The sequence below is a fragment of the Schistocerca nitens genome, chromosome 1, assembly GCF_023898315.1.
Source record: "Schistocerca nitens isolate TAMUIC-IGC-003100 chromosome 1, iqSchNite1.1, whole genome shotgun sequence".
In the NCBI taxonomy this organism is placed as follows: domain Eukaryota; kingdom Metazoa; phylum Arthropoda; class Insecta; order Orthoptera; family Acrididae; genus Schistocerca; species Schistocerca nitens.
The window spans coordinates 360658886-360947243 of record NC_064614.1 but is presented as its reverse complement, the minus strand read 5'-3'; positions in this window follow the sequence as shown (position 1 = coordinate 360947243).

The window sequence follows — 288358 nt, the reverse complement described above, 5'->3', positions numbered from 1 at the left end:
GTATGTGCTACCCTTGTTGGAGATCCTTAACTGAGTTTTCTAAACTCACTGCAATAAACTCTATGTTTATAGTAATGTCATTCATTTTTAAATTCAGTGTGTTCGGAAATTCCCGTTACGATCTATTAGAACTTGTAGAGGGGACTGGGTACATAATATTCGGAACAGAAACCCGTCCGGAAACGTTCTACGATACTGAGGCAAAGTGAAGAGTCTCAGAGTTGCTTGTCGTGGTAAGCAGTAGGATAGTCAGGATGACGTTTACTGCGTCAAACGGTCGCTTGATGTCACTCGTCTGCCTTGCTGCGAGACCTGTTCAGTGCCTGTGCGTCTCCTACACAGTAAACATGGTTCGGTACACGTTTTCGGACTACACAGACATGCTCCTTGCACAGGGCGAAGCTCGAGGTAGCGGAAGAGCTGCTAGTCGGCTGTATCACGAACGTTTTTCGCAACATAGCACGCTATCACACAAACGTTTTTTGCCCAACGTACGCAGCGGCTCCGAGAAACAGATATATTCACCGTGAGCAATCGTGACTGTGGAGCTCCATGACAACATCGCACTCACAAATTTGAAGAAAATGTACTGCATCGCGTTGAAGAGAACGTGTCAACAAGAACTCGAACAATTGCGCGTGCAGTGGGTGTTAGCCACAGTACCGTCTGGAACGCTCTGCGTGAGCAACAGTTACACCCGCACCACTTAACAAAGGTTACGCGCTATGGATATGTGCATACTGCACGTGATTCCTGCACCTCCGCATCGACACATCCCCGTTCCCACGTCGAGCTCTGTTCAAACATGAATGTAAGTCACTAGCGACTGCGTTCTGAATTCGCGGGACAGCCATGGACTGACGAAAACACTCGTGCTATGCATATTCAGGCATTTCAGCACAGGTTCGGTATTATTCCATTCAAGCAAACTCGCACTGCGTACTTGACCTTCCTACTAAACGTATGAGACCCCTTCTTAGAAGCTGTGCCACAGAATGGCCTTCCTGAAATGTGATTTTAGCATGAAGGTACATATCTTCACGTGCAGTTCGGAGACATCTCAAGAGCCGACACTGTAAGATGAATAGGCTGCGGCGGTCAAACCGCGTGGCCGCCGCGAACGCCTAATATAACTCCTATGGACTACTTCTTGTGGTGTCGTATGCAAAGTTTAATTTACGGACTGCTGTAGAGTCAAAGGGGGATCTGCTGGCACGTATTCTAGCCACTGCACTAGAAGTTGAAAAGACGCCAGGTGGGATGGAGAGTGTGTACCAGAATATACTTCCTAGGTACCATGTCTGTAACATCGTTGGCGGTCGGCACATCGAATCGCTGTTGTAATGCATCAGTACTGTTGTGTACGTCCAGAATGCTGGGTTATTTTTTTTTTTAATACTGTGAACACGTAATGTTTAAGTGCCAATACAAACAAATGTGCTCAGGTGATGAATGGATGTTTCGTTACATTTCCTTTCGAGTTATTGCCTAGTAATTGTACTGCGTCACTCCTAATTCAGTTCCTCAAGCAGAAATGGATGAGTTAAACTCCTGAACTGAAAACGTCGTAGAACGGAAACGGTACGTTTTCGGACGTCGATTCCTGTTCAAAATATTATGTACTTACTCCCCTCTACAAATCCTAGTAATTTGTGACGGGAATTCCCGAACACCCTGTATGTAGACACTCTCTTTTGGGATTCATTAGCGAAATAGGCAATATGAATAATTAAAATAGTAGGTGACAGTCAACATCCTAGTCTCTGACCTTTTGCAGTGTGACCTAAAACTTCGATACATTATTGTAACAATCAGTGCATTTCGGTAAGCAATATCAGCTATCACCGCTATAAAATTATACGGCTTAAATAATGTTTATATACATGAAATTACGCGCACGGATTAAAGAGTTAGGGAAGATCCAACGTAGAGTGACTCGTTTCGTCATGGTTTTGCAATCGGTGCCAGAGCTTTACACAGACGCTCAACAAATTCCAATGGCAAACGCTGCAATAGAGGAGTCGTGCAACACTGCAACACTGAAATTTTGAAAGGGTACTTTCCGGGAAGACTCGGACAATATATTATTTTGTCCCAGATACGTCTCGCGAAAACTCGAGAAATTAGTGCTGATACCGACAATCATACTTCCCACGCGCCAATCGCGAGTGGAACAAGGAAGCGGAGGTCAGTCAGTTCTTTCAGAAGTACCCATATACCTCCATGTGGCTTCCAGAGTACTGATGTGGATGATGTAGATGTATAACGTCCTTCGTAAAGGACTCTACAGCTGACGAAACACAAGTGACGGTAAAAACTCAGTACCTAGAATAAGTTGTTAGCCCCATCACAGTCGAAGGCGACCTGCTAAAGCTAAACATGCAAAGCTAGTTACCGATCTCCGTTACGCCCTTCTAAGTCAGTGCTACTTTAGACAATACGAAACGATATCAAAGCAGTGCAACATATAGCGGCGATAACTGAAAGAGAACAATATCTCCTGATGAGACACCATCAGCTTATTTCCAAAGTATCGTCTTAATCTACGAAGGACTCCTGAAGAAGCTCAGACGTAGGACGGTCTACATGTTGCCGTTTTAATAGAGATAAGTATGTGATTGCTTATTACACTTATAATTTTTCCGGGCCGCGGGGTGTGGCCGCGTTGTTTGAGGCGCCATGTCACGGATTGCCCATCCCCTCCCGCCAGAGGTTCGAGTCCTACGTCGAGCATGGGTGAGTGTGTTGTTCTAAGCTTAAGTTAGTTTGATGGTATTCCCCGTTTCAGTTGCTACTTTCAAAATCGAATTACGGCCTGGGATTACGTAGGGATTTTGGATGACAAAGAATATCCTGCATTACAGACACAGCCTTCCCTACTGTTAGATCGGTTCAGGCATCGTCGTACGAAAACGTGGATGGAGCAGTACCTCCTATGGCGCGTCCGATTACGATAGTGAAGTATTTTCGAGACCGTGGGGTGATTTTGGGAGCAGAGGTCTGGAGCACATTTCTTTTCCCATATTGCAAGCCGCACCTCAAGGGTGATCATTAATGGCAACTCATACAAAATTCGATGGATAAAATTCGCGTATCCGGTCACGATTCGCAGCTGTACGACTGACAAAAGGTCATAGAATCTCCTATTAATAAACTTCGTTTCGATACTCCCATTATTTTGAGAATTATCTGCACACAGCGAAGCTTAGTGCACGGTTAACCTGTTTATTTTCACTATGCTATTTGGAATAATGTTTCAGGATCTAGTGCTCTAATCAAGAGTTATAACTACACACAAAAAATATTGTTAACTTAACAGTACTAACTACACTGTAAAACAAACGGAAAAAGAAATAATTGCTTTTAGTAAATCCTGTGTACAAATAAACGCCGTTCTGGTCATCGTTTTTTGAACTCTGTAACTGCACAGGCTTGTTTTTGCCGCTAATCTACCTGATTTAAATCTGAGTGTCGAGGTACAGGGTTCGATCCTCGGCCAGTCCCGAAACTATCTCTCACAATGATTTGTACATGAGAACAGTTTCAAACTGCATCCTGATTAGGATTAGTCTTATTGGCTGGGTGAACCAGACCAGGAAAAGGCGAAGGCAGTCCGCCTTCAGTATCACCATGCCTAGTAAATTATCGTGCAGACTAGCCAACCATCTTGTTCCTGACTGCTATGGATTGTTTCTAATTATGGCTTACAACTTTGTTCCCCTTACAACATCACATATTTCTAAAGTTATCCATTTATCGTTTTATATTAGTAATTTTAATGGAGGCGTACTCTCCATTCACTCTCACACAGTTGTCATTTCTGGTTCTTGTAACATACTGGCTTGTCCACAGCTCGTGGTCTTGCGGTAGCGTTCTCGCTTCCCGCGCACGGCGGGGTCAGGGATTTTCCCTGCCTCGAGATGACTGGGTGTTCTTGTGTCGTTTTCACGGTCGGAGGAAGGCTATGGCAAACCACCTCCACTAGGACCTTGCCTACTCGGCGGTGCGGATCTCCCGCATCGTCCCCTACGCTCCTCGGAGTATGGGACATTATCAACATTACCTCGAGCAATTAAACAGAGAACTGACTCGTGGAGATAACATCTTGGACCTACTGATAACAAACAGACCCGAACTTTTCGACTCTGTAAGCGCAGAACAGGAAATCGGTGATCATAAGGCCGTTGCAGCATCCCTGAATATGGAAGTAAATACGTAGGAATATAAACAGATCAAAACGAAAATTTATGTTCCGACACTGACAACGTTGAGTGTTTATGGAAAAAGTTCAAGGCAATCGTAAAATGCGTCTTAGACAGGTACGTGCCGAGTAAAACTGTGAGGCACGGGAAAAACCCACCGTGGTTCAACAACAATTTTAGAAAACTACCGCGAAAGCAAAGAGAGCTTCACTGCAAATTTAAACGCAGTTTCAGTCTCTCTGTACACGAAGTTCAATATATTTAATGGATGTGACGGTTTCCAGTGAGTGTTCTATAACCATAAAATGATTGCTATAATAGGTCTTTTTGCCTATTTATGCGCATTATGGTACATTTGTTTATGTTGAGAGTCAGTTTCAAACCCCTGCAACAAGCATCAATCGACTGCAGGTCTTCTTCCATTTCATGACAATTTTTTAGTGTTGTGACGTGTCTGTATACAACAGCATTATCCGCGAAAGGCCTCTGGAACTTCCAATATATCCACCACTACATTTATACATTGAGAAAAGTAATGATCCTGTAACACTACGATATGATACACCCGAAGTTACCTTTTCGCCTGAAGATTTCTTTCCGTTGATAATGACATGCTGTGTTCTGTTCACAAGGAATTCTTCAATCCAGTCATACGGCTAGTCTGATATCTCGTACGCTCGTATTTGTTCACTGCGCGGCATTACGGAACTGTATCTGACGTCTTCCAGAAGCCAAGGAACACGGCATCAACCTCGGTGCCATTACCTGGCGTTTCCTGGGTCTCGTGGACGAACAGTGAGCGAGCTGGGTCCCACATGATCGTTATTTTTGGAACTCGCTATTACAGGAGGTATTCAGTCTCCAAAAATGTCATAATAAGCAAGCGTAAAACATGTTCCAAAATTCTACAACAGACCAACGTCACAGAGATAAGCCTATGGTTTTTTGCGTCTGTTCGATGACCCTCTTGAAAACGGGAGTAGTCTGCGCAATGACAAGGAACACTTCGCTCCTCCAGTGACTTGCGGTACTACAAGAAGAGCCCAAGCCTTTGACATACTCTATGCGGAATCGTACTGTTATTCCGTAAGGTTCGGTGGCCTTTACTCTATTGAGCAAGTTCAATTGCTTTTCAGTCCCATGGTCAAATATTTCGATATCTGGCATACTGAAAGCCTTGCGAATTCAACCTAATTTCATCAGAGCTCGTGATCCGTCCCTAATGACTGTAATATATTCTTGGAGCTTCAACCTCAACAAACATTAATCTATTTGCTATTAGAATGCTGCTCAGGACTACTCAGGTGGCGGAAACAGGAAAGCAAGGTCCGATCGGTCGCGAAATGGAAACCACTGTGAAAGTAACAAAAAAAGTTATTTCTAACAGTCAGCTACACTTTCCAACGTCTTCTCCATGTAAGCACCGGTCCGACTGAGACATTTGTCGTAGCATTGTGCAAACTTTTCAAATACCCTCGTCATAGAAGGTAGTGGCCAGTGCTTTCTGCCATTTCTCTATTCTAATCTGCAGCTTGTTGTCAGTGCCATAATGTTGTCTTCACAGCCAGCGGTTCATATGAGCAGAGACGAAAATCAGAGGTAGACAAGCCGTGGCTGTATGGTGAATGATCAATAGTAGGTGGAGGCAGCTTTTTCTAGGCATCTTTACGTGCTCACTGTGCGCTCAGGAGTGAAAAGAGCGACGTGACGCGATTTACGGGCATACTAGAGACACTGTCCGCCACATCACTGCAAAGCTTCGTCGGATTTTTACTGTGGTTTCCATTCCGCGACAGATCGGACGCCACTTTCGGAATAGCCCTCGTGTTGTAATTTTTGGCGCATCTTCCGGAGGAATTTTTGTATGCAGGAATGTCATCGCCTTTATTTTGTTTCTGCCTGTTAGAATAAGATTTTGTCAGTGCGTTTGATACAAGTATAATTTACAGATATGGCAGTATAATTTACAGATATATATTTGATTCAAGTATAGTTTATAGATATGCGTCCACCATTATCAAATAAGACGAAAAATGCCGGGAGGGTTGCCTCTCAACGAGCTCTTAGTTTAGTTAAAATTAAAAGTCGGTAGCTGAGAGTAAATTCGACACATAATCATTTGGGAAACAAATGATGGTAAGTAAGGCAGGTTCCAAACTGAGATTATTTGGAAGAATCGTCATGAAATATAGCTCATCAGCAAAAGAAATAGCTTACAAAACACTCTTTACCTTTCGTTACAGGGACATTTAGTGAGCACGAAGGCGTCACAGATAAGCTCAGCCAATTCCAGTGCCAGAGAGGCACTTCGCATCGCGGTGTTGTTTGGTGTTAAGGTTGCGAGAACACACGTTCCTAAGGCAGTCCAAGAATATATTGCGTCTTACTACGTTTACGAGGTGTGGCTATAAAAAACGGGACAGATGCTGTCATCGGGTAAGTATGCATGTGCCAAAGATGAATGACCAAGAGCAGTGAAATGTGAAGACTTCGCAGCCGAATACGGCATTTCTGGTGCCCGCAGACAAATTAGTGAGACCGTGGTTTTCATTTGTGAAAGAGATGTTACTTTGTTTTTGCGGAAACATTGTGCGTTTGTGAGGGTGGGTGGGTGAGTGTGAATTCCTAAGGGACCAAACTGCTGAAGTAATCGGTCTCTAACCTTAGACACTACTTAAACTAACTTAAGCTTACAACAACACACTCACCCATGCCCGACGGAGGACTCGATCCTCTGGCGGGAGGGGTCGCGCAATCCGGGACATGGCGCCTCAAACCACGCGGCCACACCGCGCGGCCCGGAAAAATTATAAGTGTAATAATAGAATAACGAATTGTCGTGAAGTTTCATTTCAAACTTGGAAAAATCTGTAACTGAAAGTTATATTTTACCAAAAGAAGTTATTGGCGAAGTCTGTTTATCATGTACCTTGAGCGACTCAAGAAAACATTGAAGACGACTCACTCCCCGGATGCCTTCAACATGAAAAACGGGTGAAAATATCGGAAAAGTAGATAATCTGCTTCGATCTGATCATCGGTTGAGTATTCCACCCATTGCTGAAATTGTTGAAATTGTCAGAGGATGCGTAAGGCAAATTTTGTCTACCGAATTTAACATGGGAAAATGTATGCAAAACTGGTGCTGAAAATTTTAAAGATCGTTCACAAAGAAGCTACTGAAAAATTTTTACTGACATTTTGAATACTATTGAAAATTATCCTAATTTCTTCGGAAGAGTTATAACATCCGACGAGTTCTAGAAACTAAGCGTTATTCCATGCATTGGAAGGGCCCAACTTCACCGTGAGCGAAAAGAGTTCGAATGAGCAAATCAGGATTAAAAGCGGTGATCATTGTTTTTTTCCGTATTTGTAGAATTGGGTATCATTATTGGGTTCCTGGATGTCAAAATACGAGGGTCGTTCAATAAGTAATGCCCCACTTTTTTTTTTCTAGGAACAAATTTATTGTTAAGAGTCAGAATTTGGTGACAATATACATCAACATGTCTTGTCCATGTTCTATTTTTTTACATAGTCTCTCCATCACGACCTATGGCCGTACGTCAACGTTGTGTAAGAGCATGTATTCCCTGCAGGTAAAAGCTGCCCTGTTGTCTTCGGCGCAAAGTGGTGCACCCGGCTTTCGTACCCCGTAACGATCCGTGACAGAAAGGCCTCTGTGTCGGTCTCAAAACACTCCAACAACTCAGGTAAATGGTCTTTCTTTGAATCATGTGGTGCGCTGTGACCATTTGTGGGCCCGATCGTGAGCACCTCTTTGAATATCCGAAGGTCTCGATCATGCAGACGCACTTCCAATGGTGACCGACAACCGTAGAGCCAATTGTCGAGTTGTGATGCGCCGGTTGGCACGAATAATGACATCCACACTATTCAGCATGTCTGGAGCAGTGGCTATGACAGGACGTCCCGAACGTGGCTGGTCATGCAGCTCTGTCTCTGCATTTCCTGAGGTTGTTACTTTCTTTACCCATCGCCCAACTGTACTCCTATGAACTGCAGCATCGCCATACACTGCACACAAGCGTTTATGGATGTTCACCACGGTTTCTTTTTCGGAACACAAGAATTCAATAACATTTTGAAGCTGTACTACGGCTCTGCCATCTTCCAGAACGTTTCGAAAATTCACCAGTGTACAGAACAAACATCAAATGTGAAGCACCAACAAGGACGTTTGTCTACGAATATTAATGACTTTTTTTAAAATGTGAAGCATTACTTATTGAACGATCTCGTAGTAATCAATATTCTTACCTTGCGGTTCTTGCTCAAATCCGCGTGAAAATAATTAAAAAAAACTACCTGAATTGTGGAAGAATAAGTCGTGGGTTCTGCATCAAGACATCAAGACAACGCACCATCTCATAAAACATTCCCTGTTAAGAGGTTTCTAGCGAAGTACAGCATCTCACTGTTAAACCACCCACCTTATTCACCTGATCTAGTACCAAGTGACTTTTATCTATTCCCCAAGATCAAATCCGCTTTAAAAGGAACAAGATTTCAGTCCGTTGAAGCACCGAAAGGAAAAGCGCTACGCTTCATCAGAGAGCTCACAGAAGAATACTTCCAGCACTGTTTCCATCAGTGGAAAATTTGCACGGAGCGTTGTAGGGGTAGAGGAGGGGAGTACACTGAGGGCGACAATAGCTAAATACGTATATTTTCTAGCAATACTTCGTAAAGACTATGAAGGTAAAATCATAGATATTTGAGCTCACACGGAGGATTACCAATAACCGTTCTTCCAGCGAACTATTAACGAGTGGGACAGTGGTTCACAAAGTACCCTCAGTCAAACACCGTAACTTTTTTTGTGGAATATAGATGGAAATGTAGACGAAGTGATGTATGCAAAGCGTGGGAAACCTGAATTAGGATGACCGGTCATGGATTCGAAACTGGTTCCCCTCCCCCTTCACCCCATCCCCAAAGCGAATCCGAGCCCCTTTTACATGAAATGCGCTTTGTGGAGCCAGAACAAGGTAACGAAACTTGTGACTGGTACACACTGTGACGGCACAGCTCCCAGAAACACGCCTTATAAACTTCGACAGCAGACGCACACTGGCGTGCCTAGCTGGTTATACTCCATATGACAGCTGTCGCCCCACGTGCTGGCGTTTGACGGGAGAAGTGGGGACGGTAGCGAGTCACGTGGAAGCCTAGCGTGGCCGTCCGCAGCGGCAATAGTTTTGAAGTTCGCAGATGTCGGCGTTCTTTGAGCTCTGCTCATGGAACAGTACCACGTATGAGAAAGTCTGATGCTTAGCACACGATAAAAGTCGCCCTAAAAGCACGTGGCAGGTTTTCCCAGTGCTGGAAAGCCATTGGGGAGAAAAATGGCGGAAAAGGCCGCCATGACAGACTACAGGAACCTGTGAAAGAGAGGACCAAACGCCGAGGTCACCGGTCCCATAGGTTTAGGGAAAGGAACCATCCCGGCATTTACCTGAAGCGATTTAGGGAAATTACGGAAAACCTAAATCAAGATGGCCGGACGCGGGTCTGACTCGTCATCTTCCCGAATGCGAGTCCAGTGTGCTAACCACTGCGCCACCTCGTTCGGTAATATCAGATACATTCTAATGAACTGTGAACCCCTGTAAGATACTGGAATTGCAATAGCACAGAAATAGAAATAAAGGGGAAATTATAGCTAGTACGAAGATATAAGTGCGCCCTCGGTGCGATGTATAGTTTTCGTGTTATTCTATGTTAAAGAACTTATAAACTGTATGAATTTTACAGAATTGTAGCTCGGTGACAACTACACCCATTTTCACAGACGACGTGAATTAAATCAGAACTGTGATTAATTATAACATTTTGTAACTGTAGGTCAGTATGTGTATTCCATGCTGAAAAACCGGCAAATTTACCCACAAGATTATATACTAGTAGCGGCATTATTACAGAATAGCAATAGATAGGAAAATGTAAATAGGTTCATATTTAATTGTTTGCATTCATTAACATTAATATCACCAAAAGTAACGTTTTTGCTGGTAAAAGTCTAATTTATGTGAAAACCAGTATGTATACTAAAAATCTAATTTGAGTACTGAAAAGCTGACAAAATTTTGACGTAATTTGATATATATTGCTTTTAGGTATCAATAGATTTATATTTTTACATGATCAGAAAGTAAAAATACCTACTTTGCCTCATGTGACCTATGCGAGAATATAAGCACTCGGCCGCCATTTTGGGCCGTGCAAGCTGGATTGGGCGGTATTCGGGGGCAGCCTCTGTGTGAGCAGGATGGGCGTCGAGTCAGTCGACTCATGAAAGTACTGCGATTTTGGTAAGTGCCAAGTTGTGGACTGACAAAATTTTAGTCGGTGTTGCCAGTGAACATTCAGTAGAATTTTCGATCTTTGGACTTTGAGGTCTTTTCCGTGCGATTCCGAACTTTGAAATTTTACCGCCGAACTGGAGTGTAGAATCAGACTTGCGAAATTTATCAGTTAGCGTCTGAGAACCTTAACTTGAATCTGAAACGAGTTGGGCTTAGAATATTTTGAGGCTTTGGAGTGCGTGGTGATCTAGGTGAGATACTGCCGGTTATTTACGGTCTCGCATAGGATAAACATTAATCCTTGGAAATCGACTAAACTTGAAACTTCCTGGCAGATTAAAACTATGTGCCGGATCGAAAACCCGAACTCGGGACCTTTGCCTTTCGCGGGCAGGTGCTCTACCAACTGAGTTACCCAAGCGCGACTCACGACCCGTCCTCACAGCTTTAATTCCACCAGTACCTCGTCTCCTACCTTCCAAGGAAGGTACTGGCGGAAGTAAAGCTGTGAGGACGGGTCGTGAGTCGCGCTTGGGGAACTCAGTTGGTAGAGCACCTGCCCGCGAAAGGCAAAGGTCCCGAGTTCGGGTTTCGATCCGGCACATAGTTTTAATGTGCCAGGAAGTTTCATATCAGCACACACTCCGCTGTAGAGTGAAAATTTCATTCTTAACTAAACTTGTTCCTGTGGGTCAAAAGAAAAATATATCTAACAAATTCGATAAACTCAAACCCCTGTGAGTTGTGAACTGTATTATGCAAGGGCCTGCATTTTTGACTGGTAATTGTAATTTTCTGTTGAATAATTTGGGCAAATGCGACGAGCGAACGGTTGGTCGCCATAAGTTAACGCAGCCAGCCTTTAGAAAAATCCAGTATTTCACTGTGGCCCGTGATGGAATGCTACTAACTAAAACTTTAATAAATAGATAATTTGCACAGTAGTGCTGGGGGTCAGAGCTATTTCATTATTCCGTTGGACATTGGCTTTCAATGACATTTGTTCAGTTCAATACTTAAGTTTTACGTTTACATTTTCGAGGTAGCTAGTGCCAACAGGAATTAGGGGACAGAGCAGTACATTCGCCACACTGACAAGAGTCGAATAACTTCGTGTGCTTCCTCCTTGCATTTCATAACGTGTACTCCGAGGTGGCCACGCACACACAAAGCTCGGTTTCCTCTGGGTGAGCAAACAAGCCGATTGACATTCATATACGGTAGGCCGTCCTCACAAATGGTGGTCTTTTGGCACGGTCGCCGGTGCCCCTTAGGGGCCTCAAGGGCACGGACGGAGTGGAGCGGGGAGGCCCACGCGGGCTTCCTGAATGAGCCGTCTGTTCCACAGACGGACGGCGACCGGCGCTCCTCCGTGAATACAGACAACTTGTTTTGCCTGCATAATGAAGCTCGTTACTCCGGACTGTGGCGGGGGGCGAGCTGACGTGCGCTCTCTGAGCACGACACTCATTCCCCTGCGGTTGTCTTGCAGCCAGCTGCTCAGCTGCACACAGGGCGTTGCACTGTGTATAAGAAAATTGCGTGCTGCTTCTCTTCTCCTACCAGAAAAGTAGATGGCTTGCAAATTAAACTGAACCCAAATGGAGAGAAAACCCCCTGCGTAGTCCTCCGTAACCATTAAATTAAGTCTAATTCATGTTTTTTTTTCCTCTGATGAAAATATTTGTTAATTTCAAGCTCTTTGTTGACGGGAGACTAAACGTAACTCTGCTTATGATGCATGTGACTCCACAGGCACACAAAACGAAAAATACGAAGACTGTTATCGACAAGATATTGAAAGCTTTCTGCTTTTGATATTTTAACTATTTCTTGTAGTTTAGAGGGCAGTCGGTTCGTGTATCCAAACTCCAGCCGAAAATACGATGAAGCGCCAAAGAAACTGGTTTAGGCATGCAAAGTCAAATACAGATATATGTAAGCAGGCAGAATAAGGCACAGCGGGCGGCAACGCCTGTATGAAACAATAACTGGCTGGCACAATTGTTAGATCGGTTACTGCAGCCACGATGGCAGATTATCAAAATTTAAGTGAGTTTGCACGTAATGTTATAGTCGGCGTACGAGCGATGGGACACAGCATCTCCGAGGTAGCGATGAAGTGGGGACTTCCCCGTACGACCATTTCGCGAGTGTACTTTGAATATCAGGGATCCGGTAAAACTTCAAATCTCCGATGTCACTGCGGCCGGAGAAAGATCCTGCAAGAATGGGACCAATGAAGACTGAAGACAATCGTTCAACGAGCCAGAGGTGCAACCCTTCCACAAATTGCTGCAGATTTCAATGTCAGCGTGCGAACATCATCCATATGTGCTTTCTGAGCCGAAGACCCACTCGTCTACCCTCGATGACTGCACGACACGAAGCTTTACGCCTCGCCTGAGGCCGTCAACATCGACATTGGACTGTTGATGCCTTGAAATATGTTGCCTGATCGGACGAGTCTCATTTCAAATTGTACCGAGCGGATGGACTTGTACGAATATGAAGACAACCTCATGAATCCAAGGACCCTGCAAGTCAGCAGGGCACTATTCAAAGTGGTAGAGGCTCTGTAATGATGTGCGGCGTGTGCAGTTGAAGTGATATGGAACCCCTAATACGTCTAGATACGACTCTTGACAGGTGGCAAGTACGTTAGCATGCTGTCTGATCACCTGCATCAGTTCATGTCCATTGTGCGTTCCGAAGGACTTGGGCAACTCTATCAGGACAATGCGACACCCCCACACGTCCAGAATTGCTGCAGTGACTCGAGGAACACTCTTCTGAGTTTAAACACTTCCGCTGGCTACCAAACTCCCCAGACATGAACATTATTGACATATCTGGGATGCCTTGCAACGTGCTGCTCAGGAGAGATCTCCATCGCTCGAACTCTTACGGAGTTATGGACATTCCTGCCGGATTCATGGTGTCATTTCCCTCTAGCACTACTTCATACATTAGTCGTGTCCATGCCACGTCGTGATGCGGCACTCGCATATCTGTGAACTTATTCCATATGCTCGTACCTTCGTTAGAGCCTGCAATGGAGCACCGTGTCAAATGCTTTCCGGAAATCTAGGAACATGGACTCTGCCTGTTCTTCTTCAGACGGCCGCTGTGGCCGAGCGATTCTAGGCGCTTCAGTCCGGAACCGCGCTGCTGCTGTGGATGCAGGTTCGAATCCTGCCTCGGGCATGGATGTGTGTGATGTCCTTAGGTTAGTTAGGTGTAAGTAGTTCTAAGTCTAGGGGGCTGATGACCTCAGATGTTCAGTCCCGTAGTGCTTATAGTCTGGGAGACGAGTCTTTGGTATTGACAGCTCGGTAGCTCTTTCCTTGCCTAGCGACCGCAGGCAGGCAGCCAATGACGGCCTGACTTTGAGCGGGTAGCAAGGGCCACGTTGCCGCTCTGAAACCCGGTCGCGCGCTTATGAAACTTGACCAGTGTCTCGCGTGCAGGCGGTGCGGTCGTTCGTCGTTTGTCTGAAGTTGAATTCGCAGTTTATTTCGTTTTTGTTGTTTTTAGTGTTTCTTTGTTTATGTTTCGTTGTAAACAATGTCTAGTGCGGCGGGTAGTACCAGCCCAACACAAGAAGTGAAACGGAGGAAGAAAAGTGTGCTACACACCCAGGCCCGTGAATTCGTGTGCTCTGTGAGGGATTACTTTGAGAAAGAAAAGGACAAAGGTGGGCCCTTAATTCCTGTTGTTCAGGTTGTGAAGAGAACTGCAGCAGCATTGAAAATAAGTAAGAACACTGTTGTAAAGATAGGGAAAGAACAGTATAGTGTAGATTGTGACGAGAGTGGCACAACAAAGCTGCACACACCAGGAAAGAAGCGACCGAGAAATAAGCAGGTGACAGCTTTGGACGATTTTCAGAAAGACGCTATTCGTCGTCATATATACAGCTATTATAAGAGAAGGGAACATCCCACTCTATCTAAATTACAGGTGTCGCTTCAGAAAGACGATCTTTTTAAAGGGAGCAAATTTTCATTGCGTACAGTGTTGAAAGACATAGGATTCAGCTATTCACTGTTTAACGGACGCAAAATATTAATGGAAAGGACAGATGTAGTTGCATGGCGGTGCAGATTTCTGCGCAGGATCATGGGTGTGGAATTCGAAAGTATAGTGTGGTTAGATGAAACTTGGGTCAATGCCAGCCATTCTTTACGTAGAGGCTGGAATGATGGAACGCCCGAGTTAATATATTTCGAGCATCAACTTTAAATAAATTCACGCGTACCAATACCACTTGTATTTTGTCTCGCTTTTATTTCTGCTGCTAGAGAATGCGTGTAGCAGACAGGGCGCCGCGTGCTGTGAGCCACGTTCGGCAACAGCGCCGTCTGCCCGCCGGAACTGTCAGTACTAATCACTCGTCTCACGGACTATAGAGCCATTTGAATCATTTGATGCTCTTCGACCATAGTACGCTGAATATGATGAGAGAAAAGATCAAGCTGATTTTCGCACCAGCGACGCTTCCTAAAACCGTGTTGATTCGTGGGCGTAAGCTTTTCGGTCTCCAAGACATTTTATTCTATTCTAACTCTGAACATGTTCTAGAATTCTGCAGCAAACCAATGATAAGGAATTGCTCTGTAATTTTGCGTGTCCGTTCTTCTACTCTTCTTATATACGGCAGTCACCCGCGCTTTTTTCCAGTCACTTGGAACTTGGTGTTGGGCGAGAGATTCACGATAAATGCAAGTTAGGTAAGGAGCTCGAGGACTTTTCTGGGGGGCAGTAAATTCGGGAACTTTATTACGAATATTTGGATAGTTTACTGACAAAACTATGACAGTCGAAGTGTCATTATTCTGAACGCCGGTTGACTTCCACTGCTGCATATCGACTGGTGAGTATTCATCAGAGCACCTCAAACTACTGCCTAGCGTAAAAAACTCTCATGCGTACTCCGTAAGTAGTTGCAACTACAGTAGCTGTTTCCTTTGTGTAGTGCCCCTCTGACCTATCAAGGGGAATCCTATAAACCCCACACGATAAATCAGGTCAATAAATCTGCAGCCAAGACCGTCACAGAGTAGACGAAGCCGTTGGTCGAGACCCTACACTCGGCTTAAACCAAAGGACCCCGATACGCTCTGGGAACGATGCAGAAAATTGCGAGCTCTGCTTGCACCCTGCGCGCAAGTGCAGCAGTCTCCACTACCTCCTCCAGCCGCCTGTATGAAATGAGGATCTCCTAAGAATCCACGCGACGGACGTCGTTGGTGCCAACATTTGAGAACCACGTACAACTTCATAGATACAGGAATCGATAGCGTTGTAGCTTGATAATTAACTCCAGTAATTGTTTGGCTGGTTCAAGTCTCGTTCGAGTTAATTTTTTCCTCTTTCAATTTGAATTACCTACATCTCGTAACTGTAAAATTCATTTTTTTAATGAATAATGCACGTCTTCTTGTTTTTAATTTCATACTGCACGCGAAATTCCTGTTTTCATTTCAAATGTAATTTCTTAATGATTGATATTTCGTGAAAGACTGTTAATAAAGCTTGCTTAAATTAAGAAAATGTAACAATTTAATTTTTAAGCCAAAAATGAAAAAGTAAATACTCTTTACTGGGAATATGTCAATTGTTCTATACCACAGATGTATGTAACGTAGAAACATGAAAAACAATCATTTTCACAGCATCGAGCACACCATACAAACGCTGCATTTTTACATTTGGCACTGTACCATTACAGTATGAATCCAATAGAACTGGTCTGGAGCCAAGTCAAGGAAATTGTCCCGAGAAATAACACTGTTAAGCTGCCAGACGTACTGGAACTAACGCACGCAGCTTTTTCACATCTCACTCCGAACGCTGGCGGGATATAGATTGGTACGTCATAAAAGAAGACTAAAAAAATGCGGCGCCTGAGTGGCTTCTTGGATTCTGTTGCTGATAGACTCGTTATCAACGTAGCAGATGACAGTTCCAGTACAGAAATGTATTTCTCGGATTCGGATTAGGAAGGAGCTAAGAGATTACCAGACGACTGACTGTAATTAATACCTTCAGTGGCTTCAGTATTCAACAGTATGCTTTTGCATACTCGCTCTGAAAAATTACCTTGTGTTTAAATTATGAATTTTCATCATTCTTGTTTGTACTTAAAATACTATGTCAGATGAGAACGAGAGCATTTTATGCTTTCTGTCTGGTCACCTAAGAAGCGCGCGGTAGTGCTGGAGTTTTGCCGAATATTATTTTAATTCTCTTTAAAGACTAAATGACATTCGAAGCTATATTCTTCCTTTGCCCGTCTCTTTTTACGTCTGTACTGCAACTGCTCACACCATTGCGGGCTAATTGGACCGCTGGTTGGCAAGTGGTGTCCAAGTTTAATGTGCCGGTAAAGCTGTTGTCCCGCACATTATCGCTCAGTCTATGTGCGTGTAACACAGCATAAAAAGTATCGTTATGATCGTACTTGACTGTACTGGTGACAACTTGGCTTCCGCTCCACGTGAAACGAAATCCAATGAGATTCAAGCAAAGGCAGATCAATACATGGCGTTACGTTAACATCAGGTTTGTGCTTATAATGGACAGAGTACTGTAAACCTCTCCACCCGTGTGCCTGCTCAGACCCTGCTGAAGGAGCAGCCACCTGTCCATTCACTGGGTGAACGGGAGAGCCCAGGCGACCAAGCTCCACATCGAATAACGCGAACGCGTTACCACCTGCCACTCACATAGATGTGAGGGCGGATCCACCGCATCGGGTGCACTAGGAGATGACGCGGAAGCAGAGTCCGTGGGCAAAACAAGCGATACCTGAGGTGTCCCATGCGGCGTGCCAGATTCCCCGCCACCTCTACACCCCAAGGCAGCAGCCTAAAGGTGACTGACCGTAGGCAAAGGCACATTCAGCTGTTCGCGAACTGCTCCCAGCTCCTCCTGCGTCCGCACACAGCATGCATACATCTTAGCCATCCTAGCAAGACTAACTGATGAAGTGTACTATAAAAGCATACGAGACTAGATATGCAACTTGCTACCCTGTTGATGTGTCACCAATGGACGCTGATGCATTGATGAGCTACGTAGCTGGCTTTTCAGTGAGCTACTATTGCGCTACAGATTGAATGAATTTACACTTACAAAAACGATAGATTAAACCTCTTAAACAGAGAAACATACACGACATTTAATAAATATACTACGTGAAAAAAAACACAAAAAAAAATGAACACTTAACATAGATATAACGAATACCGCACTAGACTGACTTGGAACAGCTCTGTCCAATAGGCACGTAAAATTCCTCTTTAAAAATCATTTTGTTTGTAGCGAAAAACAAACCGCGGCGTCCCATCGACACTGACTGTCGCATGGAAGACATAATGAACTGTATTTGTTTGAGATTGCTGTAGCTGCACGTTGCATAAACAAAATTGCAAATAACTGCCAAAACATCAGAGATCATACGCTTGACAACTCTTAGGAGAGACACCCGATGTATTGGATCTGAGTGGACACAAGATCAGAATAAACTAGTAAACTATTGACGATGTGTTAATTAAGTTTTCTACTGATAATTTTCACGAGCAAGGGAATCCACAGAATAACTAATAATATGGGAGCATGTTGCTCATAGGACAGTGCTGCGTCACAAAACTAAAGAAAAGTTATTGAAAAAGCACCGAGCAGCTGATGTAAGTTCTGCTGGCAAACTAAAAGAATCATGGCACATTGTTCGCTGAAAACAGAAAATGGCTAACAGCAGAAAAATAAAAAATGGCATCGGATTGTGCGCGAAACTGATGTTAGACACCTGCGTTCTTCTCCACAAAGTCGTCGGATCGCAGGATAAGTTCTCAGCCTATCACGGCTCGACGTGCGGGGGTTTCTCCATTCACGATTTGGAATCTTGATCGTTCCCAGCTAGCAAATACGTTATGTTTCGCTGCTCTTCCAAGCAGTTTTTGACAAAACACAACTTGAATCAAAAGTAAATAGCTGCATAATCGCAGTAAACCAGCAAAATGAAAAGAGTTAAGTGGCTTCACTCCATACGATAAGCAGAAGCAGACTGGGCCTGTCTTTTCTGCTCACTCACAGATAGAAATTCGTCGGCTTAGACTGCCAGCACAACTCGCTTCATCGAAGTTTTTATACCACAGCGCCTCACGATAAATTATCTGCCACATAGCTTAAGGAAGAGGAAAGTATTGATACACGCATACTGTAAGATGTGCAAGATGATGAAAGAATGGAAAATATACTCGACTCCTGTCAGTATGTCAGTAATGATCATATAGCTTTTCTGTCTCAAACATCAGCCGTGATTGACTCGCACGCTGAGAATGCAAACTAGGCCAGACAGCTCTCACGGCCAAATTGCAGAGCAGGCGGTCTGTCATTGTCTGCTTCCATCCCGTGTGAAATGCTAACTGCACAGAAAAACTGTGTGAACGTTTGTTGCTATGCATAAAGAGGGATGCAAAACGGAGCGTAAAGGTAGCAATTCATGTAGGCACACAGCCTTCTGTTCTAAAGATACAAAAATATTAAAGTTATCTAACCACTCGACTGCTTCGGGGTCGGCATGATGTATTTCTGCCAAGGACAAGGCGAATACACGCAAGGGTTAGTTCTTCACGGTAAGTCTGCGTCACCTCGTTGCGGTCACAGCTTGGAGTCACGTCATCCTCAGCTGTAAAGAGTAGCAGCGGCTATTCTTGTTCTACATCCGATGCGGGTGAGTTTGCGCCAGACGCCGTGAGAAAGTTAAAGTCAGGAAATTTTACCGTTGGCTTTCTGACTAACAAGAAGCCGTGATAGGCAGAGGATGACCACTCCGATTTCGAAGTTGTCTCGGGATTGTAAGTACTGGATAACAAGTTCACTACACTTCTCCGGGTTGACTGTAGAGCTTTCTCGGATTATACAATTTTGTTGGATTATATCGTGTACGATGAGAGGCTGCTTCTTCTGTACTGTAGTGAAAGAATGATCTTATGGTACTGTTGGCCGGCCGGCCGAAGTGGCCGAGCGGTTCTAGGCGCTACAGTCTGGAACGGCGCGACCGCAACGGTCGCAGGTTCGAATCCTGCCTCGGGCATGGATGTGTGTGATGTCCTTAGGTTAGTTAGGTTTAAGTAGTTCTACGTTCTAGGGGACTGATGACCTCAGAAGTTAAGTCCCATAGTGCTCAGAGCCATTTGAACTGTTTGCCGGGAGGTCCCATTCGGGTTCGGCCGCCAAGTTCAAGTCTTATTTCAGTCGGCGCCACATGGGCGACTTGCCGATGATGAGAATGAAATTACGATGAGGACAACACAACACCCAGTCTACGAGTGGAGAAAATCTCTAACGCGGCCGGGAATCGAACCCGGACCTTCTTTTTTTGTAACCATGTAGATTTATTTAAATTTTTAACAACGATACATTTTTAAAACATTTCTTACAGTTAAGATATTATATTCCTACACTTGGTTAACATTACTGTCGTTTTTTATAGGTTTTCGTTTTTATATTCTTTTCTTTTGCATTTTTCTCTTATTGTTGTTCCATGGCGTCTTTTTTGTGGGTAAACCATTGCAGAACACGCATAATACTTTATATCTATCATCAACAAATTGATTATGAGTTCAGATTTGTGTATGTGATGCACTTTGTGGTGCTACTGGCACGATGTGAATGCAGGTTTGATATCTTCCTCTAGTCAGCACTGTTAGGTGGGACAGTATGAGAGAAAACATCAGCATGACAGATGGAGCAGAAGTGGGAGAAATTTTTACAAATACTACAAACTAAAGGTAAATTGAAGAAGAAAGCAAAATAATGTCATATTATATAAGAGAAGCAGAGAGGAGCGTATAAATTTTATAAAGCACATAGTAACGGAAAACCTCCATTTTTATGAGTAGTTGGTGCTTTTCACTAAGTAATGCTTGTATCCTGAACAGTATAGTACAAATAATGAAGTATATCTGGTTGCCATGCAACACCGCATAACCGAAATAGCTGGTTTTTTTTTTTTTTTTTTTTTTTTTTTTTGTCACAAACACACGTTTAGAAGCACTGGTAGTACTATTGGACGTAGTTTTCACTCTGATTTGGATGTGAGCATGACACAGGTTTAGTGGGATGCGCTTTTTAACACTGATTTCACTGAGAAGAAACACTTTAGAAACCATACTTGACTATTTGGGGCCGGTTCTAGGCGCTCAGTCCGGAGCCGCGCGACTGCTGCGGTCGCAGGTTCGAATCCTGCCTCGGGCATGGATGTGTGTGACGTCCTTAGGTTAGTTAGGTTTAAGTAGTTCTAAGTTCTAGGGGACTGATGAGCATAGATGTTAAGTCCCATAGCGCTCAGAGCAATTTTGAACTATTTGAGGCGAGAGGAGAAACACTTTCTTTTTTATGGTGCACTTATTCACTTTCACAGCACACTTTTTTCTTGTGGTGAATGTGGTGAGGTGGCTGGTGGCGGTGCTGACGGTCACAGGCTGGCGAGGTCTCTGCCGATTGCTGTCTGCAGTGGAATCTGCAGGAAGTTTTTGAAGTTCTCGCGGTAACGTCTGTGCTGCTGAGTGAGCCACCTTGGTTTCCTCCCACAGGTCCATCAGGAAGGCCAGGTGGTCGGTCTGCCTCCTGGCTACGGTGGCGAATGCCGTCATGCCGAGGATCCGGAGAGTCGCCAGTCACTTGGGTCGTGGAAATGGGTTGGAGTCTGGGCCGGTGATTGCTTCTACTGTGATGCTTCCCGGCGCCGTCCTGTTGATGTGGGACACCATCTGCTGGCACGCTTCCCATATGTTGGTGGCATTCCCGCAGGTGAAACGGTGCGCGAGAGTGTCGGTCAGGGCACATACGTCGCACGTGTCACTTGCGACGAGTTTTATCTCCGTTAGTCTTTGGTTTATTGGTACCGTTCTGTTTACTATTTTGCACCATGTCTCCTTTGCATCTTTAGGTAACACGTTTTCCGAGACATTTTCGCATATCTGTTTCCAATTGTACTGTGGAAGTTTGTATTCAGTTTTGTTTTTTGCCGGTTTCCCCCTGAGGGCCCTGTATATTCTCTTTGCTGTTCTGTGGCCGAGGTGCGCCACGGTGTCCATATGCATGGGACCCAAGTACGTTACCACCAAGCTAAGCAGGCGGACTGTACTGTAGTGACACACGGCTAAACGATTATCAAGCGTTTAAAATACTCAATAGGCACACAGACATTTCTAAGACTCTTTGCATGTGTTTCGGCCATGTTTACACGCACGGTGTAGTATATATCCTTAGATTACACACTGGCAAGGCACATTAGTGCCACCACCTGTCAAAAACCTGCCCGAGGCGTGCAGGAAGCGAGTCATTTAGGTTCTAGAAGAAACCAACAGAGATGTGGAGCCATGCCGACTCCAGTGCAGTGGCCAACTGCGATCGGTTTCAAGGTTGAGAATCCATGGCGCGACCAGTCCGATCGAAGTGGTTCCTTATTTTCTCGATTGGGTATAAATCCGGGGATTTTGATTGCTACGCGAGTACGGTAGACACATCCTGCTGTTCTTCGAACCACCCACATACACTGCAAGTTGCACTATCGCGCTGGTAGTTGCCGTCGTGCCGACGAAACGCAAACTGCAAATAAGGGTGAAGGCGGTCGCCGAGGATAGACGCATACTTATGTTGATCCATTGTGCCTTCCATAATGACGAGATCACCAAGGGAATGCCACGAAAACTTTCTCCAGGTCATAACGCTCCCTCCTGGCTTCAGAATGTTGGCTTTCAGACTTTTCATGCCGTACACGCCAATAGTCGTCTGCCCGGTGGAGCACAAAATGTGATTCATCTGAGAAGGCCACCTGTCACCATTCAATGTACGTCCAGTTGTGGTCTTATCGTGCAAATTTCAGCCTTCGTGGCCGATGAACAGCAGTGAATATTCGTGCACGAACCAGGCGCCCGCTGCGGAGGCCCATACGCTGTTGGCTGAACCGTCATTGAAGGGACACTGTAGCCGCTTGGTTCATCTGGCGGTCAGATGCTCAACAGTTCCACGTCCATTCGCCTGTACACATCTCCGCAGCCGTCGTTCACGTCTGTCATCTACAGCCCGTGGTGCACCACGGTTGCCTCGGCATGGGTTTTAGATAGCGCCACTTTCCATGCACGGTGTACTTCAATAACTTTACAAACTCACCTTGAAAGGTCTCTGTTGGATTCCTTTCATGTTTAATTTCTTAAATCTGTTGTCATTTACGGCATAAATTCCTCTTCTAAATTTACTGTGGCGTTTCTGACTATCTGGGAGGAGACTGAGTAGTGGAACGTGTTACTTTTACACGTAAACAAGAACGATCTGTCACACTACTACTCTTTAAAACACAGTTTATATGTAATTCATGTCACACAGTCTCATACGGAACCTACATCCGCTTTCTTTTATATACTGTGTATGATAAGATACTGTCATCCCCCTTCCCTTCTGTGTGAGAGGATGAATGATCAAATGTGTTTGTAGTTGCATGCTTGAGGGTAGCAGACAAGTCTGTCTGCTAGAGAACAGTAGGACCAACGTCGGAACAGGTAGCTAGGCTTCCTAAAAGCAAAGAGGTTTCTATCCTTGTATGGTCCTGTCCGTCCGTTGTCATGTTGGTATAGGAAGCTGCCCCTCTGGCCACTTCCGTTTGTCTTTGTGAGCCACCCTCAGGAAGCACGCTCGGCAGTAGGGCAGTTGGAGTTGATCCGTGGCGAGCGTCTGAAGTGGTAAGATCTCCGGCTAAGCGCGTGTCTGCTAAGTCCATAGGACAATGGATTTCTTAACTTCAGCCTAACTGAAAATTTAATCACCTTTATTTCAGGTTTAGCTCTAAAATATCTAATGTTATCTTAAATTGCAGCGTAGTGTAATTCTCGTGTGAAGTTCATATTATTTTCCGGTTGTTGCCTTGTTACTACTTTATGAGTAAAGTGGAACCACGTGTTGATCAGTAACTCTAACTAAGATCAATCTTAAATGCAAATGCTTGTGTGATTATAACGTCTCGTCTTGACAATATTTTGCAATATAGCAACTTTTCTTTATGTTCAACCCACGTGGGGTGTACTTTGCGAGACCAGTACCACGTGCTTATATAACTGTTTGACCCGTCAGGTTAACAGTAAGACGTTAATAACCAGTTCGAGGTTTTTCTTTTGTAATTTGCTTTTCGATCTAATTTATTTTAATCATCAAAATTATTGTGGAGTTATACGCTTTGTGTAAACCAAGTTGACCACGTGAAGCATGTGGTGTAATCATCAAAGTAGCCCTCAGCTATTCTTTTCGCGAAGATTTCACAAAGAGTTAATATGAATTTAGTATACCAGTGTGTGGTAATTACATGACGGACCGGATTGTGCTACGAACGTAATTTCTTTGGGTAAAAATTTGAATCTGTTTGTAGTGGTTAACTTTCTCTTGCATGCGTTTCAACGTTCTTTGTGTGTTGTTTTATGAATGCAGTGTTGTATGCACTCTCCCAATCTTGGCTCCATATTTGATGTGTTCCGTAAGATTTTCACAATCCTAAATAAGGCACCAGCTTAGTTACAAATAGAATTTAATATGCTGAAATTTCATGATCAATCTTAAAATAAATTTCCAAATATAAACTGATTTCTTTCTTTTTATTTAAATTCTCCTTTTTATATATATATATTACAGGTTGTTGTATGACTATTAAAAGATTATTATTAATGTTAGTCTGTTTGGGAATTTGGTAAACTTAGACTAGATACCTGATGAAACAGTTGCTTAGTAATGCAAGATTAACTTCCCCAGACAGCTCACAGCTTTTAACCCGGTTTCATTGTCGATTAGCACCGATTTCATAACAAATTAAAGCTACAAACTTACAACCTGTTTCGCAAATGCTCCGTGTTATGCCTGTTTACATACATCTGTATTTGAATACACATGTATATATCAGTTTCTTTGGCGCTTCAGTGTGTTATCCAAGCGACAAGGATGGTAACACGCCATTGTTATGCCAGTAACGTGTTTGCGCTTCTTTTTTTTTCTACGCACATATTGCATTATCACTTTATCGCCCAGGGATGTGAAAACGCTTTATCTACTACTTTTCTCTTTTTTTAAATCTCAATACGCTTGCTAAGCCTTTTAGTTCAGTAGGTTTACACGATCTTTATTTTTCAAAGAGCTTTATGGATTCTGAGCTTTAACTGGCCTCACAGGTCGAGGCGGAACCGACCGGTGTCATACGGACTGAGGTTCCATTCTGCCCTAGGGAGCGCCCCATTCTTCCCTAGTGTTTACTCTCTTGTATTCATATTTATTATAACACTTCTAAGATACATTACTACATTTGCAGGATTTCATACTGTTGGTACTGATAAATCTTTATTTATTTATTTATGCATTTATTTTATCTGGAAAGATTAGGTCCTTCAGGCCCTCTCTTACACCTAACCAGGCATACTCAGATTGAACGAATTTCAGTTTCTACAGAACATTAAGGACATATAACGTGTTATACAGTATTAATGTTAAGGAATAAAAATAGAGATTATAACAGTAGTACAATGATAATTATAACAATCAAAAAATAATTATAACAGTTATAATTATAACAATTAATAATTAATTAACAATTGACAATTAATTAACAATTAATAATTATAACAATTAATAATTATAACAATCAAGATCTCATAGATAGTTAGAAGATACGACAGCAGAACTAGTCGTCAAAGAAAACATGAATGAGATGGTTATAGCTGTTGCGAAAAACTAAATGGGACATAGGAAAGCCAACATTCATTTCAATGTTTCTAAAACAACTATTCTGATAGCAGTTCAGAATAGACTTCTGAATGAGACTTTTCAAATTAGCAAGTCAAAGGCAAAATTTTTTTGTGTTTTCTGGTATGAGCAAGAGTTAGAGATTGTCGGTTATTTAAAAGACACGGATAGAACGCAAGTTTCTGGAGCGTATTTAGAAAGTGTGGTGGTCGTTGTCTCAAGTATCTTGTCAGAGGTATTCCACAATAGCATATTATGTCACAGTTGTCAATCTAATTACATTAATTTACTCCTACAATCAAATTTGATGTGTAATGCAACGAGACATTCATGTAAATGAATAACGTTTGCAATTAAATGTCGGGAATAAATTATGGAAGTATGAAATTATGAAAAGCTATGACGAACAATCGCAGCCCTTATAGGCTTTAGTAAGCCTATACCTCTTTAAATGGTTTCAGAATCCGTTTTCTCTCTTAAAATGTACATTCAGTGGGGTGAAGACGGAAGACTGGTACAATGAAAAAAAAAAAAAAAAAAGAAACAGGAGGAAAGAATCGCCACGTGACCAGATTAAGGTTTTACAGTGTGTACTTACATCACCTGACGTAAATGTCGGAATGGTTCATAGAAAATGCTGATAACTGATTCAGTCTTCTCCAGCTGTGTTTCCAGCGAGCTAAGTGGCAACTGGATGTTTAATTACAACTTCCCTTCCTCCCTTCAACATTTTCCACGTATACTTCTTACATTATTGAAACTTTTCAAATTTACAGATTACCCGAGTACAGTATAGATATCATACGAACACAGAATATCCTACAAAATTTCACTGATCGTTAGCTCCAACAATAAAGTAGGGTACTTATTTTTTTGACTTTGTTTCAGATTCAAAAGAAACGCTAGTATAAATAAACTATGCGATGACCGGCGTCATTTCTAGCAGAGGCTTACACTTACAATACCTAGCGTGCATGTCATGAAGACAAATATGAATAAAGTGAGGTACAACAGCAAGACACAAACATTTTCAAATATATCAGTCCACGTGTTGACTAGCTTTTTAATATGTCTCGTAGATGTTTCGTTTCTCCCTCAACGCTGCTATAGAATCCGAGTATATAAATCTCACTTGCTTTCAAGCCTTCACGCAATTATAACTTCGAGAGTAAACATTGGTATAATCTGGATTCTTAGTCTAAAATCCGTATTAAATCGTCAGAGTGCAGTTCATAGGTTCGCAGAAACTCTTGTAAAAGGACCTGACAAATGCAACTAGACAAATGGAAAAAGTAAGTAAGTTGTATATTATTGCAAAAGTAAGCGACATAATTGTTAATATATTTAACCAACAGTGTGACACAACGCTCATTGCGTTCTTGGAGAAATGTTTGCGGTTGCTTATTGTACCGTGGTTGTACACAGGCGTCACCTTTCGTCCGAAACAAATCGACGGCCACGAATATCTTTCTTCAGGGCTGCAAAAATATGGTAATCGCGTGGGGAGAGACATTGTATGGAAGATGTGTAAGAGCTTTCCAGCGAAATTTCTTGCAGCGCAGTCTAAACAATGCGGGAAAGTCATGATGACCTTTATCTTTTCCTGCAAGGGCGCACTGCTCATTGACTTTCTGGAAAACGGTGCCACAATTAACGCACAGCGGAAGGTGGACACTTTGCGAAACTCGAAGCGCGCTATCAAGTGCAAATGCCAACGAATATTCTGTTGCAGGATAATGCCCGCCCACGTTCCCAAGGATGTTTCGACCACACTGCAAACGTTTCACTGGAAGCCCTTACACTTCCTCCATACAATCCCACGCGATTTTCATATTTTTGGAGCACTGGAGAAAGATATCCGTGGTCGTCGATAAGCTTAGCGCGAAGCGGTACACACCTGGGTACAATCATGATCTTGTAGGCAACCGCAAACATTTTTCCATGAAGACATTGATCGTCTTGTTTCACAGTGGGATAAATGTATTAATAGTACGACGACTAATTTTGGTATAATAAACAGTTTACTTACCGTTATTTCCATCTGGGAGCAGACTCCAGTTTTTATGACTAACAATACTAAACAGAATCAGGGTTCTGTTATGTCGAGTATGAGATGAAATCCATGGAAGGACTGCCTTCAGTTTTTTTTCTTTATTTTACAAGTGATCCAGAAGCAACAGATAGTTTCCTTCATGCTGGCAAGTCGCATGCGAGAGGCAAAGATTCTCTTCATGTTTCGGCAACGTCTTGTTTAACACGTTGTTGTTTGTTTTCTCCAGCACGCCAGACAGTTTCTGACGTTCCCATTATCGTCTCCGTGGCACGGACGCAAGTTCCATAAGCGCTAAACAGAGAATCAGGTTCTGTTTTACAGGTGGTTTTGCTTACCTTTACACGTGTATGTCGAAACGCACAGGTGTAACAACTTGCTCCTGAAGCTTGGTTGAAATTATCACCTAGAACATCTGATGCAGCTACACATCAACGTGCAGTATTTTCCTAAGTCTTTTGTGATAGAGAAGTAAAGAGTGGGCGAGAAAGTACCATTTCACCGACCGGTCTATATTCAGGATCAAAATTAGGAAGGAAAAGAGTAATTCCAATAATCGTGGATTAAATGGCTCTAAGCAGTACGAGACTTAACTTCTGAGGTCGTAGCGGTCGCGCGGTTCCAGACTGTAGCGCCTAGAACCGCTCGGCCACCCCGGCCGGCAATCGTGGATTAATCACTTTTTTCTACTTGATCGTTTCAACCGTTTATGGACTACTGCTGCACAACTGCCGCACTCCTCTTCAGCCAATACATCTTCATTCTCTTCTTCACTTCTCTGTCTTATTCCGAGGACATTCTTCGTGTTGCTCCTGTTTTCTCTTCTGATTTATCAATCACTCACGCTATTTATGCTCTGAACCTCTCTTTGTTTCCTATACCTGTCTTCTGTAGTGATACAACACTCCCCTATATCCTGATGTAGTAGTTTCACCCAGTGGTTCTCATAGCCACAGATGAGACTATTCTGACTGTTAAAATAACTTTCACATCTGAAGTAGTCCTTGTATCTGAGTGCTCCGTCATTAGTGCTTTTATGAAGGAACCACTGCCCAGATTTCTACGATGAGCGAAATTGAGTGACTTAGTCGCTCCAAAAGGACCTGTGCCCTTTGCTATCTGGTTGAAGGTGCATTACTAAATCTACAACGGTGTCTTCAAAACCGGATATTCTGACAGCACCGCATTCATGTTCCTGATAAGCAATCTCTGTGTCTCGATGGCCTCGATAAAGTGCTGTAGACGTACTGTGACATTTCTGCTGTCAGAAAACGTATGCGTCGCAGAGACAACACTAATCCAATGCACTCTCAGTACCGTAACACAAGTTCATGACAGTGATCTCAGTTAGCTTGTAACCCATGGCGGATTCAAAATGTCGTACGTGAACATCAATCGGTGAGGTATATCGGAGGCTCAGAAGCCGATCGACAACCTATAACGGCTTGGAAGCGTCTACTCGTTCTATTATTATTTTTTATCTCTTTCGTACGTTGTGAAATATCTTGGGGTTTAACTTACGCCAGGGTTTTTAATCTGGCCTAATACGACCACAATAACAAGGAAATATCTGTTGCGCCAAGTTAATTATAGAGATTAAACTAACGTATGGTTTAACAGCACACATACTTATAGTACTAAGTTAACGTTGAAGTCTCAGTGGACAGCAATTACACAAAGAAGCAATGTCGTATAGGATGGCACAAAGTTCCTTAGCAGTTGCAAACTGAAATTTCAAAATTGCGTTTTCTATAAACGACAAGTTTTGCATTAACGAAGTGTGGCAAGAGAAACTGTACTGGACAATTTCAAGGCTATCGTAATTCAGAAGAATACAAAATTACACTATCGCTTCTGCAGCACACATTAACGCTGATATTTTGGCTGCGGATCGTAATGTTTCAGTTAAATACATTTCTTCTCAGAAATTGCAATGCCAGTACTTATAATTGTGACAGGGATCAGTACAATTCACCTTGAGAAATTCCTCTCGTGAATCTGGTTGTTCAAGATCTGTCGTTAGTTTTGCCTGTTTTCTGTACTGTCTAATTGACTGAAGAGTATTTTCATTAGTGCAGTTTTTCTACTTTCGTAAACACCAAGATGATCCAGTAGATCATTACGTGTATACATCAGTGCCAGTTACCTATCATCATGAAACTTAGCTAAGCCTCTGTATGCTGCTAGAGTGACTGAATCAGTTCAACACTTCTACATAAATCGTTTTTGAAGTAACGACGGACATGATTATTCATTTTAGTAATGAATTCAAGAGAATATGAATATAATGTGCAGCTCCCCCTAGCATATCTTTTAATTTAGTTGCCACATTAAAACTGCTAAAGTTAAAGCTCAAGTATCACATGGCCATACTGGTCAAGACATTCCAAATATTATTCACCAATGTAGTTTCTCTTTAACAGAACATTTTAAACAACTAGACTTGAAAAAGGGGAGACTATACGGAAAATTCAGATTCCGATTATAATTAAAAGTCTTTTATCATAATATCAAGCACATGTATTGTCTGTTTTACAATTCAGAAACAGAAAGAAAGCAGCTGATCCTTCTTTACAAAACAAAACCGAACGAGGAATTATCTTGCCTTACTACAGCTGAATATAGTGTACAGTTTCCAGTAGCAGACCACATCTTTTCATGACCCCTTATATCACTACTATTCGGTGATTTTCAAATCGCAGCATTCCCAGAGTATTAAGTTTGATCTTTCGTCACCAGGTCATAGAGCGAGCTTCAGTAGGACCAACTTACCTCAAAATTTTCCGTTCCAGACAATTTGAAATCCATAGTTCTGGGGTATTTGTAGTGGGGTTTTTACTACCACTGCCATGTTTGGTGTGTATCCTGTCAAACGTTCCAACCGTTGGAAGCAGACTTCGACGATGACAAAACGGAGTCCTATTATGTTCTCCTTGCACGCTAAAAGGCGCGACATGCCGAACCATCCTTAGTTTCCTTGTCTCCTGATAGAAGACCAAAAATGTAACTGTATTTGCCCTCAGAGAAAGCTTGCATACGCTTTATAATGTGGCGAACAGTTTGCTTCGCTGCTCCACAGTCGCATTTTGGAGATGGAGCCTTACTCCATCTATAAAGAGAGTGTGCGCTTCTGCCATGTATTTCCTGACAGGCTTTGACCAAATCCTGCGCGATTTCTCGAAGGCAGGAGCTTCTTGCTTTGCGAGGCAAGTTCTGGTAATATGGAGGGCAAGACTCAGGTCAATCTCGTTCCCCTGTGTCGGTTAAGTTGAGCCTTACTCGTGTGCAGTTACATGGCTGTTCACATGGATGGTTTTCTTGATCGAAGTCGATTTCTTTCTAGGATAGCCTCGTTTTTATGAAAAGGGTGTTGTGGGTTGCAGTGGGCAGACTGTGACTCAGTAAGGGCAGCCATTCGACGGAGGCTGATCTTAGTGTACCGTCGATAACTCTCGCTGTGTTGTTCAGCATCGAGCATTTGTGTGTGCCAGCTACAGAGCCGTACAGGAGCAGCATACTGCGCAGTGGAGTAGTCAGAGTGCTAAACTGCGGAGAGTTTTAGCAGCGGAGTCCCAGCTTGTTCCACACAGATTACGCAGGATTTTGCCCCTGGTTTGTATCCTCGTTGTGGTGTTTTACAGATGCTGCTTGAAAGATAGTGTCCGGTCCATTGTAGCCACTAAGGCCTACATAGTTTGGGTGCTGATTACGGTGAAGTTATTACATGTCTTGTCTGTTACACAACAACCGGTTTCGTTCTACATGAACATTTTGAGGAAACAAAAATACGCCATGCCATAAAAAACTACCTAATTACCAGCCAAACCACTAATAAGGCACGTGCTAAAGGAAAATGACGAGCATAGTGATTTACTTTGCCGACTGCCTGGGATAAGGACAGCCAGCCGTACGTGCAGGAAACACAATGGGAAGCAGCACAGTACGGGGCTGGAGTCGTATTGTCTGGCTATTAGCTACTTTCTGAGCCATCACACAGCACATTTTCTCTCCTGAAGATGTTCATGTAGAAGAAAACCACTTAAAACCACTACTTAAACCTAACTAACCTAAGGACATCGCACACATCCATGCCCGAGGCAGGATTCGAACATGCGCCCGTAGCGGTCGTGCTTCCAGACTGAAGCGCCTAGAACCGCTGGGCCACAGCTGTGGTGTTCTTTTTTACCAATGTTCACGTTATTCAGCTGTGGAGTGACAAAATGATTAAGAACAAAAAAATCGTTCAAATGACTCTGAGCACTATGGGACTTAACATCTGAGGTCACCAGTCCCCTAGAACTTAGAACTACTTAAACCTACCTAACCTAAGGACATCACATACATCCATGCCCGAGGCAGGATTCGAACCTGCACCCGTAGTGGTCGCTCGGTTCCAGACTGAAGCGCCTAGAACCGCTGGGCCACAGCGGCCGGCATTAAGAACATTACTAGCAATTCACGTAATGTATTGTATGCAGTTTATTCATAGCATATCGTTAACAATAATTGCCAATAACGCCTATACAGCGTGTCGCAGCGGGAATGGTCGATATTCAGGGATATACCATGAAACATGATTCGAAGCAGAAACGTCTAGTACACATGGCCTCTAAAAAGCAGGCCTTAATAGTTATGAATACTTGATCATCTTTGATATTGTGAAAAAATCTCTCCTACTGCAAGCTCTTTGCTTTCCATATTTTGGGAGGTGGTGCTATGGACAAAAACAAGAAAACGTGGGCTGTGAAATACCTTAGGAGCTATGAAAAATGGTTTACCAGGAGAGATATGTTTCACACTAGCGAAGATGAAGAAGTGATTGCAGCTCTTAAGGTATGCATGTTAGAGCCCATGTTTATAGACATTTTTGTTTTCAATGATCGTTCCTGTCATATCTCTAAATATTGACTATTGCATGGGGGCTTAATTAAATAAATGAAAATAATTTTTATTTTTAGTAGCTGTCTGTCCGATTACGAAGTCTCGTAAACGGTTGGCCCTGACTAGTATTACTCCGCAATCTGACTGCATAGAATAACAACAAAGAATGAAAGAAAATTTCCGTTAACACAATTAATTAATTAAGTCCCCAGCAACTATAAAACCTACGAAACCAAAGCACAAGTGTAACTGTTCTGTGTGTGGAAGTGTGGTTCAACGTACACATCTGGCACGGTTCTTCCTCAATAAGACAAGATATTTTAAATACCATTTATACTGAAGTAGTTAAAAAAAATAAACAGAAATACTATAATTGCACATCGAAACCAGAAATACAGTCTAATACAAGAACACGAGCCAAATGCTTTGTTGACTGAACCTGTGACCAAGGGGCATTATTGTTTCACACATTTGAAATAAAAAAATAAAAAAAAATTTTCTTTACCTTTATATATATTGACGAAAAGTACTCTGATCATTACAATATCTCCATTCGAACAGCATCTGGTGTCTAGCCCATCAAAACATCTGCACACAACATGGCCTCAAATAGTACAGGTATCAACATCCTCTCTCCAAAGCACTAACTACCACCACATCTCAACAACGACTGACTACTGGGACTTTTCAAGCACTACCAGTGGAGGCGGCGGAATAAAACTCTTTGGCGCAATCTCTGGCGCTGTGGCTCAGTGTAGCCACCTTTCACTATTCCTTTAGGGACACCCTCTATATGTGTACAGTACCGCATGTAGATGTTACATTAGAAATGAGTTACGAGTCAGTGCGGCACTTTGTTACTGTGACTTACGTAGACTATTCATGCACCTATCTAATAAACGACGGCTTGAAAACAGGTCTGTTCCTCAAAAAAATGTAAAGAAATGCCCTAGTGTGACCTAAAGTTCCTCAAAATTAGTTTGTGATCTCCTCAGATACCTACATACCATAAGGTGGAATATACATTCGGAAACATCCAGAAGAGATAGGTCAGTAGAAGAGCTAGAGAACAGTATTGCATCAGGGTCAATAGAAAACTGATGCAATTCAATATCAGCCTTATATCTTGTAGTGACAGGTGAGTAATAAGCCGAACACCAACTTTAATGACGCTGCACTTCTATGAAGCAAGAAACGTAACTGGCAATTGCGGAGGAACTATAATCTTCAAACGACTGATTCTCTATACGATTCACTCGGCTGAAAAAAGTGCAGATACGGAATAAGGCGAAGTCGTACAAGCAACATCACGAATAGGAGTAATCGAAACGAGTCTCGTACCTAACGTGGATTTGCCACTGAGCTTGGAAATGCATTGACTTATTCATGAGATTCAGTCTTGTGACCTTTTACTAATAGTCGTTGTAGCCAAAGACAATGCGAAACTAGAAGTTGCTGTACAATTTGAAGTTAGTCATTTCCACTATCGTCGCCTAGTAGCTCAGTTTCAGCAACATCATCACCAATACTGTATGCTGATTTCAGACTGTTAGTTCTTCCATCGGTCTGCAACAACAGCACAAATATTTATCTCCTTGACAGGTCTCTTTTCCTGACCTCTTTTGCGGTCTTTATGCGGAACGTAGTTTGCTCAGCTTGACAGCTGTCTATTAGCGAACGTCTTTTATATCATTCATCTTTAAGCAAGCTGTAAATAGCTGACGAGTTATAAAGACCCTCTGTGCACTGTTTCCGGCAGGGACGTCACATCTATGGCTGCATAGCAAAAAACATCTGCACGCTGTACTTTGGAAGCCATAATCCAAACCAGTAACAGGGGGTTAAAACTTGAGTTTAGTTGGCCAAGCGGCCGGAGGCAAATTATGCTGTCGGACTATCATTCTTCTGCTGAGTGCATGCGTTATTCGCACCTTTCTCATCGCATGGACGCTGCCTGTAGGTTTTATGTTGGTTTCGTTAAGAAACGATGCCTGCCCGCGCATTTTTGCATAATACATTACAAAAAAGCAGAAAGAAAACGCACCACGAAAGTATTACTTATCTTAAAGGGACGGAAGTGGGTACATGTGACGTACATATACGGACATACATTACGATTTCAGAAAAATTGGATGATTACCATTTAAGAAAAGAGCTTCTCAAACTTAGCAAGTCAACAACGAGTTGGTCCACTAGTCGCCCTTATACTAGGGTTGACTGAAAAGTAATGCCTCCACTTTCGTAACTCTTCAACAGTTTGCAGCATTGGTATGCGGAAGCCGGCCGCGGTGGCCGAGCGGTTCTAGGCGCTTCAGTCCGGAACCGCGCTGCTGCTGCGGTTGCAGGTTCGAATCCTGCCTCGGTTATGGATGTGTGTGATGTCCTTATGTTAGTTAGTTTTAAGTAGTTCTAAGTGTAGGGAACTGATGACCTCAGATGTTAAGTCCCATACTGCTCAGAGCCATTTGAACCATTGGTATGCGGCAGGTAATGGCTCGTTCCGTAGTCTCTTTTCTACAGCTCCAACTGGCTGGAAGCTTAAGCATTGAACAGTTGTGTTGTTACAGTTAAAGTATGGAACCCTGCGCAGACGGTCGGTCAATGCGATTTAAGCAAGGTGCAGTCATTAAATTCTTGACAACATGTGTCACCCTAAAGGAGATTTGTCAGAGAATGAAAGCAGTTTATGGTGATTGTGTTGATGTGAGTACTGTGCGTCGTTGGGCGATAAGTTTAAAGATGTTGAGGCTCGAACATCTGACCTGCGTGACGAACAAAGAGTTGAACACCCTGTGACGGCAACCAACGAGTTTCACAAGCAAAATGTTGACAGACTGATTCAGGACGATCGTCGTATCACTCAGAGAAAAACTGCAAGCACAATCGGCATTTCACCAGAACGTGTGGGTCACAATATTGCTTTTCTTGGCAAACCACACTTCACGTGCCACCACAGTAGAACTTCAGAGACTGAATCTTACCAACGTACGGTGTCCTCCATACAGTCCAGATTTAGCACCGTCTGACTTCAGTCTGTTCCCAATGATGAAAGACGATCTGCGGGGACATCATTATGCTTTTTGATGAAGACGTTGAGAGAACTGTGAGACTGTGGCTGCGAAAACAGAGTATCGACTTCTTTCGTGACGGCTTCAGAAAAATTGTTCATCGTTGGCAGAAATGTATCCAATTGGCTGGTGATTATGTGGAATTGGTAATTAAAGACCACATTCTAAAGATTATTTCTGCTTTGATTTATTAAAATATTCCCATCGAAACCCAATTAACGAAGGTGACGCATTACTTTTCATTCAAACCTCGTACAAGCAGTTATTCGGCTTGGCGTTGATTGATAGAGTTGCTGGATGTCCTCTTGTGGCATGTCGTGCCAAATTATATCCAATTGGTGCGTTAGATCGTCAAAATAAAATACAGAGATGGTGAACGGCCCTGCCCATAATGCTATGAACATTCTAAGTTGGGCACATCTGCCGAGCTTGCTGTCCAACGTAGGGATTGGCAAGCACCAATAATGCAGCAGAAACTCTTGCCATGTGCGGGCGGACGTTATCTTGCTGAAATGTAAGCCCTGGACGGCTTGCCATGAAGAGCAACTAAACAGAGCGCAGAATACTGTCGACGTACCGCAGTGCGGTAAGGGCGTCGCAGATGACAACCAAAGTGGTCCTGCTACGGAAAGAAATAACACCCCAGACCAATACTCCTGGTTGCCGGGCCGCATGGCGGCCGACAGTCAGATTGATGTCACACGTCTGTCCTGGTGGTTTCCAGACGCGTCTTCGCTGGTCACCGAGGTTAAGTTCGAAGCGAGACTCAGGGCTGAAGACAATTCTACTCGAGTCAACGAGATTCCAGGCCGAAGACGTGTCTGGAGACGCCCTGGAAAGCTGTGGGATGCCAACCTGAGTGTCGCCCACTACACAATCAGAGTCTTTATTGCAGATGACAAAAATATTGTTTCAATTGAGGCTGAAGTTAGTGAAATTATCTGGTCGCTTATAACAGGTCTAGATGAAACCGAGTTAATTGTTGGCTGTTATTATCGCCAACCGATTCCTCTGAGACAGTTCTAGAGTGTACGATCGGTAGTGCCTGGATACCCACGTCATGCAATACTAGTTATACCTTCCGAATATAGACTGGGACTTCTATAGATTCCTTGCACGGGGTGCGGGCAGCTTGCGAAGCTCTTCTGAATACCTTTTTTCGCAAACTGTCTTGAGCAATTATTCGGGAGCCCTCAGACGTTTTAGCTACAAACAGGCCGGATCTCACTGATGGCGTCAGTATAGAGACGGCCTATAGTGATCATGATGTCGTCATAGCGACTATGGCTACGAAAGTTAATAAATCAGTCAAGAAGTCTACGAGAGAGCTTCTGTTAGAAAGATCAGATAAGCATTTGTTAGCGTCTCATTTAGACAACGGATTTCAGCCATTTAGTTACAGTATGATAAACACTGAGGAATTATGGACGAAGTTTAACCAGATTGTAATTCACGTTCTGGTAAATGTTTAACAAGAACTTCGGAAAATGCTAAGGAAGCAAAGGCTCTCGGTTCAAAAGAGAGCATGTAAATAATGGCAGATAAAGGTTAGTAGAGATTCTTGTGTCTGTAGCAAGATCTATACGCGAAGCATACAACTACCAACATCATACCTTAGCAAAGGATCTGGCCGAGAAACCGAGGAAATCTGGTTCTATGTAACATCACTAAGCGGGTCTAAGGCTTCCATCCTGTCACTCATTGACCAGTCTGGTGTGGCTGTTGAAGACAGCAAAACGAAAACTAAAATTTTAAGTTTTGCATTTAAGAAATCGTTTACGCAGGACAGTCGTATAAATATACCGTCGTTTGACCGTCGCACGGAATATAGGTAATGGCTCAAGGGCTACTCCACTCATCTAATATTGCTGTGGGGAGCTTAATTTATATGGATGGGGTTCTCTTGTTCTGATTTTTTTATTTATTTTTTGGTACACGTGGCATCTTGGAGGACATGTGTGACCGTCCTACAAAATTCTTCATCTACCTCTACGTGATTACTTTGCTATTCACAATTAAGTGTCTGGCAGAGGGTTCACTGAACCACTTTCAAGCTGTCGCTACCGTTCCACTCTCGAACAGCGCGCGGGAAAAACGAGCTCTTGATTTTTTCTGTGTGAGCCCTGATGCCTCTTAATTTTTTCTCCCTATGTAGGTGGGTGCCATCAGAATGTTTTCGCAATCGGAGGAAAAACCGGTGATTGAAATTTCATGAGAAGATATCGTCGCAATGAAAAACGCCTTTGTTTCGATGATTGCCACTCCAATTCACGTATCATGTCTGTAGCACTTATATTGCGACAATACAAAACGAGCCTCCCTTCTTTGAACTTTTTGGATGTCATCCGTCAGCCCCTCCTGATGCGGACCCCACATCGCAAAGCAATACTCCAGAATAGGGCGGACAACTACGGTGTAAGCATCTCTTTAGTAGATCTGTGGCACCTTCTAAGTGTTCTGCCAATGAATCGAAGTCTTTTATCTGCTCTACCCACAACATTATCTATGTGATCGTTCCAATTTAGGTTATTTGCAGTTGTAATTCCTAAGAATTTAGTTGAATTTACAGACTTCAGATTTGTGTGACTCACCGCGTAATCGAAATTTTTAGTGCTCATGTGAATAACTTTACGCTTTCCTTTATTCAGGGTCAATTTCACTTTTCGCACCACACAGATATCTTACCTAAATCATTTTGCAATTCGTTTTGGTCATCTGATGACTTTACAAGACGGTTAATGACAGCATCATCCGCAAATAAGGCTACTCAGATTTGTCGCTAATATAGATCAGGAACTATAGAGGGCCTATAACACTTCCTCCCCCCCCCCCCCATGAACCAACGACCTTGCCGTTGGTGGGCAGGCTTGCGTACCTCAGCGATACAGATAGCCGTACCGTAGGTGCAACCACAACGGAGGGGTATCTGTTGAGAGGCCAGACAAACGTGTAGTTCCTGAATAGGGGCAGCAGCCTTTTCAGTAGTTGCAAGGGCAACAGTCTGGATGATTGACTGATGTGGCCCTGTAACAATAACCAAAACGGCCTTGCTGTGCTGGTACTGCGAACGGCTGAAAGCAAGGGGAAACTACAGCCGTAATTTTTCCCGAGGGCATGCAGCTTTACTGTATGATTAAATGATGATGGCGTCCTCTTGGGTAAAATATTCCGGAGGTAAAATAGTCCCCCATTCGGATCTCCGGGCGGGGACTACTCAAGAGGATGTCGTTATCAGGAGAAAGAAAACTGGCGTTCTACGGATCGGAGCGTGGAATGTCAGATCCCTTAATCGGGCAGGTAGGTTAGAAAATTTAAAAAGGGAAATGGATAGGTTGAAGTTAGATATAGTGGGAATTAGTGAAGTTCGGTGGCAGGAGGAACAAGACTTCTGGTCAGGTGACTACAGGGTTATAAACACAAAATCAAATGGGGGTAATGCAGGAGTAGGTTTAATAATGAATAGGAAAATAGGAACGCGGGTAAGCTACTACAAACAGCATAGTGAACGCATTATTGTGGCCAAGATAGATACGAAGCCCACACCTACTACAGTATTACAAATTTATATGCCAACTAGCTCTGCAGATGACGAAGAAATTGAAGAAATGTATGACGAATCGGATCGGAGAGTGGAATGTCAGATCCCTTAATCGGGCAGGTAGGTTAGAAAATTTAAAAAGGGAAATGGATAGGTTAAAGTTAGATATAGTGGGAATTAGTGAAGTTCGGTGGCAGGAGGAACAAGACTTTTGGTCAGGTGATTACAGGGTTATAAATACAAAATCAAATAGGGGTAATGCAGGAGTAGGTTTAATAATGAATAAAAAAATAGGAGTGCGGGTTAGCTACTACAAACAGCATAGTGAACGCATTATTGTGGCCAAGATAGACACAAAGCCCATGCCTACTACAGTAGTACAAGTTTATATGCCAACTAGCTCTGCAGATGATGAAGAAATTGATGAAATGTATGACGAGATAAAAGAAATTATTCAGGTAGTGAAGGGAGACGAAAATTTAATAGTCATGGGTGACTGGAATTCGAGTGTAGGAAAAGGGAGAGAAGGAAACATAGTAGGTGAATATGGATTGGGGGGAAGAAATGAAAGAGGAAGCCGCCTGGTAGAATTTTGCACAGAGCACAACATAATCATAGCTAACACTTGGTTTAAGAATCATGAAAGAAGGTTGTATACATGGAAGAACCCTGGAGATACTAAAAGGTATCAGATAGATCATATAATGGTAAGACAGAGATTTAGGAACCAGGTTTTAAACTGTAAGACATTTCCAGGGGCAGATGTGGACTCTGACCACAATCTATTGATTATGACCTGTAGATTAAAACTGAAGAAACTGCAAAAAGGTGGGAATTTAAGGAGATGGGACCTGGATAAACTGAAAGAACCAGAGGTTGTACAGAGTTTCAGGGAGAGCATAAGGGAACAATTGACAGGAATGGGGGAAAGAACTACAGTAGAAGAAGAATGGGTAGCTTTGAGGGATGAAGTAGCGAAGGCAGCAGAGGATCAAGTAGGTAAAAAGACGAGGGCTAGTAGAAATCCTTGGGTAACAGAAGAAATATTGAATTTAATTGATGAAAGGAGAAAATATAAAAATGCAGTAAATGAAGCAGGCAAAAAGGAATACAAACGTCTCAAAAATGAGATCGACAGGAAGTGCAAAATGGCTAAGCAGGTATGGCTAGAGGACAAATGTAAGGATGTAGAGGCTTATCTCACTAGGGGTAAGATAGATACTGCCTACAGGAAAATTAAAGAGACCTTTGGAGAGAAGAGAACCACTTGTATGAATATCAAGAGCTCAGATGGAAACCCAGTTCTAAGCAAAGAAGGGAAAGCAGAAAGGTGGAAGGAGTATATAGAGGGTCTATACAAGGGCGATGTACTTGAGGCCAATTTTATGGAAATGGAAGAGGATGTAGATGAAGATGAAATGGGAGATATGATACTGCGTGAAGAGTTTGACAGAGCACTGAAAGACCTGAGTCGAAACAAGGCCCCCGGAGTAGACAACATTCCATTGGAACTACTGACGGCCTTGGGAGAGCCAGTCCTGACAAAACTCTACCATCTGGTGAGCAAGATGTATGAAACAGGTGAAATACCCTCAGACTTCAAGAAGAATATAATAATTCCAATCCCAAAGAAAGCAGGTGTTGACAGATGTGAAAATTACCGAACTATCAGTTTAATAAGTCACAGCTGCAAAATACTAACACGAATTCTTTACAGACGAATGGAAAAACTAGTAGAAGCCAACATCGGGGAAGATCAGTTTGGATTCCGTAGAAACACTGGAACACGTGAGGCAATACTGACCTTACGACTTATCTTAGAAGAAAGATTAAGGAAAGGCAAACCTACGTTTCTAGCATTTGTAGACTTAGAGAAAGCTTTTGACAATGTTGACTGGAATACTCTCTTTCAAATTCTAAAGGTGGCAGGGGTAAAATACAGGGAGCGAAAGGCTATTTACAATTTGTACAGAAACCAGATGGCAGTTATAAGAGTCGAAGGACATGAAAGGGAAGCAGTGGTTGGGAAGGGAGTAAGACAGGGTTGTAGCCTCTCCCCGATGTTGTTCAATCTGTATATTGAGCAAGCATTAAAGGAAACAAAAGAAAAATTCGGAGTAGGTATTAAAATTCATGGAGAAGAAATAAAAACTTTGAGGTTCGCCGATGACATTGTAATTCTGTCAGAGACAGCAAAGGACTTGGAAGAGCAGTTGATTGGATGGACAGTGTCTTGAAAGGAGGATATAAGATGAACATCAACAAAAGCAAAACAAGGATAATGGAATGTAGTCTAATTAAGTCGGGTGATGCTGACGGAATTAGATTAGGAAATGAGACACTTAAAGTAGTAAAGGAGTTTTGCTATTTGGGGAGCAAAATAACTGATGATGGTCGAAGTAGAGAGGATATAAAATGTAGACTGGCAATGGCAAGGAAAGCGTTTCTGAAGAAGAGAAATTTGTTAACATCGGGTACAGATTTAAGTGTCAGGAAGTCATTTCTGAATGTATTTGTATGGAGTGTAGCCATGTATGGAAGTGAAACATGGACGATAAATAGTTTGGACAAGAAGAGAATAGAAGCTTTCGAAATGTGGTGCTACAGAAGAATGCTGAAGATTAGATGTGTAGATCACATAACTAATGAGGAAGTATTGAATAGGATCGGGGAGAAGAGAAGTTTGTGGCACAACTTGACCAGAAGAAGGGATCGGTTGGTAGGACATGTTCTGAGGCATCAAGGGATCACCAATTTAGTATTGGAGGGCAGCGTGGAGGGTAAAAATCGTAGAGGGAGACCAAGAGATGAATACACTAAGCAGATTCAGAAGGATGTAGGTTGCAGTAGGTACTGGGAGATGAAGAAGCTTGCACAGGATGGAGTAGCATGGAGAGCTGCATCAAACCAGTCTCAGGACTGAAGACCACAACAACAACAACACTTCCTCGGAGAGCGCCGGATATTGCTTCTGTGTTCCTCGATGACTTTCCGTCTATTACTACGAACTGTGACTTTTCTGGCAGGAAATCAGGAATCCAGTCGCACAACTGAGACGATATTCCATAGGCACGCGGTTTGGTTAGAAGATGCTTGTGAGGAATGCTGTCGAAAGTCTACCAGAAATCTAAAAATATGGAATCAATTTGACATCCCCTGTCGATAGCACTCATTACGAGTACTTCATGAGTATCAAGAGCTAGCTGTGTTTCACAAGAACGATGTTTCCTGAATCCGTGCTGACTATGTGTCAATAAATCATTTTCTTCGATGTAATTCATAATCTTCGAATACAGTATATGTTCCAGAACCCTACTGGAAATCGACGTTGGTGATATGGGCCTGTAGTTCAGCGGATTACTCCTGTTTCCCTTTTTGAGGATTGGTGTGACTTCAGCAGTTTTCCAGTATTTAGGTACGGAATTTCTGTGAGCGAGTGGTTGTGCTAAATATGGAGCTATTGTATCAAAAATAGTTCCATTGGCTATGAGCACTATGCGACTTAACACCTGAGGTCATCAATCCCCTAGAACTTAGAACTACTTAAACCTAACTAACCTAAGGACATCACACACATCCATGCCCGAGGCAGGATTCGAACCTGAGACCGTAGCAGTCGCGTGGTTCCGGACTGAAGAGCCTAGAACCGCTCGGCCACAACGGCCGGCGAGCTATTGTATCAGCATACTCTGAAAGGAACCTGACTGGTATACAGTCTGTACCGGAGGCCTTGCCTTTACTAAGTGATTTAAGCTGCTTTGCTACATCGAGGATATCAACTTCTATGTTTCTCATCTTCGCAGTTGTTCTTGACTGGAATTCAGGAATATTTACTTCGTCTTCTTTGGTGAAGGAGTTTCGGAAAACCGTGTTTAATAACTCTGCTTTAGTGGCACTGTGTCCGGCCCCGGTAGCTGAGTGGTTAGCGTGACAGAATGTCAATCCTAAGGTCCCGGGTTCGATTCCCGGCTGGGTCGGAGATTTTCTCCGCTCAGGGACTGGGTGTTGTGTTGTCCTAATCATCATCATTTCATCCCCATCGACGCGCAGGTCGCCGAAGTGGCGTCAAATCGAAAGACCTGCACCAGGCGAACGGTCTACCCGACGGGAGGCCCAAGCCACACGACATTTCATTTCAGTGGCACTGTCATCAGTGACTTCACAGGTGTTATCGTGCAGTGAAGGTATGGATTGCGTCTTGCCGCTGGTGTGCTTTATGTATGACCAGAATCTCTTTGGGTTTTCTGCCAGATTCCGAGACAGAGTTTCGTTGTGGAAATTATTAAAAGCATCTCGCACTGAAGTACGCGCTATATTTCGAACTTCTGCAAAACTTGGCCAATCTTGGGGATTTTGCATTCTTTTAAATTTGGCATGCTTTTTTCGTTGCTTCTCCAACAGCAATCTGACCCGTTTTGTGTACCATGGGGGATCATAGCCATTACTTATTAATTTATGTGGTATACATCTCTCAGTTGCCGTTGATATTATCTCTTTGAAATCATTCAACATCTTTTCTACGCTTACGTGATCAGATCGGAAGGAGTGGAGACTCTCTTAAAAAGGCGTTAAGAGCATTTTTATCAACTTTTTAAAACAGATATACTTTGCATTTCTTTTTGATAGTTGTGGGTGTTTGATTTATGAATAATAACCAAAGGCTACTTCGAATTCCTTTTAATTATTTTTCAAGCAAAAGCACGCATAGTTTATCACATTTTCATGGTCAAGTCCCATGTGCTTATTTGTTCTTTGTCTAAATGTGTGACTGACGCGAGCACATTCCACCGAATATGTTCTGCCTTCGGTGGAATAGTTATTCAGGAAAATTGCCACTGACAGATGATATTTTTATTTCTTTCCATACATATTAAAACAAGTATACGGCAGATCTTAGCAGATTCCTAGAGAGGTGCTGATCCTGAATATGTCGAGAACATCTATTTTGATTTATGCTTCTTTTGAACAGCTGCTGGAGTATTCTACGTGTAGTTTATACCTCCACTGCACACATTTTCTCTTTACGAAAGGATGCAGTATAATTTCAGGTTGCATTTTTAGTTTTGTACGTATTGGTCGTAAGTTTTCATTACCAAAACCTGTATTGAGTATCCTCTTATATCCGTCTTTACGGTATGTAAGTTCTTCTTAGTTTCTAATATCTCATTATTGTAAGTCAGAACGCGTTATTGCTCATTCTTAGCTAAAAAGTTTGTACATGAAGGGGAATGCTAAAAGTATTAAAGCATAAAAAGTGAGGTCGTACCAGTTACGTAATCAGATTAAATCCAAACAGGAGCATGAGTCTTTCAGTTTTTTTATGTTGGTGCTTGATTTCTACTTTCTGCATACCCATATGAACTCGATATTCTTATCGAAACTTGCAAGTCTCGGTCCGGCACAAAGTATTAATCTGCCAGGAAGTTTCATATCAGCGCAAACTCCGCTCCAGAGTGAAAATCCCATTCTGGAATATTCTTATCGTTTCGCATCCTCTGCTGTTTTCTCAAGTGTTTCCATTGTTCAGCACGGGGTCAGCAACTTTGTTAGTAAACACAGTATCAGTTATCTTCCGCTGTGTTCCACAGAGACCATATTTCATTACCAGATATCAAAAATGAAGCACAGGGCATCAAAAACATTTTGGCTTATCTATTCTATCACAGCTAAGCAGACGTTTTTTCGATCGTAGTACAGATTCCGTACTAGAATCCTTAAATTTACACGTTACTTCTCCGCACATTCTCTTGTTTGCAGTATACGGCCCTCAAATCAGAATACTCAGTTGCAAACATTTCCTAGGCTAACTTTTCTCTCCAGCGCTGTTACGGGTCCTACAGCTCTTCGCTTGGCCAGGATTCCAACCCAGACCAATGCATCATTTTCACTCTTCTCGTCCAGTACAATCATCCGATTACGCCTTACGGATAAACTCGAAGCTTCAGACTGTCGCTTCAATTCCATTCCGTTTCGATTTCCACACAGAGCAGGACTGACTATGAATTTGGCGCTGAATACAGGATGGGCCAAAAGTCACTACTCATCGTAACCTAATGGAATACAAAACCAACAATCGGAATACTGAAATAACTCAACACTTTATTGAACCTACTGCATGATTTATATTATTTGCTTTCCATCTTTGTTGACACATTTCGTCAGACGACGTGGGCCGCTTAGGCATACTTGTTCAGACTGTCGTTTATTAATATCCGTGTCTTCAAAAGCATTGTAAGAACCTCCTTTGAACTCCTCAATTATTCTCGGTTTTATAGCACACACTTTATCTTCAACATAATCCCAAAGAAGAAATCCATTGATGTAAGGTCAGGAGATCTGGGTCGCATTTCTATTGCCCCTTGCCGTCCAATAAATTTCCCAACAAATATCTCTTGAACTTAGTTCCTCACAGCTGTTGCGTAATGTACTCTGAGTTTGTACCAATAATTATATGAAGTAATATAGCAGTGCACTCTCGCGTTTGTTTCTATATTTATCGCAAACAATATCTCCGTAATGTTTTCAACGGACTACGATGGGTAGTGACTTATGGCTCACCCTGTGTTCTCATGACTAATCCTCATGGACAGCACATTACCACTTCCCACAAATTTTCTTAATTTCGTTTCTTTGTGGCAAGAGTATTTCTCGACCGTATTTATGGTGTTTCTATGGGGAATTAATATATAAAGTTTTGATATGGAACCCACGTCTGGAAATGTACCAGCTTGGATGTAAAATAATTTTGAAGATCGTATCACCTTCTAAAGCGGTGTAGCTTTACGGTATTGTGTGTGTAATGGTAGAGCTCGACAACACATGTGGCGACAACGTTCCTCGGATCGCCACAGTCCGCCGTATAACCGTCTTCGTCTGACTACAACGGCTGCGAGAAGCTGGTACGTTCGCAACCAGGAGAGTCGACTGTGGTGCTTCACTGGGCGCACAGGGGTTGACGGACCTTGTGTATGGAAGCGTGCTCGCAAATCCGTCTTTTACAACGAACAGTGGAGGAGCTGCTGTAGAACGCACACATCAGAGCTCTTTGCCTCCGCTTTGTGCATACCGTGAAGCGGGAGAGTTTGAATTATTCCGATTTTCTGACTTATATTACACTCAACTGTCATGGATTCCTTATCAAAACTTCAGCTACTAAGTCCCCTCTACAGCCCCTAGAAGCCTATAATAGGAAATGTGAAACACCACGTGTGTGCGGTATAACGAAAAGTCTTATGGTTTTGTTGGCTAGGAGGCCCCAAGCGGTTGCTTAGCCGCCTAACCAGAAAGTTTGTCATCCTCCATGCACAACAACCCCATTCTTAACGGTGTACCAGAACTGTCTTGTGTGTGTGTGTGTGTGTGTGTGTGTGTGTGTGTGTGGTTTGAGGTTTTCGGGCGCTAAACAGCATGGTCATCAGCGCCCAAACGCATAGAAACAGGAACACATGCGGTGAAGGGACGAAGACGGACAGCGAACAAGGAGAACGGCTAAAAGACACAGATATGACGCAGTTCCAAATCCTCACATACAGAGGCAAAACAAGAGGAGAAGAAACGCACTAAAAAGGAAAGGAAACACAAGGAAAAGAGAACAGAAATCGAAGTGAAACAAGTAGGTAATCGTGACTGGAGGACCTCTTACCTAAAACCTGGGTGAGCCAGTCACCCAGCAGCACATTAAAATCCTCTCCCTAAAATCCGAGGCAACAAATTGGACAGCACACAAAACCGTAAGACCTTAACCACAGTCGTTGCGTCGTCTTGCAAAATAGGGGGCAAATCCGGTGCCAAGGAAACCACCGCCCTCTGGTCAGAGAATAAAGGACAGTCAAGCAAAATGTGACGGACAGTAATCTGGACGCCACAAGCACTGCAGATTGGTGGTGGTGGGGGGGGGGGGGGCCTCCCGCCGGAGTAAAAAACCATGCGTTAAGGGACTGTGCCCGATGCGGAGGCCTGCATGACTGGTAGGACGTACGCCATGGCCGCGTGGTGGCCTTGACCAGTCGCAGCTTATTTTCACCGACTGCCAGCCACTCCTCTTCCCACTGACGCATAACACGAAAACGCAAAAGGGAGGTAACAGCGTGGAGGGGGACGGCACATTCAACAACGTGAGGGAGGGAACATGCAGCTTTGGCAGCCACATCCGCCAGTTCGTTTCCCCTAATAACCCACGTGCCCCGGCACCCAGCAGAAAGAAACCTACTTCCCCTGCCGTTGCAGGTGGAGTAGGGCATCATAGATGTTCTGGACTACCGTATCCACTGGGTACAAGTGTTGCATGGTCTGAAGGGCACTCAGGGACTCAGAACAGATGAGAATCTTAAGACTAGGAACACATCTCATCTGCTCCAGTGCCCGCAAGATCGCAAACAATTCGGCATCAAAGATGGTAAACGCCGCAGGAAGCCGTAACTTCACGACTCGATGAGGGAAAACAACAGCACAACCGAGTCCACCTGTTTAGAGCCATCCGTAAATACTGGTACATGGCCGGGATGCTGGTTTAAAATATCGTATAATAGGGAGGTAAAAACAAACGAGGGAGTGCAGCTCCTCCGTACTCTGACAAGTCTAAAAGGACGCTGGGCCTCTGGAGCAACCAGGGAGGCAGGCGGGTAAAACCCTGGAGTTGGGGTGCCACACGCTCCACGCCAAGGGACGCTAGCAAATGCTTGGCACGAATCCCAAATGGTCTCGTTGCCCTGGGACGACTGGAAAAGAGACGTTCCATAGGCGGTCGGGCAACGGTAGGGTACGCAGGGGAGGTAGGACAGGCAAGGAATTGACACACCCGTCGCACCATGAAGAGTTTCCGCCGAGCGGCGGTTCCCCTGCCTCAGCACATAGGCTGGGGATGGGACTGGTACGGAAGGCACCAGTTGCCTGCCTGATACCCTCATGGTGTACTGTGTCAAGAAACTTCAGATACGAAGGCCTCGCAGAACTGTCTTAAATTCATCTGTTGAGTGTAGGTGACAGTAATGAGTGTGTGTATAGTGTTGTGCCATTTTTCTATTGTGTGGCCAAGAGAGAAAAGAAATGGTGAAACAGGCTGCCGACACATAGTTTACTCCTCTGGAATAGCACCAATGGGGGCGTCGCGTCACAATACGAAGGATGGATCACTGTCGGCAATGCCACACACCCTCACTCGACGAGACGATGGGAAGAGGTTTGAAATAAAATCCAAGCAATTTGTGCCAAGTCTAGTGATCAGGTGCTTTTCTTGCTCTAGCTGCCCACACGTGGCAAACCAAGTGTCTATGATAATGCGAAGAACGTTTTTAACCCAATCGATGACCGACGCGTTGGGTTCCTGATTTAGTCTGTTTGGAACAGGAAGGAAATGAGAAGTAGTGTTACAGGATACCCTCCGCCATGCACTGTACTGTGGGTTGCTGTGTATATATGTAGGTGCAGAATGAGAAGACAGAGAGGAGGAGTTACTCTCTCACCTATTTTCAACATACGGAAAATTATTAAACATTTTATTACAACCTGACGCACCATTAGAGAGCCTCTAGAAAGTTAATGGCCTGAGGAGACATTGATGGAGCCTGGTAGGACGCTAAAAGTAAATCTTGCCAGACAAGCCCACAGTCCTACAAGGCAGACAGGGAAGCCCCTCATCGAGACTGATCTCCTGGAGAACTATCCCGAGTTACCTGCTGTGACGCCAGTGGAAGCCTGGACTGGGGCCAATGGCCTGAAAGAACGTGTCTACATAGTGTAGTCATAAACCAGGCTTGGTGTGCAGAGCCACGCGTAATAAAAACGCACAAGTTTTCGTGTTTGCCGATACTGCAAATAGGTCTGTGAATCACTTCCATCGGCTGCCTCAGTTCTATAAGAAACTCTGGCATCTGAGAAACGTTTAGACATAGAATCTTTATTACGCCTCATAGCTAGGACTAACAGCTCCAAGGATCAGGCTTTTTAGATAAAGATCCATCAGATTGCATCTGTTCGCTTGTTCTGTAGAAAGCGGCACGACTTCCGAGAAAATCATCTTCCCCCTCTGCGAAAACTTATTTCCAGAGACGCAGGTTGCTTAACTCTTGCCCTGGTTTGACATGAGTTTGTGCCTTCATGTGGGAGGGGAGATTTAGCGCCTCTAGAGCCCAGTGATTGGCTCAAGACGGGGTGAAGGCGGTGTCATTCATGCACTTTGCAGGAAAACGGATTTATTTCTCTGGAGAGGTGCGAAACACTCTGGTGCAGGACTTTGGTCTGGTGAGCACTTCTGGTCGAAGCTCTGGCATGTGTGGTTGGTACTTGGGACCTGTCCTGAGACTGATTTCACTTGCGAGTAGTTTGGACTGGGGAGCCTGTGTTGCAGTCTTACTGTATCGACAGCATAACTTCAAACGTCTCAGACTACTCGTTTGCTGAGGGCACACTTATTCATTTTTGGTTTAGCAATCTTGACATTTGGTATCCTTGTGCGCTCTGTCGTGTAAGTGAGCCAAATTGGTCCTTGGTGTGACCAGTGAACGGGGGTGTCACACACTGAAATCTACAGTGATTTCAGGGCTCTGGTAGAGAGTATATAGCGATCCGTCTGCCTGATCGCTAGACCGTGAGATTTTTGCATTTCTTTCGTGGGCGCGATCGATTCACAGGTGCCGCCTCCACGTCTCACCTCCGCCGCGCACATCCCGCCAGCTGCAATTAACATTGCCACACGAAGCAAACAGGGTTATGTACTGCTGCTCTGGCATTGTCAGGGCGTGCAGATCTCAATCGCCACTTGCTGTCAGCTGCACCTATATAGAAAAACTTCAGCAGATTTCATCAACCAAAGTCTGCTCAGCGTAAGATCAGTTCAGATTGCGTTATCCACATTTTCGGGGCCAGAGTTTAACCGTCTTTGCCAACCCAGGATCCTTGTCCATTTTACTTTTAAACCAGCTGTTAGTCGTTTATGGTATTCAATCAATAACTTGTTTAGCATACTTTAAGTCTGTTTTTATAGAAAAAATAAATGTTGTTTGAACACTAAAATTATGACAACACAATCAATCATTTACACAGTCCCCATCAACGTTAACTTTCAGTACCTGTTGAAGGAAATAGACAGGGTACTTATCACAGAATATGACATGGAAATAAACAAAAAATAGACGGTGCAGAAAAGTGGTAGATAGAAAAAAAAAGTCTCGATTAAATTAAAAACGCCACATTAGTGGAAGAAGTAAAGGAATTCTTGTGCTTCAGAAGTAAGATTATACAGGATGACCGTAGTAAGAAAGATATCAGAAGTAGATCGGCATAGGGGAAGAAACTTTATTGAGCAAAAATGGTCTACCGATTCCAATTGCTGAGAGTGTATAGAAACGGGAAATAGGTTCTGAAATCGTACGTCTGGAGCCCAGCATTGCACGAAAGTGAAACTGGAAGTATTGATATACAGTACAATAAAAAAAAGACACAAGACGAAGGAATTATCCGAATGAGAAGGAAATAGGTAGATGTAACATTCATGTACAGACAAACAAATTATTATAATTTCAAAAAAATGGATGATTTATTCAAGAGGAAAAGCTCTATGAATTGAGCAAGTCAGTAACGCGTTGGTCCACCTCTGGTCCTTCTGCAAGACAATCGGCTTGACATTGTTTGATAGAGTTGTTCGACGTCCTCCTTATGGATATCGTGCCAAATTCTGTCCAATTGATGCGTTACATCGTCACAATCTCGAGTTTGTTTTAGGACCCTACCCATAATGCTCCAAATGTTCTCAGTTAGGGAGGGATCCGGTGACATTGCTTCCCAGCAAAGGTGACGCCTTCACTGGTAATCGGGACTCAATTCGAAGCGGGACTCATCACTGAAAATAATTCTACCACAGTCAATGCGATTCCAGGACGAATGTACCCGACACCACTGCAAACGAGCTTGTTGGTGTACAGAGCTCAATGGTAGTCGGCATAAGGGGAGCCTTGAGCTCAGCCCCCTTTTGATGAGACCCTTGTTAATGGTTCTTGTGGTCACTGAAGCTACATTTGAACGTCGGATCGATGATGGTGATGAATCATATGAACTGTCCCCTCTCTAGGTCGACCGCTTCCTTCTTGATACTGTGTTCGCCCATGGTTTATCCATTCCTGCCAACATCGTCTAATAGTGGCATCGCTTCTGTTCAAATGTCGAGCGATTCGCCGATTACTCGAACTGGCTTCTTTGAGCCCAACCATACGTCCTGTCTCAAATGCTGACATCTGTGTATATTGTTCACGTGCCTGTCTACGAAGCATAGTTACCGTCCAACTGAGTACACGGAATGATATTCGCAAAGGCATTATGCCTTGGTATCGACATGTCCTCTGCTTAATATCCTTGCCAGCAGCGGGGTGAAATTGCGCTACAGCATTACACTTTCATCCATCGGCCGCCAAATTCTTCAGTTTTGCATTTTACGTTGATACCTGTATAAATATGAATTTCTGAAAAATTTGACTATCGTGACGCGTCTTTCTTTCGTTCGTTCTTTCTTTCTTTTTTCTTTTGTCTTAGAGTGTATGATGCTATCGAAGAAAGGAAAAAAAGTTGCATATCTGAACCACGAAACGAAGCAGTACTAAGAAGTTCAAAAAAGACCTTTATCAGAAAAAGACTCAGGTTAGTGGTACATCTCCTACGGCATCCACGAAAATGTCGCCTAGCGCTGGAGGTGGCAGTAGATGGAGCAAACAGCAACAGCAGATCAAGTATAGAAGACGTAAACCGTACTATAGGTAATGTTGGGTGCAGCAGTCACATAGAAATAAAACGATTAGCGCTGGATATCAAATATGGAGCACAGTTTCAAACCAGCAGGATCGCTGACGGGGTAAAAATAGTGCTTAAGCCCAGCTTGTGTTCCGTTTAGAATTATCTTGTCATCGACAAAGAGTTAAACCATGACTTAAGTTTTCCTTCGAAATTCGACCGATGATGCTGTTTGACTTGTGGTGGCCGCTGAAGCAAGTGTACTAACGGATCAGTTACGTAAACTACAGAAATATGACAGATAGGATGAATACCCGTATTCTTTTACCAGGATCTACGTCTAGTACCATTGAAAAACTAGTGGGAAAGGAAAGCTGAATTTGTACGGTCACCCAAATGTCAACGGTGACAAACAGCTCATGGCCACTGTCACCGTTTGGAGGGGCGGGCGAGGTGAGGGGGGAGGGAGTTCAACGAAAAGCATCCGCCTCTCGCCGGCGGAATCCGGTGTGGAAGCACGCAACATTAGTTCCGAACAGGATCCTACACGTCTGGTGTCTGTGATTCCACCAGCGTTTAAATTACCTATGCGTCTGCGTCCATCAGCTGTTGTAAATAACGGCAGAACTGTAACATTCTTATTTTTTTGTTACTCGTAAATCAACTTTTGTCAAGCAGTGGCAGCAGAGTTATACACCGTAATGCTGCTTAACAACAAACGGCCCGGTTATCTCCCCCTTCTTATTGTTTTCGTTAGAGAAATTAGATTATTTGTATGGAATGCCATTTCTATATTATCTAACACTAACGTGTGATGGACTGAATTGTTTTCTTTACTGAATAACAAAATTTAAACTATTGATATTGCGAAACGGTGACAAATACGTCAGCGATCAATATTCAACTGCACATCATTTTCAAGCACGTAGTGTTGTCCACAAGGAGACAGGTTGGCTGCCAAGTGGTGTAAATCACAAAAATTGAAAAAACTGGGATGACACCGTTTATCATCAATAGACTGACAGATTTTTGTATATTACAATTTAAGTAATTCGCACTCACTGAGCGACACTGTGAGCCTAAATATCACTCGGAGCGTATACACTGTAGCTAAGGTAGCTTTTGTAGGCCAATCTGAGGTTGTTTCCGACTTGATATATCTACATCTACATCTATACTCCGCGAGCCACCTTACGGTGTGTGGCGGAGGGTACTTATTGTACCACTATCTGATCCCCCCTTCCCTGTTCCATTCACGAATTGTGCGTGGGAAGAACGACTGCTTGTAAGTCTCCGTATTTGCTCTAATTTCTCGGATCTTTTCGTTGTGATCATTACGCGAGATATATGTGGGCGGTAGTAATATGTTGCCCATCTCTTCCCGGAATGTGCTCTCTCGTAATTTCGATAATAAACCTCTCCGTATTGCGTAACGCCTTTCTTGAAGTGTCCGCCACTGGAGCTTGTTCAGCATCTCCGTAACGCTCTCGCGCTGACTAAATGTCCCCATGACGAATCGCGCTGCTTTTCGCTGGATCATGTCTATCTCTTCTATTAATCCAACCTGGTAAGGGTCCCATACTGATGAGCAATACTCAAGAATCGGACGAACAAGCGTTTTGTAAGCTACTTCTTTCGTCGATGAGTCACATTTTCTTAGAATTCTTCCTATGAATCTCAACCTGGCGCCTGCTTTTCCCACTATTTGTTTTATGTGATCATTCCACTTCAGATCGCTCCGGATAGTAACTCCTAAGTATTTTACGGTCGTTACCGCTTCCAATGATTTACCACCTATGGCATAATCGTACTGGAATGGATTTCTGCCCCTATGTATGCGCATTATATTACATTTATCTACGTTTAGGGAAAGCTGCCAGCTGTCGCACCATTCATTAATCCTCTGCAGGTCTTCCTGGAGTACGTACGAGTCTTCTGATGTTGCTACTTTCTTGTAGACAACCGTGTCATCTGCAAATATATCACAAGTGTTTATCAGTTTGTTCGCCTCGGTTTCACTACACCACTGCGATACGCCGTAATCATTTATCATTACTGCCAGTATAGATCAGCGTACATCGGCTTGCGGTGTACACAGTGGCCGAGTCGAGCATTTGGTTTATAACCTACAACAATACGTGAAAACGGCAAATGTCATCCTCCTCTCTGCAGACCAGTAGTGAACTGAATGTTAGAATTTATGCTGTTAATATGATCGAGGAACTACTGAAGATCTTCGACCCAGTGCGGATAGATCATAAGCGCATTGTCGACATAACTATAGAATTCGTGGAAACACTCCGTAAAGAAGTAACCCACTGCTGAAGATAGTGGAGAGGTCTTGGCCATTCCGTCAGTCGCTTCATAACATTATCCATCCTCTACGAAGCAGATGGTCTTATCAAAGAGTGGGAAAAAATACTTATAGTCTCTGGAGGAAAAGTTGTCTGCCAACTTTTTTCTGTAACCGGATAAAGAAATAGGAATCTTATTTGGTCAAGTGTAGCAGAGAAAACTAGAATAACTGTTTGCAAAACACATATTCCACAGAGGATTTTGTAAACAGATCACAACATCTTTACAGACAACTCTGGTTTGTTTGATTATCTCAATGAAGGTCTGAGAGATTTTGAGGTGACATTCGAAAGGACGAACTATGGACGTAAATTTGTCAGTTATTTCGCTAGGGGGGACCAGTAGCACGTCGATAGGTCACAATAAAACATCTCTGTTTTGGGTTATAGTATCGGTTTAGAGCGTGGGAGGCAAGCTGCTCTCCCTCTTAAGATTAACGTCGTATTCACGTAAGTAGGTTAGAACTCCTTAACCGCAATGTCAGAAGGCAGTACAATTAGAGCTCTCCGCAACATACACCCTGCTCTGCTGACTTAGCATTAACAAAATGCGACTTGTAGCAAGCCTGGCAGACAATATTTTATCAGTTACAGGTTGTTTCAAAACCTGTCATCCGAACTGACAAGACTATATCTACTAAGTGGCTGAATATAGAAACTCGGTGTAAATTTTAACTTACGCGTCGATGCTAAACGTTTATCTTGGTGCAAGCTATTAGTTACCGGTTCTCTTCTAGTTGCCAGTCGGCCTTTCCCTGGTGCCATTATGCCACTAGTATGTAACAAGTCCTATGTCGTCTCAGTGTTTGTAGTGAGTCTGACGGAAATGAAAATTTTGATGCAAAACGGGGTTGTAGAAGATACTACGTTGTAAAATCAGATTGTCGATTTGAAAATGAATTATTTTGTCCTGTGAGGAAGTTAAAATTCCCCTTGCGTTTGTATCATCAATCGTATAGAAGATATAGTTTTGTGAAATCGGACAAATCTTTTTGAAGCACCTTGTGTTTAACTTGAAGTTCACCATTCTGCTTTATTCGTGCTTAGATGAGTTAAAGGCTTTTAACCATCTATAATAGGCATTGTATACATATTTACATCTGAAGCGTCAGTGAATTTAAAAGTGTGTTTGCTATTTATATAAAGGTGAAAAAAGGAGCTTCAAGTTAGAGGATAAAAGGCAGCTCTTGCATTGAAAATACAGTCGTCCAAACCTTGTTTTGATGAAGTTACAAATCTGTGACGCCAACTGGAAACGAATGGAAGCCCAGAAGGAGTGTAGCATAAATGAAGCAGTATTAAAAGTACCTGGGTCCTGTACTTCTTCAAGTAATTTTATCCACATGCACAGAGCTACATTACCACTATCATGGATAAATTAAGCATGTAGTTTACTTTATTCTAAAAGCGGATAAAGAAATAGGTATTTTATTTGGTCAAGTGTAGCAGAGAAGACTATAATAACTGTTCGCAAAATCTTGCCTGACAAGAAAAATGAAGCACCGAGAAGACATAGTTGGGTGTCAACGTAAGATCATACATCGGTGGATATGTAAATGTGTAAGTGGTAACAGGTACAATTTTCTGTGAAAGGTAGAACGGCCTAAATAGTCTATTAGTCCCCATCGTGTCGTCCTGTGGTTGCCAGTCCTTGTGGTGTATATAAAGTACGTGGACAGCACCACAGTTGTGCAATCACTGTGAAAGGAAAGGAGATGCGGAATACTCGTGTGAGACAGCATTATCAGCACCTGACAGACTCAAAAATTGGCCTCACTGTGGGTATCCGTTTCGTTGGCTGGTCGAATAGGGCATTATACGGACTGGGGTGTGACAGTGGCCTTTTGTTGCACTTCATGGGAACGTGAGGCAGTTGCACTCATCATCAGTGTTTCAGTGAATTTCATCTGATCCCGAAAAGGGAGGGTCACCGTACTGTGCATCAAATATACACTGAAGAACCAAAGAAACTGGTACACCTGTCTAATATCGTGTAGGGCCCCCGCGAGCATGCAGAAGTGCCGCAACAGGACGTGACATGGGCTCGACTCATGTCTGAAGTAGCGCTAGAGGGAACTGACACCATGAATCCTGCAGGGCTGTCCATAAATCCGTAAGAGTACGACGGGGTGGAGATCTCTTCTGGACAACACGATGCAAGGCATGACAGATACGCTCAATAATGTTCATATCTGGGGAGCATGGTGGCCAGCTGAAGTGTTTCAACTCAGAAGAGTGTTCCTGGAGCCACTCTGTAGCAAATCTGGGGGTGTGGGCGTGTCGCATTGTCCTGCTAGAATTGCCCAAGTCCGTCGGAATTCACAATGGACAACCCTGCTTACATGCTGGGTCTGTGAATTCATTAAGTTGTCTCCATATCCGCACACGTTCATCCGCTCGATACAATTTAAAACGAGACTCGTTCGACCAGGCAACATGTTTCCAGTCATCAACAGTACAATGTAGGTGTTGACGGGTGAGGCGAGGTGTAAGGCTTTGCGTCGTGCAAATGTTTCAGATAGCTCTGAGCACTATGGGACCTAACATCTGTGTCATTAGTTCCCTAGAACTTAGAACTAATTAAACCTGACTAACCTAAGGACTTCACACACATCCATGCCCTAGGCAGGATTCGAACCTGCGCCCGTAGCAGTCGCGCGGTTTCGGACTGAAGCTCCTAGAATCGACCGGCCACAGTGGTCGGCGCGTCATGCAGTTATCAAAGAGACACGAGTAGGCCTTCGGCATTGAAAGCCCATATCGATGATGTTTCGTTGAATGGTTCGCACGCTGAAGCTTGTTGATGGCCCAGCATTGAAATCTGCACCAATTTTCGAAAGGGTTGCACTTCTGTCACGTTGAACGACTGTCTTCAGTCGTCGTTGGTCCTGTTCTTGCAGGATCCTATTTCAGGCCGCAGCAATGTCGGAGATTTGATGTTTTACCGGATTCCTGATACTCAGGTACACTCGTGAAATGGTCGTGCGGCAAAATCATCTCTTCATCGCTACCTCGGAGATGTGTCCAACCACTCGTGCGCCGACCTTAACACCACGTTCAAACTCACTTAAATCTTGATAACCTGCCACTGTAGCAGCAGTAACCGATCTAAGTACTGCGTCAGACACTTGTTGTCTTACGTAGGCGTTGCTGACCGCGGCGCCGTATTCTGCCTGTTTACACATTTCTACATTTGAATACGCATTCCTATACCAGTTGCTTTTGGCGCTTCAGTATATCTTAATCACTTAATATGTGCGTCTGCCCTTCGTGATCAGGTAATGGACCCCCTGTAATATACTGTGCCATTTTGTACCATTGGTTGACGACTAGCAGCAGGCGGACTTGGGAATTGCCGTCACGTGCGTAGGCCGCCATTAACACCACAGCACAAACGGCTGGGATAGCACTGGTGCCGTGATCGGGAAGCATAGACTGCTGATGTAAGACATCGTATTGTGTTGACCGATGAATATGTATTTTGCGCTACCCCAGATATCGATGATATCGATCGTCGCCGGCCGGTGTGGCCAAGCGGTTCTAGGCGCTTCAGTCTGGAATCGCACGACCGCTACGGTCGCGGGTTCGAATCCTGCCTCGGGCATGGATGTGTGTGATGTCCTTAGGCTAGTTAGGTTTAAGTAGTTCTAAGTTCTAGTGGACTGATGACCTCAGATGTTGTCCCATGGTGGTCAGAGCCATTTGAACCATATCGATCGTCGGTGATTATGGGGACGACTGGAGGGAGAGGCGCAATTGGTCCAATGTTTTGGACACTACAACGACGTTACTTCTGGCGTTATGGCGTGAGTAGCTGTGGGATGTGACTGTGGGTCATGGTTGGTAGTGACTGACAGAACTCTGACGCCACAGTGGTACGTTGCAGACATTCAGCGTTTTCGTGCGTAACCTCTCATTTGACAGTTTTGTGGTGGCATTTTTCAAAAGGACAATGCTCGTCCACATGAGGCACGTGTCTTTGGAACTATCTGCGTTTTGTTAAGGTACTCCCGTGGTCAACATTGATCCCAACACCCCTCCTTGATAGAGCATGTGTTTCATAAGCTCAGATATTGGATCCATCCCACTGCCAGTATCCAGGATATAAGGATAAGTTACAACAGCTGTGAGCCAACTTTTCTCAACACCCTTCCCAACTGACTCAGCGCATGCATCAATGCCAACGGGTTTGTAGCATCATACTGATAAGTGGGCTCGTACTGCCAAGTTCTCTGTAGATGTGACCCGAGTGTCTAATCACCAAAGTAACACACAAGCGACTTCTAATCAAGCTGCGGGCCTATGGCGTATCGTCTCAGTTCTGCGACTGGATTCGTGATTTCCTGTCAGGAAGGTCGCAGTTCGTAGTAATAGATTGCAAATCATCGAGTAAAGTCGAAGTGACATCAGATGTTCCCCAGGGAAGCGTCCTGGGACCTCCGCTGTTCCTGATCTATAGAAATGACCTGGGTGACAATCTGAGAAGTTCTCTTAGGTTGTTCGCAGATGATGCTGTAATTTACCGTCTAGTAGTGTCATCCGAAGACCAGTATCAGTTGCAAAGGGATTTAGAAAAGATTGCTGTATGGTGTGGCAGCTGGCAGTTGACGCTAAATAACGAAAAGTGTGGGGTGATCCACATGAGTTCCAAAAGAAATCCGTTGGAATTCGATTACTCGATAAATAGTACAATTCTCAAGGCTGTCAATTCAACTAAGTACCTGGGTGTTAAAATTACGAACAACTTCAGTTGGAAAGACCACATAGATAATATTGTGGGGAAGGCGAGCCAAAGGTTGCGTTTCATTGGCAGGACATTTAGAAGATGCAACAAGTCCACTAAAGAGACAGCTTACACTGCACTCGTTCGTCCTCTGTCAGAATATTGCTGCGCGGTGTAGGATCCTTACCAGGTGGAATTGACGGAGGACAGCGAAAGGGTGCAAAAAAGGGCAGCTCGTTTTGTATTATCACATAATAGGTGAGAGAGTGTGGCAGATATGATACGCGAGTTGGGATGGAAGTCATTAAAGCCAAGACGTTTTACGTCGCGGCGAGATCTATTTACGAAATTTCAGTCACCAACTTTCTCTTCCGAATGCGAAAATATTTTGTTGAGCCCAACCTACGTAGGTAGGAATGATCATCAAAATAAAATAAGAGAAATCAGAGCTCGAACAGAAAGGTTTAGGTGTTCGTTTTTCCCGCGCCCTGTTCGGGAGTGGAATAGTAGAGAGATGGTATGATTGTGGTTCGATGAACCCTCTGCCAAGCACTTAAATGTGAATTGCAGAGTAATCATGTAGATGTAGATGTAGATGTTCTCTAACCCGTGTTGTATCATTTTGTTGCCTCCTCGGCTTCTGAGTGCTTCACTTTTTTTATCAGGTACTGTCGTTTTCCATATTTATGTGTAGTCTTCTTTGTTTTTCGGCCTCTTTTTCCGCGTTTGTTGATATATAAGTTGTGTAGGTTGAATACAGTCTTTTGAAACTGTAATGAGAGTCATATTAAGACCAAACACGTCTGCTTTATTCAAAAACATATTCAGTGGTCACTATAACAACATGGGTCTTTTCCTATTACAATTTTGTTTGGTAGGACCATCACTTACTACTTACTACTATTATGCTTCCTACTACAAATGGAATTAGTTCTTATCGTTACTCATAGTTCTTTATTGTTTATTTAATTCTTCTTGTTCAAGACATTTCTGTTTAAAGTTACTGCTATACATCTATACAGAAATGTCCAGAAAACGAGACCACAATGACATGTACCGAAAATCTGACATTTACCAACTGCACTGCAACACCTGTGGAGCTTTATAACTAAGGACAGACAGGCAGAACTTTCGAAATAAGGTACAAAAAACACAATAGAGCCTGGAAATACGGCCCCAGCCATTCAACATTTGCAGAACATGTCCGGCAAGAACACCATCACGCTACCACAATAGAAAAGGACATGAAAATAGTCAGATTCAATAACAAGGGACATCTCCTAAACCCATAAGACAACTTCCAAATTCAAAAAGGAATGGTAGGGAAGAAACACATCTAAATGACCAGTCAAACATCAGCAACAAGGCGTTTCTAAAACTAATTAAAATTACTGTAAGAAAGAACAACCCTCCAAGACGCCACAAAATAATATCACAAACTATGTAATGTCGCAATCCTACATCAATCAACACTGTACCATACTAAAACAGTAATTTACACACTCTGTAGTTAGGACATGTTATCTCCCTGTAAAGATGCTGAGAAACAGTAACAATTATCCCCACTAATATATACATCACCAGTCGGAAAATATAAACGCTCTCTCTCTCTCTCTCTAAAATACAACACATGTTTGTGAAAGAATAACGATAAGAATTAATGCTTTTCATAGTAGTAACTTAAAGCGTGGGAAAGAAACTACACCACTGGCCATTAAAATAGCTACACCAAGAAAAAATGCAGACGATAAACGGGTATTCATTGGACAAATATATTATACTAGAACTGACATGTGATTACATTTTCACGCAATTTGGGTGCATAGATCCTGAGAAATCAGTATCCGGAACAACAACCTCTTACCGTAATAACGGCCTTGATACGCCGGGGCATTGAGTCAAACAGATCTCGGATGGCGTGTACAGGTACAGCTGCCCATGCAGCTTCAACACGATCCTACAATTCATCAAGAGTAGTGACTGGCGTATTGTGATAAGCCAGTTGCTCGGCCACCGTTGACCAGACGTTTTCAATTGGTGAGAGATCTGGAGAATGTGCTAGCCAGGGCAGCAGTCAAACATTTTGTATATCCAGAAAGGCCCGTACAGGACCTGCAACATGCGGTCGTGCATTATCCTGCTGAAATGTAGGGTTTCGCAGGGATCGAATGAAGGGTAGAGCCACGGGTCGTAACACATGTGAAATGTAACGTCCACTGTTCAAAGTGCCGTCCATGCGAACAAGAGGTGACCGAGACCTGTAACCAATGGCACCCCATACCATCACGCCGGGTGATACGCCAGTATGGAGATGACGAATACAGGCTTCCAATGTGCGTTCACCGCGAGGTCGCCAAACACGGATGCGTCCATCATGATGCTGTAAACAGAACCTGGATTCATCCGAAAAAATGACGTTTTGCCATTCGTGCACCCAGTTCCGTCGTTGAGTATGTCATCGCAAGCGCTCCTGTCTGTGATGCAGCATCAAGGGTAGCTGCAGCCACGGTCTCCCAGCTGATAGTCCATGCTACTGCGAACGTCGTTTAGCTGTTCGTGCAGATGGTTGTTGTCTTGCAAACGTCCCCATCTGTTGACTCAGGGATCGAGACGTGGCTGCGCGATCCGTAACAGCCATGAGGATAAGATGCCTGTCATTTCGACTGCTAGTGATACGAGGCCGTTGGGATCCAGCACGGCGTTCCGTGTTACCCTGCTGAACCCACCGGTTCCATATTCTGCTAACAGTCATTGGATCTCGACCAACGCGAGCAGCAATGTCGCGATACTATAAACCGCAATCGCGATAGGTTACAATCCGACCTTTATCAAAGTCGGAAACGTGATTGTACGCATTTCTCCTCCTTACACGAGGCATCACAACAACGTTCCACCAGGCAACACTGGTCAACTGCCGTTTGTGCATGAGAAATCGATTGGAAACTTTCCTCATGTCAGCACGTTGTAGGTGTCTCCACCGGCGCCAAACTTGTGTGAATGCTCTGAACAGCTAATCATTTGCATATCACAGCATCTTGTTCCTGTCGGTTAAATTTCGATTCTGTAGCACGTCATCTTCTTGGTGTAGCAATTTTAATGGCCAGTAGTGTGCAGTGTTACAGTGACCACTGAAGATCCTTTAGAATAATTCGAAACGCCATTGGTCTTAATGAGACTTTTATTATAGTTGCAAAAGACGGTATTTAACCCGTACAACTTTAATATGTACGAGTGGTTGTCCTCCCAGCTCTTCTTCGTGCTTCTTGCTGTGGGCAATGACACCGGGTCGTGTGACGCGATGGTGGAGCGCGCGCTTCACGCGCTGTGAAGCCGCAGTAGCAGGTAACAGATATTCTCCGCCACGTCGCTGCGCAGCGGCCGCGGGCGTTGCTCCTCAGAGCTGAGCGCCGGGCGCGGGCCGCGAACAAAGAGCAGCGCCGCGGCTAGAGCGGCGGCGGCCGCGTCCGTAGCAGCCCGCCTGCCCGCCTGCCGCGCATGCAAATGCTCCATAAACACCGGTGGCGGCAACTGCGCTCCGGCTAGCGGGGGCGCCTCCGTCATCTGCGTCACAGCAGACGACTCCCTGCTCCCTCCCGCTACTGTTTAGTGCTCACTGCTCAGGCAGGCGGTGCATGCTGCTACATCTACAGCTACACCTGTACTCCGCGAGCAACCTTACGGTGCGTGGCGGAGGGTGCTTTGTGTGCCACTGTACATTCCAGTCGCCAATGGTGCGTGAGAAGAACCACTGTTGGTACAACTGTCTGTGAACTCGAATGCTTGTAATATAACTGCCATAGTATTTTCGCAAGACGTGCGTTACAGGAGAAAACTGATGGAAGGAGAAAATATAATAATGCAGCAAGAGCAAGGAATACAAACATCAAAAGATGAGATTGACATGTATTGTTAATTGGCTAACCAGGAATGGCTAGAGGACAAATCTAAGGACATACCGGGTGGTTATAATTGAACTTTCTCTATTTGAGACGTTATAACACAGAAACTACTTAGCGTATGAGTACTAAACTTTGTAGCATTAATGTCCAGAGTATAGGGTGCATGATTTCCATGCGTCAAAGCGTCACCGTCCAGTTCCAACTATGGCCACCAGGTGCCGTGGTCAGTTGAAACGTCCCTTAGAAAAATTTATGAATGACAGTGCTGATAAACCTCTTACATAATTTGCTTTTCAAACAGCTGAGCAAAACTGAACGTACTCAGACATTACTCTCTTTACTTATTCTGATCAACACTAAACTGACACACAATATTTTTAGCGCAATGCAATCTGACTTTCAATAATCCCTACAAATGGCCCTGACTAATAATAACCGCCGGCCGCGGTGGCCATGCGCTTCTAGGCGCTGTAGTCCGGAACCGCGCGATTGCTACGGTCGCAGGTTCTAATCCTGCCTCGGGCATGGATGTGTGTGATGTCCTCAGGTTAGTTAGGTTTAAGTAGTTCTAAGTTCTAGGGGACTGATGACCTCAGATGTTAAGTCCCATAGTGCTCAGAGCCATTTGAACCATTTAACAATAACCTATACCTTTCATGAATCACTTACCTCACAAAAATCTTCGTTACTCGACCTACTGCAATACACCGAGCAACAATACTGCCAGCTAAATAAAAGATTCTAACTACTGAAGGGACTAACTACTGATACGCATAGCTAGCAAATGAAAGAATTTGATAAAGAACAAACAATGTATTTACATTAATAGTGTTCAAAAGTCATAATATACACTCCTGGAAATGGAAAAAAGAACACATTGACACCGGTGTGTCAGACCCACCATACTTGCTCCGGACACTGCGAGAGGGCTGTACAAGCAATGATCACACGCACGGCACAGCGGACACACCAGGAACCGCGGTGTTGGCCGTCGAATGGCGCTAGCTGCGCAGCATTTGTGCACCGCCGCCGTCAGTGTCAGCCAGTTTGCCGTGGCATACGGAGCTCCATCGCAGTCTTTAACACTGGTAGCATGCCGCGACAGCGTGGACGTGAACCGTATGTGCAGTTGACGGACTTTGAGCGAGGGCGTATAGTGGGCATGCGGGAGGCCGGGTGGACGTACCGCCGAATTGCTCAACACGTGGGGCGTGAGGTCTCCACAGTACATCGATGTTGTCGCCAGTGGTCGGCGGAAGGTGCACGTGCCCGTCGACCTGGGACCGGACCGCAGCGACGCACGGATGCACGCCAAGACCGTAGGATCCTACGCAGTGCCGTAGGGGACCGCACCGCCACTTCCCAGCAAATTAGGGACACTGTTGCTCCTGGGGTATCGGCGAGGACCATTCGCAACCGTCTCCATGAAGCTGGGCTACGGTCCCGCACTCCGTTAGGCCGTCTTCCGCTCACGCCCCAACATCGTGCAGCCCGCCTCCAGTGGTGTCGCGACAGGCGTGAATGGAGGGACGAATGGAGACGTGTCGTCTTCAGCGATGAGAGTCGCTTCTGCCTTGGTGCCAATGATGGTCGTATGCGTGTTTGGCGCCGTGCAGGTGAGCGCCACAATCAGGACTGCATACGACCCAGGCACACAGGGCCAACACCCGGCATCATGGTGTGGGGAGCGATCTCCTACACTGGCCGTGCACCACTGGTGATCGTCGAGGGGACACTGAATAGTGCACGGTACATCCAAACCGTCATCGAACCCAGCGTTCTACCATTCCTAGACCGGCAAGGGAACTTGCTGTTCCAACAGGACAATGCATGTCCGAATGTATCCCGTGCCACCCAACGTGCTCTAGAAGGTGTAAGTCAACTACCCTGGCCAGCAAGATCTCCGGATCTGTCCCCCATTGAGCATGTTTGGGACTGGATGAAGCGTCGTCTCACGCGGTCTGCACGTCCAGCACGAACGCTGGTCCAACTGAGGCGCCAGGTGGAAATGGCATGGCAAGCCGTTCCACAGGACTACATCCAGCATCTCTACGATCGTCTCCATGGGAGAATAGCAGCCTGCATTGCTGCGAAAGGTGTATATACACTGTACTAGTGCCGACATTGTGCATGCTCTGTTGCCTGTGTCTATGTGCCTGTGGTTCTGTCAGTGTGATCATGTGATGTATCTGACTCCAGGAATGTTTCAATAAAGTTTCCCCTTCCTGGGACAATGAATTCACGGTGTTCTTATTTCAATTTCCAGGAGTGTATATATAGCAGTTCATGACATCCAGTCTTACAAATTTACTGTCTCTGATGGACACACGTCCACATCATCCGCTCTCAAAACTCCGCCATCTCTCTCCCCACATCCACCACTGCTGGCGGCTCATCTCCAACTGCGCAGCGCTACGCGTTGTTCACATCGAGCTGCCCAACACTACAATAGCAAATTCCAACAATGAAAACCAGCCACAGACTGCACACAGCACAGCCAGTGATTTTCATACAGAGTGCTACGTGGCGTTACCAACATAAAAACCTAAACAGCCTACTTACATAGTCATCGTAATTCATGGTCTCATACACCTGACCAGTCACAGTGCACTTGTTGACGTGTGCCGGCCGGGGTGGCCGAGCGATTCTAGGAGCTACAGTTTGGAACCACGCGACCGCTACGGTCGCAGGTTCGAATCCTGCCTCGGGCATGGATGTGTGTGGTGTCCTTAGGTTAGGTAGGTTTAAGTAGTTCTAAGTTCTAGGGTACTGATGACCTCAGATGTTAAGTCCCATAGTGCTCAGAGCCATTTTTTTTTTTTTTTGTTGACGTGTCAACATGAGCTTGGACAAAACCAGCAGGGCATTACTGGTGAAGCTCTAGTACCAAAACAACAGTAATGCTGTACCAGCATGCACTTCGTGAGTATCACCGGCTGAAAGGAGTACGGAAGGGTCCTCTTTCTCCATATGCTGTGCGGAGCATGATGAAGTTCGAAGCAACTGGAGAACTGGGCGTAGCTCCGGGAAGAATCCAATGACCGGTTGCACCACAGGTGGTTGATGAAATCGCTGTTGCTGTGGCAAACAACGCTACGCGCAATTCCCGTAGTCAGGCAGTGCGCGTGCTGTGTCCCGACACTTGAACATCCGATGGTCCACTGCACGGAAGGTGCTTCGAACAATTCTCAAATGGTATCGGTACAAGATCAATATCGTACACCACAGGACGCACAACGACGACGTGTTGACTTCGCTCCTCACTTTCTCGCAAGGATTGAAGTTGACGACAGCTGGCCGTGGACCGTCCTATAGACAGATGAAGCTCATTTTTCTCTGACGGGTGAGGTGAACACACAGGACTGCCGAGTGTGGGGATTTTCACATCCAGTCGCTGTGCATGAATTTCCTCTGTATGGTGAACGTGTCACCGTATAATGTGGTTTCAGGGCTACGTTCGTTATTGGCCCATTCTGTTTTGAACAGATTGGCGCTCACGAACCAAAGACGTACAGTGTGACTGGCCAGCGTTACTGCGATATGCTTCAGCAGCAAGGCATACTGGTCCTACGGTTGAGAGAGTCATTGAACTCAACAGTTTCCATGCAATATGGGGCCCCACTGCACATCGCTCGTGAAATTCAGCTGCTTCTCCGAAATACATTTGGAAACGATCGGATAATCAGCCGATAGTTTCCAAATGCTTGGCCGGAACGATCACCTGATCTTACTACTTGTGATTTCTGGTGATGCGGCTACCTCAAGAACAGGGTTTACCAGGGGAACATTCACACATCCGCTGATATGAAGCGCAGCATATCAAGAGAGGTAGCCAGAATACCTACGGACATGCTTCGTTCTGCTGTGCAGAATGCAATCCTTCGCTTTCAGACTCTTCTGGATGCTGATTGGCGCCGTATTGAGCCCCTTTTGTAGCAGTAATGGTACCCGTATGTAATGAAATGAGGTGCTGTTTCAGCACTTTAAAAGTGTTTCAATTGAATTGATTCTGCATTATTTGTCTTCCCCGTGTCCTTGACATTTATGCTGCCGAGTTTGGTCCTCGTACGGTAATTAGTTTCCGTGTTATAACGTGTTAAATAGGGCAAGTTTAATTATAACCATCCGGCGTAAGAGATGATCAAAAAGTTTCCGTTCGAAGGCCACACTAGCTCTTTGCCTATATGTCGATGCTTATGAACACGCATCGGAGTCGCGCTGAGTTGCATGTAAGCTGCAGCAACGCTCTCAGACGGAAACTTTTTAATCGCTCCTTAGAGAAGCTTATATAACTAGGAGAAAGATAAGAGGGGCGTGCAATAGGTAATGCTACACTTTTTTTTAACAAAGCACGTTGTGTTTACTCAGGATTTAAATAAGCCGTATTATTCCCCACTCTTTTGGCTACGAAACCCAACATAATCTCTGTTAAATGCGATGGCAACGCCACCTACAGAAGCTTCATGAAAGTATAGGGGATGAATCGGGAACATTCAAAGAAGTCCCACAACAAAGTCCTCATTTTTTAAAGCCAAACTGGGAGAAAAAAGTTTTTGCATAAATAAATGAACGCCCCTTGTAGATACCGCCTACAGAAAAATTAAATAGACCTTGGGAGCAAGGGGAAGCAGCTGCAAGAATATCAAGAGCTCAGATGGAAAATCAGTACTAAACAAAGAAGGGAATGCTGGAAGGTTGAACGAGTATACAGAGGGGCTATACACAGGAGATGAAGACAATATTATAGAAAGGGAAGAGGGGCTAGATGAAGATGAACTGGGTGACATGATACTGTGAGAAGAATTTGATGGAGATCTGAGAGACCTAAGTTGAAACAAGGTCTCTGGAATTTCCACCATTTAGTCAGCGCTACTGATATCCTTGGGAGAGCCAGCCATTACGAGACTATTACACCTCGTGTGCAAGATGTCTGAGACGGGCAAAATGCACTTAGACTTCAATAAGAATGAAATAATTCCAATTCAAAAGAAAGTGGGTTCTGACAGGTCTGAATATTACCGAACTAATAGTTTAATAAACCATGGTTACAAAATACTAACACGAATTTTATATTTGAGAATGGTAAAACTGGTAGAAGCCTCGCAGAAGATCAGTTTGGGTTCCAGAGAAATGTAGGAACACGTGAGGCAATACTGACCTTACAACTTACCTTAGAAGACTGGTTAAGGAAAGCCAAACCTATACTTATAGTAATTGTAGAACCAAAGAAAGCTTTTTGCAGTGTTGACTGGAACACTCTCTTTGAAATTCTGAATGAAGCAGGGGTAAAATACGGGAAGCGAAAGGCTACTGACAGCCTGTACATGGAACTTACAAAGAGTCAAGGTGCATGAAAGAGAGACAGTGGATAAGAAAGGAGTGGGGCAGGGTTGTAGCCTATTGAAGACAGTATTCAATCTGTACGTAAAGGAAGCAATACAGGAAACCAAAACAAATTTTGGATAAGGCATTAAAGTTCAAGGAAAATGAACTAAAATTTCGAGGTTTGCCGATAACATCGTAATTCTGTCAGAGACAACAAAGGTCTTGGAAGAGCAGTTGAATGGAACGCACAGTATCTTGAAGGAGGGTACAAGATGAACGTCAACGAAAGAAAATCATAGATAAAGGAATGTAATCGAACTAAATCAGGTGATGCTGAGGGAGTTAGATTAGGAAACGAGATACTTAGATGTAAATGAGTTTCGCTACTTAAGCGGTAGTATAACAGATGAAGGCCGATGTAGTGAGACCATAAATTGAGACTGGCAACGACAAGGAAAGCGTTTCCAAGCAAGAGAAATTTGTTATCATCGAATATAGATTTAAATTCTAGGAAGACTTTTATGAAGGTATTTGTCTTGAGTGTAGTTATGTACGGAAGTGAAACGTGGACAATAGACAATTTAGACAAGAAGAGAACAGAAGCTTTTGAAATGTAGTAGGGCAGAAGAATGTTGAAGATTAGATGAGTCGAACACGTAGCTAATGAGGAGCTATTGAATAGCACTGGAAGGAAATGGAATTAGTGGTACAACCTGATTAAAAGAAGAGATCAGTTGATAGGACACATTATGAGACAGTAAGTGATAAGCATTTAAGCATTAGAGGGAAGCCCGCGGGGTAAAAATCATAGACGGAGACCACAAGATGAATACTGTAAGCAGATTCAAAAGGCTACAGGTTGTAATAGTTTTTTCGCAGATGAAGATACTTGCACACAATAGAGTAGCATGGAGAGCTACATCAATCAAGTCTTCGGGCTGAAGATCACAACAAAAGGAATCAATATATCGTTTGACTCTTTTAGGAACGCACGCTCAAGGAATTTAAACAGTAAGTCACACTGTATGAGCAGAGCCCCTCTTGTAATGTCTGACACTGGAGTTGCATTAGCATCTCCATGATTCTATAGCACATACTAAACGATCCTATGACGAAACACGCCATTCTTCTTTGGATCTTATCTATTTCCCATCTTCATCCTACCTGACCGAGATCCCAGACTATGGGGCATTTCTCAAGTCTCGATCAGACGAGTGTTTTCTAAGTTACCATTTTATGGGTGGCCTAGTATCCCTGAAGATTCTCCCAGTGAATGTCTGGTATTTGCCTTTCCTATAACTGATATTGTGTGAACTTTCCAAGTTAAATCGCTCCGCAAGACTATTCCCAAATATTTGACGCATGTGACTGCTTCCAGTTATTATTCCGCGAACTTGTAAAAACATTACCCGACGACAGAAATAGACCAGCTGAAATATGTAAAAACTTTCATCGCCTTGGTATATGCAAAATAATAGCTGCAGCTGATCCCATTGTCTCAGTCGATGAGCTGAACCGGTGCTCCAAATTACCTGCAACGCCGATTGAACCACAGTAGAAACAGAGACTCATTGATTAGTTCATGGAGGTAAACATCTGTAGCCACGAAAAATTCTATCTAAAGTATGTTATTTGGAATACCATCATGCATATCAGATCAACATCTACTGGACACTATGGCAACTGATTCTAAACGACGAAGCTTATCACTAACCCACCACTGCCCACTATAACAGATATCTTCAACCACACCTTAACCACAAGGGTTTTCTCTGAGGCCTGGAAACAGGGACTAGTTAAGCCATTACCTAAAAAGGACGCTACCGCAGCACTCTCTGATTAGCGACCTATTTGCATTCTTCCTGCACTGTCAAAGGTCTTAGAATATATAGCCCATTACCAGCTAACAAATTACCTAATTACAAACAACCTACTAGACGAATACCAATAAGGCTTTCGTAAAAATTACAGCACAACATCTTCGTTCATAAAGGCAACAGATGATCTGAAGCTTGCCATGTATCCGTCAGAGACAACCGTCATGTGCTTCTTAACCTTCAGCAAAGCCTTTGACGCCCTCATCTATGACATTTTACTTGCCAGACCTAGCAGCCTAAACTTCTCGCCAAGTGCAATGCAGTGTTTTCACTCAAACCTGACGTCTCGCTGACATTGCGTCATGTACGACACCGTAACATCATCATGGAGGCAGATAGTATCAGGCGTTCCCCAGGGTTCAGTATTAGGTCCTACGCTCTTTTCGGAGTACATAAATGATGCGTGATCAGTCTTGTCCTATTGCAAATACCACGTCTGTGCTTCTGACCTTCAGGTGTATCTAAGTTCAAAACCTATAAACCTGAAGACACCTATGGAGAATCTCAGTAGTGATCGGTGCGCGCTATCAAAATTGGGAGCAGGATATAGGGTTAAAACTCAGCCATCGAAAACCAAAGCGGTACTGATTGATCATTCTAGGCTAATTAGCGCTAAATATCGGGAACCCATCTTTAACCATAGTAGGCAAATATCAACTTCTCTTCTTCAGCAAACAGTCTAGGAGTAATAATAGGTCAAAATCTAAATTGCACTGAGCACGTAACTGTAATGTCCAACAAGGCATCAAATACAAAAAGCTGTTCCTTCTTGATCTGAAAGAGAAACTTGTACAGACACATATAATTCCAGTCACTGATTACAGCGATGTTATCCTGCAAGGCATTTTCCAGGAAAGCTCATGCCGCCTGGAACTGGTTACGTATGCCATGCATGTGTTCGTTACATCTGTAGTGTTCGACTCTTAGATCACGTTTCACCACCATATGCACAGCTGTCCCGGCTGCGTGCAGACAAGCGCAGAGATTTTCATATCCTCTGCCTTCTATGCTGTCTTAACAATGAACATTGTCCCTCTTATCTCTCCTAGATCTTAACGCTCTTGTCTGAGCAAAACGGCAGAAACACACGCTCCCATTAGAGCAAAATCCTTTCTGTCCCACGTAAGTCCGTCTCAGTAGCAGGAACCCAACTCTGGAACAACCTCTCGCAATACAATACAGAACGAAATAACATCTCCAGCTTCAGAAGACAGGTAATGACATATCTACTACAGCAACAGTAATATTTCCATTGTCACTGTGCGCACTCGTTACCCTTGAACATCCCTCTTTCCAACCTGATTTTCCTCAAATCCCGACATTCTTAGCCGACATAGTCTCCTTACATTTCCTTCCCCCATAACTCTCTAAATTTATCTTGTAAACCTACAAATTGTTCTTTTAAATTCCAGTATTATTACGGTCACTAATTTCCCAATTTACTGCCGCTATTAGTGGCTGCAGTTGTAGCAGCACAAGTAATGCCTGTATTAACTTTGTTAATTCATAGTCAGTATAATTTACGTACACTGCCACTTTAGACACTCCATCATTTTAATTCGAGTTTTCATGTTAAAATTATTAGATACTGTACGTGTGAAGTTCTGTTCCGAAATAAGCCCAATGGCCCTAACCAGATCAGATTAAATACATAAATAAATATTTACGTGCAGTAGGTAGCACCGCATTTCACAGCAACTTTTTAATGTACAACTTCTGTGTACACAAGAAAATCATTCTCGAACAGCCGGACGGAGCTTCCGATGTTATCCACTAGCTACTTAATTTTAATTTTTCGTATTCCGAAAATATCTTTTAAAGATTTTCAGCCTAATATCGGGCCGCATTCAATGCTTCTTCTTTGTGAAGCCGTAGGTCGTTACGGGTACATCTTGTGGGGCAGTTGGGACATTGTAAAAAATGTTCTGTGTCCTGGACTTCATCACAGCCACATTTGTTGACTGCCTCGTCTTTAAGGCCCCATTCAAATATATTTCTTTTGGCTGGTGTTACACTCGTACTGATGCGATTCAGTGTTTTCCAAGTATTACAGCTTGATGTAATGTCAATAGCAGTCCTCCGGGGATCCATTTAGCTCGGTAATAAGAAATTTCTTGCGGGATTGAAGTCTGGCAGGTCCGCATTAAGCACTCTGTAGGGAGTGTCGCTCATCGAATGTCCGTTTACATTTTTCTGCATGCTCATTTGCAATTCTTCGGCATTTAGTATCTGAGAATCTGGTCGCATTATATATCTACCCAAGGATTCCAAGCATCCTGCTGTTACTTGTATGTATTATTTGGGCTTATATTGACCTATTTGACATGCGCGTATCCGGACCATACATATTCCGCCACGGGAAAGCTAAGTGCTGGGGCAGTTGTTCTTAACACATATGTTCTGGTACCACATTTGCTATTCACTGTTTTCCTTAAGATGTTGCTGCTGGCGGCTCTTCTCGCAGTGGTATTTGTATGTCAGTGACCTGGTTGGCTCAAATGGCTCTGAGCACTACGGGACTTAACTTCTGAGGTCATCAGTCCCCTAGAACTTAGACCTACTTAAACCTAACTAACGTAAGGACATCACACACATCCATGCCCGAGGCAGGATTCGAACCTGCGACCGTAGTGCCAGTGACTTGTCCAGAACGATATGCAGATACGTTCATTTTTCTATGTGTTCCATGTTGTCGCCATTCCATGTATTTAATACATATTATAAAAAGTAATGCTCCTATAACACTACACTGGAGTACGAGCGAAGTGACCATTAGGTCTGAAGATTTGTCTCCGTTAAAGATGACAAGCTGCTCTCTATTCTCTAGGAACTCTTCAACCCAGTCCAAAACTGGTTTCATATTCCGTAAACTCGTATTTTGTTCATAAGGCGACAGTGGGGAACGATATCAAACGTCTTCCGGAAGTAAAGGAATACAGCACCAACCTGCGCCGTGTTATCTACTGTCCTGTGGGTTTAGTGGGCGAACGTAGCGACCAGAGTCTGATACGACTGCTATTTGCGGAAGCCACGTTGATTCATGCAGAGAAGATTATCGGTGTACAGAGGGGTACAGCCGGTCGTGGTGGCCAAGCGGTTCTAGGCGCTACAGTCTGGAACCGCGCGACCGCTATGGTCGCAGGTTCGAATCCTACCACGGGCATGGATGTGTTTGATGTCCTTAGGTTAGTTAGGTTTAAGTAGTTCTAAGTTCTAGGGGACTGATGACCTCAGATATTAAGTCTCATAGTGCTCACAGCCATAAGCCTTAAGAAGGGTACAATATGCGAGCACAGAAGTCTCTCCAAAATACTGCAGTGAAGTACTTTACCCTCAAGGCGAATGATGCATTTTCTTACGCGAAATGGTGCTTATCCCATTCTGTGTGAACAGTATCTGACCACTACTTCACGGAACTTCTGACTATCGAGGATTTAGAGTGCTAGATCACCTTGTTCGACACTGTATTCGCTTCAGAGACGTCGCCGAATATGAAAGATATGAAAAAGGCGACGGAACAGTGTACAGCATCGTGCAGGACGAATCAGTGTGACATGTACTCATGATACAGCTGGGGACTGCGGAGGGAGAATTCTCCATAAAAAATTACATATTTTATATAAATAAATACTCGGTGCTCGGAAATTCCCATTATAAACTTCTAGGACTTGAAAGGGGGGGGGAGGGTATATAATATGCTATATTGTTCGGAAAAGTACCGTTTTCGCGCTACAATCTTTTGAAAACATGTTGGTAACGATGCCACTTTTACAAATAATTGATTAGGCGTAGCCCATTGCAGCGTTTGTTTTAGATTTCCACTCATTAATAGCCAAAGAAATTGCTTGTGTACTCGTTGACAGGTTCTCTTCAGTGTGATACAGTACGGACTCTTCCAATTGCCGGCCGAAGTGGCCGCGCGGTTCTGGCGCTGCAGTCTGGAACCGCGAGACCGCTACGGTCGCAGGTTCGAATCCTGCCTCGGGCATGGATGTGTGTGATGTCCTTAGGTTAGTTAGGTTTAAGTAGTTCTAAGTTCTAGGGGACTAATGACCTCAGCAGTTGAGTCCCATAGTGCTCAGAGCCATTTGAACCATTTTCTCTTCCAATTCGGGTGAGCGGCGTCTCCTTGGAGCGCCACAGTCATGCCTGCTAACGGTGGAGGTACCCTTTCTAGAAGACGTTGCCTAAATGTAGCGAAAAGGGTATGTGATGGAGTCGGACGTTGTGGAGAACGACCTTCATAAATGCGACGAGCAGTTCTATTACCGTGAGCTTCGCCATATGGGAGGACCATGTCGGCGTATTCTGCAAACTTGTACGCAACCATGTTGCTCTGACACTAACAGACACGTTGATGAGACTCGAGCCATGTCAGAGAGGTAGGATGGACGTCAGATGACATCAGCACGTTCCAGACTTGGGTTCCTAACCAGAATATTATGTACTTACTCCCCTCTATGAGTCCCAGAGGTTTGTAACGGGAATTTCCGAACACGCTCTATATGTGGAGACTGCGGCGTAAACACATATTAAGCTCCACTTGGTAGGATGATGATCGCTGGGGTGTGCCAGGTGTTGCAGGTTCTGTGGACCCTGGGTTTGTCCTCCGCGACACGTTGCTGCACAACAGCGAAGAAATACTTCAGAAAAACTGGAACGGTTACGGCAGTGCTGCGAACGTCCTTCCTGATTTCACGTAATGAGCTTCAGCGTCATAGAAAGTCGTGTTTTGCCACAATATGAACACCATTATCGCGAGAGCTTTCGCGTGGCGGCGCGAGGTTAGCTCCGACCCCTGCCACAGTGCTTGCACCATTACCTGAGTTTCGAACTTAAACGGAAACGTAGGTGACATACGCGGAAATATTGGCAGCACTCGGAGACGGATGAGTCTCTTCCAATTAAGACTGATTTTCTGTGCTACCGTCAGTGCCAGTAAAAATGGTCTTCCTATTGTAGTACGGCGCCGTTGGCGTCACAAAGCAGGGCTGTATAATGTAAAATAGTGGTAAAATCGCCGCAGATTAATAGAAGTTTTTAAAGCAACATAAAAATATGAGAACTGGGGTCTTTAGCCTGGCCTTCCGTATACCAAAAGCACTATGATAGCACTGAAAGACACAAACAGGAGGGTAGTTTTTTGAAGCTCAATGTTACTATAAATGTTAAGTGGAATGCCTTAGTAATATTTGTTATTGAAATTTCCTGCTAGATTAGTACTGTGAACCGGACTGGCACACACGGAACCATTGTCTTTCACAGGCAAATGCTCCGCTTGACACGTGGATGACTTGCCCTCTGTTATTAGTTTATCGTTGTTTGGAAATTTCAGGTTAATTCGAATAGAACTTACCATATGGAAATATTCGCATATACAGCAAGGAAACGTGATAGGATTGGGTGTTGGGACTCTTGTGTGGTGTCAGATCACTTGGATAAAGACGAAGATTTCCTCTGAAAGATTATTTTTGTTGGTGATACGAGTGTTGCTCAGACCATTCAAAGTCGTGGACATAAGTTGTCGACGAGGCACTGTGCAAGCTCATGATGGCTCCATGATGGTGTGGGCTGTTCAAAATGGCTCTGAGCACTACGTGACTTAACTTCTGAGGAACTTAGAACTAATTAAATCTAACTAACCTAATGACATCACACACATCCATGCCCGAGGCAGAATTCGAACCTGCAACCGTAGCGGTCGCTCGGTTCCAGACTGTAGCGCCTAGAACCGCACGGCCACTCCGGCCGGCGTGTGGGCTGTGTTTACATCGAATGAACTGGGATCTCTCGCCCAACACGATTATTGTCTGGAAATTGTTACATTCGGCTACTTGGAAACCATTTACAGCCATTCAACGATGGAATTTTTGTGGATGACAATGCGCAATGTCGCAGGACCACAATTGTTCGCGACTGGTTTCAAGAAAATTCTGGGCAATTAGAGCGAATCATCTGGTTATGCAGATCACTCGACATCCAACATTTATGGGACATAATCGAGAGGTCGGTTCGTGCACAAAATCCTGCACTGGTGATGCATTCGCAGCTACAGATGACTACAGAGGCAGGATGACTCATTATTTCTACGACTTTTTGAGTCCATGCCACGTCGAGTTGCTGGTCTGCGCCGAGCAAAAGGAGGTCCGACACGATATCAGGAGGTATCCATGAGACCTTGTCACCTCAGTGTACGTAGCACTAGTTGGACTCGTTACTTCATTTTCTCCCACATGTATGTACCAGACTTATATATAAATAATGGAAGGAGCTCTGCTTCGGTAGACGCTTGCATCGTAGTTATGGCCTGTTCTGCTCTGCTGCGACACCAGATGGAAATTTCATACTTACAGACCCGCTTAGCGCATTACGAATGCGAGATGAATGAGAGAGCTAACATGAAAGGTCTTGAGGAACACGCGTTTCGTGCGCCCAGAAAAGCCGCACAGAATCTCATTAGTCGCAGCGCGTGTCCGGCCGCGCCATAATGAGCGGCGCGCGGATTAATTTAAAGTGGGACGCGCTTCCGCCACAGGCTGGGCTCTGTCGTCGCAAGAACGGCAGGGCAGCCCTTTGATACGCACTCGCTGTTCCCGCCAGGAATTTTAATTGCTCCCAGGTGCTCAGGGCCTCTGTTGCCGCTATCTGCCCGAGTTTAAAGACGGCCTTGTGTGAGTGACTCTGATACGACGTTGTATCCGAGAGTCCCTGCAACATATTCATTACAATTGTTGCAGATTATCTAGATCTCATTCTGCACCGTCACCTTCAAAGTAGTCCCCTTGTGAGCGAGTAAATCGATCCCATCGTCACTTTTGAATTTAATCTTGAAAGCCTCTATTTCTCACGATGTTTAGTAGCCTCTTCGATTCCGCTTGAATGTGTTTCGCTGTATCATATCTTCCCCTTATCAACTTGAGTTTCATCTTGGGAAAGAGGCAAAGTCTGCTGTGTACGGCGGTTAGGGAACGACGTCCATCTTGAAACTTCCTGGCAGATTAAAACTGTGTGCCGGACCATGACTCGAACTCGCGACCTTTGCCTTTCGGGCAACTGCTCTACCAACTGAGCTACCCAAGCACGACTCACGCCCCGTCCTCACAGCTTTAATTCGGCCAGTACCTCGTCCCCTACCTTCCAAATTTCACAGAAGCTCTCCTGCGAACCTTGCAGAACTAGCACTCCTGGAATAAAGGATATTGCGGGGACATGGCTTAGCCACAGCCTGGGCGATGTTTCTAGAATGCAATTTTCACTCTACAGCGGAGTGTGCGCTGATATGGAACTTCCAGGCAGATTAAAACTGTGTGCCGGACCGAGACTCGAACTCGGGACCTTTGCCTTTCAAAAAGGTTCCGAGTTCGATTCTCTGTCCGGCACACAGTTTTAATCTGCCAGGAAGTTTCATATCACCGCGCACTCCGCTGTAGAGTGAAAATTTCATTCTACACTTCCATCTTGTTTCTAATAAAAACGTCCCGAGTAAGGTAGTCCGTACGCAGTCATGTATTGTCATGATTTTTTTTTTGCTTTCTGATTTTTATTTTTACACATCTATTTCCATTAGGACCAAACTGATGAGAAAATCTCTACTTTCATGGAATGAGTCAGTACCTGAAATTAACATACGAAAAATTAATAATAAAATAAAATTTACACAAATCCCATTGTAATGTTGCCATATTTCTCTTAAACCGTCCACTCACGTATTTTAGAGTATGATATGCAAATTCCCTTAATCAAGTAAAATGTGAATGTCGTGTGACTAGGGCATCCCGTCGAGTAGACCGTTCGCCGGGTGCAAGTCTTTCGATTTGACGCCACTTCGGCGAATTGAGCGTCGACCTTAATCAAGTAATCGTCTGTTACGCTGCTCTGTAATTGCAGATCTGGATTAGCATTGCCAGTGGCTGCTTTTCGTTTCAGTGTTTCTCGTTCTGTGTTTCCTATGTTGTGTTTCCTGGAAGTTGCGAAGAGCTGAAGGCTACTCGTTGGATGCGCGAGATAACGGTTCTTTTAAGAGGAATTTGCCCTATAAAATTTGTGGTCTGGGCAGGCGCCAGTCCAAATGTACCGATCCTGGCCTTGTTTCCCCAGCCCGCTATCAAGGTTAGCAGAATGTGCATTGCTCTGTCGAAGGAAGCATGGAATTCTTTGGAAAAGCATTTTACCCAGATAAGCGATATCTGGGCAGGTTTGGCTTCTTTCAAAGCGTATGGATGTTCTTTACAATGCCCCCGAGTAATGCTCGGTTTAAGCTTTTAGAATATTGCATTCTGATTGGATCATACTGTCTTTTTCAGGAGAGTCCGCACTTTCATGTTTTGCCTAGTGCCCATATGCATAGTTTTTCGTTCACCATTTTCAGAATCATGTCTTGGAAAGCAAGAAGTCCGCTGGCTCCAGCTGCCCGCCTATGAGCGATTGGATGAAGTATAATGAGATACACATGTGTAGGAAATTGTTTAACGCTGTTACATATTTTTCATTCTCTAAACTCGGAATCTCCACGCTCATTCGCAGAGGAAATAAGTCAAGTCACGCCACATATTGCTCGAATTGCACGTTTCTAAGCCCGAAATACCTTTTGTGAATGAGAAGACTTACCCTAGAGTACAATGACGTATGTCATAAGCTAAAGAAAACGAACAAAGCGGACAAATTTACATGTTGGACTATCATTTATTGCAGATATTGCTCTAATGATAAATATAGAGGCATTCAGTATTTCAACAAGATCCTGAACACGGGCTTTCCACCGAGCGAGGTGGCGCAGTGGTTAGACACTGGACTCGCATTCGGGAGGACGACGGTTCAATCCCGCGTCCGGCCATCCTGATTTAGGTTTTCCGTGATTTCCCTAAATCACTCCAGGCAAATGCCACGATGGTTCCTCTGAAAGGGCACGGCCGACTTCCTTCCCCATCCTTCCCCAATCCGATGAGACCGATGACCACGCTGTCTGGTCTCCTTCCCCAAAACCAACCAACCAACCAACGGGCTTTCCATGATTCCTTACCCACTGTTTGAACACCTAGGTATTTGAGTCATTCAGATTGACGAATCATACGTTCGTTCTGTGTAATCAAAACGACAGTTTTAGTTCGATTGTCCTTTTAGATGTTTACACGTTAATTTCCATTATCTACTTACATGTTTTATAACTATTAACTTCTGTTAATTCCCTTGTAATTGATTCCTTTGACACGAATAAAAAAAGTTCGATTTTCTGTCTGAAAGTGTAGAAACTGACTTCACCAGCTGCGACATACTCGCGAATATGAACAGTGATCCAATACTGTCAAATGTTGTTTTATTCCAGTCTTTGATCACAATACAAATTTCTTTGTCGATGACCGGTTTCAGTCAGTAATGACCATCTTCAGATCTGTTCTACACCATGTCCTAATGTGATAAAGCCGTAATGGCATCGTCAAAACATATAAACACCCTCAGCACAGCATCGTCACATAGATCTAAAATACGGTGTAAAGTAGGCCACAACGTCCACACAGTCTGTTTTCCATTTGCAAAATGACTGTGTGAACATCGTTAACACTTGGTTTAAGAATCATGAAAAAAGCTTCGTGGAAGAGACCTAGAGACACCGGAAGGTTTGAGACGACAGAGATTTAGAAACCATGTTTTAAACTGGAAGACTGTTCCAGGGGCAGATGTGGACTCTGACCACAATTTATTGATTATGAACTGTAGATTAAAACTGAGTAGTAGTAGTATTGTAATTTGCCTTACGGCAGGTCTTGGCATGGGTTAAGCCTCTTCCACTTTTGTCCGTCCATAGCGAATCTTTTCATTTCTGAATATTTGTCTCCTTTGATATTGTCCAGCAATTGATATCTTCTTTTTCCTCTTCCCCTTTTTCCCTCCACCATTCCTTCAATTCCTTCTTTGAATAAACAGTCCCTCCTCAAATAATGTCCAGTCCAGTTCCGTTTTCTCTTTCTGATGACTTTCAGCATGTTTCTTTCTTCTCCAACTGTCTTAATACGTCTTCACTCCTTACTCGGTCTTGCCATTTCACTTTCTCCATTCTTCTCCATATCCACATCTCTAGTGCCTCCAATCTTCTTTCATCATCCTTCCTCAATGTTCAGGTCTTCGCACCATACAGTGCAACGCTCCATATGTTACATTTGGTTAGTCTTTTCCTCAGATCTTTGTTTAGTGGTCCACAAAGTAATTTCTGTTTCCTCTTGAATCTTTCTTTTGCCCTTACAATTCTTTTGCTGATTTCTGTTGACCAATGCATATCATCCATTATTACACTTCCCAAGTAATTGAAGTTGTTCACTTGCTCTATTTCCTCTCCCCCTATTTTCATACGGCATTTTCCCCCCATTCCTCCAGTTACCATTCTTCTCGTTTTGTCCTTGTTAATCTTCATTCCACATTCTTCTAATTTTATTTTTAGAACATCTAACATTTGTTCCATCTCTCTTGCACTCTCTGCCATTACAATCACGTCGTCTGCAAATCTTATACACTCCACTCTCCGACCCCCTATACAAACTCCTCTCTTTCCATCAAAACTCTCATTAATGATTTCCTCCAGATAGATATTGAACAGTGTTGGTGATAAACAAGAACCTTGTCTTACACCTTTTCCCAGTTGAATTTCTTCTCTCATCGGAGCTCCTGTTCTTACTCTTGCTCTGTGGTTCAGAAATAATTTCTAAATAGCCGTCCATCCCTCCACTCAACCCCATGTTTCCATCAGTCTGTCCCACCTGACACAGTCAAAAGCCTTCTCAAGATCAATGAACACAACATACACCTTCCTTTTCTTCTCCATGTACATCTCCCCTATTACTCTCAGTAGCCCAGTGGCAAAGGTAAGAAATTAAGGATATGAGATGCGGATGAACTGAGAGAACCAGAGTTTGTAGAGAGTTTCAGAGGAAGCATTACGGGACGGCTGACAAGAACAGAGGAAAGAAATATAGTAGAAGAAGAATGGGCAGTTTTGAGAGATGAAATAGTGAAGGCAGTAGAGGATCGAATAGGTAAAAAGACGATGGCTAGTAGAAATCCTTGGGTGACACAAGATGTATTGAATTTAATTGATGGAAGGAGAAAATATAGAAATGCAGTATATGAAGCAGGCAAAAAGGAATACAAACATCTCAAAAATGAGATCGACAGTAAGTGCATAATGGCTAAGCGGGAATGGCTAGAGAACGAAAGTAAGGTTGTAGAAGCATATATCACTAGGAGTAAGATAGATACCGCCTACAGGAATATTACAGAGACCTTTGCAAAAAAGAGAACCGTCAGTAAGAATATCAAGAAATGGTTCAAATGGCTCTGAGCACTATGCGACTTAACTTCTGAGGTCATCAGTCGCATACATCTACACTACATCTATACTCCGCGAGCCACCTTACGGTGTGTGGCGGAGGGTACTTATTGTACCACTATCTGATCCCCCCTTCCCTGTTCCATTCACGAATTGTGCGTGGGAAGAACGACTGCTTGTAAGTCTCCGTATTTGCTCTAATTTCTCGGATCTTTTCGTTGTGATCATTACGCGAGATATATGTGGGCGGTAGTAATATGTTGCCCATCTCTTCCCGGAATGTGCTCTCTCGTAATTTCGATAATAAACCTCTCCGTATTGCGTAACGCCTTTCTTGAAGTGTCCGCCACTGGAGCTTGTTCAGCATCTCCGTAACGCTCTCGCGCTGACTAAATGTCCCCATGACGAATCGCGCTGCTTTTCGCTGGATCATGTCTATCTCTTCTATTAATCCAACCTGGTAGGGGTCCCATACTGATGAGCAATACTCAAGAATCGGACGAACAAGCGTTTTGTAAGCTACTTCTTTCGTCGATGAGTCACATTTTCTTAGAATTCTTCCTATGAATCTCAACCTGGCGCCTGCTTTTCCCACTATTTGTTTTATGTGATCATTCCACTTCAGATCGCTCCGGATAGTAACTCCTAAGTATTTTACGGTCGTTACCGCTTCCAATGATTTACCACCTATGGCATAATCGTACTGGAATGGATTTCTGCCCCTATGTATGCGCATTATATTACATTTATCTACGTTTAGGGAAAGCTGCCAGCTGTCGCACCATTCATTAATCCTCTGCAGGTCTTCCTGGAGTACGTACGAGTCTTCTGATGTTGCTACTTTCTTGTAGACAACCGTGTCATCTGCAAATTGCCTCACGGAGCTACCGATGTTGTCAACTAAGTCATTTATGTATATTGTAAACAATAAAGGTCCTATCACGCTTCCTTGCGGTACTCCCGAAATTACCTCTACATCTGCAGATTTTGAACCGTTAAGAATGACATGTTGTGTTCTTTCTTCTAGGAAATCCTGAATCCAATCACAAACCTGGTCCGATATTCCGTAAGCTCGTATTTTTTTCACTAAACGTAAGTGCGGAACCGTATCAAATGCCTTCCTGAAGTCCAGGAATACGGCATCAATCTGCTCGCCAGTGTCTACGGCACTGTGAATTTCTTGGACAAATAGGGCGAGCTGAGTTTCACATGATCTCTGTTTGCGGAATCCATGTTGGTTATGATGAATGAGATTTGTATTATCTAAGAACGTCATAATACGAGAACATAAAACATGTTCCATTATTCTACAACAGATTGACGTAAGCGAAATAGGCCTATAATTATTCGCATCTGATTTATGACCCTTCTTGAAAATGGGAACGACCTGCGCTTTCTTCCAGTCGCTAGGTACTTTACGTTCTTCCAGAGATCTACGATAAATTGCTGATAGAAAGGGGGCAAGTTCTTTAGCATAATCACTGTAGAATCTTACGGGTATCTCGTCTGGTCCGGATGCTTTTCCGCTACTAAGTGATAGCAGTTGTTTTTCAATTCCGATATCGTTTATTTCAATATTTTCCATTTTGGCGTCCGTGCGACGGCTGAAGTCAGGGACCGTGTTACGATTTTCCGCAGTGAAACAGTTTCGGAACACTGAATTCAGTATTTCTGCCTTTCTTCGGTCGTCCTCTGTTTCGGTGCCATCGTGGTCAACGAGTGACTGAATAGGGGATTTAGATCCGCTTACCGATTTTACATATGACCAAAACTTTTTAGGGTTCTTGTTTAGATTGTTTGCCAATGTTTTATGTTCGAATTCGTTGTATGCTTCTCTCATTGCTCTCTTTACGCTCTTTTTCGCTTCGTTCAGCTTTTCCTTATCAGCTATGATTCGACTACTCTTAAACCTATGATGAAGCTTTCTTAATTTCCGTAGTACCTTTCGTACATGATTGTTATACCACGGTGGATCTTTCCCCTCGCTTTGGACCTTAGTCGGTACGAATTTATCTAAGGCGTACTGGACGATGTTTCTGAATTTTTTCCATTTTTGTTCCACATCCTCTTCCTCAGAAATGAACGTTTGATGGTGGTCACTCAGATATTCTGCGATTTGTGCCCTATCACTCTTGTTAAGCAAATATATTTTCCTTCCTTTCTTGGCATTTCTTATTACACTTGTAGTCATTGATGCAACCACTGACTTACGATCACTGATACCCTCTTCTACATTCACGGAGTCGAAAAGTTCCGGTCTATTTGTTGCTATGAGGTCTAAAACGTTAGCTTCACGAGTTGGTTCTCTAACTATCTGCTCGAAGTAATTCTCGGACAAGGCAGTCAGGATAATGTCACAAGAGTCTCTGTCCCTGGCTCCAGTTCTGATTGTGTGACTATCCCATTCTATACCTGGTAGATTGAAGTCTTAGAACTAATTAAACCTAACTAACCTAAGGACATCACACACATCCATGCCCGAGGCAGGATTCGAACCTGCGACCGTAGCGGAATATCAAGAGCTCAGATGGAAACCGGTCCTATGGGGGATGTACTTGAGGGCAATATTATGGAAATGGAAAAACACGTCGATGAAGATGAGATGGGTGATATGATACTGCATGGAGAATTTGACAGAGCACTGAAAGACCTGAGTCAAAACAAATCCCCTGGAGTAGACAACATTCTGTTAGAACTACTGATAGCCTTGAGAGAGCTAGCCATGACAAAACTTTTCCCTCTGGTGAGCAAGATGTATGAGACAGGCGAAATACCCTCAGACATCAAGAAGAATATAATAATTCCGATTCTGAAGAAAACAGGTGCCAACAGGTGTGAAAACTACCGAACCATCAGTTTCCTAAGTCACAGTTGCAAAATACTAACATGAATTCTTTACAGACCATTGGAGAAACTGGTAGAAGCAGATATCGGGGAAAATCAGTTTGGATTCCACAGAAATATAGGAACATGCGAGGTAATACTAACACTACGACTTACCTTAGAAGATAAGTTAAGGGAGGCAAATCTACATTTATAGCACTTGTAGATCCACAGAAACTTTTTGACAATGTTGACTGGAATACTCTCTTTCAAATTCTGAAGATGGCAGGAGTAAAATACAGGGAGGGAAAGGCTATTTACAATTTGTACAGAGACCAGATGGCAGTTATAAGAGTCGAGGGGCATGAAAGGGAAGCAGTGGCTGAGAAGGGAGTGAAACAGGGTTGTAGCATATCCTCGATACTATTCAGTCTGTTTACTGAGCCAGCAGCAAAGGAAACAAAAGAAAGATTTGGAGTAGGAATTGAAGTCCAGGGAGAAAAAATAAAAACTTTGAGGTTTGCCAATGACACTGTAAGTCTGAGCTTATTCAGCAGAAGTTTCTCCTTATACTAGAAGGTGCTCTTGGTCAGTACTGTTCTTCTTTCAGTTTCTTTGAGATATCTGTTATTTTCCTCCTCGGTGCAACTCAGACAGAAATTCCTTTGTCCTCTCGAGATACTCATTGCCTATTCTTAAATCAGTCTTATTTTCACTCCCTTGGTTCCTTATAACCATTAATTTCTTGCTCCTATTCAATTTTAGTTGAATTTTGTTATCTCTTGATTTAAGACCTTTAGCATTTTATCTAGTTCCTTCTTTGAGTCTGCCACCACTCAAAAGTCATCTGACGCGGTGAATACGCATGTTATTATTTCTGATACTAGTCATACTTCCTTTCATTGTTGTTACTGGCTCCTTGATGAACATATTAAATACGTAAGATGATACATGTCACCTCTGTCTCACTCCTTCTGATTTTTGCTTCTTTCTTACTGGCATTAATAATCAGTTTAATACTCAAAATTAATCGCCTGTCCTAGTCGAGTCCTATTAAATGATAACTTCCAGTCAGCCTGTCAAATGCTTTTTGCAAATCAAATGCTATACCTGATTTTCTGTTTATTTCTAATCTTACTTTCCAAAATTTGATGTACTGACAATACGGCGGATCTGAAGCGAAATTGATCGTTGGCTAGTTTCCAATCTATTTACTTATCAACATTCTATAATTATTGACAGAGACATTGTTTATGCATGTGATAGAAGGGCTAGTGTTCATTAATTTTACAGTCCCTTGCATTTGCACTATTGGGTTATGCAACAATTCCACTTTTTGTGAACTGAGGTGGTTTCAAATCCTATCCATAACATATATATGAAACAGTAAAAAATATAATTTTGATACTAGCACTACTTTTTTATAGGAGCTCTGCAGGAATATTATCCACAACTGTAGCTTTATTTGATTTTAATCTATGAGATACAAAAAAGAATTTTGGTATCGATGATCCCTAATTGTTTCCTTCGATTAGTTTTTAATTTACAAAATATTTGTCCGAACTTCCAATTTCAGCAAATTTGGCAAACGTTCAAATGGCTCTGAGCACTGTGGGATAACTTCTGAGGTCATTAGTCCCCTAGAACTTAGAACTACTTAAACCTAACTAACCTAAGGACATCACACACATCCATGCCCTAGGCAGGATTCGAACCTGTGACCGTAGCGGTCGCGCGGTTGCAGACTGTGGCGCCTAGAACCGCTCGGCCAACCCGGCCGGCACACTTTACAGGTCTTCAATATACTTACATCTTCTACGTTAAAGAGCAACTTCCCATTTTTATCACTCACTATGATACTCTTGGTTCTTTGTGTGGGCTGCAACAGTGTCTTCTTGGAGTAAGCTTCATCCTTTTCTCCACAATTAAAATCATCTGCTGTTAATTTGATAATTTTCCCAGCCAATTTTTCTCTAAGTAGCACATTGTTGTTAACTTCTTTTTGATTGCTTTACATTGATTAGAGCACTTTTCTTTTAGTCTGTTCCTTTTGTCAATGAATTCCAATTTTTCCGGGGTCATTCAGGGTTTCGTAGGTTCTAGCTTCCTTGTTCCTAATACGTCTGTGGCTGCATGTATCATTTTTGACTCGATAGTATCCCAAATATTTTCTTCGCTGCCTGATTCCATTTTTGTTTGCTTGAATTCCAGCACAACTTCTGCATCCTTGAATTTATGATTTCTCATTTCTTTGGGTATTTCAGCTGGTACTTCTTATATCTGCCATTGCACTTTGCAGCAAGTAGTGTATGGTCACTATCTGTATTACCATAAGGATAACTGTGACTAGATTTTACTTCTTTCCTGTAGCTACCTCTGCTTTGCTAACATATAATCAATCATATATCTCTCACTATCAGCAGCTGTCAGTGGACGTGTAGCGTCTTCTCTTTAAAGCTTCATAACATGTTTCTGTTATAACCATCTTATAAGTGAACCATCTAAGACTTAAAACAAGGTGGTTCAAAAATGGTTCAAATGGCTCTGAGCACTATGTGACTTAACTTCTGAGGTCATCAGTCCCCTAGAACTTAGAACTACGTAAACCTAACTAACCTAAGGACATCACACACATCCATGCCCGAGGCAGGATTCGAACCTGCGACCGCAGCGGTCGCACGGTTCCAGACTGCAGCGCCTAGAACCGCTCGGTCACTAACGGCCGGCGAAACAAGGTGGCCAGCGGAGAAGAGAGTGTCGCTCTTTCGAAGTATGAGTGCCATGCCTTAAGTGTTACAGATCCCTCCTCAGCCTTTTCTTACAAGAATCGAGTTTGATTTACAATCTGAATCTTCCTCATGTCTCAGCCTCAATGAACAGCCATCCGTTTCTCTTATTTTATCTGCAGTTTACATATGAGGTGTCTCTTATCTTATGTTTGATATTTTCGTTGGCTTTTCGTCACGTGTGAGATACTAGAGGTATCTCTAGTGTAAACAGTGTTGAAGAACTTGTTAGACCAAAGATGTCTGTGAGTGGGATCGAACAGTTAGGAAACGTGGAAAGAGAGAAGTGAGTCTGCTCGCACTGAAGAGAATCTGTTTGTCGTGGCGTACTAGTGCGCAACCTGTAAGGCCATGATCAGCGAGTAGCGGGATGGGTTTTCCGTACATCTGCTAAAGTATCTCTGTGGCTCTCCATTGTTGGTCGACTGTGTTGGAAGAGTGCCGAAGGAATGTTACTAACCTTTATTAGTAAATTCCCTGCGGATTTGCTTAAAATTGCGATAGAAGACGATATGTAGTAAGGTCTTTTGGTTGTGAAACGTTATTAGAGTGCAAATCGCACTCGTCATCCAGAGTACATTTATAATTATCGCCATTCACACGGAAAGGGGTCACTCTTTCAGTGGTAAAGACATACAGAAGTAAAGAAATCCTGTATTTCAACTCATATTTTTTCATCAGGTTACCTTCCATTCAGAAGGCTGTTGCACGCAGCGACTGCACGCAGCGACTGTTATATTGAATTGTACATAAAAGATTTCAGCTATCAGTCGTCCTTTTAAAATTGAATACTACTGTTTTACAGTATTCAATGAACTGTGGATGAAGCCCGACCAACAGGCATTACATGCATTGATCAAAAATGATAGTGCATTGAGAATGGCTAGTTTGTAGCTGAAATCTAGATCTGCCAATAAAATTTAAAAAGGACGACTGATAGCTGAAATCTATTATTTACAATTCATATTTTTTCAGTATCAATTCTTGTCAGTTAATTTATTGAAAGTGTACTCACCTAGACAAACTGAATATGAAAGAAGAGTGAATTAAAGTGTATATTGTTTTCTGGGCGTTAAACCAGGATTTCGTATATGGTACAGTATACCTCCCAATGTGATAACAATATTTTAACGTTGCAGAGAAACCCTCTTTCCGAAGTAGTCCTTTAAATACAGTTCCAACGTCAGCTATCTCTTTGACGAGTGCAGTATCGCCGTTTTCTGATTTTCTGATTAACGAATCTGAATTACATCTACATAAACAGAGTGCTACAAAACTCGAAGGCAAAACTTCAGGAATGAATTCCTCGTAAACAAGAAGGAAAAAAGGCCATGTCAACATGGATCCGAGTTATTCGAGCATGTAATTGTTACGCAGTGCACGCTGACAAGTGCTGATTGTCGGAGTAAAATGTACGATGCCGGTTTGGAACAAATTGGGAAGCAATGCGATGCTGGCCTGAACACTCTTCAGCACATGCTGATGAAGTATAGTAATAGCCAGTTACATGTATAGCTGTCGATATATCCGTGGTTAGTAATTGTGGTGTGGAGCTGCTCTGAACTGACATGTAAGTACTAGAAACATTAAATATATCGGTGGCCATTAGCAAAAGGTGTGTATACGGTGGTTTGTAGCATCGAAATATACACCAACCGTGAGCTCGCGGCTATTTACATGTACGACTTGGCGGATGGCAGTGCACTGGAGGCACGTCGCTTGTACCAGGAACGCTACTCATTGCGCATTTTACCAGACAGAGAGACATTTGAATGGATTCATTGCCGCCTCTGTAAATATACCCAGCAGGCAGCGGTGGTCGGTCAAGATGTGCGACACCAGACGATGAGCAATGTCTCGAGACTGTGGGGGAAAGTCCTGGAATCAGCACAAGGCGGTTAGGCTTTCAGACGTATGTGCAGTACTTGTTAATATGGAGATGTACGCTTGAAAACCTGCTGTACCCGTACCATCTGCAGCGTGTACAAGCTTTGTTTCCTGTGGATTATTGTCCAAGAGCAATGCTCTGCCAGTGTATTACGACGCCCAACTTTGTGGCTATTGTTTTATTCACAGATGAAGCGACATTCACGAGGGTGGAATCTAGAATTTGCATAACAGGACGTGTGGGAGGAAACAAACCTCTATGCAACTATCCAATCGTCTCACCAACAGAGGTTCTCCGTTAACAGCTGGGAAGTAACTATTGGTGGTTGTCTGATGGACCCTACGTCCTTCCATGGAGATTTACTGGACAGAGCTACACGATTTCTTGTCTACTGCTTTGCCTAAGTACTTAGGAGACATGGCGTTTGCATCCCGTCGACTACTGTATTTCATGCTCGATGGTGCTCGCGTGCATTTCAATCAGTCTGCCGAGAGGTACATGAATGCACATTTTTCTGAGCGCTTGATGATTAGGGGTGCACTGATTCCTTGGCCACCCCGTTCGCCTGATTTAGGACCGCTTGACTTTCAACTGTGGGGACACTTAAAGTCTCTCGTGTATTCGAGTGCTGTTGTGAATGAACCTACTCTCCATGCACCCACTGTGGCAGCCTTTTAGACGGTATGAACTACACCAGTCATTTCTGATCTTGTGCAGGATTCAGTGAAGCGACGGACGGATGCCTGTATTTAGCCATGACAAGGCCAATTTGAACGTTTCCTCTGACACGTAGCCTGCTGGCGTAACAGGTGTTCACTGCACTTTGTAGGAACTGAAGGTCGAATAAATCTGTACTGATGCATTTACGAACCTATGTTAACACAGACTTTTTTCCTTCCTGTTAAATAAGGAACGAATTACTGAAATTTTGTCGTCGAGTTTTGAAACACACTGTGTAGTCGGCAAGCACCATACGATGGACGGTAACGGCTTCGTAACATTATTATCCACTTCTTGTTCAATACTTTTGGCAATGGAGCCTAAAACTCTCTTATTTTATTCTCATAATTAGACGATGTAGACAGCAGTATTTTTGATTGGCCTGTCTCGAACGCTGCTTCTCTAAATTTACCCAGTCGGATAACAAGATAAACATTGCCCTTTTTTCAGAGATTTCCGTTAATGATTCATGATGCTCTCCGTTAAACTTTTATGTGGGTTGTGCTGACATGCATCTTCTCAGTTACGTATCTCTACTTTAGTTCGATATCTACTAACATGTTTACACAACACGGATGCCGGACGCAGATGCAGGACTCTAGGTATCTGTCACATTAGCGTTTTTATGTGCTTTCGTTTACCGTTACACTGCACTTTTCCAGAAGTAGTGCGACGATATTCTCAAATGTGACGATCCCCTTTTATTATACATGGATCATTCAATGGTCTCGATTATATATTTTGCATAAAACAACGACTCCGAACACTTCACTTGTACGGTATCTTTCTTTCCTTGTCCTCTTGATGCTTCAGCCGATTTCTCGGATTCGTCTCTCCGGGTTTAGGGGAGACTTCGAGTATGTTGCGTTATTTGGTTTCTCGGTTTCAAAACCGATGACAAAGCTTTCTAGGAAAAACCAGTAGTCGACAGCTTCTGAGAAATACTAAGCAGTCTACTAAGTTCCTGTTCACATTACTTGGGCTATCATAGCCCTGTCCTTCGCAGATGCAGCGTCACCAAACCCACCCAATTTATCGAACAACACTTTCCGAAGGATTCTAAAAATAAGCTAAAGGAAGTTGATTTCTTTACGTAAAATCACATTCAACCAACTTACCGATTCTTAGGAGCTTCACCCTAAATATCATACACTGTGTGTCTGAGGAGGTATGGTCAATATTCAGGATATGACAGGAATGACAATTCGAAGCAAAGAAGTCTAGTCAACATGGGCCCTAAAATACATACACATACAGCGCTAGAAGATACGTGTTTCACAATAGCCAAGATGAACTACAGCTCATAGCTCCTAACAAGGGAACCTCCCCATCGCAGCCCCCTCAGATTTAGTTATACACTCCTGGAAATGGAAAAAAGAACACATTGACACCGGTGTGTCAGACCCACCATACTTGCTCCGGACACTGCGAGAGGGCTGTACAAGCAATGATCACACGCACGGCACAGCGGACACACCAGGAACCGCGGTGTTGGCCGTCGAATGGCGCTAGCTGCGCAGCATTTGTGCACCGCCGCCGTCAGTGTCAGCCAGTTTGCCGTGGCATACGGAGCTCCATCGCAGTCTTTAACACTAGTAGCATGCCGCGACAGCGTGGACGTGAACCGTATGTGCAGTTGACGGACTTTGAGCGAGGGCGTATAGTGGGCATGCGGGAGGCCGGGTGGACGTACCGTCGAATTGCTCAACACGTGGGGCGTGAGGTCTCCACAGTACATCGATGTTGTCGCCAGTGGTCGGCGGAAGGTGCACGTGCCCGTCGACCTGGGACCGGACCGCAGCGACGCACGGATGCACGCCAAGACCGTAGGATCCTACGCAGTGCCGTAGGGGACCGCACCGCCACTTCCCAGCAAATTAGGGACACTGTTGCTCCTGGGGTATCGGCGAGGACCATTCGCAACCGTCTCCATGAAGCTGGGCTACGGTCCCGCACACCGTTAGACCATCGTCCGCTCACGCCCCAACATCGTGCAGCCCGCCTCCAGTGGTGTCGCGACAGGCGTGAATGGAGGGACGAATGGAGACGTGTCGTCTTCAGCCATGAGAGTCGCTTCTGCCTTGGTGCCAATGATGGTCGTATGCGTGTTTGGCGCCGTGCAGGTGAGCGCCACAATCAGGACTGCATACGACCGAGGCACACAGGGCCAACACCCGGCATCATGGTGTGGGGAGCGATCTCCTACACTGGCCGTACACCACTGGTGATCGTCGAGGGGACACTGAATAGTGCACGGTACATCCAAACCGTCACCGAACCCATCGTTCTACCATTCCTAGACCGGCAAGAGAACTTGCTGTTCCAACAGGACAATGCACGTCCGCATGTATCCCGTGCCACCCAACGTGCTCTAGAAGGTCTAAGTCAACTACCCTGGCCAGCAAGATCTCCGGATCTGTCCCCCATTGAGCATGTTTGGGACTGGATGAAGCGTCGTCTCACGCGGTCTGCACGTCCAGCACGAACGCTGGTCCAACTGAGGCGCCAGGTGGAAATGGCATGGCAAGCCGTTCCACAGGACTACATCCAGCATCTCTACGATCGTCTCCATGGGAGAATAGCAGCCTGCATTGCTGCGAAAGGTGGATATACACTGTACTAGTGCCGACATTGTGCATGCTCTGTTGCCTGTGTCTATGTGCCTGTGGTTCTGTCAGTGTGATCATGTGATGTATCTGACCCCAGGAATGTGTCAATAAAGTTTCCCCTTCCTGGGACAATGAATTCACGGTGTTCTTATTTCAATTTCCAGGAGTGTAAGTTGGCACAGTGGATAGACCTTAGAAACTGAACACAGATCAATCGAGAAAATAGGAAGAAGTTGTGTGGAACTATGAAAAAAATAAGCAAAATATACAAACTGAGTAGTCCATGCGCAAGATAGGCAACATCAAGGATAATCTGAGCTCAGGAGCGCCGTGGTCCCGTGGTCAGCGTGAGCAGCTGCGGAACGAAAGGTCCTTGGTTCATGTCTTCCCTCGAGAGAAAAGTTTGCTTTCTTCATTTTCGAAAAGTTATGATCTGTCCGTTCGTTCATTGACGTCTCTGTTCACTGTAATAAGTTTAGTGTCTGTGTTTTGCTACCGCACCGCAAAACCGTGCGATTAGTAGACAAAAGGACGTGCCTCTCCAATGGGAACCGGAAACATTTGATCGCATAGGTCGACCGATTCCTCCACAGAAAAACACGTCTGATATGTTCTATACGACACTGGTGATGGTATGTGCGTCACATGACAGGAATATGCTGACGACCCACCTAACTTGTACACTTGGCGAATGTGTAAAAAGATTCTTCTACCTTGCCCGATTTAGGTTTTCTTGTGGATATGATAATCACTCCCAAAAAAGTGATCGCATCGAACGGGCGGACGGACGGACATATAATAATTGACTGAAAATTAAAAAAAATTAAACTTTTCACGGAGAGTTGAACCAAGGACCTCTCGTTCCGCAGGTGCTCACGCTAACCACGGGACCACGGCGCATCTCAGCTCAAGTTATCCTTGATGTTCCGTATCTTGCGCATGGAGTACTCAATTTGTATATTTTGCTTATTTTTTTCATAGTTCCACACGACTTCTTCCTGTTTTCTCGATTGATCTGTGTTCAGTTTTTCAAGGCCTATCCACTGTGCCACCTTATAACTAAATCTGAGGGGGGTGCGATGGGGAGGTTCCCTTGTAAGATACGCACTTTGGAGCTCATGTTTACCGGAAATTTACTTCTTGTTTTGATTCTTACTACCATCTCTCAAAATAAGGAAAGGAAAGAGCTTGCAGTAGAAGATATTTGTTTCACAGTATCAAAGGTGAAGTGCCTGTGGGTCCTAACGCACGCATTCTAGAGCCCTTATTTACTAGTTTTTTACTTAGAATAATCGTTCCTGTCACATCCCTGAATAAAGGCCGTAAGACCATTCCTCCTGGGACACCCTGTGTATGAGAACCGATTTACAACGTGAAATTGCTTCGGTCCGGAAATCTGTAACTTGAATCTTCATTTACATTCGCACTGGCTCCTTCGAACTGAACATGTCTTCAGTTTGTCCTTTCTTCATTTTATCAGCTGAAAAAGGAAATCTTTCTCTGCTTGGCATACATTATTTTTTCCGCTTGGTACACTGCCACGCTGTAGATCTTTGAAAACGGAGCAGAACAGTCATGCTGCATTGCCAAAGCAGTAGACTCACAGTTACTATAACAAACGGTAGGGGTGACTGGGTGTTTGCGTAGTACCAAGCTGCGGCACTGACATCACAGCTGACTGCTTGCGTGTGCTCAGTACATTTTTATGATTTGTATTATGAAAATGTTTTGAAAAATATGCTATTCAGTTGTCCTCCGAGGTTCAAACTAAGGTCTGTTGCTGTTCCAACTCCGTGTCTTGCATCTTCTAGAATTAATTTAGGGGGTGTTATGAGCTTAATAATGAAATAAAAATTGAGCACAAAAATGAAGTTAGCGTAAAGAAGTAGAAGAAATTTTACAGGTAAATATATTACTAATTAAGAAACTATTGGTTAAAAAAAACTGTAACTGCAGAAACAATGATGGAAATACAGGGTGACACAGAAAAACGGGAACATTTCCACAACCCTATAAAACTAGAAGTGATGAAGGAAAGAAATTGCACTCATAGTAATTGAAACCTTACAACTTTGCCATTTGCGAAACATTGATGGCATTTATCTTTTTTTAAAAAAAAAAATTACGTCCCTTAGACGACGTCCTCCTAAATGAATACATTTGTGAAATCTGCTTTTGAGATTCCTCATTGACCGCTGCAACATCTCAGATGGGATACTCTCATTTAACTCACCCAGGGTTCTTGGTCGAGTCACGTAGAATTGGCTCTTGAGGTTGCCTAACAAGAAAATTCACAAACGGATAAAATGTAGGGGGCCAGGAAAAGTTACCGGATCGTGATATCACATGGTTGCCACATATCGCACATATGCCATTGATTGCAGTGCAGTGTTTGATGTCGCTCCGTCCTGTTGGAACCAGGCAGGCTTCTTGAACGTTTGGAAAGTTGTCCAATGCAGGAGTAACGAAAGTTCGTAACATCTCCACGTGACGATCGGCATTGGCAGTTATTGTGTTCCCCTGTTCATTTGCGAAAAAATACGGCCCGATAACCCCCTTTGATGAAACACCACACCATATTGTCACTTTACTAGCGCGTAAAGGGCGCTCATGAACGTCATTAGGATTTGTGTTTGCCCAGTAATGGTAGTTCTGTTTATTCACATTACCTGTGAGATGAAAATATGCCTCATCTGACATCCACAACTTGTTTAGAAATTCAACGTCATTGTTTATTTTTGTTAACATTTGTTGACAGAATCCTAATCGTAACCGGTAATCGTTGCCCTTCAATTGTTGCACCATCTGTAGTTTGTACGGATGAAATTTTAAATCAAGATGAAGAATCCTGCGAACACTGTCCCAGGACATTCCAAACACTGCTGCTTGCTTACGTATTGAACGCCGTGGGCTCTGTAAGACAGACTAGCGTACGACATCAATGTTCGCTGGAGAACGCACACCTCTTGGTCGTCCTGTTGGTTTCTTCATAAGGGAAGATCCAGTCTCTTCAAAGTTATTAATCCAACATTTTATTGGGTGTTTCGAAGGAACGTAATCATGAAGTCCTAAATTATAGAAACGTCGAAACTCCCTCTGCGCCGCTACCAAACTACCGTTGTTTTTACAAAACATTTTTATGGCTGACGCACGCTGTTGTCCGTTCCACTGATTCATGATGACTGAAATGGCGGATTGTTTACTAGCTGTCGCGAACCCGCAGTGCTGCCACCTGCCCATGGCTGCCACTACTCATCTCAAACATTCCCATTATTCTGTGTCACCCTGTATTACAGTGTGCGTTCGTCCCAAAAATTTGAAATACCCTGTAACACGGAAAATCGTATTTGTATACACAACTGTATATAAGTTAACCAAGTATTTGCATTGTACTTCTAAGCGACGAAGGTCGTCCAATATGTAATGCAATACATTTTTTGGTCTCAAAGTAGGCTGGTTTTATTTACGATTTAAGTACACCAGAGGGTTCCCCAATACTTTGGCTATAAAATCCAATTTTTCAAAGAAATCGTCGTTCAGTTCTATGGCCACATGTTAGATTGATGTGAAAGCCTGTGTGACATCGTGGTAGCACTCTACTGCTCCGAGTACCAGCCAAGGTCTTGCAGTATCAATAGGTTACCCATCATTGCTGTAGTCCATCACCCTGTGACCTAAAAAGAGGGAAGTCAGAAAGTGTGAGATCCGGGCTGGAGGGCAGATGAGGAGGAAGAGTCTACTAAGAAGGTGACGTGCTTTCGATTTACTGTGGCCCCGAAGAAACTGTAACCGTTTCTTCTATTTCCAAGAAACTCACAATAGACTTTGAAGTTGGTCATTTCATTATGAGGGAGACATCTAAGAGAATAATATGTGACATTAACATAAGAGACTACTCCTGTAAACTTCTTATTCGTAGGAGTCGTTGTGTACTGCCACTCCATGGATTGCATTTTATTTCAGGCTCAAAGTGATGAGTCCATTTTTCGATTGTCTGTTACAAAGTTTGGAAAGAAATCGCCACCGGCAGTCTCATAATGCGCAAACGGTTCGGCACATCTGTTTTCCCTTTCATCTTTTACTCTTCAGCTCGGCTTCAAAAAACCCATTGGGAACAAACCTCAGAATACGCTGACTGGTGGACAAGTGAGTCAGCACCACCAACAGAGATGTCATGCTGAGCACTGTGAAGCTTAATTATTACTCGTAGGTCACCTCGCGGTGCCTGAACACTGTACGTTGTTGGCGTCACGGCCGTGCAGTTTCCAAAACAAAACTTATCTGTAGGTGGCTGAACCGTTGTCACTCAAAATATCGTGGCAAAACGTCGGCGTCGTCCGCCATCAAGCTCTAAATCTCATGGAAATTGTTTCGTTGCTCTTGAAGAGTAAGAGTACTGCCCCACAGTTGAAAATTATAAGGACTTAGAACGTACCAGAAAGCACACATGTATGCTCGATTTGGAGTGAGACTTCAGTTTTAAACCGCTAGATGATTAATAAATTCAATTTCTAATTTAATCCCAGCTGGAGTTACTACTACACGTTCCGCAACTTCTACTCATAAAGAAATTCGATCAGGTATGAGTTGCAACTTTAGAATAATTTTCTGAGTGTCTTCTAATGTCATCTTCTCACCTCTCATTAGATCATTGACTTGGTCATTTCTTGAAGACTGGAGTTCAGGAAAGTACTAACTTGGCCCATCCAAACATCCATTCACCTGGCGACATGTTCTGCTCACTTCCAAATCATATTCATCATAATTGTGATCACGTCTTCTGCTCCAGTCTGGGCACTAATTCATTTATTTGTTTTCTCTCTCTCCCAGGAATTCTCAATAGGCATTTCTTCGTAGCTCACAACAAGTCTCTGGTTTCTGACGTTTTCGTCATTAAAAGCTAATGTGTTGTACAGTAAGTCAAACATGCTAGTACGTACTTATTGTAAACAGTCCTTTTTAGAAACGTCGGAGGTTTAGTTTCCTAAACGCTGACCAGGGCATTTTTCTCACGACTTTATTTTTTTCTGTTCCTGCTGTTATTTTCTTCAGCCACCCCAACACAAAAGCTCATCAAACAGTTCCACAACGACTTACCTGAAATATTCCGTCGTGTTTCTCAATCATTTGGTGGATAGGAGTATAAATAGCATGTTATACAATATAAGCCGTCTGGTCACGCTTGAGATGTGACTTGAAGGTCCTAATTTCAGAATTGTAGATACATGTATCAGTAAATGTATCTAGAATAGGCGTCCAGTATATACAAAATGCGCTACACGTATTGAAACATCAAAAAACGTAATCATCTGTAGAATGATTACAATAATGACTCTATTAAGAAGGGGAATTTTATAACAACATTTAATTGAAACAATATATCTTAACTACGTAAAGAAATTGCTATTTGTGTTCTCTTCCCTCGTATCGTTAAACCATGCAACGCTATCATAATACCTTCACCGTAATTACCGATCGAATATTAAACTAATTACTTATGACCAAAATCACTCCAGCAGTATTTGGCTTGCGGGAAATGTGCTATTTAGAAAGCATAAGTATGGTGATACAATCTGGTTTTTCTTATATTCTTCACGTTAATGTAACTGGATGTGTTCTTGTTTTGTAATAAAGAAGTAAGACTGCGTTGAGCCTTTGCTAGCATATTACACTATTGTACCATAGTGATGGATCGCGCTCATTTACATTCAACAGACATACAGCCGTGGACAACTAAAAAATAAATAGAATTCAAACAGTCATCATCAGAAGCTTACTAGCAGTGAAATGTGTTCCAAAACGTGTTCAACAGCGCTTTCAGGAACTTTGCACATTGATGCACCAAAGGTATACAAATTACTTGCTAGTTTAATGCTTCCCATCTAATAAATAAACTAAATACTAACATGAAGGGCAATACACACATGTCCTAGGAGTACACTCATTGAGGCAAACAGTAACTGGACGTTAAACAGATGATTCTACGCCACCGAGCGAATCACCAAACCTACCATGGCGAAGCAGCGCGACATTTACAGAAAAATCTTCTCATTTGGTTAAAAACACGTCACAGGTTTGAAACCAATGATAAAGATTTTACTGCTATCAATGGATAAGTCGCGTTACAGCGTTTTATTAAACCTTGCGCATTTGTACACGTGTTTCGTAAAGTCATTATGGTTTCCCAGAGTAGAGGGACCTTGTGGTCTTGTCCCCGTTTTGTATGAAGCTATGAAGTGGATGTCGGAAGTTTCGCAACGAAATGTCTTTCATGTTCAGCCGACTGTAAACAAGGCGTCAAAAGCGCTACCTTGAAGAGTTCTCAGACTCAGCCTTCGTAGAAGCATTACGGAACCGCCGTTCATAGAATTTCCCTCTGGGACGTGTTGGAGACTCCAAACACACTAAAAGCAGTGACAAAACACTTCGGGATTTATTCACTTATTAGAGCTAGAAACCCGCATCTTCCAAACAACCATAATTTCCACAACTGCGTCATGATTAGCATAACTACGCCATTGGTGTTTGCAAAAGTTATTGGAAAGATTGCACATATAAGGGGTAGTTCACCAATTCAGTTCACATAACGTGCTGTCAAACGTATACTTTGGTTTAAGAAGTGTTCTAACAAATGAAAAATACTATATGGTCTCTTTCCTCCGTGAGGCAGTGGATGGATTCAACAAGAAATTGCAAGCACTAGGCATCCTGTTTGATGTAACTAGTGCGTTTAGATATGTGGGTCACAACATAATAGGGGTAGCTCACAAGTTCTGGCCCTCATATTTAAAGACGCTAAATCTCAATAAGACTCAGTTTTTACCGTTTCTAAAACACAATTAAACTAAAACTGACATTTATATTATACAGAATGGACATATGATTAGTGGCTCTAAAAGCTTGAAATTTCTGTGTGTTCAAATTAGAAATAAACTGTTACTGAAAGCCCATGTTCAAGATCTTGTTTAAAAACTGAATATTGCTGTAGTTAACATCAGAATATTATCCGTAATAAGTCATAGTTCAACACGAAAATTAGTCTACTATGCTTATTTTCATTAGTTTATGTTAAGCGGCATTATATTCTGGAGTAACACTTCCCGTTCACGACGGATATTTTGTCTCAGGAACTGGCAAACAAGTAAAATGTGTTGTAATTCCTGAATCTCTTGTAGATCCCTATTCATGATTCCGAGAATTCTGACGCTGGCGTCTCAATATTTATTTTCTTTGATGTCGTTCGTTGTTGACAATATGAGTTTATTCCCAAGAATCAGCAGCTTTCACTCAGTTAACATTAGGCAGAATTCAGTCTGCATTTGCATCACAATCCCTTTGACTCCTGTGCAGAAAGGCATGCAGTATTCTGCCACATCCATTTTTAATAAGTCACTACAAAAATTAAGACATCTTAACAGTAAATCTTGCACATTCAATTCCAAGCTGAAGAATTACCTTACGGATCACTCCTTATATTCTATCGGGGAGTTCCTGGGGGAAAAATTAACTTATTTCGTGTGTAATAAGCCTATAGTTGTTAATGGTAACATACACTCGCAGCTTGTCATATGCGTAGGATGTTTGTTTACCTATCTCAGTTTCATGTACTGTGTAGTTCCGAGGCCTCAGTTTGTTCCTACAGAACTTGGCGTGTAAAATACAAAGAAATAAAAAATAGTAACATCTCCTTGGCATGAGTGAGGAAAGTAACCTCAGGTGTACCGCATGGAAGTGTGTTAAGATCCTTACTATTCACGTTGTATATTAATGACCTGGCAGAAAATATTAATAGTACTTGCAACCTTTTACTATGGTGCAGCGGTCTATTATGAAGAACAATCTGAACAAATCTACACAAGTAGTCAGTCAGATGTTCATAACATTTCGAAGAGGTGAGCGGACACAAATTTCAGGCGTGCCTCAGGGACGTGTGTCGGTGCCCTTGCTGTTAATTTTGTATGTTACTTACCTGGCAGATAACGTTAATAGCAACCACACACTTTACATAGGTGATGCAGCTGTCTGTAATGAAATACTATCTGAAAATGTTGCACAGGCACTTGGTAACTTTTAGTGCAGTGCATAGACTGGCAACGTGCTTTAAATGTTCAGAAATATGAAACTGTGCACGTCAGGAAATGCAAAACCATTGAGTCGTATGAACACAACAGCAAATGGAATCAGTCATCTCATACACAGACATTGGTGTGACAATTTGTGACTTAGGAATTGGAATGATCACATAGTCTCAGTCGTAGGTAATGCAGGTGGCGAACTTTGGTTGACTGGTAGGATGTTGAGAAAATACAGTCTACATAGGAGATAGTTTACAAAACACTCATGTCACCCGTCCTAGGATATCGTTCAAGTGTTTTTGAGATTCGTACCCTATAGCACTAACAGAGGGTACTGTGCTGTAAGTCTGGGAGAGTTGGACCTCTTTTTTTTCAGTATAAAATTTGTGTGTTTTTCGACTTTCTATTTACTTCTGGCAGCATGCTCGTATATTGTGTTACATAAACTTAAGTACAATATACTTTTGAGGCACTGCCAGTTGAAATAGATGGTATATGATAGAATGGAAATAAAAACGAGTGGTCCATCTCACTCATACACCTATGGACCAGTGTACTGAGGGAGATGGCAAAAATGATAAAAATGGCTATACATGAAGGAAAGTGTCAACCATTAAAATAACATATTTTTATTTGGAATATGTTGTAATGAATACAGAATTATACTATTACATATTTAATCCAAAACAATTTTTATCAGTTTATTATAAAACTTGACTGAACACTGGCTTTTCTGATGAGCTGTCTTTCTCTCATCACAGCAGTTACAGTTATTACCAAATGTTGAACAACATTCAGGAGACCATCGTTAACAAGAAACGTACTGAATCCAATCGTCATTTTCATTCATGTGGTAACAAATTTCATCACACCCAACACATCTTCATCCCATTCACCAAAATTATTTTCATGTTCTTCTACAACTCCTGCATCTGATGAATAGGGGGCCATGTTTGCAGTATTGGTTTTTTCAGCTTCTTCAATTTATTCTTCTCTTCACTATCTGTCCATTTTCCTGATTCCTTTTTTCTTATCCCTTTTGTTTCTTTACATTTTTAATATTTTCAGCCGAGTCTAGCCCTTTGGATACAGTTGCGGCCTTCCTCTTAAAAATTACGGTTTTATTAATACAAGAAACAGGTGATATTTCTTCCAAAAGTTTTGTCTGCGTTGGCTTAGAAGTAGTTAGTTTTGATGTCGTAAATTTGGAAGTTTTATATTTTGCAGGAGTGAAGTGCAAAGTTGTGTCTATGAAGCAGTTTGACTTGTGAAGGTAACTGTGCTCTTTTGATGGATAACTCTGCTCTTTTGATGTGCTTGGGATCAGTAGGCATTGTGATGAGTTTTGAAGTGGTTGGTTGGCCTGTGTGTGGGAATCTTACTCTTTTATTGTTTGCACAGATGTATCTTCTGACAAATAAGCACAGTCTGGGACTGCAGCCATCTTCAGTGGGATTATTCCACAGGCCTTTAAGCTAAGTTTAATTGTACTCCATATCTTTCACAGTAAAACAAGTGGTCCATCTCTCCCAAATAACACTGGTCCATTTCTCACGACTGTGACGATAAGTGACCAAGCTAGACATACAGGGTGAAAAGTATTTGAACCGACAAACTCTGGGAGGTTGTAGGAGACATCAAAACAAATATTTTTCCCTAATGTCATTTTTTTCCTATGAGGATTATTTAAACCGTTGGAGGCCGTATTACGCTCTTCAGTTGTTAGAGGCCGTATAACGATTTTCAGTTGTTAGACGGCGTATTACGCTCTTCAGTTGTAGGCAACTGCTGTCCACCAGTGCAGTAGTGCATTGTCTCTATCTACTAATGGAGCGATACACCTGGAGTGAGTACACTGATATGGTTGGTGCGTACTGCGTAGCGCACCACAACGGACGAGCTGCACAACGGGTTTATCAACAACAATATCCTAATCGCCGTACCCCGCATCATACGACCTTTGCTGCTGTGTACCAACGTCTGCGTGAGACCGGATCATTTAGCAGATTACCTGGACAGGGACGCCGTCGCACGGTAAGAACGCTGCAATTTGAGGAAACTGTCTTGCAGCATGTGAAGCAGGATCCTTCAATCAGCACTCGTGCAATTGCACATAACAAGAGGACGAATCAGACGAATGTAACAACAGTCCTTCGAGAGCAATTGTAACGTCCATTTCACTTACAGTGTGTCCACAACCTGGAACCAGTTGATTATCCACCCAGAGCACAGTTTTTGCAGTGGTACATGGAACAGTGTGAAATGCATCCTACATTTCCATCCTCTGTGTTACTTACCGATGAAGCAACGTTCGGGCGTGATGGAGTCTTCAATATGCACAATTCGCACGTTTGGAGTGAGGATAACCCGAATTCCACAGTTACTAGCGCTCATCAAGTGCGGTTCTTCGTTAATGTGTGGGTCGGTGTTGGGGACTTTTTAATTTGGCCGTATCTGCTACCTAGGCCATTAAATTTTCTCGCCAGAGCATTGCCAGAATTGCTGGAAGACGTCCCGCTCCCTGCGAGACAGCGCATGTGGTTCCAACATGACGGGGCGCCGCACATTCCAGTCGTCGTGTGCGTCGATTCCTGGACCGACGATTCCCAGAAACGTGGATTGCCAGAGGTGGTCCTGTACCATGGACTGCTCGATCCCCAGATATGTCCCCTCTGGATTTTTTTATGTGGGGAGAAATGCGCAACCTTGTTTACGCAACTCCAGTTGCATCAGAAGAGGATCTGGTTGCCCGGATAGTAGCAGCAGAAGGAACAATTCAGGATACTCCTGGGGTTTTTGCCCGTGTCAGACAAACGGTGTAACCTTTCTTTACGTGTCAGTGGAGGCATTTTTGAAAATATACTGTAATTGAAATTGGGTTGTGTTAATGTGTTGTCTCGTGGTCATAAAAAAATGGAAAAGTGTTTGTTGGTTTAATTAATTTGCCGCCAGAGAAATCTTCCTCTACCGGTTTAAATACTCCTCATAGGAAAAAATAACATTAAGGAAAAATATTTGTTTTGATGTCCCCTACAATCTCCCAGAGTTTGTCGGTTTAAATACTTTTCACCCTGTATACTACAACCCCTTACGTATCGCACTTGCAGGGATGACGAGGACCAGGTTACGTTAATTACAGCGCTTACAGACAATTTAAGCTACCATTCTCTGCTCACTCCATATGCGAAAGAAACTGGAAGAAATCTTTTATCGTGGCACCTTAAGGAAGTACTGTCTCCCATGTAAACATAGCGAGAAAATTATAATACAATATTTGTGAATATAGACTGCAGCATACAGATGACCTTACTATCCGCAGAATTAATTATATAGCATTTTAATCGCACCAAAGTTCACCTGTTTTTAAAATTAGTATATAATGTTCGTGAAACGCGTTTCTGCTCGCAGAACGTTTTGAAACCTGTCCTTCAATACTACAATACAACCATTCTCTATAGAATCAGAAAATTTCGATGTAGCGAATTTATTTATTTATTTTTACTCTGTGCCATTCTGTATCCTGGCGATCAGCAAGTGTCAGTTTAAAGGATATTTTTAGCTCATTATGAAAAGCTGTTTAGCGTGAAGTCCCTTATGTAAATCGTTATGTTATATACGTAATAAACAGATCCCGTCCAGAACCAGTAAGTGTTGTTCATTACACCTATATACGTTTCTTCCCATCTCACAATTTAGGCCTAATTTTCGGTGCAAGTATTATCTGAGCATACCTGTGTTGCAAATGGGTAGTCACAGAAACATGAAATGTAGCCGAATCTAACTGCAAGATACAATTGGACATCAATATAATGTGAACCCAGCGTCCACATATTCTAAATAACCTTCCTCAAAGCACTGGAAAGCCTGAAAGCACGTGTAAATTTATATAACGCCGTTAATGTTGCCGCTGAAACTTTTCGCTCAAGTATCAAAGAAATGTGCCAAGATGGAAAGGAAAGATGGACGAAATCAGCTCTACCGTTACGAACAGCATGAAGTTAGGCACACACTTATAAGATGAAACGTATTCCTTCTTCGTCTTATTTTAGACATGCGGCATAAATAAGGGCCAGCAACGATTGTTTAAACGGAACTGCAAGCAAACTTTCAGTATTAGAAGGGAGTCAACAAAACAGTTTCAAATTAGTGTATGTACGTTAAAGTGAACAGCTTTTGTGTGAACAAGTAAACAGTCGAAAGCCTCTATGAAACAATGGCGCCTGGCGTGAGAAATCCACATTGCGGTGATTGCACAGGCGGATTCAGTTAGACATTCAGCTTAAGCACATATCTTGGATATTTCTGTGAAAAGTCTCAAATCCAATCGTCTACTGAAGAGCCAACAAAAGAACTATAGCGTTCATTTTTTTACAAAAAAAAGTATGTGCTTCATTATTTCAGTTGTTCTAAGAGCTATGAGAAGTACACTACAACAAAACTGTGTGACCTTCTGTATGCTGTTACTTATCAAAAACATAGTTTCGATATTTTGGACTGTTAATCAAATAAAATCGCTGTTATGTCTTACACAGCTCGCCCTGTGTATTATTCATATAATTATTGTGTGCCTATAATGTTGTAAGACGTCGTGGTCTCCTGACTTTCATGGCTTGCATATTCCACCTTCACAATCATATCCCGCACATCAAGACGCTTCATTCGAACCCAAACTTGATAAGATAAAGTTAATGTTGTATGAATTCGTGTAAACGATATGCAAATAACAAGTAAGCGCACCGGGGTTGAAATACTCGAGGCTGGCATACACACATACATTCCAGACATGACGGTCACAGGAGCTTTTAGTTCGGGAGAGAAACCGCACAACGGGACGCGAGTCCCTTCAGAGGACGACCCACCCTATCTATGTCGGCCAGTGACCGCCTGTGGAGTGGACAGCGTTCGCCCGAGGGAAAGGAGGAACGACCCCATGTTCAGCTTAAAAGCAAATTCCGCTACACTGTGTGGGAGCGGCCAGCCTACGCATTCTTTACACATAGCATGCAGTTTCAGAGGTTTTCACAGGGAGACAGCAAACGCCAAATGCCGATACTACAAGTTTCCGGATTGGTTGCCTTAAACGAAACGTCATTCTCCCGTTTTAGAAGAGCAATGCTGATTGGCAGACGATATTTCTGACGCCTTGAGCTGAAGGAATAATGGAAGAAACCGAAAGATATACCCCTTCACGTCTGGTGTGGAGAGGCGCTGTTCTGTTGTCGCTCTTGGAGCGGGGAACAAGCCTCTCCTCAGTACTTCACTGGGAGAGCACCTCTGTCGAGAGCGAATCGAAGTGCTACTCTATATTGAGTCCTTCCGATTAAGCGTTGTTCACTGTGTTGGCCGATACACTTATTGTGCGGTGTGAACGACAGAGTTATAGTTAAACGCCTGCGAGCGAATTTTGAGTGGCATCGCGGTGGACTGGTTATCTGACCGATGTACCACGCCAATAGTTAGACTAAGGGCGAATAGGAATCCTTGACTTCATCAAGGCATAGGGAGAGTTTGATTGGCGAAGGTCAATCCAGATACAACGAGAGTTATCTTATTTGTCAGCAGCGAGCGGTGCAGACAGCAGTCATCGCAGCTTACCGTATTGTGCGCTACAGCTATTGCGAGCCCCATATTCCCTCCACAACAGTACACTTCACTGCATTTCACACGCGACAGCCTCGACCGTACCTAGCAACATTCTAAAGGATAATTATTCAAGTTGAGTAGGCGCGCCTCTCAGCCATTCTGCCAAGTTAACAAACATCTTAAACTTTGTATAGAAATTTCATTAGCGAATCCTGTCCTTGAGAGGTAACTTCACATTCCGAAAAGAACCAGGATACAACTTATTCAATTCATAACTAAAAGTGCCATTGTGATTTTTCAGAATTTTTGCAAAATAAATAATAACTTTCGTTAGTTTCATGTTTTTTTACACTATCTAGCACTACTCCAGTACGCAAGTATCCCACTAGTTACGTAAGAAATTTTGTGAATTTTTGTGTCATTTCCCTACAGCGGACGACTCCAGAAGATATTTATTGCTGAAAGTTTTTCAGGCATTTCTCTTTAGAACGTTAGGAGCGTCTGTCTGACTTCTGTAGTAGTGTGGGGGTGGAAATTGCGTCTTGCAGGAGCCATAGGGTAAAGAGTACATCTCAGATTAATCCGTTGCGCAGAATAACAGATCAACCCCACACCTTAGAATGTAACTAAAACTACGCGTTACAGTACGCCCATCTCCTGCTATTATCGTTACTACCGACCTTTCCGTGGACCTCCACCTCTCGTCCTATTATTGATACAGTGAAGGCGGTTTGTAAGACCACTATAATACGCTATTTAAGCACAACAACTACATCTGCAGGATCCAGTCACATTAATGTGCCCATTGCCTATGTTCGACGTCAACAATTATCACTCACAGACGGCAGGTGGCGGTGCACTAGCAGTGGAGGGTATGCACTGATTAGCCAGAACATTATGGTCACCTACCTAATTACCGGTATGTCCAGCTTTGACACGGATAACAGCGGCGACTTTTCGTGGCATGGAAGCAGTGAGGTCTTGGTAGGTCGCTGGAAGGAGTTGGTACCACATCTGCACACTCAACTCACGTAATTCCCGTAAATTCCGGGCAGTGGGGCGAGAAACTCTGACGCCACGTTCAGTCACATCCCAGATGTGTTCGGTCAGGTTCAGACCTGGAGAGTTGTGGGCCAGCACATCAATTGGAACTTGACACTGCATTCCTCGAACCACTCCACCACACTTCTGGCCTTGTTAGATGGGGCATTACCTTGTTGAATAATGCCACTGCTGTTGGGAAACATGATCGTCATGAAGGGGTGTATGTGGTCTGCAGTCAGTGTACCATACAACTTGTCTCTGTTCGCAGTACATGAGTCAAGGAGATGTTTCCCTGGAAGACGAGAGATTCGCGACTTCCCATCGGCATGATAAATAAGGTAACGGGATTCATCAAACCATGCATCGCTCTGCCCCTGCGCCAATGTCCAGTGCCCATTGTCACGTGCCCATTTCGGTCGTAGTTACCAATGTCGTGGTGTTAAGATTGGTACACGCATGGGTCGTCGGCTGCGGAGACCCATCATTAGGAATGTTCGGTTCACTATGTGTTCAGACACACTTGTACTCTGCCCATTGAAGTCTGATGTTAGTTCCGTCACAGTTCGCCGCCTGTCCTGTTGTACTATTCTGCCAGCCTACGACGGCCCACATCTGTAAGGAGGGGTGGCCGCCAACTCCAAGAAGTCTGGACGCGGTTTCACTTTGGTTTTGCCACGCATTGAAGACATCACAGTACTCCTCTAAAACCTGACAAGTAGTGCAGTTTTAGAAATGCTCGTGGCGAGCCTCCGGGCCAACACAGCCTGCCCTCGGTCAAACTCAGCGCGTATCTTGCCCATTCTACACACAGACAGCGCGCTCTGTTATAGTACATGTACCGTGCGTGTGTCTGACTAGAAGTCATTCCTCACCAGGTGACGCTGTTATCGCCTGGAGGGTCTATATCGATAGTAGGTCGGTGGTCACAATGTTCTGGCTGATAAGTGTAAAAGCGTGTTGACGGCGGGAAAGAGGTGGAGGGGGGGGGGGCGTGACGGGAACGCAGAAAATAAATAATGCAGTCGTTGTCGTAATGCGGAAAGGGAGCGATTTATCTTACGTCCAAAATAGATATGTCTGCAAACTGTTCACGTGTCGCCGTGGGTAAATCATACCTTGCATGGCGAAATGGCGCTATCCAAACCTGGCTCCGAGCAAATGTGGTGCACCAGAGATCATAGATGCCAAGGGTAAACGACGGCTGCGAAGATGTATACGGACGAATAGGCGTGCAACTGTTGAGTAACTGACTAGCCAGATGAAACAACGGGCTACCAACGGTGTGTCAGTTCAGCGAACGATGGTGCATATTGGCTTCCTCTGCAGGGGCCTAGTTCATGCACCCATGCTGACTGCTGTTCATTGGCAATGAAGAGTGGAATTTGCATGCCAGTATAGCAACTATATGAAGATGTCCAAAAGAAAAGATACCATCTTCATATAGTTAAGGCTAACCGGCCATTGACTTTCTTCTTCTGTGGCGAATGCAAACGCATTGCCCGAACTCTTACAGGACTTGGTAAGATTGCCGCGAGTAATGGGTGTAATGGGCAGGGGCCCTACGTATGTAGTGTGTGGACATTAAGTTGGGAATGTGGGTCTCACGGGGAGCGTGCAAGGGATAAATCCCTGCAGTCGCACTATCCTCTGTTCCCCGGTGACTCAGATTGATAGGGCGTCTGCCCTGTGAGCAGGAGATCCCGTGTTCGAGTCCCGGTCAGGCCACACATTTTCAACTGTCCCCGTTGATGTATATCAACGCCTGTCGACAGCTTACGATCTTGATTTAATTATCATTTCAGTATAGCAACTGGACGTCCACTGAGTGTCGACAGATGACCTTTTCAGATGAATAGTGTTTCATGCTCCATCGCACAGGCGGCCGTCGGCAAGTACAGCGTGAAACGTCTGAAAACAAATATCTGCACTAATCGTTGGAAGAGCCGAGGTCGAAGCAGGGAGCGTTATGGTCTGGGGATTGCTTTGGCGGCATTTCCTCGGTAACTTCGTCATTATGAAAGGCACAATGGATCAACACAAGTATTCATCTTGCCTTGAGGACCATGTCCACCCCTGCACGCAGTTTGTTTTTCCCCGGCACAGTGACATCTACCAACAGGACAATGCAACGCACCACACGAATCGTAGTGTATGTGCGTAGTTCGGCACAGTGACATCTACCAACAGGACAATGCAACGCACCACACGAATCGTAGTGTATGTGCGTAGGACGAGTTTACCGTTCTCCCCTGGCCACCAAACTCCCCAGACGTAAAGCCAACCGAGTATTTCTGAGAACAATCGGCCCATTCACGTCGTGGGTCCTCAGCCGAGAAACCTATTGCAGCTGGCCACGGAACTGGAGACGGCATGCCTCCACATTCCTGTCAGTATCTTCCAGAACCTCACTGACTTTCCTCCTGCACATCTCGCAGTGGTCCACGCTGCGAAATGTGGTTATTCAAGCTTCTAACGTGGACGTCGTACATATATATCCGCAAGCCACTGTATGATGTGTGACGGATGGCATCTTGTACCTCTGCAGCTATTTTCTTTCCAGTTCTGTTCGCAAACAGAGCGTATTCAGGAAGCCATTCAAAGTGGGTTCAAATGGCTCTGAGCACTATCGGACAACTTCTGAGGTCATCAGTCCCCTAGAACTTAGAACTACTTAAACATAACTAACCTAAGGACATCACACACATCCATGCCCGAGCCAGGATTCGAACCTGCGACCGTAGCGGTCGCACGGTTCCAGACTGTAGTGCCTAGAACCGCTCAGTCACCCCGGCCGGCCATGCAAAGTTCGCTTTGCACAGTTTTCCTACACCATTTCCGGTGAACGTTGGCATTGTTCCTTCATCAACGCTACGGACCATGAATCCTCCGCGCATCAAAGCTTTACTCCAGCGACATCCATTCTGACAGCCCATAAACTCCTATCTTCAGCTCTTAAGAAAGTACTTACAGGTGTTTCTTTAACTATTAAAGGTGAATGCTTCTGAAATGGTTTTGGAAACTGATACTACGTTTCTGTTCTCAAATAAGACAGAAGATGGCGTCACATGGTAGCAGACGCAGCTGTCGCTGCTTCGGTCGGTCGGCATTCCAATGGCCGAGTGCGTGCGACGCACTCGCTGCTGGCTGTCACGCACTGATATTCCGCTGCATCACACAAGGCTGTCCAGCACGCCGCAGGTCGGCGAAGGCGCAGGAAGTGAAGTAGCCGCGTGCGTGGCGGCAGCTCGCCATTCGCCGCCGTCATCCGCCGAACAATGGTAAAACTTCCGTTCGCGGGATTCAGGCAGTTGTGGCTGGTAAAGCTATACAAAGCATCGGACGAGTTCTGGTGTAACTGGACGCAACAAAAACTAAGGCTCCAGACAACGCAGAGGGTATACGCTTTCATTCGAATCTTGGTCCGTCTGGCAGTATTAATCTCGCAATAAGCCATATTACAAGGTAAATTTTTCACTCCGATTCGTTAGAAAATCAACCTGTAGTCAAAGCTATCCTCACTCAGTCTCTGAAATTCCTAAGGTGGCTGAGAAGATGTATTGAACGGAATGGATAGTATCTTGAAAAAAGGGTATAACAAAAAAATCAAATGTGTGTGAAATCTTATGGGACTTAACTGCTTAGGTCATCAGTCCCTAAGCTTACACACTAGTTAACCTAAATTATCCTAAGGACAAACACACACACCCATGCCCGAGGGAGGACTCGAACCTCCGCCGGGATCAGCAGCACAGGACATGACTGCAGGGTGTAACATGAACGTTTTTGTGTGAAGCGACAGTGTATACACAATATCACTGAAAAGCAGCAGCATGCACCATCTTCTCAATTGCACTTTTCCTCAGAAAATGAAACATAACCCGCTTTGCACTAGGTCGGCTGCTATAGAAAAGCACTTTTGTTTTAGCTTCAACAGATTGGAAATAACAGCCAAACAGCTGCAAAATACAGGTTTATAAAACCTTGGCCATGGTTTCGACAATTTTAAAACTGTCTTCTTTAGAAGGTATTTACGCTGAATCACATTATCTATATGCAATGGGAGAGTTGTTGACACTATCTAGTACATGTGTTTGTCATCCATTTAATCACCATTTGAAATACATGATTTAAAAGTAGAGCTTTGTCTCTCTTTTTTTTTTTTTAATATCACACATTTGACATTGGATTCAACAACGTGTAGTGCCCCACATGACAGAGTTCTATATATTTGACATCAAATATAAAACGTGGCATCGGCTCGTACAGAGCATATATATGCCACGTACAGAGTTAGTGACTTTGTTTATTCTTTACAGTACTACCACAAGTATACGAATATTGAGAAGTAACTTATACCACTGCTGATGCAGCCCATGGATCAACATTTTTCGTGGTCACAGGATTCCACGGACTTCGTGTACTTATTGGAACAATTTTCTTAACAACATGCTTAATTCGACATTCAATAAATCATCTCACTAGCTCTGTGCGTGGTATATTTATGCTCTGTAGGACCCGATATCACGTTTTATAATTAATGTCATATATATATATGCCATCCGTCACACACACACACACACACACTTTTTTTAAGACATAGCCCTATACTGCAGAGCTAGTACTTTTAAATCATGTATTTTAAATGGTGATTAACTGGAAGACACGCAGTGTACTAGACAGAGCCAAGGCTTCCACATTTGATGTACATAACCTGATTCTAGGTGCGGTATCTACTGAAGCAGATCGTTTGAATTAATAAACCTGTATTTTGTAACTGTTTGGATGTTATTCCCACTCCACTCTTGCGTGCATAATAGCCAAAGCACAGCCATGTAAACAGAAAGTCTTTGTTTTACACTAACACAGCCGGCACGGTAGCTCAGCGTGTTCGGTCAGAGGGATAGCACTCCTCTGTAATAAAAAAACTGAGCTAATCGATCAACAACGAACTTAAACGGATGTCTTACGACGTCCGCCCCGAGCAGATGCAACGAACAAAAGCAAACAAAATGAGATTTAAAAAAAAACACAAGGGACATGACAACATCCATCTAAAGATGATGGAACTTCCAAAAGGGTACTGAGGAAATAAACAAGTGACTTTCGCAGAAATTTTTTCATTTATAAGATGAGTAGCAATAAAAATAAAACAAGAGCAATGCTGTGTAGTCGATGAAGATAGGAACTGGGACACTGTAAATAGCACTTGAATCTTTCTATTTGTGCAGTGAGCTAACAGACTATAGCAGAATTAGAGAGGTTATACATTACAGATTTCCAATAGCATGAAAGGTTAATTACCTGGTATTGTCAGAAGGACACCGATCCCTATATTAATGAACAAAGGCTTCCAAAATAGAAGTTTTGTTGCCCAGATCGCAGCTGACACGTACCCCGCTTACCAGTTCCAGCAAAGTTATATTCCATCTTCAGATCACCGGATACGTGAATTATAGGGTCCTATGTGTGGTATGTTGCCATCTGGCCCCTGAAAACATGGCGGTAAACTCACAGAAAAGACACTGCCATGCAGCACTAAGTACACTAAAATATAAAAGGCGTAGCTCTGTAAGTTCTTCACTGTGTTGTGTATGAAATTGAGCCCAGATTTATCTCCTACTCTATAAAGAATCTACCTATTAAACTCGTATGCTAACCTTTGACTAAAAAGAACCTAAGTTGAACTGAACTGTAACTGGTCTGAATTCAAATGGTCGTTATATGAAATGCGCAACTGAAGCAAAACAATTATGTGGCCCTAATCAAAATTTCCACTTACTTCGCGTCATGACAACATAGTTGCAACTTTCTCGAAAGCACAACAGCAAACAGCAAGCAGGCAGCAACAAATCCAGATTTCTATTTTCTTAAATAAAATTTCCAAACAATAATAAAACTATTGCATAACATATGGTAATACGTTATGATAAACCTTCTTTAAACAATGGGGTGGGGAGAGTAACTATTCTTATGAAACGATATTCCAAGACAACGATTTTATAATGAAATGTGTAGTCAAAGTGACAGAATAAAAGTTCGCGTGATCTTCACACATTGATCTGAACAGTACTATCCTTAACAGAGTGAAAAATGGAAACTGGAAATTTGTGGTAAGGTTCTATGGGACCAGACCGCTGAGATCATCGGTCCCTAGGCTTACACTCGAATTAAACTAACTTACGCTAAGGACAACACACACACCCATGCGCGAGGGAGGACTCGAACCTCCTACGGGGGCAGCCGCGCGGACCGTGGTAAGGCTTCTAGACCGCACGGCTACCCCGCGCGGCAGAGTGAACAATGATTTAAAAAAGGGTACAATGTTAACAGACAGTTTCAATAAAAAATAAACAGCTTAACAAGTTAATATGTTAACGCATGACTCAAGGAGGTGGGGTGGTCTTTCTCTCCGCTCTGAGAATGCGAACGAAGTTAACTAGTTGACAGTAAACATTCCGACAAACCTGAAACTTCTTCTCTTCAAAATTCATATTCTTTTTGCCATTCAGTATATACATCTTATTCATTCTTGCTGTCCTTTACAATAAATCTTTCCTCATCTAACAGATACAATCACAAGTGGACACAGCTCTACTGAATACATCCATCACCTACAACATTTCAACTAAGAACGTAGCAGACTGCGCAGAGGCAAAGATTGTGCCACAACAAGACCAAAGATTGTTTAACAATAACATAACTTGCTCTCTCTCTCTGATGAACACATCGGTAACTTACAAAAATCAAAATGACATGCCAACCTTACAACTGTATCAGCAAGGAACAAAGATGTCAAATATATCAGATAGAGTACATCTGACAGCAGATGTTGCTTTTGACACCTCTGTGCCTTGCTGATACTGTTATGCCTTTTATTTTAGTGCATTGAATTTTGCATGGGAGTGTATTTGCTGTCAGTATACCTCCATGTTTTCAGTGGCCAGATGTTAATGTACCAGACGTATGGGTTTTATAATCCACATAACCGATGATCTGAAGATGGCAATATAACTCTGCTAAATCTAGTAATCATAAATGTATCAGCTGCGATCTGGGCAATAAAACCTCTATTTTGGAAGCCTTTTTACAGTGAGATAAGTGTTTCCCAAAAGAGAAATTTGTTCACATCGAATAAAATTCAAATGATCAGAAATGTTTCCTGAAGGTGCCTTATAAGGAACTAAACTGTGCTCAGTAGACAGTTCACGCAAGAATAAAAACTTTTGAAATGTGGAGCTAAAGAATAATGCTGGACATATGAGTAGAGCCTATTACAAATGCTGAATATAAACGCAGCGAAAATAATGTTATGGTACAACTTGGCTAAAAGAATGGATCGCTTGACAAGTCTTGAGGCAGCAAGAAATTGTCAGTTTGGTAAAGGAGAGAAGTTTCAGGGGAAGAAAGGGGGGGGGGGGGGTGAATGGAAGAGGTAGACCAAGGGAGGGCTACAGTAAACCGGTTGGAACGTATGTAGATATGCAGAGATGAAGAGGCTAACACAGAATAAATTACCATGTAGAGCTGCAGCAAGCCAGACCGCAACAACAATATTGTTTCCGCCGGGACTGCGTGTCCAGGGAGGTACTCCGAGCAGCAGTCGTGCAGTCTGTTAAAATAGAACAGAGAGTTCCGAATAGGCGACTGAGATATGTTTAATTGATTCTGACTGTCTGTACCACGTCCATATTATGTAAAGGCCTAGATTCGAAGTGATGTTTTGTATATGTTGAAAATTCTTTGTGTTTACTTATTTTCATCATTTCAAACACTGACCTACAGAATTTTCCCCGACAAAGAAAACTCAAACCGAATCTCTTCATTTATTACCCACAATATACAAACCCAACGCAATCTGTCCACTATACTAGGACAACATGGCTTCAAATAATTAACACAAAAGAATGGCCCTGAATTGGAAGAAATCCTAACAATAACCCATACTTTTCATAAGTTACTTACCTCACAGAAAATCTTCATAACACGAACTACAGGAATTACAGCAAGCAGCAACTACAGCCAGCTAAATAAATGCATTGTAACTACTATAGATTTTGCTGAAGAGCAAACAATGTATTTAGCAGATTTTACCTTATTCATTTGACATCTAGGTCCAAAAATTATATAGTTGTCAATAATTCCACTACCCAAACATTACCAACTACATCCATCCTGAAACTTCCTGGCAGATTAAAACTGTGTGCCGGACCGAGATTCGAACTCGGGACACTCCGCTGCAGAGTGAAAAATCTCATTCTATATCCATCCTCATTTTACGGTGCATATCCTACCAACACTGAGTCTCCGCGAAGAACACATGTCCAAGACGTCCGATCGCTAACTGCTAACTCCTAGTCCGTCCAACCACAGGTTCTCTTATCGAGGCCGCAGAGCGCCGTCAGCGATATTAATACAGTCTACAGCGCTGCCAACGTACAAACGTATAAACAGGCTACCTACAATGTTTTGAACAATCGAAAAAGGCCCCCAAATACACAATAAGACAAAAATGACGTACCACAAAGGAATTAGCCGAATGGGATGGTAATTGTTAGTGTGCTGTATATACACGAACAAACAAACGATTATCTTTTCGGAAGCAAAAAGAGTGGTGGCGGAGGAAAGAAGAAAGTGGATGGAACAGTGGACCAGAATGATGGAGGAGGATAGTGAAGGTTCAAAAAAGGTGTTATATGGGATGATTAAAAGTAAGAGGAATAACAGTTCGACAGGTCATGCTCGAATGGTGAACAAAAGTGGACAAGATGTAGAGAATAAGGAGGAACTCAAGAATATGTAGAAGGAGTATTTTGAAGAACTGAACCCGAATGGAGACCTGGATGAGGAGGAGCAAGCCGAGGAGAAAAAAGAGGAGGAACAACAGATAGAAAAAGACCTTACATGGGGAGAAGTGGAAGAGGCATTGGGCAAGATGAAGGGAGGGAAGCCACCAGGTCTGGATGAGCTAAGTGTAGAGATGTTGAGGGTAGCAGGAGAGGTGGGGATACAATGGCCATATCGAGTAATGAAAATTGTGTGAAGACAGAAGATGATCCCAGAAGACTGGAAGAAGGGAATAACAGTCCCGATCTTTGGGAAGGGAAATAGAAAAGAGTGCAAGAACTATCGGGGGATAACTTTGATGAGTCATTGTGCAAAGATTTTTGACAAAATTTTGGAAGTACGAATTCGGGCAAGATCAGAAGGAAGAATGAGAGAAGAGCAACATGGCTGCAGAACAGGAAGGTCCACAGTGGATCTAATTTTTGCTGTAAGACAACTGCGGGAATAGCACTATGAATATGGAATAGATCTAGTAATGACTTTCCTGGACACTGAAAAACCGTATGATAGTGTACCTAGAAGTAAAGTGTGGAAAGCCCTGGAGAACAGATGAGCAGCAAAGCAGATTATTTGGAGAATAAGGGAAATATACCATGTAAGTGTGGGCTGTGTGAAATTCGGAGGAGAGAGATCAGCTTGGATTGAACAGAAGAATGGCTTGAGGCAGGGAAGTGCACTTTTACCATTACTCTTCATTGTAGTGATGGATGATATAATGAGTACAGAAGCACAAGCAATTGGTGAAAGGAATATGAAAGCTATGGTGTTATCAGATGATCTGATGATTTGGGGGAATAAGGAGGAGGAAGTAAAAGAGCACTTGGACGTATAAGAACGAACAGTACAAGAATATGGGATGAAATTTAGTGTAAGTAAGAGTGAGTTGGTTATCACAAAAATAAAGAAGGAGGGAGGAACAACGGGAACAACAATTGGTGGGGAACGATTGAGGAGAGCGGAGAGTTTCAAGGACCTAAGAAGCCTGATGTAGGAAGATGGAAAAAACGACAGAGAAATAAACGAGCAGAGGGGAAAAGCAGAAGCATTTCGTAAGAGTGTCAGAAGCCTGATATGGAGCGAGAATGTACCCCAAATCAGTAAAAATGTTAAATATCTGTCATACTATGTCCCAATCCTGACACATGCATCAGAAACTTGGGTTAAGAAAGGAAGAGAGAAAAGCCAAGTACAAGCTAGTGAGATGAAATTCTTGAGAAACAGTTTTGTAGTGACAAAGACAGACAGGTTAAGAAATGATAGGATCAGAGAGTTAATGAAGGTGGAACCATTACATAGAGAAATCAAGGTTGAGAGGGTATGCACACGTTAAGAGAATGGAGGAAATGAGGCTACCCAGGAGGATACACAAGATGAAACTGGAAGGAAAGAGACCAAGAGGAAGACCAAGAGACAGATGGCTGAAAGGAGTAGAAGATCCGCAAGACCGCTACGGTCGCAGGTTCGAATCCTGCCTCGGGCATGGATGTTTGTGATGTCCTTAGGTTAGTTAGGTTTAACTAGTTCTAAGTTCTAGGGGACTAATGACCTCAGCAGTTGAGTCCCATAGTGCTCAGAGCCATTTGAACCATTTGGAGTAGAAGAATGCGTCCAGAAGAAAGGAGAAGACTGGACCAAGGAAATGACGGAGAGATGGTGGCAAGACAGAAGACGATCGAAAGGCATATGTTCCATACAGACCCGGCCAGTGGCTGGAAACTGTCCAAGATGATGATGACGATGACTATTTCGGAAAAATTGGATGATTTATTCAAGACAAAAAGTTTCACGAACTGAACAACCCGATAAAACTTTAGTCAACCTCTGGTCCTTACGCAAGCAGTTATTCGGCTTGGCAGAGATTGATAAAGTTGTTACATGTCCTCCTGAGGGATATAGCGCCAAATTCTGTGGAAATGGCCTGTTAGAGCTAGGATGTGTAACTGAGCTGAAAGAAGCCAACAGGAGTGATAAGCGAATTGTTCGGCATTTGAATAGAAGTGATGCCACTATTCGACGATGTTGGCAGGAATGGGTGACCGTGGACGAACACAGAGGCAATAAGCAAGCTGTCAACAGAGAGAGACGACAGAACGTGAGGACCGAGTAATAACAATTATTATTATTATTGTTATTATTATTACTATCGTAAGCATCATCTTTTTCCGAAATGTATATCTTTTCAAAAGTATGAGGACACGGGAATTTAATGTGGAACTGAACAAAATCTGGAAATTTGTGGTAAGGACTGCTGAGGTCATCCGTCCCTAGGATTACACCCTACTTAATCTGACTTAAACTGACTTACGCTAAGGACAACACACACACCCATACCCGAGCGAGGACTCGAACTTCCGACGGGAGGAGCCACACGAACCATGACAAGGCGCCCCAGACTGCACGGCTACCCCGCGTGGCTGGGAACTGAACATTAGATGCCACGAGAGAGGGAAACACCAGAGGCTTCGTGTTACGGTATCGTCACTAGAGAACCTGTAAAAGCAGAACGTGTCGGTCATGAGAGTTTACGGACATCGAATGTATACTAGTCACTGGATGTCCCCCGAGTAACAGTTCAGTTAGTGACGTTTCATCCATTCTAGAGCTGCTCAGGTCGACTGTTGGTGACGTTTTTGTGAAGCGTAAACGCGAAAGAACGTCCACAGCTAAAGCAAGACCAGCCAGTCCTCATTTACCGACAGGCAGGGACCGCCGAACATTGCAGAGGGTGGTTGTAAAAAATTGCATGAATTCAGCAGAGCATTCACTCGTGAGTTTGATAGTGCTACCAGGGATCCTAGCCCTAGTGACTGTGCGCAAAGATTTAAAAACAATGGGTACAATGGTCGAGCAGCTCTTCATAAGCCAAAAGTTTCTGTCGTCAGCGTTAAGCGACTCTTGAGGTGCTGTGAAGAGCAACACCACTGGACGGTGGATGAATGGATACGGATAATTTGGAGTGATGAATCAAGCTACACCCCGTGGCAATCCCATGGAAGTATGGAGGATGTGGTTTTAGAGTATGGGGGTCTTTTACGTAGTTATGGTGCGATCCCTTTACGGTGCTTAAGAAAACGCTAAATACGGTAGGATGTAAACACATTTTCCAGGACTGTGTACTGCATACAGTAGAGGAACAGTGCGTAAACGTTGATCGTAACGACATGACAATGCACATACGGATGGGGCTAAGTCGAGATCTATGGAGGTTTACTGATAACAGTAAAGCTAAGGGGTCGGAAAGTTGCAAGGCGTCATTGTCCCGTGCGTGGTGCGGCATTATCATGCTGAAGGAGTGTGTGACCCAAGTGTGGGCGAACTCCGCGAATTCGAAACTCGATTACAGCACGCTGTTTCTCACGTACCGACAAAGTTACGCTACACACCACCATGTTACACGCTACAGTTCGGAGCCCTCTGGCGACAGAGGGCTCCAGATATGTAGACATGAAGAATAATGATAGACATTGTTAATAACGTTTGTTATATTAAAAGCCGGCCGGAGTGGTCGGGGCGCTTCAGTCTGGAACCGCGCGAGCGCTACGGTCTTAGGTTCGAATCCTGCCTCCGGCATGGATGTGTGTGATGTCCTTAGGTTAGTTAGGTTTCAGTAGTTCTAAGTTCTAGGGGACTGATGACCTCAGATGTTAAGTCCCATAGTGCTCAGAGCCATTTGTACCATTTTGTTATATTAAAAAGTTTTAAGAGCCCTCTCATAAAAAATTCGCAGGCTTTATTTTGCAGCACGACGTCAAATATGTAGAGATGTGGGTCTATCATTGTGTACTAGTGATAAACTATTGGATGTTTTACTGTATTTTCTATGTTGTAGTTAGCTTTGTGACGTTGTATTGCGCTCTGGGATTAATTTAGTAGTGGGCGAAGACTGATATTGGTAGAGTGTAAGTCTTCACACAGGCGCCTGCTTGTCTTACCTATTCAGTGTGATTCTGTTCAAAAATGGTTCAAATGGCTCTGAGCACTATGGGACTCAAATGCTGAGGTCATTAGTCCCCTAGAACTTAGAACTAGTTAAACCTAACTAACCTAAGGACATCACAAACATCCATGCCCGAGGCAGGATTCGAACCTGCGACCGTAGCGGTCTTGCGGTTCCAGACTGCAGCGCCTTTAACCGCACGGCCACTTCGGCCGGCAGTGTGATTCTGTGTGCCTGTTAAGTTTATTACGGGCTGATTCTAGTTGCCATCTTAGTTGATACCCACAGGTAAAGTTGGTAGCCTTTTTTCTGCTCAAGAGACATATATATGGATATCTTTTAGGCTAAGTGTTGTGTTTCATACATTTTTGTTGCCCTTTCTAAGCCATCTAGCTATTTATCGCTGTTGTCTTTGAGCCGCAGTTTTCGCAGCATCGGCAAGGTTACAACGGATTTGGCATGGTTAGTTGTAAGGAGCGGTCAGATGCCCTTCCTGCCACAACCCAGAACCCCCAGGACAGAATCAGTGTAGCCCCGGTGTCTGTGTCTAGTGCAAATCATGAAAGAGTGTGAACGTCGTTCAAATGCCTGCGAGTCATGTAACTGAGGCGGGACGTGGGGACCAGTCCAGTATTCACCTAGTGGGATATGGAAAACCGCCTAAAAGCCACATCCAGGCTCCCAGCACACCGGCCCTCGTCGTTAATCCGCCAGGTGGATTCGATTTGTGGCCAGCACGCCTGCCTGAGTCCAGGATGCAGCGCATTAGTGCTCTCGGCTAACCTGGCGGGTCTGTTACCCATTCTAAGCAAGAATTCTTATTTCTGTATCTGGTATTAAAGTATTCCTCAGAATACTATTTTTGCCATCAGACACTAAGGTTTTGATTTTGTTATATTCTCCAATTTATATTGCTTAATAAAAGATTAGCCAATAAAGGCCACGCTTTCGCAGTGGCAAGTGACACCCCACTCTACCCAAAGCCTGCACTACACGATTTTGATGTTTTAACTTGTTTATAGTAATGTCTTAAAAAAAGTTTCCTTCTATAAAAGAATATAAGAGGTAAACGTACATATTTGGGAATCTGCGTTACACGATACTGATATCCTCGATTTTGATGTTTTGCATTCCTTATATGTAATACCTTTTTAAAAAAAAATTCTCTCTATACAAGAAAATGAGAGCTAACGTAAGCACAAAAAAAAAAAAAAACGTCACACCACGAAGAAGTGGTGCAAATTGGTCACAAACTGATATTCCAGGTATCGACGTAAAATGCAAAATTTTATTTATTTTTTATTTTTATTTATTGATTTATTTAATCTGGCAAGATTAGAGCCATCAGGCCCTCTCTTACATCTAACCAGGCATTCTACTTATTTTACATTCATATGTTTCAGTAGGCAAGTTAAACTACATCTAATACAAAAAGTGAAATAAACAATTACAAACGCACACTTGGAAAAATATATACATATAGAGTTTATATTCGTAGATGATAAGTACTGTTATAATTAGACATTATGAAAGAGACAGATTTTAGATAGGAGTGCTAGCAGCAGGGAGTATGACGGAGACTGATGGTGAAGGGAAGAGAAGAATAGAGACATGATGTATCATAATTAAAGAAATATAAAGGAAAAGAAGATTGCGTGGTTAATAGAGATAGATGAAGAGGAAGAAGAGAAAGGAGCAACATAGGAGACACTAGCTTTGCTATTTGACAGAGGAGAGGATTTGCCTTGTACATTTTGTGGAGAACTTTATGAGGATGATAGTAGGAAATGCTTCAACTTCTTCTTAAAAACAGCAGGGGATTGAATTTTGCGCAAGGTAAGGGGCAGTTTGTTCCAGGGACGGACAGAGGCAACTGAGAAGGAGTTTGCAGAAGTTTTTGTTTTGTGAGTGGGCACAGTTAGGATACCAAATAATCGTTGCGAATTTCCTTTCGTGTACTCTGTTGGACAGTAACTGTGCCTCGCAGACAGGCGGGTAAACAATGAAAGCAGATGTCAGCACTTGCGAGACTACATGCAGCTGGGCTCAAAGAAGCTGGCGGGAGTAATGGGCGAACCCCTCGACATTTGAGTAGGAGTGATGCCACTATTCGTCGATGTTGGCAGGAGTGGACGAACCGTGCCCGAATACGTTGTCAAGAAGGAGACGGGTAACCTAGAGAGACGACAGAACATGAGGACCAAGCAATCGTCAGAGAGGCACTTACAGCCACGAATACTTCAGTATCATCGATCCGGACGTGCAACTAGTGCTTCAGTGACCACAAGGACCATTAATAGGCGGCTCACAGAAGGAGTTGAGTTCACGCCCCCTTGCAACGACTGCCATTGATTTCTGTACGCCAACAAACTCATTTGCAGTGGTGCTAGGCACATTAGCCATGGACTCTCATTGAAAGGAGTAGAATTGTCTTCAGTGATGAATCCCGCTTCAATTGAACCCCAATGAGCAGCGAAGACGTGTCTGGAGACGCCCTGGACAGAGGTGGTTCAAATGGTTCAAATGGCTGTAAGCACTATCGGACTTAACATCAGTCACCTAGACTTAGAACTACTTAAACCTAACTAACCTAAGGACATCACACACATCCATGCCCGGGGCAGTATTCGAACCTGTGACCGTAGCAGCAGCGCGGTTTCGGACTGAAGCGTCTAGAACCGCTCGGCCACAGCGGCCGGCCGACAGAGGTGAGACACCAACTGCCGTCCAACTGGACAACAAAGGGAGATGGTCAGGGGGACCATTTCATTTCATAAGAGGACCCCTTTGATTGTCATCTGCGGCATCGTCACAACACAGGGGTACGTCGACGTTAATCTACGCCCCGTTTTGTTGTCCTTCATTGCAATCCATCCTGGGCTTACATTTTAGCAAGAAATGCCCACCTGCCACGGCGCGAATTAGTACTGCTTGTCTTCGTGCTTGTGAAACCCTACCTTGGCCAGAAAGGTCGCTGGATTTCTCTCCAGCTGAGAACGTTTGGAACATTATGGGCAGAGCCCTCCAACAAGCTTGGGATTTTGACGATCTAACGCGTCATTTGCATAGAATTCGGTATGATATTCCTCAGCAGGATATCTAACAACTGTATCAAGCAGTGCCTATTATTATTATTATTATTATTATTATTATTATTATTCAATATCAAACCGCTACTCCTTTTTCCCTCAAGAAAATGAGCTGGTCAGGGTCAGTAATATTTACCAAAAACAGGAAATATTCATCATAGGTAGGATGCTCTCACAACAATAATTTATTAATATTACTATTTTAAGAGAATGGGAAATGTTCATCATGAATTGGATGCTCTTACAATATTATTTTATGGCACGCGGAATTACTGTCATTAGAGAAAATGTCACATTTTACTCTTAGTGTTTACTTGCATGCATCATTATCAGTAGCACCCACGACATATTTCTTAGCACTTTGTCGTTAATAACTCAGAATAAGTGAAGATGCAAGTACCACATGATGGATTGCTGTTATTTGGTGACCACAGACTTGGCATACCAACTGAATGCAATGAGCTAATTCAGTTCAAATGGTTCAAATGGCCCTGAGCACTATCTACATCTACATCTACATGATTACTCTGCAATTCACATTTAAGTGCTTGGCAGAGAGTTCATCGAACCACAATCATACTAACACCCTACCATTCCACTCCCGAACAGCGCGCGGGAAAAACGAACACCTAAACCTTTCTGTTAGAGCTCTGATTTCTCTTATTTTATTTTGATGATCATTCCTACAAATGTAGGTTGGGCTCAACAAAATATTTTCGCATTCGGAAGAGAAAGTTGGGGACTGAAATTTCGTAAATACACTCCTGGAAATGGAAAAAAGAACACATTGACACCGGTGTGTCAGACCCGCCATACTTGCTCCGGACACTGCGAGAGGGCTGTACAAGCAATGATCACACGCACGGCACAGCGGACACACCAGGAACCGCGGTGTTGGCCGTCGAATGGCGCTAGCTGCGCAGCATTTGTGCACCGCCGCCGTCAGTGTCAGCCAGTTTGCCGTGGCATACGGAGCTCCATCGCAGTCTTTAACACTGGTAGCATGCCGCGACAGCGTGGACGTGAACCGTATGTGCAGTTGACGGACTTTGAGCGAGGGCGTATAGTGGGCATGCGGGAGGCCGGGTGGACGTACCGCTGAATTGCTCAACACGTGGGGCGTGAGGTCTCCACAGTACATCGATGTTGTCGCCAGTGGTCGGCGGAAGGTGCACGTGCCCGTCGACCTGGGACCGGACCGCAGCGACGCACGGATGCACGCCAAGACCGTAGGATCCTACGCAGTGCCGCAGGGGACCGCACCGCCACTTCCCAGCAAATTAGGGACACTGTTGCTCCTGGGGTATCGGCGAGGACCATTCGCAACCGTCTCCATGAAGCTGGGCTACGGTCCCGCACACCGTTAGGCCGTCTTCCGCTCACGCCCCAACATCGTGCAGCCCGCCTCCAGTGGTGTCGTGACAGGCGTGAATGGAGGGACGAATGGAGACGTGTCGTCTTCAGCGATGAGAGTCGCTTCTGCCTTGGTGCCAATGATGGTCGTATGCGTGTTTGGCGCCGTGCAGGTGAGCGCCACAATCAGGACTGCATACGACCGAGGCACACAGGGCCAACACCCGGCATCATGGTGTGGGGAGCGATCTCCTACACTGGCCGTACACCACTGGTGATCGTCGAGGGGACACTGAATAGTGCACGGTACATCCAAACCGTCATCGAACCCATCGTTCTACCATTCCTAGACCGGCAAGGGAACTTGCTGTTCCAACAGGACAATGCACGTCCGCATGTATCCCGTGCCACCCAACGTGCTCTAGAAGGTGTAAGTCAACTACCCTGGCCAGCAAGATCTCCGGATCTGTCCCCCATTGAGCATGTTTGGGACTGGATGAAGCGTCGTCTCACGCGGTCTGCACGTCCAGCACGAACGCTGGTCCAACTGAGGCGCCAGGTGGAAATGGCATGGCAAGCCGTTCCACAGGACTACATCCAGCATCTCTACGATCGTCTCCATGGGAGAATAGCAGCCTGCATTGCTGCGAAAGGTGGATATACACTGTACTAGTGCCGACATTGTGCATGCTCTGTTGCCTGTGTCTATGTGCCTGTGGTTCTGTCAGTGTGATCATGTGATGTATCTGACCCCAGGAATGTGTCAATAAAGTTTCCCCTTCCTGGGATAATGAATTCACGGTGTTCTGATTTCAATTTCCAGGAGTGTAGATCTCGCCCCGACGAAAAACGTCTTTGCTTTAATGACTTCCATCCCAACTCGCGTATCATATCTGCCACACTCTCTCCCCTGTTACGTGATAATACAAAACGAGCTGCCCTTTTTTGCGCCCTTTCTATGTCCTCCGTCAATCCCACCTGGTAAGGATCCCACACCGCGCAACAATATTCTAAGAGAGGACGAACGAGTGTAGTGTAAGCTGTCTCTTTAGTGTACTTGTTGCATCTTCTAAGTGTCCTGCTAATGAAACGCAACCTTTGGCTCGTGTTCCCCACAATATTATCTATGTGGTCTTTCCAACTGAAGTTGTTCGTAATTTTTACACCCAGGTACTTAGTTGAATTGACAGCCTTGAGAATTGTACTATTTATGGAGTAATCGAATTCCAACGGGGACTTAACATCTGAGGTCATCAGTCCCATAGAATTTAGAACTACTTGAACCTAACTGACCTAAGGACATCGCACACATCCAGGCAGGATTCGAACGTGGGACCGTAGCGGTCGCGCGGTTCCAGACTGAAGCGCCTAGAACCGCTCGGTCACAACGGCCGGCGAGCTAATTTAGTGAGTTGAACGGAAGGATTAAAGTAGACTCATGTGACATATTATCTGTTCCCTTATTTCACGTACGCTACGCATGCTTCATAACATTTAGTTAGAAAATTTAGTGAATAGTCTTCTACCTTTAGCTTCCAATAAGAAAACAATTGAATTAGTTTGAAAGCGAAACTATGCAAGAAGATTTATTCCGCTTCATGTCCATTGATCGTTAAAATGAACCAGTGTCCTAGAAAGTTATGCTAAAGCTGTATGTCTGCGTCAGAATTTTTATTGATCCTTCATTACGGAATGTCTAGTGTAACGGGCCTTAAATATCTGTAGATGACTGATTTGAGCTACACTACGCTGAAAGCATAGACAGTTACGAACAGAATGCAATACGTGATGAAAGAAAGGTACGTCACCGCACGGCGTCGAAATGTTAAGCAGAGCCACTTCAACGGCGGAGAGTAATGTGGAGACATATATCCCGCTGGGTGGAGTATATCACTGTGCTGAGTGCCTGGTAAGTACTCCATGGAATTTTTAGCGTTATTTATGACTGAAGCGAGAGGATTAAACCCTGTACTTGCGTGAAGCCCATACGCCTTTTGAGGGCTTTAATGCAGTCATCGATGTCATTTCGGAATAAAATATTTTTAATAAATTTGAGGTCTGATCACGGATCTCAGTACCTGTAATCTACACTCCCCGTTAAAAATCGGAGTTGTTGGTGTCATTCACACCACTAACATTTCAATAAGCTACTTTAGCGTCAATCACAATGGGTTAGTAAGGTTGGCGCTTGTGTGTCAAGAAGTACAAGGACACCTCCAGCAATCTGCATTCAATGTCCGTTGAGATATCACTTTCACTTATGGCCGTTATTAGGATTTCGCCACCGCCATAGCACTTATTAAAGCAGTAGCTGCCGTTAGCTGTCTACGCTGGTGCTATTAAAACTATAACATCAGGAAGGATAGCAAATAACGAAATTTTACTTATTGTGCATATAGAGTACAGTAAGGAATATTAGAGCTTAAACATCTCGTAGACTTCGAGATCATTACAGACACAGCACAAACTCGGATTACGAAAGGATGGGAAAGGGGGTCGGCCGTGCGCTTTTCAAGGGGAGCGTCCCGTATACGTCTAATGGAGCAATTTAGGGAAATCACGGAAAACCGACATCTGTTTGCCCGGGGATTCGAGCCGTCGTCTTGCGTCTAATGTGCTGACCATTGTACCACCTTGCTCGGCTACAGTCTAACAGGAAAAATAAATGATATGCGGGAGAAGTAGCTCTCTGTCCGAATAGGACTCGGCAGGACCAATAGTGTCGACCGACCGCCGTATCGTACTCAGTAGATAGGTATCACTGGATGCTGATATGGAGGGGCTTTTTGTCTGCTCGTCGCTCTCCTGCCTGTTGTTGGTCAAGTAGTTCCTTAATTGGCCTCACGGGGGCCGAGTGAAACCCGCTTGCGAACAACGCTCGGCATACTCGGTGGGTCACACAGCCGAGTGCTATCCAATCCTGTCAGCGCTTTACTTCTGTGATAGGACGCAAACCTGTGTTATGTCCGCGGCAAGGGCGCTGGCATAGTACAAAGAAGACAGGAATAATTATGTAGACTGTGTTATCGATATCTACGATGCCACGTCGTAGGTAAAAGTTCTTAGGTTAGCACAACGACACCGACACCGACGACCGCGCCCTCTAGCCGGCGCTGTGCAGCTCTACGAGCGCCGCTCCAAATTCAGCCCATCTGATCAACTTAGCTTCTACTCCATAGTGGCTAGCCATGACAGACTTTGCCTTTGTTAGGTCAATGACAGTTTTTCCAACTACTAGTAACTGTTAGCTTTGAAACATGAACGGCTTCGCACCTACGCGCTCATCTGTACGCAAAGTTATGTAACCATTATGTAATCATAATTTTGACTATAGTAAACTTGTAAAATCTTCAAGCAGTACCGAAGTACTTCACCTTTTCCTGCTCCTACTCGCTTCCTACAATCGACCTACCTTTCAGTTTACAGGAGCAGACCCACGTTCCGCCTTCTAGACGGGATACAAATAGACAATTTGGGAATATACAGGGGGCAAAATTCAGTGCACACTGCTGCGACCTCTGGTAGGAACAATGACTCTAACTGTGCTGGGCATAGAGTTGAACTAAGTTTGGATGGCATATGCGGATATGTCGTTCCATGTTGCTTAAAGTTCATGAATTGTAACGGCTGGAAAGCGGTGATGTTGTAGTGTCTGGGTAACCTGGGACGAGTCAGTGGGTTGGAGAATCTTTCAGTCCGGAAAACAGCTGAACAATTGTCATGAAGTATACTACTCGATTAGCATATCAACGAAACCGCAGAAGACAAGCAGGAGAAACATCATCTACATTCTAAGTAAGGATTACGCAGCGGGATTTTCATTGAGAAAGCGCATTTGAATGTTGTTTGTTTGTTGGAAGATAATGTTAAATGTCGTACTCGTATAAAAAGGAGAAAAACCTGCCAAGCCCGCATCTCGTGGTCGTGCGGTAGCGTTCTCGCTTCCCACGCCCGGGTTCCCGGGTTCGATTCCCGGCGGGGTCAGGGATTTTCTCTGCCTCGTGATGGCTGGGTGTTGTGCGCTGTCCTTAGGTTAGTTAGGTTTAAGTAGTTCTAAGTTCTAGGGGACTTATGACCACAGCAGTTGAGTCCTATAGTGCTCAGAGCCATTTGAACCAAAACCTGCCAACACATTTATTTGTCATTTACAGTATTATATTTCTTAATTACTTACAAGTTAATTGCTACAAGATAAGATAAAGTGATATGTATCGGTAGAAGCAGATTAGGTAATAATGAAAGGTGGAGAACCAGCGGTAGCTACAAGAAGTTGAGATGTCCAGGAAAACCTACACTCTTTCAGCTTGGATCAAATTTAAATTCTGAGACTAACAGTCCACAAGTACTGTGTGGACAGAACGCGCGATACCAGCGCATCTGTTAGCGGCAAGATCGTTCGTGCTCGACGCAGGGGACATTCCATCTCCGTGGTCGCTCAGGCACTCAGGTGTTAACATTCCACTGCGTCAAGGATGTGTCGGGAGTACAGCGATGTGCGGCAAACCGCAGCTGCCTGACTCAGCTATAGAAGAGAACTCCGTGGATAGAAGGTGTCACCTTCGAGTACCACAGCCTGTAAAAGCGGACAGACGTGCCACGGTGAACTACATCTCTCGACAATTCGACGCTGGAAAACAAAGCAGCCACACTATTCAGTACCAGGTGTGCATTGTGATCTAACTGATGTAAGGGTACAGATAGCACGTTGAACCTCCTTATATTGCGCCAAAAATTAGATTTATGTGAAGACAGAATAGTTTTTTCTTGGGACCAATTAAAGAAAACCGGACCACTTCCTCGCATTAGGATACAGAACCAATCGCTAAATACATATTCTCTGCTCACTTCATGTCGCAGTGGACAGTGATAAGCATGGGTGCAGGTCCACCAGTCACTGTAGTCTCGAAACATAACAAAAGTCTCCTGTACTGATGTGTCGCGGTACACGTCGAAAACGTTGAGAGCAGGCACGACTGCATACAAAACCACGAGACGAATTACGCTTATGAGTGTCGTCAGATCTTTGGAGCATAGAGCACCCACTATTGGAAATTGGTAACATACCAATGGCACATGAAATATTAACTATTGAAGACAACAGATGTTCCAAAATAAATTCCTCCCTGCAGAGCGTTATGAGTCGTGCCAGTTAGTTGACACGGTAGGAGCATTACGCGCCAGGGACAAGATTCCGGGTTCAAGACCCTGTGCGGCCCATGGTTTTTCTCTGCCAGGAAGTTTCAAACCAGCGCTCAATTCGCTCCACACATACGAAATGAGATATTTTCATCTGATTCCTTCAGCTATAAGCGGAACGTTAATGTAAAATAGGTTCAAAAATGGTTCAAATGGCTCTGAGCACTATGGGACTCAACTGCTGAGGTCATTAGTCCCCTAGAACTTAGAACTAGTTAAACCTAACTAACCTAAGGACATCACAAACATCCATGCCCGAGGCAGGATTCGAACCTGCGACCGTAGCGGTCTTGCGGTTCCAGACTGCAGCGCCTTTAACCGCACTGTAAAATAGGAAAGAATTAGCCATAGAAATATCAAAACATCGAATAATTTGTGAGGTAAAACTTAAATTGGAAGGAACACACAGGAAATGTTTTGGGGAAAGCTAACCAAAGGCTGTGTTTTATAGGCAGGACACTTAGAAAATGTAACATACCTACTAAGGGGACTACCTTGTCTTTTAGAATACTACTGTGCGGTGTGGGATCCTTACCAGATAGGACTGAGGGAGTACATCGAAAAAGTTCAAAGAAAGGCAGCACGTTTTGTATTATCGCAAAATATGGGAGAGAGTGTCATAGAAATGATACAGGGCTTTGGATGGAAATCATTAAAAGAAAGGCGTTTTTCGTTGCGACGGAATCTTCTCACGAAATTCCAATCACCAACTTTCTCCTCCGAATGCGAAAATATTTTGTTGACACCGACTTACATAGGGAGCAACGATTACCAAGATAAAATACAGGAAATCAGAGCTCGTACGGAAAGATATAGGTGTTCATTCTTTCCGCGCACTATACGAGATTGGAATAATAGAGAATTGTGAAGGTAGTTCGATGAACCCTCTGCCAGGCACTTAAATGTGATTTGCAGAGTATCCATGTAGATTTAGATAAAATACAAAGAGCTCCGCTCTACCTGTTGTAGCACTGTAAAATAAATTCTTAATCGCTGTAACTGCAGAAAGAAAATTACTGCTTTGAGACTTCAATTGCACAGAAAAATGTTGTAATAGTGAATTGGGCGTTGCTACAGTTAACTTACTGAAATGAAGCACGTTCAATTTTGTCAGTAGATGCCATATTGCAAGATCTGCTGTTATATGGTGAGATACATTTTTCTAACAACTACCAACAAATAAATAAACTATACATCTTGGAACATATTAAGGTTCACAGACACTTGAAATTTTAAAAATATATCTTTTATATGGTGGTTGTTAGATATCAAAATGAATTCAACAGTATTCTATTCTCTAAAGTGTGGCGACGTTACTGATGAGGTGAAAGTCTACAAGAAAATTCACCCTTGAAGGAAGCCACCTAAATTTCTGCACGGCCATACGGTTGCGGACGGAAATCGCCTGGAAGCTTTCGTTCTGCAGAGTCAGATAGCGCGTTCGGCCCTAATGTGCTGCATTAAAAAGTCATTTGGCGCCATTGACGGAACTCAAATCGTGCCCGCAGCGATAGGGACGAAATTTTAATTAAAATCGACGTGCATGGCGCGCAGTCGTCGCCCCCATGTAAATGAAGCCGCCTTTAGTCTCGCTGTAATTAAAGCGACTTCCTGCTGGGCAGACAATAGTCCATTGAAACAGCCTTCCTACCGGCCGGACTTCCCACTGCTCTCATCGGGCCACAACTGGCCCCCGGCTTTAGACGGCGAAGAACCTGCTTTTTTCACCTGCTTGATGGACTGATTTTATACAGTGCAAATGATTTTAGCTAATAACGTCTAGAAATACAAATTTCAGCTGCCACTCATGATAACGTATTTCATTTGATTGTAGGACTTCTCGAATAATTTAGAAAGTGATAGTAGGTGTGATAGAAGGCTACGTATTAAAGTTCGTCCACTTCGAGGTTGTTGTTGTTGTTGTTGTGGTCTTCAGTCCTGAAACTGGTTTGATGCAGCTCTCCATGCTACTCTATCCTGTGTAAGCTTCTTCATCTCCCAGTACCTACTGCAACCTACATCCTTCTGAATCTGCTTAGTGTATTCATCTCTTGGTCTCCCCCTACGATTTTTACCCTCCACGCTGCCCTCCAATGCTAAATTTGTGATCCCTTGATACCTCAAAACATGTCCTACCAACCGATCCCTTTTTCTAGTCAAGTTGTGCCACAAACTTCTCTTCTCCCCAATCCTATTCAATACCTCCTCATTAGTTACGTGATCTACCCACCTTATCTTCAGCATTCTTCTGTAGCACCACATTTCGAAAGCTTCTATTCTCTTCTTGTCCAAACTTGTTATCGTCCATGTTTCACTTCCATACATGGCTACACTCCATACAAATACTTTCAGAAACGACTTCCTGACACTTAAATCTATACTCGATGTTAACAAATTTCTCTTCTTCAGAAACGATTTCCTTGCCATTGCCAATCTACATTTTATATCCTCTCTACCTCGACCATCATCAGTTATTTTACTCCCTAAATAGCAAAACTCCTTTACTACTTTAAGTGTCTCATTTCCTAATCTAATCCCCTCAGCATTACCCGATTTAATTTGACTACATTCCATTATCCTCGTTTTGCTTTTGTTGATGTTCATCTTATATCCTCCTTTCAAGACACTGTCCATTCCGTTCAACTGCTCTTCCAAGTCCTTTGCTGTCTCTGACAGAATTACAATGTCATCGGCGAACCTCAAAGTTTTTACATCTTCTCCATGAATTTTAATACCTACTCCGAATTTTTCTTTTGTTTCCTTTACTGCTTGCTCAATATACAGATTGAATAACATCGGGGAGAGGTTACAAACCTGTCTCACTCTCTTCCCAACCACTGCTTCCCTTTCATACCCCTCGACTCTTATAACTGCCATCTGGTTTCTGTACAAATTGTAAATAGCCTTTCGTTCCCTGTATTTTACCCCTGCCACCTTTAGAATTTGAAAGAGAGTATTCCAGTTAACGTTGTCAAAAGTTTTCTCTAAGTCTACAAATGCTAGAAACGTAGGTTTGCCTTTCCTTAATCTTTCTTCTAAGATAAGTCGCAAGGTTAGTATTGCCTCACATGTTCCAACATTTCTACGGAATCCAAACTGATCTTCCCCGAGGTCCGCTCCTACCAGTTTTTCCATTCGTCTGTAAATAATTCGCGTTAGTATTTTGCAGCTGTGGCTTATTAAACTCATAGTTCGGTAATTTTCACATCTGTCAACACCTGCTTTTTTTGGGATTGGAATTATTATATTCTTCTTGAAGTCTGTGGGTATTGCCTGTCTCATATATCTTGCTCACCAGATGGTAGAGTTTTGTCATGACTGGTTCTCCCAAGGCCATCAGTAGTTCTAATGGAATGTTGTCTACTCCCGGGGCCTTTTTTCGACTCAAGTCTTTCAGTGCTCTGTCAAACTCTTCACGCAGTATCTTATCTCCCATTTCATCTTCATCTACATCCTCTTCCATTTCCATAATATTGTCCTCAAGTACATCGCCCTTGTATAAACCCTCTATATACTCCTTCCACCTTTCTGCCTTCCCTTCTTTGCTTAGAACTGGGTTTCCATCTGAGCTCTTGATATTCATAGAAGTTGTTCTCTTCTCTCCAAAGGTCTCTTTAATTTTCCTGTAGGCAATATCTATCTTACCCCTAGTGAGACAAGCCTCTACATCCTTACATTTGTCCTCTAGCCATCCCTGCTTAGCTATTTTGCACTTCCTGTCGATCCCATTTTTTAGACGTTTGTATTCCTTTTTGCCTGCTTCATTTACTGCATTTTTATATTTTCTCCTTTCATCAACTAAATTCAATATTTCTTCTGTTACCCAAGGATTTCTATTAGCCCTCGTCTTTTTACCTACTTGATCCTCTGCTGCCTTCACTACTTCATCCCTCAGAGCTACCCATTCTTCATCTACTGTATTTCTTTCCCCCATTCCTGTCAGTTGTTCCCTTATGCTCTTCCTGAAACTCTCTACAACCTCTGGTTTTTTCAGTTTATCCAGGTCCCATCTCCTTAAATTCCCACCTTTTTGCAGTTTCTTCAGTTTCAATCTGCAGTTCATAACCAGTAGATTGTGGTCAGAATCCACATCTGCCCCTGGAAATGTCCTACAATTTAGAACGTGGTTCCTAAATCTCTGTCTTACCATTATATAATCTATCTGATACCTTTTAGTATCTCCAGGATTCTTCCAGGTATACAACCTTCGAGGTATGAGGGGTTAAACTAATACTCATGAACAATCCGTTGTTATGAACATGCGATTCAATTTTTTTTAAACAATCCATGTATACCATCTTTATCTGTCAGTTTTGAATGTAGTCTCCGCTTCCTTGCATACATTTTACCCACTTTTCTGCAGACCTGTAATTTTTCTTGCCTTCCGACTGTATGAAGTACTGACAGGCTTCTTCTCTGGATGCCCTAGAGCGTCTCGTAGCGTTGACTCATCAGAACGTAGAAGATGGCAGTCTGAAGGTACGGAGTTGGAACCTAGTTTTCTTACCAGAATAGCCAAATTCACAGTTACAAGAGCTATGTGAGTCGTTATGGCAGTGCAGGAAGTTGTTCTTCCCGGGAAGCTTATCTTTCAGTGCACGGCGGAGCTTCGATTGTGGTTAAATATGTGAGTGATCTGACCAGGATGAATTAAGTCAGCCTGAATCCAGTCCTCTGAATCCTAGAAGAGCTGCCCATAACTTTGTGAAAAGATAGCACTGTCCTTCCTTTCTGCTTCGATGGTGAACCCAAAAGATACCGTTCCACTCTCTTGTGTAGAGGAATTATGGGTCAAATTCAAACTGATTCTAAATCGCGCTTTGGAGAAGTACTTCTCAAATAAAAGACGGAAAAGAACCACAAGATGTAATGACAAGATTCAGAAAATGCTGAGGAAACTTACATTGATGCACTATCGGTCCAAAAACGAATGCCGTATTGTCGACAACCAAAACTTTGTAGAGACTCATGCGGTTATAGAAAGATTGATGCGCGGCGCAAACAACAACTTCCACCGTCATACGTTAGCGAATGACCTAGCCGAGAACAGAAAAAATTCTGGTCCTACTGAAAATAGCTAAGCGAGGCGAAGGCTTCTGGTAGGAAATTTGTGGTAAGTTCCTATGGGACTAAACTGTTGAGGCAATGGGTCCCTAGGCTTACACACTACTTAATCTAACTTAAGCTAACTTACGCTAAGGACAACACACGCACCCATGCCCGACGGAGGATTCGAACCTGCGACGTGAGGAGCCTCGAGGACCGTGACAACGTGCCCTTAGACTGCGCGGCGAAGGCTTCTAGCCAGACACTCGTTGATCAGTTTGGTTTTGCAACAAAAGACAGAAAAGGAAAACTGAATCTTGATAGTATGTGTTTAAAAAAATCATAAACGCAGGAAGATCGTGCGAACATACCATCGTTTGACTGTCGCATAGATGCCTGTATGGAGAACATAGATCATAGATGGAGGCATCCATGACGTCGAAAAACAACAGAATGAATTGAAAACAAGTAAGTCGACAAGTCCGGCTGAAACCCCATTTCGTTTTTATAGAGATTATACTAGCGGCCAGTTGTTATGTTGTAAGCCCACATAGACTGATGGGATCTGACTGAACTGTCTGCAACGGATTTAAAAAGAATGGCCCTAATGAAACATGAGACTTGGGTTGGCCATCGAGTAATATGCTAAATTAGTGGCAAGGAGGTCGTCTAATTACTAAGTGAAACAGCTTCCGAATCAGATTAATTTATTATAAATTGCAGTTAACATGAATTGAATTGTAAGATATGACTGAAGATGTCAAATACACAGACTAAATGACTGTTGAACATGAATGTTACTGCATTCTTGCAAAGGGGGACATGTCAAATTATCACTTCATAAAAAAGCTGTGCAAATACGAACTCGCGGTGATGGCTCAATGGTTGCGTGATTACGCCCTAAGCATGCCTACTACACGAAGAAATAAACTGAACGTGCCCTCAAACTATCCATGAAATAACAAGATTCGAAAATACTGCTCAGTCCCTTCACTGCGTCCATCAGTAACTTCTGAATCTCTTCATCCCTTTGCCTAAGTTCCCTTCTGCTTACTGAGCTCTGCATGTTGGAGAGCAGAAGCCATGATCTGCTGCTAAGTGTTGCTGGTGGAGAAGTCGGTGTTACTGAGGAAGGAGTGTTTCCGCGATGGCTGCTAGAGGCAGATTTCTATTGAGTTCGGCGTCCGGAGAAGTAGTGCATTCTGTAACTCTCGCTTCTGCGTCTGTGCGCCGGCCGTTGTGACCGAGCGGTTCTAGGCACTTCAGTCCGGAAACGCGCTGCTGCTACGGTCGCAGGTTCGAATCCTGCCTCTGGCATGGATGTGTGTGATGTACTTAGGTTAGTTAGGTTTAAGTAGTTTTAAGTCTAGGGGACTGATGACCTCAGATGTTAAGTCCCATAGTGCCTAGAGCCATTTGAACCATTTTTTTCTGCGTCTGTGCACCTTCCGGTGCGCCAGTCAGACGATTTTAGCAAACTCTGTCCAATGGCATGATCGCAAATAGCTCAACAATTTCCGAGTTTGCAGTGTTAACCTACAGAATGACTCAGTTCTGATTTTTCCTGACGTCCGTCCCTGCTATCGAATTGCCTCTTTCGCCAATTCGCCGGCTACAGGTTTTGGACTTCCTGGAAGCCAGCGCTCGGCTCCTCCCCTCTACTTAATTATTATTATTAACCAGTAACGAATCTTGTTCTAAGTTTTCGACAAACTTGTCGTGCCCTTCTGTGTGTCTCAGTTCTGTAAGGTACCTCCTAACTCCTCGCTTGCAATAAAGACTTTCCATCTTGAAAACAAATTTCATTTGTAAAACAGTTACGCCTGCAAACCTCGGTGACCCGGTCGAACTAAAGCGTTCTGCCGCTCCGTTATCTGATTTCATGAGAAGTCTGCTCGATCACACCTATTGCGAAGTGAAATACCGCACGGTAACCACACTCAGTTTAATCGTAGCTGGTGCACAAGACACTGCCAGACGAGGAAGGGTGGCTTAGCCCTTTGGGCACACAGAAGCTCGCTGTACCTAGCCCCTAAGCCGAAAGGGTGGTAGTCGCTCTGGAATAAAATTGTACTTGTATCCAACAGCCCTAGTTATTTTATTGCACACATTCCTTCTCAAGTTAATATGCCAACTAGTACTGCAGATGATGAAGAAATAAAACAACGAATGATAAAAGAGTTCACATAGTTGAGACAAATTGAATAGCAGGAAAACGAAAAATAATAAGAGAACAAAGATTAAGGAAAATGAATTAAGGATAGTATGCTACGTCAAGTATAATTTAATAATCGTGAATCTTTGGTAAAGAAATCAGGAGAGTATTTTGTATATGTGAAAGAGACCTGGAAACACAGAAAGGTTTCAGACAGATTACATAATGGTAACAGAGACATTTCTATATGTCATTATAAAACTACAGCACATTTCAAGGAGCATATGTGGGCTCCGACTTTAATTTATTGGTCATTACTTATTAACCGCTGATTAAAATTGAACAAATTGTAGAAAAGCAGTAAATTAAGGGAATGCGACCAGGATATGAGTAGTAGGGTAAAGGTGGTTCTTCGCCACATTTGATATCAAACTGAGATGCTAGAGATAAAAGACGTTATAAGTGACACACAAAAATCCTAGGATTGACTGGAATCGAAGCCGTCACTTCCGGATCCATATTCTGACGCTGTGACACTAAGCCGCCGAGCCACTTAAATCTTGTAAAACTATAGGAGAATTTACACTCGTTGAGTTTGTGATAAGACCCGGGTATGAAAATCCTTTCCCATTGTTGTCATCCTCACTCTTCGTTCGTGCACGACGGTATGCGTAAAATACGTCTTCTAATTTGCCGCATGGAGAAATAACTACGGCGTCATTTGATCCCTGAAAGCTATGACTGGCTCAGTAGGTAATACTGAAGAACTGCGCTTCCCCCTTGCGGGGCCGGCCACATTTCCACCCGCGCCGCCGACGCCCCGCTATTCATTCGTTTTTTCGTCAGTCGACTCGAGTTATCGAGTAGTTGTACTTTCCTATGTAGCACGTGCGTCCGCGTCGTCGTATTTTATACGTTTCTGTCTGGCACATAGATAGCTAACACATACCTACCGTAAAAGTCGCAGCCATTCTAGTGATCTCGATACATTACTCCATCTGGCATTTGTTCGCGAAAAGTCGCAAATATTCTACTGTTTTCGTGTACAGAGAATCTTCGTTACGGAAGCTAGTTTACATTCAGAAGCAGAAATATTAAGACTGAAAAATGTGAAGATTAGTCAAGAGTGAGGGTGATCAGTTGATTGTGAAGTATTAATAATGGTAATTTCTCAGTATAAAATACTGTTGCGAGACTCGTAAGAATATTTTTACTAATAACATAACAATAGTTTCCCATACCTAGCTCGTAATACGAATTATGTATCGGAAATTATTGATGCGTAAGGTAGCTTAAGATATCTTTAGCGCCTCCGCCTTTGGGTTTTTCTGTATCCGCCACTGCCATGTAGTAATGTCTTAAAATATTTAGTCAGTATTGTAATGAACGGATAAGAAACTGGCGTTCCACCAAAGGGTTTAGCATTCGCAGGCGTCACCAGTCTCTGGTGGTCGTGGCGAAATTCCAGGAAGGTGGCTCGCCTTAGTTCGTTATGCCAGCTACTCACTCGTATCGTTGGACAATGAGAACCTCTCGATTCCTCTTTAATGTATGTGCTTGCAGTTGTAAGTAAATGCTGTTGTGATACATGCAGCTCTGTGACAAACTGCGCCGGCCGGAGTGGCCGAGCGGTTCTAGGCGTTTTAGTCCGGAACGGCGCGATCGCTACGGTCGCAGGTTCGAATCTTGCCTCGGGCATGGATGTGTGTGATGTCCTTAGGTTGGTGAGGTTTAAGTAGTTCTAAGTTCTAGGGGACTGATGACCTCAGATGTTAAGTCCCATAGTGCTCAGAGCCATTTTGACAAACTGCTCTCTACAAAATTCGTTGCGCCTTCGTCTGGAAAACTTGAGAAGGAACTACTGTTTTGAACGTGAGACGTTCTCACTGCAAGTTGTTGACGAAAACCAGGAACAAAATTGATGAAAGGAAAGCGGTAAGGGAGGAAGAGGCGGTGATTGGCGATCATCAACTAGGTCAGTCGTGACGATTGAAAATAAAGCCGTCGTCCTCCGTGAAGAAAAAAAGTGGAAAGTTTTTATGTGAACATGGAAAATGAGGTTTGAGGGAATCCTACGAGAAGTCGTGACTGGATGAAGTTCCATCCGAGGCTGAAAGAGACCCTCCGGGAACGAGCCGCAAGGGAAACTACTACCGCCCATATAGGCACCACATGCGCACCTACGGCCGGCGACCGAATGCAGGTATAATGTTTGTTTACTCTTACTCGACGGCACTTGACGCTCCGAGCCAGACAAAAGACCCGGCAGGGCTGCCACTGCAGCAACAGCATCCCTCACGCATCCCAGACAACGTAATGCACTCCCTTACTTTTGACCTAGTTCGAGCGAACCTAAGAACATTAGACACTCTTATTCATTTATGTAATTAACTTTTTATGAAGTTATGCGGAATAAATGTTACTTTTTTTATGTCTGAGTTGGAATTCCCTGCATAGATCTCTCCACAACCCTAGTAAAACTGTTAATCTAGCTTTAAATGTAGGTACTTCGCCAACAGCAGGCGGTGATACTGTGGCAGACATCCTATACCGAACGCCATGAGGTATTTTTAATATCTGAGTACGCGATCTAGTTCCCAAGTTTTTAATAATACGACTGCTGAGAGTCCGACGGATTACCGGTGTGGGAGATCGTCTGTACATTCATTGGATAAAAGCTGTCTCAGAATGCTGCAATTCCTGGAACTACGCTGCCTCTTATGCGACCAGTGGAACAACAGTATGCGGTCGTTGGCAGCGAGGCGACAATAAAGCAGCGGTCAAGGAAAGCCAAATTTCACCCGCTGATGAGTTAAAATATTAGATATTTTTTAACTCCAATCTAGGATTTTCCTGTCATGAATGGTGTCTTATGTTGCTTGTAATGTTGCTGATTAATGTTTATTTGAAATGAGTGTAATACTAATAGATAGCCAGGGAATCAATGGCGCAATATCTCTAAGCGAAGAAGAAAACTATGACCCACTGATTTATAGCATTTACCGAATAGTGATTAATAACTAGGTTCTGCTGAAGTGTGTCTGTCGCTCTATTGGTTGACTTGAAGTATACTATTGAACAGTGCAAGATAATTCTATAGGTGAGAGTAATAGTTTGGAGAAACAGTTTGTTTATTCTTAGCAACAGGTATACGTTCCGTGGAAGTTGCAATTTTGGATAAATAAAAGTCTTCGGTAGGAGTCGTCGGCTTTGGTGAGTGACGTAAAGAAAGTGTGACAAACGTCGTAAATATTATGCCGAATGTGATGTCATATCAATGTGGTCTTGTTCAGTGTAATAGAAACAGTGAGTAACAAAATTAACAACGTCGCAAAACAATGACTTCGAAATACGAATACTGCAATGAAAGAAATAGTTTTTGTACGAAAAAGGAATCGAGAAGGCTCTACCGCAAAAACACAACAAATACTGTAGATCGAACCGTAACCGACAACTACTCGTATTAACTATCAATGTTTGTAGAGAACAACAGAAACTCCCAAAGTCAGAAATACACATTAATTTTCTCAAAATACAGCCCATCTAATTGAAAAATAAAAAAGCAACTAAACGAAACAGACCAAAACCATCACATGAAAAACGTAAACTAGAAATACACTCAGTTTCTCAGCTACTTCTCCTAAGTCTTGTACCGTTCACTATGGCTCCCATGACTCTCGAAAATAATATTTGCGTCACCAATAGAACTAGCTGATATTATACTCGGAAACAGCGAAATATTTATAACAGATAATTCCTCGTAAATCGAGTCATATTGGAAACTAAGCCGAACAGGCATCACAACGAATAAAGTGTTAACGTCAGATCGTTAGTATGTTGTCAACCAATGACAATAGGCCTATTCGTAGATAACATCAGCTGCAGTTTTCTACTATTAAGTCGTAACTGAACCACACATCCCAAGTATTCAGCAAAGTCGTAAATAGAAGTACGGGTTATTGCTAAGAGGATCATTTATCACGGATTACGATACAGATCAACCAGGTGCCGTACGTTCGTGTCGGCACTCGTTTCCTTCGACACCTCAGCGAAATTTGTGCATTACACCTAACACAGCTCTCTTGCTACACTACAGGTGAGTCTCTTAACACATATAGTTTTCTTGGGTTCCAGGAGAAAAATGTAGGATTATAACCTAACCTAGACCTCAGGCTGCGCTACAGATCACTTTTGGCAACACGAAAAACTTTTCCGCTCACAGATTCGTTGGCTTCGCCAACTCACAACTAAACTATTGCATTCCAACCTAATCTAGTCCTTGGGCTACGCTACAATCAGCCTGTCAGCAACGAAACCTTTCCCACTGTCACTTTCGTTGGCTCCGCCAATTCACAAGTGTTGCATTTACGCGTAACCTAGACCTCGGCCAAATCAATCAGTTATCATGCCATTAAGATGTTCTATGGAGTCATGAGGTAACCACTCTCTCGGAAATTTGTAACTTCTCCCACACTTCGAAAAATTACATCTCTCTTCAGGCCACCTTCTCCTCGACGTGTACCCCAAAAGAATGACGTCTATAAAGTTAAGGCTACCTATGAAACTGATTTACAAAATCCTAATACTTCAAAACCAACACGAAACAAAACTAACGAAACAAAAAAATTGCAAAAATTAAACTTAAAAAGAAGAAAAACAGAAATTCACCACAATTCCAAAACAGAATCTTAACTTTCAAAAATGGCTCTGAGGAATATGGGACTTAACTTCTTTGGTCATCAGTCCCCTAGAACTTAGAACTATTTAAACCTAACTTACCTACGGACATCACACACATCCATGCCCGAGGCAGGATTCGAACCTGCGACCGTAGTGATAGCGCGGTTCCAGACTGTAGCGCCTAGAACCGCTCGGCCACTCAGGCCGGCTCTTAACTTTCTCTTCGGCACATACGTACTACCCACACCTTCCAAAAAAACCTCACACAAATACCGATTTTGCACAACAGTCTTTCCACAGGCATACTCATCTAAATTACTCTGTACTGCTGAAATTCTCCTTTTCCTGAGCCCAGTAACAATTCTTATTTCACCCCCCCCCTCCCACCCCATACACTCCAATTGTGTTTGTACATATCATTGTTTCTCGCCCCTAAGTTCAACAGAATGATTCACAGCCAAATGTATGTACCCAATTATGTCTAATACCACCCATTTGACATTGCAATTGACCCATCTCCTATATACGTTTTTACTAACTGAAGCACAATAAAGCTGTTCTATCTTAAAGTATCTTCAAAATCATGTCTAAGGAAGAGTGATTCCTGAAACAACTGTCCCCCGCATCCATTGTCCAACAACATCATGCCCTCTCTCACCTTTTCTTTTTGCAAACTGCTACTCGTCAATTTGTAAATAACCCCCGGCCCAATAATTTTGCCCCTTCTGATAAGAAAATCAGAACAAACTTCCCGGCAAAACAAATACCACTCTATAACAGTTTTACGGTCTGTTTCTATCTCATGAGCAGCAAGCCAAATAGGATATCTTAAGCAAAAAAGTAAGAAAGTAATAAAATACTTTTCTTAGGAAGACTTGATTTCTGACACCACCTCCCTCTACGAACAGACAATCTTTTGCACAGCATCATACATATAAATCGCTTGTGCGGTTCTTCGAAATCTTGGACAATGCCACAAACACTGTACTTACAATAACAAGCAATTAAACTATATTGTCTGGAAAAACTAATGATATTCATTGGTTCTCTCGATTCATCAGCCAGTTTCACAAGAGTGAAACGACCTTAAGGAACATATTGTTCCTCGTTCCCAATATTGCTATAGATAGAATGTAAGAAATTCAATTCAAAATACAACAAAACGTGACGTCACAGCAGCCATTACGTCCCAGTTCAGAGCCGACAGCTAGTATCGAACACTTCTCATGTCATGAATGGTGTCTTATGTTGCTTGTAAGCACTTGGCATCGACTGATTCATGTTAAATTGAAGTGAGTCTAATAGTAATAGGTAGACAGGGAACCAATGGCCCTATATCTCCAAGCGAAGAAGAAAACTATAAACCCCTGATTTACAGCATTTATCGACTAGTATGATGACCTGTGTCTGTCACTCTATTGGTTGATTTGAAGTATAATATTCATCAGTGCAAGATAATTCTATAAGTTAGAGTAATATTTTGGACTAACAGTTTGTTTATTCTTAGCAACAGCTACAGGTTGTGTGGAAGTTGCAATTTTTAGTAGTCGCAATAGCTCCGATTTCTCTCCGCAATGAGCAGAAGTCAGATAATTGGAAACAGTATCCAGGGCTGGTTAAGTGACATAGTCAACAAATTACTGTGTGATGTACATCTATAGGTCCCTTTGAGTAGCGTCTTCTCCGACCGATGACTCTAAATAGGTGCATCCAAATTTGTATGTGTTGTTGCTGAACGAAGACCTAGATTCAAGTTTACACGCAACGTTGTGTCGTCAGTGTTGCATTATCACCCCAGATTTGTCAAATAAAACGTTACGTGTGGACGGAAGTTTGACATTCTTGCATGAACTGAATGAAGTTTGACGAAGTTGAAAAAGACTGATGGGCTGGAGCTTTGTGTACATGCAAGACTGCCGACAAGCTTGTGCATGTAGACCCACATCCGTCTTATCGCTCAAACTTAGCTCTGCTGCCAGTCTACTCTCGGTGACGCTGGAAATTCCAGCTGTCATTTTAGTGCGCGTAGTGGCGAAAGAAAAAGTTACACTTGCGACAGTGGGCTCACGAATTTTTCGCACACTTCATAGAGCTGTACTAAAGTTCTCCTTATCTCCCAAAGATGTACAGCAACCAAGAGAAGAAAAACCAGACAAATGCCACTTCGGTTAAGAAGTACAAGGAAGTAGATTGTGAAGCATCAAAAAACTTGGTCACCAAAAAGGTCAACTCATTTCGAACAGTTTACAGCGATGAGAGTGCGATAATAAAAGGATCCGTGAGATCTGGAGCTGGAACGGAAGAAATTTATAAACCTGCCTTGTAGTACTTTGATCTGTTTTCCTTCTTGAATGTCGGAGATCGTGGTCAGACGTAGACGATTAAGAAGAGGAGCTAAGTAATACAAATCACTTCTAAGTTTCGGGACCTAAAACCATTATTTACTGCGTCCCTCGTACAAAATTAGGTAATTCAAGTACCTTATATCTCCTGCCAGTCATTAAAAAGCTTAATGTGCGGGGTGATAGCCACCCTCGTGACCCTTTCTTCTTTTTCGATTTCTGGTGTTCCAAGCGTCAACAGTTTACTTTATGTCTCTGTGCCCATCCATAAGAAATTGCGCCAATCTCCTGGTTCCTACTGTAGTCCTCGGAGAAAATTCACATTGGAGAATCTCCCTCTCTTCAATAACCAGTCCCAGGACCATCGTGAACGACGTGTAGACTTTGTTTTCTTCTCCAGTTTCAGGGCACATAGCGTAACCGTCTAATGGAAGTTCTGCCTCCATGACTGTTTCGGAGCGACTGAGCGAAATTTTGATTAGTGTAGCTGCGCGATTTGTCGATACCTTCGTCAGTCTTGCATCATCCCACAAGACTGATGACAGAACATTACGTGTACACTAGGCGTAACCACTCAGAATAAATTAAAGAACACTGATAGGAGGCTCGCAACAGGACGTGGCGACAGAGAAATTATCGTAAGCGTAGGCAGTCACAAATTCAGTGCCATTTCCTTGAAGTACCAGCTAGCATTTGATATACGTTCTTTTCTCTGTGTGAAGTAACTGAATGAATACCGGCCGGTATTCGTGGAAACAGTGGCGTGGCCAAGTAATTTGCCATCGAAGTGAGTGGTCGGGCGAGATGCACAACTGTAACACAACTCACAATCGTGAAAAGCAGGTTTGAACTGCTCGTCTAGCTGTCCAAGCGTTGCCGGTACAGGATTTTGTGCACGAACTGACCTCCGGATTACGTCCCATAAATATTCGATGGGGCTCACGTCGAGCGACCTCGTCAGCCAAATCATTTGCTCGGACTGTCCAGAATGTTCTTCAAACCAATCACAAGCATTTGTGGCGTGTTGTTGGGGAACACGGAGTCCGTGAATGGCTGAAACTGGTCTCTAAGTAAGTGAACATAGAAATTTCAAGTCAATGATTGGTACAGTTGGATCAGAGCACTCGGACCATTCCATGGGAACACAGCCCACACCATTATGGAGCCACTATCAATTTACGCAGTGCATTGTTGACAACTTTGAGTCCAATGAACTTTTGGAAATTTGAAGTAAGTTACTATGGGACCAAACTGCTGAGGTCGTCGGTCCCTAGACTTACACACTACTTAATCTAACTCAAACTAACTTACGCTAAGGACATCACACACCCATGCCCAAGAGAGGACTAGAACCTCCAGCGGAGGGAGGCGCGCGAACCGTGGCAAGACGCCTTAGACCGAGCGGCTTCTGCATCACTCACGAATCCTACTATCAGCTCTTACCAACTGAAATTGAGACTCGTCCGACCATGTCAAGGTTTTTCCAGTCGTTTAGGGTCCAACCTATATGGTCACGAACCCAGGAGAGGCTATGCAGACGATGTGCAGTTAGCAAAGGCACTCTCCTCTGCTCCCACAGCCCATTAAGCCCAAATTTCGTCGCATTGTCAAATGATTCTGAGCACTATGGGACTTAATTTCTAAGGTCATCAGTCCCCTAGAACTTGGAACTAACCTAAGGACATCACACACATCCATGCCCGAGGCAGGATTCGAACCTGCGACTGTAGAGGTCGCGCGATTCGAGACTGTAGTCATATGTCCCACAGCCCGCATCTCGTGGTCGTGCGGTAGCGTTCTCGCTTCCCACGCCCGGGTTCCCGGGTTCGATTCCCGGCGGGGTCAGGGATTTTCTCTGCCTCGTGATGGCTGGGTGTTGTGTGCTGTCCTTAGGTTAGTTAGGTTTAAGTAGTTCTAAGTTCTAGGGGACTTATGACCACAGCAGTTGAGTCCCATGGTGCTCAGAGCCATTTGAACCATTTCATATGTCCCACATTGATTTCTGTTGTTATTTCACGCAACGTTGCTTGTCCGCTAGCACCGACAATTCTACGCAAACGCCGCTGCTCTCGGTCATTAAGTGAAGGTTTTCGGCCACTGCGCTGTCCAAGGTGAGAGGTGTTGGCCGAAATTTAGTATTCTTGGCACTCTATTGACACTGTGGATCTCGAACTAATAAATTCCCTAGCGATTTCCCAAATGAAATGTCTAGCTCGAACTACGTTCCGCGTTCAAAGTCTGCTAACTCCCACCGTGCGGCCATAATCACGACGTACACCTTTTCAAGTGAATCACTTGAGTAACAATAACAGCTCCGCCAATGCACTGCCCTTTTATACCACGCGTACGCGATACTACGACATGTGTATACGTACATATCTCTGTCCCATGACTTTTGCCAACTCAGTGTAAATAAGCAGCTGACACCATTCGCATACAACGCATAGCTAAATGCAGATATGGCGTCTGTTCCTATGGAAAATAATTATATTCACGTGGCACATTACCGAAACGACAGTAACACCACAGTGTAACAATAATTCGTTAGCAGAGCTTACGATGTGAAATGTAAACTTCCACGGACGAAAATGTCTCACTTATTAAAATATTCCAGGCAACTAGGCATTGGTTGAACGAATTTGATGCAGAAATGCAACGCTTCGTCCTCTACGTGGAAGACATCTACAAGGACATTGAAGCTTCTATGAAAGTCCGAAACACATCCCGTCTTTCTTCTGGTTGAGGTAAAATTTCGTTTCTACGTGTTTCCACAAAGGGGCCAGGCTCATATGTTTCCTGAATTCGAGCGCATTTGGTCTTTCTCGCTGCTGACCACACAGGGAAGATCTAAAAGGAAAGAGAATATCGTCGCTGTTTACGAATTCGCCCTTAAGATTTCGAAAAACCTAAGGTAGGCCAAGGATGTTCGCAGACCTCTGGAAAAAAACAGTAATTTATAGGAAAGTGTGTAATTGTGGAAATGTGTACGTGCGTATTATAGAAAATCACGAAGAAGAAACGACTAAAAGGACATTGAGCAACTCTTGGTTCAAATGGCTCTAAGCACTATGGGAGTTAACATCTGAGATCATCAGTCCCCTAGACTTAGAAATACTTAAACCTAACTAACCTAAGGACTTCACACACATCCATGCCCGAGGCAGGATTCGAACCTGCGACCGTAGCAGCAGCGCGGTTCCGGACTGAAGCGCCTAGAACTGCTCGGTCACAGCGGCCGGCATTGAGCAACTCTGTCAATGGAAAACAATCGCCTGAGGAAGAACACGGTCTGCAGCTGGGAGCTCATCACGTACAATTCGATAATTGAGATTCTGGCGGCCAATAATGGATACTGTGGTAAGTTATGTAGAGAAGGTACAGAGATTGCTAAACACGAGAATTATTTCAGTCGAAAGGAGGATTGGTGCTGAAAAAGAAGTTTACCAGGCTTCCACTGTAGGGTAATAACAAAAGCGGACGATTGCAACAGACAACGTCTAACTGCGCTCGAGTTTTGGAAACATGTGACGTCACGCGAAAACGAAATGTAACGTCAGTCAGCGGCGAGCCGGGGTGTGTTTCGGACCTTCACAGAAGCAACAATCGTCATTGAAGGTTTCCTGTGCTGCTGGGACTGGAGCTTTCGATGTCTAGAAGAAAATCATTCGACCAAGGCATAATAACCTGGATTACTGGAGAGAAATTCCACACCATGCAGGACACCAGTTATAGTTTTGTTATTGTCGAAACATGTTTCAGCACTTTGTGTGCCATCTTCAGTGGAAGTTTTGTTTATTTTCTTTCTCATATGCAACTATTAGTTGTGTATGTTAGGAGCTCTATATCTACCATACAGTCCACAGTTTGTCTTTTTTGTTGTTGTGGTCTTCCTTCCCTTGTTTTTTGACGTGTTCAAATAGTTTTGCTGTCTGACATAGTTTATCTGCAAAGCATAAAGTTTCTAACGCCATTTCACATAGGTATAAAGCTACCAGCATACACAGCTAATAGCTTCATTGAGAAGGAAAGTAAGCAAAAATCCAACTGAAGATAGCACGTAAAGCGCTAAAACATGTTTGGGTACTGAAACTATACGCGGTGTCTTGCATAAGGCGGAATTTCTCTTCAGTTTTTCTTAGCAAACTCAGAAAATAAGACCACTACCAACATCCAAAAGATGATTAACCCGAACTGGTTAATAACTGTGGGCTAGCACTCACTTTCTGGGTGGCTTACACTTTTTCATAAGTGCTCCAGAACAAATTATAAAAGTTACTGACGCTAAGACTCTCTAGCGGGACGAGGGTATGTCGCAAACTGCGTGGAACCCTTAACTGGAAGGTTCCGTTTCAATGAAACAATGTATCGCACGCGGCGTGTGCGAGCTCAATTGAACAACCTTTAAGGGCAGCTGCTCTACGAAATGTTTCTTCCTGCCGCATGGTGTCACGTTTTGTCGCTCAGAATTTCCAGCCGCTGTCTTTCCGAGAAACCCCTAGAACCACGTCATCACTGCGTGTTGCCACTTGTTTCCAAGGCTGCCTTCCTCATCGTCTACCCAATGCTGATGTGTCCGCTATTGATTCTGGTTGGGCTACCCGCGTTAATGACCAGAAAACGTCTCCACCTCTTTCTCTCCTTCACCAGATTTTAACATAGCAATTGATTACAGAGTCGTTTTCAGCTTATTTATAACCATAATTATTCCAGCATATCCAAGCTGTAAACACTACCCAAACACACAATAATCCAATAGTGTGGTTAAAATTGAGAGAAACGGATTATTATCTTACAGAAGAATAACGAAAATTTGGAAAGAGCGATGGAAAAACGTGTGCTGTTATTATCGCCCCTAAAAAACAGAAGAAGAAATCCTGGCCTCTGATATAATGGTAGGGATAAGATGCCCGTAAGTGGACAGCTCCAGTAATGGGAACAAGATCAGAGAACCGAAAATACCTAAGAACTGAACTGTAATATAACAGTTAATAAGAAAAACACTAAGTAGTACATACCCCTTAATTCTGTAAATTTTCATAATACTCGATAGCTAGAATTTATCTAAATTCGATAACACACTTTCCCCTTCACTGCAAATCGAGAAATATGAATCACATAACCATGCAACGGAACGCGCCCAGCAGCCTGAAAAATAGAACAAAATTTCGGTAGTATCCATAGTCATTCCTTCTCTGAGCTCCTACACAGCTATTTAAGGCCATGAAATGTATTTCTCGTTGGCAAGTTGTTTGCTAATCAGCGTTTCATAAACGATTTTCCTCTGTACGCTCTAATTTTCTTTTGCAATAGAACAGTACGAAACCAGTATGTCTCGCATACGAACTTGGTGATAATCGCGATCTGCAGGAGGTAACGCCTGAATGAACTCTCCTCTTAAGGGGGAACGTATGCGAAGTAGCAATACTTTGCAAAAAAAAAAAAAAAAAAAAAAAAAAACCTTTATAAAGTCCAAAGTTTTCAAGGCAATGTAACTAAATTTGGTAAATTTCTTAACGGATGTTATATGGTTACACACATACGTTTTCATGCTTGTTGAATTTATATGTTTTTAATAATAAACTATTTAAATTTTTTTCAACAAGAAAAGTACAAATGTTTCTTTTTGAAAAATGTGTCATAATGAATTTGTAATGTATTTTTGTACAAAGTTTGATGTACCAGTTTAATGCATTTTTGTACATAGTTTGATACACCATTATTGTATATATCTGTGGAACAGAATGCTGATGTCTTCTGTTGCTAAATTTCTGCAGATCTCCAAATTTATCAGAAAGAAAGTCAGATCTTGGGACTTTTCTCTTACATAAATGCCTTAATACGGTAGTCAACGAATATCCTTCCACAGAAGTTTCACTGTAGCATTGACTAACAGCATGCCAAATTTTAACACTGTAATTTCAACGGTTTTTGAGGGAAAGGAAGGTAAAGCTGCCAGAATGTAAGCTACGGGAAATTTGAATCAAAGAATTGGCAGTGTCAGTTTTAGGCCTTACCTTATTTGAGTGTACTAGTGCAAAACATATATATTTTCTTCTTCATCCACAAGCAGTCTTTCCTTCCCTTGACCTCTAAGCTTAATCTTACTTTCAAACTGAGTGACAATAATGCTAGCTCCTTCAATTCTCCTGTTATCGATTTCTTTCAAGATCGACTGTGTGAAAACGTCTGGATCATATCCTAACCTCCTTAGAGTTCGTAGCCTGCCAAAGTTAGCACAGTTAAAAACTAAACAAGCGTCATAGGCTTCATCTGCATGAGCAGTAGTGGAAACAAACGTTGTCTTGGGGCATGGCTTTCCTATGACAGAGTTGTTACTTTCAGTAGGATTTTGAATTTTTCCATGCACACATTTTTGTAGAAGTTTTGGATCTGCTAAAAATCAAAATATTCCCCACGCTGTGACTGCATAAAACTGCAATAAAACACAGCAGGAATAAATAATATGAGGAAATACAGACCAACGAAGGGGCGTGGCTCCGTGCAAGATTTTGTTATTATTATTTTTATCACACTTACGAGTATAATTGTAACGTAACATTCAGGAACTGAAATTTCATTACCATGTAATAAATGAAGATCCAACAAAAAAAAAATCACGATTTAGGTTGCTTTCGCGTGCGTCTCAACTTAAACAGCGTTCCGTGCGTGGATTTCTTTCTCCATTCATCTTTCAGCCATCCTTTCATCTAACACACACACACACACACACACACATACATACACACACACACACATACACACACACACGTATACGCACATACTTTCAATTTTTTCTGTGATATAGTACAAAATGTGTAAAACAATTAAAAACAGTTCCAATCCCCCGATATTAAGCTTGGTTTCTGAGCGATCTGCGTTGGTTGTCAGACCACTGACAGAATTGTAAACGCTTTAAAAAAAATTGCGACTGAGAAACTCGTTGTCATACTACCAGCTTATTGAAATTTGGTTGAAAAGAGCTAAATTCGACAAGAGCCCGTCTTTTTCTTATAAGCATGGAACGAAAACGGAAAAAAAGCATCATGCCCGTACACGAAATTGTTCTGTAGCCCACAGAACCAACAGATCGAACATCTTAAAGAGCTGATAAATGTGCTAATAGTTCGAGGAGCTGCAACAAACGCGATCGCAAACCTAGCGATCCCTCACCAAGTAGCCATCTGAGTGTATCTATCTGTATTTAATACACAGAAGTTATTGATATCCTGTTCTATCACATATGTTGCTGTTTTCGGTTGTGACTTCTTTCAACGTTTGCAGTTCTACATATTTCGGATAACTTACTTTGTCGTAATTACCATATCAGGAGACGGTCATAACGAGTCACCGAGCGAGGTGGTGCAATGGTTAACACACCGGACTCGCATTCGGAAGCACGACGGTTCCAACTCGCGTCCGGCCATCCTGATTTAGGTTTTCCGTGATTTCCCTAAATCGCTTCAGGTAAATGTCGGGATGGTTCCTTTGAAATGGCGCGGACGACTTCCTTCCACATCCTTCCCTAACCCGATGGGACTGATGACCTCGTTGTTTGGTCCCCTCTCCCAAATAAACCAAACCAGAAAGTGTCGAAACCGATTGTGCGTGTATATTACTGTTCAATTATGGGTGAATAAAATACTTGTAAATTATTCGTGGGGATGACCACCATGACTGTGTTAACTGTGTATGGTGATGGAAATACAGCGATTACGGGTATTATGTTATTAAATTTCGGTTTTGTTCAAGACTAAAGCGGTGTAGCGCACCTACAACCCTGTTTTACGAGCCACGTATAACGCAACAAACATACGTATAGCAATCTGAAATGGACATTGGTGCCTGAAACCGTTCACTTGTTGAACAGATAGAATTTTTATGATGTAAATAGCAACAGACGCAGTTACTGAGAAGATCGAATGACTTAAAACTGAGATTCAAACCGACAAATTGTAAACAGGAGACGTGAATTAATGTTACATGATAAAATGTTACATAGTTTAACGAATGTATTAACTATACAGAACGGTTCACTATGTTCATAAAGTAGTATGAGAATATTATAGGAGAAATGATAAAGAACAACTGCAGTCTGAAGTGAGCCAAATATGCACTTAAAACCCTTCCGAATATTCTGCAAAACTTTGTTTCTTTTCGGCTTTCCGTTTCTTAGCCCACCTTCAGATGACAACTGAATGTCGCGAACATAGATAAAATATCGTGCGACTTCCGCAGATATTATTTACACAAAAGAAACAAAAGATTAAAATATGATGACATGCAGAGTGTTTATATACGAAAGTATTATAATTTTTGTCAGGCAGAAATATTTAACTTAACTAAAATAGGAACAAAGATTTGTATTTGAAGATACATATAACAACTGATGTTAATCAAAGTTGAATTTGCAATTTTAATCTGGTATTTATGACTAAAACTTTATTTAATAGAGCATAAAAAAGAGAATGAATTAAATCAATATTGATTTGCAGTATTTTCTGTAGTGTCCTCTTTCTGCTTTTCTTAACAGACTGTAGGACTTCACACACATCGTATGATAGTTAACTTAAATATTTCTGCGTGGAAAAACTGTATTTATTTCCTATGTAAACACTCTACATCTCATTTTATTTTGAATCTTTAGTATCTCCTATGTAAATAACATATGTGCTTAAGTCGCACGTCATTTTATGTGTTTGCGACTTTTAGTTGTCACCTGAAGATGGTTCAAGAACTCGAAAGCCGCTTCGTGATCAAAGAAGCAGGATTTTGAAAAACGTTAGGAAGTGTTTCCTATTTAATATTACTATTATTCTCCGAAATACTGTGGGAAACGCAGACTCGAAAAACGCTATCAACACATTCCTGAAATGTTGCCCGTGTAAGTAGAAGACGTCATTTGATGGAGAGAAAAAAGAAAACAGTTGTGAATGGTCGTTGTAATAAAGACAAGTATGATAAAAATAGGGGATGTGTTATCAAAGGGAAATATGCACAATCACGTCTATGCAAGAAACTTGTAGCTGACTTTTCAGAATAATGTTAACTGTTCTTCAGACATAAAGTGTCGTCATGGACCACAGTAGTCGAATAACTACGTTAATTTTGTCACGATTTAACGGCTTTTCTGCGTGTAAAGCGAATTTTTGGATCAATTATGGAGAGCAATACAAATTATCTCTCTTCTACAGATGATTATGAAATATTTTTCGCACCATTAATATTCTGAAACAGAGGGATGACGAAGCGTTATACTGGATCACTACGAAGAGTGTGCTAGATAAAAAAAGCTCTCATCGATCATTAATTCTCCCCCCCCCCCTCTCTGTGTCTCCCTCTCTCTCTCTCTCTCTCTCTCTCTCTCTCTCTCTCACTCTCTCTGTCTCTCTCTCTCTCTCTCTCTGTGAGTATGTGTGTACGTGTGTGTGTGTGTGTGTGTGTGTGTGTGTGTGAGTGTGTGTGTGTGTGTGTGTGTGTGTGAGAGAGAGAGAGAGAGAGAGAGATAGGCGACCACGGCGCTAATGAGACAAATGCATATACAGCATATTCATCCCATACCATTCAGAGCGTTTTGCTCAATTATCGTGTAATCTCTCTCGCTTTCATTTTCAGCAAGACAGACCTGCAAAAGAGGCCACCAGTACTAATTCGGCAACGTATATTGTCCACTACTATTACAAAATATGACTAATAGACATCCATTTGTTGACCTGTGAGAAAGAGGTCCGAGAAAACATGGCACTGCACGAGCTGTGAACTGTAGTGCTCTCTTCATATGCAAAGATACCTCGAACAGAAGAACTACTGGAATGTTATCCCAAATCAAAATTCATCGTATTACATAAGTAACTGTAGATCGACCGTGTGTTTAGCGATTAATGTAGCCTAAATCTGTGACGTAATCAGTACGCTGACACACTAAAAATTCGACATATTTAGTTTCAATAGGTATAAACAGAACTTAGTTACACAACGAACTACATTCGGTTCTTAGTATACGGTCTCTTAGCTTATTCCGCACAGACTTCACAGCTCCCAAGCACTCAGTAAATTACGGTCAGCTGGAATTTACGTGCTTGTAATTCAAGTTTCCTACTTGTGATTGCGTCTACGAATAGATACACGAGAAAGTCCACGGGCTCGTACCCTGGACTTCGCTCTGTCCTCCACCGACCGAACTTTGCACTTAGCTCGAGCTACAGAACTTCCGGCCGCACGAAGTTCATTCTGCCTCGAGTTCCCTAACGTCGGCACACAACTTCGCCCTACTACGACCTCTGTCTGCATCGCTCAGTAACGAGTAAAGCCAATCTCCTCGTCTTAGAACCGGTGTGATTCTGTTTTTAATAAAATAACAAGAACAAATAACAGAGGTGGTCGAACGTTGGATAACTGCATTTAATGCAAAGTGCATGAACAAGCCCGATGTTACATTGTTATTGTGGTCTTCAGCCGGAAGATTCGTTTGGTGCCATAAGATGTGTCCTGTCAACCGCTCCCTCTTTTTAGTCAAGATGTGTCAAAAATTCCTTTTTTGCTCAGTGAGATTCAGTACCCCTTCATTAGTTATTCGATCTGTTCATTTTATTTTCAACATATTTCTGTAGCACCACGTTACTAACGATTATTTTCTCTTCTTTTATAAAGTACTTATTGTTCACCTTTCACTTCCGTACCAGGCTACATGCTCGAGAAATACCTTATAAAAAACTTCGTAATTCTTAAGCGTATTTTCGGTGTGCGCAGATTTCTATTTTAATACGCTCTTATCTTGCTATTGTCAAATTGCACTTTGTATTATCTCTATTTCGGTCACCGTCAATTGTTTCGCTGTCCAAATAGCAAAATTCATCGGCTACTTTTAGCGTATCTTTTCGTGAGAGAAACCCGCCCGGATAGCCGTGCGTGTTAACGCAACCGCTTCCAGGAGGGGGAGGTACTCCGGCTGAAACGTCCCCTTTGAACAATTATACATGACTGTGCTTAAACTGACACACAATATTTTTAGCGCAACGCAATCTGACTTTCAAAAATCCCTACAAAAGAATGGCCCTGACTAACATTAACCTATACCTTTCACAAATCACTTACCTCACAAAAATCTTCGTTACTCGAACTACTGCAATACAGCGAGCGCCACTACTGCCAGCTAAATAAAAGATTCAAACTACGGAAGGCACTAACTACTGATAGGCATAGTTAGCAAATGAAAGATTTTAATAGAGAACAAACAATGTATTTACCTTAATAGTGTTGAAAAATCATAATATACATAGCAGTTCATGACATCCAGTCTTACAAATTTCCAAACTCCGCCATTTCTCTCCCCACATCCACCATCGCTGGCGGCTCACCTCCAACTGCGCAACGCTACGCGCTGTTAACAGCCAACTGCCCAACACTACAACAGCCAACAACAATGCAAACCAGCCACAGACTGCACGCAGCACAGCCAGTGACGTTACCAATATAAAAACCTAAACAGCCTACTTACACGGCCTCGGATCGAATCCTTCTGGCGGATTAGCGACGATGGGTCGGTATGTTGGCCAGCCTGAATGTGATTTTTAGGCGTATTCTCACAGCTTACTAGGTGAATACCGGGCTGGTTTCCACGATCCGACTCGGATACTCTCTATGCAAACACTTAGAACACTTTCTCACACTTGCACACAGAATCTACGCACACGGATTGGGTACACTGTTTCCGCCCTGTAGGAGGGAAGGGAGGAGGGGTTAATAGGAAGCTGATGACCTTCGCTGTTTGGCCTCCTTATAGTCAGCATCAGCCTCCTAATCTAATTCAGATTTAATTCGACTAAACTCCATTACCCTTGTTTTACTTTTCTTTATTTTCATCTCATAGTCTCTTTTTGAAGACACTACCCATTTTCGTAAATTGCTCTTTCAGATCCTTTGAAGTCCGCGTGGCTCAGTGGACAGCACATTGGAACTGCACCCTTGAGGACGAGGGTTCAAAGCCGAGTCCGTCCATCCAGACTTAGGTTTTCCGTGGTATCCCTAAATCTTTCCAGCTAAATCTCGGAGTGCTTTCTTTGAAAAAGGCAAGGCCGACGTCCTTCCCCATCATTCAGTAATCCGGTTCTTGTGCCCCGACTCTGATGATTGCACTGCCGAGTGGACAGTAAAATCTAATCTTCCTTCTTTTTTATTATGCCGTCTCTGACAGTATCACAATGTCATTGGCAATTCTCAAAGTTTATATTTCTTCTCCCTGAACTTTAATCCGCTTTTCACAATTCCCCATGGTTTCCTTTTCTGCTATGTCAGTATACAGACTGAATAACAGAGGGGACAGGATACTACCTGTCTCACTCCATAAACACTCTTGCGATGTGGCGTGCTGATGGAATTCATCTCCGCTCCCAAAATTTTAAAGCCGTCCTCGCACGGGACGTGTTTGTCGTCTCGAAGCACGCCGAACGTCGTGTCTGTAGTGATGGCTGCATCCTCTGGAACGTCCTGCTACATCTCACGGAACATAACGTGGTCCTAGACGTGATTTGCGACCACAGCGGCAGTTCCCAACTGCATCTCACGCTCATATCACACAGTTTGTTTACGAAAATAGTCACGCATAAAACAGATGCGTTATCTCATTACTGATTGTCGAAGAAGATCCGAGGAGATTGCGAAGAAGACTATGGGGATTCGTCGACGACTCGAACAGTGAATTGCTGGTAGAGCAACGCTGCATAATGACACAAAGCTGTACAGTGATCTTGAGTACATGCTTGTAAAAATTATTCATTAACTCAGTTGAATATCAGCCTCATTTTCGGTTTTAAACTGAATATGTCTACTGTGGGTTTACACATGCGTAATATCCGTATTCTCTATGTTGTATTGACTACCATCACTCTGACGTAACGTTGTACATCATACAGATTACAAAATCGGGATTCTTTTCGTAACTAATTTCATTCGAATGGAAGAGGAAATTTTTTCGAAGCTTCTCACCATAACTGAAAGAGATACTTGCCGGCAAGATACAAACATGCACTCCATGAAAACAAGAGATAGGTATACATATTACAGACAAAGTTTCACAACAGCAAAAACTTCCATCGTGTAACTTGTATTTACTTTGTGACATAGACTTACAGTCACTTTAAGATTAATGGCAACCGGGGAAACAGTCCAGCCGTCGGCCTATGCAGCAAGAATTGCAACAAATACGTAACTTATGTGCTAGAAAATGGGCTTATAACCCGGAAGCTAGGTGTTACAGTAATAATAAAGTTTGTGAAACAAGGCTAAAAAAGTGTTTCGTTTAGCTAATACAACATACAATGTTTCACCAAGAACCCACAGCTGAACCACTTAAATTATTTATAATAAAAAACATCGACTACTGCAAACAATACGTCTATTAAATTAACGTGAAAGTCCCAGAATATTTTTGAAAACAAATGGTGGGAAGAAACAGAAGAGTTAAACGTGAACCTGCTACCTTTTTCTTTGCAGCCCATGACACAATCACCTATGCTACAGCTTCAACATAGGAGTTGCATCTCTCTATATGATATACACTGTATACAGGCTGTATCTACAAATCTCAGTATCTCATATTTAATTATGACAAATTATAACAAAACGACGAGCTTTTGATAGTTGATCGTTGTGCTGTAACATTAAAATGTTATACTTTCATACCACATAAATTATAACACTAAAATCATTGAATACGGGAAGCGTTAACTACCGATATGTATCACTTTCACATTTAAATTGACATTTAGTTTTATTCAAAGACCTCCACAGAGCCACTTTCTGACACAGTATTTTCGTTCTCCTCTAAGACAGTCCCATCGTTTACGCAAAGTCATAACACATCACACACAAGTCGTATTAACACATTTAAACCCTCCCGATGATAGGGGATTAAACCATTGCAATGCGCTGTGGATATAAATAAACAGTTACTGGTATCAGAAACTTATTTAATTCGATACTGAGATGTATAGCTCTAAGCACTATGGGACTAAACATCTGAGATTATCAGTTCCCTAGGCTTAGAACTATTTAAACCTACCTAACCTAAGGATACCACACATACCCATGCCCGAGGCAGGATTCGAACCTGCGACCGTAGCAGCAGCGCGGTTCCGGACTGAAGCGCCCAGAACCGCTCGGCCTCACAGCGGTCGGCACTGACGTGTATTTTCGTCTCATTGCACTATAACAAATCATGGATGAAATGATACTTTTCGAGAGTTTCTCAATTATCTGATGTTTTAAAACTGTTTATATTCACAATACAGAGTTCAGCTAGATACGACATAGCGGCTCCTATGTTCTGCTTGTGAAATAAGAATAATGTCAGCTTTCACTGGCCACTTTCCTCTGCACGAGGCAAAACACTGACACGGCAAATCCTTCATTTTACGCTGCACAGTTAATAGAACGTGGAATTCCACACTGTGACGTCACCAACTCCTCGTCCACGTGCGTTTCCGAGTACCGTGGAAGGACGGCTTAACGATGCGCACATCCACTGGACGACTGACTGGCCTTATGGTGACTCCAGCTTAGATCAGTGCGAATAAATCCCGAGTCCCTCATCTAGGCGTGCTAGCGGTTTCCGCACCCAGCGCCGCGGTACAGTGAGATGACAGTAGTCTTTGGATAGCGATATGCGCATGTGCAAATTGTGGCAGTATCGCATACACGACGTATATAGGGCAGTGCGTCGGTGGAGGTGTAATTTTTACTCAGGTGATTCATATGAAAAGCTCTCCCACGTGATTATGGCCGCGCGATGGGAATTAACAGACTTTGAACGCGGAATGGTGGTTGGAGCCAGATGCATAGGACATTCCATTTCGGAACTCGTTAGGGAATTATGTATTCCTTTATTCATAGTATCAAAAGAGTGCCGAAAATACCAAATTTATGGCATTACTTCTCAACATGGACAACACGGTGACCGACGGCGTTCACTTAACGACCGAGAGCAGCGACATTTGCGTAGAGTTGTCTTCACTAGTAGACAAGCAACATTGGGTGAAATAACCGCAGAAATGAAATGAAATGATCGTATGGCATTGTTGGCCGGGAGGTATTCGGGGTAGTTGGGCCGCCGTATTGCAAGTCCTTTTTAGGTGACGCCACATCGGCAACTTGAGAGTCAATGATGATGAAAATCATGATGAAGCACACACAACACCAGTCCCCTGCCGGGATTCGAACCCGGGCCCCCTTCGTGGTAGGTGGTAACGCTACCGCTACGCTACGGAGGCGGACAACCGCAGAAATCAATGAGGGACATACGACGAACTTATCCGTTAGGACAGTGCAGCGAAATTTGGCGTTAATGGGCTATGGCAGCAGACGACAGATGTGAGTGCCTTTGTTAACAGTACAACATCGTCTGCAACGCCTTCCCTGGGCTTGTAACCATATCGGATGGACTGGAAAACCGTGGCGTCGTTAGGTAGGTCCCGCTTTCAGTTGGTAAAAGCTGCCGATAAGGTTCGACGGCGGTGCAGACTCTGCGAAGCCATGGACCCTAGTTGTCAACTAGACACTGTGCAAGTTGCTGTTGGATCCCTAACGGCGTGGGCCATGTTTACATGGCGTGGACTGGGCACTCTTGTCCAACTGAACAGGTCACCGACTTGACGGCTACTCGAAGACCATTTGCAGCCATTCATGGATTTCATTTTTATGGATGACAATGCGCCATGTCACCGGGGTAAAATTGTTCGCTATTGATATGAAGAACATTCTGGATAGTTCGAGCGAATGATTTGGCCACCCAGATCGTCCGACATGAATCCCAAGGAACATTTGTGGGACATAATCGAGAAGTCGTTCGTGCACAGAATTCTGCGCCAACAACACTTTTGCAGTTATTGACGGCTATAGTGGTAACATGGTTCAATATTTCTGCATGGGACTTCTAACAACTTGTTGAGTCCGACGTGATATTATGAGTTATCCCATGACTTTGTCACCTCACTGTATCTGCACCGCAACTGTGGGTGACGCCACCTATCAGTGACCCTGTCCGTCCCGAGGGATGGGACAGGCAGCAGCCGCCCCGACAGGCATACGTTAGTTAGTTCTATCTCCTAGCGCAACCCCAACTGATAGACTGCATAACGACGAGAACTCGTCAGCTGGTTTACTCCGCTACCGCTGGGCGAGGGCTCCTCTTGTGCAGCGTGTGGCCAGCAGCAACTCATCTAACGCGTTGTTCTTTTTTTTTTCATACTTTTGCACTGCAGACAATCAACGACTGAGAAAAGGTATAAACCACACCCATCGATACCACCCGTTGTCTTCGACCAGTGACGTGGTAATAAGTGCCAAATGCAACACAAACGTGGTTTCAGAATAATGCAATACCAACGTGATTTCAGAATGGCAGCCAATTGCATTACTGGTTTCCATGGCGCCGAAATATAAGTCAAATACATAATCGTACAAATTCTTAACGATAAGCATGGAAGCTACTGGGATGTTGTGGTCTTCAGTCCTGAGACTGGTTTGAAGCAGCTCTCAATGCTACTCTATCCTGTGCAAGCTTCTTCATCTCCCAGTACCTACTGCAGCCTACATCTTTCTGAATCTGCTTAGTGTATTCATCTCTTGGTCTCCCTCTACGATTTTTACCCTCCACGCTACCCTCCAATACTAAATTGGTGATCCCTTGATGCCTCAGAACATGTCCTACCAACCGATCCCTTCTTCTAGTCAAGTTGTGCCACAAACTCCTCTTCTGCCCAATCCTATTCAGTACCTCCTCATTAGTTATGTGATCTACCCACCTAATCTTCACATCAAATGGTTCAAATGGCTCTGAGCACTATGCGACTCAACTTCTGAGGTCATCAGTTACCTAGAACTTAGAACTAATTAAACCTAACTAACCTAAGGACATCACACACATCCATGCCCGAGGCAGGATTCGAACCTGCGACCGTAGCGGTCACGCGGTTCCAGACTGAAGCGCCTTTAACCGCACGGCCACACCGGCCGGCTAATCTTCAGAAACCCCAGATATTTAGAGGAGCAAAATCGCAATAATAGCAAAATATATTTAACGAAGAAATTAGACGCATGATACAATGTCTGGTTTCAGAAACGAGAAAAAAAAAACAAAGTTAGCATGAACCGTCTTTAACAGGCGTCGAACATACCACTTGGCTGAACATAGATCAAGCTTAAAGGCAATACGAATACGTATAGTCTTTAATATGGAGGACTAACGAAAGTCGGTAACGAAAAGAATCATCTGAACTCAAGTTAGAAGATCGATACGAATACAAAAAGCCAAATAACAATTTCAGTACAAAAAGCCAAAAGGCAGTAGAAATAGTCATACAGAAACATAGTGAGAACCAACTAAACGTGATGTCGAAAACATTAATAACTTATATAACCCAGTTTAAAACGTGGATACCAATACAATAAGCCAATAAATCGTCAATCAATGAAACGAGGCATCTAAATAAAATAAAGCACATATAACAGGTTACCATGACTACAGTTTATAACACACACAGACACTGACGCGATCTCTCAAAGCAAGTAGCAAGGCAGGCAAGAATTTTATCCTCTAAAGAAAAAGTATTCTAAAAGTTGGGTTGATTTGGAAATCAGCATTATGCAAACACAATTAGTTTATTTTTATAATCCCCCAGACATGTTTCGACACTAATGACTCATCTTTTGTGGCTTAAATTTTTATTTTTTTAAAGTACAATATCACATTTGTAATAATTTAAGTACTGTAGGCCTAAGAAATACAATATTTGCAGTTTGCTTAGTTTTGTTTGGACACCCACCTTAAATTTACATCGCTAATTGAACTGTATTATAGTACATCGATTTTAGTGCTCGTTTTCGTCGGTTTTTTATATTTATTTATTTATTTATTTATTTGACAGTATGTCATCTGCAAACAAGCCATGAAGAAAATTATTGCGTACTTGTGGAGAGCTGTTTCGAGGGTAGAGGTTATGTACGTATCTGTACTTACATTTTCCGTCCTGTTCCGTGTCCCTGGTTGGTGTCTCAATCAGCTACTGTTTAGTGCATTGCTTTCACTCAGTTTTCATAAATTTCAGCTCACTACTTCACCTCACATCCACTTACACAAAGTGTGGCGAAATGAGATCTGAGCAGACATTTCTAACAATACACACAGTGAGGTGTGTCATGTTACTGTCATTGCTCACTTGTTCATTGTAGGTCTTTTGTTTGTTATGGCGCTGATTTTGAGTCATGTAAATTGTAATCACCCTTTTCGGTCGATATTGAAACAGCCAAAGATAACGTTTAATCTCTGACTACTGAATGACTTCGCCCACGATAACGGTAGACCTATTACGTCACAGCTCAAAGCTGACGAGCGGGATAGAAAGCTCAGGTTGACACGAGAAAGTGAGTAATACATCTTCTTATATCCAGGCTGGCTCCTGTACGAGGAGGTCGGCACGCAACACGAGGAAACTGGTTGAAAATATGGCAGTTACATTAAAATTCTTACTATCACCGGTTTGCAGGTCTATGAGCAAAACAAAAAAAGACGTTATCAATGTGGAAGTTTGTTACATGCGCGTTACTTACGCCTTCAAAAAAGCACCAACATAGCATTGCAACGCCAGTACGTCTAATAAACTGGTGGATCTACACATTACTCATAGTAAATCTATACAAAAAAATTGACAATGGTAATAGGACCATAAATGTGTTTTAAGTTTATGGCCATAAACGAGTTTCTGCGCCATTTACCAAGACGGAATATCACAACATTCTTGAAAATCTATAGAATCAGGGAAAACTTCCATGACCCAAAAATGCGACTGTGGAGCTCCAAGACGGTCCATCCGTCGAAAAATGTAATTCAACGGAGTTCTTGGTTCCAACACCCATGTGCCTTGAGTGGATAGCTGTAACTAATCTTAACAAATAAGATTTTTATGTCTCGTACCTTTTTTCTTGAAATATCTTGTAATACCATTTGTGCCACATGCTAAATAAAATATTTCTCTTCTATTAACTTTAGTTTCAATTATTAGTGCAACATTCTATCTCCCTTCTGCAAGTATTCAGAAACAACTGCAACTTGTGGCCTTTTCAGATTATTCAATTTTTATTTCACTATGACCGATTTCGAATTACCTTGCGACTCATCTTCAGATGGTGCACACATTTAATGATTTTTTTCAGCACTGTAGCGTTCATGTTGGTGCGCAAAGATAAGAGAAAACGAAACAATGAGATAATGTATCAGGAATTATTAACGTCGTTAAGATAGACTTGAGGTCATTACTTACGGTTATTAGCATCCACGGGTTTAATCCTGGTGCACACATTGCTCTGGAAATCATAATTTACGTTTTACAGTTATACAGTCTATCACAGCACTACACAATCTTTGCCACAGGCGCTAACCAAAGAGAGTTATAGTATTCGAATTGTTTATGTATCCATTTAGCATAACTTGCATCTACAGCGATATCACTAGTAATGGAGATTTAGCTAATCTGAGACAACATTATGTATGAAGCTCCACTGTATGTTACTCTTTGCAATCAGATAGTTTTAAATAATTCTGATGACGACTTTGCATTTCTCTCTCTCTCTCTCTCTCTCTCTCTCTCTCTCTCTCTCTCTCTCTCTCTTTTTTTTTTTTTTTTTTTTTTTTTTTTTTTTTTTTTTTTTTTTTGTTCCATATCGAAAGCTCTCACAGTAATCATGGAAGTTTCGTATGCGCATATCGACGCCATACTGTAATTTTCATTGGACCATTACTCGTAACTTGAATAATAATTCAGTGTCCGTAAACTGGCTTTTTGCGTTTGTGGTAGTTGATCCCTTTCACCATGAGCTGTGATTTAAAAAATGATTGCAGTTTACTGACGTGTTAATAACGATTTGCTCGTTGATTTGTCTGATGACGTTCCGATCGAATGACAGACACAAACCACTTTAGTATTAAAATCGAGCCTGAATCATTAGGTAACGTTGTCCGCCTTTCATTTTAACGCTGACTGTACGTATGACTTCGACAATTAATTTTCATAATTTTTACTCCTCATCGGAAAGGACATCTAAACCTGATCGTCTTCAGTCGTCACAGAGACAGACAGTGTTCCACACCCTTAGTGGAAAAAATTGTAACTATTCTGCCCCGTGCTGAAACAATATTTCGCATGGAGCAAGGAGAGACAGAGAGAGAGAGAGAGAGAGAGAGAGAGAGGGAGAGGGAGAGAGAGAGAGAGAGAGAGAGAAAGAGAATGTTGAAAAGTGATACAGCGTAGCATACAAACCTGAATTATACAGGGTGGCACAGTTAAAAGTAGTTCGCTTCCCCTTTTAATGTGAATGCAATATTTCGACTTCTGAAACAGAATAAACTGCTACAACAATTGACAGTTTTATGCAGTAATCTATTGTTAGCATTCTTTTATCAGCATTTCAATTTATTTCATCAGTGAAGTTAGACGTTTCTTTTTGCGGTCTGCAAATCGACTTTCTCAATAGAAGAAGGAATTGAAATTGAGAAAAAACATGTGAAAGCAGGTAGATTACAGATACTCGCAAAATTTTCGGGGTGAAGTATCCGGATAGAGGACTACCAGCAGAGAAGGAGCAGTACAGAGCCTGTATAAAAACTGGCGCACCTACGAATGTGAAACGACAATGCATTCCTTCAGTTCGCACACCAGAAGGTATTACAGACATTCGCCGAAGAATTATTCAGAGCCCAAAGAAGTCTACACGTAAATTAGCCCAACAGGAGCATCTAAATAGGAAGAGCTGCCAGCGGATATTGAAGAGTCTTAATTTGAGACCAAGTCGTGTGTCGGTTGCTCAGCAATGGTTGCATTTTTCCGGTCGTGTGAATTCACAGAACAACAGGTGCTGGGCAATGGAAAACCCTAGCATTGTGTGTCGGCAACCACCCCATGATGAAAAAATCTGGGTTTGGTACTGTGTAACAGGAACGCTCATCATTGGACTGACTTTTTTTTTTTTTTTTTTTGACTACTCTCAACACGACTTCATATAAGGAAACTTTTAATACATTTTGTGCTCAAGTCACTAAATATGGATGACAATACTGCTTCTTCTGGCAATATAGGGCAACATGCTGCTCGTCTAAGGGATGCCTTCACTGAGCAACCAAGTGTCGGCGAACGTTTATGGCTGCCACGCTCGCCGGATCTATCAACGTGTGATAGTTCCCTCTGGGAACACTTGAAGGAAAAGGTCTATGAAACAAGTCCACATACAGTACCGGAACCGAAACAGAACATCCGCCGTGTTAGACGTGCACAACTTTGTACTGATGTTGCGGGTGCTCACTTTCTACATCTTCTATAAATGTACAGTATTTTTCACTGTATTTTTCATTGTAAATAAAATTCAACTTTTCCTTTGTGTAATTTGACTACATTTCCTTGATACTTACACGAGCTACTTTTATCTATGCCATCATGTACTTGTCCACTGCCGAAGTTTTAAATATTATTTCCCAAAAAATAAAGTCACATAATTAATTATTGTTTGTTTGCAAATAGACGTGCTAATATATTGCAACGAGAGGATTTAAATTATACCAGGATTGCACTCATATACTTGCAAGCAAACAAAATATTGATTACGTAACTGCATATTTCGAGGTGGTAAATTAAAACTTTACGATTATCTCTCGTAAATTCTGATATAGCAATTCTGAAAATTTGTGGCGCACTTCACAAATAAAATCACTGTTTACATATGCTAGGTATTTAATTCGAAACTTGAATTACGGAGTCTTTATTTCAATAAGACCTTCATTAATTTGTCTGGCAAACTTCATTAAAAATGATGGCTTTTGGATTCACAAAAACTTCTCAGCAAATGATTTGCGGTACTTCTGTATCTCAGAAAGTGTGTGGGCTTAGATTCAAGGGGAGCAGAATATTATAAAAGATATTCAAGAAACTTAAAATAGTCTTTTCACTGTAAGAAAAACACTATAAAAACAAATTAAAGACAGTTCTATTTGAAAAGGTATATCTTTGTATAGCAGTGAAGGCAAATTCTGAGACTTGGTAAGACTCAGAATGCCTTGCTCCACGCCGCGGGTTCCAAGATGCTTCGATCTTGCGAGCAAGCTGTCCATAAGGTCGTCCAGTCATTGCCTTTGCCACTCTCCGACATCTACATCTATACTGCGCAAGCCACCTTACGGTGGATGATAATGATGATGATGATGATAATGATGTTTGGTTTGTGGGGCGCTGAACAGTGCGATCATCAACGGCTGTACACATTCCCAATCTAATCACTGCCATGAGTTATGATGGAACGATGAGGACAACACAAACACCCAGTTTCTAGGCAGAGAAAATCCCCAATCCGGCCGGGGATCGAACCCGGAACCCCGTGAGCCAGAGTCAGCAATGCCAGTCACTAGACTACCAGCTGTATGGTGGAGGGTACTTCTGCTTACATTATGTTTTCCCCCTCCTTCTTGTTCCAGTAGCGAACGCAGGTGGGAAGAATGATTGTCAGCAAATTACGCATGAACACTAATTTCTCCGATTTTGTCAATGTGGTCGTTTCGTGAGAATATGCATAGGAGATAATACGTTCCCAAATTCTTCCGGTACGTACACTCAGAATTTCAATACCAAATCTGTATGTGATGTACAAAGCCTCTCTCGTAACATCTGCCACTGGAATTTGGTGAGCATCCCAGTAATGCTCTCCGGCCTACTACGACATTGCTTGACAAAACCCGCCTCCCTTCGTTAGTTCAACACCCCAGCTGTTGCTTGTCTTGGATTTTGCATGCGTTCACCCCTGTCAAACCACTTACAGATAAATCGGGAGTGGAAATGTACACAAGAATCGATAACGCTAGATTTAAATGTCACTCCTAATTAGTCTACGGTGGTATGTTGACGATAAATCACACCTATTTTTAATTCCAAACATGAACCATAACGAACACGTAGGGGGCTCAATGATATCAGACAATCACGCAGAAATAAAATAAAGGGTGAATTCAGGATCAAATTACTGAAAGTAAAAGCTCTACTGAATCAATAAATTTATTATCAACTCCAGACAAATGATGAATAAAAATTCAAATGAACCATTTACAAATTAACCTCCTAGCTGGGATTGGCAGTGAACTGTGTCGAAATCGGTACAAAACGCGATCTCTTATAAATTGGCTGACCGACTGACATCGACACAATACGAAAAATAAGAAGAATCACTACACCCCAAAGTATCGTGAAACCTCAGTGGAAACAGCAATTGCTCGTGATCCAGCTACTTAGCGCTACCCCTAATGCAGGCCGAAGCGGGAGCGATCTCACCGTACTACTGCTGCTGCGGTCTCCGTCGGGCGATGGCGCGGCCGTGGAATCCGGGTGTGGCGCCTCGGAAATTACACTCCAACAATACTTGGACAATAGACTGCTGTCCGTAAACTTCTCAAATTGCGACAAGCTTCCCATCAGCAAAGAGCTGACACGGCTCACGTCCTCTCAGAACGAAAGCCCAAGACGGAAGACCTCGACAGAGAGTCGAGCAAGATCGCTCTTCGCCTCTGCTTTCCCCACCAAAACTTTACCGAGCGAATCGCATCCCTAGAAACACTCAAAATATACAGTTTCCTAGTGCCGACCAATGTACAGCCTGGGAATCGAACTATTTTCCACAATTCTTCCCTTTCTACCAAATGTCACGAGTAAACTCCGGCCAAGCCACCTGGGAAGATCCCCAGTTGCGGGCAACAACAATTTTTCCGGTATTTTCATTTCCTAAGGGATTCCTGGCCTGCCCCACATTAATTACTCGAAGGTGTAAAATTAGTTGAATGTAGGAGAGAGCACGTCCAGCAAGCCGCTGCTCTGTTTTGTAAACACTTGAGGTTACACACCTGGAGACGCGCTGTCAGGTTAAAAAATGGTTCAAATGGCTCTGAGCACTATGGGACTTAACTTCTGAGGTCATCAGTCCCCTAGAACTTAGAACTACTTAAACCTAACTAACCTAAGGACATCACACACATCCATGGCCGAGGCAGGATTCTAACCTGCGACCGTAGCGGTCGCGCGGTTCCAGACTGAAGCTCCTAGAACCGCTCGGCCACTCCGGCCGGCGCAGAACTTTCATTTCTGGTTGAAAATCTTGTATCCAGATTTCATCAACTGCAACAATCCTTTTCAGAAACTGTTCTCTTTCTGTTGGATAATTTTGAAACAACTCTCTGCGGCTCTTTCGCAATCTACCTTCTGCTCTTCACTCAGATCATGCGGAGTCCTTCTGGCAGCAATTTTTCTCATCCTTTGCTTTTCAGTTACGATTCTGCAAAGGACCTGACAGACAATCTGGCCTCACATGCAGTTACCTCACAGGTTTTCCTCAATCCTCTGTCAAATCGTCAAATCGTCACCTGTTGCAACTGATAGCCTTCCATGTCTTGCTTTGTCCTTGGTGCTTACCCAACCTTCACGGAAACGAGTATACCATCGTGACATTGTTCTACGATCCACTATGCTACTCCCAAACATTTCTCTTAAAGCGCTGTATATTTCCGTTGGGTTCCTTGCACGTAGGAATGTTTTCGATGTAGGAATGCTGGTCACTACGTGTAATCCGACATCACTTGATTCCAGATTCCACATTAAAGCAGAATTTCTCACGACACAGCCCCGAGAACAATCGAACACATATACACTGAAGCGCCAAAGAAGATGGTATAGGCATTCGTACACAAATACAGAAATATGTAAACAGCAGAATATGGCGCTGCGGTCGGCAACGCCTATATAAACAATAAGTGTCTGGCCCAGTTAGATCTGTTACTGCTGCTACAATGGCACGCTATCAAGATTTAAGTGAGTTTGAACGTGGTGTTATAGTCAGTGCACAAGCGATGGGACACAGCTTCTCCGAGATGGCGATGAAATGAGGATTTTCCCGTACGATCATTTCACGAGTGTTCCGTGAATATTAGGAATCCGGCAAAACATCAAATCTCCGACATCGCTGTGACCGGAAAAAGATCCTGCAAGAACAGGACCAGGACAACTAAAGACAATAGTTCAATGTGACAGAAGTGCAACCCTTTTACAGAGTACTTCAGATTTCAGTGCTGGGCCATCAAGATATGTCGGCGTGCGAAGCATTCAACGAAGTATCATCGATATGGGCTTTCGGAACCGAAGGCTCACTCGTGTTTCCTTGATGACAGCACGACACAAAGCTTTACTCCTCGTCTGGGCCCGTCAACACCGACATTGGACTGTGGATGACTGGAATCGAGTTGCTCAGTCGGACGGGTCTCGTTTCAAGTTGTATCGAGTGACTCGGCGTGTACGGGTATGGAGACAACCTCATGAATCCATGGACCCTGCATGTTCAAAATGGTTCAAATGACTCTAAGCACTATGCGACTTAACATCTGAGGTCATCAGTCCCCTAGACTTAGAACTACTTAAACGTAACTAAACTAAGGACATTACACACATCCATGCCCGAGGCAGGACTCGAGCCTGCAACCGTAGTAGCATCGCAGTACCGGACTGAAGCGCCTAGAACCGCTCGGCCACAGCGGCCGGCACCCTGCATGTCAGCAGGGGACTGTTCAAGTTGGTGGAGGCTCTGTATTGGTGTGGGGCGTGTGCAGTTGGAGTGATATGGGACCTCTGATACGCCTAGATACGACTTTGACAGGTGACACGTACCTAAGGATTCTGTCTGATGACCTGCATCCATTCATGTCCATTGTGTGGACTTGGGCAATTCCAGCAGGACAATGCGACACCCCACATATCCAGAATTGCTACGGAGTGGCTCCAGGAACACTCTTCTGAGATTAAACACTTCCACTGGCTAACAAACTTGAATTTATTGAGCTTATCTGGGGTACCTTGCAACGTGCTGTTCAGAGGAGATCTTCATCCCGTCGTACTCTTACGGATTTATGGACAGCCCTGCACGATTAATGCTGTCAGTTCCCTCCAGTACTACTCCAAGCTTTAGTCGAGTCCATGCCGCGTCGTGTTGCGGCACTTCCGCGTGCTAGCGGCAGCCCTACACGTTATTAGGCAGGTGTACTAATTTCTATGGCTCATCGGCTTATCAACATGAAAATTAACTCTGTGATAAAGCAGCGTATGTGGGGCAATGGTGCGTGGACAACAATGTCACTGAAACAGACTGACCTGGCCAGAGTCCCAAAGTAAACCGAATGGAACACCTTTTGGATGAGTAAGAACGCCGATTTCGCTTCTGACCGCAGCGTCCGGTGATGGCTGGTGAGGAAGAATGGGTTGCTTCTCCACAGAGGAAGGATCTCCAGCAGAATTCAAACGTTATAAAGGGTTATAAAGGCGACGGATGGACATACCTGATATTAATGTCCACTAATAGGTGACCGGAAAATTTTGTCCACGTGGTGTGGCTAGTGATTTGTAGTATATCTTGGTATTTTTGAGACTCGATGTTTCCATTCTCCTTTATCCTCCGAAAGTCAGCTGAGAAATTTGGATGTTTACACGCGAGAAATGTAGAGACCTTTAATGAAATTCCTTTCGTGCGGAAGGTCTAGAACGCCAAGAAATTTCTGCTCTCCGTCCCCCTCTCGGTGGATTCGCACTTGGATTGGAATTGTAGCGGTGGCCAGCCTCGGAGCGCGTCGGTAGGCACGTGTCGACCCGGCCGCTGTCAGCGGGGAACAAAGCCCGGCCGGCTGCTGCCCGCGGCGCGGCGCGCCGGGTCTTTGGCCGGAGTTTGTTACCCCGCGAGGCGGCCGCCGAACCCGCCGCCACTCGCCGCCTCCCGCTCCTCTGGCCACCTATCAGCGCCCAGCCAGCCGCTGGCAGCCGCTGCCGCTGACGCTGACGCCGCCATCGGCGCAACCGAGGAGGTGCGTGCGGGCGGCCGCCCACCACCTCGCGCCCGACACCCGCCTCACAGCCGTCTGTTTCGCTTTCCGTGGAAACTTCACGCCGTAATTATTCCTAATGAGCCGACAAACAGTAAGCGTTTACAAATGCTGAGATCCCGATACTCTCCAGCAATCGCCGGCCGGTGTCGCCGAGCCGTTCTAGGCGCTTCAGTCTGGAACCGCGTGACCGCTACGGTCGCAGGTTAGAATACTGCCTCGGGCATGGATGTGTGTGATGTCGTTAGGTTAGTTAGGTTTAAGTAGTTTTAAGTTCTAGGGGACTGATGACCACAGATGTTAAGTCCCATAGTTCTCAGAGCCATTTGAACCATCTCCAGCAATCCACCGTCTAGGAGTGATCAGGTTCTAAGTTTTTCGATTTTTTTTTTCGCAAGATAGTCAGAGACTGTAATATGAACTTCAGTCATTTCTGACCGTAATTCCCTACACTCGTACACATTTTTCGCGATGTCGACTACATGATTCAGTTTCCTTAGTTGTTTGTTTTGACCACTGGAAAATCACTGAAGCAGTAGTGTCACTACCGGAGAACGTGCGTCTACGGAGTGTACATTACATGATTCAAAATGGTTCAAATGGCTCTGAGCACTATGGCACTTAACATCTGAGGTCATCAGTCCCCTACACTTAAAACTACTTAAACCTAACCTAAGGACATCACACACATCCATGCCCGAGGCTTGGTCCGAACCTGCGACCGTAGCAGAAGCGCGGTTCCGGACTGAAGCGCCTTGAACCGCTCGGCCACAGCGGCCGGCACATTACATCATTCGCATCTCGTGGTCGTGCGGTAGCGTTCTCGCTTCCCACGCCCGGGTTCCCGGGTTCGATTCCCGGCGGTGTCAGGGATTTTCTCTGCCTCGTGATGGCTGGGTGTTGTGTGCTGTCCTTAGGTTAGTTAGATTTAAGTAGTTCTAAGTTCTAGGGGACTGATGGCCATAGATGTTAAGTCCCATAGTGCTCAGAGCCATTTGAACCATTTGAACCATTACATCATTAGAGAAACCCAACAATTGCTAAGAGGTATATCCATCCGTCGTCTTTATAACCCTTTATAACCTTTGAATACTGCTGGAGATGCTTTCAATGAGGCATCTGACTATCTGTGGAGCAATGGCAGCCCATTCTTCCTCACCAGCCAGAACTAGCTAACATCACCGGACGCCGGGGCCAGAAGCGAAATCGGCGTTCTTACTCATCCCAGAAGTGTTCTATTCGGTTCACTTTGGGACTCTGGCCAGGACAGTCCGTTTCAGTGATATTGTTGTCCACACACCGTTGCCTCACTGTTGTGTTATGTCCGCACTACAACACAACAAATGTTCCGTGATAACCAAATTTATTTGATCTTCTGTCACTCAAAACAAAACTTAAGTTCGACTACACAACACTTCACTGGCTGTAGCGCCAAGGAGAAATCAGAGTCACTAGTAGAGAATACAAGTCCAAGCCACTTCCAACCAGTCGATACCGACTCGTCGCAAGTTTCCAGCCAGGGAGGCCACAGTACGGTTCGGTCGTCGTGAATCCAGCAGCCGGGTAGTAACACAGGCATCGGCGAAGATTGAACTGGTTAAACGGGCTCAGGGAGCTCGCTTAAATCCGCAGGTCCGGCCAATCCGAGTGTTGGTCGATGGCGCCCTTATACGGTTGCTCACTCTGGTGGCAAGGGCAGCGCCGCCAGGGTAATCCGTATCGATAGTGGTGTGTACGCTGCCGCTAACCCCGCGACGACGCGTTCACTTACGCCAGTTGTTGACATAGTGTGCGGCGCCAGCGGTACTCGCAGTGTGACGCGCGTGTTGTAGCACGCCGCGCCGAGTTGTCGGCTGCTGTGCGGCGGCCGATACGACATTCACATATGCTGTTTTATCACAAAGTGCATTCTCATGTTGATGCAGTGAAAAGGCAAACAAATTGATACACCTGTCTAACACCGTGTAGGGCCCCAGCGACCATGCACATGTGCCGCATCGCACGTGGCATCGACTTGACTAATGTCTGACGTAGTGCTGGAGGGAACTGAGAGCATGAATCCTGCAAAAAATGGTTCAAATGGCTCTGAGCACTATGGGACTTAATATCTGAGGTCATCAGTCTCCTAGAGCTTAGAACAACTTAAACCTAACTAACCTAAGGATATCACACACATCCATGCCCGAGGAAGGATTCGAACCTGCGACCGTAGCAGTTGCGCCGTTCCGGACTGAAGCGCCTAGAACGACTCGGCCACAGCGGCCGGCATGAATCCTGCAGGGCTGACCATAAAGACTACGCGGAGGTGGAGATCTCTTCTGAACAGCACGTTGAAAGACTTACCAGATAAGCTCAATAATATTCATGTCTGGGGAGTTTGGTGGCCAGAGGCAGTGTTTAAACTCAGAAGAGTAACGGCCCTGTAAACGACCATTCTTGTTTGTCGTAGTCGCTGTTTGCTCTTCACGGATTTGTGAAACAAGTGCGCAGACGTACTAACCAAGTTTGTCAAATTTAACTCCACTTTTGGAGCAGCTGTCAGGCTGTGCGTTTCGTGTGGCGAAGTATTTCCGTACTATAGTTGCGTCAGCGTAATTTGATTCCTGGCGGTTGCAACGGGCTGAGCGCGGGATCTTCGCGGTTGGACCTCAACCAATAACGTAAAGCGATTTTTTAAACATCTCTGTGGCAACGCCTCAGTGTTATCACATCTCTGTAGACGGGTACTTTTTTCGCCAGCAGTCGTTAGCCCTTCGCAGTTTAAAGCTGGCAAGAGCGCTACGCGCTGTCACGGATCTTCTGACGCAGTCTCGGCTGCAGTGGATACTGTACAAGATGCAATGCAAGACATTAACTAAATCTTCCAAATCTGCTCCAGTTGCCAGAGATCTCTAAGTGTGGCAAGCAACTGGTTGTTGCTCGACAAATGTATTCGTAAATTGTCAGCTTTGTTTGTCAAGTCGATCGTCAATCACAATTCCTCTCAAACACGTCAAGCAGTCGATGTTTGACATACAATTTAAACAAAGCAGTGCACGCCCAGATAGTTTGGCACACACTTGATTCATCGTTTACGAAGTTCTTAAGAAGCAGGAGAAAGCTCTTCAAAGCTGTTTTCACGAAGAAGCTCCTGCATATCGTTTCGTCCGATACGCTGGTGCAATTTTTGTTAAAATAGCACACTTGTAGCCTTTTACGCACGGTTCCCCGTGGTGGCTGACGGAGCTTGTTCTTACAACTATCTTGGTAGGTTGCACCTGCCACTGTGGTGACACCTGGAACGCCATGAGTAAGGGTTGGGCCATAACTTCCCAAAACATGGTTAATGGCCGTCCGTCAGTAGATACAACGCTTTCCGTCATATCAGTGAAGTTAAGTACCGTCGGGCGTCGTCGGCAATTGACTAGGCGACCTTCGGACCGCCATGTACTCTTCTTCTACTGGGGTGCGTTCAGGCTCATGGTGCGAACTAAGAAGCTACTTGACCGAATAGCAGCGTCTCCAGATCATGAAAACTGCTAATGACCTGGAGAGGGGTGTCGTGACCCCACGCGCTTCCAAATCTGCACCCGATGACGCCATTAGATGAGGACGACACGGCGGTCGGTCAGTACTTTTTGGCCTTCCGAGAGGTGTCGGACGGAGATTGTAGTGGCAAAATGTTGCTACCACAATTTTATCAGCACTGGCTGTTAATCAGAATTTTCGGTGGCGACGAGTCTGTGTACTTTCACGAAGCCGACTAGAGCTTCGTTTCAAAACTGAAAAACGGCGCCCATGTTTCATCCATCGACACAACCGTAGGAAAAAAAGGACGACATCCAATATCCATATCATCTGGACTTTTCCCACGCGCTCAGCCTTGATGTCGCACGCCAGCGTTCATGACACCAACCTCAAAAACCCTTTCCGAATTTTCACATTGTGTGCAATTATCAAACGAAAATTCCTAACTCGTAGGCCATATCTTTCTGACTTAATCAGGAATTCTCCCAAACAACTGCCTCTATGACGTGTCAATGTTACCAGGACGGCTGGTAAGACGCCGAGTTTATTTTGGTGCGATGTCACATTATGCTCTCTGAATGTCGTTGACCCCACAACGCCATACGACTTCAGCATGTAGCTACCACATGGCGTGCCTGCATATTTACTTCTCAACATCGTCATCTAGCGAAGAACACATTTCTCCCAACGAGAGATCACTTTGTCGATGCCGTCATTGTAAAATGTCTACTCTGTTGGCGGAGCCACAACTCAACTTTGCTCTGCACCGCTTCATAACTACCAAAGTGCAGTCCTTGAACGTGGTCTTTAATTTTTGGAAACAAATGAAATCGGATGTGGCCAAGTCGGTACTGCATGGAGGCTTATCGATTACAGTGAACCCAAGGGAATCGGATTATTGCAGACATCGCAGCTCTCGTGTGCTGTCACTGTTATGCTGAAGGACAGGGTGCACTAGGTGTGTACGAACTCTGCAGTTAAAAACTCAGTTACAGTATGCTGGCCGGCCATTGTGGCCGAGTGGTTCTAGGCGCTTCAGTCTGGAACCGAGAGACCGCTACGGTCGCAGGTTCGAATCCTGCTTCGAGCATGGATGTGTGTGATGTGATTCGGTTAGTTAAGTTTAAGTAGTTCTAGGGGACTGATGACCTCAGATGTTAAGTCCCATAGTGCTCAGAGCCATTTGGACCATTTTGAACAATATGCTGTTTCTCGCGCACCAACATAGTTACGTGACACACCGCCATGTTAGACCTATACTTGGGAACCCTCTAGCGACAGAGGGTTGCAGCTTGCGTTGGCAAAGCAGGAAAGTCGACCGAGTAATACGCATGATATGTACAACCTCAACCGATACTGAAAAAAGAACGAAAAATTCGGAGGCATTACTTTTCAGCATACTCTCGTAAATAATCCTATAATTTATTATTTCTATAGTTACAGAGGAAACAGTTTTTATTAAAAATCCTATGTACAGATTACCCTGTGGCTGGCGTTGCAACCTGCACAGCCGGCTGGAGTGGCTGAGCGGTTCTAGGCGCTGCAGTCTGGAACCGCGCGACCTTTACGATCGCAGGTTCGAATCCTGCCTCCGGCATGGATGTGTGTGATGTCCTTAGGTTAGTTAGGTTTAAGTAGTTCTAAGTTCTAGGGGACTGCTGACCTCGGAAGTTATGTCCTGTAGTGCTCAGAGCCATTTGAACAATTTTTTTGCAACCTGCGCGAAGGTTTCGCGGATGATTCTGCTGTAAACAGAATAACCTTGAACTGCACCGATAAATTTTCGGAAGTTGTGGAGCGATATTTAACGCCCATTGTGTTATAAGGAGCTCATGAACTGTAGGAACTCGTTACAGAGTTTACTCGTAATTGTGGAATGTAACTGTAATTTGTTTAGTTTGTTACAGAAGTTATGTACGTTTCTGTAAAAATTCTTTCACAAAAGAGAAAAAGATTGTAATACTCAACCATCAAGAATCCAGTTTTTCGTAGGATCCTATGTACAGGTGCAGAGGTACCATGGTTGCTGACACTGAGAGAAATGTGCAGAATAGTGTCGCTGTGCCGCTCTTGCATTGCATGCATTGACACTTTAATACAGGGAGCGCATATCGGACAATTCTTCAACAGAAAACCTATCCATATTGCTGTGTATTACTGTTAACGAGCAACTAACGCTGCCTCAAAACACAAACACGAGACCGAACCGAGCAGTACAGAATGCTAATCTGAGGGCGAAGAGTACGCATAAAGTGGGCATTGTTGTTGTCAACAACAAACGCTGTGAGGGAATGGAACAAGGCGATTTCCAACCGAGACACACAGTGAAATCCGACGACATCGGCACTATGTTTAGGTATTTTCAGTACAGTTCAAATACAAATACGCACTATTCAATCAAAAGTATCCGGACTCCACTATGTAATGCGGAACTGACCACCAGATGTCACAAGATGTGCTAGTATAAAAGCAGCTAGGGAGTATTGTATTGTCACTCCAATTTGCTGATGACATGGGCTTCCTTCAGTCGTGTGAAGTTAGCACCCCTTTTTCGAGAAATATACATTTTTTTCACAGTTCTTGTTAGATGTGCCATAGTTCTAGAGTTCTTTGCACAAAATTTCAATAGTTCTGCAAAATGTAACGAAGAAAACGACAATACTCGAAAAAATTTTCGTATCGAAAACATTCTTTGGCAATTTCCGCAAAATGTAAATAAGTACAAGAGTTCTGAGCACAGTTCTGAACAGAGCTCCAAGAGTTCTTTCGAAAATCCAAGTAACGTTTTTTTGTGCACCTAATAGTTTACGAGATAATTGCAATTTAAGGAGAAAATCTTTTCACTTACTGTGAAGTTGGCACCCTTTTTTTCAGAAATGTATACTTTTTTCAGAGTTCTTGATAGATATGCCATAGTTATAGAGTTCTTTGTACAAAATTTCAATAGTTCTGCAGAATTTGGCGAGGAAAACATTCGAAAAAAATTTCGTATCGAAAACATTCTTCGTCAATTTTCGCAAATTGTAAATAAGTACAACAGCTCTGAGCATAGTTCTGAACAGAACTCCAAGAGTTCTATCGAAAACCCAAGTAACATTTTTTTGTGCAGCTAATAGCTTACGAGATAATTGCAATATAAGGAGAAAGTCATTTCACTTACTGTGAAGTTGGCACCCTTTTTTTCAGAAATGTATACTTTTTTCAGAGTTCTTGATAGATATGCCATAGTTCTAGAGTTCTTTGTACAAAATTTGAATAGTTCTGCAGAATTTAGCGACGAAAACAACAATATTCGAAAAAATTTTCGTATCGAAAACATTATTTGGCAATTTTCGCAAATTGTAAATAAGTACAACAGTTCTGAGCACAGTTCTGAACAGAACTCCAAGTGTTCTATCGAAAACCCAAGTAACATTTTTTTTTGTGCAGCTAATAGCTTACGAGATAATTGCAATTTAAGGAGAAAATCTTTTCACTTACTGTGAAGTTGGCACCCTTTTTTTCAGAAATGTATACTTTTTTCAGAGTTCTTGATAGATATGCCATAGTTATAGAGTTCTTTGTACAAAATTTCAATAGTTCTGCAGAATTTGGCGAGGAAAACATTCGAAAAAAATTTCGTATCGAAAACATTCTTCGTCAATTTTCGCAAATTGTAAATAAGTACAACAGCTCTGAGCATAGTTCTGAACAGAACTCCAAGAGTTCTATCGAAAACCCAAGTAACATTTTTTTGTGCAGCTAATAGCTTACGAGATAATTGCAATATAAGGAGAAAGTCATTTCACTTACTGTGAAGTTGGCACCCTTTTTTTCAGAAATGTATACTTTTTTCAGAGTTCTTGATAGATATGCCATAGTTCTAGAGTTCTTTGTACAAAATTTGAATAGTTCTGCAGAATTTAGCGACGAAAACAACAATATTCGAAAAAATTTTCGTATCGAAAACATTATTTGGCAATTTTCGCAAATTGTAAATAAGTACAACAGTTCTGAGCACAGTTCTGAACAGAACTCCAAGTGTTCTATCGAAAACCCAAGTAACATTTTTTTTTGTGCAGCTAATAGCTTACGAGATAATTGCAATTTAAGGAGAAAATCTTTTCACTTACTGTGAAGTTGGCACCCTTTTTTTCAGAAATGTATACTTTTTTCAGAGTTCTTGATAGATATGCCATAGTTCTAGAGTTCTTTGTACAAAATTTCAATAGTTCTGCAGAATTTGGCGAGGAAAACAATATTCGAAAAAAATTTCGTATCGAAAACATTCTTCGTCAATTTTCGCAAATTGTAAATAAGTACAACAGCTCTGAGCATAGTTCTGAACAGAACTATCGAAAACCCAAGTAACATTTTTTTTGTGCAGCTAATAGCTTACGAGATAATTGCAATTTAAGGAGAAAGTCTTTTCACTTACTGTGAAATTGGCACCCTTTTTTTCAGAAATGTATATTTTTTCCACAGTTCTTGACAGGTGTGCCATAGTTCTAGAGTGCTTTGTAAAAAATTTCAATAGTTCTGCAGAATTTAGCGAAGAAAACAACATTGTATAACATAGCTGATTCAGGAACCCTTTCTTTCTGATACAATTCTTACTGTTGCCACAATAAATCACTTGTGCATAGATTCCAACTGTACTGATCATTACAAAAATATAACCATTGACCAGCGGCGCACATTTCTTGCAGCGTTGTACAAAGCATTCGGCTTATCCGCTGTAAAAATACCACACTTAACGTTATTGTAAAATTTACGGTGGATGGCTTCCATTTATCTACAATGTCAGCATCTATCGAATTATCTTCATGCAAACGTGATGCCTGGATCACTCACTTCCCCTTTTTAGGTACGGAGGAAACTAGAGTTCAGTCTTGTGGAAGCCAAAAAAGGAAATGTGGGCAGCCCTTCTTTTACTGATAGAAAACTCTAGAGAAATCTCCACGCTTGTTTTTCTTCATCATGCCAACAAAAGAAAAATTCTCCCTTCATAGCTCTATTATCATTCCAGTACTAGTAAACCAGTTGTCCGCTTTGACATTTCGACCTGACTGATATATAGGTTTACACAGTCACAGTACAACATCAAAACGTTTATTGCTCAGTTGGCAAATCCTTCTGGTTGCAACACAGCGTATATTTCCAAATTGTACAGGTAAAATACTTAAGAATCCACACTTAGGAATCCATACTAGTTTGTTTTGATTGATACATATTGGCGAAAATTGTACCTTCCACAGAATCCTTCCAGCTTCCTGTCTACTGTAACATTTTCAATGCCATCACCATCAGTTCCACACAGATTTTCCAGGCTTTATCTGTTACTTCTGTTAACAACAATTAAAAACAAGAGACATCGAAGGCTTTCAATTCAATATCATCTATTGATTTTACCCCTCTCTCACGCTGAAATGAGGCTCTGATGCTCTCAAAATTCTGATTGGAATACAAAACTACAATAGACAAATATCGTTATCTATGAGGTAATTACAGCATCACAAATGCTGCTTGGGCTGCACCTATTGGTACAGGTAAATTTCGAATAATATTATGCTCTTCGGACAATATGCTTTGGATTTCTTCAACATTATCTAGCACTTCCCACTTAAAATAATAAAATTCCTATAAAATAACGCAAACAGGCGCAGTGTATTAATCTGATATTTGACGTTCAGACAGCGGACACTGACGATTAAACAGTTCAGACAGAATTTAAGTGCAGTTTACATTCTGGATTATCTTTGTACTACTTACTACGTTGATAAACAAATAAATTAATCGCTAAAATGAAATACGAAAGGGCACAGTGGATAAAAACGAGCAATCGGCTCATATCTCATCAAGAGAGCATTAGCGTCGATACTGAATCATACAACAATGAAAGGCATACATGAAGTGTATATTTTTAGAATCAGGAAGAACCAGATGAATTTTATTACGTAAAACAGTAAGAAATGCCATCAGACCTTTTGTACGAATTTATTACTTTTACATGACAAAAGTGAGTCCCACATTAATTATCTCATATAATGTCATCGTCACAAATAATGTTATTATTGTTTTTGGTAGAACTCTGTGGGTGATATTCAGAACTGTCATCAGAACTATTCTACGAATTTTGCTATAGTAGAGAAAGTGAGTATCAGATTAAAACAATTATTGCATAAACTATTATCGCCACAAAAATGTTCTTATCATTGTCAATGCAACTCTTCCGGTGCTATCCAGAACTGCCAACAGAACTGTTATACAAATTTATTTTTTCCAAACTGACAAATAATTTCTTACCATACCAAAATTTTGCAGAGTTATTGTTTTCTTCCCGAAATTCTGCAGAACTATTCGTGTTTTGAGCAGGGAAATCTAGAACTATTGCATATATATCAAGAACTATGAAAAAATGTATATTTATCGTAAAAGGGGTTCAAACTTCACGGGAAATGCTCATAAGCATTCTTTAATAAAGGCAGTTACTACGTAAACAAAATTACCTGCACAGAATATGTTACTAGTATTTTCGATAGAACTCTTACAATGCTATCCAGAGCTGGCATCAGAACATACGAACAGACATAATTTTTTTTTTGAGTAAGTGTGCCCCACAATTAATCAATTACCATAAAAACTATTATAACCACAAAAAATGTTTTAATGATTATCGATAGAAGTATTGAGGTGTTAACCAGAACTGTTCATCAAAACTGTTGAACGAAATTACTTTTTATGTGGAAAAAGTGGGTCTAACATCAAAGCAGTTACCGTATAAACTATCACCGCCACAAAAAGATATTATTAGGATTTCGATAGAGCTCTTGGTGTTCTGTTCAGAACTGTTGTACGAATTTACTTTTTGCGAAAATTGACAAAGAATGTATTCGATACGAAAATTTTTTCGAGTATTGTTGTTTTTTTTCGCTAAATTCTGCAGGACTATTCAAATGTTGTACAAATAACTCTACAACTATGACATTTCTATCAAGAACTCTCAAAAAATATATATTTCTGAAGAAAAGGATTACAACTTCACAGTAAGTGAAGAGGTTCCCTCCTTACATTGCAATTATCTCGTAACGTGTTAGCTGCACAAAGAATTGTAATTAGGATATTCGATAGAACTATTGGGGTTCTGTTCAGAACTGCCCTCAGAACTGTTGTCCGAATTTACTTTTTGCGAAAATTAATAACGAATGTTTGCTATACGAAATTTTTTTTCGAGTATTGTTGTTTTCTTCGTTAAATTCTGCAGAACTATTCAAATTTTGTACAAAGAACTCTAGAACTATGCCATATCTATCAAGAACTCTGAAAAAAATATATATTTCTGAAAAAAAGGGTGTTAACTTCACAGTAAGTGAAAAGATTTTCTCATTAAAATGCAATTATCTCGTAAAATATTAGCTGCAGTAAAAAATGTTACTTGGATTTTCGAAAGAAATCTTGGAGCTCTGTTCAGAACTGTGCTAAGAAGTCTTGTACTTATTTACATTTTGCGGAAATTGCCAAAGAATGTTTTCGATACGAAAATTTTTCGAGTATTGTTGTTTTCTTCGCTAAATTCTGCAGAACTATTGAAATTTTGTACAGAGAACTCTATAACTATGACTTATCTATCAAGAACTCTGAAAACAATATATATTTCTGAAAAAAAGGGTGCCAGCTTCACAGTAGGAGCTCTTATGGAATTCTTAATTAAGTTGCAATTACCTCTTAAACTATTACCTGCACAAAAAATTCTAATAGGATTTTCGATAGAACTCTTGACGCGGTGTCCGGAACTGTCATAAGAACTGTTGTACGAATATATTTATTTTTTCCGTAGAGAAAGTGTGTCCCACATTAAATCAATTTATCTCATAAACTATTGTCAACATAGAAAAATGTTGTTGGGATTTTCGATAGAGCTCTTGGGGTTCTGTTCAGAACAGTCCTCAGAACTGTTGTACAAGTTTAATTTTTGCGAAAATTGACAAAAAATGTTTTCGATACGAAAATTTTTTCGAGTATTGTTGTTTTCTTCGCTAAATTCTGCAGAACTATTGAAATTTTGTACAAAGAACTCTAGAACTATTCCATATCTATCAAGAACTCTGAAAAAAAATTTATTTCTGAAAAAAAGGGTGCCAACTTCACAGTAAGTGAAAAGATTTTCTCATTAAAATGCAATTATCTCGTAAACTATTAGCTGCACAAAAAAATGTTACTTAGATTTTCGAAAGAACTCTTGGAGCTCTGTTCAGAACTGTGCTCAGAACTCTTGTACTTATTTACATTTTGCGGAAATTGCCAAAGAATGTTTTCGATACGAAAATTTTTTCGAGTATTGTTGTTTTCGTCGCTAAATTCTGCAGAACTATTGAAATTTTTTACAAAGAACTCTAGAACTATGCTACATATATCAAGAGCTGTGAAAAAAACGTATATTTCTTGAAAAAGGGGTGCTAACTTCACACGACTGCTTCCTTCCCCTTTATCCTACCCTTCAACGGTCCCAACATACACTTCAAACTCACCTCGACAGTTCATCACCTGATGCAACCAGTGGCTCCTTCACATCAACCTTCCAAGACCCAGGCGATCATCATGGTTCGTACCACCAGGTCCTTCCAGCTCCACAAGTTTTACCTCATCATTTATGGTCGTCCAATCCGCGTCACTTCTGCCCTGAAATACCTTGGCCTCACCCTCGACCATCACTTCACCTGGACTCCCCATCTCCTAACAATCCAACACAAAGCCCACAATAGACTCTGCCTCATGAAACTCCTGTCCGGCCAGACATGGGGACTACATCCTTGTACCATCCTTCACACCTACAAATCCTTGATGTGCCTCATCCTTTGTTATGCCAGTGTCACCTGGATTTCTGCCCCTCCCAGATTCTATAAAGCCCTCCAAGTCCTTGAACGCCATGCACTCTGCCTCGCATTCCATATCCAACTCCCATCCCCCAAGTGGATCCTCTATGACCTCTTCCCCTCCACACATCTTCTCCTTTTCCCACAGACTCGATCCTCCAGCCACTGGCGTCGTCTATCCTCTCTACCCCCAACCCATTTCCGTGCCTTTACCTTGGCGTCCTGCCAGCTCTCCATCTCCACACCCTCCACCACTTTTCCCAAAACAACTTCCACAACCTATCACTCCTATGACGAGCTTTGCCCTGATATCTACCCCTCCTACCAAATATAACCCCACCTTCCCCCTTCCCACTCCTCAAGGCTCCCTCTCCCCTCCTCCTCCACCTCCTCCTCCCTTTCTCTGAGCTGTTTTCTCCTCCCTCCTCTGCCTCCCTCCCTTTCCAGTGCACCCCTTCTGTGTCTCAGCACTCCCTCTTGCCTTGCCTTCCCTCTCCATCTCCCAACCCGCCGCCCTTCTCCTACCCCTTGGTGCGCCTCCTGACCCCTCTTTCTTTTCGTCCCACCCCCTCCAGCCTCCCTCCTCCACTGCCCCTCCCTCTCCCCTCTTTTTCTCTCCTCTCAGGCCTCCTCTCCCTCGACAGGACCCTCCTGGGTGGTTTTACTCTTTGTCATTTGTGGTCTCTTACAGTGGTTTTTAAGTGTCATCGTTCTGGGATGTTTTAATTCTGTATCCAACTTTTAACTGCATGTGACTTCAGCGTTTTTTATGTACTATGCACATCACCCACTGTGTATTTAAACTTTGAGTGTAACTTTTGTAACTGTTCCTCATGACAATCTCCGTGTATGTGTAAATTTTAACTCCCAGTGTATCCCCTTACTATGTTCTCATGTCCCCCTTTATTGCCTTTTATATGTCCTCTTTTATAAAGTGTATCATTCGGCTGAAGAGCGGTGGATTGTGCCCCTGCCAGCCCTCCCCTGCCTGTATGTGGCAGGGTAATGAAATCACAATAAAGAAAAGAAAAATTGCTTTGTCAGTAGAAAAGCCGAGGAAATTTGATGGAAGGATTTGGATTTTGTTATTGCCTAGAAACAGTATCTGCTGTTATGTGTAGTGCCACAGTGTAGTACGAAAGAGGTGTTGTTACAGTAAGTGGTTGTTTTCCATGGTTAGGGTGTGATCCCCTCACTGTGCTTAAGAAAACGTCGAAAGATATTTTGCATCACTGTTTACTGTGTACAGTAGAGGAACAACTGGGAGACACTCATCGTTTGTGACAGAATGACAATGCACCTAGTCACAAAGCAGCGTCTGTGAGACAGTGGTTTGTGGACAATAACATTTCGGAAATGGACTGGCCTGTCCACAGTTCCGACCTGAACCTAATGGAACATGGACTGAATGAGTCAAAACGCCGACATCGCTCCAGAGACCAGTGTCAAACTTCACTATCTTCGGCTAATGGGGAAGAATAGGCTGACATTCCTCCGCAGACATTCAGACATTTTAGTGAAAGTGTCCTGAGCAGAGTTCAAGCTGTCATAAAGGTGAAGGGTGGACACACCATAAATTAATGTCCACTAACAGGTGTCTCGATAATCTTGATCAAATTGTGTGTGCTCGTTGTATCATTAAGTGGAAAAAAGTCTCAGCCTTTGCACTCATATTTCTTACAATCTTGTGAGCTTTGTTAAAGCTGCACCATTGTTTGTGGAAGTTATTTATTCTTTGAAATTATGAGGTTACTGGGATAAAATAAAGCGAACGAATATTATCAACAATTTTTACAGAAATCATACTGCTGTTACAAGAGCCAAGCACGTCAACGAGAAGCAGTACTTCGGAAAGATATGAGACAGAGTTGTAGCCTATCTACAATGTTATTTACATTTAGCAAACACTAAAGGAAAAAAATGAATAAACAAAGCAAAATTTGGAAGGGGGAATTAAAGTTCAATGAGACGAAATGAAAACTTTGAGGATTTTGAACGACATTGTGATACTTTCAAAGACAGCAAAGGAATTGAAAAAGCATTTGAACGAATGGTATGGAGATTAGAAGATGAACAACAACAATAGTAAAACAAAGGTGAGCGATTTTGATCGAATTAAAAGAGGTGATGAGGGAATTAGAATGAGAAATGACACAAGAGGAAGGTTTTAACAGCTATTATAAATTTAAGAATTACGAAGTCTTTTCTGAAGGTACTTGTCCGTCCTGTAGCCTTTAACGAAAGTGAAACGTGAACCAGAACGCTTGAAATAAGAATAGAATAAAAACTTTTGAGATGTGGTGCTGAATACGAGTATTAGATGAGCAGATTGGGTAACTAATGAAGAGGTGCTCTAGTGATGAGTGGAGAAGTAGAAATGCATGACACAATTTGATTAAAAGAAGTGATCGGTTGATAAGAAAACGCATCAAGAGTCATCAAGGAAGTTTCATTTTGGGAATGGAGTGTGTGAGCGCGCGCGCGCGTGTGTGTGTTTGTATGTGTGTGTGTGTGTGGAGGGGGGAGCGGTAAAATTGTAGAGGGAAAACCAGGCTTGAGTACAGTAAGCAGTTTCATACAGATTGTAGGTTACAGAAGTTACGCACATATGGAAAGGTGTGCATAAGATAAAGTAGCGTGAGGAGCTGTATCAAACAAGTCTTCGGACTGAAGACCTCGACAACAACATTTTACTCGAAATATATATTCTACTTACGCACAAGGACAGTATTACTTCATTTCATACATACCAGTTTTTTTTTACAATAATCTAGCTTGATGATGTTGTTGAATATGTGTCTAAGGAGGCCAAACAGCTAAAGTCGTCTCCTATCCCCCCCCGCCCGACCCCCCACCTCTACGGGCAGAAGCAGTGTACCCAACCATCTGCATAAAGAGTAGACTTGGTGTGCAAGTGTGAGAAAGTGTTATGAAATGATTGTGTAGAATGTATCTCAAGCAAAAGCGAAACATGAGAACCAGCCCAGTCTTCACCTGGTAGGAAATGAGAAATCGCCCAAAACCTACATCCGAGCTGGCCGGCACGTCACATATCGTCGTTAACACGCCGCACAGTGGAGCAACTCGTTTCAAAATCTGGACATAATAGAAAATTTGATATAAAATCCTACAAAACTCTGTTCTTTTTAGATTCTTTTCGTCGCTAATTAGTAATCTGATGTCGGAATTACAAAATTCAAGATGGGGTATCATACTTGGCGGATCGAAACTTTTAAATTTAGTGGATTCGAGTAAAACTTCAGGTACAAATTTCAGTGAAATTGTTGATAGTAAATTAGAAGTAGAAATTGCCGTATTAAAATATTTTATATTTTTCAATCGAAATCATATTCACATCCGTCGCTTGTGTAATTATTGATTTCAAAAGGGTCGCAGTCGGTTTGTCCACTGGGAGATGGCTTGACAAGCAGAGCTGTCACCTCATGTGGTGTCTGTTTATCTTCTGTTCTCGCCGGCCGCTGTGGCCGAGCGGTTCTAGACGCTTCAAGCCGGAACCGCGCTGCTGCCGCGGTCGCAGGTTCGAATCCTACCTCGGGCATGGATGTGTGTGATGTGCTTAGGTTAGTTAGGCTTAAGTAGTTCTAAGTCTAGGGGACTAATGACCTCAGATGTTAAGTCCCATAGTGCTTAGAGCCATTTGAACCATTTTCTGTTGTCGTTTTCTGGACTCTCAAGATGAATGGATCCGATGAGGCCAGAAGCCGATGGTATACGACATGCGTCGTTTTCTCACGTGAATAGTTGCGTGCAAAACCTTCTCGGTAATGCCGAGCATTCTTATTCCTAGCTCCCTGCCTTCAGATAGTCGACCAATCGTCAATATATTATGGCTTATCCGTGCATCAAAACTACGTAGAGTGACGTCGGCGTCTGGCATTATTGCAGAATATTGCAAGTCCGCTGAAGTTGGCACCCGATTATCGAAAAATACACCTTTTTTCCAGAGTTCTTGACGATATGGTTTAGTTCTATAGTTCCCTGTGCAAAAATTTGAATAGTTCTGCAGCGTTTCGCTAAAGAAAACGTATTAGTTGGTGAAATTATAACAGTAAAATAAATTATTTGCCGATCTCCAAAAACAAGAAAATATATAAAAAGTTATGATCACAATTCCGAATAGCTACCCAAGAACTCTATAGAAACGCTAATGGCATTTTTCGTGCAGATAACAGTTTGTGATATAATTGCAATAATGAGGGATCCATTGTTACTTTGTGGCACGCCGCGCGTTAGAAAAATGATCGGACACGAACTGAGCAACAAAGACGGGGTCCAGATTAGGCGTCAATAATCGCCGCACACCGACTGAGCGACTTTCCCTTCAGGTAGAAGAGCGCGACTTGGGGCCTCCCACCTAAAAGATGCGACCTGCAGCGCCTCCCTAGACCCAATACGCTTGTTTCTGCTGCTTTGTTCGTGTCCGCCCATGAAGAGCACGTAGGGGCGAGTTTCAGCATAAAGTTTTGTTAAACGCGTAGGAGAGTTATACTGAATATGGAGGACAGTGTAAAAACAGTGTTTAGTGAAAGGGGTCAGATATTCCTCGTTTACAAAAATTTCACTTTTAGACGCTATAGGGAGGAGAAATCGACTGGCGAGCAGGGCGCGAGATGCTCTAAGAATGCAAATTTTTTTACATTAGGAAGTGATCATGTTTCCTCGAGGTGTGACGGAAATCATAGTCATATTTAGTGCAAGACTTACGAAGAAAATCAGTGACGAATTCAATGAAATCGAAAGCTAGACGTGATATTGAAGAGCGACCGGCAAAACTCATTAATAAGTAGGTGGAGCAGCAGAGCAATTTGGTCAACATCTTGACTCATCGACATGTAACAAACATACGACACAATATTGTCAGTACAAGGCTTAAGTGCCATCCGAAATTGCCAAAAATCAGAGGAGGTACACTTGGCGGTCGAGTCTCTTATCACGAAGACGATAAAAGATGAGGAATTTATATTGAAAAATGATCCTGACTCAGGTTAGATAATTTTTTCAACGCAGTCAAATCTTCGTTATTTATGTGAAAAGTACGTAGTTCTGATAGATGGCACATTTGATTATGCTCTAAAATTTTTCTTTCAATTACTTACGATCAATGGGTACAGCTGTAGGATGTATATTCCACTGGTTTTCTGTCTTTTGAAAGATAAAAAGACGGAAACGTACGTCAGCGCTCTGCACTGTGTTAAACGGGAATGTTTAGACAAAGGAATATGCTTCGAACCAAAAAATTTCGTGGTTGATTTTGAGGCAGCAATCCACGGAGCTGTTAATTCAGTCTTTCCCGAGAGTGAAATAGTTGGCTGCCGGTTTCAACTGTCCCAAGCTTGGTAAGTTTTTTTTCTTTTTTCCATCCTTTTTTTATCTTATACTAACACAGTATAGTTTCGCTTGGGAGTCTATGCCGTGTTGACCGTTATTCTTCCTGAAAAGACCACAGATTCTTTTCAGACTTTAAGTTCTACACATAGTTGTCTGCAGTGTGTTATCGAATGATTATTTAAGGCTATTTACCAAATCGCAGAAAACTGGATGATCGAGTTTATTTCTTTGTTAAATGTCCACCACCGAATTGTTGTAATAAATCTGAAAAACGCGCCCATTCATGTTATTAAAAAATACTGTATAATATTGGGTTTAGATTCGACTTTAGTTACATGACACTAATAAAAGCCATTAGTTCTGTGTCTGTTTTCAAATACTGACTGCCAGCGTCAGTAAATGTTATAATACACTGATTAGAAAATATTACGAGAAGTTTGTTAGTATTTATGGATGGCATAAGTACGTAACTTTCATCAGCTTTCAAACGAATACCGTCTAGTGATAAATTGTAACAGCCTGTATTTTCCATAAAACTTCTTTGCTCACGAAATTATGTGATGAGTAAAAGTTGCATACTGGAATGGGCATTCATTGGTGCTAATTACTAGCGAACCAGTTGTTCGAATTTTTTTCCCCTCAGTGGCGTAAAATTCAGACACTTGGACTTGGCACAGTTTACAACGATAAAGAGTGTGAAAAAGTTCAATAAATTTCCTGGATAAAAGTATTTGCATAGGAACCTGCAGGTGCGCAGCTGAAAGTTGCTCGGTTCGTGTGTTAGTCAGTCCATGTATTGGCGGTCAGGACCGTTTGGGAAAGTTGCTCACTTCGTGTGTTGACCAGGTAAAAGTTGCTCAGTTCGTGTGAGCCGAGAAAAATGACCGTCCACTAAAAGCGTGCAAATATGTAGACAAATACATTTGAACGTTAATTACACTATTAAGGTAGTAGGAGAGCCATTTACGTCAGTAGAGTCACGCAGAGAAAGTTTTGTAGCCAATTATCTCGGATAATATCGGTAGTAGATTAGTTTTAAGTCGATATTCATCATTACTTCTGTTAAAAGTGACACAAACATATGTTCTGGAGTGCTACCCCTCTTATTTTATCCTAACACCTAGGCAGGATAGCTGTCATATATTGAACAGGCCACACAAAGATTATCTGAAAAATGTGACCCAGTCCGATGCGCTGTTTACAGTCAACTGTCACTTGTGACTGAAATGACACCGCAGCATTTGACAAGAACGTACCAAATCAATCTAAATAAGATTTCGCGGGACTAAATTCGGAACGCGCACTTCTATTTGTCCTCTCCTGTACAGGTTTTGAAGCGACTTGGCCCACTGTGTGTCGGGCTGATTCGATCTGGAACCGGCGCACGACGTCTGTTCAAAGAATTCCGGAAGTTCGTCCACAAAATTTTTTTAAGCTTACCTGTTACCTATTGTGCGTGGTCTCCTTCGAAATACTCTCCTCCGCAATTGATACTCCGCTTCCAACGCCCTTTCTACTTCTGGAAACACTTTGGTATGCCTCTTGCTGGAGCGCGCGAAGCCCCGTCTGCGAGTTTTCTTTCATCGCCTCTCTAGTTCACGTCTTCATCCTTTCAAAGGGGTTTTCAACTTCAGAAATAAAAAAACTCTGCAGGGACAGGCCTGGAGTGTACGGAGGATGAGGCAGCACAGTGATTTCGTTTTTGAGCAACAATAACGCATCAGCAGGGACGAAAGTGCGGGTGTGTTATCGTGATGCGAGAGCCATTAATTAATTGTCTCGTTGCATTTCAGTCCGTTTCCTTCTCACTTTTTCTCAAAGACGTCGCAAGACGTCCCGATAATACCATCGATTAACGGATTGTCCCTGTGACACGAATTCATGATGAGCTAATTCTTCAAAGTAAACTATCAGGATGGCTTTGACATTTGACCTGACGAGCATTTTTTGGTCTCGGAGAACCTTCCCGACCCATTGTGAAGATTGAACCTTGCTCTCAACATAATAACCGTAGACCCAAGTCTCATAACTAGTTATATTTCTCTTGAGGAACATTTCGTCTTCATTTGCGCTATGCAGAAGCTCTTCACAGATGGCGAGGCGAAGTCTTTCTGGTCTTGGCTCATGAGCTGTGGGACGAACTTGGTGGCAACACGATACATTCCAAGATGCTGTGCCAGGATTTCATGACATGATCCGATTGGAGTGTTACATTCTTCTGCATTCACTCGGCCAGTCAGTCTTCTATTGCCACGCACTATTTCGTTGACGTTCCTGACATGAGCGTCGTCGGTGGACGTCGAAGGGCTTCCTGAACGAGGGTCATCTTTAACTTACGTCCGGCCATTTTGAAACCGTGTGAACCATTCATAACACCGAGTACGGCTTAAGCACTGATCACCGTAGGCTTCCTGAATCGTTTGGTGTGTCTCTGTAAAGGTTTCCTGTGTTTCACGCAAAATTTAATGCAGACCCGTTGCTCCTTTAACTCTGCTACCTCGAAAGTCGCAAAATGTACGACACAGCGTTCTACTCAATACACCACTGAAGAATAACTAACAGAGATACGACAATGAAACTTCCAGCAGTTACACATTAAACAGAGGCGAGTGCAGGAATGCCAACCGCATATCGCTCCAACACACCACTGGCGCGAAATTACGAATGTTACGGAATTTTTTAAACAGATGTAACCTCCACACAAAATAAAATAATATAAATAATATTCACATTTAGTGTAACCTCCCAACAGAAAAGTTCCGAAACCTCCCAACAGTAAAAAATTATATAATTATATAATTCACATTCAGTGTAACTGCCCAACAGATAAATTGCGTAACCTATGAATAATAAAATGTGACTTATCTCTCAATAAAAAATTGTGGCTCACCTATACTCTTTCAGTAACTGGCTGTGAATTTTAACTGGTAAATTTTGGACGTCAGCAGCGCTGCGTCATGGCCCTGAAAGATCATTCTCAATAAAATGAAAATTCTTACCTCAATAAGGTCGCCGGATAACGCATATACACTCCTGGAAATGGAAAAAAGAACACATTGACACCGGTGTGTCAGACCCACCATACTTGCTCCGAACACTGCGAGAGGGCTGTACAAGCAATGATCACACGCACGGCACAGCGGACACACCAGGAACCGCGGTGTTGGCCGTCGAATGGCGCTAGCTGCGCAGCATTTGTGCACCGCCGCCGTCAGTGTCAGCTAGTTTGCCGTGGCATACGGAGCTCCATCGCAGTCTTTAACACTGGTAGCATGCCGCGACAGCGTGGACGTGCACCGTATGTGCAGTTGACGGACTTTGAGCGAGGGCGTATAGTGGGCATGCGGGAGGCCGGGTGGACGTACCGCCGAATTGCTCAACACGTGGGGCGTGTGGTCTCCACAGTACATCGATGTTGTCGCCAGTGGTCGGCGGAAGGTGCACGTGCCCGTCGACCTGGGACCGGACCGCAGCGACGCACGGATGCACGCCAAGACCGTAGGATCCTACGCAGTGCCGTAGGGGACCGCACCGCCACTTCCCAGCAAATTAGGGACACTGTTGCTCCTGGGGTATCGGCGAGGACCATTCGCAACAGTCTCCATGAAGCTGGGCTACGGTCCCGCACACCGTTAGGCCGTCTTCCGCTCACGCCCCAACATCGTGCAGCCCGCCTCCAGTGGTGTCGCGACAGGCGTGAATGGAGGGACGAATGGAGACGTGTCGTCTTCAGCGATGAGAGTCGCTTCTGCCTTGGTGCCAATGATGGTCGTATGCGTGTTTGGCGCCGTGCAGGTGAGCGCCACAATCAGGACTGCATACGACCGAGGCACACAGGGCCAACACCCGGCATCATGGTGTGGGGAGCGATCTCCTACACTGGCCGTACACCACTGGTGATCGTCGAGGGGACACTGAATAGTGCACGGTACATCCAAACCGTCATCGAACCCATCGTTCTACCATTCCTAGACCGGCAAGGGAACTTGCTGTTCCAACAGGACAATGCACGTCCGAATGTATCCCGTGCCACCCAACGTGCTCTAGAAGGTGTAAGTCAACTACCCTGGCCAGCAAGATCTCCGGATCTGTCCCCCATTGAGCATGTTTGGGACTGGATGAAGCGTCGTCTCACGCGGTCTGCACGTCCAGCACGAACGCTGGTCCAACTGAGGCGCCAGGTGGAAATGGCATGGCAAGCCGTTCCACAGGACTACATCCAGCATCTCTACGATCGTCTCCATGGGAGAATAGCAGCCTGCATTGCTGCGAAAGGTGGATATACACTGTACTAGTGCCGACATTGTGCATGCTCTGTTGCCTGTGTCTATGTGCCTGTGGTTCTGTCAGTGTGATCATGTGATGTATCTGACCCCTGGAATGTGTCAATAAAGTTTCCCCTTCCTGGGACAATGAATTCACGGTGTTCTTATTTCAATTTCCAGGAGTGTATATCTGCTCCTATAAGAAATTTTTCTGGCACAGCCGAGTGCAATGTTGGCCGATAGATTTGTCATGTATAAAAAGAAACAACTCATTTTTCTTTTCAATAATCGGGGTGACCAAGGCTTGGAGAAATTAGTAAATACTTTAAATTGAAATGAATGATTGTCAAAAGTTACTTTTTATGAGAAAGATTATTACTAAGAGATTTCTTTTTAAAAGCATTTGCATGCGACTTGATATAACAATCTACATATGCGCGAGGCTGCTTTTATCTTACACTGCAACGCTCAGGCTCCGCCATCGCTCCACCACGACCGGCCCAGTCAACACGATACACCAGACTGCTCGCTAGCAACTACTTACTCCTACTGCTACACAGTTCCTACTGCAGTCAACACTGCTCTTTGGTCTGAGATTCTCTTATGCCTTACATATCGCAGGCAATCCATCGAAATTACATCTGCTCGAGTGCGCTAGCAACAAATTCCTTAATCATGGACCTCTTACATAACCCTCCATTGGGGGGAGGGGGGGGGGCAAAAATTTGGCAGCGATGGTGAGTCAGTTGGACTTGCCATGAGCAACAATTTTTTCTATAATCTATTTAGTTACTAAGTCTACAGGCACAGAGTATATACATTATTGAGAAGTACAGAACATATTAAGAAATGAAATAGAGTGCATACGCACTGAGTTCAGAACATATTAAGAAATGACAAAATGTATACGCTATGAGTACAAGATATATTAACAAATGACATAAAGTGCACATGCACTGTATACGTCTTTAGCATTTTTACATGAACTGATCTCATTAACAAATGAAATGAAATGAACACGCACTGTAGAAGTTTTTAGCATTTTGTATAAGAACTGAATACATTAAGAAGTGAAATAAAGTGAATACGCAGTGTATAAGTCTCTAACATTTTACAAGAACTAGGAAAGGAATGGGAAGGATAGCATCATGGTTGTAGCACAGTGGGTTGCATCTAGCTGCACTGAAAGTCCATATCTTTCTACAGAAGCACAACACCAAGTGAGACAATCTGAAGTTCTCTTCCTGAAGTATTTAGCAGTGTACCCAAGACACTGAAATGTTGCATTAATATTGTATGTTATCATTTTGGTAGTACATTAGGTACACCAAACAGTAGGACCATAATAACATCTCCATCGCTCAAGGTGGTGGACAGCTTGATACGTCAACACCACATTCTTGTAGAATCCATACTCTTATATCAACGCAGAATTAGTGCAAATACCAAATATAGTGCTCCATGATCATGAGGATGGACGGGGCATACGGATATTGCAGTAATTGCTGGTAATTAGGTCAGAAGGTGAAGGATACATTAAGTCTTATGCTAGTCATCGTACAGAATTACACTAGTGTATCAACTGATATGAAAATTATTGGCATTCATTGGCTATTTACACAGCATTTAAGTAGTATATATATGGAGTATTACAGAACATTATTCATAAGTAATCATTGACATAAGTAATTATTGGCATAGCATTTATAAAGTATAACGAAATATTATTTACAGAAATTATTGGCATAGCATTTATGCATAAGTCATCATATTACAGTAATCATTGGCATCATAAGTCATCTCATTACAGTAATTATTACAGAACATTATTCATAAGTCATCTAATTACAGTAATTAATGGCATAGCACATTCATGACTCATCTCATTGCAGTAATTATTGGCATCATGTCATCTCATTACAGTTTACAGTAATAATTGCCATTGCATTTATGCACAAGTCATCATATTACGGTAATCATTGGCATCATAAGTCATCTCATTACAGTCATTATTACAGAACATTATTCATAAGTCATCTAATTACAGTAATTATTGGCATAGCATATTCATGACTCATGTCATTGCAGTAATTATTGGCATCATGTTGTCTCATTACAATTTACAGTATTTAATGGCATCATAATTCATCTCATTACAATAATTATTGGCACTCATTGGCCAGTTACAGTGCATTTTTATGCATTATTCAGAAGTCATCATTCAAAACAAGAGTTATTGCGTGTAGCATCAAGCTGTTAGTGTTTATATATGATATCATGCAAGTGACATAAGACATATTTAAAATGTAAGACATTGGAACTAGTATTCAAGGTGTTTAGTCCAATAATACATAGAAATAATGGAATCAATAAATCAGAGAAATTTGTATTATCTTTAGGACTAGAAATATATCTTAAACTGGTAGCATTATTTAGTTGTAAACTGGTAATAGCTTGGACGGGTAATATTTTTTTTTTCTAGCAATGCATTGCATTGGAATCGATAGTCAATTGCTGGGGCATGAAAATATTTGCTTTTGACTTATTACTGAAAATAAGGATTAATAACGTCATTCGCCATGAGTCAGCTGTAGCAAGATTATGAAACAAGTAGAGAATATGTGATCACATTCATAAATGATAGACACAACTGGGTAAAAAAATGCAAGTATTAGAACAGGTTTAATATCTGAGCACCTACAGCATATTAATATCATGAAAAGCTTCTCCTGGAAAAAATAGAAAATGGATTATTGACCTGAAAGAAAAAATGTATATTATGCTGAAAAGTGGTAAACTTCAAATTAACAGGTAATGAAACGTTTACTTAATATGTATATACTCTAGCTGTATATCCCAAAACATTCAGTCATTATACTATGCGACATAAGACATGCTGTCAAAAGGAACTGCAACGAATACTTAAATAACTACATAGCATTTCTTAACTAACAGTAAATATATAAACGTCATCATTATCAACATCTGCAAAGAAAAACTTCATTATTCATAACACCATAAATTCATCATTATCATCACCTGCAAAGAAAAACTTCATTATTCATATTACCATATTCTTCATATAACTATTCATCATCATTTATTATCATCTGCAAAAATAGACACTTCATTTTCATTATTCATATTACCATTCTCTTCATACAACTATTCATAATATAGGGTTTCTTACTTCTAGCATATTTCATCAGTAAAATTAACATGTGTAGTTCTAGAATGAGATTTTCACTCTGCAGCGGAGTGTGTGCTAGTTCGTTGCGTTTGGTCGGGGCGGACGTCAGAAGACATCCGTTCAAACTGATCGTTGGTTCCTTGACTCAGCTTTTTTATTACAGAGAGCACGCAGCCCTCTGACCGAACACGCTGAGCTACCGTGTCGGCGCCCATGTGAGCTACCGAAGCACGACTCACGGCCGGTCCTCACAGCTTTACTTCTGCCAGTATCTCGTCTCCTACCTTACAGAAGCTCTCCTGCGAACCTTGCAGAACTAGCACTCCTGAAAGAATGGATATTGCGGAGACATGACTTAGCCACAACCTGGGGGATGTTTCCAGAATGAGATTTTTCACTCTGCAGCGGAGTGTGCGCTGATATGAAACTTCCTGACAGATTAAAACTGTGTGCCCGACCGAAACTCGAACTCGGGACCTTTGCCTTGCAGGAGTGCTAGTTCTGTAAGGTTCGCAGGAGAGCTTCTGTAAAGTTTGGAAGGTAGGAGACGAGGTACTGGCAGAAGTAAAGCTGTGAGGACCGGGCGTGAGTCGTGCTTCGGTTGCTCAGATGGTCGAGCACTTGCCCGCGAAAGGCAAAGGTCCCGAGTTCGAGTCTCGGTCGGGCACACAGTTTTAATCCGCCAGGAAGTTTCATGTGTAGCTCTGTCTGACAGCTTGCATCAATCGCCTCGTATTTTTTGTCTGACAGCTTGCATCAATCGCCTCGTATTCTGAAAGAAAAATAATTAGTTAAGACTGCATTTATACAGTGTGTATAGTGTAGTCTTGTTAATGCTTTTTAATTCTGATCCATTTACTCTTCATGACACAGTATTGCATTTTCTTTCTTTCATTCCGAAGGTGAAATTTCCATTTCATAATAAACCACTGTGGTTTGTTTAATTTATTTCTTTTACATGGTATTGCTTTCTGAAAATGATGAACAAGGATTAATATCTTGCATTTAGATCATATACCCATTAAATGAAAACTTGTTTCTAGTGATATAACTAAGCATACAGCATAGCATGACAGAAAACGCATTATGTCAAAAACATAGACAGTTTTCAAGTGCAAATAATGTACACACAGTATCATAATGTAGTAGCAAAAAATGCATAATAGTCAAGATATTGAGATATCATGAGGAAAAATGTCAAAGTCAATTGATGTTTGTTGTATCTTAAAGATTACATAGTGCATACAGACAAAAATTCTACTTTCGATAGGAAGACAATCATACATACACAAAAAATGAAAATTGTGCACGGTCTGATGTGTAACGACAAGAAAAGCGACCTGCTAACCTTACCTTGCCGGGCACTTGCCAAGAAAAAAACATAATCATTATCCGTAAGTAGTCACATATATATAATCCCTTAAGTGGTCATATAGATATCAGGAAACGGCATTACAGTGTGATAAATCGTAAAGTACGTTCATTCAATAAAGGGTTTAATATTGGAGACATGGTGATTGCCTTTGCTTTTTCTGGTTCTCATAGTTTCGACATGTACTACATTGGGGAGAGGAATGCTGCGAATTCTATATGGACCTGCGTATAGAAGCTCAAATTTACTGCATCTACTCTTTCCTCTGTTGGATAAATAGTGTGTGCGTACTAATATCTTCTGTCCTATGTGAAAGTCACGGCGTGTACAAACCCGTTTTTGCTGTTTTCTCCGGCGCTCTGCGGCACGTTTGATGTTGTTGAGTGCAATGTCAATTATTTCATGGTGGCGTAGTCGACGAGATGTAGGAAAGGATACTAATTCTTTAATTTTGTTAGGTGGTTCAACATTTTTCAATATAACAGTCGGAGATAGCATAGTAGATTCACTTGGTATTGAGTTAATTACATCCTGGAATGAGAGTATGTGTGAATCCCAATCAGTATGTCTTTTATGGCAGTATATTCTACATAGTTTACCAATTTCTTTCATTAGTCGTTCAGAAGGATTCGAAGAAGCGTGGTACCTGGATATATAGATCGGAGAAATGTTTCCTGCTCGTAACATACGTGTCCATATAGCAGATCGAAATTGTGGTCCATTGTCGGAAATTACTTTCAATACATGTCCTACATGAAATAGAAAATGTTTTACAAATGTTTTCGAAACAGATTTAGCAGTAGCTTTGCGTAACGGAGTGAAGGTAACAAATTCCGAAGTGAGTTCAACAGCGACAAAGACGTAACAAAAACCTCTACTAGATCTGGGAATCGGACCAAAATTGTCTACAGCGGCCATATGTCTCAATTTAATCGGTACAACAGGATATAACGGAGGAATATGTGAAGTCGTATCTGATTTAGCTTTCCGGCAGATTTTACATGACGCTAAAACTCGTCAAACACGTTTCTCCATTTTGGCAAAATAACAGTTCTGTCTCAGTATAGGAAAACATTTTCTGGCTCCATAATGTGCGTAACTTAAATGAGTGTACCAAATTAATTTATTAACAAGTTCGTCAGGAATGCATAATAACCAGTTGTTGCTGTCAGGGTGAGGGCGGCCAAACAGAATGTTATTGCGTATAGTGTAATGGTTTCTAATGGTAACGTTATTCTTATCTTGCCAAAGGTGTTTAATTTCTTTCCAAACGTTGTCTTTGCACTGCTCCTGTGCTATGTCTCGTAATGACGACGAATTGAAATTTTCAAATGCAACTTGTTGAATATACATGAGGCTAAAATTTGCTTGGCAGAAGTTGGTTGCGATGCCTTGCTGATTGTTACTGAGAGAACGGGATAGTGCGTCTGCTACAGCATTTTGTGTACCGGGAATGTGAACAATTGTAAAATTAAATTCCTGTAAATAAAGTTTCCATCTGCTTACTCTGTCATGTGTAAATTTAGCGGAAAGTAAAAACTGTATAGCTCTGTGGTCTGTGTAAACGGTAGTATGTCTTCCATAAAGAAAATGCCTAAATCTGGTAAATGCCCATACAACACATAATGTTTCAAGTTCCGTGACAAAATAATTGCGTTCAGCAGGTGACAGATTGCGACTGGCAATGGCGATGTTTTTAATTACTGTAGTACCGTCTTCTTCAATTTCCTGAAAAATGTGTACGCCTAAAGCGGCGTTAGAACTGTCGGTGGCAATGGAAAAATTTCTAGTAAGATCTGGGTGTGATAAAAGTGGTGCATTCAACAAAGCTTGTTTTAGATTGAGAAATTCAGACTGTGCTTGGCTATCCCACGATCATATAGCATTTTTACCCGTCAACTGGCACAATCTAGGGGTGTCTAAAGCAGAATAATGAATAAACTTACGGAAAAAGTTAATTAAACCCAAAAAGCTGCGTAGTTGTTTCTTCGTCGTAGGAACAGTAATGTCACGTAAAGCTTGAAGTTTTTCCGTGTCAGGCGCAATGCCTTCTGCTGAAATTACATGTCCAAGAAAATTTATGGAAGTTTTGCCAAAGTGTGATTTGCTAAGATTAACAGTGAGTCCTTGTGCACGAAAAGTTTGCAACAGTTGTTCAAGAATCAGACTGTGTTCAGACCAATTAGCTTCTGCAATAAGGATGTCGTCTACATACATTGTGATTCTGTCTTTAAGTTCTGTCGGAAGTATAGTATTTAAACCGCAAATAAATGCTGCTGAAGAAATTGTTAAACCGAACGGTAATTTGCAAAATTGATAACAATCACCAAAACAGAGAAATGCTGTGTACTTTCTGCAGTTCGGATGGAGCTGAATTTGCCAAAATCCCGATTTCAAATCTAATGTGGTATAAACAGCAGTACCATGAAATTCCTGTAGAAGTTCTTCTAGTGTCTGTGGGAGATCTGTTTCGTTAATAATAATGCCGTTGACATGACGCGAATCAAGTACGAGGCGAAGTTAACCATCCTTTTTCTTAACCGTATGGAGCGGGTTTATGTACGGACTAACTGCCGGTTCAATAATTCCTTGGTCTAGCATAGCTTGTAATTCTTTCTTAACTTGCTCTCTGTGAATATATGGAATGGGATAATGTTTGGCTTTAAACGTGTCGTGCTGTTTAACTTGAAATTCATACATAAAACCAGACATAGTACCAGGGACGTCGTCAAAAACTGGAGCTTGCTGTAAAATAATATTGCGTAGTGAGTACGTTCGTCGTCTGTATTTGCACTGCTTTGTTTTACTTTATTAAAATCATTTGCATAACGTCATAGTCGGCTTCGTCTAGTGTATTATTGTTGTGTACGTACGTATCTGTGAACAATGTGGAATGACAGTCCGTGTTACGCAATGTAGAAAATACCTGTGTTTAAATGTACGCTGAAATCCGTGCACATTACTTTTACGTCTATCATGATAGTCATTGCTATACGGCGCGTTGCGATAGGAGCTGAAATGATGTGTTTTCTGTACGTACTGATTTCCTTGTTGCGGTGCGTTACTATTTGGTGGAGCCGCCGCTATACGTGTAGGCGGCGAAACATTAAAGCTTGGTTGACCTTGCACATTACATTGTTGGTTAGGTATGCTAACCGGCTGGTTTTGTTGTTGTTGTGGGGGAAGAACCTCTATTGTTACCAAAATGTGTTTCCTGTTGCTGATAATTTTGACGATACTGATAATTAAAATTTTGTCTGTTATTAAAATTCTGGTGGTTGTCATTCCTAGATCGTCTATCACCTTTGCTATTAAAATAGCATGGCTTTTCGTAATTACTGTATGCTTGTTGGCCTTGGTTATGACGTGAAAAATTTTTGTTTATGAAAGAATAGTCTGATTGCTGAATTTACAAAAGCTGTAGCAGATCTCTAAATGCCGAAATATTTTCTTTCTGCTGTCCTGTTAAAAGTGATACTCTTAACGATCGTGGTAATTTGGAAATACATAATTGGATAAGTGCTGATTCAGTGTATGGCTCACTTGAGTATTGGTTTTGTTGGACCATGTGTTCAAAAAATTGCGTGACAGTGGAAAAATTTGAGTTCTCATAATTCGGTATGCTAATTAATTGATCCTTGATTCCGCGCTGTGTCGTCTTCGACCAATACGCTGACAGAAAAGCATTCTGAAATTCCTCTACCGAACAACATTGTCTCGCGATCGGTCTCATACGAGTTGCCGGTTCGCCTTCCAAAAAACTGCAAATAAATTCAAGTTTGTGTATTACGGGCCAAGTTGGTGGAAAAGCAAAACTAAATTGTTGTATCCAATCCAAGGGGTGAATTTGTGTTCTGTCATTCTTAAATACCTTAAATTTTCTCACGGATAGAAAATGCTTATAATCAAAATTATCGTCTCTGTATGTCTGAACAGGTTCAGGATTGTATGATAATCTGTTTGTCTATGACTGTTCGGAATCTAAGTCACGTACACTCTGTAAATTACCTAAATTACACTGGCAGTGTGAATGTGACAAATGTTCACAATGTGGCGTATGCTGTGACGTGTTAGAGGCTGAAACATTTTTCATTTCTGTCACTTCTTGCTGTAAAGACGACACTTTTCTGCGCAATGTATTATTGGACGAACTTACCTCACTGATTGTTTGCTGTAAATTTTGGAATTCGGGTGTTTGATTGAAAGAAATTGGTGACGTATCGTCTGATTTGGTGTCATTGTTATTTTCGATAACGTCAATACGACTGGCCAATTCATCAAATTTTTCAGTCAGTGCTTTTACGTGATCGTCGTTTTTAGTGTCACAAGCATTAATTTGTTTTTATATTTTACGTGTGGTTTTGTTCAATTTCTTAACGTCTCCTTTGATGGCATCAGGATCCTGCAGTAATTCTAATTGTTCAAGTCTGTTGGTCACTGTCTGAAAGGCTACTGTGTGTGTGGATGTTTTTGTTTTAAGATCGGAGATTTCATCATGCAATTCGTTGTTCAACTGTTTGATTTCGTCTGATACTGTAGCAATATTGTTGTCTCCGTATGTTTTCGCCTTCGTAAACATTTTACGCTTATCTTCCTGTCTCTGTGCAGTAATTGTTTCCATGACTTGTTTCTTTACTTTGTTCTGTTCCTGTATGAATTTACGGTAACGCGTTTCACTGTTTTGTAGGTGGTGATTAAAGCGTTCGTCAATTAGGCTGTTTTGTTGTTCAAATTTCTTGTCGACGTTCGCATCCAGCGTGTGTGAAAGTTCTGCTGACATTAATTTAAACTCGTCGCGTAACTGTGTTGCGTTTTCAGAACATTGTTTAGCGACTGCACTAATTTCATCTCTAAGTAATTTCGTTGTGGCTGCATGTGTATTGCGTATCTCTTCACTATTATTCCTGGCACAGGCCTTAATTTCATCACGTAATTGTTTTTTAGTTTCACTACATTTCTCCGCAACGGCTGTAATCTGTTCAGTAAGCTGTTCAATAGAGGTGTCAAGTTTTCCATTAATTTGTTTGAATGACCTGTCGTGTTTTGCATTCGACTGTTTGAAATTTTCATTAAGATTGTTTTGTTTTTCATTAAGTTGTGTAATGTTGCTACTTTAATTTGCTACGAAATCGGTGCTAATATACAATAAAAGCGGGTTAAAAGCTGTGAGCTGTCTGGGGAAGTTAACCTTGCATTACTGCGCAACTGTTTCACCGGGTATCCAGTCTAGCTTACCAAATTCCCAACCAGACTAACATTAATTACAATCTTTTAATACTCATACGACAACCGGTGATATATATATATATATATATATATATATATATATATATATATATATATATATATATATATATACACTCCTGGAAATGGAAAAAAGAACACATTGACACCGGTGTGTCAGACCCACCATACTTGCTCCGGACACTGCGAGAGGGCTGTACAAGCAATGATCACACTCACGGCACAGCGGACACACCAGGAACCGCGGTGTTGACCGTCGAATGGCGCTAGCTGCGCAGCATTTGTGCACCGCCGCCGTCAGTGTCAGCCAGTTTGCCGTGGAATACGGAGCTCCATCGCAGTCCTTAACACTGGTAGCATGCCGCGACAGCGTGGACGTGAACCGTATGTGCAGCTGACGGACTTTGAGCGAGGGCGTATAGTGGGCATGCGGGAGGCCGGGTGGACGTACCGCCGAATTGCTCAACACGTGGGGCGTGAGGTCTCCACAGTACATCGATGTTGTCGCCAGTGGTCGGCGGAAGGTCCACGTGCCCGTCGACCTGGGACCGGACCGCAGCGACGCACGGATGCATGCCAAGACCGTAGGATCCTACGCAGTGCCGTAGGGGACCGCACCGCCACTTCCCAGCAAATTAGGGACACTGTTGCTCCTGGGGTATCGGCGAGGACCATTCGCAACCGTCTCCATGAAGCTGGGCTACGGTCCCGCACACCGTTAGGCCGTCTTCCGCTCACGCCCCAACATCGTGCAGCCCGCCTCCAGTGGTGTCGCGACAGGCGTGAATGGAGGGATGAATGGAGATGTGTCGTCTTCAGCGATGAGAGTCGCTTCTGCCTTGGTACCAATGATGGTCGTATGCGTGTTTGGCGCCGTGCAGGTAAGCGCCACAATCAGGACTGCATACGACCGAGGCACACAGGGCCAACACCCGGCATCATGGTGTGGGGAGCGATCTCCTACACTGGCCGTACACCACTGGTGATCGTCGAGGGGACACTGAATAGTGCACGGTACATCCAAACCGTCATCGAACCCATCGTTCTACCATTTCTAGACCGGCAAGGGAACGTGCTGTTCCAACAGGACAATGCACGTCCGCATGTATCCCGTGCCACCCAACGTGCTCTAGAAGGTGTAAGTCAACTACCCTGGCCAGCAAGATCTCCGGATCTGTCCCCCATTGAGCATGTTTGGGACTGGATGAAGCGACGTCTCACGCGGTCTGCTCGTCCAGCACGAACGCTGGTCCAACTGAGGCGCCAGGTGGAAATGGCATGGCAAGCCGTTCCACAGGACTACATCCAGCATCTCTACGATCGTCTCCATGGGAGAATAGCAGCCTGCATTGCTGCGAAAGGTGGATATACACTGTACTAGTGCCGACATTGTGCATGCTCTGTTGCCTGTGTCTATGTGCCTGTGGTTCTGTCAGTGTGATCATGTGATGTATCTGACCCCAGGAATGTGTCAATAAAGTTTCCCCTTCCTGGGACAATGAATTCACGGTGTTCTTATTTCAATTTCCAGGAGTGTATATATAAAGAGAATTTAAATAAAAAGAAATAAATCAGTTTATATTTGGAAATTTATTTTAACATTGATCATTGAAATTTCAGCATATTAAACGTGAGTCATAACTAAGCTGGTGCCTTATTTAGGACTATGAAAATGTGAGTTTGTAATCTTACAGAACACATCAAATATGGAGCCAAGATTTGGAGACTGCATACAACACTGCATTCATAAAATAACACACGAAGAACGTTGACACATATGCAAGAGGAAATTAACCACAACCAAACGATTCAATTTTCACCCAAAGAAGTTACGTTTGTAGCGCAATCCTGTCCATCATGTAATTACCACACACTGGTATACTAAATTCATACTAACTGTCTGTGAAATCTTCCCGAAAAGAATAGCTGAGGGCTACTTTGATGATTACACCACATGCTTCACGTGGTCAGCTTGGTTTACACAAAGAGTGTAACTCCACAATAATTTTGATAATTAAAATAAATTAAATCGAAAACCAATTTACAAAAGAAAAACCTCAAACTGGTTACTATCGTCTTACTATTAACCTGATGGGTCAAACAATTGTATAAGCACGTGGTACTGGTCTCACCAAAGTACACCCCACGTGGGTTGAACATAAAGAAAAGTTGCTATATTGAAAAATATTGTCAAGACGAGACGTTATAATCTCACGCACATTCGCATTGAAGATTGATGATGCTAGTTAGAGTTAGTGATCAACACATGGTTCCACTTTACTCACAAAGTAATGACAAAGCAACTACCGGAATATATTCTGAACTTCACACTCGAATTACACTGCGTTGCAATTTCAGATAACATTAGATATTTTAGAGCTAAACCTGAAATAAAGGTGATTAAATTTTCAGTTAGGCTGCACTTAAGAAATCCATTGTCCTACGGACTTAGCAGACACGCGCTTAGCCGGAGATCTTACCACTTCAGACGCTCGCCGCGGACAGACTGCCGTGGTCCCTTCCTGAAGGGTGCCTCACAAATACAAACGGAAGTGACCAGAGAGGCAGGACCATACTAAGGATAGAAACCTCTTTGCTTTTAGAAAGCGTAGCTACCTGTTCCGACGTTGGTCCTACTGTTCTCTAGCAGACAGGCTTGTCTGCTACCATCCAGCATGCAACTAGAAATACATTTGCTCATTCATCCTCTCACACAGAAGGGAAGGGGGATGACAGTATCTTATCATATACAGTATATAAAAGAAAGCGGATGTAGGTTCCGTATGAGACTGTGTGACATGAATTACATATAAATTGTGTTTTAAAGTGTAGTAGTGTGACAGATCGTTCTTTTTTATGTGTAAAAGTAACACGTTTCACTGCTCAGTCTCCTCCCAATAGTGAGAAACACCACAGTAAATTTAGAAGAGGAATTTATGCCGTAAATGACAACAGATTTAAGAAATTAACATGAAAGGAATCCAACAGAGACCTTTCAGTTAGTTGTTTGTTCGATTCATTAAGTTGTTTGAAATTTTCATTAAGTTGTAGCAATACTGCCATAACTTGATCCATGCCAAAATTAGCGACTCTGTTTTCTATGCTGTGTGATGGTGTATCTGCATTTGTCGCGTTTTGTGTAACCATTAGGTCATTGTCTGATTCACAAAAAGGTTTGCCAATCGGATGTGCACTGTAGGTCACTACATCGGAATCAAATAAATCTGACATATTTTGAGTACATTGTTCACCTTCGTTCGATACATTTGTCTGTTCACTGTGTAAATTTTGCAAATCAGTTGTGTCAAACTGGGCAGCGTTCATTGTAACGGAACGTGCCGCGTCATCAATTGTCGTTAAATTAAGTGTGGACATGATTGAATTTGTTTGTTCATCATTTGAAATAAAATCATTACTAGTGATCATAGCTAACACTTGGTTCAAGAATCATAAAAGAAGGTTGTATACCTGGAAGAATCCTGGAGATACTAATAGGTATCAGATAGATTATATAATGGTAAGACAGAGATTTAGGAACCAGGTTTTAAATTGTAAGACATTTCCAGGGGCAGATGTGGATTCTGACCACAATCTATTGGTTATGAACTGCAGATAGAAACTGAAGAAACTGCAAAAAGGTGGGAATTTAAGGAGATGGGACCTGGATAAACTGAAAGAACCAGAGGTTGTAGAGAGATTCAGGGAGAGCATAAGGGAACAATTGACAGGAATGGGGGAAAGAAATACAGTAGAAGAAGAAGGGGTAGCTCTGAGGGATGAAGTAGTGAAGGCAGCAGAGGATCAAGTAGGTAAAAAGACGAGGGCTAATAGAAATCCTTGGGTAACAGAAGAAATATTGAATTTAATTGATGAAAGGAGAAAATATAAAAATGCAGTAAATGAAGCAGGCAAAAGGGAATACAAACGTTTCAAAAATGAGATCGACAGTAAGTGCTAAGTGGCGAAGCAGGGATGGCTAGAGGACAAATGTAAGGATGTAGAGGCTAATCTCACTAGGGGTAAGATAGATACTGCCTACAGGAAAATTAAAGAGACCTTTGGAGAGAAGAGAACAACTTGTATGAATATCAAGAGCTCAGATGGCTACCCAGTTCTAAGCAAAGAAGGGAAGGCAGAAAGGTGGAAGGAGTATATAGAGGGTTTATAGAAGGGCGAAGTACTTGAGGACAATATTATGGAAATGGAAGAGGATGTAGATGAAGATGAAATGGGAGATACGATACTGCGTGAAGAGTTTGACAGAGCACTGAAAGACCTGAGTCGAAACAAGGCCCCGGGAGTAGACAACATTCCATTAGAACTACTGATGGCCTTGGGAGAGCCAGTCATGACAAAACTCTACCATCTGGTGAGCAAGATGTATGAGACAGGCGAAATACCCACAGACTTCAAGAAGAATATAATAATTCCAATACCAAAGAAAGCAGGTGTTGACAGATGTGAAAATTACCGAACTATCAGTTTAATAAGTCACAGCTGCAAAATACTAACGCGAATTCTTTACAGACGAATGGAAAAACTGGTAGAAGCGGACCTCGGGGAAGATCAGTTTGGATTCCGTAGAAATGTTGGAACACGTGAGGCAATACTAACCTTACGACTTATCATACAAGAAAGATTAAGAAAAGGCAAACCTACGTTTCTAGCATTTGTAGACTTAGAGAAAGCTTTTGACAACGTTAACTGGAATACTCTGTTTCAAATTCTGAAGGTGGCAGGGGTAAAATACAGGGAGCGAAAGGCTATTTACAATTTGTACAGAAACCAGATGGAAGTTATAAGAGTCGAGGGGCATGAAAGGGAAGCAGTGGTTGGGAAAGGAGTGAGACAGGGTTGTAGCCTGTCCCTGATGTTATTCAATCTGTATATTGAGCAAGCAGTAAAGGAAACAAAAGTAAAATTCGGAGTAGGTATTAAAATTCGTGGAGAAGAAGTAAAAACTTTGAGGTTCGCCGATGACATTGTAATTCTGTCAGAGACAGCAAAGGACTTGGAAGAGCAGTTGAATGGAATGGACAGTGTCTTGAAAGGAGGATATAAGATGAACATCAACAAAAGCAAAACGAGGATAATGGAATGTAGTCAAATTAAATCGGGTGATGCTGAGGGGATTAGATTAGGAAATGAGACACTTAAAGTAGTAAAGGAGTTTTGCTATTTAGGGAGTAAAATAACTGATGATGGTCGAAGTAGAGAGGATATAAAATGTAGACTGGCAAGGGCAAGGAAATCGTTTCTGAAGAAGAGAAATTTGTTAACATCGAGTATAGATTTAAGTGTCAGGAAGTCGTTTCTGAAAATATTTGTATGGAGTGTAGCCATGTATGGAAGTGAAAAATGGACGATAACCAGTTTGGACAAGAAGAGAATAGAAGCTTTCGAAATGTGGTGCTACAGAAGAATGCTGAAGGTAAGGTGGGTAGATCACGTAACTAATGAGGAGGTGTTGAATAGGATTGGGGAGAAGAGAAGTTTGTGGCACAACTTGACTAGAAGAAGGGATCGGTTGGTAGGACATGTTTTGAGGCATCAAGGGATCACAAATTTAGCATTGGAGGGCAGCGTGGAGGGTAAAAATCGCAGAGGGAGACCAAGAGATCAATACACTAAGCAGATTCAGAAGGATGTAGGTTGCAGTAGGTACTGGGAGATGAAGGAACTTGCACAGGATAGAGTAGCATGGAGAGCTGCATCAAACCAGTCTCAGGACTGAAGACCACAACAACAACAACAACATTACTAGTGGTCGGTACGCACTGATTATCTGTAATTAGAGGATTATCATTCTGTCTCTGAGTGTCACTAGTATTATCGGTCAAATTATTCAAGTTGGCTTTTTTACTCATTACGGATCGCGATGTACTGTTAGCAGTTTTTCGCGACATTTTCACAAGTCAAAGTTAAGCACAAAATCAAACAAAGACAAAGCAAAAATGGAACAAATACAATAACAACAATGAGCAATAAATTGTCGATGATCTGTGAAAGAAAGCGTGACAAGTTAGTAAATGCGTTGCGCCAGATGCAAACTACATTTCATATCAGGAAATAAGAGCAGATATATAACTGACTACTTCTCAGAAATTTACAAAAATACGATCCTGACCGGTTGTCGACAAGTGTAACCTTCCCACAAAATAAAATAATATAAATAATATTCACATTTAGTGTAACCTCCCGACAGAAAAGTTCCGGAACCTCCCAACAGTAAAAAATTATATAATTGACATTCAGTATAACTGTCCAACAGATAAATTGCGTAACCTATCAATAATAAAATGTGACTTATCTCTCAATAAAAAATTGTGGCTCACTTATAACCTTTCAGTAACTGACTATGAATTTTAACTGGTAAATTTTGGACGTCAGCAGCGCTGCGTCATGGCCCTGAAAGATCATTCTGAATAAAATGAAAATTCTTACCTCAATAAGGTCGCCGGATAACGCATATATATCTGCTCCTATAAGAAATTTTTGTGGCACAGCCGAGTTCAATGCTGGCCGATAGATTTGTCATGTATAAAAAGAAACAACTCATTTTTCTTTTCAATAATCGGGATGACCAAGGATTGGAGATATTAGTAAATTCTTTAAATTGAAATGAATGATTGTCAAAAGTTACTTTTTATGATAAAGATTATTATTAAGAGATTTCTTTTTAAAAGTATTTGCATGCGACTTGATATAACAATCTACATATGCGCGAGGCTGCTTTTATCTTACACTGCAACGCTCAGGCTCCGCCATCGCTCCCCACGACCGGCCCAGTCAACACGATACACCAGACTGCTCGCTAGCAACTACTTACTCCTACTGCTACACAGTTCCTACTGCAGTCAACACTGCTCTTTGGTCTGAGATTCTCTTATGCCTTACATATCGCAGGCAGCGCGTGAGCAATCCATCGGAATTACATCTGCTCGAGTTCGCTAGCAACAAATTCCTTATACCGACCTGGTACCTTCCCGTCCCGTAAACAGTTGCATTAACACAAGCGGTTACCTGTGCGGGTATCTGCCTTGAAACATTTCCAAAATTCGACTCCTTTACAAACCGTCTAGCGATGTAGATCCGGCCGACTGGTCAGATCCTGTACTGCGAAACAAGCAGATGTGCTAATCGGACGTAGCTGAAATCGCTATGCCGGACACGAATGTCTCTAAAACACTGTAACGTTTTCGAGCTATACGTGCACGTAATTAGGCAACTGACCACTATAAGTGTCTAGAAGATGGTAGGAACTATTTATACACTGAAGTGCTAAAGAAAATTGTTATAGCCATGCGTATTCAAACACAGATATATGTAAATAGCCAGAATACGGCCCTGCGGTAGGCAACGCCTATATAAGATAGCAAACGTCTGGCGCAGTTGTTAGGTCGCTTACTGCTGCTACAATGGCACTTTATCTAGATTTATTTGAATTTGAACGTCGTGTTACAGTTGGCGCACGAACGATGGTTCACAGCATCCCCCAGGTGGCGATGAAGCGGGGATTTTCCCGTATGACCATGTCACGAGTGTACCGTGAATATCAGAAATCCGGTAAAACATCAAATCTCCGACATCGCTGCGGCCGGAAAAACATCCTGCAACCGCAGGACCAACGACGACAGAAAAGAATCGTTCAAAATGACAGAAGTGCAACCCTTCCGCAAATTGCTCCAGATTTAGATGCTGGGCCATCAACAAGTGTCAGCGTGCGAACCATTCAATGAAACATCATCGATATGGTTTTTCGGAGCCGAAGGCCCACTGGTGTACCCTTGATGACTGCACGACACAAAACTTTACGCTTGCCTGCGCCCGTTAACACCGACATTGGACTGTTGATGACTGGAAACATGTTACCTGGTCGGGCGAGTCTCGTTTCAAATTGTATCGAGCGGATGGACGTGTGCGGGTATGGAGACAACCTCATGAATCCATGGACCCTGTATGTCAGCAGGGGACTGTCCAAGCTGGTGAAGGCTCTGTAATGGTGTGGGGCGTGAGCAGCTGGAGTGATATGGGACCCATGATACGTCTAGATACGACTCTGACAGATGACACGTACGTAAGCATCGTGTCTGATCACCTGCACCCACTCATGTCCATTGTGCACTCCGACTCGGGCAATTCCAGCAGGACAGTATAACACCCCACACGTCCAGAACTGCTACAGAGTAGGTCCAGGAACACTCTTCTGGCTTTAAGAACTTCCGCTGGCCACCAAACTCTCCAGACGTGAACATTATAGAGCATATCTGCCCCCCCCCCCTCCCGCCTCATACTCTTGCGGATTTATGGGTAGTCCTGCAGGATTCATGGTGTCAATTCCCTCCAGCACTACTTCAAAAAATAGTCGAGACCTTGCCACGTCGTCTAGCGGCACTTCGGCGTGCTCGTGGGGCCCTACACAATATTAGGCGGGCATACCAGTTTCCTTGGCTCTTCAGTGTATATTCCCGATTCTAAAGGAACGAATCCCAATCGTCAGGCAATCACCATTCAACAAGAATCAGCGAAATTCGTTTAGATCTGCTACGAAACCATTTAGACTATAACAATAATCTGGCTAGTCATCAGTACATTTCAAAGAAAGAGTACATTTGACTCAGTGCGTTACTTCATTAAATTTACTTCTTGTGGGAGACGAATATAAGACGTTGCTTGACTCCATGAAGAGTGTGTAGTAGTCTGAAATCCTCCACAAATCCGTACTAGCAGTATTACCAGACGATTTCTTCGAGGATTGATTTGCTTTCTTACTGTTTCATATATTGTCAGTGAGCCGCTTTCAGTTTGCAAAAGACGACACCGAAAACTTCTTTACAGTTTTCTCGTCACTGGGATTTACACTCTAGGCAAATCTCCGAGAGTAATTCTGAATCGCTCCTTTCGATGGATCATATCCGATGTCTCCTGCCTTGTTCTTGGTCAGAGCGTATCTCAAAATAAACATTTCGCAGGACATGAAATTGCCAAATAAGTAACCCATTATCCTTCTCAGAGATCACACCTGTAAGCGCGGATACCGCTTGAAAACCGCAACGTTCTACTGTAGAATTACTATTATTCGTGGAGTTATTTTCTGTCTATGCAACTAAATTAAAGGCTTTTTTTGCCATACGTGTTTCGCTTCTTTTATTTATGAAGCACCTTCAGTGGTCATTATTAGTCAACATCAACGTGGAAGATAGTATAGGTCTGCCGAAATAATAAGAAAAATTTCCCAATATTAATATTAATTTCTAATGAACTTTCAACGTAGATATTGTTACTTTCTATCTAAAACAGGGTCCGAAAATTAAGCACAATCAGGAAATAAGCCATAATATTTCCTTATCAGAGTTTGTAAGGGTTACCGTACCGGGTAATGCATATTAGTTTTGGATTACAATACTGTCAAAAACACATAATTAGGAAAAGATATGAAACCAAAAGCTGTCATCTTGCATGTAAAAATTGAAAGCAGGCATTATCTATCTTCATGCTTTACGTCTTTTAACTGTGGGCTTAGCCATATTGAGCACTAGCGTCCTACAGTCTTCTCAGTGCCTCTGCCACATGCAGATTTAATTGCGTGTTTCATATGTTATATAATTTCATTTCTAAATTGCCTTTTCTGTGTTAACGGAATATACGAGTATAAACAATGGTGAAATTTTCAGTGATTTTTTTTAAAAATAGATCTGTTGGTTCAGAATAACGTCAGGATGTTTCGTCATATATATGAGTCTCTCTATTACTTCAAAAACATTTCGTAGGCTCCTTCTTCAGCAGTATTGGGGATTCACGGGCACTGCGTTCTCAATGACTGCGTGGTTTTGTTCTTTCAGGTGTGAGCTGAATAAAGATAGGTTTAAACAGCTGAGATTAAGATGTTTCCTGAATCTACATCTACATATACATCCATACTCAGCAAGCCACCTGGCGGTGTGTGGCGGAGGGTACCTTGAGTGCCTCTATCGGTTCTCCCTTCCTTTCCAGTCTCGTACTGTTCGTGGAAAGAAAGATTGTCGGTATGCCTCTGATTTCATCCTCATGGTCTCTTCGCGAGATATACGTAGGAGGGAGAAATATACTGCTTGACTCCTCGGTGAAGGTATGTTCTCGAACAACAGCCCATACCGAGCTACTGAGCGTCTCTCTTGCAGAGTCTTCCACTGAAGACGCTTTCGCGATTACTAAATAATCCTGTAACGAACCGCGCTGCGAATAGTATTCAAGCAGTGGGCGAACAAGTGTACTGTAACCTACTTCCTTTGTTTTCGGACTGCATTTCCTTAGTATTCTTCCAATGAATCTCAGTCTGGCATCTGCTTTACCGATGATTAATTTTATATGGTCATTACATGTTGAATCACTCCTAATGCCTACTCGCAGATAATTTATGGAATCAACTGCTTCCAGTTGCTGACTTGCTATATCGTAGCTAAATGGTAAAGGAACTTTCTTTCTGTGTATTCGCAGCACATTACACTTGTCTACATTGAGATTCAGTTGCCATTCCCTGCACCATCCGCCAATTTGTTGCAGATCCTCCTGCATTTTAGTACAATTTTCCGTTGTTACAACCTGTCAATATACTACAGCATCATCCGCAAAAAGCATCAGTGACCTTCGGATGTTATCCACAAGGTCATTTATATGTATTGTGAACAGCTCTTCTAGAGACCTACGGTACACCGCTGCAAGAAGCGGGGCAAGTTCCTTCGAGTACTCTGTGTAAAATCGAACTGGTATCCCATCAGGTCTAGCGGCCTTTCCTCTTTTGAGCGATTTTAAATGTTTTCCTATCCCTCTGTCATCTATTTCGATATCTACCATTTTGTCATTTGTGCGACAATCTAGAGAAGGGACTACAGTATGGTCTTCCTTTGTGAAACAGGTTTGGAAATAGACATTTAGTATTTAGTCTGTCATCCTCTGTTTCAATACCATTTTGGTCACAGAGTGTCTGGACATTGTGTTTTGACCCACCTACCACTTTGACATATGAGCAAAATTTCTTAGGATTTTCTGCCAAGTCAATACATAGAACTTCACTTTCGAATTCATTGAACGCCTCTCGCGTAGTCCTCCTCACACTACGTTTCTGTTCGTGTAATTTTTGTTTGTCTGCAAGGCTTTGGCTATGGTTATGTTTGCTGTTAAGTTCTCTTTGCTTCCGTAGCAGTTTTTTAACTCGATTGTTGTACCACGGTGGCTGTTTTCCATCTCTTACGATCTTGCTTGGCACATACTCATCTAATGCATATTGTACGATGGTTTTGAAATATGTCCACTGATCCTCAACACTATCTGTACTTGGGATAAAAATTTTGTGTTGAGCCGTCAAGTACTCTGAAATCTGCTTTTTGTTACTTTTGCCAAACAGAAAAATCTTCCTACCTTGTTTAGTATTTCTATCTTGCTTAGAAGTTTCTCCGTATCTGTCCTACGTACGTTATTGCACAGTTATTGAATTTTATCTTATAAACGACTGAAGGAATAAATTTACAGGACAGTTCCAGTGAGTGACAGATTCATGATTGTACAGTCTTGCGTATTCTGTAGCTCATTCCCACGATACTTTTTTTATATGTAAGTTTCACTGTATCGGAAATTTTTCCCTAGTATCGTATGACAGGGAACTAAGCTTTTTTCGATGATTTGTTTCTTATTCTTCTGTTTTTTCTATTTTTTCAATCGAATGACCAAATGGTCAATCGCATTTAGCCCATTGTATAGCGGGGAGAGAAAAAGAGAGAGAGAGAGAGAGAGAGAGAGAGAGAGAGAGAGAGAGAGAGAGAGGAGGACATCTATCAATGCTTTCTTGCCCTACAACACGTTATTCTAAAATTTAATTATAAATATACATGGTGTCCCAGGACGAATGGTCAGTATTCAGTGATATGAAGAGAATGATCATTCGAAGTAAAAAGGTCTAGTAAATATCGGTTCTAAAATGTATACCTTAAAAGTAACGAGCACTTGTTCATCTTCGATACTGTGAAACGAATCTCTTCTACTGCAAGTTCTTTGCTTTCCATATTTTTAGGGAGGCAGTGTGGATCAAAGCAAGAAAAAACTGTTTAGTAAACATTGGTTCTAAAATGCGTACTGTAGCAGCTATGAGCACTTGTTCAGCTGAAGAGACGTGTTGCACATCAGCAAAGATGAACAAGGTATTTACTTTAGAGCCAATATTTATTGTATATTTTTTTACGTTTTGGTCCATACAACCACCTCTCGAAATTTGGAAAGCAAATAGCTTGCAGCAGAAGAGATTTGTTTCGCAGTATCGAAGATGAAGTACTCATACGTCTTAAGGTATGCATTTTAGAGCCAATGCTTATGAGATTTTTTTGCTTCGAATGATCGTTCCTGTCATTCCCTGAATACTGACCATCCCTCCTGGAACCCCCTGTATACACGATGTGTGAAGGAAGTCGCATAAAGTACTGATAATGCTGAAAGGAATTTAAAGTTATATATATTTTACACGCTACCAAATATTTACAGCGCTATCGCTATGTTTCTGCAGTTCACAAACGACAGAAGAACGTAAATTCATACATTACATGATCAGCTTATAAAGATTTCGTGAATCGGTTTGATCCAAACGAAATACGTTGGACGCGAAATACACAAAGAGTTTCAGCAGATAAAGAAGCGGAAGAAAGTCGTAACTTTAGAAACACACAACTTCCTCTAGCCTTGATCGCTACCGCTGCTTGGCGAGCGTTCTCGAACGCCTGTGGCACTATTTTCCTTGTACGCATCCGTCGCGTATCGTCAACACGTACCAGGAAATCCGCCAGGCGATTGCCCGATGGGCCACAACTGTTGTCTGAAGCTCGACCTTACAAACAAAAGACTTAACCTTAACTAAACCGTTGGTTGAACTACAGAACGGAAAACGATTCGTCTGCACATTGTCAGTACTTTCTGCAGGCACGTTTCCGTTCGCTTCGAAAGTCAGCCTGTACAAAATTATATCTTTCATTTTCCTCTTGGAAAGTTAGTATTATATGTAGTCCATTTTTTTGCCACGCTGATAAACGACGTGGTCAGGATTTCAAGACTATATGTTGGACTTGCTCAGCTCCGTTTTTTAAAAATTATCTGCGCTACGCTCTCTGGAAGGCTTACTCATGCATAATTACTTGGCCTTGTTTATTTTTCTCACCGGCAAGTTAGTTTATGAAGCACTATGCTGCATAATTTGCAAAGCAAATTCTTCCCACGCGCCCATCGTCAGTGGAACGGGAGAGAAGGGATCAGTTAGTGGTACGAAAAGTATCATCTTCTTCTAGGTTGTAGGTCAGGTCATGTTCCTATTCAGATTCCATGAGCGATGTTTCGACTCCTCTGCCGGGATCTTCTTCAGGACCTTCTGGTTTCCCCAGTCAGCTGAACCCCATCAAATAATTGAACGAGACATGGGTGTTTAACAGTGTTCAGCTGACTGCGGACACCAGAAAGTCCTGAAGAACATCACAGCAGAGGAGTCGAAACAACGGTTGTGGGAGAAGAAATCTGAAGAGGAACATGACGAGAGGTAACAACCTACAAGATGTTACCTTCAGCTTATTTATTAGTGTGCTTTTCACCCATTTAGTATTCTTGCAATGCCTCCACTATCCAAGAGATGAGTTTACTTTCGTGCTACATCCTCATTTTGCGCGTGTGATGCAAATCGCAGCACAGCATATGAAGCAACTAATTAGAGGTAAGTCTAGCACAAATAAAGGAACACATACATGTTTTGAAGTAACGAAACAGGAAGTACTCTTTCACAAAGAACGAAACAGTAGGTTCGCGATATGGCTGCCTCTAGATGCTACAAAAGACTTGTATCGGAAGCCCTCCGCGAAGATGTTCGTCTGCTTTATTGGCAGTTATTGGTAAATCACCACCAGAAGGAGGTTCTTACTCATTGGTCTGAAGATGACCACAGTTGTGGTGGAAACCAGTCACTGGAATAGATAATTTGTGATCGAGACTGTTTTTGATAGTAAATATTTGAAACAACATTTATCACAGTTCACTCCCATAATGTATTCAAAAGTAAACTATTATGATACTTCAAAAACTGAAATACACAGTATTAAAGTTACTATAGAGTATTAATACTGTGCATTACACCTTTTAATACTTATCTTCCCCCAAGTACCGACGGAATATTCCATAAACGTTATTGTGCTATTAATGACAGATACGTTGTCTACATACACAATTTCTCCTACAAGCGATAAATATAATATTTTAATAGTCATTGTAAAATGATCTGCAATTTACTACTTTATATGTACATTTTTATATGAGCATAACTTTGAAGTTCTGGATTAAGTCTGAAATCTTAATGCAGAGAAACAAACTTTCTGTGGGTGGTTGATTGGCTAATAATGTTATTAGCTAATATTTACATCATCTGCGTAGGACATTATTATGTATTCTAAGAAAAAAAAATGACTTACCACAAATAAATTATCGGAATGAATGGAAATCAGTATATGTCATGCACGAGTACAGACAAACAAAATGATTACATTTTCAGAAAAATTGCATGGTTTATTCAAGGGAAAGAGCTTCACAAATTGGGCAAGTCCCCGTAACGTGTTTGTCCACGTCTGGTCATTATGCAAGCAGTTATTCAGATTGGCAATGACTGATGGAGTTGTTGAATGTCCTCCTGAGGGATGTCGTGCCAAATTTTGTTCAATCGGAGCGTCGTGTAGCAAAAATCCCGAGCTGGCTGGAGGGCCGTGCCTTTACTGCTCCAAACTTTCCCAACTGGGGAGAGATCCGGCGACCTTATTGGCCAAGGTAAGGTTTGGTATACACAAAAAGAAGCAGAGGGGGCTCTCGAGGTGAGTGGTCGGGCATTATCTCGCTGAAATGTAAGCCCAGGCTGGCTTTCCGTGCAGGGCAACAAAATGAAGAGTGAATTATCGTCGACGAAGCTGTGGTGTGGTGCCGCGAATCACAACCAAAGCAGTCCTGCTATGAAATGAAATTGCACCCCAGACCATCACTCCGGGTTGTCGAGCCGAGTAGCGGGTGATAGCCGGGTTCCTATTCCACCTCTGTCCAGGGCGTCTCCAGACATGTGTTCACTGGTCATCGGGGCTTAATTCGAAGCGGGACTAATCAGTGAAGACACTTCTACGCTAGTCAATGAGATTCCAGGGCAAGTGTGCTCCACTGCACTGCAAAGGGTCCTGCTGGTGTACAGAGGCCAAAGGCGGTCGACACAAGGGGCACGGTGAGCTCGGCCCCCTATCCGTGAGCCGCCTGTTAACGGTCCTTGTGGTCACTGAGGCGCCAGCTGCACGTCGCATCAATGATAACAATGAATCCGGCGCTCTGAGTGCCTCTCTGACGACTGCTAGGTCCCCAGAATCTATCGTCTGTCTAGGTAGACTGCTTCCTTCTTGAATCTGTATTTACCCATTCCTACCAACATCGTCGAACAATAGCACCGCACTTATTCAAATGTCTAGTGATTCGCCGATTACTCTAACTTGCTTCTTCGAGCCCAGTTATAAGTCGTCTCTCAAATATTGACACCTGCATATGTTGCTCACATGCCTGAGTTACCGTCCAGCTCAGTACACGGAATGAAATTCGCAAAAACTTTATGCCCTGGTATCGACATGGCCCCTGTTTACTATCCTTGCCAGCCGTGACGTGAGATTCTGCTGCAGTGTCACACATTCATTCATTGCCCACCAAAAACGCAAATATTGGTCACACAGAAAGGGTAAAAATATTGGTCATGTAGGAAGATATAATAAAAGAAAATGGATTATAAAAATATGCCACAAACGAACGGATTCAAGAAATGAAATGAGTGTTTATAATAGTAAAAAATGGTTCAAATGGCTCTGAGCACTATGGGACTTAACATCTCAGATCATCAATCCCCTAGAACTTAGAACTACTTAAACCTAACTAACCTAAGGATATCACAAACATCCATGCCCGCGGCAGGATTTGAATCTGCGACCGTTGCGGCCGCGCGGTTCCAGACTGTAGCGTCTAGAACCGCTCGGCCACCCCGGCCGGCTATAATAGTAGATTATAATGAAAATGCGTATAAATAAATAAAAAAATAATGCTTTACAAAGCTGCAGTGAATCTGGAAAGCCTCTTCACAGTTGAATCCACATCAGTGAATAATAAATTAGACAATCTAGAACGAGGGTTGTTTTGGGGGAAGAGACCAGACAGCGAGGTCATCGGTCTCATCGGATTAGGGAAGGAAGTCGGCCGTGCCCTTTGAAAGGAACCATCCCAGCATTTGCCTGGAGCGATTTAGGGAAATCACGGAAAACCTAAATCAGGATGGCCGGACGCGGGATTGAACCGTCGTCCTTCCGAATGCGAGTCCAGTGAATCTAGAACGACAGTAGGCTGGTAGAACAAATGATAAAATTATATGAAAGCATGGTGTCTGTTCTTTCTGACATGTCCGAGAAGCAGACGTCATGAATTTATATAACTGGTACCCCTCGATGGGCTATGGATCCGCAACCATCAGCGCAGCTACACATTTACGTTTTACCTCTAGCTGGAATCTAAAATTACCGAGCACGAAAGATATGGTTGGGGACTGTGTGTAAGTGGTGGCCCTAGGTGGGACTGTGAGTTGGCCGAGGAGCGAGCTGAGATAGTTCACGCATTTGCAGTTAACACTGTGTCTGGGTGGTCCAGTAGCTAATACAGCTGCCTAGTAAGCTGAAGATCCCGGGATCGAGTACCGGCCCATCACACTTATTCACTCATTACCCTTGATTTCACATGAAGCCCTGATGCAGCTGATATCATCAGGCCCACCCCTTTCCTTTCCTTTCCTTTTCTTTCCTTTCTCCCCCCTCCACCTTCAGTTTAGTTATAGGTATCACAGCTGCGAATTCCGCGTGGTGTCTGTTCTTTCGGACATTTCCAAGAGAACACACACCCTGTATTAATTTAATTGACATGCCTCTATCAGCTGTGATTGCACAGCTATCCGAACAGATAGACATTTACGTTCGATCTTCAGCGCGAATCCAAAATTAAGTACCATGGAGCACGTGGACGGCGAGTGCGTATAGCTGGTGGCGCTAGTTGGGAATGTGAGTCAGCCGAGGCCGGTGACGAGATAACCCGCGCGTAGGTGATCAACGTCGTGTCTGGGTAGAGCAGTGAGTAACGCAGCTTCCTACTAAGCAGGAGATTCCGGGATCGAGTCCCGGTCGGGCACACAATTTCATTCGTCACCGCTGATTTCACATAAAGTCTTGATGCAGCAGATACCATTCTTTCCTTCCCTTTCCTCTCTTTTCTCCCCGCTTCACCTTTAATTTACATAAAATCTAGAAATATCGCTGGGAAAATAATTTGACAACAAGTCTAGGATAGACGAAAAAGACAACATAAAAGCAGAAGAAATATCAGAAAAAGATGTTTTCAGAAGTACGGCGTTAAATTTCGAAGGATTCCAAGAAAAAGCAGTAAAAACAGATATGAAGCGACATGAAGAAAGAAAGTAAGGGAAGAGATCCACGGTGAAGATATGGAAAGAAATGGCAGAAAAAGAAGAAACGAGAAGAAATTGAAACTGCCCTGTGGGTCCCAAGCTGGTCAAAAGGGAAGGAAAAGAGGTATGGTGAGCATAGTCCTATCGTAATGTTGCAGCAAATAAAATGTAATCATTTGTAAATGAGTTAAACAAAATGCATCACAAGATACTTCACAATATAACACCAAATTGACACCACTCGACAGGACTTGAAGCCCGAGCCCTTTTATTTATTTTTCTTCAATATCAGTCACAGTTGAGATAATAATCACTTCTTTGTGGTGAATAATATCGGACCATCAGGTCCATTTTCAACTCATGGAATTAAATTTAGGTCTAAAGCCATCGTTTGAAAAACTAGTAACCACGGGGAAATGACTATTACTGCAACTGTGACAGGTACTGAAAGAAAATAAAGATTTAATATCCGAAGTTGCTGGTTCCGTCCTCCTTTAGCACGTCGGGACTTCGGAGAACATTTTGTTAAATCTTCTATTGCGTAAAAATTGGAGAAAAATTCAGCCTTATGCAAGACACTGTAAGTTGGTTTTGCTTTATCCAAATATTTTACACCACTTTCTATGCTATATTCATTGTGTTTTATTTCTTATTATGTCTGAAAATTATTATTATGTGCTAACGTCTTCCGTGGGTAACGTGAATGTCAGTTGAAAGCAACAATTAGGGTGAGTTTACACATGGAGCTAAAGACACATATCATAGAGCTAAGACGTTACATGTTGTGGGATTATGCTACGTTGAAAATTAAGCTTAGAATACTAATTTGGAAGTAACATAATTATAGAGATGTTCAGGTATCTCACATGACGCTGTAAGATGAAGTGGTTGTGGTTGTATTAGTGCATACCCTTGATATGCAAAAATTAGAGTCTCCATGATCGGTAAATAGAGTAAAGCTCCCTTCGCAATCATGTGGATTTACTTTTAAAAAGTAGTGAAACAAGTCATGCAGTGGAGAACATCTTGTTACATCTGGATTTAACAGGGGTAGGCCTACGTTTAAAAGTTAATATGCCTGACATATACAGGACAATCACCATGGAACACCATACCTTAGTTAAGGGAGACATCTCACCAGTGAATGAAAATGCCTGAGGGCAACTTCAGCCCTGAAGCCGACTTTAAGCTACACATTTATGGCCATACTGCAGGTGGGTGGCTTCTTTCCCTCCTCCATCTCTGTCTGCTAGGTTGCTGTGCCGAGTAACGGAAAAATACAGATTCTCACAAACAGAAGTGAACAGCTAATTCGTTCCTAGCTTGACCGTAGCCAGTACGTGGAGTTACATATGCATTTTGAAAGCAGTAATACGAGTTATTGTAAGGTGGCATGGTCTCCTGACCTTCATTTCTTACATATTCCGTCATCACCATCGTATTCTGCATATCAAGACGTTCCATTCGAGCCCAAACTCGATAGGGTAGAGTCAATTTTAGATATTTCCATTTTAATCGATATGCAAATCCAGTAAATAAATCGCAAGTGCACACCGAGGTTAAAAAATCGAGGCTGGCGTACACAAACATTCAAGACACGATGACCACAGGAGCTTTTGTTCAGCGGAGGCAACCAGCCGGCTGGGAAGTCTGTATGAGGGTGAGTTAGCACACAGCTGCACCGACCGGCCGATCGCCCATAGACCATTTTGCCATAGAAAAGGATAATGGCCTGCGTGTTCACCTTAAAAGCAAAACCCGCTGTATTGTTTGGGAGAGCCCCAGCATACGCATTTTTTTTTATGGACCTAGTGTGCAGTTTCAGAGTTGTCACAAGTGGACAGTAAACGCCTAATGCAAATTCTTAAAGAAAAGGGATAAAAGAACTTTCCCACACTTTGTATATATATATATGTCATTAACAGGATTCCTGTTCATAAGAGGTAACCTCCTACTCAAAAAAGAACCTGGAAATTTGTGTAACAGCTTATAAATAAAAGTTTCACTTGATTTTCTTAAATTTTGCAGTAAATAATATTTTCTGTTCGTTTAATGTTTTTTTACACTAACTAGCAATACTCTAGTACCCAAGTATCCCACTAGTTATGTAAGAAAACAGAATATTTTTGTCTTTTCCGTACAGCGGACGACTCCAGAAGATATTTATTGCTGAAAGTTTTTCTGGCATTTATTTTCGGCGTGTTGAGAGCGTCTGTCTGACTTCTGTATTAGTGTGGGGTGGAAGCTGATTCTTGCAGGAGCCAAAGGGTACTTGCCAGATAAATCCGTTGCGCAACTCGTCAGCATTACACCTACACACTGACATTATGAAAAGAACCTCTCACTTACCCATTTACTATGTTAATAGACCAGGGGAGTACTACAAGAGCATGAAAGTACACTCCTGGAAATTGAAATAAGAACACCGTGAATTCATTGTCCCAGGAAGGGGAAACTTTATTGACACAATCCTGGGGTCAGATACATCACATGATCACACTGACAGAACCACAGGCACATAGACACAGGCAACAGAGCATGCACAATGTCGGCACTAGTACAGTGTATATCCACCTTTCGTAGCAATGCAGGCTGCTATTCTCCCATGGAGACGATCGTAGAGATGCTGGATGTAGTCCTGTGGAACGGCTTGCCATGCCATTTCCACCTGGCGCCTCAGTTGGACCAGCGTTCGTGCTGGACGTGCAGACCGCGTGAGACGACGCTTCATCCAGTCCCAAACATGCTCAATGGGGGACAGATCCGGAGATCTTGCTGGCCAGGGTAGTTGACTTACACCTTCTAGAGCACGTTGGGTGGCACGGGATACATGCGGACGTGCATTGTCCTGTTGGAACAGCAAGTTCCCTTGCCGGTCTAGGAATGGTAGAACGATGGGTTCGATGACGGTTTGGATGTACCGTGCACTATTCAGTGTCCCCTCGACGATCACCAGTGGTGTACGGCCAGTGTAGGAGATCGCTCCCCACACCATGATGCCGGGTGTTGGCCCTGTGTGCCTCGGTCGTATGCAGTCCTGATTGTGGCGCTCACCTGCACGGCGCCAAACACGCATACGACCATCATTGGCACCAAGGCAGAAGCGACTCTCATCGCTGAAGACGACACGTCTCCATTCGTCCCTCCATTCACGCCTGTCGCGACACCACTGGAGGCGGGCTGCACGATGTTGGGGCGTGAGCGGAAGACGGCCTAACGGTGTGCGGGACCGTAGCCCAGCTTCATGGAGACGGTTGCGAATGGTCCTCGCCGATACCCCGGGAGCAACAGTGTCCCTAATTTGCTGGGAAGTGGCGGTGCGGTCCCCTACGGCACTGCGTAGGATCCTACGGTCTTGGCGTGCATCCGTGCGTCGCTGCGGTCCGGTCCCAGGTCGACGGGCACGTGCACCTTCCGCCGACCACTGGCGACAACATCGATGTACTGTGGAGACCTCACGCCCCACGTGTTGAGCAATTCGGCGGTACGTCCACCCGGCCTCCCGCATGCCCACTATACGCCCTCGCTCAAAGTCCGTCAACTGCACATACGGTTCACGTCCACGCTGTCGCGGCATGCTACCAGTGTTAAAGACTGCGATGGAGCTCCGTATGCCACGGCAAACTGGCTGACACTGACGGCGGCGGTGCACAAATGCTGCGCAGCTAGCGCCATTCGACGGCCAACACCGCGGTTTCTGGTGTGTCCGCTGTGCCGTGCGTGTGATCATTGCTTGTACAGCCCTCTCGCAGTGTCCGGAGCAAGTATGGTAGGTCTGACACACCGGTGTCAATGTGTTCTTTTTTCCATTTCCAGGAGTGTATGAATAAAAACATGTAGGGTGGCGCTACATGAATAAGTAAATCACCTTACAACACGACAAATTATTTATATTAGGAGTTTTGTATCTATCATGCATTCCACAGCCTGTCAGGTGCAAACCCGTTTTCTACACTGCCTGGCAAAGAAAACTGACGAATTCCGAAGACATATCTGTATGTTCATCTTTTCAGAGATGGTTGCAGGACTCGGCTGTTTGCTATAGGATGTCAAATCAACCACCTTTCAGCCGTCTAATTTCAAAACCTATTTTCTTTGGTTATCAGTTTCGGCGACTTATTAGGCGATCCTCAGTCTGCTGTGATGGCTGAAGCGATTGCTACAGCAAGCAGAAATCTACAGATACCAGTATTTGAATGTTGACCGCTATTTTGACCAGAACCCAAATGGAAACTTCTTACAAGTCGGTCAGGGGCCTGAATATGGCACAATAAATCGCCGAAACGCGTAGCCAAAGAAAATAAGTTTGGAAATTAGAAAGTTGTTTGATTTGACATCCTGTTCCGAAGACATCTTCGGATGTTAGTGTAACTTCGTACTTGCACAAACCTTCGACGGATGTGTAAATGACTAGAGGTGCAGTTCTGTGTGACAGACAGAACGGCCACCAGAGTGTTCTTTATGTTTGTTGTTTTTAGCAGACCTGGTAAGGTACACAGCGGTCGTCCTCAGCGACACATATTCAGTGATCACTGTGAAGGACGCGGTAGGGCTCGGTGTTGGAGTGCATGGGAAGGTGATGGCAAGAAGTCAATGTTCCACTCGGCCAGGTCTGACCATCGCAAACATTCCCATATTGGTCACCAAATACATCGTAACTCCTTCATGTCTGCGTCTATCATTCGAAAACAAGGTCTCCCTGCAGCATCCTGTGTCACCCAGTACTAATAGGTGGAGACCAGCCTTACTAGGGAATTACCATCCCATATGTAGGCTGCCGTTTACGTCACGAATCAGATTAGTTATGGTGCCGTGAAAGGCAAACATGGACTGCTGAAGAGCCGGCCGAAGTGGCCGTGCGGTTAAAGGCGCTGCAGTCTGGAACCGCAAGACCGCTACAGTCGCAGGTTCGAATCCTGCCTCGGGCATGGATGTTTGTGATGTCCTTAGGCTAGTTAGGTTGAACTAGTTCTAAGTTCTAGGGGACTAATGACCTAAGCAGTTGAGTCCCATAGTGCTCAGAGCCATTTGAACCATTTGACTGCTGAAGAATGGCGACGCTCTGTATTCAGAAATAACTCACGATTTAGCATTAATCCGCATGTCCGCAGCGCGTGGTCTTGCGGTAGCGTTCTCGCTTCCCGCGCGCGGGGTTCTGGGTTCGATTCCTGGCGGGGTCAGGGATTTTTCCTGTCTCAAGATGACTGGGTGTTGTTGTGTCGTCTTCATCATCATCATTCATCCCCATTAGTGTCTGAGGAAGACAATGCAAACCACCTCCACTAGGACCTTGCATAGTACAGCGGTGCGGGTCTCCCGCATCGTCCACTACCCTCCTCGGAGTATGGGGTCTCATCATCATTAGTCCACATGACCGTAATCGGCGAGTATGGTGGCGACCTGAGGAGAGGTCCCGTCCCTCCAGTTTTTTCGAGAGACACAGTGGTATTACTCATGGCGTCGTGGTGCCATGAGTTACCGAGTATGACTTCAGTCATGGCAGGTTGTAATTGACGGACGTTATGGGTCCTCTTGTCTTATCTCTCATACGACGGTACCGTGATGCCATTTTTCAACAGGATAACGCTCGTCCATACATGGCACGTGCCTCTGTGAACTGTCTCCGTGATGTTCAGGTACTTATGTGGCCAGCAACAAGGTCCTCAGACCTGTCCAGTGTGGAAGATGCATGCCTGCAACCCAGAGCGGGTGGAACGTCATACTGATAAGTCGGCTCATACTGCCAAGTTCTGTGTAAATTAGACTCGATTTTGAAATCACCGAAATAACTTCGCATATCCTCTCAATCAGTAAAGTGTCATTTCGATCCCTTCCCCTCTTCCACGTACTTCATACTTTTTTTTGTCAGGCAATGTATTTTCCTGTTCTTCGTACATTTCACAAATAAATTCGCTACATTAAATCGCGTTATTAAGCGTGTTACTTACATTGTTTGAGACTGGAGGCTTGCTTCCTTTGTTTTTGACCCGTTCAAATACTGAATTTTGTCACTGTCGTTTTTAGCTGTCGCACTCACCTTAACGTACACTGAAACACCAAAGAAACTGGCACAGGCATGCGTATTCAAATACAGCGATATGTAAACAGGTAGAATACGGCGCTGCCCTCGGCGATGTCTATTTAAGACAACAAGTGACTGACGTAGTTGGTAGAGCAGTTACTGCAGCTACAATGACCGGTTATCAAGATATTATCATTTTGAACGTGGTGTTATAGTCTGCGCACGAGCGATGGGACGCAGCATATCCCAGGTAGCGATGAGTGGGGATTTTCCCGTACGACCATTTCACGAGTGTACCGTGAATATGAGGAATCTGGTAAACATGAAAACTCCTACATTGCTGCGACCGGAAAAATAACAGGACCAACGATGAGTGAAGAGAATCGTTCAACGTGACAGAAGTGCAACCTTTCCGCAAGTTGCTGCAGGTTTCAGTGCTGGACCATCAACAAGCGTCAGCGTGTGAGTCATTCTACGAAACATCATCGATACGGGCTTTCGGGCTCGTGTTCCCTTGATAACTGCATCGCACAAAGATTTACGCCTCGCCTGGGCCCTTCACAACACCGACATTGGACTGTTGATAGTGAAAACATGTTGCCTGGTCGGATGAGTCTCGTTTCAAATTGTTTCAAGCGGACAGACGTGTACGGGTATGGAGACAACGTCATAAATCCATGGACCCTGCATGTCAGCAGGGGACTGTTCAGGCCGGTGGAGGCTTTGTAATGGTGTGGGGCGTGTGCAGTTGGACTGATATGACACCCCTGATACGTCTAGATACGACTCTGACAAGTCCCGTCTGATCACCTGCATCCATTCATGGCCATTGTGCATTCCGACGGACTTGGGCAATTCCAACAGGACAATGCGACACCCCATATATCCAGAATTGCCGCAGAGTGTCACCAGGAACACTCTTCTGAGTTTAAACACTTCCGCTGGCCACCAAACGCCCCAGGCATGAGCCGGACGAGGTGGCTGAGCGGTTCTAGTCTGGAACCGCGCGACTGCTATGGTCGAAGGTTCGAATCCTGCTTCGGGCATGGATGTGTGTGGTGTCCTTAGGTTAGTTAGGTTTAATAGTTCTAAGTTCTAGGGGAGTGATGACCTCAGTAGTTGAATATAAATGACGTGTCTTAAGGTCTATGGAGGAGTGAGAGCCCGTTCTTTCTCAAGAGCAGAAACCAGAGAAGGTCACGGTGTTGGACGCTGGGGTTTGGAGCGAAGTGGTTTCAAAGGCATTCCGTTGGCTCATGTCGGAACTCTGGACAGGCCAGTCCATTTCTCGAATGTTATGGTCCAGAAACCATTGCGTCATAGAAGTTGCTTTATGACAGGATGAATCGTCATGCTGATAAATAAAATCACCACCTCCAAACTGTCCTGTACTACACGCAGTACACAATGCTGTAAAATCTGTTCCTATCCTTCCGCATTTAGCGTTTTGTTAATCGGCATAAGTGACTACACCCCAACCACGAAAGGCACTCCGATACCATAAACCACATCCTTTGTAATTTTCTGTTGGCGCTACACATGATGGCAAGTAACGTTCTTCAGGCATTCGCCATACCCAAACCATTCCATCAGATTTCCATCTCTCCAAATTATATGTTTGTAGTTACGCACTGCCCATCGGCATCGGTCATTACACCACCTCAAACGTCGCTTAGCACTGACTTCACAAATTTGTAGCTTAAGAAGTGCTGCACGACCGTTGTACGCCATTCCTTTTAACCACCGACGCACAGCCACTGTGTTAGCTGGACTAATGGTAGCGCACTGGAACTTCCTTCTGCTGATATCATGCAATTTTTTTCAACCACTCTTCGCAATGGTTGACGGTCCCTGTCGGTCTGTACATGAGATCTGCCTGGTCTCGGTTGAGCTGTTGTTCTTCCCTGTTTCCACTTCACAGTCACATGCTTAATAGTTGGTTTGGGCTGCTTTAGAGGTGGTGAAATGATTATAATGAAAATGTTACTCAGACGACATCCAGTGACTAGTCCAAGTTCGTATTCACTGAGCTCTTCTCACCGACCCATCTACTATTACTGCTTCTCTACTCTCATTACTCCACATTTGTTTTATACGGGCATATTTGCTTCTCGTGACATCTAGCGGTCAGTTCCGAATTGCACAGGGGCGCGCAGATACTCCCGACCAGATATATGTTGATTTGAGGGAGGTTATCTATACAATTCTCCTTTTGTGGGAAACAGTGTTTTATTTCAGAGTGACATGCGTTCATTTAATAGAGCTACATCATCCAAAAGATTATCATTGTTTTGCCTTCTACTTGACAGGGAAATGCGCTCCCTCAGGGACCAGCGCTTACTGCGGATGTTACTGTGGGTCTTGGCTCTGATAAAGCCATCCAACAGAAAGCCAGCAGTAAACGAAAATTACTGAAACTACTGAGAGGTCGGACTTGGGGATATTACGACCCTCCACTATTCTACACACTTACAAATCTCTGTTTCGACGCATCCTCTGCCATGCAAATGTTGCCCTGATCTCGGTCCCACCAGAGCTCATTAAGTGCCTCCAAATCCTCGAACGCCATGCACTCCCTCACGCTTTCCGCATCCGTTTACCTTCCGCCACATGGTTCCTCTACCCCCTCATCAAACTCTCATCTCTCCTCACCCATATCGAACACCTTTACATCTCCTATGCTATAGGCAAACTAGATTCCAATAACCTTCTTGTCTCCCCTCTGATCACCAACCCTCGTACGCTACTGCGCCTTCACACACACACACACACACACACACACACACACACACACACACGCACGCACGTCCCTCCGTCCCTACGCCTGCACGCACGCCATATCCTATCCCAACGCTATTTCAACCAACTGCCCGCCTGCTTAGCTGAGTGGTAACGTGCTTGCCTACCATGCCGCGGCCCCAGGTCCGATTCCAGGCCGGGTTGGAGATTTTCTCCACCGAGTACTGGGTGTTGTATTGTCCTCATCATCACCGACGCGCAAGTAGCCCAATGTGGCGTCACCTGCAATAAGACTTGCACCGGGCGGCCGAAATTTCCCGGACGGGGCATCCCTGCCAACTATGTCACAACATGATTTCATTCCGACCAACTCCCTCTTCCAGACAATGAGATCTGCAGCTCTTCCCCACCTATACCTATCCGAATACGCATCAGGGCCCATCCCTCTCTATTCCCCTCCATCTTTCATTCTCGTTACCACTATCCTATTCACACACCAAACCACGCCCCACCCTCTATCTTTCCCGATTGATGGCTTCCCACTATACACCTCAACACCTACCCTCATCTCCATAGTTTTTCCTAGCCCTCATACTTATGGGACATATTCTCTACTCCCAAAATGCTTTTCTTTCAGTGCAGGTTCCTTAGATTTTATGTGAAAGTGAAGTGCTTCAGTGATTGTTCCCAGAAGAATCTCTCCATTTTGTGGTGTGGGTTCAAAAAGTATGTATTGCAAGGTGGCAGCGGTCTTGCACCTTACATGAGTCCATTTAAGGTGACTGTAATCACTTTTAGAGCGCTTAGGTTAATAAAAAACGACTGACAGCGTCTCAATCGCTTTGTAGATAAGTAGTTGTTGTTTGTTGGAACAATACTCTAAATTACGGTGTAGGAAATCTATGTGGAAACGCATCGGCATGCTGGCTAGGTAATATAGCGAGAATTATGCGGTTTTGTAATTAAAAGATTTTGCGGGGCTGCAGTATGCAAGACAGAGCTCGGCTACCTCCCCAGCTAGCTGCCGAAGGCCACAGTCTAACGGCATGAATGGTGAACTGGGCAAGTTCTGTATTCCGTTAAGAGAGGCCACAGCGGCCGCCAGCCTCTGAGGGACGCGTGGCTGCAGGTGTTCAAGTGTTTACAAACACAGAGCAGTGGATAGCTGGACGGCCTTTCCTGTGCGTGCTCTCGCCTATGTCCCACTAATTTTACACCTTCGAGTACCTCATATGGGGCAGGCCAGGAGTTCCGAATAACAAAAACTTTCAATGCAGTAGTCTGTGTTCGCTACAACGGGGAATCTTGCCGGGAAAATCTCGAGTGGTCTCGTAGAAGAAAAACTCCAGTAAACGCATTATTGTCCACAGCTGTGGTTCTTCCCAGACGGCGTGGGCGGAGTTTACTTGTGAAATTTTGTAGAAAGGGAAGAAATGTGGAAAAGAGTTCTGTTCCCAGGCCGTACATTGGTCGGCGCTGGCAAACTGGGTATTTTGAGAGCTTCTAGTGATGTGATTCGCTGTTGAAGTGGGAAAACATGTGAAGAGCGATCTTGCTCGACTCTCTGTAATGGTCTTCCGTTCTGGGCTCTCGTACTGAGAGGACGTTAGCCAAGTCGTCTGCCCTCTTGGTCTTTCATTCTGAAAGGACGTTAGCCACACCAGCTCATTGCTGACGGAAAGACTGTCGCAATTAGACAGTTTACAGACAGCGGTCTGTTGTCCGAGTAGTGTAGGAGCGTACTTTCCGAGACGCCACACTCTGATCGCACGGCCGCGCCGTCGCCGTCGGAGACCGCCGCTACAACAGGAATAGTACGGTGAGATCGCTCCCGCTTCGGCCTGCTTTAGGGGTAACGTTAAATAGTTGGATCACGTCCAATTGCTGTTTCCACAGAGGTTTCACGGTACTTTGTGGTGTAGTGGTTTTTCGTATTTCACTTTTGTGTCGGTGTCGGTTGGTCAGCCAGTTTATAAGAGATCGCGTCTGGTACGGATTTTGTCACAGTTCACTGCCAGTGCCACTTATGAGGGTAATTTGTAAACTGTTCAGTCTATTTCATGCAGCGCTGCTCTGAATTGTGATTCAATAGAGCCTTTACCTTCAGTAGTTGATCCTGAATTCACCCTTAGGCTTATTTTTTTATTTTCGTGTATGTGTTTGATGTCATTTAACACCCTAAATGTTCGTGATCGTTCATGTTTAGAAGGAAAAATAGGTGTGATTTATCGTCAACACTACCACCGCAGATTAATTAGGGGTGACAGGGCCACATTTAAAGCTAGCTTTATCCATTTTTGCGTACAGTTCCACTCACAATTTCTCTGCAAGTTGTTTGTCACATGCAAAATCGGACAAGCAACGGGTGGGGCGTTATACATTATTTTCGTTTTTTAGATGTCCATTGTGGTGTCACTGCCAGACACCACACTTGCTAGGTGGTAGCTTAAATCGGCCGCGGTCGATTAGTACATGTCGGACCCGCGTGTTGCCACTGTGTGATCGCAGACCGAGCGCCACCACACGGTAGGTCTCGAGAGACGTACGAGAACTCGCCCGAGTTGTACGACGACGTTGCTAGCGACTATACTGACGAAGCCTTTGCTCTCATTTGCCGAGAGACAGAATAGCCTTCAGCTAAGTTAATGGCTACGACTTAGCAAGGCGCCAATTGTCACAGTGCATGTATCTTACGAGTCTCATTTGTATAGTCAAGAGAGATGTATCACAAGGATTGATTAAAAGTTAAGTATATTCCAAAGCTACGTATTTTCTTTATAGTATTCAATACGTATCCTGTTCCAGACTTCAAGCCATCCTGCTGTAGCTTAGCGCGTGCCTTTCGGCTTCCTTCTCAGTGTGGCGTAGCTAGCTTGTTACGCCACAACATCCATTTTTGATTTTTTATGTTCTTCATCTCATCCTTGTCATGTCTTGAAAAATGCTCTTGGCTGAAGGACGGAATATTGTACCACTGTCAGCCAACCCACCACCTATATTGGGGGAGGCGGACGAAGCTAACAATAAAGGAAAAGAAAATATTCTGGCAAGACAAGACCGATACTTTATCCGTTTGGTGCGCCGCGGAGTGGCGCAGTTTGCGCGTCTCTCCTCCGTGCCGCAGGTCGACGGCCGCCTATCTGCACTGCCGCCACCGCCGCCGCCGCCGCCAACGCCGCCTCCACGCCTTATCTGCGTACAGCCTGCCCGCCGGCACGTACGTAGCCAGTAGCCAGGAGCCAGCTGCCTCCCACACGCTACCACAGGCACCCAACACGCGGATACCGCATCGATCGCCTTCTCCGGATGCTGATCATACTCTACACGTCTCAGCTACTGTTCAGGAGATAATGCTAACAAATTCTGCTCTACTCAACTGAATCCAAGCTTTGATAATACTTGAAATTTCGGAACAATTACTATCCACAAAAAGAAACAAAGCCTCATGAAGTTTTTCAGGCTTAAGCTCATCCTCGGATTTTCGGGTGACTCACATACAAAGTACTACGTAAAATTCACCCTGTTTCTCCTAGGAAGTCTGTTACATACTCAGTACTGATCTTAAAGAACAAAGAAAAAGTACCTAACTGATTTCCTCTCGAAGCGCTGTATGTGATTTATCAACGATTTGCTCCGACCTCTCAGTGTGGTTAATAAAACTAAACTAAACGTCGCCCGAAACAGGGCATAAAGGCCCAACGTTTCCGACCGGCCGCCGTGTCATCCTCAGCCCACAGGCGTCACTGGATGCGGATACGGAGGGGCATGTGGTCAGCACACCGCTCTCCCGGCCGTATGTCAGTTTACGAGACCGGAGCCGCTACTTCTCAATCAAGTAGCTCTTCAGTTTGCCTCACAGGGGCTGAGCGCACCACACTTTCCAACAGCGCTCGGCAAACCGGATGGGCACTCGTTCGAGTGCTAGCCCAGCCCGACAACGCTTAACTTGGCTGATCTGACGGGAACCGTTGTTACCACTGCGGCAAGGCCGTTGGCCAATGTGGTTAATGATACAAATATTTCCATTCTTCACAGAAACCTGCTAATGAGTCAAGTACACGAGATGGGTCAAGTCGGGCAACGAAGACGTGGAGAATGAAGTTATATGGTGGATTATTTTTGGTCATATCCGAGGCAGCTGGATCGTGTTCGCAGAGTCATTCACTATAGTCTGCGGCATATTACCGTTGTGTCAAGATTCGAATGGCAGAGACTGCGGTCGGTATCGATTGGAGAGTGGTCTCTGGTCAGTGACGTGGAGTGGACTTTAGGTGAGGACAACAAAACTGTGTTTGGACTCCGTGCAGGTGTCACCAGCGGGTCCGTGGTGTGCCAAGATGGCACGTGGATTGAGTGTCGCCAAGGTGGATGAAGAAGAAGGAAAGTGGTTTTCGACTATGGTGGATAGATAGATGTGTCGGCCTTTGCAACTTTAGACCCTATGCAACCGTTCGAATCGAGGATTCCGGCTGTAAGTCGCGCCAAAGGAAGTGATCATGTTGAAGAGCACGGTAGAACTGCGTTAAGCACTTGTTTCTGTTACGGGCGTGATGGGTTAGTGAGGACGCCGCTGACCGAATGACTTTTGAAAAAAAGGTGTTTCAAGGAACTAATACGTTCATTTACGCAACTTTCAGTCTAATGAAACTTTGAGGTATGGCTAGCTGACATGTACCTAGCGATGTATTGGAAAAGACACCTCGTTCACACCGAGGCCAGACAGCGGTGTCGTGAGTAAGTTGGGAAGCTGACCAGTCTAAGGGGATGCCAGATCACAGGCGATTATTTGTTCGTCCCGGGTGGAATACGATAAAAGTTGTGGATCATGCAAAACAAGAATGTAAAAAGATATGTATATCGCTATAAATTTGTTCACTGGGTATGAGTCGCAAGACAGCGAATTTTTCTGAAACTACTTCTTTGCAGCTTCTTAAAAATATTGGCAGAAGTCACAGAAACAGTTGTGGTGATGTAAGTAGAAATGAAAGCGAAATAATCTCCATAGAGAAAGTGAGCTACGTTTTTAATTAAAGTTATCTAATTTTCCTCCCAACTGATATGTAAAATTAAATTTTTTTGTAATTTTAAAAAGTTGAAAATGTTGAGCAGCTACGGTGGCAACGGAAATTCTGAGTAAGTTTTTTTTTATGTTAACGCTTTTTAACTGTTGGTAGAGCGTTTCACATTTATATGTGTTGAAAATACTGGAGGTCTTGAGCTTAAATTAAAGCTTGACTCTCAAAGAAGCCAAATACTTGATATATAATTCGACAGTGGTCTTACTATTAACATTATGAGTGGAATTGTTTACATAATATCTTTTAATTAAGTTTATGAAATTATGTCTATGAAATTTTTTTTTAAAGTTATAGTCATCAGTTACCTTAGTAGGTGATGGAGTGTCTGTTAAGCCAGTGTTGTTTGATGTATCTGGCTTCCGAGTGTCAATAAAGCGACAAAGTTTCTTTTTGGCTTTCACTATACCATTAGCTCCCTCCACTCTTCACAAATCCGTGTTTCTACCTTATCACTTTTGCTGTGTTTTATTGTTCTTGCTAATCCACATCTCTAAACCGAAAATAGGTCTAGACTAATCTTGGGCCGCTCTATCGAATTAGCACGTAAAATAACACCTTAAAAACCATGTTGTTTGTAAAGGGAATAGAACCGAAGCTCTCCGCTGACACTGGGCGTTGCATGGAACTCTGATGAACTGTATTTGTTTGGACTCAATCAGCTACACATTGCAAAAAACGAAATTGTTAATATCAGACGAAACGCCAGATAAAATGCGCCTGACGACTCTTGAGAGAGAAATTCGGTACATGTGCTCCAAGCCACATGAGCGAGGTAAGTGACAAAGAAGCAGTATGGCGCACATTTTGCGAAGCATGGCCTTTTGTTAGACGTCTTGGCGTTTTTGTGGAATGCCACTTTCTTGCTTCAGGAAGTGAGAGCGAGACCGTTAAGTTCAGACTCGGCATAGAAGACAAAGATGTTATCACTCACAGGTTTCGTGAAAAATTGATCTTAACAGGAAATCTGGAAGAGACAAATGCATCTTTGTTTTCTATGGGAGGAGTGTGCTTATGACATAACTGGGTTGCCAACCTGGGAGCAGCCAATGCGGCAGGTCGTCTGAAGTAAAGCTCAGAAGAAAGAGTAACTGCTTTTAGAATAAGGGCCCTCTCGCAGACGGACAGTGTCGAAGAGGAGATATGTGTCGCGAACGTCTGTTTTTGCTAGTCATATCGCATCCGTGCGTTTGCAGTTTAAGAGTGAAATAATTGTGAAATAAGTGTGTGAGTAATAAAAATCTCATTTTCCACATGTTTAAGCCGTCCTATACCCATAATTTTCCGCCACTTACTTAAACACTTGTTGGAGAGTGACATGCCGCCCCCCCCCCCTTTCTCCACATTCTTGGTGTGACACTGACCTGTAACATATCCCGAAGTCTACAATATGCATTTTGAGGCTGTTGATATGAAAGTGGGAAGTACAGATCTTCCAGTTAAATCAGGAATAGCTTACGTGCATTACTTGAAAGTAACACAGGAAAAGCTTACTTATGTAGGTGGTAGTAGCGTCGGCAAAAAGTTCTTGTGTGTGAAGTTGCCATGTAGAACACCAGGTGTAAAACTTTTCTCCCGAGTCTTGAACTGTGTCGGAACAAAAGTGAGGCATTCATATGACTGTTTTCATTTCTCTACACTTATACAGATGTCTGAGTTCTGCTGTGTTAACATTGCAAAGTCCTGTAGGCATGTAGAGTATTAACCAAAACTGTCATATTGGAAGCAGAATCAAACACATTTGTTACGTTACTTGATATTTTCAGGAGAAAAAGGCAATGTTGCTTCTTATTAAAATAATACATTCAGAGTCACAGCTGTATTTGACCAACCATAACTGATGTTGAATGTGCATGTCGTCATATAATATGAAGGGCTTATTTCAATAGTGGTACAAGTCTATTACCTCCACTTTTCTGTCTATAATGCTTCTAAAATTAGTGATCCAAACAAACATAAATAAAGGTTCATGTCTAGCAAGAAGCCATATGCTTGAATATTTCTGGTATCTCAACTGCAGATTTTTCAGCGCTCATTTAACTTTACGACTCTGTATCTCAAAATGAACAAAAATGGACTTGTACCACTATTGAAATAAGCCCTTCATATGCACACACAGCACATCGATCTCGTGAGGCACAAGGCTCTCATAACGAAGAACGTACGTCGGTCAACAGATGACACTAGGAAAAGTATGTTAACTGCGCTTTTTAGTTGCTACTTGCGACTCTTAGTTGCGATTTGTCACAGAAATCGCAGTTTGACTCGGTAGCGAATAGCGTAGTATGAACTTTGCTCAACAGATGGCAGTGCTAACTGCGCTTTTTAGTTGCTACTTGCGACTCTTAGTTGCGACTTGTCACGGAAATCGCAGTTGGACTCAATAGTGTATCGCAGAGATGGGCGTAGTACGAACTTTGACCCACAGATGGCACTGTTAACCTCGCTTTCTAGTTGTTACTTGCGACTCTTAGTTGCGACTTGTCACGGAAATCGCAGTTAGACTCGATACCGTATCGCAGAGATGGACGTAGTACGAACTTTGGCCAACACATGGCACTGTTAACCGCGCTTTCTAGTTGCTACTTGCGACTCTTAGTTGCGACTTGTCACGGAAATCGCAGTTAGACTCGATACCGTATCGCAGAGATGGACGTAGTACGAACTTTGGCCAACAGATGGCACTGTTAACCGCGCTTTCTAGTTGTTACTTGCGACTCTTAGTTACAACTTGTCACGGAAATCGCAGTTGGACTCCATAGCGTACCGCAGAGATGGACGTAGTACGAACTTTGGCCAACAGATGCCACTGTTAACCGCGCTTTTTAGTTGCTACTTGCGACTCTTAGTTGCAACTTGTCACTGAAATCGCAGAAAGCAGTGCTAAATTCGACCAATAGATGGCTCACGTCTTTGAATGTGAAATACTACTTGCGACTGCTAACTGTGACTGAAATCACAGTTAGATTCTGTAAAGTTGCTACTGTGATATCTGTGACTTCTCAGTCACTGTGATTTCTAACAGATACGCGATTTCCTGCTCACCACTACTTTGAGTCTTTTTTTCATTATAGGTTGTGCCCCGAATAACTAGAAATACATGTACCTTTGCTAATATACCCGTGTTACTAAATTATATCGCATACCCTTCAAACTAAAAGGTTTTGTGATGTCACCGCCACCTCTCCTGCAGCTCTGGAATTGACCCACGGTCACGATATTGCTGCTAAGCCCTGCAACTAGGAACGAACCAATGCGCTTTACCCCAGCGCTCCTCTTTTTCTATTAATGTCGTTACTCTTTCCGAGGTATTACAGAGTTACATTAATCTGGCGGTCGTATTTTATGCAATTATTTCAGCTAGCCGTACAGGTGCAGTTGACACGATAAGTAATCAGTGAGTCTCTGACAGGGGGTGTTGCCACAACACGATCTACAAAAACAAAATTTCTGAGTTTCATCAGCAGTGTGTCGTTGTAGTGATCTTCAGTCCAAATACTGGTTTGATGCACCTCTCCATGCAAGTCTCTTCATCTCCAAATAACTACTGCAACTTACATCTTTCTGAATCTGCTTAGTGTATTCATCTCTTGGTCTGCCTCTACGATTTTTAGCCTCCACGCTTCCCTCCAGTACTGAATTGATGATTCCTTAATGTTTCGGAATTTGTCCTAGCAATCGATCCTTTAAGTCGTGTCACAAATATCTGTTCTCCCCAATTCTATTCAGTACCTCCTTATTAGTTATTGATCTACCCATCCAATCGTCAGCATTCTTCTGTAGCACCAACTTTCAAAAGCTTTTATTCCCTTCTTATCAAAACTATGTTTCACATCCATACATGGCTACACTCCATACAAATACTTTCAGAAAAGACTTCCTGACACTTAAACCTATACTCGATGCTAATAAATTTCTCTTCTTCAGAAACGCTTTCCTTGTCATCGCCAGTCTATATTTTATATCCTCTCTACTTCGACCATCATCAGTTATTTTGCTGCCCAAACAGCAAAACTCATCTACTACTTTAGATGTCTCATTTCCTTATCTAGTTCCCTCAACATAACCTGATTTAATTCGATTACATTCCATTATCCTAGTTTTGCTTTTCATTCTTTTCATCTTATATCCTCCTTTCAAGACATTGTCCATTCCGTTCAGCTGTCCTTTCAAGTCCTTTGCTGTCTCTTGACAGAATTTCAATGTCATCGGCAAACTTGAAGGTGTTTATTTCTTCTCCCTGGATTTTAATTCTACTCCAAATTTTTCTTTGGTTTCTTCAGCAATATTTTCTCATGATTTTGATGTAAGGGAACCACACAGGTATGAGACATAAAAATTGTTTCAAATTTATTAAGTGATTTTTATAATATTTTCAAAGCTGATTTCGGGAAAAATTGTGAAAAAATTCCATCACGTCCAGTTATTTCACAAACTGCTTGTCTACTTTTAGCTTTTTTCGATATTTTAGCACTCTAGCGAGTTTGAATTTTAGTTTTTGGATCTCTATAAACTGTTATTTAGCCGTTTTTATACTAGATATATGTAAAATAAAGAATAATTAGGAGAAACTAGCAGTATTTTCATGTCATTGGCTGTCTGCTGCGCTGCCCCTTCCACTGCCCTCACCAAGCAGTGAGTTTGTGCTGTTGTCCTTCAGTTCACAGTGCCTCTTCACTGTGCTGTTCACGTGTTGTTGTTACTAGTGGTTTAAAATAGTGGCTGTTTGCTTGTGTTGTGAAGTTGTTTTATGGACAATGACTACCAGAGGATGTATAAATTCGTCAGATTGCTTCTGCTACATTTGTGGTAACTATAGCGTTAAAAAGCAACAAAGAAACATTTCCGATTTTGTTGAAAAAGTATATTTTGCCTATTTTGGCATAAAGTTAGGCGATCAAGATACGCCTTGGGCGTCACACAAAGTTAGTTCAGTGTGTGTTGAAGATCTGAGGCAATGGTTTCAACGTTAAAAGCAGTCCTTACGTTTTGGAATACCATTGCTTTGGAGGGAGCCCAAAAATCATAGTGATGACTGCTATTTTTGTTCTTGCAACGTGCGAGGTTTCAATTTGAAAAACAAAAAGGATATTTCTTACCCTAACATTGAATCAGCCATTCGCCCTGTTCCTCATGGACCTGAAGTACCAATACCCTCTCCTCCAGATTCTTTGGATGATATACATGATCACGGACCATTGGCTCAGCAAGGCGATAGTGAAGAAGACGGAGATTGCTACGACTCTGGCACAACCGATCCCATTCCATTCTTAGAATCTGAACTGAACGATGTAGTTAGAGACCTACGCCTTTCTAAAGAATCGGCAGAGGTTTTAGGATCTAGATTGAAAGATAAAAATATGTTGGCTCCGGATAGATCCTTTTCTTGGTATCGATCGAAGGAAAAGGAGTTTGTATCTTTCTTCTCTCAAGAAGATGACCTGGTGTTTTGCAGTGATGTTCCTGGACTTATGGCACGTTTCAAAATAGAATATGATCCTGATGAGTGGAGACTTTTTATTGATTCTTCAAAAAGAAGCCTTAAAGCAGTACTTCTACACAATGGCAATAAGTATGCTTCTATACCAGTTGGTCACTCGGTTCACTTAAAAGAATGTTGCGAAAACCTTGTACCGGTTTTAAACGAAGTCTGCTATTCAGACCACAAATGGACACTGTTTGGTGATTTAAAAGTGATTTCAATGCTGCTTGGTGAACAAAGTGGCTATACAAAGTTCCCTTGCTTTCTCTGTGAACGGTACAGTACAGACAGAAAGCGGCACTAGATGAAAAAAAGCTTGGCCCTTGAGAAAAACCTTACACGTAGGGGTTAAAGGTGTTGACAGGCAAAGCCTTGTGGATCCCGAAAAGGTGATACTTTCACCACTTCACATTAAGTTGGGGCTGATGAAACAATTTGTTAAGGCATTGCCAAAAGAAGGGGAGTGTTTCAGATATCTTTGTGGACAGTTTCCTGGTTTATCCGAGGCAAAGCTAAAGGATGGAATCTTTGTCGGACCAGACATTATAAAACTAATGACAGATCCCAACTTTTTGGACAAAATGGAAACAAAAGAAAAGGCAGCATGGACATCTTTTAAATTAGTTGCTACCGGTTTCCTAGGAAACAAAAGAGATCCAAACTACAAGACAATCGTCGCACATATGCTCGACAACTTAAAGAAGCTGGGCTGTAACATGAGCGTTAAAGTTCATTTTCTCCACTTACATCTTGACTACTTGCCTGCAAAGCTTTGTGATGTAACTGAAGAGCAGGGCAAAATATTCCACCAAGACATCAAAGAAATGGAAAGAAGATGTCAAGGAAGATGGAACGTCAACATGATAGCGGACTACTGCTGGATGATAAAAAGAGATGATCCTCAACGAGTCCACAGCCGGAAAAGCAATAAAAGAAGCTTTTGACAGAAAGCGAAAGCGTTATTAGTCCTGATAGACTTACGAGCTTAGAGAGAAATGGAAGTGTACTGGAAATGTAGTTTAGAACATGATTTATAAATAAAATAAAATTTTATAACGTTGGAAAAAATGTGATAAATTGCTTGAATTTTGTTATTATAGCCGGCCGGAGTGGCCGAGCGGTTCTAGGCGATACAGTCTGGAATCGTGCGACCGCTACGGTCGCAGGTTCGAATCCTGCCTCGTTCATGGATGTGTGTGAAGTCGTTAGGTTAGTTAGGTTTAAGTAATTCTAAGTTCTAGGGGGACTGATGACCTCAGAAGTTAAGTCCCATAGTGCTCAGAGCCATTTCAACCATTTTTGTTATTATACCCAAAAAATTTCCCTTTCTTTGTGATAAAATCTGACGTAATAGAAAAAAATGGATTACATTTTTGAAATCAGCGCTGAAAAGTACATAAAAGCTATTTATCAAATTTCAAACAACTTTCAAAAACTATTTTTTTGGAGACCTATGTAATATAACTACGATGAACTCAGTTTGTTACTGTTTACGCTATTTTATGTGGGAGTGACCACTAGATGTCATAAGAGATGGAGCCGGCAGTATAAAAGGAGGCAGGGAACATTGGCTTGTCAGTAGAGAAACAGTAACAGCAGGATGGATCGGTCAGGAGAGCTCAGTGACTTGAAACATGGTTTAGTCACTGCATTTCACCTGAGCAACAGATCCATCAGGGACTGTTGGTGAAGTGATTGTGAAGAGGAAACGCGAAGGAACAACCCAAGTACATAGGGACCGTTGAGCATTGCGGAGGATGGTTGTTAAAAACAGCATGAAATCAGCGGAACGCATCATTCGTGAGTTCCGAAATGGTACCAGCAGTCCAGCTACCAAAGGCCGTGCGTTGAGAGTCAAAAGAATTAGGTACGTCGAGCAGCTCCTCATAAGCCACACTGTTCTGTAGTCAACCCGTAAGCGACGCGTGAGGCGACGTAAGAGCGATGGCACTGGACAGTGGATGACTGGAAACATGTGATTTGGGGTTATGAATCAAGCAGTACAACTGGCTACATGACTACACTCAGTTCACAGCGAAGTTCCCGGCAGCAGGTTCATCGAACGAGAGTTTCTCTTCCGTAATACTTCAGAACAGCGTGCGGGAAAAAAGAACACTTAAATCTTTCGTGCTAACTCTGATTCCCCTGTGATCATTTCTCCGTGAGTAAGTGGGCCTCAACAAAATACTTTCCCACTCGGGGGCAATGCCTGAGGGAGGACTCGAACTTCCGGCGGGCAGCGTACCATATGAAACGTCCCCTCTGAACAATTATACATGACTGTGCTTAAACTGACACACAGTATTTTTAGCGCAACGCAATCTGACTTTCAAAAATCCCTACAAAAGAAAGGCCCTGACTAACATTAACCTATACCTTTCACAAATCACTTACCTCACAAAAATCTTCGTTACTCCAACTACTGCATTACAGCGAGCGCCACTACTGCCAGCTAAATAAAAGATTCAAACTACGGAAGGCACTAACTACTGATAGGCACAGTTAGCAAATGAAAGATTTTAATAAAGAACAAACAATGTATTTGCCTTAATAGTGTTGAAACATCATAATATACATAGCAGTTAATGACATCCAGTCTTACAAATTTCAAAACTCCGCCATTTCTCTCCCCACATCCACCACTGCTGGCGGCTCACCAACTGCGCAACGCTACGCGCTATTAACATCCAGCTGCCCAACACCACAATGGCAGACAACAATGCAAACTAGCCACAGACTGCACACAGCACAGCCAGTGATTTTCATACAGAGCGTTCCGTGGCGTTACCAATAAGAAAACAGAAACAGCCTACTTACATAGCCCCCATGCTCCCCACAAAAAATTTTACAAATTGTTTTGGGCACTGGCCAACACATATTTGTTAAAAATTTTTCACAATTACAGTAACAGAGAAATCAAATGCACACGCTTATTGATACAATGTTGGTCAAATGCTAAAATTTTCTCACAGTCCATAAAGACAGTCCTGATCATTCATCACAGTAAAACTGGCGTTTCTTTTCTCAAAGTCTGAGCAGTAAAAGACAATGCACCCGGAAGTAGTGGATTTCCATGCAGTCTTGAAGAAGTAGTGTTGTCCTTCCAACGGAAAGACAGTGCTGACTCTTGACATGCTGACAGGTAATGGGCCACAACAGAGCAAACCCACAGCAGAGTCATTCGACGTTTTGAAGAATATTGGTAGGTATGTCATCACAGAGCAGACCCACTGTAGTCCTGGTAGAGATTACGGTATTGGTGGGCCACCAGAGCTGCAGACCCACTGCAGTCCTTGTAAAAATAATGGTATTGGTGGGTCATCAAAGATGCAGACCCACTGTAGTGCTTGTAGAGATGGCCAGCAGCCATCTGTTGTCACTGTGCAGGTGCACAATCACCATTGAAGAGTCTTGCGGATAATATAGCAAGTCCATAACCACCACTTGTGAACTCACAAAGTTTCTGGAATTGTCCTTAGAACCAGCAATGCTGTTATCCAGTCCCTTGCTGAATTATTAACACACGTGCAAACACTATCAGTCACTACTTCTCACATATTGTCCATATACTATGACCAACAGAAATGTGTGCAGTGAAATGTAACTTACAAGTTACTTAATCTGATGAACTGGTGTCCATTACAATTTTTTAACATAAGAATACAATTACAAAGATACAGAATACATCATTAAAGAACATAACAATACGGATAACATTTGTAGTAATAGGGGCTTTACAGAAGAATAGAAATAAACATATACATCAGAGTTACAGGAATTATGACATAAGTAAATACATAAAAGATCAGAATAACTTTTGAAACATCAACTTCACACATGAGCAATAAAACAAAACAGAATAAATAATGTCTTACATCTTTACAAAGTAAATAACATATTATCAGAAAAATTATACAACGTAACTCTCACCAGATAAACACATAAAGACAGGAAGAACGCAAATACCCAAGGGTACACAAACACATAGTGGGATAACACAAGGAAAGGACAGGGTTTGTTTTACTGCAGTATTTTGCAAACAAAACTTTCTTTACTTCTCACAGATCTCCCTTCGTTCTTCATTATTTCCAAAAAGTCCCATCTATACCTGCTTTCTATACTTTTTTCGTATAACTTCTCAATGCATTTCTTCCAATGCATCGCAACTCATTCTCTTATATAGTCTACCCCCTCTTAAGCTAACTTAAATCTACTGAGCTCAGATGCTAAACTAAAGGACGAGGCAATGCAGCAGCGCAAAACAATTAATACAAACAGCAATAAAAAAAATGGAAATTGTCAAAGCAAGCTACAGTAAATTTAAATTACCAAGCAAATGCAACATTACAACTAATATGAGCCAATGTGCAGCAACAAAGAAAATAAATCAGTAGTAAAACTGGCTTAACAGAGTAATACAAAGTGAAATTTAGTAGCACTATGCCTGGCAAACAGCAGCAGCAAATGTAATAACTTATATCTAAACATGACAAAGCTCAAGCAGAAAAATATTACAGTAAAGACAACAATGCAGATAAGGGAAATGTCTATTCACATCTTAATGTCTATGTCATTAAAGTGGTGCACCACAAAAACTTATTCTATGAAATAAATTACCAAATACTTGAAAAGAAAATTATGTATGCAGTTCCTGTTGGGAAATGTCTTTTTGTGCTCCATCATTTTTTTTGGAAGTATCACAAAATTATCATTTACTGGATCTATAGACAGAAAATATCTATATTAGTACATCTATAAAGTTTTATTTTAACCAATGCTGCAGTGCAGCTAAAAACTAGATGTTAAACAAAATAGGCAAAGCAAGGCGTGAAACGTCATTCGCTAGCCATATGGCGTTTCATAAGGCAGTAAACAATCTTTGAACTAGCAAGACAATAGACATGAAATGTTTCTCATCATTTCATTTCAGTAAATATCATAAATTAAGAACTCTACAGTGTAATCATTTTTTCAAATTTGAGGATGTCGTATTTACGATGCTTTCTACAAAGGAATGTCAATAGCGAGGATAATGGCCTCTTTTTTTTTTTTTACTTCTCCACCTGTGCCTCTGAAAGGCACACAATAATGGCTTTTTTCCAGGCGTCTGTCACGCAGCTGGGTGCCCACGACGCATTACGTGAAGGTGGTCACTTAACTTTCTTACTGAAATATTTACGACAGCAGTTTCCGCTACAGTGACAGTCTCATATAAAAATATTTCACAGGTCAAGAATTTGCGTTACAAATCTGTAGAAACAAAATCCTATTGATATTGAAACGTCCCCTTAGAAAAATTATAAACGACTGTGCTTAAACTGACTCACAATATTTTTAGCGCAACGCAATCTGACTTTCAAAAATCCCTACAAAAGAATGGCCCTGACTAACATTAACCTATACCTTTCACAAATCACTTACAAAAATCTTCGTTATTCGAACTACTGCAATACAGCGAGCGCCACTACTGCCAGCTAAATAAAAGATTCAAACTACCGAAGGCACTAACTACTGATAGGCATAGTTAGCAAATGAAAGATTTTGATAGAGATCAAACAATGTATTTACCTCAATAGTGTTCAAAAGTCATAATGTATATAGCAGTTCATGACATCCAGCCTTACAAATTTCAAAACTCCGCCATTTCTCTCCCCACATCCACCACTGCTGGCGGCTCACCTCCAACTGTGCAACGCTACGCGCTGTTCACATCCAGCTGCCCAACACTACAATGGCAGACAACAATGCAAACTAGCCACAGACTGCACACAGCACAGCCAGTGATTTTCATACAGAGCACTGCATGGCGTTACCAACATAAAAACCTAAACAGCCTACTTACAATATAACAGTGTCCAAAAAATTTTCGTCGGCATTGTAATAGATTCATGCATTTACATACATTTCATAACTCTTAAAGTATGATCCTTGGTTTCCAACAACCTTTTTCACAAACCAGAGTCCCTAACCACTACTCATTATTCCTTACCTTATTCGTCGACACTTCTTCAATATTTCATCATAATAGATACATAGCATAATCAAATAACTCATATAGCATCAGCTTATTGATCATAAGCATACCGCAACAGCATAATATACATAGTCATCGTAATAATAACATCATAACACCTCAGTCAAATCTCAAAAACGTCGTAGCTTTCTGCAATAATGTCAAAACCTAAATAAAAAACATCTGCTCATTTCAACAGTGTCATCTACCTCCAGCCTACTTTAAAAATCATGATCCCATACCAAATACATTATTCAGAGCTCTCATAGTATCACAATGGTTCCGAAAAAATACGAATAGTTCACAAAGTACAGACGAAATACAATTTCATAAGTGTGAAGTTATCCATCTGTGTAATTGCATAAACATGTGTCACTGATGTAGTAAAAAAATGTTTGTTTCTCTGTTAAATAATCAGATAGTTGTGTAATTTATGTGTTAGAGAAATATGGTACCGATGTGTAAAATTGTATAAGCAAATACCATGTTAGCTAGGGCTCCTTGTGCTCGCCAAACACATGGTACACAAAGTAGGCGTGTACCCCGTGAGGAGTAATGTAATTATACCCTCAGGTGTTACAGATTACAGCAGTGGAATGAAATGTATCACAGAAAACCTTTGTATCATTGTACTTCAAATATCTTTAAAAATAAACTATTTAAGTGCAAAATTAATCACTCAAATACGTGTCCTGTAGCGCTAAATGTGCGTCTTGTTGTAAGATAATCTCTGTCGAAGTGTCGGAGTTATTGTCGTCCGAAAGCTAAGTTCTGCAGAAGCCAATGTACTTACCTCATGATAAACAAAAGTGAAATGCTTTGCGTATAGATATCTTAGTTATTACGCTTATTGCCGTGATGAAGACAGTACTGTGCTGTAACGTATTGTTGTGCTACGGAAAAGGCAGTCTCATTGTAGCTATACCACAAAAGTTACTACTAAAACATGTTTTACTTTCCAGAATAATACAGAAAAACTGTGCAGATATAAAACAGAAACACCGCAAAAGCAACATTATAAATTGTCACTCATTAGTAGCGTCGTGATAAAATCGTGTAGCTGTCACATAAACTAACCACTGTGTCATCTGGTATCTCACAGAAAGTACTTTAAATCCAGAATGTATTTTCAAGTAAACCAAAATGTTGCATTAAAATCTCATTAGCAGTACCAGTATATGTTCTAAGTATGTAAGCCTTATAGTCATTATGTAATCGTGCAAATAACAATCAAGAATGTACACACACAATAAGACTGTGATGTCTGTTCACTATAACAATGCATTCGTAATTTCTGTTTAAATAAGTTCTCTTGGTTCTTGATTGGATATTTAACTTCAAACATTGTTGCATGGTAATAGTTTCTAAGTCCGACAATGCATACTAGAAATATGAAGTGAAAAGTTTTATGGCAAAGACAAAGTTAAAAAGGAGATTATCTTTCAATAAACGGTTTTACATGTGAAATGTGGTGTAAACCTTTACTCTTCCTAGTACGCAGAGTTTCAACTTCAACGCAATTATCATGTGGTATACGTCGTATTCTGTAAGGTCCATTGTAAACTAGAAAGAATTTGTGACTCAAGTGTTTCTTCTTGTGTGACAATGAATGAGCTTTAATGAGAACTTTCTGACATATATATAATTTCTTTGCATTTGCATTACCGTGTAGTTTTCTCCTTTTGTCTGGTGCAGATTTTTTATTTTTAAGAGCCAAATCAATTAAGTCTTTGTGTCGAAGTTTACGTGTATTCGGGAAAGGTACAAGCTCTCTGATTCTGTTTGGTGGTTCTTCATTCTTCAGTACAACAGTACATGGTAAGGCAGTGGAATCATGAGGTATTTCATTCAGCACATTTTGAAATAAGTGTAAATATCTGTCCCAATGCTGATGCTTTCTGTGACAATAAAGTCTGCAAAGCTTATTGATTTCTTTCATAATCCGTTCAGACAGGTTACAATGTGGTGAGTACAATGAAATAAAAACAGGTTTGACTTTTTGATTCCGAAGCATGCGTGACCAAACAGCAAATCTGAATTGCGGTCCGTTATCTGAAATGACTTTAGCAACGTGTCCAACTTCACCTAAGAAATTTTTTACAATGGCGTTGGATACAGACCGTCCAGTGGCTTTATGTAACGGTGTGAAAGAAACAAATTTTGAAGTAAGTTCAACAGCGACTAGAACGTACGAAAATCCATTAGATGTTCTGACAAGCAGTCCCAAGAGATCAACAGCAGCAAATTCTTTTAATTTAGAAGGAATAATAGGAAACAACGGAGCACGATGTGAGATAGTAGATGGTTTCGCCTTTTGACAAAGTTTACAACTAGACAAGACTCTTCGAATTCTCTTTTCCATATTGTTAAAATAACAAGTCGTTCGAAGAATATGATAACATTTTCGTGGACCAAAATGTGCGTAGCTGAAATGAATGTACCAAATGAGCTTATTAACAAAATCGTCAGGAATGCAAAGTACCCATAGCTTGTCATCAACAGTGCAGCGTTTGAACAGTATGTTGTTTCTAACCAGATAATAATGCCTAATCTGTGTATGTGTCTTTTCATGCCATTTACTTTTGATGTCTTTCCAAATCGGATCTTTATCTTGTTCATGAGCAATGTCCTTTAAAGATGTGGCGATGAAGTTTTCAAAGGCGACTTTCTGAATGTAGAGAATACTGAAATTTTTCTCGAGATTGCCTTCTGTGTTACTTTTCTCAATCCCAGCCGGTGCGCGTGACAGTGCGTCCGCAACAATGTTCTCCTTGCCGGGAATGTAGACTATTGTGAAGTGGAATTCTTGCAGAAACAATGCCCAACGTTTTAACCTTGTAACCTCCCCACAAAAATATTCGAAAGACAATACTTAATAGAAATGGAACCAAACGTAACCTTCCCGCAAAAATATTAATGACAAAGACAATTAAATGAAAGCTCGCTATCTGACTCAAGTACAAGTTCCCATTAAATAATGAACGTTAATCCCATGATAATGAAACTGTAATGATAACCTAAACTCAATTCAACCGAAAAGTCGGTGTTTGCCCTGTGCGAAACGAGAATAAATTTCTTACCTTAGTGAGACTGCATGTCAAAATTCTGCTCTTATTGTTCTCTGGCGCTTGCATGAAAAGCATTGGAAGTACCTTTTAAAAATCTTTGTTAAAAGGAAATGGAAGGAAATTTGAATGATTGTCTCTAAAATTGCTTTTAAATCAAAATTATTATTGGGGGCGATTTTTGAAAGTTAAATTACAATGACTGTTCGTTACATTATCTGATGAGCGCAAAGCTGCATGATTATTTATTTAAATAAAATTATACCTCATCCTGAATCTCGACCATTGCTGTGCCGACGCCCGCCGACTGCTCTGGGCTACCACTACTCACAGACTCCTAGCACTACTGAGGACTGACTACTGCAGACTGACTGACTGCTCGCTACTGCGAGTCGAGCGCAACTGCTCTGGTCAGAGATTCTACAATGTCTCAGCATCGCTGCCGCATAACATACGTGTTTCATAACCCTCCACTGGGGGGGCAAAAATTTGGCAGCGATGGTGAGTCATTTGGACTTGCCATCGTAACAAATTTTTCCTTTAATTAATTAACATTTACAAAATATTTGGATGTAATACATGAATTAAATGTTGTGCGCATGCACCAATTACAAAACATTACAGACAAGACAAAATATAAGTACAATGAGTAGAGAGCGTATGTATATACAAGTTATTTGACAAATAACAAAGTGTACACGCACTGTAAGATTCTGTAGCATGTTCAGAACAAAATCATGTTGACAAGTGACATGAGTGCACATGCACTGTAGTGGAGAACATATCAGCAAAAGACGAAATGTATATACAATGAGTAACAAATGACATAAATCATAAAAAGTATACAGAATGAACACAAATCATATCGAAAATTGAGAAGAGTGCACAGGCACTGTAGTTCAGTTGAAAACATATTCACATAAGTGCACATGCACTGAAAACTTTTGAACATTTTTATAACAAATAAACGCAAGAGTAGAAAAAATCATCAAATCACAAAAAGTATATACAAGAGTGCACACATACTGCACTTCAGAGCAAATCGAAAAATGTCTTTAGTATTTTCACAATAAATAAACATAATGGCAAAAAATCATGTCGATAAGTGACACAAGTGTACTCGCACTGGAGTTCAATAAATCGAAAAAATGTATAGGCCATGAACATAAATGATGCTAGCTAAAATGATTTTCATTATTAGGATAGGAAAGGAAGGATTGCATCATGGTTGTAGCACTTTAGTTTGCACACAGCTGCACTGAAAGTCCATTTCTTTCCACAGAATCACAATACTAAGTGATACAATCTGCAGTTCCGTTCTCAGAAGTATTTATCAGAGTATCAAGACAGTGAAACGTCGTAGTAGTATTCCATACTATCATTTGGCAGTATACCAGGTACACCAAACAGTGGGACCAGAATAACGTCTTCATCGCTTACGGTGGTGGACAGCATGTCGTGTCAGCACCACGCTCTTAAGAGGCGGCACACAGTGCTCCATAACAAAGTCTTGATTAGTGATTACATAAGTAGTTTCTTCGCCTACAGTGGTGGACAGCATGTCGTGTCAACACCACGCTTTTAAGAGGCGGCACACCAACGTAGAATTAGTGCAAAAACCAAATATAGTGCTCCATGATAATGAGGATGGACAAGACAAATGGATGTTACAATAATTTCAGGTAGTTAGGTCAGAAGGTGAAGGACATTAACTAACACACAAGTCTTGATTAGTGATTACATAAGTAGTTTGCGGTATCCATACTCTAGTCATTGAACATTTCTGTACCATGAATGTAGTATTACAGAAAAATGTTCATTAATTAATTTAAAGACAAGAGTGGTAATCAATCGCCATCAAGTATTGAGTATTACAGAACATTTTTCCTCATTCAAATGACATATTTACAAGTAACTATTAACACTCAGTGGCCTAGCAACTTTCGATTAGTACAAAATATTTATCATCATTCAGTATTAATATGGGAAGTCATCATTGAAAACACTAACAAAACGTTAAGTTACATTAATTATTGGCACTCAGTGGCCAGCAAGTATTGAATAGTATAAAACATTATTCATCATTCAGTATTCTTCATATCATTAAGAAATCATTATTAGAAAAATCAGTTAATTACAGTCATAGCATTAATAAGCATGGGCATTATAAGTTACATTAATTATGGGCACTCAGTGGCCAGCAAGTATTGAATAGTATAAAACATTATTCATCATTCAGTATTCTTCATATCATTAAGAAATCATTATTAGAAAAATCAGTTAATTACAGTCATAGCATTAATAATCATGGGCATAATAAGTAATTACATTAATTATGGGCACTCAGTGGCCAGCAAGTATTGAATAGTATAAAACATTATTCATCATTCAGTATTATTCATATCATTAAGAAATCATTATTAAAAATCAGTTAATTACAGTCATAGCATTAATAAGCATGGGCATTATAAGTTACATTAATTATGGGCACTCAGTGGCCAGCAAGTATTGAATAGTATAAAACATTAGTAGCATTAATAAGCATGGGCATAATAAGTACTCTCATTACAATAGATAGTGGCAATTATGTTTAGGTATCATTAAGAAGTCATTATTCAAGTGACATACTATTCAGAGCTGATCAGTGTTATTCAGAATTATCATAAACTAGTGACATTATCTGGGACTGTTAATACATTTTGTTTTTTCTGCTAGCAATGCATTGCTTTGGGTAATTATAAGGGAAAGCAAGAAGAAATAAGAGAAAAAATTGCTTCTAGGTTGTTCCTATAAATGAAAAGATTGTGTAACGTCATTCGTCATGAGTCAGCTGTAGCAAGGTTATCACATTTATAAATGATAGACACAAGTGGGTAAGAAAAATGCAAGTACTAGAACAGGTATAATAAGTAACAAGTTTAGTAACTATCATAAAAAGCTTCTCCTGAAAGAAAAATACAAAATGGATTATTGAACTGAAAGAAGAAACGCAGACTATGCTGAAGAGTAGTGAACTTCGAATTAACAGGTAGTGAAATGTGTATAAAAAATGTGTTCCATAGCTGTCCTTTCCAAAACCTTCAGTCATCCTACTACGCAATATAACACCTGCTGTCAAAGTAAACTGCAACAAATACTTAAATAACTACATAGCATAAATACATAACTTCAACATTATCCTCATCTGTAAAGAAAAACTTCATTATTCATATCATCATAACTCCATCATTATCATCACCTGTAAACAAAAACTTCATTATTCATAGTACCATATTCTTCATCATTGTTCTTCGTCAGCATTAATTATCATCTGCAAAAATCATTTCATTATTCATCACACAACTATTCCTAATCCCTAGCATATTTCATCACTTAAAACTAAGATGTGTAGTTCTGTCTGACAGCTTGCATCAATCGCCTTGTATTCTGAAAGAAAAAATTAGTTAAGACTGCTATTCGACGATGTGTATAGTATATTCTTGTTAATGCTTGTTAATTCTGATCCATTTACTCTTCCTCATAAAGTTATTGCATCTTCTTTCGTTTATTCCGTAGGTCAAATTCTCATCTGTTTAATTTATTTCCATTACGCATCATTTCTTTCTGAAACTGATGAACAAAGATTAATGTCTTGCATTTAAATCCTATACCCATTAAATAGTGACTGGTTAATGGTGACTCAATTAAGCATACAACATAACATGACGGAAAAACGTAATATGTCAAAAGCATAGACAGTGTTCAAAGGCAAAAGATGTACAGAGAATATCACAATGCAGCAGCAAAAAAAAAAAAAAGAAAATGTAAAACAGTCACGATGTTGAGATATCATAGGGCAAAAAGTCAAAGTCAAATGGTGTGTGTTATACCTTAACTAGTTCACAATGCATACAAACAAAACATGAAAACAATCGTACATACATAAGAAAGACAAAATGTGACATTCGTTGTGTTCAGCTTATATGTAGTGTAGTTAATAGATACGATAATTAAAGACTTCAATGGAGAGAGAATTTGATAAAATTAATGCGTCATTATAGAGAATTGCATAATTATTCATAAAATGTGTAAGTTCATCTGAAAAAATGTGCACGGTCTGATGTGTAACGACAAGAAAAGCGACCTGCTAACCTTACCTTGCCGGGCACTTGCCAAGAAAAAATACGATAATCATCAGTAATTAGTCATGTGAATATAATTGCATAAGTGGTCATAAAATGTGTAAACGGCCTCATAGCATGTTACATCGTAAAGTGGTTTCATTCGATAAAGGGTTTAATGTTTGACACATGATGGTTGCCTTTCGATTTTCTGGTTCTCAGAGTTTCGACGTGTACAACATTGGGGTGAGGAATGCTGCGAATCCGATATGGACCTGCGTATAGAAGTTCAAATTTACTGCACTTACCTTTTAATTTGCTGGATAAATAGTGTGTACGTACTAATATCTTCTGTCCAACGTGAAAGTCTCGGTGTCTACAAACCTGTTTTTGCTGTCTTCTCCGGCGCTCTGCGGCACGTTTGATGTTGTTCAGCGCAATGTCAATTATTTCGTGGTGTCGTAATCGACGAGATGTAGGAAATGTTACTAATTCTTTGATTTTGTTTAGTGGTTCAACGTTTTTCAGTATAACAGACGGAGGTAGCATAGTGGATTCATTTGGAATGGAATTAATTACATCTTGGAATGAGTGTATGTGTGTGTCCCAATTAACATGTCTTTTGTGGCAGTATATTCTACACAGTTTGCCAATTTCTTTCATTAATCGTTCACAAGGGTTCGAAGAAGCGTGGTACTTGGATATATAAATCGGAGAAATGTTTCTAGCTCGTAACATGCGTGTCCATATAGTAGAACGAAATTGTGATCCATTGTCAGAAATTACTTTCATCACATGCCCTACATGAAATAAGAAATGCTTTACAAATGCTTTCGAAACAGTTTTAGCAGTAGCTTTGCGTAACGGAGTGAAGGTAACAAATTTTGAAGTGAGTTCAACAGCGACAAAGATGTAGCAAAAACCTCTATTAGTTCTCGGAATTGGACCAAAAATGTCTACTGCGGCCATATGTCTTAACTTAACAGGTACAATGGGATATAATGGAGGAATGTGTGAAGTGGTGTCAGACTTAGCTTTCTGGCAAATTTTGCATGACGCTAAAACTCGTCGTATACGTTTTTCCATGTTTGTAAAATAACAGTTCTGTCTCAGTATAAGAAAACATTTTCTTGCTCCATAATGTGCGTAGCTTAAATGAGTGTACCAGATTAATTTGTTAACCAGTTCGTCAGGAATGCATAATAACCAATTGTTACTGTCTGGATGAGAGCGGCGAAACAGAATGTCATTGCGTACAGTGTAGTGGTTTCTAATCGTAACATTATTCTTATCTTGCCAAAGGTGTTTAATTTCTTTCCACACATTGTCTTTGCTTTGCTCTCGTGCTATGTCCTGTAATGACGATGAAATAAAATTTTCAAATGCGACTTGCTGAATGTACATGATGCTGAAATTTGCTTTGCAGAAGTTGGTTGCTACGTCTTGCTGATTGTTGCTGAGAGAACGAGAAAGTGCGTCTGCTATAACATTTTGTGTGCCGGGAATGTGAACAATCGTAAAATTAAATTCCTGTAAATACAGTTTCCATCTGCTTAATCTGTCGTGAGTAAATTTAGCTGAAAGTAAAAATTGTATAGCTCTGTGATCTGTGTAAACGGTGGTATGTCTGCCATAAAGAAAGTGCCGAAATCTCGTAAAAGCCCATACAACACATAATGTTTCTAGTTCAGTAACGGAATAATTTCGTTCAGCAGGTGACAAAATGCGGCTTGCAAATGCGATGTTTTTAATTACTATTGAGCCATGTTCTTCAATTTCCTGAAAAATGTGTACGCCTAAAGCTGTGTTGGAACTGTCGGTGGCAATAGAAAAATTTCTAGTAAGGTCTGGGTGCGATAAAAGTGGAGCATTCAACAAAGCATGTTTCAGGTTCACGAATTCAGAGTGTGCTTGCTTATCCCATGACCAAATAGTGTTTTTACCTGTTAATTGGCATAATCTAGGTGTATCTAAAGCAGAGTGATGAATAAATTTGCGGAAAAAGTTAATTAAGCCCAAAAAACTGCGTAATTGTTTCTTCGTCGTAGGAACAGTAATGTCACGTAGAGCTTGAAGTTTTTCTGGATCAGGCGCAATGCCTTCTGCTGAAATTACGTGTCCAAGAAATTTTATAGAAGTTTTACCAAAATGCGATTTACTGAGGTTAACTGTAAGTCCTTGTGTATGGAAAGTTTGCAATAGTCGTTCTAAAATCAGATTATGTTCAGACCAGTTAGCTTCTGCAATAAGAATGTCGTCTACGTACGTCGTAATTCTGTCTTTAAGTTCTGTCGGAAGTATTGTGTTCAAACCGCGAATAAAAGCTGCAGAGGAAATAGTTAACCCGAATGGTAATTTGCAAAACTGATAACAGTCACCAAAACAGAGAAATGCTGTGTACTTTCTACAATTCGGATGAAGTTGAACTTGCCAAAATCCCGATTTCAGATCTAATGTGGAATAAATAGCTGTACCGTGAAATTTCTGTAGCAGTTCTTCTAAAGTCTGTGGTCGATCTGTTTCATTAATAATAATGTCATTAATGTGACGTGAATCAAGTACGAGACGAAGTGAGCCATCTTTTTTCTTAACAATATGCAGCGGGTTTATGTACGGGCTAACTGCTGGTTCAATAATTCCTTGATCGAGCATATCCTGCAACTCTTTTTTAACTTGTTCTCTATGAATATATGGAATCGGATAATGTTTTGCTTTAAATGTATCGTGCTGTTTCACCTGAAATTCATACATAAAACCGGACATAGTACCAGGAATGTTATCGAAAACTGGAGCTTGCTGTAAAAGAATTTTGTGTAATTGCGTTCGTTCGTCGTCTGTATTTGCACTGCTTTGTTTAACTTTATCGGAAATCATCTGCATTACGTCGTAGTCAGTTTCGTCTGGAGTGTTATAGTTATGTACGTACGTGTCGGTGAACAATGCGGAATTACAGTTTATGTTACGTGTTGCGGAAATGACCTCTGTGCAGTTAATTGTTTGTTCTTCTGCAGATAGTGAATGTTGAAATTCTAAAGCTAATTGCACATTTTCATCTTTTAACATTAAATAAGAATTTTGAAAATCAACCACTGCGTCGTGTTGTACCAGAAAGTTCATGCCTAAAATAACATCTGTTGTCAATAAGGGAACAATCCAAAAATTTGAATGAAAAGTATGACCTCCAATACAAAATGATAAATGCGTCTGTAATTTAACATCCACTCCTTTACTCGATACTGCTCCTTTCACTTTCGTTTTGCCTAAAGGAAATGTAGGATAAATATTCTCTTTGTTGCACTCGTTGAAAGTTTCCTCATTAATGACTGACATAGGTGATCCGGAATCAATTACTGCTGAAAATTTCGATGAACCAATTTTAATTTCGATAACAGGATGTGAAATGATTTTCTGAATAACTGGTTTTTCCTGCAAAAGAGTGTCTCTGATGTCGTCAAACGTAATTACATTCTCGTGAACAACATTTTGCGTGTCAGAACTAGTGCTTGTGTTATTGGAAGATGCGTCCTGTACGGTATCTAGTCAGATTCTATCTGACGTGTTATTATTTTCTGGATGACGTTGTGGCATTTCTACAATTTGAACAGTTCTATTACTTCTTCCAGACGCATTACGCTCTGGATGATACCTACTGTCGGGTTCGTTCACGAGAATATGTTGTTGCTGATCATTTTGCTGTTGGTACGACCGACTGTTATTATATGTACGCTGATAATTGTGCTCATCATTTCTACGTCTGTCATAATAGTCACTTCTATACGGCGCATTGCGATACGAGTCGAAATAGTGTGTTTTCTGTACGTAGTTATTTCTCTGCTGTGCGTTACTATTTATTGTAGCTGGGACTATACGTGCACGCGGCGAAACATCAGAGCTTGGTTGACCTTGTAGACTACATTGTTGGTTACGCATACTAAGCGGCTGACTTTCATGCTGTTGTGGTGGAAAACGTCTATTGTTACCAAAAATGTGGTTGCTGTTACTGCTAATTTTACATATACTGATGATTACGATTTTTTTTGTTATTAAAATTACGGCGGTAGTTCTCATTACGGGAGTGCCTAATGAAAATTGTCACATTCGGTAAAAATTGTCATATCCGGTGTTCAGTACATATTCTTAATTCTAGGTAGAGCAAAAGTTAAAGAGCTGTTTTGATAGATATAAAGGATAGTAGAAGAGAAGGCAGCAGTGCAGAAAACTAAAGATGAAACAGCACTACTACAGCTCGGGGCCCTATGCTCGCTACGGCACATATTCATTAAAGCGTAATGAATCCCCTGAGGTCAATTACGCGCTGCAAATAAATTTCAGCTTTTGTGTTACAGGCAATGTCGGTAAAAATTCAGAAATAAATTGCTGTATCCATGCTAATTGTCGTTTCTGTATTACACTCAATGCTGATGAAAATACAATAGCAAATTGTCGTAACAGGTTCAAAGCTCGTTTCTGCATTACAGGTAATAATGGTGAAAGTACAAAAATAAGTTGTCCTATACGGTGCAAATCGTGTATCTGTGCTCTGTCGTTTTTAAACACTTTAAACTTTCTCACTGACAGGAAATGTTTGTAATCGAAATTATCATCTCTGTGTGATGGAATAGGATCAGTATTGCAAGAAAATCTGTTGAACTGTGATTGTTCGGAATCTAAGTCCCGTACTCTCTGTAGATTACCCAAATTATACGCGTTGCGCGAGTCTGGCAAATGTTCGAAAAGTGGTGTCTGCTGTGCTGTGTTATTAACTGAAGTGTTTTTCATCTCTGTTACTTCTTGCTGTAAACTTGACAGTTTTCTATGTAAAGTGTTATTAGATGAATCAATCTCATTAATTGTCTGCTGTAAATTTTGAAATTCAGGTGTTTGGTTAAATGAGACCGGTGAAATGTCGTCTGATTTGCTGTCATTAGTACTTTCAATAGCATCAATACGACTGGCCAATTCATCATATTTTTCAGTCAGTATTTTTGCCTGATCATCGTTTTTAGAATCGGACGCATTAATCTGTTTTTGCAACTTACGTGTAATTTCGTTCAGTTTTTTAACGTCAGCTTTGACGACATCGGAATCCTGTGTTATTTCTAATTCTTCAAATCTGTCTGTCACTGTCTGAATATCTGCTGTATGCGTATCTGTTTTTGATTTAAGATCAGAAATTTCATCGCGTAATTCCGCGTTCAACTGTTCGATGGTATTAATTTTATCGGACATTGTAGCAATATTGTTGTCTACGTATGTTTTTGCTTTCGCAAACATCTTACGTTTGTCTTCTTGTCTCTGTGCAGTGATTGTTTCCATGACTTGATGTTTGACTTTATTTTGATCATCAATAAATTTGCGGAAACGTGTATCACTGTTCTGTATGTGAAGACTAAGACGTTCGTTAATCTGTGTGTTCTGTTGTTCGAATTTCGTGTCAATCTTTTCATCCATTGTGCGCGAAAGTTCTGTTGTCATTGCTTTAAACTCGTCGCGTAATTGTGTAGCTTTTTCAGAGCATTGTTTAGCGACTGTACTGATTTCCGCTCTAAGTGTTTCTGTTGCAGCTGTTTGCAATTCCCTTAATTCCTGAGCAACAGACTTAATTTCTTCGCTACCTTTTTTTGAACAAGCCTCGATTTCCTCGCGTAACTGTTCCTTAGTGTCGTGGCACTGCTCAGCAACGGCTCTAATTTGTTCACTTAGCTGTCTGGAATTGTTATCTAATTTTTCATTTAACTGTCTGGAATTGTCATCTAATTTTTCATTTAACTGTCTGGAATTGTCGTCTAATTTGTCATTTAAGTGTTGTTTAAGGATTTCGTTATCTTGTTTGTTCTGTTCTCTAAGTTGTTTGTTATCTTCACTAAGTTGTCTGAGATTTACATCATTGTTGTCTTGTTTTTCAATAATTTGGTTAATTCGTTGCAGCAATAGTGCCATAATTTGATCTGAGCCAAAATTAACATTTCTATTCTCTGTGCTGATTAATGGTGGATCTGGAATCGTTTCGCTTTCTGTAACCATTTGGTTATTTTGCGATTTACAAGAAGGTTTGTCAGTCGGATGTACACTGTCAGACATTATTTCGGAATTAAATAAATCCGTCGTACTTTGTGTATCCTGCTCATTTTTATTAGACAAATTTGTCTGTTCGTCACGTGAATTTAGTAATCCGGTTGTGTTAAGTTGGGCAGCGCTCATTCCAACAGAACGCCCCGCGTCATCAATTGTCGTCAAATTAACACAGGAGACAATTGAGTTCATTTGTTCATCATTAAGCTGAAAATCATCATTATTGGTTGGAACGCACTGACTGTTAATGAACATAGCATTGTCGTCACTACTCTGCGCGTCACAATTGCTATCGGTCATGTTTAAATCGGAATTTTCATTCAAAATACCTCGCGATACACTATTCACAGTCTTTCGCGGCATTTTAACAATAGACAAAATATTCACAAAAGAAATAATCACAATGCAAAATCAACACACAATTACAACAGAGCAAAGAATTGCCGATGATCTGAGGAGAGAAAGTCACAAATTAGTAAAAGCGTTGCGCCAATTCTAATTATATCTAAGCAAATAAGAGCAGATATCTGACTTTTTTTTCAAAAGATTCTCACGAAATACGATCCTGGACTGGGTGTCGCCAAGTGTAACCTCCCCACAAGAAAAATGAAATGACAATACTTAATGGAAATGGAGCCAGAGCTAACTGTAGGTTCCCGACAAAACTATTAATGACAAAGACAATTAAATGAAAGCTCGCTATCTGACTCAAGTACAAGTTCCCATTAAATAATGAACGTTAATCCCATGATAATGAAACTGTAATGATAACCTAAACTCAATTCAACCGAAAAGTCGGTGTTTGCCCTGTGCGAAACGAGAATAAATTTCTTACCTTAGTGAGACTGCATGTCAAAATTCTGCTCTTATTGTTCTCTGGCGCTTGCATGAAAAGCATTGGAAGTACCTTTTAAAAATCTTTGTTAAAAGGAAATGGAAGGAAATTTGAATGATTGTCTCTAAAATTGCTTTTAAATCAAAATTATTATTGGGGGCGATTTTTGAAAGTTAAATTACAATGACTGTTCGTTACATTATCTGATGAGCGCAAAGCTGCATGATTATTTATTTAAATAAAATTATACCTCATCCTGAATCTCGACCATTGCTGTGCCGACGCCCGCCGACTGCTCTGGGCTACCACTACTCACAGACTCCTAGCACTACTGAGGACTGACTACTGCAGACTGACTGACTGCTCGCTACTGCGAGTCGAGCGCAACTGCTCTGGTCAGAGATTCTACAATGTCTCAGCATCGCTGCCGCATAACATACGTGTTTCAACCTGTCATGATTTAATTTTGAAGACATATGAAATTGTAATGCACGATGAATACTGTATACTTTTCGTGCTTACCAGAAAGAAAGAAACGGAATTTGTTAAATGCCCAAACGATAGCTAAAGCTTGTAATTCAGCAACGGAATAATTTTTTTCAGATTTTGTTAGCACTCGCCTAGCAAAAGCAATGGTTTTCTGAACAGTAGTGTCATTTTCTATGGCTTCTTGAAATAAATGGGCACCAAGACCGCCTTTAGAAGAATCCGTACTAAGGCAGAAATCTTGTGACAGATCTGGATGAGCTAGTATTGACGCGTTAAGAAGCGATTCTTTCAAAGAATTGAATTCCAACTGTGCTTGTTCGCCCCAGTTCCAAATAGTATTTTTTCCAGTGAGAGAACTAAGTTTTGGTGTAACAAGAATTTGCATATTCAGATAACGACGGTAAAAATTTACGAGACCCAGACAACTGCGGACTTGTTTTTTTATGGATGGAACTGGAATGGCTCTGACTGCTTCCAACTTTTCAGGATCTGGCTGAATGCCTTCAGAAGAAATAATATGTCCCAAAAACTTCACCTTTGTCCTACCGAACTCAGATTTTTCCAAGTTAACTGTAATTCCAGATTCTGCAAAAATATGTAACACGCTGTTGAGGATGCGATTATGTTGTTCCCATGAGGCTTCTGCTATCAGAATATCGTCCACATATAAGGTGATGTGACGTTTTAAGAACTCAGGTAATATGGAATTTAGGCCGTGAATGAATGCAGCCGGAGAAATGTTCAAACCAAAAAGAAGTTTCCGAAACTGATAACAAACGCCGAAACAAAGGAAAGCTGTGTATTTTCTACATTCTGGATGAAGTTCGATCTGATAAAAGCTGGATCTGAGATCAATAGAAGACAACACTTTTACGCCATTAAAATTTTGAAGAAGTTCTTCCATCGTTTGCGTCCTGTCTGTTTCAGGAATGATGATAGTATTGATTTGTCTCGAATCTAAGACAAGTCTGATTGATCCATTTTTCTTCTCAACAACATGTAATGGATTGTTGTATGAGCTTACTGCAGGCTCAATAATGCCTTCGTCAAGCATAGATTGTATTTCTGTTCTAACACGGTCCCTATAATGTGCTGAAATTACGTATGGTCTAACACAAAATTTAGTATGCTCACGAACACGAAATTGGTATTGAAATCCCTTGATTGTTCCTGTTTTGTGAGTAAAAACTGTGGAATGTGCTTGTAAAATCTCAAAAAGGTCCTGCCTATCACTGTCACTACAATTGTCAATTGTTTGAATTTTATTCTGAATTAACTCATTAGTTTTAAATATGCCGTCGATATCATCCCTGTCAGTACTTGCACAGTGATTGTTAGTGTCTAGTTCCGTAGAAAATTCCGAACTGTTGTCTAATAGAAGGTAAACCCGATTAATTTCCTCGTCATGGTTTGAGAGCCAATCTTCAAATTTCAAAGCTATTGACTTACCTTCTTTCTCTAAACTTATTTCAGCATCGTGAAAGTTTAAGATTGCTTTGTATTCATTCAAAAAGTCTACTCCCAATATAATTTCCGTCGACAATAATGGGACAATAAGAAAGTCCATAGAGAAGCTGTGGCTTTCACACAAGTATTCGAAGTTGGTTTGTTGGCGTACATCTACACTTTTTCCAAAGATTGCACCTTGTAATTTAATCTTACGTAACGGAAGTGTGGGATAATCGTTCGATTTGTTGCATTTGCTAAAGGCTGTTTCACTAATTACTGAAATGGGACTGCCAGAGTCGAGTACTGCCGTAAATTTTACGTCATTTACTGTAATGTGAATCACAGGATATGCAATGTTGTTATGTTTTACATCGTGCTCCTGGAGTAAGATGTCCCTAATGTCTTCCATTTTTACGTAATTACTAGCTACGGCAGCTGCGTCGTCAGTTTCATAAGTATGTTTTGTGGCTGCCAGCGGTATGAGTCATTGCCTATTGTCTCTTTGTTGGCGCGCGTCGTTATTGGGATTTGGAGACCTAACTTCTACAAATTCAGCTTGTCGAGAGGGTCCTGCTCTGCTTGAATCCCGCCAGTTCTGATGCATTTCAGGTCTGTCGTTACGATCATGTCGTCTGTCGTCATGTCGGTAGATTCCATAGTTTTTTTCTTGTCGGTCACGTGGTGGAGAATTTCTCCCTGAATCGTAACTGCGCGCTGGACCGTTGCGTCTAAAGTTATTGTGTCGCCCTTGATAATAATTATTTTGGTTCCCAAATTGTCTGTTTCCCTGATTGTCTCTGTGATAGTCACTACCGCGGAGAGGTGATCTTTCCCTGTAATTATTACTACTCTGCCAACGGTTGTCATACGGGTGGTGTCTGTTTTGGTCACGATTTGTGTTGTGAGAATAGCCTTGTCGTGTCCAGTTATTATTTCTTTCATCGTGGAATTGCGACGGATGTGAACTGTAATTGTTGTGTTCCTGTTTCCGCTTTCCGCGATTGTCAGTGTCAATTTCTAATTCTTGTAAGAGTCCCTGAAAAGCTTCAATGTCGTCTTTGCAACGTCATGCCAAAATAATATGTCGTAAATGTTCAGGCAATTTGATTAAGCAAATGCGGATGAGTTCTGAGGGGCTGTATGGGTTTGACAGGTACTGATTCTTGTGCAACATGTCTTCAAAATATTTCACAAGACTGGAAACTTCAGATTGTTCGAAATGTTTCGTCATTATGATGCTATGTTTTACTCAGTCTTGTGTGGCTTGAGACCAATATGCTGAGAGGAAGGCATGGTAAAATTCCCCTTCACTGTGACAATCGTGAATGACGGATCGCATTCTCACAGCTGGTTCATTCTTTAAATAGCCACACATAAATTCTAATCTGTGCTCTGATGACCAGTTGGGAGGAAAACAATGAGAGAATTGATGGAGCCACGCTTGTGGATGAATGTCGTTGCCAGAATTCTTAAATGTTTTAAATTTACGTGTAGTAATGAACAGCTTATAGTCAAAATCATCATGTCGGCGAGTCGCATATCGGTCATTGTTAGGTCGTTTCGGCGGTTCCATTTCAAAATTCGGTGCACCTTGCCAATTTCTTTCATAATTTCCGAAATGCGCTGTGTTATTATTTTATGGCTGTTCCGTATTTCTATGTCCCTCTTCCCGTATTGCGGCGCGAGTGTCCTCTGAAATACGTAATTCTTGTATTACCTGTGTCAGCTGATCTTGTACTTCCCGGATTTCTCTTTGGTGTTGCGTATTAATTTGATTCTGATTTTGTTTGAATTTCCTAATTTGTTCGCACTCTTCTGTGTCATTAAAGACTACCGGTTTTGTGTCATTCAGATTATCATCTACCTTCGTAGATAAATTATTTATCTGATCCGAAAGTTCAACTACTTTCTCTGATAATGAACTAATTTCCTCCATGTGTCTTCCTGAACCAATTTTCAGAGTATCTACTGTGTCCTTTAAGTTTTCTTGTGTTTTTGCAAGTTGCGTAACCGAATCGGTAGATGCAACTGAGTCAATTTTAGCTTGCAAGGTCTCATGATTTTCATGAACAATAGTTTGCAGTTCTTTTATGGCTGCTTCGTGATTCTGTAATGCATTTTCATGCCGCGAAAAAATAGGTTGGAAATGCTCACAAATCTGTGTTTTTACGTCATTACAGACTTTTTGACACTTCGATTCAATGTTATGTAACTCAGTAGTTAAATTTTCACGTGTTTGTTCAAGTGTGGTGTCTAACTTTTGAAGCTTTTGCTGTGTTTGTCTCTGATTTTGTTCCATTGTGTCTAACTGTTGCTGTATTTGTCTCTGATTTTGTTTCATTTGTTGCATTAATTGCAATAATAATGTATTTGCGTCTGGAATCTGTTCCTCAGTGCTTTTCGGTAGTGAAGTTGCACCGGTAACATTCTCATTTTGACAAGCAGAAAATGTATCTTGACTTATTTGAGAAAACGGTGAGGACCCAAAACCTGAATCTACAGTATTTGCAAGATAGTGTACTGTCATTTCGGATTCCTGAGGCGAACTGTTGCTGACCGATCGATCGATAATGCTTCCCTGTTCACTAATTGTTTCACTGTCTACACCATTATTTGCCGCCCGCTCCATTTCCCTATGCACAATTACCAAATTACTACTTTGAATATCAGTTAATTCATTACTCGGTGGCGCTAACACACTGCTTTCGTCTTCACTGTCATTTCTCAGTTTACTTTGGAGTCTAGTATTACGTTTTTCACACGCCATTATTGTCACAATAACACAATTGGAAGAGTAAAATAAGAAAACACATTAACATAGCACTGAAAATAATATCTCGTTAATTGCAAGCCAGCTGCGAAATACTTGCTGCAAATCTACATGCATGCCACAACTGTTTTACTGTACAACAATGAAAAACTACAACTACAAAGGAAATTCTCTCTATAATTACGCGCTAGCAATAAACAAAAGCTACACTAACTACACAAACTACAAGAAAAAAATCAGAAGATTCCCGTGAGGTATCCTCGGCTAAGGGTCGACATATGAAACGTCTCCTTTGAGCAATTATACATGACTGTGCTTAAACTGACACACAGTATTTTTAGCGCAACGCAATCTGACTTTCAAAAATCCCTACAAAAGAATGGCCCTGACTAACATTAACCTATACCTTTCACAAATCACTTACCTCACAAAAATCTTCGTTACTCGAACTACTGCAATACAGCGAGGACCACTACTGCCAGCTAAATAAAAGATTCAAACTACCGAAGGCACTAACTACTGATAGGCATAGTTAGCAAATGAAAGATTTTAATGGAGAACAAACAATGTATTTACCTTAATAGTGTTGAAAAATCATAATATACATAGCAGTTCATGACATCCAGTCTTACAAATTTCAAAACTCCGCCATTTTTCTCCCCACATCCACCACTGCTGGCGGCTCACCTCCAACTGCGCAACGCTACGCGCTGTTAACATCCAGCTGCCCAACACCACAATGGCAGACAACAATGCAAACTAGCCACAGACTGCACACAGGACAGCCAGTGATTTTCATACAGAGCGCTACGTGGCGTTATCAATAAGAAAACAGATACAGCCTACTTACACATAATCGAGCTTGGACTTCGAAGAGTTCGTTTACACGCGGAGTATCCTTTCCGTCAGAATTGCGTGCCAGACCACACATGAGCGCTGTGTCATCTGCAACAATCCGACACCTCCGATTCACAATCATCGATCATCCTCCATACAGTCGCAACTTAGCCCCATCCGATTTTCGTACGTTTCCAAAATTTACAGAACCCTTCGAGGACGTCATTTTGATAGTGATGAAGCGATGCAAGTAGAGGTGAGAATGTTGCCCCGTCAACAAGGTCAAACATTCTATAGAGACACTATCAAGAAACTGGTCTCTCATTGGGAGAAATGTGTTCGTCGTCAAGGTCACTCCATTTAGAAATAAATTGTAGTCTTTAAGAATAAAGATATAGAATGTTAATTAAGTTTGTTTCATTTAAAAGCTGTATGAGTTTTCACATAAAAATTTCGGAGTCGTTACTTTTCAGCACGTCCTCGCACTCTGACGCATACTTGCGCAGTCGTCGCGGTAGGGCAGGGGTCATCGATAGTGGTGGTGGCTCCGTTGTGAACGACCTCCTTGCAGTTGGATGTGCAGTTCGACAGCTGAAGCTATCCAGAAACGTATGTCTCGCGTACCAAAAAGGCTACAGATAGCGAGTCTGCAAACGATCGAATTAACAGCTGTTCGTATGTCCATCCTTGTAATAGATGGTTGTTCAATATGACATGAAAATCAAAACACTTGCAGCCTCTCTTTTACATTTAATTTATTTACGCAACCAATTTCGGTGTTCCATTGCACCATCTTCAGGCCCCTGCGTAAAAACCAACAATGACGAGATACTAAATTTAACAAACGTGCTAGTAAAGGGACAGTGCAAAAATTGAGAGATGATTAACGTCAAAGAGAATTTTCGGTAATTATTTGCCAATAGCCCAACAGTACATCAATGTTAGTGAATTATTCAAAAGTGAACTATTCAAAAGTAAAAGAGAACAGTTATAAAATTTTATTAATATTAACTGGGAAACATATATACATGTAAGGTCACACAACAGTAAAACCTAATCGACGTATCGGAGGTCAGAAAGATATGTCAGTCTCAGATATCTAAGATGTCGCACACTTAACAAAAAACTAAAATGTAAAACTAATAAAACACACCGTAATGAATTACCACGGCAAACAGTATTAAAATATAATATGATTGTTAGGCACAACCAAAATAACATTAGTGAGTGGATAATATATGGGTAAATGGGTCGGTAGTTAGGTGACACAATACACTGCAGGCTGCTGAAGCAAGCCTACAAAAGTGTACCGATGTATCTACCACACTCTTCAGACTAGAGTATGGTAGATATTCCTGTACATTTTCGCAGTGCAGAATATGGTACATATTCCTGTCAACTTTTGTAGGCTTACTACAGGAATCTACAGTCTACTGTGTCACCTTAACTACCCACCCATTTACCCATAGATTATCCGCTTAGTGATCTTATTTTTGCTGTTTTTAACTCTCGAGTTATATTTTAACACTGTTACTAGACGCGCAAAGACGAAACGTCAGAGGTTGTGTAATTTCTAAGAATCTCTCCTACACGAAATATTTGTTATTATTATCGGTAATATTCGTATGTTCTATAAAGCCATAGATGGAACGCCAGTGAAAACGCTCAATACGTCTGCTTGAACGAATGTATATAAATATTTTTCCGGGTACGCCGCTGCGTGCTCTATGGCGGATTAAATTAGTCTTGAAACAAAATGAAATTGATGAAACACTCTTGGTTGCATCTGTCCCATTTGCAGGAATGAGCTACAGTGAGCAGTTTGCCACGTGCTGCAGTCAGCAGTTCTGCGACACCGGGGAGAGGTCGGTGACCCGGAGCACGTGCGCCTTTCTTTGAGATAATCACGCTGCGGGGCACTCTTTTACTTCCTGCGCGACGCGATTGTGGGGCTACGGCCGTCGTAGTGCTGGCCGATCCATCACACACATCTAGAAATCTCTTTAAGACTGGTTTTCTCTCTGCAACTGCCACTTAACAATTAGCATAAAATGAATAGAAGATATTTATTTTCTTTCGTGAGGATCTGTTGGGCTTATTATACTAACTAGCATTCTGGACATTACAAAACTGTGAAGTACTTTCACAATAAAAGCTGCATGGGTAAGCAGGATTTTCGAAAGAAATTGCGGACTTTTAGGACCTCGGTATTCCATATAACCGTAACATGATAGGGATGGAGGAATTATTTATTTCAAGTTTCTGCTACCAGTCACTTTTTATTTTATGCTTAATCTAACATAATGCAAAGCGTTTCGAACATGTTTTGTTCATCTTCAGGCGTTTATACATACATACATACATCGAGAAATCTTACTTAAAAATAAACAGTCTTAAACTAGATTAATCTAGAACACTTTGTTCATTGTTTGTTACTGTAGCTACTGGTGTGGCATTTGGGTGGAAGGAGGGGGGCAGTGTATGGCTAGAAATCGAAATCAGTGATGTCTTCTGATGGTTTTCTTCTTTGTGGTTGACTATGTATGATATCACAGCCTGTATAGGATGCAGATAGATTTGCATCAGTTATGTGTTACGAAAATAGTGTGAAAGGCTTTTATATGAATGTTGATCACAGATTGACAAACAGTGACATAATTATAATGTGCAATAGTGTAATGTCAATCAACAGCTCCGTCAGTGATGCGAGTGAAGCAGCAAGATTATGAAATTGTAAGTGATCAACTTTATTTCTAAGTAACATTTCTCTATGTATGCATGTATGTACAAACGCCTGAAGACGAACAAAACATGTTCGAAACGCGTTGCATTATGTTAGATTAAGCGTAAAATAAAAAGTGACTGGTAGCAGAAACTTGAAATAAATAATTATTCCACACAGTCATGGTTCACAAACATAGCCATTATGGCTGAAAATAATAGGGCTGGAGGAATTTCCATTAAATCCAAGTTTCCCAGAACTCATCTTCTTAAAGGCTATCTTAGGTCAACACTTTCTGAATAATGATAGTGTGATTCGTTTTGCTTTATCCAACCGAAAAATTGTCAGTACGTATACTGAACAACCTGCTAAGTTAAAAACCAGAAAAATTACAACGTCAGATTTTATCCAAGACATAAACTGTCTGTACATATACTGAATAGCTTTACTAGTTAAACATGACTTTATTAATGGATCATTTCTCTTTACATCATCATCATCATCATCATCATCATCATCATCATCATCATCATCATCATTTAAGACTGATTATGCCTTTCAGCGTTCAGTCTGGATCATAGCCCCCCTTATAAAATTCCTCCATCATCCCCTATTCAGTGCTAACATTGGTGCCTCTTCTGATGTTAAGCCTATTACTTCAAAATCATTCTTAACCGAATCCAGGTACCTTCTCCTTAGTCTGCCCCGACTCCTCCTACCCTCTACTGCTGAACTCATGAGTCTCTTGGGTAACCTTGCTTCTCCCATGCGTGTAACATGGCCTCACCATCTAAGCCTGTTCGCCCTGACTATTACATCTATAGAGTTCATTCCCAGTTTCTCTTTGATTTCCTCATTGTGGACACCCTCCTGCCATTGTTCCCATCTACTAGTACTTGCAATCATCCTAGCTACTTTCATATCCGTAACCTCAACCTTGTTGATAAGGTAACCTGAATCCACCCAGATTTCGCTCCCATACAACAAAGTTGGTCGAAAGATTGAGCGGTGCACAGATAACTTAATGTTGGTACTGACTTCCTTCTTGCAGAAGAGAGTAGATCGTAGCTGAGCGCTCACTGCATTAGCTTTGCTACACCTCGCTTCCAGTTCTTTCACCATGTTGCCATCCTGTGAGAATATGCATCCTAAGTACTTGAAACCGTTCACCTGTTCTAACTTTGTTCCTCCTATTTGGCATTCAATCCGTTTATATCTCTTTCCCACTGACATTACTTTCGTTTTGGAGATGCTAATCTTCATACCATAGTCCTTACATTTCTGATCTAGCTCTGAAATATTACTTTGCAAACTTTCAGTCGAATCTGCCATCACAACTAAGTCATCCGCATATGCAAGACTGCTTATTTTGTGTTCACATATCTTAATCTCACCCAGCCAGTCTATTGTTTTCAACATATGATCCATAAATAATATGAACAACAGTGGAGACAGGTTGCAGCCTTGTCTTACCCCTGAAACTACTCTGAACCACGAACTCAATTTACCGTCAACTCTAACTGCTGCCTCACTATCCATGTAAAGACCTTTAATTGCTTGCAAAAGTTTGCCTCCTATTCCATAATCTCGTAGAACAGACAATAACTTCCTCCTAGGAACCCGGTCATATGCCTTTTCTAGATCTATAAAGCATAGATACAATTCCCTGTTCCACTCATAACACTTCTCCATTATTTGCCGTAAGCTAAAGATCTGGTCCTGACAACCTCTAAGAGGCCTAAACCCACACTGATTTTCATCCAATTGGTCCTCAACTAATACTCGCACTTTCCTTTCAACAATACCTGAGAAGATTTTGCCCACAACGCTGATTAAAGAGATACCTCTGTAGTTGTTACAATCTTTTCTGTTTCCATGTTTAAAGATTGGTGTGATTACTGCTTTTGTTCAGTCTGATGGAACCAGTCCCGACTCCCAGGCCATTTCAATTATCCTGTGTAGCCATTTAAGACCTGACATTCCACTGTATTTGATGAGTTCCGACTTAATTTCATCCACCCCAGCTGCTTTATTGCACTGCAATCTATTGACCATTTTCTCCACTTCCTCAAATGTGATCCTATTTCCATCATCATTCCTATCCCATTGTACCTCGAAATCTGAAACATTACTGATCGTATTTTCACCTACATTGAGCAACTCTTCAAAATATGCCCTCCATCTGCCCAAGGAATCCACAGGACTCATCAGCAGTTTTCCTGACCTGTCCAAAATACTTGTCATTTGTTTCTTACCTCCCTTTCGAAGACTGCTAATTACACTCCAGAATGGTTTTCCAGCAGCTTGACCCAAAGTCTCCAACTTGTTTCCAAAGTCTTCCCAAGATTTCTTCTTGGATGCTGCAATTATCTGTTTGGCTTTGTTTCTTTCTTCAACATAACTTTCTCTGTCTACCTGAGTTCTAGTACGTAGCCATTTTTGATACGTCTTATTTTTCCTTTTACAGGCTGCCTTGACTGTGTCATTCCACCAAACTGTTTGCTTCATCCTACCTTTACACACTACTGTTCCAAGACATTCTTTAGCCACTTCTAGTACTGTGTCCCTGTACCTTGTCCATTCCTTTTCCAATGACTGTAATTGACAACATTCAACTAACTGGTCCTGAAGTTTCTCCACTCTTATCCTCCTACATATGGACCTGACCTCCTGCACTTTCGGCCTCACAATCCCAATTTCACTGCAGATTAAATAATGATCAGTGTCAGCAAAGAATCCCCTGAATACACGTGTGTCCCTCACAGCCTTCCTGAATTCCTGATCTGTTATTATATAGTCAATGACAGATCTGGTTCCTCTGCCTTCCCAAGTATACCGGTGAATGTTCTTATGTTTAAAAAAGGAGTTTGTGATTACTAAGCCCATACTGGCACAGAAATCCAAGAGTTGTTTCCCGTTCCTGTTGGCCTCCATATCCTCTCCAAATTTACCCATAACCTTTTCATAGCCTTCTGTTCGATTTCCAATCCTGGCATTAAAATCACCCATGAGCTGAACACTGTCCTTGTCCTTTACTCTAACAACTACATAACTGAGTGTCTCATAAAAACTATCCATCTTATCTTGATCTGTCCCTTCACAATGCGAATTACTAACACAATCCTAATTTTCTTGCTAGACACTGTCAAATCTATCCACATCAGTCGTTCGTTTACATACCTTATTGCAACTACGCTGGGTTCCAGTTCTTTCCTGATGTAAAGCCTTACCCCATGGTGCTATTCCTGCTTCGATTCCTGTCAGGTAGACCTTGTATTCTCCCACTTCCTCTTCTTCCTCACCCCTTACCCGAATGTCACTAACAGCTAAAATGTCCAGCCTCATCTTACTTGCAGCCTCTGCCAGCTCTACCTTCTTCCCAGAGTAGCCCCCATTGATATTAGTAGCTCCCCGTCTCATTACCATTTGTTTGCCAAGTCGTATCTTAGGAGTCCCTGGTTTGTCGGTTAGAGGTGGGACTCCGTCACCTCCAAAGGTCCGAGGCATTTTGCACTGGTTGTTGCCAGCATCATATTTAAAGTACCAGGGAAGCAGGTTGCTAGCCTTACTTGCCCCGAGTCCCATTGAGTTTTACCCCTAACGGTTGAGGGACTAACCGGTGGATTTGGTAGTCTTTGCCGCATGAGCACAAAGGTGACTACGACTCAGAATACGTCCGAGATGCCCAGCCTTATTCCAAAGTAACTGGTATCCTGACTGTCGGGACCACTTACTTGGCCACTCATACGTTGCCCGTGGTTCATGAACTAGGACATGACTACAGGAAGCCACACTATGATCACATGTATCAATTTATAACTACTTTCTTGGCAAATTTTCTAAAATTTATCTACTTACTGGTGAGTTAGCTCACTACTTACGCAATCAAACAGTCTCTTAAGTTTAATTCGTCAACATAAAGCTAGATGACTTTAACTTGAGTAACACTATTTCGATGGAAACTGAAATTATTTGCACATCATAGTATTAAAAAGTGTCATTATTAAACTAAAAATGAAGAAATCCTATACTTTCATTCTTCCCATCCAGTTTAACAGATCGCAATATTTTTATTATCGGTAGTGCAATAGGTCTAGTAGTTTCTGCTGTCAGTAAGAGCTGTTACAGATGTCAGGAATTATCTTAAATGGAAGTGAATGGTTTCTCCATTTAATGTTTAGCGCAGGGATAGGATTCAGAAATGTATTTCTGTTACAGAGGAATGTCTGTGTAGTGCTTATTTTTAACGAAAAAACAACCAGTTTTACACGATCACTACATTTAGACTTATATTAAACATCTTACCAATAGCCCAAAAATGCATCTAAACTGTTAGCGAATGGAAGACAAGGGGTAGTGACAACTGATACGCTGCTTATGTGGAAAAAAATTTTCTCGAATCGTCCCAGGAAACAGTCTCAATACTGCGCACAGGGAAGACATGTCAGAGAGCCATAATGTAACGCCACAGAAACTTTTCGGATAGTTAGCTTGACAAATACAGTCAGCTATTGTGACTGTTAGATGTAGAGGGTGCTGAACAAATGGAAATGCCCGTGGATGTGAAACGAGACAGGTTTCCTGTAACCCCAGCACCGACTGGGTAAGAAGACGACAGTTTTTAAGAAAACTTGTGGAGTTACTTCAAAATCATGGAATTGTGAAGGCAGGTTCAGCGGAAGTTACACGCAGAGTGTTATCGCGAATCCGCGTTTCGTAGACGAGATTTGGCGAGATTTTTCGGCATTGACTTCTACAGATCTTCTACTCCTGGTCTACTTCTTCTTCCGCTACTTCATCTGCATCTGCCCATCTCTTCCCTTGTCTTCCGATACCTCTTGCGTCTTCCGGATTATAATTTCTGATTTTGGCAGGGAGTCTGTCGATATGTTCCCATCATTTTCTTCTGTTGTCGTCAATTTCGTCTCATACGTTCAATTCCTTCCTAATGCTGCTGTATCTTAAGCTGTCTATTTTGGGCTAGCCTTTTACAGTACTAAGAACTCTCATTTCATCCTCCTGAATCTCGTTACTGCCGTTTCTAAATGACCCACTTCCATACAGTACCGTGGGGACGGTTTTTAATTTATAAAATTTTAATCGTGTTGTTTTTTGTGTTTGATTTTAGAATGGCTGTTTATTGTTCCACATAATATTTCAAAATTTTATATTCTTGTCTGCATCTCTGTCACATTTGTATGTTATACATTCCAGATCCCCCCCATGAACCTTGGACCTTGCCGTTGGTGGGGAGGCTTGCGTGCCTCAACGATACAGATAGCCGTACCGTAGGTGCAACAACAACGGAGGGGTATCTGTTGAGAGGCCAGACAAACGTGTGGTTCCTGGAGAGGGGCAGCAGCCTTTTCAGTAGTTGCAGGGGCAACAGTCTGGATGATTGACTGATCTGGCCTTTTAATACTAACCAAAACGGCTTTGCTGTTGTGGTACTGCGAACGGCTGAAAGCAAGGGGAAACTACAGCCATAATTTTTCACGAGGGCATGCAGCTTTACTGTATGGTTAAATGATGATGGCGTCCTCTTGGGTAAAATATTCCGGAGGTAAAATAGTCCCCCATTCGGATCTCCGGGCGGGGACTACTCTAGAGGACGTCTTATCAGGAGAAAGCAAACTGGCATTCTATGTATCGAAGCGTGGAATGTCTGATCCCTTAATCGGGCAGGTAGGTTAGAAAATTTAAAAAGGGAAATGGATAGGCTAAAGTTAGATATAGTGGGAATTAGTGAAGTTCGGTGGCAGGAGCAATACAGGGTTATAAACACAAAATAAAATGGGGGTAATGCAGGAGTAGGTTTAATAATGAATAAAAAATAGGAGTGCGGATTAGATATTACAAACAGCATAGTGAACGTATTATAGTGGCCAAGATAGGCACGAAGCCCATGCCTACTACAGTAGTACAAGTTTATATGCCAACTAGCTCTCCAGATGACGAAGAAATTGAAGAAATGTATGATGAGATAAAAGAAATTATTCAGGTAGTGAAGGGAGACGAAAATTTAATAGTCATGGGTGACTGGAATTCGACAGTAGGATAAGGGAGAGAAGGAAACATAGTAGGTGAATATGGATTGGGGCTAAGAAATGAAAGAGGAAGCCGTCTGTTAGAATTTGCACAGAGCATAACTCAAACATAGCTAACACTTGGTTCAAGAATCATAAAAGAAGGTTGTACACATGGAAGAATCCTGGAGATACTAAAAGGTATCAGATAGATTATATAAAGGTAAGGCAGAGATTTAGGAACCACGTTTTAAATTGTAGGACATTTCCAGGGGCAGATGTGGACTCTGACCACAATCTATTGGTTATGAACTGTAGATTAAAACTGAAGAAATTGCAAAAAGGTGGAAATTTAAGGAGATGGGACCTGGATAAACTGAAAGTACCAGAGGTAGTACAGAGTTTCAGGGACAGCATAAGGGAACAATTGACAGAAAGACAGGGAAAGAAATACAGTAGAAGAAGAATGGGTAGCTCTGAGGGGTGAAGTAGTAAAGCCAACAGAGGATCAAGTAGGTAAAAAGACGAGGGCTAGTAGAAATCCTTGGGTAACAGAAGAAATATTGAATTTAGTTGATGAAAGGAGAAAATATAAAAATGCAGTAAATGAAGCGGGCAAAAAGGAATACAAACGTCTAAAAAATGAGATCGACAGGAGGTGCAAAATGGCTAAGCAGGGATGGCTAGAGGACAAATGTAAGGATGTAGAGGCTTGTCTCACTAGGGGTAAGATAGATACTGCCTACAGGAAAATTAAAGAGACCTTTGGAGAAAAGAGAGCCACTTGTATAAATATCAAGAGCTCAGATGGAAACCCAGTTCTAAGCAAAGAGGGGAAAGCAGAAAGGTGGAAGGAGTATACAGAGGGTCCATACAAGGGCGATGTACTTGAGGACAATATTATGCAAATGGAAGAGGATGTAGATGAAGATGAAATGGGAGATACGATACTGCGTGAAGAGTTTGACAGAGCACTGAAAGACCTAAGTCGAAACAAGGCCCCCAGCGTTGACAACATTCCATTAGAACTACTGACTGACTTGGGACAGCCAGGCTTGACAAAACTCTACCATCTGGTGAGCAAGATGTACGAGACAGGCGAAATACCCCCAGACTTCAAGAAGAATATAATAATTCCAATCCCAAAGAAAGCCGGTGTTGACAGATGTGGAAATTACCGAACTGTCAGTTTAATAAGTCACAGCTGCAAAATACTAATGCGAATTATTTACACACGAATGGAAAAACTGGTAGAAGCCGACCTCGGGGAAGATCAGTTTGGATTCCGTAGAAATGTTGGAACACGTGAGGCAATACTGACCTTACGACTTATCTTAGATGAAAGATGAAGGAAAGGCAAACCTACGTTTCTAGCATTTGTAGACTTAGAGAAAGCTATTGACAATGTTGACTGGAATACTCTCTTTCAAATTCTAAAGGTGGCAGGGGTAAAATACAGGGAGCGAAAGGCTAACTACAATTTGTACAGAAATCAAATGGCAGTTATAAGAGTCGGGGGGCATGAAAGGGAAGCAGTGGTTGAGAAGGGAGTGAGACAGGGTTGTAGCCTCTCCCCGATGTTATTCAATCTGTATATTGAGCAAGCAGTAAAGGAAACAAAAGAAAAATTTGGAGTAGGTATTAAAATCCAGGGAGAAGAAATAAAAACTTTGAGGTTCGCCGATGACATTCTAATTCTGTCAGAGACAGCAAAGGACTTGGAAGAGCAGTTGAACGGAATGGATAGTGTCTTGAAAGGAGGATATATGATGAACATCAACAAAAGCAAAACAAGGATAATGGAATGTAGTCGAATGAAGTCGGGTGATGTTGAGGGAATTAGATTAGGAAATGAGACACTTAAAGTAGTAAAGGAGTTTTGCTATTTGGGGAGCAAAATAACTGATGATGGTCGAAGTAGAGAGGATATAAAATGTAGACTGGCAATGGCAAGGAAAGCGTTTCTGAAGAAGAGAAATTTGTTAACATCGAGTATAGATTTAAATGTCAGGAAGTCGTTCCTGAAAGTATTTGTATGGAGTGTAGCCACGTATGGAAGTGAAACATGGACAATAAATAGTTTGGACAAGAAGAGAATAGAAGCTTTCGAAATGTAGTGCTACAGAAGAATGTTGAAGATTAGGTGGGTAGATCACGTTACTAATGATGAGGTATTGTAAAGGATTGGGGAGAAGAGAAGTTTGTGGCACAACTTGACTAGAAGAAGCGATCGGTTGGTAGGACATGTCCTGAGGCATCAAGGGATCCCAATTTAGCATAGGAGGGCAGCGTGGAGGGTAAAAATCGTAGAGGGAGATCAGGAGATGAATACACTAAGCAGATTCAGAAGGATGTAGGTTGCAGTAGGTACTGGGAGATGAAGGAGCTTGCACAGGATAGATTAGCATGGAGAACTGCATCAAACCAGTCTCAGGACTGAAGACCACAACAACAACAACAACATTCCAGATAATTAAAATGATTGGCCTGTTCTATTACTGTATTATTAACCATTATTTTTGTTTTTTTTTGGGGGGGTCCCTTACTATAAAACCCACTGTTTTAGTTTCATTCGCGGATATAGCCATATTTTAGTCTTCTGCTATTACGATCAAAATGCAAATTTCTTTTCCTTTTTCTCTATTAAAAATGTGACATCGTCCGCATATAAAACAAAGTTCAGAGTAGTCTCTTTTTGTGTTGTAATACCTACACCTACGTGAATCTTGCAGATTATAAAGCTTGGGTGAAATGCTATACTGCTGTCTGATCCCCGTTCTTATATCTAACAAGTTCGTTGTATTTCCATGTACCCTTCTCAAGCTGTTTAGTAAATGGAGTAGACGCTCTCTTTTCTTCATTATGCTCCAAAGTTGTTATCAAATACTTTTTCCAAATCAGCAAATGCCGAATACGTCTCTCGATTAAATTTCAATGCTTTTCGATGACCCGTGTCTGCTGTTGATCTTCATCTACAGTCATTTTTTACAAATGATGCAGTTGTCTATGAGGATATTCTATTCGGTAAAAAAAAGTAATACTCAGATCTCGACACAATACACACCTGTTACAAATATCAGCTACTTGTTCTTAATGTAGAGGATTGAGGAGATGCACACTTCACGAAGCGTAAAGTATCCTTTGACAACAGGATTAATAAGTCGCAAATGCTTTGCAGTTACAGTATCTACAGATGTGAAATGAGCGAACCTGTAGGATTTGTTACAGGTAAAACACTGAAAGGGTCCTGTAGCCACCTTTCATTAGTCCAGTAGCCCATTTTCATTACCATTTCTCTTTCTTTTCCTTGTTTCTCTTTTCTCTCATAGTGGCGTGATTGAATGAATGTGGTTGTGTGTCACGTTGCTAGACGGTGGCGTAATCTGCTGCAGAAAGTCTGCGATAGTCATATAGATTCAGCAGGAGTTGTACAGAATAGCCAACTCTCGTGGTGGCCAAGTAGGGAAAGAGGTTTTCGCTACTTGTGAGAAATCCACCTGCATTAGGTTGGTGGCGGAAATGGCATCTTTGGGTTTTCCGGGCCACGCGGAGCGTGGAAGAGGCTGGAGAAGCGGAAGGCAAATTGCCGCCGGTACGGGAAGCGTCCACAGCTGTGCTCCAGTCGAAGAAGGGTGAGTTAGACTGACCGCGTGGCGCGTTGTTACTTGGCGAGGGGAGAGCTGTTAGCTTTTGGTCTCGCTTTTCAACTCTGAAAGATTACTTTGCCTTGTCGCAGCAAGGAATGCAAAACTTTGGCAGATGTTTCACTTAGTAAATTTCTATAGCAGACTTGGATCCACCGGAAGAGCGCCACACAAAGGTGTCGATAAGAAGTGAGCACTCGCTTCTGTATGAATGTCTGTTTGCCTTCAGCTGTGCCTGTATAAGCTTTCATTTTTCTAAATATTAATAGCTTTGCCTTTTCGTAAATTTTCCTTGCTTAATGTATCTTTCGTCCGTGGGGAGCCGACCACGTGGTTGAACACTAAAGTTTTGTTGGGCTACCGTCATCACTAACTGTCCGATCTCATGTTTGTTTTAAAGAACGTTAACCGCTCATGATTGTGTGATGTGATATTGTTGCAACTTGGACACGATACCTACGAAGTGCGTCCCCATAAACCACGTGGGCACGCGGGTGTACTGCGAAACGTGTACCGCTTTACGAGTTATTGCGATCAGGGAACAGCAGTGGTATGAATGATTCACACCAATGATTTTAGGAGTAGATTATAACGGCGAATGTATCGATCATTTTCCTTAATGTCTTAGGAATAAATGATTTTATCCACAATTTTCTCTTGTGTTCCGAGGTTACGTTTTTGCACCTAAGCCACTCACCTCATAGCTTTCCCGTTAGCACATCCAACGCTTTTCCTTACGCACAGGTCCAGTGGTTAGTTTCCTTTTTTATTTTAAAACAAGTGCTGTAGATTAAGTCTTATTTTCAGGTGTGTTCTGGGAGCTGATCTTATGCAGTGTTCGTGCATTTTCTATTTTATTTTAAATGTTTGATTGTCGTGAACAGTGCGCGGGCAATACTATTAATTACATTGTGTCCGTTATGAGCGACATCACAACGTAAGCATTTTTGTGAGTTTTTGGTCTGTGATCAAATTAATTTATTTTCCGACTCGACCAAACCTTCGATTAGTTGTATGGTTAGAGTCGGGGCGACCCTAATCTTCTCACGTTAACTTCCCAAGCAATAAGTATTTACATTCCCAATAATAACGTAATAACCAGTAGAAACAGGTTAGTTACACATGGCTTACCCTGCTCACGGATTTCGGTAAACCAGAGATCTGATGTGCAGTGAGGATTAGTTATTTTCGGTTGGATGTGCTAATTGGTATATTGTCTCTCTGTGATACAGAATTTACGTGAATTTATGATATAGGTGTGCATTTTCTTACATGTTTTATCTTGTATATGTATTACTGTATAGACATTGTGATTTAGTATTCAATTGTCATATAAGTGTGGGTTGATTCTTGTCCTGTGGCGTGTATCGGTGTCATATAGTAAATCTTGGGTGCTTTTTGGGGACTGTGAGTCCATTACGAGACTTTGGCATTATTCTTGTTGTATTTTGGAGCACGGAGTAACTATTCTTATGATGGAGACGCGTAGCTATTCAGGGAGCCGCGATCGGAAAAACCTGCCAGACAATAACCCTGAACAAGGACGAGGTCAAAACGTCGAGTCCGACCAGGAACGAAACGCGGAAAACGCAAGTACAAGTGTTGTCCATCCTGAGCCCGCTGTAGTGATTTCGAATCATTCGATAGATACAAATTCATTACAGACTATGCTACGACAATTACTAGACAGTAATAGAAGACATATCGATGAAGTGAATAAAAAACAAGCGGAAGAAAATAGGAGGCATAACGAGGAAGCAAATAAAAGATTGACTAGTGAAATAGTACAGGGTGTTGGGGAGAAACTGCCGATCATTGACCAACGCATCTCCGCCTTAGAAGAGGGGCAGCAAGTCATTAGCAAGCAGGTGATGGGGCAAGAAGAAAGGTTCGCTGGGAATATACGTATGCTAGCAGAACAATGCCAGAGTGAACAAGCGGCTCTTGAGTCCCGAGTAGGACAAAATTCCGCCAGGGATCTCCGCGCGTTAGCAGAACAATGCGGCTCTTGTGTCCCGAATAGAGGACACTGCGGCTAAGTGCGCAGATAGAAACCCTCAGCCAGGCGATAATAGCTCTCGAGCGAGAGCAAGGGCTTACACAAACACAACAACACACGGCCCACGGAGAGATGCGAGAAGAAATAGCCAGGATCTCAGACGCAGTGGCGCGTAAGTCTGACAATAATAGGGTAACGATTACCTCGTCATCAGCGGATGCGGACGAAATACGATTGATAACGAAATGTCCGCATGGACAGTGTGAAATAAAAATACAAAGAGGGGTTACCGAGGGAATATGTGAGCGCATGGCCCGTTTAGAACTTCACCTAAAAGGGTTAAAGGCCCATGAAGTTGAAAGAAATGAACGAAAGGGCCATTATTCCGACGATGATTCCGGGAACGATGGCGAATTTGATCATCGTCATGATCACGGATCCCGTACCAGGTGGGAACGGCGCGGATCCCCTCAGGAAGGGAAACTCACGAATTTGACTTTAAACATTTTCTGACGGTGAGGAAGTTTGAAGTCTTCCGTAACTCGGCTACGGGGATTCACCCGCGGGCCTGGCTACAGCAGTTCGAGTTCTCCCTTCCTCCTACGTGGCCCAGTGCGCACAAGATAGAGTATATGTGCGGCTACCTCGAAGGTGAGCCAGCGGCGCGGATGAGGTCAATTGCACGCAATTGCTACACTGTTGGGGAGTTTCGACAACACTTCCTGTCGATCTATTGGTTAGTGGCAGCGCAAAGTCGCGTAAAACACGGACTCATTATGCTACCAGAAATAAACAGGCCAAAATTCTCCAGCCCTGTGCAGATGTTCGAGCACATGCTGCAGGCGAATGAACATCTTGACGATCCTTATGGACCTGCGGAAATTATTCGCATTTGCCTGGGGAAGTTTCCAATGCAGTTGCGGCACGTTATCCTTGCAGGACGATGTAAGGATGACGTAGAGCGGTTTCGCAATTTCCTTTTAGAGCTTGAGTGCGATGCGAATGGCACCACGCAGAATTACGGTCAGAGCGCCTACGAGCAGCGGCCGCGCGAGCGAAGCCGCAGCCGTAGAGACAGGTGGCACTCCAGACGTAACGGGTCGCCTCAGAGTTACAGAGCGCGCGAGCGTTGGCAGCGTCGCGACTCCTCACGGAACGCGGGCAGAACAAACGATGACAATGGTCATCATTCGCCGAGAGGAAATCAAAGACACCCCAGGGAGTTTAGAAGATATGGTAATGAGCAGAGATGTAGGCGCTATTATAGCGGACCTAGGAACGGTAGTCGTAACCGAACACAAAATAATTATCGAACAAGCGACAACAGGGGTGCTCTAAACAGTACGGGTGTTCCGCCAGTGGGTGTTGAAATTCTTCCCGCAAACCTGCGGCACAATCCGACAAATGCCCCTAATCAAAGGGATCAATGACTGTTTGCTGGCTCGGTTGGCGTCAACTTAATGAGGACCGGTGCTACTGATGATACTGATGTGCATTTGATAAAGAGATGATATTAGGGAAGATTTGTTGTGGGGGGGCCACAGTACTGGTGTGCCCGCAGTAAACCCAGTCGCTTCTGTTTCGTAAAATTACAGTGTATATTTTCCAATGTTTTGATTCACTCTGGTGTGATTAAAATTACAGTGTATATTTTCTATGAGTTTTAAAGGGTTCCCACAATATATGTGTAGTTATTTCTTCTTCTGAGCAGAAAAGAGTAGTGTTGTGTAGTTTTATAACGTCTGAATGTGAATGATTATGAGGCTCATATGAAGCGTTTCCTATTACAGTAAGATGGCTTTCGTTTTTTGATGACTAAAAAGGTATCGGGTGTGTTGGCTTGGCGAGTCAATAATCGTAAGGTAACTCTTGATGACAAATACAGTTGTAGTGTTCTTATTCCCCTTAGGTGAGCATGATTCAGTGAGATTTTTCAAATGTACTGTGATGTTGATGAAGCGACTTGGTGACTTCTAGGTGAAGGATTTGTGTACGAAGGAAGATTAATAGTGTTTGATTTTCAGAGTTGCCATCTTATAAGATATTTGGAAAGTGTAACTTGCCGCCACATACTACTAGGTACGGTTGAGGGTACCAGGATGTGAAATCCCGGAAGAAGTATATGGAAACAACTAATAAACTCAAGCAACTTGATATTTAACAGAGAATCAGTGCGACTACCTCCAAGCTGAAATAACATGACGGTAGGTGAGGACCCCTGGGGACATGTGGTGAGTAATTGTGTAATCATTATGAGTATCTCATGACAGCAGTAAGTTGGGTACTAATGGCCATGGACAATGGATTTCTTTTGACAGTATTTTTTTATGTACTTATAGGACGAAGTGTTTATGTGTTTGCTAATAGGATAGGATGATTTTTATTTCCATTTTTATGCCCACTGACCTTTTGCATTAGTCTGATGAATAGATGTTGAAACATTTACCATTCCAGATGTGACTTGAATGAACCTTCTGTGTCTCATTAATCATAACTTTTATTAGGCAATGTCCATATAAAAGAAGTCTCGGAAATTTTTCACAGATCAGCAAACATATTCTGCAAACCTTAAAGGAGCAGTCAATGAACAACGATATGGGTATTGGTGTTGAAAGGAATATTTTGTTTATATGTGGGAATTGTAGTCGGGCTACATGGTGATGGTGACTAGTACGAGCTGTGTAGAGTGTGTGTGAGAGCGTAGTTAGGAGTAGGTAGAGTTTTGTGTCTGTAGTTAGCAGTGGAGCCAAATCCTATCCAAATCCTGACCAAACCTTGTACAAGATCTACCCTGAATGATTGACAGCAAATGTAATGCTGGAACTATATTTTATAAAAAGGATTTTTTGTTTGTTTGAATATTGGTTATGTAATTTTCCTCATTTTTTATTGGTATTGTTAACAAGGCCCTTCTTGTCAAGTTAATTTTGGGCAATATTCCACGTATTGATCAGGAGTAAGAAACTCCGCTGATTTTGTGGTAATCTGTACACATGATATTTTGTAACGATCTCTGTGAGCGCAGTTCTTAAGTGGGTGCAAGGCCACCTAGGGAGCCTCCGCATCAGAAAGCACAGGGCTTGGTCCACCGGCAGGCGTTGCAGAACCCTGCTATCAACGGCGAGGCAGTGGTGCGGCGAGCGGTCACAGCTGTTTCCCCATCAGAGGGGAGGGGATACTGGTCTTCCCCCAAGCCCAGGCTCACACCGGGGCCCGCAGGCGTGTCACCACGGCAGCCCAAGCTGATGGCCGGCGTTCCACTCCATGCGCTAGTCATCTGACAAGCGAAAGGGCAAGTACGACGCACCCCAGGCGAGGCCGCCGATCCCTGAGCGCCGCTGGTCCAGACGGCCGCTGCGGTGAGGTAACGCCCACTGCCCAGAGGGACACGGGTCCCACCACTGACGCATCAGCTGAGACGGTGCAAAGAGGCGATAAGCGGGTCTCAAGCCCGACACCCGCACGAGTTTACGTCGACCTCGATGCGACGGAGAAGAGCACGTGTCTCTCCATTGACACGACAGCAGACAGGGGCGTGTGTCGTAAAACACATTCCTCCGCAACACACGGACGACGACCGCCAAGCCGCCTTCTCGATGATGAGGCAGGGCCCACAAGCGGCGATGTCCTGCAAATCTGCAACGCCGAACCATCCCACAGTATGGACGCAGAGAGTGGAAACGGGCACGACGCAACGTCGCCGGGTGCTGTCTAGGATGAACAACCTGGGTTACAACGGACGTTACAATCAACGCCGCTGCGAACTCCCCAGTTCAGTGTTGTGGTCCACTAGTAGCTTATCCTCCAAGTCGCCTTTACAAGGGACACCCACCCCAGCACCTAAAGAGAATACCCAGTGAAAATACCATGTGACGAAACTGCAAAATGACAGCGTGTCAACGAGCTGGTTTCTGGATGTGTTTTTGTACTCACGTCTTATTTTCCATAGTTGGTTATTTACCAGCAGTCATTCCATTGGTTCATTGGTTTCATTAATGATTTTGTGTCACTGTATTTGTTATGCACATTGAGCTTTGCACTTTTCACGTAGAAGTTTTTATACACGTCAGCACCAGCTGACATTCCTTTGGCCCTTGGTAATGATTTTGCATCATTGTATTTGTTTATATATGTATATATTTTGTGTACCTGTTCATCTATGTCTCTATGTTAACTCTGATAATTGGTTAAAGCAATTTTAAAATAATATCTCACGTTTGATGTCGTAGTAGGTCAGATGACATGATGTTAGTGTACAATATCACACTAAATTTATTTTGTTCTGTTTGCCTTGCGGACCACATGAGGTCACAATTATTGACTAAGGTCAGATAAAACTCATTCGGATATAAGAGATCAATCAATTCTTTTGTGCTGCTGTTTGCCTGTTGCAATTGTTGCTCGTTAGGGTATGTTTGTTTCGAAGACTATTGGCGAATCTCCTAGCATGGCGAGAAAATTCGCGGCACAGTCTTCTCCGGGACGTTTGGGGTGATGAAAGGGTCCTGTAGCCACCTTTCATTAGTCCGGTAGCCCATTTTCATTACCATTTCTCTTTCTTTTCCTTGTTTCTCTTTTCTCTTTACTCTCATAGTGGCGTGATTGAATGAATGTGGTTGTGTGTCACGTTGCTAGACGGTGGCGTAGTCTGCTGCAGAAAGTCTGCGATAGTCGTATAGATTCAGCAGGAGTTGTACAGAATAGCCAACTCTCGTGGTGGTCAAGTAGGCAAAGAGGTTTTCGCTACAACACTGATTTGTAGAACACTAGAACGCATGAAATTTACAAAACGGATTGGATACAAAACTCTTGGAGAGTCGATACCTGTATGCGGTTTAAGTGTGTGGGAACCCATATCAGGCCGAACTATCGGGGGACATCGGACACGGAACTTATACAAAGAAGAACTGTGACACTTGTAACAGGCTTGTTTAGCTAACGAGAGAGTGCAACGGTAAAATGAAAAGCCCTAACAGGCAGACACTCGCAGTCAAAAATAAGCTTTTTAATGTATATATTTTAGGTTAGTATTTAACTCGCTTTTTTCCTAAGTTGTTAGGGATCAATTAGGTTTCGCTTACTGTAATCCGCTTATTTAATTAGTCTACAAGTTTCAGGCGTTAATGCATTCCTAATCAGGTGTATCGGCTCATATGCATCATGTGCATGACTCGGCGGTAACCTTTGGCACTGTCTCCAGTGGCCACAGGCTCGCTTTCTGTCATGATGATGCACTCTGCAGATAGTGAAGTAAGCAAAGATGGCACTCTCTGCTTACTTCAGGTTTAGACACTACACTTGATTTTTGAGTTATTCTTTCCACACTCCATCCAGGGATCGGCAAGAACCAATAGCAAATGGTACAATGAAATTATCCTTCTGTCACGCACTTCACAGTGGCTCATAGAGTGTAGATTGACAACTGCGACTTCAAAGTCACTAATATCAATGTTTAATGAAAACCACCACAACTGTATTATTAGATAATTTATTGTGTCACGACCGGTTTCGTTCTTAGAACATCAGCAGGTTGCCGATATTCTAAGTATGAAACCGATCATGACATAACATATTGTCTAATAAAACAGCTGTGGCAGTTTTCCTTAACGACTGATATTAGCATCAATCACCTCCATCCCCTAATGTGATCATGACTACTTTAATCCTAACTGGTACTATTCCGTGGCAGTTTTGTGCTTCATCAAAAAGTTAATCGTTGTCCGGAGGAGGTGATGTTCGAAGAAATGGACATGTGAAGATTCATACAAATGGAATTGGAATTCTGACTTCAGTGCGAGGTTCTGCTGTTCACATTCTTGAAATGCTATCCCAATACTTGTTTCTCTCAGGTTTGATTGCCGAGCACGTTTTAAGGACCAAATTGAGGTTAAACGGTGGTTATTGGCGTTGTAAATTTCCATTCCCGTGGGAAGATCTTGGAATTTAACTGACTGCAGTCGAACTGCTACAGGGCAGCGACCAGTTGTACGAGGGTGGCTCGAAAAGTAGCCTTTGTTTGGCTATAAATAAAAAGATTGCACAGCGAAAAAAAAACTGTTTCTACCTGTTGTTCAGTATAGTCATCACTTAAAATTAAGCATTTATCACAGTGTTTCACAAATTCCTTCTTCATCTGTCATTGCACGACAAAGTCACACGTGAAAAAGCAGGGTCTTCTGGGATCATATCTCGGGTTTCACTGATCACAGAGACAAGGGGTTAAATGTTACGGATAGCCATTGGCATAGCGACCATTTGCACACCTGTCGGAAGAATGGGCATACTGTAATTATCCTACAGTATGTATTCAAAATTTGCATTACACATTTCCTCCAACCCATGTAACTTGAGCAAATCGGTTGGTTCTTTTGCATTAGATGTTGTTTGGAGTGGACGTTAGTCGGCTTATAAAAGAATCATTTGTTATGGGCGATTTCTGAGGAAACCCTGAAAAGGACCTAAAGTACTAATTGTGAGTATGGGTACTTCTGTAGTTTCCATTAATGGTAAATCGTCGAAATTTTTACCATGTGTTCTTAAGATGATGTTCTCCGGGAACCTTGAAACTTCTTTGGATATCGTTATCCGTTACCGAGATCTACAGGTTTAAAGTTATCCTACTTACGCATATAGTATACGGTCTCAGGCATAAATGTAGTTTCAGTTGACGTAGTGAAAGTATGGCAAGGGTCCTAGGGTTATCTCAAGGTTTCTGAGGTGTTTTTAGTCACTATTCTTTCGTAAATAAAACTTTACGACGCGCTGTCTCCATAATAACGGGCACTTTACGCCAATACAATATGCTCAAAGTGGCATTGCAGTGACAAAAAGCAAAAAAGAAAGTGGGCTAAAGAGGGTCTTAACATGTCTGAAAAGAACTTAAAGTGACTGCCAAAAAGTATGTCAAACTGGAAAGGCTGCAAGTTCAGACAAACATCTCTAATAGCATTTTTAGTCTTTCGAAGTACACAAACCATAATCCAGGCGTTTTCAATGAACTGCGATCGATGAGTAAAGTATCCAGCAAAATAGTAAAACTAACGATTTTATGTTAACCTCACATCATGCGTAGTTACTTGTTGTTTATATTTGTGAGAGTGTGTAAATGTGTCGAAGTGTATAAATACACTCCTGGAAATTGAAATAAGAACACCGTGAATTCATTGTCCCAGGAAGGGGAAACTTTATTGACACATTCCTGGGGTCAGATACATCACATGATCACACTGACAGAACCACAGGCACATAGACACAGGCAACAGAGCATGCACAATGTCGGCACTAGTACAGTGTATATCCACCTTTCGCAGCAATGCAGGCTGCTATTCTCCCATGGAGACGATCGTAGAGATGCTGGATGTAGTCCTGTGGAACGGCTTGCCATGCCATTTCCACCTGGCGCCTCAGTTGGACCAGCGTTCGTGCTGGACGTGCAGACCGCGTGAGACGACGCTTCATCCAGTCCCAAACATGCTCAATGGGGGACATATCCGGAGATCTTGCTGGCCAGGGTAGTTGACTTACACCTTCTAGAGCACGTTGGGTGGCACAGGATACAAGCGGACGTGCATTGTCCTGTTGGAACAGCAAGTTCCCTTGCCGGTCTAGGAATGGTAGAACGATGGGTTCGATGACGGTTTGGATGTACCGTGCACTATTCAGTGTCCCCTCGACGATCACCAGTGGTGTACGGCCAGTGTAGGAGATCGCTCCCCACACCATGATGCCGGGTGTTGGCCCTGTGTGCCTCGGTCGTATGCAGTCCTGATTGTGGCGCTCACCTGCACGGTGCCAAACACGCATACGACCATCATTGGCACCAAGGCAGAAGCGACTCTCATCGCTGAAGACGACACGTCTCCACTCGTCCCTCCATTCACGCCTGTCGCGACACCACTGGAGGCGGGCTGCACGATGTTGGGGCGTGAGCGGAAGACGGCCTAACGGTGTGCGGGACCGTAGCCCAGCTTCATGGAGACGGTTGCGAATGGTCCTCGCCGATACCCCAGGAGCAACAGTGTCCCTAATTTGCTGGGAAGTGGCGGTGCGGTCCCCTACGGCACTGCGTAGGATCCTACGGTCTTGGCGTGCATCCGTGCGTCGCTGCGGTCCGGTCCCAGGTCGACGGGCACGTGTACCTTCCGCCGACCACTGGCGACAACATCGATGTACTGTGGAGACCTCACGCCCCACGTGTTGAGCAATTCGGCGGTACGTCCACCCGGCCTCCCGCATGCCCACTATACGCCCTCGCTCAAAGTCCGTCAACTGCACATACGGTTCACGTCCACGCTGTCGCGGCATGCTACCAGTGTTAAAGACTGCGATGGAGCTCCGTATGCCACGGCAAACTGGCTGACACTGACGGCGGCGGTGCACAAATGCTGCGCAGCTAGCGTCATTCGACGGCCAACACCGCGGTTCCTGGTGTGTCCGCTGTGCCGTGCGTGTGATCACTGCTTGTACAGCCCTCTCGCAGTGTCAGGAGCAAGTATGGTGGGTCTGACACACCGGTGTCAATGTGTTCTTTTTTCCATTTCCAGGAGTGTAAATTGTCAAAACTTTTCTGTCAGAATTTTTTAAAGAGGAACGTATTCGCCCCTTCTGTGCTCCGACAGGAGCTGGTAAAATTCTGCCGCCTGAGCGCGTAGTCAGTCGTTTTCTGCGACGCAAGCCACTTCTTCGTATGAGCGGGGAGACGGGAGTCACTTTGCGCCAAGTCTGGGCTGTATGGGGAGATGATCAGAAATTCGTTAAAGAACAAAATGCCCACCCCTCCTCTCTTAATCATGAATCAATTATGTTTCTTAAAAAAAATGGAACCAACTGCCGCACAATACCCTCACTTATAACGCTTGGACCATATACAGTGCACAACTGACGAATGTCTGCTGCTGAAACTTTTTGCTCCGAAAGAACTCTTATTAGCACTCTCACTTCGCATTTCCCGGCACTTTATAAATAGCACTCATCATTTGAGGTTGTAATAAGCGAATGGACGACACAACGAGATTCACCCTCTCACAGCTGGACGTTTACTGAATCAGAGAACATGCAGATATGAAAATGGCGGCGCTCCGTACACGAAGTCGTGATTATTTAACGTGCTCCAGCCTGTTAAAGCGGGCTTGTCAACTCTATGACATATTTACTAATGCGACAGTTTAGAGGATAGATTCCACTCGTCGATTCAACATCCGTTCCTTTGCTGGCTGCGGTTTTAGAGCACCTAGCAGGATCAGGTGTGTCGCAAAGGACTGGCGAGGTATGAATCACAGCACTTACGTGCCATCATAACATTTCACGGTTGAGTGGAGGAAGTGGGTTGCTAGAAACTGAACGCTGCTTTGGTGCAACAGGCAAAGAGGCAGTTTTTAAAGCAGCGAAGAGCGCTTGTGCAAGGAGATTTTAGCAAGACTGTGTATTTGGAAAGAGTTTTTGTAGACGTGCAATTCATAAAACAAACTCTTTCATAACCGTGTTGTCCGCAGCTCGTGGTCGTGCTGTAGCGTTCTCGCTTCCCGCGCCCGGGTTCCCGGGTTCGATTCCC